The 288,358-nt window shown below is 34.2% G+C and overlaps 9 protein-coding genes and 1 long non-coding RNA gene across 10 annotated transcripts; 4 read left to right on the top strand and 6 right to left on the bottom strand.

Moving 5' to 3' along the window:
* Nucleotides 1-427: 427 nt before the first annotated feature.
* On the bottom strand, nt 428-1,159 carry LOC134702394 (histone H1-delta-like). Its single transcript, XM_063563298.1, has one exon. It carries the CDS (start codon nt 1,139-1,141, stop codon nt 428-430), a length of 714 nt encoding a protein of 237 aa, XP_063419368.1. The 5' UTR covers nt 1,142-1,159.
* Nucleotides 1,160-3,751: 2,592 nt separating this feature from the next.
* On the bottom strand, nt 3,752-4,672 carry LOC134702383 (histone H1-delta-like). Its single transcript, XM_063563289.1, has one exon. The coding sequence runs from the start codon at nt 4,660-4,662 to the stop codon at nt 4,087-4,089; it is 576 nt and encodes a 191-aa protein (XP_063419359.1). The 5' UTR covers nt 4,663-4,672; the 3' UTR covers nt 3,752-4,086.
* Nucleotides 4,673-7,272: 2,600 nt separating this feature from the next.
* LOC134702386 (histone H1-delta-like) lies at nt 7,273-8,193 on the bottom strand. Its single transcript, XM_063563292.1, has one exon. The coding sequence runs from the start codon at nt 8,181-8,183 to the stop codon at nt 7,608-7,610; it is 576 nt and encodes a 191-aa protein (XP_063419362.1). The 5' UTR covers nt 8,184-8,193; the 3' UTR covers nt 7,273-7,607.
* A 2,600-nt stretch (nt 8,194-10,793) lies between these two features.
* On the bottom strand, nt 10,794-11,714 carry LOC134702387 (histone H1-delta-like). Its single transcript, XM_063563293.1, has one exon. It carries the CDS (start codon nt 11,702-11,704, stop codon nt 11,129-11,131), a length of 576 nt encoding a protein of 191 aa, XP_063419363.1. The 5' UTR covers nt 11,705-11,714; the 3' UTR covers nt 10,794-11,128.
* A 12,773-nt stretch (nt 11,715-24,487) lies between these two features.
* On the top strand, nt 24,488-62,180 carry LOC134702381 (WD repeat-containing protein 48-like). Its single transcript, XM_063563287.1, has 18 exons — nt 24,488-24,565; nt 28,943-29,083; nt 30,095-30,170; nt 32,202-32,284; nt 47,427-47,556; nt 48,921-49,111; nt 49,903-50,007; nt 50,491-50,610; nt 52,569-52,637; nt 52,984-53,074; nt 54,277-54,374; nt 55,758-55,865; nt 56,161-56,260; nt 57,005-57,076; nt 58,200-58,405; nt 58,881-58,957; nt 59,377-59,569; nt 60,423-62,180. The coding sequence occupies exons 1-18, from the start codon at nt 24,506-24,508 to the stop codon at nt 60,519-60,521; spliced, it is 2,019 nt and encodes a 672-aa protein (XP_063419357.1). The 5' UTR covers nt 24,488-24,505; the 3' UTR covers nt 60,522-62,180.
* A 2,798-nt stretch (nt 62,181-64,978) lies between these two features.
* Nucleotides 64,979-139,353, bottom strand: LOC134702392 (intermembrane lipid transfer protein VPS13B-like). Its single transcript, XM_063563296.1, has 50 exons — nt 138,411-139,353; nt 137,575-137,765; nt 129,426-129,632; nt 128,541-128,775; nt 127,204-127,392; nt 126,639-126,817; nt 125,845-126,027; nt 125,383-125,507; nt 124,656-124,831; nt 123,486-123,611; nt 122,814-122,975; nt 121,929-122,108; nt 121,461-121,639; nt 120,736-120,958; nt 117,986-118,203; nt 116,810-117,146; nt 115,451-115,574; nt 114,051-114,835; nt 111,531-111,639; nt 111,173-111,290; nt 109,948-110,578; nt 104,123-104,257; nt 103,209-103,376; nt 102,056-102,196; nt 101,170-101,432; nt 100,575-100,704; nt 99,965-100,146; nt 99,502-99,692; nt 98,221-98,387; nt 96,134-96,270; nt 95,509-95,619; nt 94,809-94,910; nt 94,046-94,129; nt 93,242-93,319; nt 90,513-90,665; nt 88,966-89,214; nt 88,466-88,546; nt 87,237-87,409; nt 81,560-81,718; nt 80,698-80,941; nt 79,574-79,747; nt 77,966-78,103; nt 76,017-76,449; nt 74,196-75,485; nt 72,656-72,832; nt 71,504-71,674; nt 70,601-70,774; nt 69,701-69,806; nt 68,760-69,009; nt 64,979-65,989 (listed from the first exon to the last, which is right to left on the bottom strand). Exons 1-50 carry the CDS (start codon nt 139,327-139,329, stop codon nt 65,678-65,680), a joined length of 11,769 nt encoding a protein of 3,922 aa, XP_063419366.1. The 5' UTR covers nt 139,330-139,353; the 3' UTR covers nt 64,979-65,677.
* Nucleotides 139,354-145,965: 6,612 nt separating this feature from the next.
* LOC134702385 (protein usf-like) lies at nt 145,966-159,719 on the bottom strand. The gene is made up of 3 exons (XM_063563291.1): nt 159,605-159,719; nt 154,086-154,428; nt 145,966-146,554 (listed from the first exon to the last, which is right to left on the bottom strand). Exons 2-3 carry the CDS (start codon nt 154,401-154,403, stop codon nt 146,192-146,194), a joined length of 681 nt encoding a protein of 226 aa, XP_063419361.1. The 5' UTR covers nt 154,404-154,428; nt 159,605-159,719; the 3' UTR covers nt 145,966-146,191.
* A 2,214-nt stretch (nt 159,720-161,933) lies between these two features.
* LOC134702390 (uncharacterized) lies at nt 161,934-171,246 on the top strand. The gene is made up of 3 exons (XM_063563295.1): nt 161,934-162,317; nt 168,376-168,525; nt 171,040-171,246. Exons 1-3 carry the CDS (start codon nt 162,050-162,052, stop codon nt 171,189-171,191), a joined length of 570 nt encoding a protein of 189 aa, XP_063419365.1. The 5' UTR covers nt 161,934-162,049; the 3' UTR covers nt 171,192-171,246.
* A 36,972-nt stretch (nt 171,247-208,218) lies between these two features.
* Nucleotides 208,219-210,415, top strand: LOC134702388 (uncharacterized). Its single transcript, XM_063563294.1, has 3 exons — nt 208,219-208,274; nt 208,504-208,595; nt 210,056-210,415. The coding sequence occupies exons 2-3, from the start codon at nt 208,530-208,532 to the stop codon at nt 210,251-210,253; spliced, it is 264 nt and encodes an 87-aa protein (XP_063419364.1). The 5' UTR covers nt 208,219-208,274; nt 208,504-208,529; the 3' UTR covers nt 210,254-210,415.
* An 8,482-nt stretch (nt 210,416-218,897) lies between these two features.
* Nucleotides 218,898-224,286, top strand: LOC134702391 (uncharacterized). The gene is made up of 3 exons (XR_010104399.1): nt 218,898-219,243; nt 223,303-223,444; nt 224,064-224,286. It is a non-coding gene; the product is annotated as an uncharacterized LOC134702391 (long non-coding RNA).
* The last annotated feature ends 64,072 nt before the right edge of the window (nt 224,287-288,358 follow it).

Here is a 288,358-nt window from a genome sequence, read left to right on the forward strand (position 1 = left end):
GCCAACCTTTGACTTTGCATACGTGTAGAAAAAGTCCAACTAAAAATGTCAGTCAAGTTGAACACGAAGAAGAAGAGAGAAATGGAAAAACTCATATAATGACAAAAATGATTTTTCGGTTGAAGGTTAGCTGTGTGATTTTGACCCCCTTCCCCCTTAAAAAAGAGCACAATAAAACCCTAGCATGACTTCCTATATTCGTAGATTGTCATTCTAACGAAAACTGATTAGAAAAAGTTTTATTCAGTTCTAACAAGTGCGTGAAAATACACTGATATAACTTTAATGGTGCCTAACTACACAAAAAATATCCAAAAAAAACAGCTGCATACTTAGGTGTTAGAAATAGTATAGTCATAAGGAGTGAAATAAAACAAACAATGGAAATAATTTGACCAAAAAAATATTTCAGAGACCAGTGCAAAGTTCAGAGAAAGTAGGGCTCAGCTAGATTTAGTTTGATAACTAATGTACAACAATTGTAGATTCTTTTTGAATAAATTGGGTAGCCCTTAAAAGGGCTTTTGGTGGCTGAATAGCCTCTGCAGACTGAAGTCTGGAACAGTTTACTTCTTCTTTGGTGTCTTCTTGGCTTTGGTTTGGCTGCCTTCTTTTTGGCTGGTGACTTGGCTGCTGGCTTCTTTGGCTTGGCTGCTTTCTTTGCTGCTGGTTTTTTTGCTTTTGGTTTGGCCGCCTTTTTCTCTCCAGCTGGTTTCTTTGCTGCTGGCTTCTTTTTCTTGGGTGTGGTCTTTGCCTTCTTAGGCTTGGCGGCCTTAGGTTTGGCTGCTTTTTTTGCCTTTGCTGGCTTCTTTTTAACCACTTTAGCCTCTCCAATTCTGAAAGAGCCGGATGCTCCAGTTCCCTTGGACTGCTTCAAACTGTTGTTCTTAACTCCGGCTCTGAGTGCAAGTTTTAAATGAGCATTTACTGACTTGGCATCTTTTCCGACGTTGAAGTTGGCCATGATGTACTTCAGAATTGCTTGCCTTGAGGAACCTCCACGTTCTTTCAAAGCGGCGATGGCTTTTCCAATCATCTCGCTGTATTTAGGATGTGCGGAAGGCTTCTTTGGCTTGGCTGCTGCCTTTTTCTTTGGTGATTTAGCTGGTGCTACTGCTGGTGCTGCTGTTGCGTCTGCCATTTTGAATGATTCAAAATATTATCCTTTACGAAGTTTATACTACGAATAACGATTTGAAAATAACGCCATTCCAGGCCTCGTTTATTTATAACAGACGAACGCGGACCTCGACGAAGACACCCTTAAAAATAACTTGTAAAATCCATTACGCGATCTCGGTAAAATGATTATGTGCTTCTTCGAAGACTTTTATGATAATTTATAGTATAATTCTATCAAAAACATTCACATATAGCATACCAAATTGCTCAACAGTCATTAATCTTGCATGTTAGATAAACTGTGTATTTTTCGATGTACACAGTAAAAAGATATTAATAGTTAAAGTAGAACCGACTGAATTGTCTTCGCAGGTATGTTGACAGAAAATTTACGAGTTTTTCTCATTACACAAATATTCTATCGTCGTAAAATTGTACAGCGGAAGAAAAATCATTTCTCTCTAGGTTTCTTTCCGTTTTTATTCACTGGAAGCATGTTCCTCCTCGTAATAAGTTTGTTTCCAGCTAGAGGGAAACACACAAAAAGTTCACGCGCCATTGTTTAATTGCAGATTTTTACTAAAACTTCAAATAACATTTTTATTCAACCCGAGCGAAATTTCGCAAACATTCAAGATTCGAATGAACAAACCCAATATCTAGAATACGAATTTGAAACATCTTTTTATTTAATTTAGCGTTGGGAACTTTTCAGAGAGCGACTTTGTTTTCAGTGGATCTCAGGCACTGAACAACTGTTCTGTATGATGCGTATTCGCTTTTATTTCCATTTTCATGTACAATTTGCGCTCTTTCAAGTCAAAAACTCGAATATGTCTTATAGAATATACCATATTTTTCAACAAAATATATTTAATTAATTTTATTATCAATAACCGATGATCAGAGCTCAAAGTGGCCTGGCCGCCTGAAAGTTTCGATACAAACAAAAACAAAACACGAAGATTTTTGTAGTTTTATAATTCGAAAGTGGTACATATCATTTGTATCTTAATTGACAATTACAAAAGTTCATTTATTTCCCCTAAAAAAGGGGAATGTGTGTCACAGTGAAGACTCTAGCTATACATATGCATTATACCTATATAAGCTATGCAAGTGAACCCAGAACCGGTAACGGGTGAAGCAGCATCCCGTGACACGGACGATTAAAAAGAGACGGAAGGACAAAAACACATCAGTGTGAACCATTGGACTTTGGGCAAAACATTTTCCCACTGTATTGAACTAAACCGCCAGCCCCTCCCCCTTTTTCCAAAAAAAACAAAATCCGGAGAAAAAAGGGGGGATATATAATAGGGTTCTCTTTTGAAGACATATTAGCATAGCGTTTAATGGATGTTAGTACAAGATGTAATATGCTGTGTGTGTGGTTTTCTTCTTCATTAAGGCCAAATAAAAAAGAATATGTGTGCTTCCTACTCCCTATCTACCTTATATTTTAAGCTTAGTCATAGCATACCTTAAAGATTTTTTTTTTTTTTATCATTTTCCAATAAGCACAGATTTTTCAGTCTCCCATGTACGTATATACTAGTAGGCTATGTTTGTGTGTGTCGTTAAGGTGCTGTCATTTCAATATGAAAATAAAGAAGGAGATGTGGTATGATTGCCAATGAGACAACTATCCACCATAGTTCAAATGAAGTGGATGTAAGCAATTATAGACAACTGTATAGATGATCTTCAAAAATGAGAGAAAAAAACCTATACCGTGAACCTACAATTCACGCGATACCTGTTATCAGAGAAATAACTTTTTCTTACTTTTGTACCACTGTCCGTCCATCCATCCTTGTGTTTGTTCATCACAGTAGTCACATGTGACGTCACTGTATTGTTTCGGGTTTATTCACCTCGCGTGCTGTCGACAGATTAAAACGACATAGCAAAGATACAGTCAAGTCGTCACACACTAAATAACAGAGAGAAAAAAGAAGAGAAAAATCACAGGACAACCATTTGAAAGAAACATAGAAACAAGTAGGTGCATTTATTTTATACACGAGTAAAACAAAGGTGAAATTCTAAAGGTAGAGAATAGTGAAATTTGCATAATAAATCGCAGGTAATAAAATGACAAAATAATTGCAGAACTGTTAAATGTTGAACAAAAACCTCCGTACTTTAGAGTTTCCTTCTAAATTTTAATACACAATATTATTGTAGTAATTTTGACAAATAATAAATAAAAAAATAAATATATATAACAGACAAACGTCACTGCATTCATTTGCTACTAATCTGATTTTGACGATACGTTATACATCTTTTGTATTGTGTACATTTTAACAGTTTATTTATATAGTACTGAAAAAAAGTACTGAGTTTAATTTCAGAGTTACCTCCCCATTGGCTAGTTGATATGAAATAGTGAGCCAACCTTTGACTTTGCATACGTGTAGAAAAAGTCCAACTAAAAATGTCAGTCAAGTTGAACACGAAGAAGAAGAGAGAAATGGAAAAACTCATATAATGACAAAAATGATTTTTCGGTTGAAGGTTAGCTGTGTGATTTTGACCCCCTTCCCCCTTAAAAAAGAGCACAATAAAACCCTAGCATGACTTCCTATATTCGTAGATTGTCATTCTAACGAAAACTGATTAGAAAAAGTTTTATTCAGTTCTAACAAGTGCGTGAAAATACACTGATATAACTTTAATGGTGCCTAACTACACAAAAAATATCCAAAAAAAACAGCTGCATACTTAGGTGTTAGAAATAGTATAGTCATAAGGAGTGAAATAAAACAAACAATGGAAATAATTTGACCAAAAAAATATTTCAGAGACCAGTGCAAAGTTCAGAGAAAGTAGGGCTCAGCTAGATTTAGTTTGATAACTAATGTACAACAATTGTAGATTCTTTTTGAATAAATTGGGTAGCCCTTAAAAGGGCTTTTGGTGGCTGAATAGCCTCTGCAGACTGAAGTCTGGAACAGTTTACTTCTTCTTTGGTGTCTTCTTGGCTTTTGGTTTGGCTGCCTTCTTTTTGGCTGGTGACTTGGCTGCTGGCTTCTTTGGCTTGGCTGCTTTCTTTGCTGCTGGTTTTTTTGCTTTTGGTTTGGCCGCCTTTTTCTCTCCAGCTGGTTTCTTTGCTGCTGGCTTCTTTTTCTTGGGTGTGGTCTTTGCCTTCTTAGGCTTGGCGGCCTTAGGTTTGGCTGCTTTTTTTGCCTTTGCTGGCTTCTTTTTAACCACTTTAGCCTCTCCAATTCTGAAAGAGCCGGATGCTCCAGTTCCCTTGGACTGCTTCAAACTGTTGTTCTTAACTCCGGCTCTGAGTGCAAGTTTTAAATGAGCATTTACTGACTTGGCATCTTTTCCGACGTTGAAGTTGGCCATGATGTACTTCAGAATTGCTTGCCTTGAGGAACCTCCACGTTCTTTCAAAGCGGCGATGGCTTTTCCAATCATCTCGCTGTATTTAGGATGTGCGGAAGGCTTCTTTGGCTTGGCTGCTGCCTTTTTCTTTGGTGATTTAGCTGGTGCTACTGCTGGTGCTGCTGTTGCGTCTGCCATTTTGAATGATTCAAAATATTATCCTTTACGAAGTTTATACTACGAATAACGATTTGAAAATAACGCCATTCCAGGCCTCGTTTATTTATAACAGACGAACGCGGACCTCGACGAAGACACCCTTAAAAATAACTTGTAAAATCCATTACGCGATCTCGGTAAAATGATTATGTGCTTCTTCGAAGACTTTTATGATAATTTATAGTATAATTCTATCAAAAACATTCACATATAGCATACCAAATTGCTCAACAGTCATTAATCTTGCATGTTAGATAAACTGTGTATTTTTCGATGTACACAGTAAAAAGATATTAATAGTTAAAGTAGAACCGACTGAATTGTCTTCGCAGGTATGTTGACAGAAAATTTACGAGTTTTTCTCATTACACAAATATTCTATCGTCGTAAAATTGTACAGCGGAAGAAAAATCATTTCTCTCTAGGTTTCTTTCCGTTTTTATTCACTGGAAGCATGTTCCTCCTCGTAATAAGTTTGTTTCCAGCTAGAGGGAAACACACAAAAAGTTCACGCGCCATTGTTTAATTGCAGATTTTTACTAAAACTTCAAATAACATTTTTATTCAACCCGAGCGAAATTTCGCAAACATTCAAGATTCGAATGAACAAACCCAATATCTAGAATACGAATTTGAAACATCTTTTTATTTAATTTAGCGTTGGGAACTTTTCAGAGAGCGACTTTGTTTTCAGTGGATCTCAGGCACTGAACAACTGTTCTGTATGATGCGTATTCGCTTTTATTTCCATTTTCATGTACAATTTGCGCTCTTTCAAGTCAAAAACTCGAATATGTCTTATAGAATATACCATATTTTTCAACAAAATATATTTAATTAATTTTATTATCAATAACCGATGATCAGAGCTCAAAGTGGCCTGGCCGCCTGAAAGTTTCGATACAAACAAAAACAAAACACGAAGATTTTTGTAGTTTTATAATTCGAAAGTGGTACATATCATTTGTATCTTAATTGACAATTACAAAAGTTCATTTATTTCCCCTAAAAAAGGGGAATGTGTGTCACAGTGAAGACTCTAGCTATACATATGCATTATACCTATATAAGCTATGCAAGTGAACCCAGAACCGGTAACGGGTGAAGCAGCATCCCGTGACACGGACGATTAAAAAGAGACGGAAGGACAAAAACACATCAGTGTGAACCATTGGACTTTGGGCAAAACATTTTCCCACTGTATTGAACTAAACCGCCAGCCCCTCCCCCTTTTTCCAAAAAAAACAAAATCCGGAGAAAAAAGGGGGGATATATAATAGGGTTCTCTTTTGAAGACATATTAGCATAGCGTTTAATGGATGTTAGTACAAGATGTAATATGCTGTGTGTGTGGTTTTCTTCTTCATTAAGGCCAAATAAAAAAGAATATGTGTGCTTCCTACTCCCTATCTACCTTATATTTTAAGCTTAGTCATAGCATACCTTAAAGATTTTTTTTTTTTTTATCATTTTCCAATAAGCACAGATTTTTCAGTCTCCCATGTACGTATATACTAGTAGGCTATGTTTGTGTGTGTCGTTAAGGTGCTGTCATTTCAATATGAAAATAAAGAAGGAGATGTGGTATGATTGCCAATGAGACAACTATCCACCATAGTTCAAATGAAGTGGATGTAAGCAATTATAGACAACTGTATAGATGATCTTCAAAAATGAGAGAAAAAAACCTATACCGTGAACCTACAATTCACGCGATACCTGTTATCAGAGAAATAACTTTTTCTTACTTTTGTACCACTGTCCGTCCATCCATCCTTGTGTTTGTTCATCACAGTAGTCACATGTGACGTCACTGTATTGTTTCGGGTTTATTCACCTCGCGTGCTGTCGACAGATTAAAACGACATAGCAAAGATACAGTCAAGTCGTCACACACTAAATAACAGAGAGAAAAAAGAAGAGAAAAATCACAGGACAACCATTTGAAAGAAACATAGAAACAAGTAGGTGCATTTATTTTATACACGAGTAAAACAAAGGTGAAATTCTAAAGGTAGAGAATAGTGAAATTTGCATAATAAATCGCAGGTAATAAAATGACAAAATAATTGCAGAACTGTTAAATGTTGAACAAAAACCTCCGTACTTTAGAGTTTCCTTCTAAATTTTAATACACAATATTATTGTAGTAATTTTGACAAATAATAAATAAAAAAATAAATATATATAACAGACAAACGTCACTGCATTCATTTGCTACTAATCTGATTTTGACGATACGTTATACATCTTTTGTATTGTGTACATTTTAACAGTTTATTTATATAGTACTGAAAAAAAGTACTGAGTTTAATTTCAGAGTTACCTCCCCATTGGCTAGTTGATATGAAATAGTGAGCCAACCTTTGACTTTGCATACGTGTAGAAAAAGTCCAACTAAAAATGTCAGTCAAGTTGAACACGAAGAAGAAGAGAGAAATGGAAAAACTCATATAATGACAAAAATGATTTTTCGGTTGAAGGTTAGCTGTGTGATTTTGACCCCCTTCCCCCTTAAAAAAGAGCACAATAAAACCCTAGCATGACTTCCTATATTCGTAGATTGTCATTCTAACGAAAACTGATTAGAAAAAGTTTTATTCAGTTCTAACAAGTGCGTGAAAATACACTGATATAACTTTAATGGTGCCTAACTACACAAAAAATATCCAAAAAAAACAGCTGCATACTTAGGTGTTAGAAATAGTATAGTCATAAGGAGTGAAATAAAACAAACAATGGAAATAATTTGACCAAAAAAATATTTCAGAGACCAGTGCAAAGTTCAGAGAAAGTAGGGCTCAGCTAGATTTAGTTTGATAACTAATGTACAACAATTGTAGATTCTTTTTGAATAAATTGGGTAGCCCTTAAAAGGGCTTTTGGTGGCTGAATAGCCTCTGCAGACTGAAGTCTGGAACAGTTTACTTCTTCTTTGGTGTCTTCTTGGCTTTTGGTTTGGCTGCCTTCTTTTTGGCTGGTGACTTGGCTGCTGGCTTCTTTGGCTTGGCTGCTTTCTTTGCTGCTGGTTTTTTTGCTTTTGGTTTGGCCGCCTTTTTCTCTCCAGCTGGTTTCTTTGCTGCTGGCTTCTTTTTCTTGGGTGTGGTCTTTGCCTTCTTAGGCTTGGCGGCCTTAGGTTTGGCTGCTTTTTTTGCCTTTGCTGGCTTCTTTTTAACCACTTTAGCCTCTCCAATTCTGAAAGAGCCGGATGCTCCAGTTCCCTTGGACTGCTTCAAACTGTTGTTCTTAACTCCGGCTCTGAGTGCAAGTTTTAAATGAGCATTTACTGACTTGGCATCTTTTCCGACGTTGAAGTTGGCCATGATGTACTTCAGAATTGCTTGCCTTGAGGAACCTCCACGTTCTTTCAAAGCGGCGATGGCTTTTCCAATCATCTCGCTGTATTTAGGATGTGCGGAAGGCTTCTTTGGCTTGGCTGCTGCCTTTTTCTTTGGTGATTTAGCTGGTGCTACTGCTGGTGCTGCTGTTGCGTCTGCCATTTTGAATGATTCAAAATATTATCCTTTACGAAGTTTATACTACGAATAACGATTTGAAAATAACGCCATTCCAGGCCTCGTTTATTTATAACAGACGAACGCGGACCTCGACGAAGACACCCTTAAAAATAACTTGTAAAATCCATTACGCGATCTCGGTAAAATGATTATGTGCTTCTTCGAAGACTTTTATGATAATTTATAGTATAATTCTATCAAAAACATTCACATATAGCATACCAAATTGCTCAACAGTCATTAATCTTGCATGTTAGATAAACTGTGTATTTTTCGATGTACACAGTAAAAAGATATTAATAGTTAAAGTAGAACCGACTGAATTGTCTTCGCAGGTATGTTGACAGAAAATTTACGAGTTTTTCTCATTACACAAATATTCTATCGTCGTAAAATTGTACAGCGGAAGAAAAATCATTTCTCTCTAGGTTTCTTTCCGTTTTTATTCACTGGAAGCATGTTCCTCCTCGTAATAAGTTTGTTTCCAGCTAGAGGGAAACACACAAAAAGTTCACGCGCCATTGTTTAATTGCAGATTTTTACTAAAACTTCAAATAACATTTTTATTCAACCCGAGCGAAATTTCGCAAACATTCAAGATTCGAATGAACAAACCCAATATCTAGAATACGAATTTGAAACATCTTTTTATTTAATTTAGCGTTGGGAACTTTTCAGAGAGCGACTTTGTTTTCAGTGGATCTCAGGCACTGAACAACTGTTCTGTATGATGCGTATTCGCTTTTATTTCCATTTTCATGTACAATTTGCGCTCTTTCAAGTCAAAAACTCGAATATGTCTTATAGAATATACCATATTTTTCAACAAAATATATTTAATTAATTTTATTATCAATAACCGATGATCAGAGCTCAAAGTGGCCTGGCCGCCTGAAAGTTTCGATACAAACAAAAACAAAACACGAAGATTTTTGTAGTTTTATAATTCGAAAGTGGTACATATCATTTGTATCTTAATTGACAATTACAAAAGTTCATTTATTTCCCCTAAAAAAGGGGAATGTGTGTCACAGTGAAGACTCTAGCTATACATATGCATTATACCTATATAAGCTATGCAAGTGAACCCAGAACCGGTAACGGGTGAAGCAGCATCCCGTGACACGGACGATTAAAAAGAGACGGAAGGACAAAAACACATCAGTGTGAACCATTGGACTTTGGGCAAAACATTTTCCCACTGTATTGAACTAAACCGCCAGCCCCTCCCCCTTTTTCCAAAAAAAACAAAATCCGGAGAAAAAAGGGGGGATATATAATAGGGTTCTCTTTTGAAGACATATTAGCATAGCGTTTAATGGATGTTAGTACAAGATGTAATATGCTGTGTGTGTGGTTTTCTTCTTCATTAAGGCCAAATAAAAAAGAATATGTGTGCTTCCTACTCCCTATCTACCTTATATTTTAAGCTTAGTCATAGCATACCTTAAAGATTTTTTTTTTTTTTATCATTTTCCAATAAGCACAGATTTTTCAGTCTCCCATGTACGTATATACTAGTAGGCTATGTTTGTGTGTGTCGTTAAGGTGCTGTCATTTCAATATGAAAATAAAGAAGGAGATGTGGTATGATTGCCAATGAGACAACTATCCACCATAGTTCAAATGAAGTGGATGTAAGCAATTATAGACAACTGTATAGATGATCTTCAAAAATGAGAGAAAAAAACCTATACCGTGAACCTACAATTCACGCGATACCTGTTATCAGAGAAATAACTTTTTCTTACTTTTGTACCACTGTCCGTCCATCCATCCTTGTGTTTGTTCATCACAGTAGTCACATGTGACGTCACTGTATTGTTTCGGGTTTATTCACCTCGCGTGCTGTCGACAGATTAAAACGACATAGCAAAGATACAGTCAAGTCGTCACACACTAAATAACAGAGAGAAAAAAGAAGAGAAAAATCACAGGACAACCATTTGAAAGAAACATAGAAACAAGTAGGTGCATTTATTTTATACACGAGTAAAACAAAGGTGAAATTCTAAAGGTAGAGAATAGTGAAATTTGCATAATAAATCGCAGGTAATAAAATGACAAAATAATTGCAGAACTGTTAAATGTTGAACAAAAACCTCCGTACTTTAGAGTTTCCTTCTAAATTTTAATACACAATATTATTGTAGTAATTTTGACAAATAATAAATAAAAAAATAAATATATATAACAGACAAACGTCACTGCATTCATTTGCTACTAATCTGATTTTGACGATACGTTATACATCTTTTGTATTGTGTACATTTTAACAGTTTATTTATATAGTACTGAAAAAAAGTACTGAGTTTAATTTCAGAGTTACCTCCCCATTGGCTAGTTGATATGAAATAGTGAGCCAACCTTTGACTTTGCATACGTGTAGAAAAAGTCCAACTAAAAATGTCAGTCAAGTTGAACACGAAGAAGAAGAGAGAAATGGAAAAACTCATATAATGACAAAAATGATTTTTCGGTTGAAGGTTAGCTGTGTGATTTTGACCCCCTTCCCCCTTAAAAAAGAGCACAATAAAACCCTAGCATGACTTCCTATATTCGTAGATTGTCATTCTAACGAAAACTGATTAGAAAAAGTTTTATTCAGTTCTAACAAGTGCGTGAAAATACACTGATATAACTTTAATGGTGCCTAACTACACAAAAAATATCCAAAAAAAACAGCTGCATACTTAGGTGTTAGAAATAGTATAGTCATAAGGAGTGAAATAAAACAAACAATGGAAATAATTTGACCAAAAAAATATTTCAGAGACCAGTGCAAAGTTCAGAGAAAGTAGGGCTCAGCTAGATTTAGTTTGATAACTAATGTACAACAATTGTAGATTCTTTTTGAATAAATTGGGTAGCCCTTAAAAGGGCTTTTGGTGGCTGAATAGCCTCTGCAGACTGAAGTCTGGAACAGTTTACTTCTTCTTTGGTGTCTTCTTGGCTTTTGGTTTGGCTGCCTTCTTTTTGGCTGGTGACTTGGCTGCTGGCTTCTTTGGCTTGGCTGCTTTCTTTGCTGCTGGTTTTTTTGCTTTTGGTTTGGCCGCCTTTTTCTCTCCAGCTGGTTTCTTTGCTGCTGGCTTCTTTTTCTTGGGTGTGGTCTTTGCCTTCTTAGGCTTGGCGGCCTTAGGTTTGGCTGCTTTTTTTGCCTTTGCTGGCTTCTTTTTAACCACTTTAGCCTCTCCAATTCTGAAAGAGCCGGATGCTCCAGTTCCCTTGGACTGCTTCAAACTGTTGTTCTTAACTCCGGCTCTGAGTGCAAGTTTTAAATGAGCATTTACTGACTTGGCATCTTTTCCGACGTTGAAGTTGGCCATGATGTACTTCAGAATTGCTTGCCTTGAGGAACCTCCACGTTCTTTCAAAGCGGCGATGGCTTTTCCAATCATCTCGCTGTATTTAGGATGTGCGGAAGGCTTCTTTGGCTTGGCTGCTGCCTTTTTCTTTGGTGATTTAGCTGGTGCTACTGCTGGTGCTGCTGTTGCGTCTGCCATTTTGAATGATTCAAAATATTATCCTTTACGAAGTTTATACTACGAATAACGATTTGAAAATAACGCCATTCCAGGCCTCGTTTATTTATAACAGACGAACGCGGACCTCGACGAAGACACCCTTAAAAATAACTTGTAAAATCCATTACGCGATCTCGGTAAAATGATTATGTGCTTCTTCGAAGACTTTTATGATAATTTATAGTATAATTCTATCAAAAACATTCACATATAGCATACCAAATTGCTCAACAGTCATTTATTAGGAAGGATTATTTCTGGGACTATTTTACAGGATGCCGAACCCGGAAACGGAAACGCCTAATTTAACCCGGAACAAATCCCTAACGCCCTCTAGGGGCGGTTAATTATTCCTTGATGCCTTTCAGTATAAATCGCCCCACCGTTTAATCATCGAACGCTGGCAGCATACATGATAAAAGATATTGGCAGTTGGGACAATAATACTTCAAAATGGATAAAAAAAACTATTACAAAAGAGGCAAAGAGGCAAAACAATATAGAATAGACGAAAACTAACGTTAAAACTAACGTTAAAAATATTTTTTTAAGAATAAGAATTTAATAAATATTTGTTAAGAATACAGATTAAACAGAACTAGAGACAAACGTAAAAGAACAGGAACAAATAGACGCACCATTTTGGGGAAAATAAGAAGAATAGAAAGTAAGGAGAAAAAGATGAAAAGAAAAGAGAATAAGGTTTAAAATAGATAAAGAATATAGAATAGGGGTCAAAATAAAAAAAAATAAAAAAAAGAGAATTAGGGTTAAAAATGTTACTTATTTCTATGCCGTAACGTTTCTAATTATTAGCCATACTGGTAACTATAATTGTCATACGAAAACTTTCCTAAACGTCATTGGATAACGTTCTTAAAAACGTTACTAATTACCATGGCATAACAGGTACACATTACCATACGATTACGTTACTAATTCCCATGGCATTTCGCTATAACGTAGCAAAACGTAACTTGTGAGTATGCCATAACGTTACTAATTATCATGTGAAAACGTTACTCATTACCATGCACGTTACTAATTTACACACTAAAACGTTACTCATTACCATGCACGTTACTAATTTACATACTAAAACGTTACTCATTACCATGCACGTTACTAATTTACACACTAAAACGTTACTCATTACCATGCACGTTACTAATTTACATACTAAAACGTTACTCATTACCATGCACGTTACTAATTTACATACTAAAACGTTACTCATTACCATGCACGTTACTCATTTACACACTAAAACGTTACTCATTACCATGCACGTTACTCATTTACATACTAAAACGTTACTCATTACCATGCACGTTACTAATTTACATACTAAAACGTTACTCATTACCATGCACGTTACTAATTTACATACTAAAACGTTACTCATTACCATGCACGTTACTAATTTACATACTAAAACGTTACTCATTACCATGCACGTTACTATTTGTCATACCATAACGTCAGTAATAATCATGCCTCATCTTTAGTAATTGCCATGCTATAAAATTTATAAATTTTATTGGATAACGTTTATACAACATACGATAATGTTTCTAACAGGCATGCGATTAAATATCGAAAAGTGATAATACGATAACGTTTATACAACATACGATAACGTTTATACAACATACGATAATGTTTATACAACATACGATAACGTTTATACAACATACGATAACGTTTATACAACATACGATAACGTTTATACAACATACGATAACGTTTATACAACATACGATAACGTTTCTAACAGGCATGCGATTAAATATAGAAAAGTGATAATACGATAACGTTTATACAACATACGATAACGTTTATACAACATACGATAACGTTTCTAACAGGCATGCGATTAAATATCGAAAAGTGATAATACGATAACGTTTATACAACATACGATAACGTTTATACAACATACGATAATGTTTATACAACATACGATAACGTTTATACAACATACGATAACGTTTATACAACATACGATAACGTTTATACAACATACGATAACGTTTATACAACATACGATAATGTTTATACAACATACGATAACGTTTATACAACATACGATAACGTTTATACAACATACGATAACGTTTATACAACATACGATAACGTTTATACAACATACGATAACGTTTATACAACATACGATAACGTTTATACAACATACGATAACGTTTATACAACATACGATAAAGTTTCTAACAGGCATGAGATTAAATATAGAAAAGTGATAATACGATAATGTTTATACAACATACGATAACGTTTCTAACAGGCATGAGATTAAATATAGAAAAGTGATAATACGATAACGTTCCTAATTGGCATATTATGAAATATCTAAAGTCCTGCGATAATGATAACGAACAGTTAAATAAATATTTGTATATTAACAGACTAATATTTGTATATTAACAGACTGAGCACCAATTTAGAAAATGTTGATTTTAAACAATTGTAATGCTATTAAAAAGATTTAATTGATTTTAAACAATTGTAATGCTATTAAAAAGATTTAATTGATTTTAAACAATTGTAATGCTATTAAAAAGATTTAATTGATTTTAAACAATTGTAATGCTATTAAAAACATTTAACTGGACGGATACAATGAACACGTCATAGAATGTCCCAAAATATAACAATTTTTTTATATTAAAGATTCGTGATTTCGTTATGCTCATTTGAACGAGTTACGATCTGAATTCCACGTGCACAATTGATCACAAAATTTGAATTCCAAGTGCACGATTTATCACCTAATTTAAATTCCTTATTCACGATTTGTCACCTAATTTGAATTCCACATTCACGATTTAGCACCTAATTTACATCCCACTTGCACGTTTTATCACTTAAATTGAATTCCATGTGCACGATTTATCTCCCAATTTGAATTCAAGATTCACGATGTATCCCCAAATTTGAATTCCACGTGCACGATTTATCACGTAATTTGAATTCCATATTCACGATTTATCACCTTGTTTGAATTCCACACTAACGATTTATTACCTAATTTGAATTTCACGTGCACGATTTATTACCTGATTTAAATTCCCCGTACGCGATTTATCACCTAATTTGAATTCCCCGTGCGCGATTTATCACTGCCTAATTTGAATTCCACGTGCAGTATGTACCAACTAATTTGAATTCCTAGTGCACGATTTATCACCTAATTTGAATTAACCGTGCTTGATTTATCACCTAATTTGAATTCCACACGCATATTTTATGACTTAAGGTCAAGGAACAGTAAATGGTCTATGTCGCAGATTTTGCTAAAAATTTGCATACAACCTTGGCTCGTTGAACTACAACTGAAAATCGAAAAAATAATACATTTATCTCTTTTATTATCTGAAAAATTGCAGATTGATTTCTTTTAATATGGGTGAATATTTGTATAGAAAGCACATAAAATCGGCGAAAAACCTTCTAAAATTTGTCTTAAAATCGCCAAATCTCTAATTCTACTCCATAGATTTTTCTTAAAAAACTATATATTGTTGACACATAAATTTCTGTTTTAATGATATTAAATAATCATAGGGTCACGGAATTCGTTTTTTGTCTAATAATCAATTTGATACCCTGTTTGTAGTGAAAAACGTCAAAAATCAACGTTTTACGGCCTGCAACGCGATAACGTTACGATTATTTCGACGTTTTGTTGGATTTTTTCACAAAGAACGCAACTTTGAATGATGTATACCGTAAAAACGAAGTCGGTGACCCTATCTTTATTTTGCATCATTATAACGGGAATTTATCTATCAACAACATATAGTTTTTTAAGAAAAATCTATGGAGTAGAATTAGAGATTTGGCGATTTTAAGACAAATTTTAGAGGGGTTTTCGACGATTTTATGTGCTTTCTATACAAATGTTCACCCATTTTGTAAGAATTCAAACAGTAATATTTCAAATAATAATTGAGATAAATACATTATTTTTTCGATTTTCAGTTGAAGTTCATCGAGCCAGAGTTGTATGCCAAATTTTACTGAAATCTGTGACATAGCCCATTTACTGTCACTTGACCTTAAAGGGAAACTTCGCAAAAAAATCAAAAATTGATATTATGTTCGTTCTGATTAATTGAATTCGACGTGCACGATGAATCACCTGATTCGAATTCCACGTGCACGATTTATCACCTAATTTGAATTCTATGTGCACGATTTATCACCTAATTTGAATTACACGTGCAATATTTATCACCCACTTTGAATTCCACGTGCTCGACTTATCCCCTAATTTGTATTCCATGTGCACGATTTATCACCTAATTTGAACGATTTATCCCTAAGTTTGAATTCCACGTGCACGTTTTATCACTTAAATTAAATTCCATGTGCACGATTTATCACTTTTATTTGAAATCCACGTGCACGATTTATTACATAATTTATATTGCATGTGCACGATTTATCACCTTATTTAAATTCCACGTGGACGATTGATTGATCACTTAATTTGAATTCCACGTGCACGGTTTATCACCTAATTTGAAATCCACGTGCATAATTTATCACCAAATTGAATTCCATGTGCACGATTTATCAAATTATTTTTGGGCACATATGTAAATTAATTTCGAGTTTGCAATAAAACAGTTCGTGTGTTGGTGGCTGTGCCACAGGGTTGTGTATGCGTCTTGTGTGGTTTGGAGCCATAGGCTCTAATACCGCCGCTGGCTAGCCTGCTTTTGCAGGTGAAAAGAAAGCCGAGTGAGTAAGTCTTGTTGTCAGTACATAGCCTCTATACTATGCAAGACTTCTACAATGCCTCCTCGCGACAGCACACGGTAAACTAGGGTCTAGTATCCTAGGCATAATTGTAGAAGATCTCGGAGCAACAGGGCCCCAGAGATGCAGTGTGTAGGCCCACCGGCGTGTGGACACGCCCTTACACTCATCAACCTTGCCCCAGCTATGGGAAAATAGCTGGATAGATGAGAGTCGTAAGCCAAGAAAGGCAACCCATCTAGGAGAAGGAACAACTCCAAAATCAAACCGGTTAGATAAGGCTCGTAAGTCATGGCAGACAGCTTATATAGAGGAAGGATACCTTGAGAACAAAATCCCTGGCCCTCCAGGTTGGGGGTTGAGCGCAAGACCAACTATCTCGCCTTGTAAAAAAAATCACAGTTACAGAAACATTGACGAATAGAAAAATATTTACCGACTCGGTAGAGAGGGTCTCTTCAACAACAAGAGACATGACGCATTGCAGGGAAAGCGGAAACGAAGCTGCAAAGCCGATTAACCTTCTGACACCTAAGTCAACCTCCATACTTGGGACCTTGAATGTAAGAACCATGTACCAAAGTGGCAAAGCAGCAATCATAGCCAATGATATGAAAAGGTACAACATAGAAACACTAGGGTTGAGCGAGACTCGATGGATTTCAACTGGTAAGACAATGCTTGCTACTGGTGAAACTATTTTATATTCTGGACACCAAGAGGATGGTAGTCCACATACAGAAGGAGTTGCCATGATGATGTCAAAGGAAGCCAATAGGGCACTTATATCTTGGGAACCTATAAGTTCAAGAATAATAACAGCAACATTTCGAACAAAGCATAAGCGAATAAGAGCAAACTTTATACAGTGCTATGCACCAACAAATACTGCCGATGAAAATGACAAGGACAATTTCTATAACACCTTAAATGGAATTCTAAACCAACAAAAAGACAAAGATCTAACAGTACTGATGGGCGATTTCAATGCCAAAATAGGAAACAGCAATATGGGGTATGAGCAATCAATGGGAAATCATGGACTTGGTCAAATGAATGAAAATGGAGAAAGATTTGCAGAATTATGTGCCAATAATAAATATGTCATTGGAGGAAGTATATTTCCACACAAACGCATCCACAAGGCAACATGGGTATCACCAGACCATGTCACAGAAAACCAAATTGACCATTTCTGCATAAACAACTTTAGGAGATCGCTCCAAGATGTTTGTATAAAGAGGGGAGCAGATGCTGCATCAGACCACCACCTCCTGATTGGAAAAATAAGAATGAAACTTAGGAAAGTATACACCATGAAAAACTCATCAAGGGTGAAATACAATGTCAACTTCTTAAGAGAAAAAAACAGAGAAAGAACAGTTCAACATAACACTTTCAAACAAATTCCAGCTGCTAGAAGAACTTGATAACATCGAAGACCAGTGGAGTCAGATAAAAGAGGTAATAAACAGCACATGTGAAGAAACTCTTGGTAGAAAAACACACACTCAAAAAGAATGGATTACACCAGCCACTCTTAGGAAAGTTAATGAGAGAAAACAGAAAAAAGACAAATTGAATAGAAGCAAAACTAGAAAATCAAAAGCTGATGCTCAAACTGACTACAACAAAACCAACAAGGAAGTAAGACAGTGTGTAAGCAAAAATAAAAGAGCATACATTGAAAATCTTGCCTCACAAGCTGAGGAAGCTGCAAACATGAGAAACATGAAAGATCTGTATGATACCACCAAAAAACTTGCTGGCAAATTTAGACAAACCGGTCAACAAGCTAAAGACAAAAATGGGAAGGTCCTTACCACTATCGAAGAACAGATTGTTAGATGGGCCGAATACTTTAAAGAACTTCTGAATAGACAACCTCCAGCTAATACACCAGTTATCAACAAAGCAGATGAAGAGCTTCACATAAATCTTAACCTACCTACAAAAGTAGAAATTAAACAAGCTGTAAAAAAGTTGAAGTCAGGAAAGGCAGCAGGTCCGGACAACATTCCTCCAGAAGCCCTAAAGACCAACCCAGACCTAACAGCTAACCTCTTACATAAACTTTTCCGTGATATATGGCAGCAAGAAGAAATGCCTCAGGAATGGAATGAGGGCCACATGATAAAACTACCAAAGAAAGGCAACCTTAAAGAATGCAAAAATTACAGAGGAATTGCATTATTATCAGTGGCAGCAAAGGTACTGAATAGAATTCTCCTTGTACCACTTCTAAAGGCTATAGACGGAAAACTCCGTGAACAGCAAGCCGGATTTAGGAAAGACTGATCATGCATAGATCAGATAGCCACACTACGCATAATAATTGAACAGTCCTTAGAGTGGAACACCTCGTTACTGATAAACTTCGTTGACTTCGAAAAGGCATTCGACAGCTTGGACAGAGAAACCCTTTGGAACATCATGATACACTATGGAATACCACAACATTTCATAAACATCATCAGAAACTCCTATAACAACATGAAATACAGAGTTATACATGAAGGCAAGCTCAGTGAGAGTTTTGATGTTAAAACTGGAGTAAAACAAGGCTTCCTGCTATCCTCTTTAATTTTCCTCTTGGCAATAAACTACATCATGAAAGAAGCAACTGAAGGGAAAAGAAATGGAATCCAATGGACAATGGAACATGGAAAATGATAATGCGAGTGGGGCATCCGCGTACTTTGAACACGTTCTTGTTTATAAATCATTGACAATCATAAGCGGAAGTGACAATTCTAGTGAAACGCTTAATTAATATTACAGACGTTCAACGTTTATACTACTAATATCATACTAGTAAGTAAAACAGACACGAGACATTTTAGTATTTGCGCTCTTGTATTCTTTAGTCTGTAATATATAGTTATCTCATTGGCAATCATTCCACATCTGCTATGTTGTATATATATATAAAGATACATAGAACTTAAGAAAGTACTGTTACACAAAAGGTTGGTGTATCGTTCAATCTCAAATTGTTGATGAAGATGCTGTTTTCGCTAATAGATATTGTAGGTGGTTACCTTTAGATTTGGCATAAAATTGAGAATGGAAATGGGGAATGTGGCAAAGCGGCAACAACCCGAAGGCCACCAATGGGTTTTCAATGTAGCGAGAAACTCCCGCACCGGAGGCGTCCTTCAGCTGGCCCCTAAACAAATATGCATACTAGTTCAGTGATAATGGACGTCATACATCTCATACAAAGTGAAACATTGGAAAGCTGGAATTATCACTTGGTAAATTTTACGGACGCCATCACGAGTTGGTTGATTGGTATGGAATACCTGGTATGTAGCATGATATCGGATATGTTACTGATGCCGTAACTGTAATGCCGTTCCCTTTTCACGAATGTGTCCTACCGAATTAGACCTTTTATCTTTAATTTTGACATTTTTACCTACTGTGTCTTTTTGTTTTGTTCACGCATCATTGTCAATATTATAAAATTAGATGGAACTGCCGTACAAGTGAGAGGTTTAGCGCTATAAAACCAGGTTTAAGCCACCATTTTCTACATTTGAAAATGCCTGTACCAAGTTAGGAATATGACAGGCCTTGTCCATTCGTTTTTTATGTGTTTTGTCATTTGATTTTTCCATGTGATTATGGACTTTTCGATTGGATTCTCCTCTGATTTAAGTATTTTTGTGATTTTACTTTTTAAATAACAGTTTAAGATGCACAGTCGAAGTGCGTTGAATGACAAGTTGGTTTCATGGACGTATGGGTCACGTATATAGCTATTGTGAACAGACTGAACCAACAATTAATTAGAAATAATTTATCTTAGTAATAATGTGTATAGACGAACGACACTCCGCATAACTGAAAGTAACAACCCTTACAAAACAAAACATGCTTACACATGCATAAACTTCCATGTCGAATAAATTAGAAGATACATTATAACCTTTACTTTTCGACAATGTGCGCGCTTTTGATTGTGGAAATAAACTGATCTAGACACGTTGTTTTTTTTTTTGCAACTTTCGTGGTAAAGTGTTGAATTTTTAAAAAATGACGGTTTTAATGTTCGTTCAAGATTATCAAGATATTTACACGCCTATATATTTTATTCCAATTAAAGGTCCCATAAGTTCTGAAGACTTATTACAATGATGTTTTACAATTGAGAGACATGTGTTATTTTGACAATCATATATAGATATATAATCAACTTTATTAGCTCACCTGGCCCGAAGGGCCAAGTGAGATTTTCTCATCACTTGGCGTCTGTCGTCCGTCGTCGTCCGTCTTTGTCGTAAACTTTTTACATTTTTGAACTTCTTCTAGAGAACCACTAAATTAAATGAAACCAAACATGGCATGAAGCAGTGTTCCTTATCAAGTACTGACCAAGTGTTGTTACTTTGTAGCCGATCCATCATCCAAGATGGCCGCCAGCGCCCTACGGGAAATACATACAAATGTCTTTTTTTAAGAGAACCACTGAATGGAATGAAACCAAACATAGCACGAATGTTCCTAATGAGATGCTGACCAAGTGTTGTTACTTTGTAGCCGATCCACCATCCAAGACGGTCGCCAGCGGGGGACTTAGTTTAACATTGGAACCTATGGGAAATACATACTAATGTCTTCTTTTAGAGAACCACTGAATGGATTGAAACTAAACATAGCATGAATGTTCTTTATGAGGTACTGACCAAGTGTTGCTACGTTGAAGCCGATCCATCGTCTAAGATGGCCGCCAGGGGGGCTAAGTTTAACATCGGATCCTTTAGGAAATACATACAAATGTCTTCTTTTAGAGAACAACGGAATAGAAGGAAACCAAACATAGCATATAAAAAAGAAGATGTGGTATAATTGCCAATGAGACAACTTTCCACCAAAGACCAAAATGACACAAACATTAACAACTATAGGTCACCGTACGGCCTTCAACAATGAGCAAAGCTCATACCGCATAGTCAGCTATAAAAGGCCCCGATAAGACAATGTAAAACAGTTCAAACGAGAAAACTAACGGCCTTATTTATGTTAAAAAAAATGAACGAAAAACAAATATTTAACACATAAATAAACGACAACCACTGAATTACAGACTCCTGACTTGGGACAGGCACATACATAAATAATGTGGCGGGGTTAAACATGTTAGCGGGATCCCAACCCTCCCCCTAACCTGGGTCAGTGGTATAACAGTACAACATAAGAACGAACTATTGAAATCAGTTGAAAAAGGCTTAACTCATCAGATAGACAAAAAATACAAGTGGACGTGGCCGGATACTTATACATCCCGACACAAAAAGACACAATGAACAGATCTGAGAGTACTCGCAGTTATCTGACAGCTAGTTCAAAGCCACTAACAACTAATAAAAAAATCATGCCTCTAAGACTAAACATGAATGTTTCTTATGAGATGTTGACCAAGTTTTGTTACGTTGTAGCCGATTCACCATCCAAGATGGCTGCCAGCGGGGGACTCTGTTTAACACAGTACCCTATGGGAAATACATACAAATGTCTTCTTTTAGCATGTTTAGAAAAGCACTGAATGGAATGAAATCAAACATGGCATGAATGTTCCTTATGAGGTGCTGACCAAGTGTTGTTACTGTGTAGCAGATCCATTATCCAAGATGACGGGGACTTAGTTGAACATGGTACCCTATAGGAAATATACACAAATGTCTTTTTTAAGAGAACTTCTGAAAGAAATGTAACAAAAAATAACAATATTAAATAACATTTGGCCTAAAACATCATTATAAGTATATCTGTTACAAATTTTTACATTTTTTAATATTATTTCAAAATCTCAAATAGAATCAGGTGAGCGACACAAGCTCTTGGGAGCCTCTAGTTCTATATTCTTATTGGCCTCAGCCATACGCATGTGTAAAAGAGCAATATTGAAATATTGTTGTTCGGTGTGAGCCAAAGCTCCGTGTTGAATGCCGTACCTTGACCTATAATTGTTTACTTTTATAAATTGTTATTTGGATGGAGAGTTGTCTCATTGGCACTCATACCACATCTTCCTATATCTATATATAAACAGATAAACATATAAATTTTCAAACATGTAGTAGGAATAATTTTCTAATCGATCAAATTATCAGAAGACCATTGTCGATATATTGTGGAAAGACAGTTTTTTTCATTTAATCTTTGAAATATTAATATAGCATTAAATATAGTTTTACTATTAACAATAACCACAATAAACATATTTCTCGTATCAAACATAAACTAATAGAACTAGCCAAGGAATATGTTTTTGTCCCGATCGATAAATATAGATTCTTACATTGATACCAGTGGATTATCGGATTTATCCAATCGAGATAGTTAAATTTTCAATTGTAAAGTCCGAGCCGCCTCGGCGAGGACTTTAAAATTTATAATTTAACTATCGAGATTGGATAAATCCGATAATCCACGAGTAACTATGTAAGAATCTGTTTCTCTAATGATTAAAAAGACATTTTCTTTTTTTGTTAACCGAAAATCCCCTTCGAGTGCCTTTCACATTGCACGAAGTTGTCAATTTCATTAACACCTGTTATCATATTTTGATTCATTCAGTTAGCTAAAAAGGTCATGACCCTCAAAATCATCCAATGATCTTTTGAGATCACCAGCAACCACACGTTGATTAAAAATTTTTTATACAATGGGTTCGGAAAGGGATAAATTTCCATAGAGATAGAGAAAGCTGCTTATAATATTATTATTGTTACATTGAAGTTCTGAAAAAAGAAATCACCAATTCACCAACATTCCAACTGACTCCATTTTCAGAAAACGACATCTGTAACAAACATAAACTTTTAGCTAGTACTTACCGCTTTACAAGCAGAACAAAAAACAACAAAAGTCCCAACTATATATTGGCTTCCGATGCTACACAAAACACCTTACAAATATAAATTTATATCGTCTTCAAGCCAATGTTCCACTACTAAATTGTCTATTCTTCTTACCAGTACACTTGGTACAATCAATAACCTGATAATAAATTGTTCAAATAAGGCCTTCGAAAATAGTGGAATTAATTACTTTTGGAGTGTCAAGAACTCGTTGGAAGTACTTGATAAATTGCATGCTTATATTGGTGATTTTGAATCTGTTCAAAGTTTTAATTTTTCTACCCAATATACCACATTGCCTCACATTCTCATTAAGAAAAAAATCACACACCTAATTAAATGGCCATTTAAAAAGTCAGAATGTGAATATATATGTTTAACCGGGAAGTTACACTTTTAGGTATTTTTTTAGTAGCAATAAACAAAAAAACTATATCAATTGGACATGCTTTGATACTATATATCTGCCCTTGAATTTTTACTAGATAACATTTTTGTTCGCTTTGGAGATTCCGTATATCGTCAGGTTATCGGAATTCCAATGGGGACTAACTGTACACCACTTATAGCGGACCTGTTTTTGTTATGCTATGAGTTACAATTTATTACAAAAATTAGCAAAGAACCATCGAAACAACATCTGATAAAATCTGAAAATTAGAATGTGATATGCCGTACAGCTTTGCCCCATGGTTTGTACTCTCCCCTGGGGTACTCTCAGTTGAAATAACTTCTACAAAATAGCGTCAGCGTTAAAATATTGATCCAAAGACAGTATATTTTATAGATATTTGTTCTGTTTGTAAATGATTATGTGTTTATTTCTTATCTTTTAAATAGGAAGTTGGTAAACTCAACAATTGAATAATCAGTAATCGGTTAATGTAAAAAAAAATGTATAAAAATTGAACCCAGCGGAGCTAGATGAAAAACAAATGAGATATTTTGTGCCAAGAATTAAAATATGTTTTAATGAATAGAGAAAAGGTGGTGTGGGTCGGTAGAGTTAATATATCCAGCATTATTATCAGAAAACCTGGAGACAAAATTTTGTGAATCCGGATAAGGCTAGTCCTTCCGATACCGATTTACGGTTAGAATTATTCCCGAATTTAGTGACGTATTTCACATGTTATTAATGGCTACACACCACAGAAATTCGGCAGGACAAGGCAAAAAGAAAGTTCAGGTGACTGACAAGCTATCACAAATATTTTGGGCAAAATATATTTGTTTCTTAAGAACTTTATACGTATAGAAAGACATGGGTACTTTTGGACGATGTCCTTTTTATTAAAGAAATCAGAAGAGTGAGATAAAAAAAAATATACCAAACAGTGAACACATACTACATATTTTTTTTATGATTCATGTGTAGCTGAGTAACCGTAGCTCTTAGTCTGGTCCTTATGATATTGTTTGACTATTTGCCTACCGTATCTCTTAGGCCTCGTGATATTTTTTTACTATCTATAGACCAGTAAAAAATATAAGGACCTAACTGATAAGAGCTACCAAACCAGTAGTCCAAATAATTATGACGTCTGGCAAGGCTATTTTATTTTTTGTCTGGGACGCCTTCCTACAACCAAAGTCTTAGGAAGGCGTCCCAGAAAAAAAAATTAGCCTTGTGATATATATAAGTATGTATGGTCAGATAATGTTTCTGTTTGTGAGAGAGAGTTGTTCCCCTTTTGTCAGTACTTTGTATTTATGTTTGTGACCTCATCTTTGTCTGATTAAAATGTAGAAATGGAAGCTGATGTGTTTTTGTGTGTCCATATGTAATCGCCTCCATCCAGGCTACCAGAGCTATTCCCCTAGTCTGTAATACTTGCAAGACGTCATAATTATTTGGACTACCAAACAAGGCACTTTTATTTCTATGCATGTCCATGGGAAAATCCACTACCAATGTATATGTATGTAAATGAGAAGTGTTATTTACATGCAAGTTTTTCAGATTTTTTATTTCACTTGATTTCCAGTTTTGACGTTTTAAAATTTCTAGTTTTCATGTTAAGTTAGCAGAGCGTCTTTTTACCACAGAACACCATAAAATACCACCGAACACCACAGAATACCACAGTTCTAACACTAAAAATTAGTTAGATGTGTGTTCTTTGTTTTTTCCCTTGTGTTTTGTGTTGGTACTTTTTATTTCTCGTGCTTGTCCTGTGTTTGATTCAAAGGCCAACCATACTAATTCTGCCTAGATATTGTATGTGTATGGTACATATATATGCAATAAAGTCCATGAGATTACTATGAATTATATATTTTTCAAAACCAGGTGCAACTTATGGACACAAAAATTTGACTGCAGGGTTATCATTTCTGTTAAATTATGACTGCATAATTTATTATTTTTTTCATTAATGTTTATGATTTTATTTCTCATGCTTAATGTTTTCTGATTTTTTTAGGCCTATTTATGTGACGTATTATGGTAAACTGTTGTCCGTCTGTCGGTCCGTCATCAACATGTTGGAAATTAATTCAAAATATCTTTTAACCAATTTCAATGAATCTTTGGTGAATTGTGTATATTTGTTGACGTGAGCTCCTTTTCTTTTTTATAAATTTTAGATGTTACATGTCCAAGTTTGGGTTTTTTATTCATTACAAGTGTGGGATTTTCTGGTTTTCAGACAATACAAAGAATCTTTGGCACATTGTTTACATATATATCTATACTATTAAACGAGAAGACCTGATTTTTGGTGTCGCTTCTCTTCCTTCCACAATAAATCAATCATCATGCCTTTTTGTCCTTTAGGTAACATGCATGCTCGCATTTGTCATCCATTCTTATGATTATTCAGATTGAGTTATTTTGGGAGAAAAACGACAAAAAAAGAGTCCGGATATGATTCCGTCATCAGACTGACTTTTAGTCATAGATAAGACTTCCGGTTTGAAACATGCACAAACACAACCAATCGTATGATAGATAACAAAAATAAAAATAGATAAGCCAATCAGAGCGTTCTCCATAAAATGGTGTTAAGATCGCAAGAACCACAACTATTTTACCTCCTTAGAGAGGACAATTATTTTTCGCGTTTATCTACATGTAAACTACGATTACACTTCTTTAATATGTGGAGACTCTCTGTATTCTGTCTACTTTTTTTTATTTAAAATGTTTACTATTTTTAAAAGGGGTCATACCAGTTGCATATATATTAAAATAAGCCGTAAAACATGTGACACAAGTACAACCAATCGTAGAGCGTTCTCCATATCGTGGTGTTTAGATCGCAAGAATCACAACTATTATATCTCTTTAGAGTGGACAAATATTTTTCGCGTTTATCTACATGTAAACTACGATTATACTACTTTAATATATTATAGAGACTCTCTGTATTCTGTCAGGGAATGTATATGTTAGTATAGAAAGTCCCTGATTTTGTTTACTGTCAGTTTCTTTAATATATAGAGACTCTCTGTATTCTGTCCACTGTTTTCTTTCAATCGTTTACTATTTAAGGGGTCATACCACTTGCATATATATTAAAATAAGCAAAACATGCTCAACTTCATCTAAGACTACCTCGACCAAAAACTTTTACCTGAAGTGGGACAGACAGACGAGACGAACGGACGTACGACCCGACGAACGAACGCACGGATGCACGGACTAGAAAACATAATGCCCATAATTGGAGCATAACAATTAATTGTTAAAAGGGAAAATAGTGATTTGGCAAAAACGAAAGTAAGGTAGAGATTAGAGGGAGGCAGGACCATTTTCAGGGCGTCGGGATCGGGTGTTTTTAAGCTCGGAATTTGGGGATTGATCCTTACGGGATTCGGGAATATATTTTTCGATTTCGGGATATGAATTTCTTAAAATTCTGCATCTTGGGATTTCGGGATCACTGGGACCCCTCCGACAACCCCTCATATTAGCCTTAGTCGGTATTAGTCATTTATGTATATATGATTAAAATCCTACCATTGGCATGTTAATAAGGTTCCAAAAAAAGCAGTCAGTCTGATGGATTGTCAAAGAAGCATATTTTTTAGACTATAATAATGGTCTTTATATATAAGCATGCAGTTACATTTATTTTATGTTTGAAACGGTGCAAATTTTTAATATGATTTGACTTTTACCAAAAGAAGCAGTGTAGCAAAGGAGAAAAATAATTCTGGTCGTAGGCCAGAAACACGAATATAATTGAATTTAACAGAAATGAAACAAATATCGGACTTTGGAAAAAGAGAGAGGGCTTTTGATACCTTTTATGTTATTCGGTACGTACGTGTGAGCCAAGGATCCGTGTTGAAGGCCGTACTTTAACCTATAATGGTTTACTTTTTAAATTGTTATTTGAATGGAGAGCTGTCTCATTGGCACTCACACCACATCTTCCTATATCTATAATATGTTTTACAAAAAATCATCCTACAACAGTTCACAAGCTGTATATGCCCGCGATTTCGCGGGTGTCTTCTAGTTGACATAAATCTAAGAGTTTACGTTATTAAGTTATCAGGTTTTATTCATTACAAAAAGGGGAATTTTTTCGACAATATTTTTTTAATTTTGAAAATGCTTTCAGTAGTTTTCCTAAAATTTTAGTGAATTGTTTTTACATATGTACATCTATTGACTTAAGTTCCCTTTTAATCTTTGAACTTTTATAAATTTCTGATTTTAATTAGTCATCAAAAGTACCAGGATTATAATTTTATACGCCAGACGCATAGATGCCAACCATTACGATTTCTGCGTAGTTTCTCCGAATATGCTATAAAAACTACGCTATTATGGTCAAAGACGAATAGTTACGGATTACCAATCATCTCCGTTCAATTTTGTAAAACGCGGATTTTTATCATTACTTTTCCGTCCTGGTCCGGTATTTAGAAAACGCCAATGTAATGCTTCCGGTTTCTCGTGAGTTATCAACCTATTGTCGAGTAACTAACTGACTTCCGAAGAGGCAAACTTGCATTTTATGAGTAGCTTTACCCCTTTCTCTACTTCTCCTTGACAAAACGAAAATGTACGAGTCGAGAACATCTGAACAATTAATTAATAGAATACATACTACAGACAACATTTTAAACGACAAATTTTAGTGCACTTCACCTTGCAACCACTCGTCAGTAATTTTTATTGGTAATTGCACGTTTATGAATGATTACTGAAAACTTTTCAAAAATACGGAAAATTTCATAGTTTGTTACTGATTGTGTCAAAAGGGGGTTGGCATCTATGCAGATGCACGTTTCATCTACATAAGACTCATCATTGACGCTCAGATCAAAATAGTTAAAAAGCCAAACAAATACAAAGTTGAAGAGCATTGAGACCGGAAATTCCAAAAAGTTGTGCCAAAGCTTATTAGTACATTTTGTACATGTAATGGGATTAAAATAAATTAATAAAAAAGGGGGATTTCCAGTTTTCTCTCACAACTTGGAAATAATGAGGACCCTTTCTGGTGTATCACTGTTATAACCATCAAAGATCCTGGATCAATGGAACACATAATTGCAGAATATTAATGACCCACTGATTAACAGTTTCGTCTTTTTTATTTGACAGGTTTCTTTTGTTATCCGAGATGAAGTTGAACGACATCACAGATCTGGGATTAACTCCCTTCAGTTTGACCCACTTATTAACAGATTATACTCCGCTGGGAGAGACTCCATCATCAGAATATTTAACACAAAGACAAACAAGGTAAGAACACATTAACAAACAAGAACAAGGTGAGAACACATTAACAGACAAGGTAAGATCACATTTACAAACAAGAACAAGGTAGGATCACATTAACAAACAAGAACAAGGTAAGAACACTCTAACAAACAAGGTAAGAACACATTAATAAACAAGAACAAGGTAAGATCACATTAACAAACCAGAACAAGGTAAGATCACATTAACAAACAAGAACAAGGTAAGATCACATTAACAAACAAGAACAAGGTAAGAACACATTAACAAACAAGAACAAGATAGGATCACATTAACAAACAAGAACAAGGTAGGATCACATTAACAAATAAGAACAAGGTAAGATCACATTAATAAACAAGAACAAGGTAAGATCACATTAACAGACAAGAACCAGGTAAGATCACATTAACAGACAAGAACCAGGTAAGATCACATTAACAGACAAGAACAAGGTAAGATCACATTAACAAACAAGAACAAGGTAGGATCACAATAACAGACAAGAACAAGATAAGATCACATTTACAAACAAGAACAAGGTAAGATCACATTATCAAACAAGGAAAAAAGGAACACATGGAAGTTGTTTAAAATTTGCAAACATAAAGTAGGAAAACACAGATAATTGAAAATATATAGTGAAGTATACATCAGGAAATTGAACAGAAAAACTCAAAACTCACATGTTAGGAACACACAGTTGAGTTACAATTGAAAATATAATGAATACACTTAAGAAAGTAGAAAATCATTTAGAACACAATAAAGAAGAAGGAACACATTAACAGAACATTTAAATATTAGACAGCACTACAGCTCTGTTAAAAAGTGTGTTCTTTGTATGTTCTAAAAACTGCTATTAGATCATTGATATGTGTGATTCTTTTGTAAGATACATTGTACAGGATGTAGGAGAAAAATATATTATTTCCATTGTACATGTAGGATCCATACATGTTATTTCCATTGTACATGTTAGATCCATACATACATGTATGATTTCCATTGTAGGATCCATACATGTTATCTATGGAGCACCATACAGACTGGGTCAATGATATTGTCCTCTGCTGCGGTGGCAGAACATGTAAGTTACCTTATTTATCTGTCTATGGTAACCATACAGACTGGGTCAATGATATCGTCCTCTGCTGCGGTGGCAGAACATGTAAGTTACCTTATTTATCTGTGTATAGTAACCATACAGACTGGGTCAATGATATAGTCCTCTGCTGCGGTGGCAGAACATGTAAGTTACCTTATTTATCTGTGTATAGTAACCATACAGACTGGGTCAATGATATTGTCCTCTGCTGTGGTGGCAGAACATGTAAGTTACCTTATTTATCTGTGTATAGTAACCATACAGACTGGGTCAATGATATTGTCCTCTGCTGTGGTGGCAGAACATGTAAGTTACCTTATTTATCTGTGTATAGTAACCATACAGACTGGGTCAATGATATTGTCCTCTGCTGTGGTGGCAGAACATGTAAGTTACCTTATATATCTGTGTATAGAACACAGTTATGTATAATATGCAGTCCCTTTTCATCTTTACTAAATCTGGGAAATAGTCTTAATTGTCGTAAAGGAAAAACAGGAATTTGGGACAAATTTTATTCATATTTCAAGGATAGTGTATATGTTAAATCAGGGTTTGTGGGAATAAAAAGCATGAAATGTAAACTTAAGAAAGCTGGCTTGTCATGTTTTAGATTTTTTGTCAGATTTTTGGAATCCTCTGGATTTATCCATTTGAATGCCTTGAAATAATTTGCCTGGTCACCCCCATTTTTCTTTCTGTAAATCTTTCACATGCATAATGATAAGCCATCTGTAAAAATCTTATAAAATTTTAATTACTTTTTTACAGTTTTTAAGAACTTCAACTTGTCAATGATAAAGCTATGAAAAGTCAAGAGAGTATATTTTCCTGCCAAAATTTCAATGGCTAATATCTAGAAAACAAGCACGGTGACCTATTTGTTGATAGTTGTCTCATTGGCAATCTTACCACATTTTCTTTTTATGCCCCACCTACGGTAGTAGAGGGGCATTATGTTTTCTTGTCTGTGTATCCATTCGTCTGTTCGTCTGTGCGTCTGTGCGTCTGTTCGTTCAGGTTAAAGTTTTTGGTCAAGGTAGTTTTTGATGAAGCTAAAGTCCAATCAACTTGAAACTTAGTACACTTGTTGCTTATGATATTATCTTTCTAATTTCAAAGCCAAATTAGACTTTTGACTTCCATTTCACGGTCTACTGAACATAGAAAATGAAAGTGGAAGTTTCAGGTTAAAGTTTTTGGTCAAGATAGTTTTTGATGAAATTGAAGTCCAATCAACTTGAAACTTAGTACATATGTTCCCTATATAGTATAATCTTTCTAATTTTAATGCCAAATTAGATTATTACCTAATTTCACGGTCCATGGAACATGCAAAAGGATAGTGTGAGTGGGGCATCCGTGTACTTTGGACACATTCTTGTTTATATATATATTTTTTGCTCTTTGGAATCCTTTATTAATTCCCTATCACTATAAACTAGCGTTTTGAAAAGTTGATTACTCTGAAACTGAGAAGTGAACTTAATTTTTATTCTGCCAAGAAAAAAGGGTCGGCAGATCAGTAAACCAAAAAAAACAGGCCTAAAATAGGCGGGATACTTCTATGTGTGCACTCTTGTATTTCATTTATATTGTAGACAAACTGTGCTGAATTCAAACTTAATTGGAAGTTCTACTGATAATCTTTACCTGTCAACTAGTATTTCCAGCTTGGGTTTTAAGGAGGTAGACCTAGATTAAGGGAAATAACTCTTAAAATCATCAGTATGCTTGTGTCAACCATTTTCTTAAATATATTCTAAGCTTCTATGTTACATAGATTATTTTCAATCTGTATCAGGTAAATGCTTAAAATACGTTGATGAAACTTGACTTTTACAAACACAGTACTGATTTAGAGAGTTATCTCCCTGAACCAAGGTCTAACACCTTAAGTCTAGTTAAAACCAGAGTTTATATTCATGTCATTTGAAGGTTGTTTTCAACCAAATGTACATGTAATGTTAAACTAATCAATGTCTTTGTTATGTTTTTATTTATTTATTTCAGTAATTTCTGCATCAAGTGACACAACAGTTAAAGTATGGAACGCTCACAAAGGTTTCTGTATGTCAACATTACGTACTCATAAGGTATGTATATTGTCAAAAAGGAGGAGGGGGGGGGGGGGATAAACAATTTGGATTATATCACAGGTCAATGTTGTCAACTTTATGTACTCATAAAGGATATCTAACTTGAACACAATGCTTATAATCACAAAAATGTCTTAATTACCTGAATTCTGCATCTGTATGTGGAAGGTGACTCATGCACAAGTTGGGGTATCTGAGGCCTATAGTCAAATACTCCACTTACTATGTCTTACTTCCTGGGCGAAGAAAGGTCATATAGCCAGTTGAAATTAGGCTAGGATAAGGTTAAGTCCCATGTATGTTCTTAATTTGAGGATACGGTTAATGTTCTTGTTTATTTCTTATTACAGGATTATGTGAAGGCACTAGCTTATGCCAGAGATAAAGAACAGGTAACCTCGGCAGGATACAGTTAATGTTCTTGTTTATTTCTTATTACAGGATTATGTGAAGGCACTAGCTTATGCCAGAGATAAAGAACAGGTAGCCTCAGCAGGATACAGTTAATGTTCTTGTTTATTTCTTATTACAGGATTATGTGAAGGCACTAGCTTATGCCAGAGATAAAGAACAGGTAGCCTCAGCAGGATACAGTTAATGTTCTTGTTTATTTCTTATTACAGGATTATGTGAAGGCACTAGCTTATGCCAGAGATAAAGAACAGGTAACCTCGGCAGGATACAGTTAATGTTCTTGTTTATTTCTTATTACAGGATTATGTGAAGGCACTAGCTTATGCCAGAGATAAAGAACAGGTAGCCTCAGCAGGATACAGTTAATGTCCTTGTTTCTTTCTTATTACAGGATTATGTGAAGGCACTAGCTTATGCCAGAGATAAAGAACAGGTAGCCTCAGCAGGATACGGTTAATGTTCTTGTTTATTTCTTATTACAGGATTATGTGAAGGCGCTAGCTTATGCCAGAGATAAAGAACAGGTAGCCTCAGCAGGATACAGTTAATGTCCTTGTTTATTTCTTATTACAGGATTATGTGAAGGCACTAGCTTATGCCAGAGATAAAGAACAGGTAGCCTCAGCAGGATACAGTTAATGTCATTGTTTATTTCTTATTACAGGATTATGTGAAGGCACTAGCCTATGCCAGAGATAAAGAACAGGTAGCCTCGGCAGGATACAGTTAATGTTCTTGTTTATTTCTTATTACAGGATTATGTGAAGGCACTAGCTTATGCCAGAGATAAAGAACAGGTAGCCTCAGCAGGATACAGTTAATGTCCTTGTTTCTTTCTTATTACAGGATTATGTGAAGGCACTAGCCTATGCCAGAGATAAAGAACAGGTAGCCTCAGCAGGATACAGTTAATGTCATTGTTTATTTCTTATTACAGGACTATGTAAAGGCACTAGCTTATGCCAGAGATAAAGAACAGGTAGCCTCAGCAGGATACAGTTAATGTCCTTGTTTATTTCTTATTACAGGATTATGTGAAGGCACTAGCTTATGCCAGAGATAAAGAACAGGTAGCCTCGGCAGGATACAGTTAATGTTCTTGTTTATTTCTTATTACAGGATTATGTGAAGGCACTAGCTTATGCCAGAGATAAAGAACAGGTAGCCTCAGCAGGATACAGTTAATGTTCTTGTTTCTTTCTTATTACAGGATTATGTGAAGGCACTAGCTTATGCCAGAGATAAAGAACAGGTAGCCTCAGCAGGATACAGTTAATGTCCTTGTTTATTTCTTATTACAGGATTATGTAAAGGCACTAGCTTATGCCAGAGATAAAGAACAGGTAGCCTCAGCAGGATACAGTTAATGTCCTTGTTTATTTCTTATTACAGGATTATGTGAAGGCACTAGCTTATGCCAGAGATAAAGAACAGGTAGCCTCAGCAGGATACAGTTAATGTTCTTGTTTATTTCTTATTACAGGATTATGTGAAGGCACTAGCTTATGCCAGAGATAAAGAACAGGTAGCCTCAGCAGGATACAGTTAATGTCCTTGTTTATTTCTTATTACAGGATTATGTGAAGGCGCTAGCTTATGCCAGAGATAAAGAACAGGTAGCCTCAGCAGGATACAGTTAATGTTCTTGTTTATTTCTTATTACAGGATTATGTAAAGGCACTAGCTTATGCCAGAGATAAAGAACAGGTAGCCTCAGCAGGATACAGTTAATGTCCTTGTTTATTTCTTATTACAGGATTATGTGAAGGCACTAGCTTATGCCAGAGATAAAGAACAGGTAGCCTCAGCAGGATACAGTTAATGTTCTTGTTTATTTCTTATTACAGGATTATGTGAAGGCACTAGCCTATGCCAGAGATAAAGAACAGGTAGCCTCAGCAGGATACAGTTAATGTTCTTGTTTATTTCTTATAACAGGATTATGTGAAGGCACTAGCTTATGCCAGAGATAAAGAACAGGTAGCCTCAGCAGGATACAGTTAATGTCCTTGTTTATTTCTTATTACAGGATTATGTGAAGGCACTAGCTTATGCCAGGGATAAAGAACAGGTAGCCTCAGCAGGATACAGTTAATGTTCTTGTTTATTTCTTATTACAGGATTATGTGAAGGCACTAGCTTATGCCAGAGATAAAGAACAGGTAGCCTCAGCAGGATACAGTTAATGTCCTTGTTTATTTCTTATTACAGGATTATGTGAAGGCACTAGCTTATGCCAGGGATAAAGAACAGGTAGCCTCAGCAGGATACAGTTAATGTTCTTGTTTATTTCTTATTACAGGATTATGTGAAGGCACTAGCTTATGCCAGAGATAAAGAACAGGTAGCCTCAGCAGGATACAGTTAATGTCCTTGTTTATTTCTTATTACAGGATTATGTGAAGGCACTAGCTTATGCCAGAGATAAAGAACAGGTAGCCTCAGCAGGATACAGTTAATGTCCTTGTTTATTTCTTATTACAGGATTATGTAAAGGCACTAGCTTATGCCAGAGATAAAGAACAGGTAGCCTCAGCAGGATACAGTTAATGTCCTTGTTTATTTCTTATTACAGGATTATGTGAAGGCACTAGCTTATGCCAGAGATAAAGAACAGGTAGCCTCAGCAGGATACAGTTAATGTTCTTGTTTATTTCTTATTACAGGATTATGTGAAGGCACTAGCTTATGCCAGAGATAAAGAACAGGTATCCTCAGCAGGATACAGTTAATGTTCTTGTTTATTTCTTATTACAGGATTATGTGAAGGCACTAGCTTATGCCAGAGATAAAGAACAGGTAGCCTCAGCAGGGTACAGTTAATGTTCTTGTTTCTTTCTTATTACAGGATTATGTGAAGGCGCTAGCTTATGCCAGAGATAAAGAACAGGTAGCCTCAGCAGGATACAGTTAATGTCCTTGTTTATTTCTTATTACAGGATTATGTGAAGGCACTAGCTTATGCCAGAGATAAAGAACAGGTAGCCTCAGCAGGGTACAGTTAATGTTCTTGTTTCTTTCTTATTACAGGATTATGTGAAGGCGCTAGCTTATGCCAGAGATAAAGAACAGGTAGCCTCAGCAGGATACAGTTAATGTCCTTGTTTATTTCTTATAACAGGATTATGTAAAGGCACTAGCTTATGCCAGAGATAAAGAACAGGTAGCCTCAGCAGGATACAGTTAATGTCCTTGTTTATTTCTTATTACAGGATTATGTGAAGGCACTAGCTTATGCCAGAGATAAAGAACAGGTAGCCTCAGCAGGATACAGTTAATGTTCTTGTTTATTTCTTATTACAGGATTATGTGAAGGCACTAGCTTATGCCAGAGATAAAGAACAGGTAGCCTCAGCAGGATACAGTTAATGTCCTTGTTTATTTCTTATTACAGGATTATGTGAAGGCACTAGCTTATGCCAGAGATAAAGAACAGGTAGCCTCAGCAGGATACAGTTAATGTCCTTGTTTATTTCTTATTACAGGATTATGTGAAGGCACTAGCTTATGCCAGAGATAAAGAACAGGTAGCCTCAGCAGGATACAGTTAATGTTCTTGTTTCTTTCTTATTACAGGATTATGTGAAGGCACTAGCCTATGCCAGAGATAAAGAACAGGTAGCCTCAGCAGGATACAGTTAATGTTCTTGTTTCTTTCTTATTACAGGATTATGTGAAGGCACTAGCCTATGCCAGAGATAAAGAACAGGTAGCCTCAGCAGGATACAGTTAATGTCCTTGTTTATTTCTTATTACAGAATTATGTGAAGGCGCTAGCTTATGCCAGAGATAAAGAACAGGTAGCCTCAGCAGGATACGGTTAATGTCCTTGTTTCTTTCTTATTACAGGATTATGTGAAGGCACTAGCTTATGCCAGAGATAAAGAACAGGTAGCCTCAGCAGGATACGGTTAATGTCCTTGTTTACTTCTTATTACAGGATTATGTGAAGGCACTAGCTTATGCCAGAGATAAAGAACAGGTAGCCTCAGCAGGATACAGTTAATGTCCTTGTTTATTTCTTATTACAGGATTATGTGAAGGCACTAGCTTATGCCAGAGATAAAGAACAGGTAGCCTCGGCAGGATACAGTTAATGTCCTTGTTTATTTCTTATTACAGGATTATGTGAAGGCACTAGCTTATGCCAGAGATAAAGAACAGGTAGCCTCAGCAGGATACGGTTAATGTTCTTGTTTATTTCTTATTACAGGATTATGTGAAGGCACTAGCTTATGCCAGAGATAAAGAACAGGTAGCCTCAGCAGGATACAGTTAATGATCTTGTTTATTTCTTATTACAGGATTATGTGAAGGCACTAGCTTATGCCAGAGATAAAGAACAGGTAGCCTCAGCAGGATACAGTTAATGTCCTTGTTTATTTCTTATTACAGGATTATGTGAAGGCGCTAGCTTATGCCAGAGATAAAGAACAGGTAGCCTCAGCAGGATACAGTTAATGTCCTGGTTTATTTCTTATTACAGGATTATGTGAAGGCACTAGCTTATGCCAGAGATAAAGAACAGGTAGCCTCAGCAGGATACGGTTAATGTCCTTGTTTATTTCTTATTACAGGATTATGTGAAGGCACTAGCTTATGCCAGAGATAAAGAACAGGTAGCCTCAGCAGGATACAGTTAATGTTCTTGTTTATTTCTTATTACAGGATTATGTGAAGGCGCTAGCTTATGCCAGAGATAAAGAACAGGTAGCCTCAGCAGGATACAGTTAATGTTCTTGTTTATTTCTTATTACAGGATTATGTGAAGGCACTAGCCTATGCCAGAGATAAAGAACAGGTAGCCTCAGCAGGATACAGTTAATGTTCTTGTTTATTTCTTATTACAGGATTATGTGAAGGCACTAGCTTATGCCAGAGATAAAGAACAGGTAGCCTCAGCAGGATACGGTTAATGTTCTTGTTTATTTCTTATTACAGGATTATGTGAAGGCGCTAGCTTATGCCAGAGATAAAGAACAGGTAGCCTCAGCAGGATACAGTTAATGTTCTTGTTTATTTCTTATTACAGGATTATGTGAAGGCACTAGCTTATGCCAGAGATAAAGAACAGGTAGCCTCAGCAGGATACGGTTAATGTTCTTGTTTATTTCTTATTACAGGATTATGTGAAGGCACTAGCTTATGCCAGAGATAAAGAACAGGTAGCCTCAGCAGGATACAGTTAATGTTCTTGTTTATTTCTTATTACAGGATTATGTGAAGGCACTAGCTTATGCCAGAGATAAAGAACAGGTAGCCTCGGCAGGATACAGTTAATGTCCTTGTTTATTTCTTATTACAGGATTATGTGAAGGCACTAGCTTATGCCAGAGATAAAGAACAGGTAGCCTCAGCAGGATACAGTTAATGTCCTTGTTTATTTCTTATTACAGGATTATGTGAAGGCACTAGCTTATGCCAGAGATAAAGAACAGGTAGCCTCAGCAGGATACAGTTAATGATCTTGTTTATTTCTTATTACAGGATTATGTGAAGGCACTAGCTTATGCCAGAGATAAAGAACAGGTAGCCTCAGCAGGATACAGTTAATGTTCTTGTTTATTTCTTATTACAGGATTATGTGAAGGCACTAGCTTATGCCAGAGATAAAGAACAGGTAGCCTCAGCAGGATACAGTTAATGATCTTGTTTATTTCTTATTACAGGATTATGTGAAGGCACTAGCTTATGCCAGAGATAAAGAACAGGTAGCCTCAGCAGGATACAGTTAATGATCTTGTTTATTTCTTATTACAGGATTATGTGAAGGCACTAGCTTATGCCAGAGATAAAGAACAGGTAGCCTCAGCAGGATACAGTTAATGTCCTTGTTTATTTCTTATTACAGGATTATGTAAAGGCACTAGCTTATGCCAGAGATAAAGAACAGGTAGCCTCAGCAGGATACAGTTAATGATCTTGTTTATTTCTTATTACAGGATTATGTGAAGGCACTAGCTTATGCCAGAGATAAAGAACAGGTAGCCTCAGCAGGATACAGTTAATGTTCTTGTTTATTTCTTATTACAGGATTATGTGAAGGCACTAGCCTATGCCAAAGATAAAGAACAGGTAGCCTCAGCAGGATACAGTTAATGTCCTTGTTTCTTTCTTATTACAGGATTATGTGAAGGCACTAGCTTATGCCAGAGATAAAGAACAGGTAGCCTCAGCAGGATACAGTTAATGTCCTTGTTTCTTTCTTATTACAGGATTATGTGAAGGCACTAGCCTATGCCAGAGATAAAGAACAGGTAGCCTCAGCAGGATACGGTTAATGTCCTTGTTTATTTCTTATTACAGGATTATGTGAAGGCACTAGCCTATGCCAGAGATAAAGAACAGGTAGCCTCAGCAGGATACAGTTAATGATCTTGTTTATTTCTTATTACAGGATTATGTGAAGGCACTAGCTTATGCCAAAGATAAAGAACAGGTAGCCTCAGCAGGATACAGTTAATGTCCTTGTTTCTTTCTTATTACAGGATTATGTGAAGGCACTAGCTTATGCCAGAGATAAAGAACAGGTAGCCTCAGCAGGATACAGTTAATGTCCTTGTTTCTTTCTTATTACAGGATTATGTGAAGGCACTAGCTTATGCCAAAGATAAAGAACAGGTAGCCTCAGCAGGATACAGTTAATGTCCTTGTTTCTTTCTTATTACAGGATTATGTGAAGGCACTAGCTTATGCCAGAGATAAAGAACAGGTAGCCTCGGCAGGATACAGTTAATGTTCTTGTTTATTTCTTATTACAGGATTATGTGAAGGCACTAGCTTATGCCAGAGATAAAGAACAGGTAGCCTCAGCAGGATACGGTTAATGTCCTTGTTTACTTCTTATTACAGGATTATGTGAAGGCGCTAGCTTATGCCAGAGATAAAGAACAGGTAGCCTCAGCAGGATACAGTTAATGTCCTTGTTTATTTCTTATTACAGGATTATGTGAAGGCACTAGCTTATGCCAGAGATAAAGAACAGGTAGCCTCGGCAGGATACAGTTAATGTTCTTGTTTATTTCTTATTACAGGATTATGTGAAGGCACTAGCTTATGCCAGAGATAAAGAACAGGTAGCCTCAGCAGGATACAGTTAATGTTCTTGTTTATTTCTTATTACAGGATTATGTGAAGGCACTAGCTTATGCCAGAGATAAAGAACAGGTAGCCTCAGCAGGATACAGTTAATGTTCTTGTTTATTTCTTATTACAGGATTATGTGAAGGCACTAGCTTATGCCAGAGATAAAGAACAGGTAGCCTCGGCAGGATACAGTTAATGTTCTTGTTTATTTCTTATTACAGGATTATGTGAAGGCACTAGCTTATGCCAGAGATAAAGAACAGGTAGCCTCAGCAGGATACAGTTAATGTTCTTGTTTATTTCTTATTACAGGATTATGTGAAGGCACTAGCTTATGCCAGAGATAAAGAACAGGTAGCCTCAGCAGGATACAGTTAATGTCCTTGTTTATTTCTTATTACAGGATTATGTGAAGGCACTAGCTTATGCCAGAGATAAAGAACAGGTAGCCTCGGCAGGATACAGTTAATGTTCTTGTTTATTTCTTATTACAGGATTATGTGAAGGCACTAGCTTATGCCAGAGATAAAGAACAGGTAGCCTTGGCAGGATACAGTTAATGTTCTTGTTTATTTCTTATTACAGGATTATGTGAAGGCACTAGCTTATGCCAGAGATAAAGAACAGGTAGCCTCAGCAGGATACAGTTAATGTCCTTGTTTATTTCTTATTACAGGATTATGTGAAGGCACTAGCTTATGCCAGAGATAAAGAACAGGTAGCCTCAGCAGGATACGGTTAATGTCCTTGTTTATTTCTTATTACAGGATTATGTGAAGGCACTAGCTTATGCCAGAGATAAAGAACAGGTAGCCTCGGCAGGATACAGTTAATGTCCTTGTTTCTTTCTTTTTACAGGATTATGTGAAGGCGCTAGCTTATGCCAGAGATAAAGAACAGGTAGCCTCAGCAGGATACAGTTAATGTTCTTGTTTATTTCTTATTACAGGATTATGTGAAGGCACTAGCTTATGCCAGAGATAAAGAACAGGTAGCCTCAGCAGGATACAGTTAATGTTCTTGTTTATTTCTTATTACAGGATTATGTGAAGGCGCTAGCTTATGCCAGAGATAAAGAACAGGTAGCCTCGGCAGGATACAGTTAATGTTCTTGTTTCTTTCTTATTACAGGATTATGTGAAGGCGCTAGCTTATGCCAGAGATAAAGAACAGGTAGCCTCAGCAGGATACAGTTAATGTCCTTGTTTATTTCTTATTACAGGATTATGTGAAGGCACTAGCTTATGCCAGAGATAAAGAACAGGTAGCCTCAGCAGGATACGGTTAATGTCCTTGTTTATTTCTTATTACAGGATTATGTGAAGGCACTAGCTTATGCCAGAGATAAAGAACAGGTAGCCTCAGCAGGATACAGTTAATGTTCTTGTTTATTTCTTATTACAGGATTATGTGAAGGCACTAGCTTATGCCAGAGATAAAGAACAGGTAGCCTCAGCAGGATACAGTTAATGTTCTTGTTTATTTCTTATTACAGGATTATGTGAAGGCACTAGCTTATGCCAGAGATAAAGAACAGGTAGCCTCAGCAGGATACAGTTAATGTCCTTGTTTATTTCTTATTACAGGATTATGTGAAGGCACTAGCTTATGCCAGAGATAAAGAACAGGTAGCCTCAGCAGGATACGGTTAATGTCCTTGTTTATTTCTTATTACAGGATTATGTGAAGGCACTAGCTTATGCCAGAGATAAAGAACAGGTAGCCTCAGCAGGATACAGTTAATGTTCTTGTTTATTTCTTATTACAGGATTATGTGAAGGCACTAGCTTATGCCAGAGATAAAGAACAGGTAGCCTCAGCAGGATACAGTTAATGTTCTTGTTTATTTCTTATTACAGGATTATGTGAAGGCACTAGCTTATGCCAGAGATAAAGAACAGGTAGCCTCAGCAGGATACAGTTAATGTCCTTGTTTATTTCTTATTACAGGATTATGTGAAGGCACTAGCTTATGCCAGAGATAAAGAACAGGTAGCCTCAGCAGGATACAGTTAATGTTCTTGTTTATTTCTTATTACAGGATTATGTGAAGGCACTAGCTTATGCCAGAGATAAAGAACAGGTAGCCTCAGCAGGATACAGTTAATGTTCTTGTTTATTTCTTATTACAGGATTATGTGAAGGCACTAGCTTATGCCAGAGATAAAGAACAGGTAGCCTCAGCAGGATACAGTTAATGTTCTTGTTTATTTCTTATTACAGGATTATGTGAAGGCACTAGCTTATGCCAGAGATAAAGAACAGGTAGCCTCAGCAGGATACAGTTAATGTTCTTGTTTATTTCTTATTACAGGATTATGTGAAGGCACTAGCCTATGCCAGAGATAAAGAACAGGTAGCCTCAGCAGGATACAGTTAATGTTCTTGTTTCTTTCTTATTACAGGATTATGTGAAAGCGCTAGCTTATGCCAGAGATAAAGAACAGGTAGCCTCAGCAGGATACAGTTAATGTTCTTGTTTCTTTCTTATTACAGGATTATGTGAAAGCGCTAGCTTATGCCAGAGATAAAGAACAGGTAGCCTCAGCAGGATACAGTTAATGTTCTTGTTTATTTCTTATTACAGGATTATGTGAAGGCACTAGCCTATGCCAGAGATAAAGAACAGGTAGCCTCAGCAGGATACAGTTAATGTTCTTGTTTCTTTCTTATTACAGGATTATGTGAAAGCGCTAGCTTATGCCAGAGATAAAGAACAGGTAGCCTCAGCAGGATACAGTTAATGTCCTTGTTTATTTCTTATTACAGGATTATGTGAAGGCACTAGCCTATGCCAGAGATAAAGAACAGGTAGCCTCAGCAGGATACAGTTAATGTTCTTGTTTATTTCTTATTACAGGATTATGTGAAGGCACTAGCTTATGCCAGAGATAAAGAACAGGTAGCCTCAGCAGGATACAGTTAATGTTCTTGTTTCTTTCTTATTACAGGATTATGTGAAAGCGCTAGCTTATGCCAGAGATAAAGAACAGGTAGCCTCAGCAGGATACAGTTAATGTTCTTGTTTCTTTCTTATTACAGGATTATGTGAAGGCACTAGCTTATGCCAGAGATAAAGAACAGGTAGCCTCAGCAGGATACAGTTAATGTTCTTGTTTATTTCTTATTACAGGATTATGTGAAGGCACTAGCTTATGCCAGAGATAAAGAACAGGTAGCCTCAGCAGGATACAGTTAATGTTCTTGTTTATTTCTTATTACAGGATTATGTGAAGGCGCTAGCTTATGCCAGAGATAAAGAACAGGTAGCCTCAGCAGGATACAGTTAATGTCCTTGTTTATTTCTTATTACAGGATTATGTGAAGGCACTAGCCTATGCCAGAGATAAAGAACAGGTAGCCTCAGCAGGATACAGTTAATGTCCTTGTTTATTTCTTATAACAGGATTATGTGAAGGCACTAGCTTATGCCAGAGATAAAGAACAGGTAGCCTCAGCAGGATACAGTTAATGTTCTTGTTTCTTTCTTATTACAGGATTATGTGAAGGCACTAGCCTATGCCAGAGATAAAGAACAGGTAGCCTCAGCAGGATACAGTTAATGTTCTTGTTTATTTCTTATTACAGGATTATGTGAAGGCACTAGCTTATGCCAGAGATAAAGAACAGGTAGCCTCAGCAGGATACAGTTAATGTCCTTGTTTATTTCTTATTACAGGATTATGTGAAGGCACTAGCCTATGCCAGAGATAAAGAACAGGTAGCCTCAGCAGGATACAGTTAATGTTCTTGTTTATTTCTTATTACAGGATTATGTGAAGGCACTAGCCTATGCCAGAGATAAAGAACAGGTAGCCTCAGCAGGATACAGTTAATGTTCTTGTTTATTTCTTATTACAGGATTATGTGAAGGCACTAGCTTATGCCAGAGATAAAGAACAGGTAGCCTCAGCAGGATACAGTTAATGTCCTTGTTTATTTCTTATTACAGGATTATGTAAAGGCACTAGCTTATGCCAGAGATAAAGAACAGGTAGCCTCAGCAGGATACAGTTAATGTCCTTGTTTATTTCTTATTACAGGATTATGTGAAGGCACTAGCCTATGCCAGAGATAAAGAACAGGTAGCCTCAGCAGGATACAGTTAATGTTCTTGTTTCTTTCTTATTACAGGATTATGTGAAGGCACTAGCTTATGCCAGAGATAAAGAACAGGTAGCCTCAGCAGGATACAGTTAATGTTCTTGTTTATTTCTTATTACAGGATTATGTGAAGGCACTAGCTTATGCCAGAGATAAAGAACAGGTAGCCTCAGCAGGATACAGTTAATGTCCTTGTTTCTTTCTTATTACAGGATTATGTGAAGGCACTAGCTTATGCCAGAGATAAAGAACAGGTAGCCTCAGCAGGATACAGTTAATGTTCTTGTTTCTTTCTTATTACAGGATTATGTGAAGGCACTAGCCTATGCCAGAGATAAAGAACAGGTAGCCTCAGCAGGATACAGTTAATGTCCTTGTTTATTTCTTATTACAGGATTATGTGAAGGCGCTAGCTTATGCCAGAGATAAAGAACAGGTAGCCTCAGCAGGATACAGTTAATGTCCTTGTTTATTTCTTATTACAGGATTATATGAAGGCACTAGCCTATGCCAGAGATAAAGAACAGGTAGCCTCAGCAGGATACAGTTAATGTCCTTGTTTATTTCTTATTACAGGATTATGTAAAGGCACTAGCTTATGCCAGAGATAAAGAACAGGTAGCCTCAGCAGGATACAGTTAATGTTCTTGTTTATTTCTTATTACAGGATTATGTGAAGGCACTAGCTTATGCCAGAGATAAAGAACAGGTAGCCTCAGCAGGATACAGTTAATGTTCTTGTTTATTTCTTATTACAGGATTATGTGAAGGCACTAGCTTATGCCAGAGATAAAGAACAGGTAGCCTCAGCAGGATACAGTTAATGTCCTTGTTTATTTCTTATTACAGGATTATGTGAAGGCACTAGCTTATGCCAGAGATAAAGAACAGGTAGCCTCAGCAGGATACAGTTAATGTCCTTGTTTATTTCTTATTACAGGATTATGTGAAGGCACTAGCTTATGCCAGAGATAAAGAACAGGTAGCCTCAGCAGGATACAGTTAATGTCCTTGTTTATTTCTTATTACAGGATTATGTGAAGGCACTAGCTTATGCCAGAGATAAAGAACAGGTAGCCTCAGCAGGATACAGTTAATGTTCTTGTTTATTTCTTATTACAGGATTATGTGAAGGCACTAGCTTATGCCAGAGATAAAGAACAGGTAGCCTCAGCAGGATACAGTTAATGTTCTTGTTTATTTCTTATTACAGGATTATGTGAAGGCACTAGCTTATGCCAGAGATAAAGAACAGGTAGCCTCAGCAGGATACAGTTAATGTCCTTGTTTATTTCTTATTACAGGATTATGTGAAGGCACTAGCTTATGCCAGAGATAAAGAACAGGTAGCCTCAGCAGGATACAGTTAATGTCCTTGTTTATTTCTTATTACAGGATTATGTGAAGGCACTAGCCTATGCCAGAGATAAAGAACAGGTAGCCTCAGCAGGATACAGTTAATGTTCTTGTTTATTTCTTATTACAGGATTATGTGAAGGCACTAGCTTATGCCAGAGATAAAGAACAGGTAGCCTCAGCAGGATACAGTTAATGTCCTTGTTTATTTCTTATTACAGGATTATGTGAAGGCGCTAGCTTATGCCAGAGATAAAGAACAGGTAGCCTCAGCAGGATACAGTTAATGTCCTTGTTTATTTCTTATTACAGGATTATATGAAGGCACTAGCCTATGCCAGAGATAAAGAACAGGTAGCCTCAGCAGGATACAGTTAATGTCCTTGTTTATTTCTTATTACAGGATTATGTAAAGGCACTAGCTTATGCCAGAGATAAAGAACAGGTAGCCTCAGCAGGATACAGTTAATGTCCTTGTTTATTTCTTATTACAGGATTATGTGAAGGCACTAGCCTATGCCAGAGATAAAGAACAGGTAGCCTCAGCAGGATACAGTTAATGTCCTTGTTTATTTCTTATTACAGGATTATATGAAGGCACTAGCCTATGCCAGAGATAAAGAACAGGTAGCCTCAGCAGGATACAGTTAATGTCCTTGTTTATTTCTTATTACAGGATTATGTAAAGGCACTAGCTTATGCCAGAGATAAAGAACAGGTAGCCTCAGCAGGATACAGTTAATGTCCTTGTTTATTTCTTATTACAGGATTATGTGAAGGCACTAGCCTATGCCAGAGATAAAGAACAGGTAGCCTCAGCAGGATACAGTTAATGTTCTTGTTTATTTCTTATTACAGGATTATGTGAAGGCACTAGCTTATGCCAGAGATAAAGAACAGGTAGCCTCAGCAGTAGTATTGTTCCGATGATCGGAATAAGTCGGAAATCAGTTGGTTGGGACTGGCGATGTCGATAATCGATTTGGATTTTGTTCAATCGATTGTCGTTAAAGTTTCCGGACTTTGAGCTTGTCAACTTCCGGTCCGTTTATTGTTTGCATTTCATATGCGCAGTCAAACAATATTAACAAAAAATATCAGTCGATGACATTAACAATGTCATACATCCTATAATTAAAGAAATAACTAATTTCCTTCTTTATAAACGTGACAAAAAGCATTTGCAGATTGATGGAATGGTATTTAAGATTAATAACTTTGTATGAAATACTTTCTTTCAATTCCGGAACTTGTTACTTGAGAGCGTACAAATAATTCTGATTTTAGACAAAATAATTCCGTTGCTTCATTAAAACGTGTTGCAAGTTGCCTTTTATTAATGTGTTATCCATTTGTAGCATCAAAAACGTCATATTCCTTTCCAGATTGCTTGCCAAACATCGTTTACTTTTGTAAATTTTCCGAAATTTGTCCGCCATTTATAAAAATATAACAATCACGAATCGGATACGGTTCAACTATGTAAAAATTCCGCATTCTTGCAATTATAAGTTCAGACACACGAATGACACAATTGAAAGAAAATAATGATTACAAAAGTAATAAAAGCGTTCTACACGAATTAACAGACATTGGCTTAATACCCATGTTTACTGTAAAATGCAAATGCATTGTTTTATTTTTTTCTGGTAATTTTAAATTTCTAAAAGTAAAAAAAAACTTTATATATCTTTTCCTAATTTGAAGCATCCAAATGTTCATACAGCTATGTTATTGATTTTTTTTTGCGAGTTTCACCATTGAAATTTAGAAATGTTAGTGTCACTGTTGGTAATTATGAGATAAAATATGTTCAATATGAATCTTGATTCTTATTAATTCATTGTTTTAACTGCTGAATAGATAATTATCAAATGTACTAGAATTATAATTTAGTAGTAATCATGCCAGAATATGAAATGGAAACAAAAGATCAAATATGAATACTGGTATATAAACTCTGCAATGATATGGATATACACATTAGACAAGTACAATGAGACTAAATGCATGATTTTCTTTTAAAAAAAGAGGTCAAGGTGTTATGATCCGATTATAACCGATAGTCGGTTGGTTGCTGTCAACTGATTGTAATAGATAATCGATTGGTAATTTCAACCGATTATCCAACACTACTCAGCAGGATACAGTTAATGTTCTTGTTTATTTCTTATTACAGGATTATGTGAAGGCACTAGCTTATGCCAGAGATAAAGAACAGGTAGCCTCAGCAGGATTAGATAGGGCCATTTTCCTGTGGGACGTTAACACACTGACAGCTCTTACTGCTTCAAATAATACAGTTACAAGTAAGTCTAATTAAAAAGACATAAATCCAGCATTTACATATACCTCACACTTTATAAATACTAGAACACACCCGTTATATCGCGGGTACGTGACTGAATTAAAATATATAACTATGCGTATGCCTTATTTTAGTATTGGTATTGTCATCTGATAAAGTCATGCCGATTATAAGATGCACAGTTTTCTCTACTTTCAAAATTTTTCTGTTTGAACCCGTCGACCTGAAACCTATCAATTATTGATAATATTAATAATTTGGAAAACAAAAGGGCCTTGAATGGAGTATCTTTTACTCAACAGTATACAGCAAAATTATAAATACACCGTTAGGTGGTGCGCCTATCAGGTACGGAATGTACAGATAAGGTAATAGGTAACAGGTGAATATACTATTGGTATCGCTGTCGGATTCGATCCGGAACTTCTTAATTATTGGCAATATTAATTACGTGGAAAACAAAGGGGCCTAGAGTGGTGTAATTTTTAATCAACACTATTGTACTATATTAGTTATATGTAAAATCATATTCTTTGATTCATCGTACTTACGTGATGACGGCTGACAAATTGGACCTAGTAATTTTAGTATTATAGATATCCTTCCCATTGTCATTGACACCCTATATCTCATTAACATACAGCCAACATGTCCTTGTCATATACCCCACATGTCCTTGACAAATACCCCACATGTCCTTGACAAATACCCCACATGTCCTTGACAAATACCCCACATGTCCTTGTGACATACCCCACATGTCCTTGACAAATACCCCACATGTCCTTGACATATACCCCACATGTCCTTGACAAATACCCAACATGTAATTGACATATGCCCCACATGTCCTTGACAAATACCCCACATGTCCTTGACAAATACCACACATTTCCTGGACATGTGCCCCACATGTCATTGACAAAATACCCAACATGTCCTTGACATATGCTTCACATGTCATTGACAAATACCCCACATGACCTTGACATAAACCCCACATGTCCTTGACAAATACCCCACATGTCATTGACATATACCCCACATGTCCTTGACATATACCTCACATGTCCTTGAAATGTGCCCCACATGTCCTTGGCAAATACCCCACATGTTCTTGACAAATACCCCTCATTTCATTGACAAATGGCCATCATCTCTATGACATATATATACCCCAAATCTCTTTGACATTTACCTCATACATATAGGAAGATGTGGTATGAGTGCCAATGAGACAACTCTCCATCCAAATTACAATGTATAAAAGTAAACCATTATAGGTGAATGCCTTCAACACGGCACAACAAAAAACAAGCTATAAAGGCTCATGGTTGTTAATTGACATAATTTTGTATATTTCAGCATCAAGTTTAAATGGAAATAAGGATTCTATCTACAGCTTAGCAATGAATCCTCCGGGTTCTGTCATAGTGTCAGGGTCTACCGAAAAGGTGTTGAGGGTTTGGGACCCCAGGACGTGTCAGAAACTGATGAAATTAAAGGGTCATGCTGATAATGTAAAGGCTTTGGTCCTAAATAGAGATGGTACTCAGGTGAGTAAGGTTCCACATCACGAAGTAAAGGCTGGGATTGAATTTGGGGGTAATTGCCCCAAACATCAAGGGATGGGGGGCAAAAACAAGCATACTTCTAGTTTCCAGAGTCCAGGCAGTAACTTTTTTTTAAAGTGTATGGATCTCTCTAAAGTTGTACTAAAAGGTTCTATACTACAAAAGGAAGGCTGAGTTTGGAGGTAATTGCTCCAAAAGGGGGGGGGGGGGCAAACAGTTGGAGGGTGAATTTTATTGAAGAATGAACAAAAAATGATAGATTAATGACTTTTTTTGCGATTTCAGAAAAATATGCCTACAGATATGAATACCTGATATCAGAATGTGAATTATTATTGTAATACACATCCAATGGCATTATTCACAATAATAAAACGCTGATTATACTTTCACAATTATAAAACGCTGACAATACTTTCATACTAATAAAATGCTGACAATACTTTTTGAATAATAAAATGCTGACAATACTTTCTCACAATAATAAAACCCTGACAACACTTTCTGAATAATAAAACGCTGTCAATACTTTCTGAATTTCCAGGACTTAACAATCCTGTTATGTATGTCTCATCACTAAGTCTATTTATATTTGAGTTCTGACACCTGAGTGTTCCAACATCCTGCTTTCACCAACATATTTTCATGGTCCCAAAATATGCCTATCTTTGCAAAATAACCTGAGTATTCTGACACCCTGCTTTTTTCCTGGTTTCCCTGTAATAGTAATCATCTTAGTATGACTACAATATTTGTTTGTGAATCTGTTTCAGTGTTTGTCTGGTAGTTCTGATGGAACAATAAGATTATGGTCTCTAGGACAACAGAGATGTGTTTCTACGTTCAGAGTACATGACGAGGGGGTTTGGACCTTACAGGTATGTGAAAAGGGACTTAATTGTATTTTAAGGTCGGTCCCTTATAATGCTTATTTATAGCAAAGTTACAAGACTTTCTAAAACTTCATTCAATGTGTCAAATGTAAAAGTCATGTGTGCAAGTTGTCAAAGTTGTTTTTATTGCACACTGATGTGTTTTTCCTCACATTAAATGAAAATTTAATTTACATATGCTTTAAAATAACCTCTGTCAGTTCTTTTTTTCCAACTTTTATAATTCAAAATCAATTTGAGAGAGTAAATTTAAAAGATGTGATAGTTTTGCAGCAGAATCTGCTTACCCTTCCGGAGCACCTGAGATCACCCCTAGTTTTTGGTGGGGTTTGTGTTGTTTATTCTTTAGTTTTAGTAAATTTAAAAGAAGTAATAGTTTTGCAAGCATACTCATTATAGTGTATATGTTAAAATGAGCTCTTTTTTCTTAATTATTACATTATTAATATTTTCTGTGATTATTTCCAGGCAAACGATTCATTTTCTGTGGTGTATTCTGCTGGACGTGACCGTAGAGTGTGGGCAACAGACATCAGAAATCCAGAATATAGAACTCTTATTTGTGAAGAGAAGGCACCAGTCTTAAGGGTATGTATTAGTTACTAACAGGAAACCAGAGTATAGAACTCTTATTTGAAAAGAGAAGGCACCAGTCTTAAGGGTATGTAGTAGTAACTAACAGGAAACCAGAATATAGAACTCTTATTTGTGAGGAGAAGGCACAGTCTTAAGGCAGGGTTCTCGTTAAGACGCATGGAAATCGAGCTGGACGCGTCATTTTTGAAACCCGTGAGTCCCTGGGACGCGTCCTGATTGTATCCCCTGAGTTCCAGAAACATCGTTTTGCCTAGAAGATTAATGATCATTAATGATATGACATTGTTTTGACAAGAAACTAAACCGGAAGTCGATGTCAAAACATCGATGTGATGCGTAGATCAATATTTTTGACAGCTGATAGATTTATAATTTACATTATTTACATTGTCTGCATGGTTGAACAAGCCAATGAACGGCGATCATGAGACATTTCTCAAATTGAAAAGTAAAAATTCTTTGGAAACTATTTTTTTTAAATACAAATGCATGACTGTACCTTAAATGAAGTGAATATAAATCCAAACTAAATTATGAAAAGCAGAATAATCCAGAAAATAAATGAATTGCTTGACCACATGGTTTGTTTTGTTTACAAATATGTCACATGATCATTTTAGGCGGGAAAAATACTTGGGAAAACACCTTAGTAATAGACAACTCTGTCTGGATATTAATAGACATTCAAAATAAACAGATGATATGGTTGTGCCATGAAAGTAGTAAAATTTGGTGTATAAATTCAATCTACACTAATTTAATTGGGAAAAGGGGGTTGAGGGGAAGGGGTTAATTTGTAAATTTTTTATTTTTTTTTAATTTTAATAAATTTTGTTAACTAAAAAAGACAAGACAAATTCTTTAACTGGGTTTATTATTAAATAGTCCATTCATATATATAAAAAAAAAAAAACCCAACTAAAACCCTACCTATCACCCTGATCTTTTTAACGGAACTCTGGCTTTGGCAAACCAAATTGTTTTTCAATGTGGCCCCACATCAAGGATATGATATAGACCCAGAAAGAAGTCTGTTACATGTATATTTTGAACAATAACTATTAAGAGGTCATATTTTTTATTGATTTAATAAAATCTACCAACCCGACACACATGGTTTAAGTTGTATTTCGTCAAATTTCATTATTTTATGACACAAAAAAAAATACATTGCATCCTGGACTCATCAAAATCTTATGGGACTCACCATTTCTAAAAGTGATGAGTCCCAGGACTCACCATGAAAAATTCCTAGTGAGAACCCTGTTAAGGGTATGTATTAGTTACTAACAGGAAACCAGAGTATAGAACTCTTATTATTTGTAAGAAGGCACCAGTCTTAAGGGTATGTAGTAGTAACTAACAGGAAACCAGAGTATATAATAGGTCCTACTTTCCAGTATGAATAGGTTCGGGGAAAAAAATACATGGTAAGGTCAATAAAATTTCGATTATTTGTTTTATGAAAACCCCTGTATTTTTTCACAGCCAAATGTCTAAACTCACATTGCATGAGGAATCTGAGCTCCGAGGTGAATACTGATGATTAGTTAATGATATTTGGAATGTAGTTGTATAATTATGGCACGTCTTATTATCATGGAAAATATTTATTTATATAAAAATTGAAAACCGTCTGGAGTTGTGTATAATCCGCACCCCTTGTATCTAATAAATATTTTGGGTTAACAAGTGCAGACTTTACAGGACCAAATACCGTAATTAACATGTTGACTTGTTATCGGCTTTACTGATCTTTGATTGGTTTATTTTACAGCTTGAATTATCTAATAGTAACCAATTATACTTAACATGTTGACTTGTTACCTGTTTTACTGATCTGCGATTGGTTTATTTTACAGCTTGAGTTATCCAATAGTAATCTGTTTTACTTTGTACTACTTGACTGGTTACCCACTTTACTGATTTTTGATTGGTTTATTTTACAGCTTGAATTATCCAATGTAGAACAACCATCATTATGGGTAGCAACAACAGATTCCTGTATCAAAAACTGGGTAAAGTATCATTGTTTTGTTTGATATTAAATTGGAAATTTATGGAAAATTAATATTAAGATTGTACCTTAAAAAAAAGAAAGATAAAATGAAAAAATGAAAATATAACTAAATATTTCTTAAATGTCATTTTGAAATTTATACAAAAGAACTATGAATCAGGAAACATCAAAGATATAGATAATAAAATCAATTTAAAAAATAGCTATAGGTAATAAATATTAATTCCAAAATAGCTTCTTTTGCTTTGTACATATTTATTGCTGTTACAATTGTCCTACTTAAATGCACATGTATAGCCTTTTCAGAAAGGTTCCAATTATTTATTCTATTTATATATTTTTAGCCTTTACAGAAAGTTTCCAAGCGAATGTCAGGTGGTTACGACAACGATACAGTTTCACCTATTTATACACAACCAGATTTTACCATTAAAGGTAGACTATAAACCTGTTTGCTCTCTTGGTATTAAGCTGAATTTTGTCTCTAAATGACCTAAGATCTACTCCAAATAACCTTATGACGTCAAACAACAATCACTTTTTAGTTCACCTGGCCCAACCAAGTGAGTTTTTCTCATCACTTGGCGTCCGTCGTCGTTAACTTTTACAAAAATCTTCTCCTCTGAAACTACTGGGCCAAATTTAACCAAACATGGCCAAAATCATTATAAGGGTAACTAGTTTCAAAAATTGTGTCTGGTGACCCGGCCAACCAAGATTGCCGCCATGGCTAAAAATAGAATATGGGGGTAAAATGCAGTTTTTGGCTTATAACTCAAAAACCCAAGCATTTAGAGCAAATCTGACAAGGGGTTAAATTGTTTATCGGGTTAAGATCTATCTGCCCTGAAATTTTCAGATGAATTGGACAACTGGTTATAAGGTTGCCGACCCTGAATTGGTAATTTTAAGGAAATTTTATTATAGATAGAGATAAACTGTAAAAAGCAATAATTTACAGCACAGTAAGATCTAAACTTAATCAACATGACCAATATGGTCAGTTGCCCCCCTAAGGAGTTATTGCCCTTTATAGTCAATTTTTAACAATTTTTATAATTTTTTTTAATTTTTACTACTATTTTCCACTGAAACTACTGGGCCAATCATTATAGATAGAGATAATTGTAAGCAGCAAGAATGTTCAGTAAAGTAGGATCTACAAACACATCACCATCACCAAAACACAATTTTGTCATGAATCCATCTGTGTCCTTGGTTGAATATTCACATATACTAAGGTGAGCGACAAGGGCTCTTTTGAGCCTCTACTTTTAATTGTTACGTCAAAATGTTTTGAATTGTAATGTCAAAGTTTAAGGGAACCTATGTGATTTTGCGTAATGGCGGACAAATTTGCATACAAATTCTTTTTTCACCCTTTTTTCCAATTCTATATCACATTTATACCATAATCATGATAATAAGGACAAAAAAAGTCTTTTATTCTAAAATTACATGTCAAAATGTTGTGATACTTAAGTCGATTGATGAATTTAATATCTTTAATGCTAGATTTGTTTAAGTTTATCTTCTTTTACCTCAAGGATGACTGTAAACAAAGTGTATGATAGAATATAATGTATTTATAGGATGACTGTAAACAAAGTGTATGATAGAATATAATGTATTTATAGGAGGGTCCAGTATTAGACAGTATTATGTATTGAATGACAAACGACACATTCTGACCAAAGATACTGACGATCATGTGGCATTGTGGGATGTCTTAACGGTATGTTTTTGAAAACTAGAATATGTGGCATTATTAGTGTCTAGAATATGTGGCATTATTAGTGTCTGTAGAATATGTGGCATTATTAGTGGCTGTAGAATATGTAGCATTATTAGTGGCTGTAGAATATGTGGCATTATTAGTGGCTGTAGAATATGTGGCATTATTAGTGTCTGTAGAATATGTGGCATTATTAGTGGCTGTAGAATATGTGGCATTATTAGTGGCTGTAGAATATGTGGCATTATTAGTGTCTGTAGAATATGTGGCATTATTAGTGGCTGTAGAATATGTGGCATTATTAGTGGCTGTAGAATATGTGGCATTATTAGTGGCTGTAGAATATGTGGCATTATTAGTGGCTGTAGAATATGTGGCATTATTAGTGTCTGTAGAATATGTGGCATTATTAGTGGCTGCAGAATATGTGGCATTATTAGTGGCTGTAGAATATGTGGCATTATTAGTGTCTGTAGAATATGTGGCATTATTAGTGTCTGTAGAATATGTGGCATTATTAGTGGCTGTAGAATATGTGGCATTATTAGTGTCTGTAGAATATGTGGCATTATTAGTGTCTGTAGAATATGTGGCATTATTAGTGTCTGTAGAATATGTGGCATTATTAGTGTCTGTAGAATATGTGGCATTATTAGTGTCTGTAGAATATGTGGCATTATTAGTGTCTAGAATATGTGGCATTATTAGTGGCTGTAGAATATGTGGCATTATTAGTGGCTGTAGAATATGTGGCATTATTAGTGGCTGTAGAATATGTGGCATTATTAGTGGCTGTAGAATATGTGGCATTATTAGTGGCTGTAGAATATGTGGCATTATTAGTGTCTGTAGAATATGTGGCATTATTAGTGTCTGTAGAATATGTGGCATTATTAGTGGCTGTATAATATGTGGCATTATTAGTGGCTGTATAATATGTGGCATTATTAGTGTCTGGTGTATGTTTAAGACTTCATAAAGGCATAATAAGGTCATAAATATTGTATGCAACTACTGCATATTTGGCTAGGAAAACTAAAATCACAAAAATACGGAACTCTGAGGAAAATTCAAAACGGAAAGTCCCTAATCATATGGCTAAATCAAAATCTCAAACACATCAAACGAATGGATAAAACTGTCATATTCTTGACTTAGTACAGGCATTTTCTTATATAGAAATTGGTGAATTGAGCCTAGTTTTATAGCTAGCTAAACCTGTCATATGTATGACAGTTACATCAAATTCCACTATATTCATAAAACTTTATATAGGTCAGTTTAAGTTTCCTCTAGTTGATCTGATGGGAACCTGATCAGACAAGATTTAAAAAAAACAAAAGGAATAAAGCAATCATTATTTCTTTTATATATTTCTTTTAGGCCAGGAAAGTGGAAGATTTAGGAAAAGTAGATTTCGAAGATGAAATAAAGAAAAGATTTAAGATGGTTTATGTACCAAACTGGTTTACTGTAGATCTGAAAACAGGGGTAAGTCTGAAAACAGGGAGAAGTCTGAAAACAGGGGTAGGTCAGAAAATAGGGAGAAGTCTGAAAACAGGGGTAAGTCTGGAAACAGGGAGAAGTCTGAAAACAGGGGTAAGTCAGAAAATAGGGAGAAGTCTGAAAACAGGGGTAAGTCTGAAAATAGGGAGAAATCTGAAAACATGGGTAATTAAATGTTAGAAATCTTTGCCATTGAATGACATTGATAATAAATGTTCCAAATTTCTATTTGTCGTAACCATGCACTCTTATTAATTTATATTATTGCTATGTTTTACAGTTATTAACGATACACTTGGATGAATCTGACTGTTTTGCTGCCTGGATGTCGGCCAAAGAACTGGGTCTAGTTGCTGCTAATGAAAGTACAGATACTAAATGTAAGACCAGTTATTTTTTTGCCAATTTTTTTTTTTATTACCGACAGTGGACTTCCACCAGAGTCTGTACTGAGGACAAAACTTGATACTAAACAAATATAAAAACCTTCAATGAGCAGGTGTTTATTGTCACATGTGAATTATCATAGAGTTGATTGTCATAATTATATCTCTGTTTCACTTAAACTCAAACAAATCTTTCTCATGATTTGATCTGATGTTCCTGCCAAACAAATAAAACAGCTGACATTCCTCACAATAAAAGGAAGGGTGACACTGATACTGAAAATAAAATATGATTAGACCAAATTATGGTCTTCTCTTCTTCATAAATAAATCTGTAAAAACAATTAGTATGAAAACCAGTTTCTGAAAAAAAACCTCCATTTTCCCTTTCAAATTTCATCTGAATCTGATATAAAACATAAAAATCAGAAGATGTGGTATTATTGACAATGAGACAACTTTAAACCAGAGACCAACTGCATAGCAAGCCCTGACATGACACTGTAAAAATTAGGATGTTCTATACGGTAAGTAATAAGTTTAAGGTACAGCCAAACAAAATCTTTGTACCTTAGGATTTTGTAAAATCGGAGGACATTGAATTAAAAAACAACAAACATTCTTATTTTCTTGGAAAAAATACAGACATTTAAGTGGATATATATTTTGTTTAAACAGAAATTGTGTAACGCAAGCCTTCAATTTTGATTACTAAATAATATCTTGATTTATTTTCAGTAAATATTGGTCAGCAGCTTCTTCAAGCATTACTGGAACACTGGCCTAAAACACATATATTTGAAGGTCAAGGTAAGGTGACACTGGTCTTAACATGTAAGTAGATAAGGTCACACATCAAAGGTCATTTAAAGATATAACATAAAACACCGATATTTGTAGTTCAGGCCACACTTGCTTTAAACACGTGTATTTGCCAATGAATCATAATTTAAAGGTTAAGTCAATTGTCATTGTGAAGGTTAAGTCAATTGTAAATATTCAAGCCCAAAGATATCTATTATCAGTAGAAGAAATCAGATTAGATTTGAAAATGAGATAAAAATAAAAATCATGAAGGATTTGAAAAATATGAATTCAAAAAGAAAAAAAAATCTTTTTTCAAATGTTTACAGGCAGCCGAGAGACGTATTGTCGCAAAGTCGCGGTCACTATAAACAAGGATGAAAAGTCAGTGTTTACCTTGGGCTAAATATAGTTCACATGAATTCAGGTCACTGATTAGTTGTCTCTTTAAAGTCAGAATGCATCGTTTCTTTTCAAAGATAACAAGAGAGACGTTCCGGTGGCCATTGAAGGATAACAAAACGGATTATTATATGAATAAATCTCCTTTAAAAGTAAATGGATTTTAAGCATAAGGTAATGAAAATAAAAAAAAATAACATAAAAAAAAAAGAAATTTCTTCGAGATTTTTTTTTCTTTCTTTAATTTCATACATAAAAAAATGGTCATTTGAAAGATGAAATTAGGTGCCAGGAGATTGCGAGAATGCAGGATTTTGCTCTATTTGTACCAGAGCTTCTGGGGGCCTTGAGCAGACCCCCTGCCGTAAGGCACCAAGCTTACAGCTCATGTTACAGCCGCCTATAATTTTAATTCAGCCTTCTACTTCAATTTCAATGGAAAGCCCTGTGGCAGTGCTGAATACATTACTTTTCAAATTTGACATTAAAATTGGTATATTTTTTAAATAATTCATCGTTTCTTTTATGTAAGTGAGGTGAAATGTTTTGCTTTTACATAAATTATTTGTACTCCTGTCATATTCACTGAGGTTTAATGTCGAGTATTGATATACTAATACCCTACACAACAAAATTGCAGAGGGTATAATGTTTTTGACCTGTCCATCAGTCCTGTTCTTGGTCATATTCACTGAGGTTTAATGTCGAGTATTGATATCATTTACAGATAATATAAATGGTATGATGACAGACAGTGGCGCTGGTGACGCCTGTCAACCTTACTTCTGTGTTCCTGGTCATACACCTGTGATATTCTGTGAGGTTGGAGGCCGAGCTCTATTCAGACTACTAGCCAGAGATGCTGGTGGTGATACAGAACAAATGTTACTGAATGAGACAGTACCTTCCTGGGTGGTGGATGTTGTCGTTCATGTAGGTCAACATCTTAATTATTTATTTTTAGAAAAATGCAAGTGGTCTTTCTAAAAATGTGTATTGTATACAGTGTTAGAAGCATATTCAAAATGATTTTTTTTTGTACAGAATATTAAGCATTGAAATGTTTTATTTGAAATTTTCTCATTTTGTATTTGACAGAAAAAAGATACTTTTATTAAGGTTTCAAAAGTTTATTTCATCTTAATGTCACAAAGTCCCTTGAAAATATTCAAGCGATAAAAAGAAAGAGATGACTGCTTTGTAAAATTAAATCTTAGACAATTAGATGGTTTTTTTTTGCATTGAGCATGAAAACAGTTGATGTGTCAAAGTCTCAACACAATTAGAAAATTATGCACCTGTAGGAGGGCTTCATCTGGTCTCTAAACCATTATGTTTACTTGTTAAGCGAAAATCATAGACTTCAGACATTGTAGCTTATAAGAAAAGTGACTTTTGTATTTTTCAGAGAAATACACCAAAATCCAACAAGATACCATTCTTCTTACAACCTCATCCCTGTACTGGTATTAAAACAATCAAAAAGTAAGTGTTATATATCTTCACTACCTACCATTATTTCTGTCAACATACATCTTACAATCTCATATCCTTAAACAATTTAAATACTAAAAATTATAAAAGATGTTTTTTATCGTCTCTGCAGAACAACAGTGTGTTTTATTATACCACTCAAGATAATTTATTCATGCCCAAAAATAAAAATAATCAGATAAGACTCATTAGAGCTATAAAAATTATCACCTGCGGGAAACAGAATCATCTGAGTACCAAGATATAAACAAACCGTTCTCTAGGAAAAAGGTTTAAAACTCTTATTCACTGATGCAACTGTCCAAATTCCCTTCAGTAATTTGTTGTCTTCTCCTACCAATGACCTCTAAAGTATTTTATCTTCTAGACCTCTACATTATGTTTGTCATGATTTCTATATTCTTTTACAGAGACAGATTGTCAGCTAGTGATATGATACAGGTCAGAAAGGTCATAGAGCATGTGTATGAGAAAGTTCTTGGTCAGGGGTCAGAAACTGGGTCACAGTCAGGAGGGAACGGGGGAGGAGAGAAAACAGAGAAAGAAAAATCATCAGATTCTGCTATGACAGAAGAGAAAGTAGAATTATTGTGCAATGAACAGGTAAAGTGAAAGTAGAATTATTGATCAATGAACAGGTAAAGAGAAAGTAGAATTATTGTGCAATGAACAGGTAAAGAGAAAGTAGAATTATTGTGCAATGAACAGGTAAAGAGAAAGTAGAATTATTGTGCAATGAACAGGTAAAGAGAAAGTAGAATTATTGTGCAATGAACAGGTAAAGAGAAAGTAGAATTATTGTGCAATGAACAGGTAAAGAGAAAGTAGAATTATTGTGCAATGAACAGGTAAAGTAGAATTCTTGTGTAATGAACAGGTAAAGAGAAAGTAGAATTATTGATCAATAAACAGGTATGGCACTGAAATTAAATGACATGATAAAAAATATCATAATTTGTAATTGTAAGAGGCAAATGACATTGTATTTCATTGATCAACATCCAGTAAAGCAAGCAGCAATTCTTAAAATAAAATGTTAAATTTTTAAATGTATCAAAATCAACAAAGTAGCATGATTTAACTCTAAATTCCAGAATACTCTTAACATTTTGTTGTTTCAAACAGAAGTTCATACTTTTGTTAATAATTAATTTATTCAGATTTTATGAAGAAACAAATTCTATCTAATGTCTTCCAACAAGGAAAAACATTAGTCAAAGGGAAATAACTCTTGAATTTATTTACACCAATCATGAATCAATGTAAAAAACAAACAAAACTATTTAAAGACGGTCATTAGAAAGGAGTATACTCATACAGATTTTTAATAACAAATGGAATTAATATTTAACTTGAATATTTTGTTTGTTGAGTCTGTGCTTTTTGTGTTTCCTCATCCTAGCAGGGCTTGGTAAGCAAATTTGAGTTCCACTTTCTCATACCTTTTTATTTTCAGGTCTTGGATGCCAACATGGACTTAAGGACAGTGAAACATTTCATCTGGAAACAGAGTGGAGATCTAACTTTACATTATAGACCCATAACTAATAAATGAACACTAAACACTAAATATATAGTAAAATGAATTTAGTCAGAAATTCACAATATGGGAGATCTCATCAGTGTTACAAATATACATTAAAGACCTTTGTAATATTTAGTCAGAAATTCACTAAATGTTAGATCTTATCAGAGCCATATATATACCTGAAACCTTAGTGATATTCACTGAGGTTAAAGTTGGAGAACTGATATTGTTAAACCTTTAGAACTGATGTAGAAATCTCATACTAAAGATCTTTGGGGTATTCACCGAGGTTAAAGTTGGAGGACTGATATTGTGATGATGTAGAAATCTCATACAGAAGATCTTTGAAGAAATGTTTGTGCAATAGAACTGTTGTCAGACCAGGGAGTTATGTGGATGTAAGACATGGTAGATTGACAGCAGATACATTGTATATTTACTATAAGTCTGATATTGAAAGTTGTTAAATGTATGTAACTTTTTATTATATTTGAAGTATATAGTTAGAAGTGAGCAATGCACCAGAATGTTTAAGTTGACAGTATAGCTTTGGAGAAAGTTGATCGGAATAGATACTGAGGAACCCTTAATGTATCTTAGTGAAAATTATTACAAGAAATCTTATTATTTGTTACATCTATCTATTAACCCAATGGACTGTGCAAGTACTCATTAACACATGGAGTTGTAGGCTCTTATTTAATCCTCCCGTATAATTATCTCTTTTAAATCTGAGGATAGCAGTTAAAAAAGATTCATGCTGCTTGTCATTTTTGAAGATGTCTATAAATCTATATACACTTTATTCTGATAAACCGGTGTAGGTACAAAGGTACACAGAGAAGAACATAGACATTATACAGTAATATAAATCTGAAAATTTCACAATTTTAGTATTTTTGAAGCATAGTTTTTCTTTATTATTTTTGTCTTATCTAATAAAATAGATTTTTTTTTTGGGCAACAATTTTAACCTGTTAGAATGGATTTCTGTTTTATATATTAATGACTGTGAATGGTCAGGATCAGATTAAATTGTTTTATCAAACTATCCCCTATCAGAAAAACATCATAATTATGAAGTCTATGCTTCATGAACTTCTCCCTCGTTTGTCAAAACTGTTTTGTATTGAATGAAATGTTACATTTTATGTTAGTCTTTTCAGTCAAGATAGTGTAGTGTCATTAATTTAAAAAGAGTCATTATAATCAGATTCTGGTACTATAAAGTGGGAAATAGTTGTGATGGGTTTATTATTTTCCTACTTTTTCAATGAAGATAAAATCTTGGAAAAAAAGAATTGAAATATTTTATTTGGAAACATTTTCGTGTGGATTAACAATAATTTAATTATAAATGAACTAGAGAGATCATAGATATCTTGATCAATTCATTTAGTAAAAAGTTCTGTAAAACAGAAGATCTTAATTGTATGAAGGCTTTGTTATATTCACTGAGGTTCAGTTTGAGAACTGATCTTGCAATCAAGATTATGCCATGAAAATATCCTCTCCTTTTAAGTTGATTGTTTAGGAAGATCAGAAGATAAGACAATAAAATACCCAGAAAACTCAGCAAAATTTATCCATTTATAGTTTAATTAATGGTACACAGACTGAAGGCATTAATAATTTGTTGTTAATATTTGTTTTATTTTGTTATAAATAAATTATTTATTTTAATTACATTGAGTTTAGTTATAGATTATTTCTTTTGTTAGTAGACATGACTAATTCTAGTATAGTACAGAATATAATACTGATCAGCTTGTCATTTATATTTGTTCATATAAAGATGTGGTAGAGTGTTGTATAAAAAAGAAGATGTGGTATGATTGCCAATGAGACAACTATAGGTCACCGTACGGCCTTCAACAATGAGCAAAGCCCATACCGCATATAGTCAGCTATAAAAGGCCCTGATAAGACAATGTAAAACAATTCAAACGAGAAAACTAACAGCCTTATAAATGTAAAAAAAAATGAACGAATAACAAATATGTAACACATAAACAAACGACAACCACTGAATTACAGGCTCCTGGTAAGTTGTGTCACAAATTGGCACTCATTATGTTTCTGTCATTCTGATTAAAATCCTACTACACTTCTCTACATGGTATAGTGAGTATTCTCACACATGGTGCTAGAGTTCTAAAAACAGATTTATGATATTTAAATAAAAAGATGAGGTATGATTACAAATGAGACAACTCGCCACGAGAGACCAAATGACGTACATAGAAGTTAACAGGTATAGATAGGTTACCATACAACCTTTAACAATGAGCAAAACACCAATCACACATATTACAGTTAACTTTAAAAACAGTTTCTTCAGATTTTTTTATAAGATTTTATAGATTATTTCTTGACCTTCCTTTATCAGAAAACATAGATCCAGATTGAACTTTGGTGGTGTAACTTATACCATTCTAGAGTTATGCTCCTGTAAAAAGAATTTTGGTGGCATCACCTTTACTGTTCTAGAAATATGTCTATATATTGTTATATGCAAATCATCATCAAATGCAAATGGAATCATCTGTGACATATGGACTCATTCACGATTTATTGTTTACTTCTCGTAGTATTATAGTGTCTTGTTGTTACATTTTATAAGTGTCTTGTTGTTACATTTTATTAGTGTCATCTTGGTACATTTTATTAGTGTTATGTTTTCCAAATTGTGTCATATCTTGTTTGTGTCATATATTCTTTTTATTAGATTGCTGTTTATTATTACAGTACATTCATTCTTTTCCATACAAATAACAGCAGAACGAGTATTTAAATAATTTATTTCTCCTCTTCATAACAGCAGAATATCTTCCCTCATAATAATTATAATAAATAACATAAAAATCATACCTTTACATTAAATGTAGGTTTATCTCAATTTAATAGAATCAAACAAGGGAGATAATACACAAGAAGTAAAGGGAGACAACACACAAGTTATTTTGAATGAAGTTTTGTTTGTTGTCTTTGTATGACCAGCATACTGTAATGATCTACAAACTGACCCCCCCCCCCTTTTTATTACAAGAGGTTGTGTAAGTTATTAACTTTGCACATTACTTATACCAACGTAACATATGATACAGTTAATGGTATAGTTTCATTTACATAAATATTTGGTATATGAGATTGGTAAATGTAAGCACATGTGGAGGAGTCAACATACATTTTGTGTACGAAGTGGGACGTCTGGTTTTAGAGGATTTCTTTCGTTCAAGCACATGACAGCTGTTTCAGAGGTTATACGTCGGTTGGACTTCTTCTAGTTTTACTTTTAGCATGCCAACATTTCATTTTTATTTCAAATTGTTGTATTATCAGTCAATGTTTACAAACTCCCGATGTACTAAATTCCATAGAGGATGTGTATTCGAAAGTTGAATTTGCGCATGTGCGTACTTGGATAAAAATAGAAGGAAACTTTCAGAGGCTCGATATGGGTAAATTTACCCTGATTCTATATTTGGTAATAGTTTTCATTGAAATAAAGTTTATTTGAGGTTTATTTAATGAAAGCTGAATAATATTGGTAGTACAAAGAAGTAACATGTTGTTGGAATGAAAATACAAGATTCTTATTGTTACTTAAGAGACGGCGAATTTCGCGCCACTCTTAGCTGTAACTATGGGGACACCATAGGAACAGCTAAATTTTAGCAATTGCTATAGCTACATAGCATCGTAATATAAAAACAAGAGCGTTTGGCTTATTCGAGGTTCTGGGATTCGACAATCAAAGAGGATAGGACATACGGGAAAAATTACAGAATTCACAAAAAGAAAAGGTACAGAGAAAATTTATTTTATCTAATAACTTTAATATAAAAACATATATATTTTATAGCTTATTTAAGCTTTAAAATTACTTTACTGAGGTGATTCTCACAATTTATTACAAATTTCAAGAAGAAACAAGCTATTCAGGACGAAAATATAAATTTATACTTCAACATTAAAGTGACTGAAGTTAGTTCTAGTCGGACATAATTCCGAAAAGAGAACATTTGCGTACATATATTTATTCATATACGGGGTTAATCTCGATATATTGATTTGATATAAGGCTCGAATAATTGGTACAAGGCAGACTAACCCGTTTTAAAAGATTAGCTCATGAAGTCAAAGTAAAGAAAAAGACAACAAAAGAACAAATTAACTTTATTGTAACGTTTGAAATCCTGTCATAAAAATAGCATTAGAAGTCAAATAAATCATATATTGTATACATGTATTACATTATTTCTCGATTTGATTAACATATTTTCCTAGTCCCATGAACCACATCCTTATTTTATTAGTAGAGTTAAATGTGTCACGTACACGCTACCCAAACCCGTGACAATACTTTAACATAAGTTTAGTTACACTAAACTGTCCCATAGGCCTAGGACATTGGTTTAACATCACAACATAAGAATAAGAAGCACTCAATCCCCATCATTTTCTTTTAAACTTTTTTCTGATCACTAAATTAATTAAGATAAAACAGAGTGTAGCCATGGTACCAAGTTAACCATTACTCTCCTAACTTATTATTTACATTGTTCTCTTATCAACACAAACATACACATTGTTATTTATAAATTACAAAAGGAAACAAACAAAATCAATTGGTTCAAAAAAAGATAAACAATGTGACCCCCCTCCCCCCCCAAAAAAAAACACAACAAAAACCCAATGTTATTCTACAAAAGATTAAGCATTTTCACCCTCCAAATTTAATGAAAAACTGTTATGTTGGGCTCGAAACAATAGACACTGCCCGAGTCCAGGTTTACTCGGACATAATGTACTGTTGCAAACCAACAATGAATGTTTCTTCCAAAGAATCAACTCATCAAAATCACATTAACATAAAATATATAATTACTGCATAGAAAGCAAAAACATATAGCAAAATTATTAAATAAATAAACATAATTAATAAACAAATACAAACATACAAACATTATCTTAACAGTTATATTATGATATAAATTTTTGTCTCCCCCATTCTTGCCATGTGGTGCTTAAAAAATATCTGCACAAAACTTTGAAAATTAATCGAATATTTACTATGAACAAAACAGAGCCCATCAATGGATCAGCTTATAAAATCACAATGCATCTCTTATGTATAAAAAAAATTGTACAAATAAGTTTGTCTTTTAACATTTTTTACTTTACAAAATAAACCCTTTCCCGGATAATTTCAGTTTAGTAGCATTGAAAATTGCAATAAACACATCTTTAGAGTATGGGTCTATAAGAAAATGATATTCTGGAGCCAAGCTAGGTCTACATGTATTGGACAATGATGGTGATATAGGTCGACTGTCTTCTCCCGATTCTACAGATTCTGATGGGGACACTTGTGGGAAATCTGATATTTCATTGGCTGGATTGAGATTTAGTTTGAGAGAAATATCTGGTCTGACAAATTCCGATGTTCCGTCAATAAAGGCAGCTACTCGGTCTTTGTTTTCTTTTTCAGTCTGAAAAGATTAAAACTACAATTAAGATGGCATACATTACGCAAGTGCATATATGACATGTTTCTGTCTTATTCATCAACCAAAAGGCTAGAATCATATTACTGTATTTTTATGAAAATAAAATGTATACACCAAAATGGTCTTAATTGCGCTCATTCTTATCATATACTTCTGTCTTTCATATGACATTTACCTGTGTAAATTGACCCTGTATAAACTTGAAACATGTCTTAACTGGCCTAAAATCTAAACTCCCTTTTTAAAACTGTGTATTCTGAATAAAGTAAAAATCTTGGTAAACTGGCCCCTATAAAACGGGACTCGTTTCAAAACTGAATACTGAAAAAAGTAAAACCCTGTGTAAACTGGCCTCCACATAAAGTATTATCTGTCCTCAAATTAATTGCTGTTTAATAAATAAACCAGTCTCATCTGAACCCGGAACTAAAGTTGTTTATAGGTCTATTGAAATCAGCTGACTGGCCCCAAATAACTGAAATATTACTTAAAATCAACATCTATGAAATTAATCAAAAAGTGAATACAAGAAAACATGATATGTGATTTTGGATGATCAACACAGTATGCTACATGTAAGATAGATGTGTATTAAAACAAACAAGAGGCTCACCAGAGTCTGAATTGCTCACCTATAAGAACATTCATCTTTATATTAGCTGCATTTGTGAAGATCTTGAATTTATATTCATTTATTTATGTTGACAGTTTCGAATGTTTATAAGATATCAGTAAAAAATAGTCTTATAAGAGGGTGGTAAAGGGTTATTTTCGTGCAACGTGTTTTGCCATTTTTATTTCACATGCAGCCGTGAAAAAGGTTTGTTATTCACTGTGTTTCGTGAAATCGGTAAAAAGATCAACTTGCAAGAAATTTTTAATTTTTCGTTCATCATGAAATGGCAATTTTATTTCGCGTTCTCCCGTGCAGATACCGCCCATTTTTACGCCCCTTTTTAAAAGGGCAATTACTCCAATGGTAATTTGACATTTTTGTAGATCTTGTAGAGCTGATCATTTTTATTGTTTACAGATTCTACATTATCTATTATTGGTTAAGAGATTAATAATCAAATCACAAACATTAGTAAAAAAAAAAGAAAAGTGTCATTTAAGGGCAATGTTTCCTGGCATATTTAACTACAAGTTGAACAACAGACCCCTGTATTGCTGATCATTTTTAAAAAATGTTAACTTTATCTATTTATCTTATACAGTTTTCTTGATAAAAGTCATGAAAATGATTAAAACTTGTCATTTAAGGACAGTTCCTATATGAGCCATCTATAATCTAATGCTTTAGGTCATTGGCTTTCATGTACAATGTAGATCTTGTATTGCTTATCATTAGTTTGGCTAATTTCTATATTTTATAGTGTCAGAGATATTAGTTAAAACAAGAAAATTAGTCAAAAATCATCATGTAAGGACAATGACTATTTATAAGAAATCATTAAATGGTTTCAGTCATATTTGCATTTTTGAAAGATATACTTTGAGATAATAGGCAAAAAGTTAAAACATAAATTAGCGAAGAGATTGGGGAATAACTCCTATAATTTTGGTGATAATAGGAAGTACTTCGATATTGAAATTTGGATACTTTTATGATGCTGAAAATGATGCCAAGTGATTCAGATAAAAAGTGTGATGAAGTCCACGTGATAATGACACCAAGAGATTATGAAATCCCAACGCTTTCTGTAGAACAGATCTATATTTTCATCTAATGGAAAAATAGGTTATTTGAAGAAAAGTACAGAATTTTGGATTGTAATCATTTAATAAATAAGTAATCAGTCAACAGATGAATTATAAAATAAAAAAGAAATACTGTGGATTCATTAATATTCGTTCGATACCAATTTTCGTGGATTTCGTGGGTACAGGAGAACCACGAATTCAAATGTTCAACGAAAAAACAAATTTTCTAAAGCAATGAGTGTAGACTTTGCCAAAACCACGAAATTAAATATCCACGAATATGTCAATTTTCTTCAAACCACGAAAATTGGTTCCCACGAAAATAAATGACTCCACAGTATATGTATTCTTTGAGTAACATGACTTCTAAGCAACATTTAAGAATGTAGTGCACTTCACAGTTAATCCAAACTTGATAATATAGTACTCATCTTTCTGAATTTATATAAAAGCATAATGAGTAAATATGTATAATAAAATTGTTTTTCCTGGTTCTACAGAAAGCTTAATTTTGAAGCATTTTGCCACAGATTAGATAAACATCTATAACTAGTGTTCTTCCTACCTTTACACAGCCTACTGACACCTGTTTAAACATTTATATTGTTATTAAAAACATTTAGCAAAATCAATAACCTAAAGACACCTAATGATATAAAAGTTTATATTGTTATAAAACATTTAGCTCAATAAATAACCTACAAAGATGTCAAACAAACACACACAAAAACATGTAATATGAATCATAATGCACAAAATAAAAAATTGTGCAAAATATCAAATGGCCTGGATGCAATATTTGTGACAAATCAATGTAGAATATTAACAATGTAGTTTACAATCACACAAAGATTGTAAATTTTGTTTGAAAAGTTCCAAAATCAAAAAAAAATGTAAAAATTTTCCAGCAACTCAACCAAAAATAAATTCTATAAGAAACCATTGAATCAGGCAAGGAAAACTGGTAAATGTTATAGAAAATGTTCATAATGTCATGCTCAACCTTCAAGGTCAAAATATTGTTGACCTCTACAGTAACCATACCAACCTGAGGCACATCTTGATGGAAGGAATCTCTCCACACAAATGTTATCAGTTGAGGGTTATCTGACTCAACTTTAATCTCTAGTTCCACCAATGAGAATGCTTGTTGCTGACTGTCGTCATCTATACTGATCATAATCATCAGTTCATTAGTCAACAGGAGTTCAACCTTGACCTCTGTATCCATGACATCCAGATAATTAGCCAATAAAGAAGACTGTAGTTGACACTTAGGAAGGCACTGTAGTAGTTTCCTTAAACACAAACATTCTACATCAGTACCTTTAACATACTATAGTTCTGGCAAGATTTTATAAAATATTGAACCAAGCATATGTGAACAGTTGTCTCATTGGCAATCATACCACATCTTCTTTTTTATAATATAAAGTTTATATCTAATGACAGTTATACATCTTCAGACTTCATGATAATCTTTCTCTGCAGGCCTGGAGCTCATAATTTGAAAATTTTACCAGTAATTAAAATCTGTTGGGCTATAGAGATAATTTTTACAGGCCCAAAAGCAATTTGACCAGCTTCAAAGGTTAAGTCTGCAGACTGCATCAATATTTTTTATTTTTCCCTTATCTTATCAAGGTTATAAAGATGGATCTTCACTATAAGCTTTAACTAGGTATCTGGATTAAGCTGATGTAAACATGTGAAATCCTGCCACATTCTTTTATATATATATATGTAGTGTGTCTCAAGTCATACCCTCAGAAGCATAGCAGCAGGGTATTTATATGATTTAGACATTATACCTGACATATTTTAGTCGACTGTTGCACATGTCACTAACAACCAAGTTGTCAGAAGGATAGCAGTGTTTTATATGATTTAGACATTATACCTGACATATTTTAGTCGACTGTTGCACATGTCACTAATAACCAAGTTGTCAGAAGGATAGCAGTGTTTTATATGATTTAGACATTATACCTAACATATTTTAGTCGACTGTTGCACATATCACTAATAACCAAGTTGTCAGAAGGATAGCAGGGTTTTATGATGTTCCCAGATAATCCAGTACCATACAATAATCCTGAAAAAAAGGAAATGTTATATATAGAACAAGAATGTGTCCATAGTACATGGATGCCCAATCCGCACTATCACTTTCTATGATCAGTGTACCATGAAAATGGGGTAAAATCTCTAATTTGGGAGAAAAATTAAAAAGATCGTATCATAGGGAACATGTGTACTAAGTTTCAAGTTGATTAGAGTTTAACCTGAAGTGGGACAGAGGGTCAGGCGAATGGAACATGGACCAACGGACGCACAGACCAGAAAACCTAATGCCCATAAATAAGACATTAAAATACATGGCAAATTCTGCATCACATCCTGTATCACTATAAGAAACCAATATCGGTCCCAAGGGCCAAAGGTCCTGAGGGCTGGTCAAGTGGTGAAACAGAATGTGAAACAGATTTTGATCAGTTTATTTCATATTTAACAAAAACAAAATATTTTGACCCCAATTTAACTTAGCCAAAGGATCAAATATTTTAGGAAAATCAAGAAAGAAGTAAGGTCAGTGGTTGTTTTTAAATAGAGTGAAGACCAGATGGACGAACATATCCAACATCATCTGTGAAACTGTTATTCCATAACGGTCAATCAACTTGTGATGGCGTTAAAAAAATTATATACTCTTAATGCAGGCGCTGCTGGGATGTTGCTACATAGAAATGGAAAGCTCACAATTGGGAAGATGAAAGCATCTTTTGTGTCGTAAAGTTTTGTTTTTAATAGATCCTGAAGAATGTGAACTTCAACCATCCTTTTAATCTGAATAACACTTCTTCTGTGAAAGTTGACCTTTAACCTTACCTTGACCTGTCTGTGAAAAGAATTCTGCAGCTCCACCAATAGGCTTGGTAAACACTCCCACAAGTCCTTTTCCAACCCCGGACACTAATTCTGTGGCAGCTGACCTTTGACCTTCACTCTCACTTCGTGACATCAGATTTTGTAATGGCTGATCAGCTAGACCTGCAACAGCACCTGTCATAAAAAGAAGACCATTTGTCAGAATGTAAATGGTGTAAAAACATTATTCACTCAAGTTATTAGTCTTTATTAAAAAGGAGACAGAAGTATTTTGAGAAAAATGCTTCATTCTTATGAGCTCCAATTCAGCAGAACATGACAAATTTTTATCAGTCACTAAACCAGAAACAAAAAAAGTAAAACTGTGAGCTACTGCTCATTGATGATGCCCCTCACAAAATATTTAGGTAAACAGAAAGATTTTTACTGATGAATCTGAAAACCCATCACACTGTATAATTGACTTATATAAACCCTGAAACAAAATTTCAGAAATCCTTGTATTGTAGTTCATGACAAAAATGTGATGAAAATTTTAAACTTGGCTATCACGTGTTAAATGATAAAAGTGTTCGGTAAATAGGAATTTGTTAAGTGATGAATCTGAAAACGCATCATAAGGTATAACTGACTTATATAAATCCTGAAATAAAATTTTAGAAATCCTTGTAATGTAGTTCCAGAGAAAAATGTGACAAAAATATTCTTGGGATGGACAGAATGACAGACAGATGGATGGACAGACAAAGGTAAGAACTTTTTTAATGTGGGGGTATAATAGATAAGTTGATGCTTCAAAATTTACCTACCTAAGAGACTCATTCCAAAATCCTGTTACACCATTTTTTTCAGTCCTCTGAACCAGATACAAATAAATAAGTTGGTGTTTTTTAATATACCTACCTAGTAGACTCATTCCAAATCCTGTTAGACCATTTTTAAGTCCACTAGTCAACCCCTCTGGATGTTGTCTCCTTCTCTCTTCCTGTCTTTCTCTATGTGTGTCGTCCATTGATAGTCGTTCCATGTTACGGGAAACACTCGAGGCAAAATTTGTAACAGAGGTCAACATTCCTGAAAAATAATTTAATAGAGGTCAACATTCCTGAAAAATAATTTAATAGAGGTCAACATTCCTGAAAAATAATTTAATAGAGGTCAATATTCCTGAAAAATAATGGAAGCCATCTTTGTGGGAGCCATCTCTGTGGGCCCCACTGTGAATAATGTGGGATAAAAAAAAATTGTATCTTTACCTTAAGACATGAAGTTGTCAACTGAAACTAAAGTTTTTGACCTTGGACGTTGTACATACATAAATATTTAATTATACATGTCAAGTAAATACTTTGATATCAGAAAGGTTCTCAAGAAATAGAGCGGACAAGATCTTTACCATTGGACAATGGGTTGTCCACAGAAACCAAAGTTTTTTTAACCTTGACCTAGAAAGTTATACAAACAGTATGACCCACCCTCTGATGTTGTTTAATATACATGTCAAGTATTAAGTATGAAATTATTAGGTTTCTCTTAATATAGAGCAGACACAATTTGTTAATGACAGACAGACTGATCATTATAGGGAGGCTCTCCATTCGATGGGGCTGTAATTAATACTTATTACCTGAAGAAATATTCCTGACAAAGGACAACATCCCTGATGATACTTCAGATACAAATAATCTTGGTCCTTGTGTGAGGCCACCATAGGGGGAATAAAATAATACTAACCTGAAAAAATATTCCTGACAAAGGACGACATCCCTGATGATACCCCAGATACAAATGTTCCTGGTCCTTGTGTGAGGCCACCATAGGGGAAATAAAATAATACTAACCTGAAGAAATATTCCTGACAAAGGACGACATCCCTGATGATACCCCAGATACAAATAACCTTGGTCCTTGTGTGAGGCCACCATAGGGGGAATAAAATAATACTAACATGAAGAAATATTCCTGACAAAGGACGACATCCCTGATGATACCCCAGGTACAAATGCTCCTGGTCCTTGTGTGAGGCCACCATAGGGGAAATAAAATAATACTAACCTGAAGAAATATTCCTGACAAAGGACGACATCCCTGATGATACCCCAGATACAAATGCTCCTGGTCCTTGTGTGAGGCCACCATAGGGTAATCGTACTAAGTCTGCTACACCAGAGCCTATAGATCTGACTAAACCTGTTGGGTTCCCCAATATCTCCAAAGATCCAACGACAATACCTGTCAAAATAATAAGTCAAATTAGTCACCTTCAACTATCATACCATCTATAATATAAAAATTCTAAAGATCCAACAACGATTGGTACCCAGGAAAATAAATGTTATTCACTAAACTAGTATATACATGTATTTGTTTAGGGGCCAGCTGAAGGACGCCTCCGGGTGTGAGATTTTCTCGTTACATTGAAGACCTGTTGGTGACCTTCTGCTGTTGTTTTTTCTATGGTCAGGTTGTTGTCTCTTTGATACATTCCCCATTTCCATTCTCAATTTTATTGTTAAATCTTGGATTTTGTCCAGTTAGACTTCATATATCTTTGAATTTCAATCTCAATACATGCCATTTCAATGTACAGTCACAATGTAACAAATACACAAATGCTGTTTTTACCTGTTAAAAAGATTTGGAAAAGATATGTAGAGTTTATAAACATTGTTGTTGTCATGTACTAAATGTTTAGTGGGAAAGTAAGAAGATCTGGTTTTATAACTAATCTTAGAAAAATATAAACTGCTATATTCAGTAACAGTACCTTTTAGGAGGATCTGCTAACTATCAAGAATCACCTGAGATCACCCCATGATCACCTGATTCACCCCCTGATCACCTGTGATCACCCCTAGGTGTATGTTTTGAAGTTGCTAAGTCTTTCATTTCCTTGGTACTGGTTGTGTTTTGTGTACTGTTGTTATTGTTTTATGTGTTTTGTGTACTGTTGTTATTGTTTTAGGTGTTTTGTGTACTGTTGTTGTTCTTTTAGGTGTTTTGTGTACTGTTGTTGTTCTTTTAGGTGTTTTGTGTACTGTTGTTATTCTTTTAGGTGTTTTGTGTACTGTTGTTGTTCTTTTAGGTGTTTTGTGTACTGTTGTTGTTCTTTTAGGTGTTTTGTGTACTGTTGTTATTCTTTTAGGTGTTTTGTGTACTGTTGTTGTTCTTTTAGGTGTTTTGTGTACTGTTGTTGTTCTTTTAGGTGTTTTGTGTACTGTTGTTGTTCTTTTAGGTGTTTTGCGTTTTTTTGTCATGAAATGTTGAGTTTGTTGTCAACTTATGAGTTTGACTCTCTCTTTAGTATCTTTCACTTCTCTTTAATTACTGTAAATTCAGAAAGTATTGCGTGCATTTATTATTGCGATTTTGTCATTTTACACTTGAATCCGATTTTAATTTTTACGATTTTGAGAAAAGTCATGCTTAATTCAGTTAAAGTATTACAAAATGCGAGTTTTAATTATTGCGTTTACAACTCAGTCGCATTATTCGCAATAATAAAAACCTCGCATTAATTTCTGAATTTACAGTACATTACTTAAAGAGTAAATATACTAAAACTTGGATGGTCAAATCATGTTAGCATATTTACCTGCTCTAAACAAGGCTCCTGAAGCATAATGCATGGCTAGTACGCGAGTCAGCTGGTGGGCTGTAGAGTTCACATTCTTTTTCTCAAACTTCCCAAACGACAGCGGAGTCTTGTCAGACGCTATAAATACCTTCAATGAGGCATGGACACTTATCAATAAAGAACAGGGATGTATCACTAAATGCTCTATTCTGATTGGTGAACTTAGACCATGTGACATCACTTTTAAAGCTTGCGGTAGTCTGGTTATTTCTTTTAGACCTTTCTTGTTGTCTTGAAGAGAATTTGGTAGAAGTTTTTCGACTTCCTCTAACATTCGATACACAAATCTATCATCTACATTGCCTATGACTGGTTCCATAGCAATCTCAACACTTTTAACTAATGAGTGACTCAAACAATCAGTTTCCATGACAACTTGAATGTGAGCAAAACTTCTGGATTTTATCACAGCTAACTTTTCTGAAAGGTTCATGGAGTGGAATTCTACAAGGAAATCCTTGTCTTTAGATTTAAGTTCCTGACGTGCAAATATTACAGGGAAGTCATAAAGCCCTTTGGTAGTATACAACTGATTGTCTACTTGAAGGTTTTCTGCTGATATTGAATAGCAATCATGACTTGGACTATCATCATCAAATCCTTCAATCAATGGATAATGTGCTAAAAATAGATGGTCACATGACACACGGATTACCTCGGTGATTTCATTGTTTGAACTTGTTTCATCTTGTAGAATAAGACAAAAGTGATGAAAGTGTAAACTAATATACAGTTCTAAGTTTCTAGTGATAGAATTGGAATGTATGAACACATCTTGTTTAGGAACACTAACATCATATTCTCTGATGCTGAGATTGGTGTCGTCTGATGAGGGATGACTTTCCATTGTTGTCACCTTGCCAATTTTATTCCTTATTTCCTTTGCAGAAACTTCTGCTTTGTTTGCTGCATTTATAACAACATGAGTCACCATGGAAACCTTAATGACCTTGATTTTCAAGTTCATATTGTTAGGGATTGAGATAAATCTCTCCATTTCTTCATTAACATCTAGAGGGTCACTCCATGACACTCCTGAATCTTGGTCACTTGAGTGTTTACTCTCTGTATTTGATTCATCAGTTTCCAAAGCTTGCTGAACACCCACATGAATCTTTGGTAAACCTGAGTCACCAATGGATAATAGGAATTGACGGTTTGTAGAGGAAGGTGTATAGAACACATGTTGATTTGGAGGAATTGTGGGTAAAATATCAGTCAGTTCAGCTTCCTCTTGTGTTGTGTACCCTGTAAACAAAAATTTATGAATGAAAGTTTTTGATACAACTGTCTCATGATCATACTGTAGCGAAAAGTTTTGACAATTTTTACCTCTTACAAACTGTCATTAAAACGTTTTTAGTTTGTACTTGCTATTTTGTAACCTCTATAACATTTTGATAGTGTTTACCAAGGATTGTATTAAAATTTTGTAACTATCAAGTACACCTTTATTGCATACTATCTCTTTTTATTTTTACACTGAATATTTCAAATTCTTATCATTTATATAATTTATGCAGTTTAACACTCAATTCTTTCAAAACCTGTTATATAAATAGTCCAGACATTTTTACCCACAAAAATGTTAATAACTTTCGTTTTTAAATAAAAAATACATCCAGTTAAAGTTAACTTTTTCCAAAATATTGATGTATTTTAAATTATGTTTTTATGAAATAGTAAATTTTAACAGCAAACTTCTGATTTAACTTGTCTGCAAACATGCTCTTCTTATCCTTTTGAAAATTAAACAAATAGTTAGGAAAAACTACAAACCTGCTCTAGAAATGGAGATATTCTGATAACCATAGACTATTGGTACAGTGGTAAAGTTATACAGTAAACATGACGGGGAATTGTCTTCTTTCACTATAAAATAACTAACACCATTCCTTGTTTGACCCACAATGCATAGAGGAAGTGACATCACAGTCTCTGTCAGAACTGGAATAGAAACTGTAACTCTGCCTGGTTTTTCATTGGCTACAAGTCTAACTGGGAATGACCAATCATTATTGGCGTTAGATCTATCTGCAGATGCAGTATTCTGATTGGTTGTCTGTTGTCTAATCATAACATAGTTTATAAAGCTGATATCAATGTTTGATGTGTCCTCCATGGTGTAGCCTGCCCAGGAAGGTAGTGGTGTAGTTTCAGTAGACTTTGACTGTAAATACCTGATGTTGTCATCAGAACATTTTACAGAAAACTGAAATCAAATAAAAATCATATAACAAAATACAGACTTTGTGGAAAAAACTTCACATATAAATTTGAATATGATTGAGAACTAGACTGCTCTAGTCAATACTCTTCAAGTGGGCAATACTTAGGAGATAACTGTATTGTATTTTAAGCTCAAACGGCATCAATTGGGGATTTGATGGTCGCAAATTAAGTTTACTGGCGACGCGTTAGCGGAGACAGTAAACGGGTATTTGCGACCATCAAATCCCCAATTGATGCCGTCGGAGCTTAACATACAATATTGTTATCTCCATTCTAATGAAACCGACAGAAAATAACGTTAAAACATGTATTTAAAATCTGTCATATGCCGTCTGCGCTTGCGCGTACGTCCCATAGCATCAATCGTCAATTGATGCCATGAAAATAAGTGACGTTATCCAATCAAAATGAACGTTACAAATGTTGTTGCATTAGAATGGTCAATGTTGGTCAACATGAATTTTAAAGGTGGTTTCTAATGATTAAAATTATGACACAATGTTGACTGCTGTACCTCTATTTTTGACAATTTTATCTATTACTGTGGATTCATTTAGTTTCATGGGTAACAATTTTTCTGATATAATTAAAACTTGCATATTAATGAATATCTTATTTCACGGTTTTGGCAAAGTCTTCATACAGACATACATTCCTCAAGACCATTTGTAATTTGGAATTTGTTGAACATTTTTATTTGTGGTGCTACTGTTCCAACAAAATCCACAAAAATTGGTATCCAACAAATATTAATAATTCAGCAGTATGTTTGTTTGTTTTGTTCACACATTGTTATCAATATAACGGAAATTTCTGTAACTGTCATACAATTGAGAGGTTTAGCTAGTTATAAAACCAAGTTTTATCCACCATTTTCTGCATAAGAAAATGTCTGTACTAAGTCAGGAATATGATAGTTGTTGTATATTGTTTAATATGTTTGAGCTTTTGATTTTGCCATTTGATTTGGGGCTTTCCAATTTAAATTTTCCTCAGAGTTCAGCACTTTTTGTTATTTAACTTTTTTCTACTATTACAAATGTTCAAATCTTATTCAAACTAGGTGGAAAGCAGGGAAAGTGGGACAGCAAATCCACAGCTGGCTTAGCTAATACTTGTATATAAGTATTGATCAGTTATTACAATTATTGATCAGTTATTACAATTATTGATCAGTTATTACAATTATTGATCAGTTATAACAATTATTAATCAGTTATTACAACTATTGATCAGTTATTACCATTATTGATCAGTTATTACAATTATTGATCAGTTATTACAACTATTGATCAGTTATTACAATTATTGATCAGTTATTACAATCATTGATCAGTTATTACCAGAATTTGCTGGTTTACACCACTAGTTTGGTTGATACTAGAACATGAGTAATGATTATTTTTTTTCTACAAAAGAACGGATTGACTGTCGAACAAACAGACCCACAGACTAGAAAACATAATACCAATAGAGGGGGCATAAAAAGTAGCTACCTTTTGTGGACAGGGCTGTAGACTGTGATTTGACAGCAACAGATCAATGGAGGTATGGTTACTAATACAGTATGTCTCCCTGACATTAACAACTCTCATACCATTCACCATCTTAGACTGCAGAGTGAGGAAGTATACCTAAAATAAATAATATCTATAGAAAAATAGCTGTAGTTTCCAACCTGTAAAAGAATCTTAAGAGTTTACATTTGTTTTACAGGTAAATGGTCTCATTCATCTTAAAAAGAACAGACTTTATAAGAAGAGCTATTTTTCTTATGGACAGAACATTTCTTAAAACAACAAATGTTTGAAGATAAGTTACACAAGAGTGCACACACTGAAATGTCTCGCCTTCTTTACTAATCATTGATATTATGTTGATAGTCCTAATAATAAAGCTTTATTACAACTGTCACATACACTAAACATAAATCAAGAAAACTAAACATTGACCTTTGAACCATGAAAATGAAGTCAAGGTCAAATGAACCATGCCAAGAAGAATTGTACAGCTAACAATTCTTCCATACAACAAAATAAAATTGACTTATTGCTTATAGTTTAAGAAAAACAGACCAAAACACAAAAGCTTAACACTGAGCAATGATCCGTAAAAAATGAGGTCAAGGTCAAATAAAACCTGCGCGACTGACATGTAGATCATGAAATATTTCTTTACACCAAATATTGTTGACCTATTGCATATAGTATTAGAAAAAAAGGCCAAAACTCAAAAACTTAACTTTGACCTCTGAACCATGAAAATGAGGTCAAGGTCATATGACACATGCCAGGTAGACCTGTACACCTTTCAATCATTCCATACACAAAATATGGAAGACCTATTGCATACAGTATAAGAAAAGCAGACCAAAACACAAAAACTTAATTATAACCACTGAACCATGAAAATGAGGTCAAGGTCAGATGACACCTGCCAGTTGGACATGTACACCTTACAGTGCTTCCATACACCGAATATTATAGACCTATTGCTTATAGTATCTCCGATATGGACTTGACCACCAAAACTTAACCTTGTTCACTGATCCATGAAATGAGGTCGAGGTCAAGTGAAAACTGTTTGGAGGGCAAGAGGACCTTGCAAGGTACGCACATACCAAATATAGTTATCCTATTACTTATAATAAGAGAGAATTTAACATTACAAAAAATCTTAACTTTAGTTGGTCAAGGACATTGGACATGTGACTGACGGAAACTTTGTAACATGAGGCATCCATACACAAAGTATGAAGCATCCATGTCTCCCACCATCTAAAATATAAAGCTTTTAAGAAGTGAGGTAACACCGGCGCCGCCGTAGCCGCCGCTGTAGCCGCCGCCGGATCACTATCCCTATGTCGAGCTTTCTGCGACAAAAGTCGCAGGCTCGACAAAAAACCAGCACCAAAAAAGATGAGGAGTTATCAGGTATCACTGTCTCACATTCTCATTAACAAGATTTAATATAAAAATAAAGCCATGTGGTTTGGTTGCCAATGGGACAACTTACCAACAAATTCTCATGTAGTTTCATGTTAGCAACAAAGAGAAAACATACATAGATGGATATAAATGGCCCTGAGATTGTTATTAACTTACATGTGTATTTTGCTGTGATGTCACCAATATCTGTGTTTGAGCATACCCATCTATGTACAGTGTTTTACCTAGGTCCTGTCTATAACGCTGGTCTGCTACAGCCTCCTCAGATAAACCTATCTCACCTCCTTGATGGAGATTACCATTTATAACTATACCAATACTAAATGATGACTGTAATACACAGAAACAACTTATATATTATGGCAACCATTTTATTCAACATGATATTGAAGCAAAAAGACAAAAGGATAAAGGATGAACATCTTTTTTTCATTTCCTTTAAAAGGATTCTTGTTAAATCAAAATTTAAAATTAATCAAATATCCAATTGATATTATTTAGATCTGAACTTTAAAAAAAAATTTAACCAAGAAATGCATGTGTAAAACAGAAGTCAATGTCATCATATTCAAGTGCAGACTTTTTCACTATTTGTCATGGATGACACAAAAAAGGAAGACTTAACAAATGAACAGACAAAAAACTTTACACAATTAACATTTACAATTAGAACATTCAAATCTATAAACTAAATGTTTTCTTGTGGTTTACTTGTGTTGCTATGTAGTACATTGACCTCATTATAGACTTACTGTCCTAAGTCAGGAACCAGATGTTCAGATGTTGTTATTTATTGATGTGGTTCATAAGTGTTTCTCTTATCTCTTTTTTTCTATAGATTATCCAGTTGATTTTCCATTTTTGAACCATGTTACACTGGTAATTTTTGGGGCCCTTTGTAGCTTGCTGTTCGGTGAGAGCCAAGGTTCTGTGTTGAACAAATTATTACTTGGATGGAGAGTTGTCTCATTGGCACTCATACCACATCTTTTACATTTATTTACTATCATCCAATCGAAGATAAAATCTCACAATGTTTTATTTTTAAACTTTTTTTTTTATTAATAATTTTATCAAAACTGTATTTGGTTTACTTTTTTCAATTTTCATGGAATATTTTCTTTGAAACTTGATTTTGTGGTTTGAGAAGTTTGCATGCAATCCTATGAGAATAACTCAGAAGAAATGTGAAATAATTTTGCAAACTTCATATGAATAAAAAAATTTAAGCCTGTATTGTAAATAACTTTCGAACTCAATAGTTGCCATCAAACACTTACCTGAAGTTTAGGTGGACTAAATGTCTTTCCTTGAGGAAGTGGCCATGTTGCTTTACTAGAATCTATAAATACTAGATCTAATGTGCTGTGATTGGTCAATAAACACCATGGACACACATCAATGAGCACAGTACTACATCCTGGCCAAAATTCTGTCAGGGTCAAACTCAGGTCAATACTGGGTAATGATAGGTCAAGGTCACTTAATTCACTAGCTGGCTGTTTCTGTAACTGACTTTCATCACTGTGAAGTAGAATAAACATGAGTGTTATAAGTCAGCAATTGACCATTATAAAACTGAGAATGGAAATGGGGAATGTGTCGAAGAGACAACAACCTGACCATAGAATAGACAACAGCAGAATGTACAGAATAGACACACACTTAAACATTTAACTAACAGAACTGATGGTACTTAATTACTGGTAGTTTTTCTTTTTTAAGTTCAAACTAAATAGATATAATTTACTCAATTAAATACTTTTTTGAAATATCTAAACAATTTAAAATAAAATATCAGCCATGTTTACATTAACACAATCAAACAATGAGTTAAAATATTCACAAGACACAACAATATTTGCCTAAGGATATGTATCTGACCACTAGTCACTCATGGTCTGAAAAACTTGATACTATATGGCAGGTGGAATATTTGGTGTCTGACCATTTAACTGACCACTGGACTTTCATGGTCTGATATAACTTTTAATATTCTATGGTATATGGAATATTTGGTGTCTGACCATTTAACTGACCAAGGGACATTAATGTTCAAACCTAACCTAGTTACTTACTACTATATGTATACAAATCTGTATGGTGACCATTGTAATTCCTGGTCAATCACTGTCAACTTACCTAATAGAGTATCCTGTGTATGGCCATTTATCTGACCACTGGTCATTCATCACAGCCAACATCTTATCAAAATCACATTTTTTAGTTTCTTTCCTCTCAACCTGGTTAATAAGCTCAGGGGTCAAGGTCAATGCAGGGTCAACTTTGTCAGTATCTGACCTGAAAAAGAAAATATTCATCCTTAAAAGATTATAAATAGAGGTCAAGGTTATTACATGAGATCTTAAAACGTGGTCATGGTGAATACTGCACCAAGTTGCCTAAATATGATCTCTAAAATAAATCATTCTTAAAAGGTTATAAAGGATGTTCGCTCCTCTTGTTTTTGAGTTTTTGTCAGGAATCCATGTAATGTAAACAAATATTTTGCCTTTTAACCCATACTTTACTTTTTATAATTTTGATAAATATATTTTAAATCAAAGCGCGAAAGCGCTGTAAAGGCAGTTAATTACAGGTTGTGTGTATTTCTAGTCCAGTTATATCATTATCTTCCATGGATAGAACAGAGGTGGTTTGTAGAATTTAAGATTTAGAGTTCTTTTGTACCCAGTTCACCTATATCTAGTCTACTGTTTACAGTATATTTTCTGTGCCTCCCATGAAATGCATTTTTAGCCATGGCCTTGTCAGTTTGCTTTAAATTTATGAGTTTGACTTTCCCTTTGGTGTCTTCCATCCCTTTTCTTTAGACATATAAGAACTTTTCCTTTTCAATATAAATAGACTATTTTTAATTATTGATTGTATACACATATTCTATGACTCCCATAAAAAAAAGTTCACAAAGATTGACTAGTCTCTGTACTGTGTGTATAGCAAGGACATCAAGTAACATAATGGTAAATGTACATAGTAACATGTCAACTTTTTTGATGACCATACCTGTCAACTGTCAGTTTTTGCAGAGTATTTCCCCAATCGAGCTCAAGGCTCCCAAATGGAAATTTTGTAAGAGCAATTTTGTCGACTATTTTAAAGAAAACAATTAATTTAACAATGGCTATGAACTTGCTAATGCACGAAGAAGCCAAAATCCACATTAGAATATATTTGAAGGGAATCCATGACAAATCGCCCCACTTTTCACTGACTCGCCCCACTTTAAAAACAAGGGTGCACACACTGAAATGTCTATTCTTCTTTACTAATCATTGATATTATGTTGATAGTCCTAATAATAAAGCGTTATTACAACGGTCACATAATCTTAACATAAACCAAGAAAACTAAAGATTGACCTTTGAACCATGAAAATGAGGTCAAGGTCAGATAAACCATGCCAGGTAGACATGTACAGCTTACAATTCTTCCATACAACAAATAAAATTGACTTATTGCTTATAGTTTAAGAAAAACAGACCAAAACACAAAAGCTTAACACTGAGCAATGAACCGTAAAAAATGAGATCAAGGTCAAATAAAACCTGTGCGACTGACATATAGATCATGAAATATTTCCATACACCAAATATAGTTGACCTATTGCATATAGTATTAGAAAAAAAGGCCAAATCTCAAAAACTTAACTTTGACCACTGAACCATGAAAATGAGGTCAAGGTAATATGACACCGGCCAGGTAGACCTGTACACCTTACAACCATTCCATACACAAAATATAGAAGACCTATTGCAAACAGTATAAGAAAAACAGACCAAAACACAAAACTTAACTATAACCACTAAACCATGAAAATGAGGTCAAGGTCGGATGACACCTGCCAGTTGGACATGTACATCTTACAGTGCTTCCATACACCGAATATACTAGACCTATTGCTTATAGTATCTCAGATATGGACTTGACCACCAAAACTTAACCTTGTTCGCTGATCCATGAAATGAGGTCGAGGTCAAGTGAAAACTGTCTGACGGGCAAGAGGACCTTGCAAGGTACGCACATACCAAATATAGTTATCCTATTACTTATAATAAGAGAGAATTTAACATTACAAAAATTTTTAACTTTTTTTTCAAGTAGTAACTGAACCATGAAAATGAGGTCAAGGACATTGGACATGTGACCGACGGAATCTTCATAACATGAGGCAACCATATACAAAGTATGAAGCATCCATATCTTCTAAAATATAAACCTATTAAGAACTGAGCTAACATCGCCGCCGCCGTATCACTATCCCTACAATGTATGTTGAGCTTTCTGCGACAAAAGTCGCAGGCTCGACAAAAAAACTGCCCCAACCTGAATTACCAAATCGCCCCACTTGTGAACTGTGATAAATCCCATTAATATTTCTCCTGCCAACTGGTCCCACCTAATGGAAATGGGTGAAATCTAGATAAATATATTATTAACCAGGATGAATTTAGTAATGCCAACTCGCCCCACTTATGGAAAAAGATGTTATTCCATTAAATATAAGTTAAATTCCTTATATTGCATTTTGATACATTTAACTGGTTTCTTTTCAACTGTTATGCAAATAACTAAGCTTCAAACTTACAGTTATTCTTCAACAATCAGTTTTATTTTTAGAATTATAATTTCAGTATATATCAATAATACATGTAGTAATTAAATTAATTTTTGGTTTGTTTGTATTCTGTGTAGATTAGTTTTCGTTAAAGTGGTGCGAGTTTTTATTTTTCATTGTATATATTAATCTAAATATTACCGTTTTTTTATAAGTAGGGCGAGTTGACAGGAGTAATATTAAACATGATTTAACCAATTTCACATGTGGGGCGATTTGATAAATCAGTTTGTGGCAGTTTTTAAAAAAGTGGGGTGATTAGCCAGTGGGGCAACTTGTCCTGCTTCCATTTGAAGGCCCCCTTGAAGGTTTTGTATGACTATATTGACCATCTTTCACGTAAAACCCCCATGTGCAATATGAAAAGTTGGCAGATATGTTTCTAACTCCAGGCAAAATCTACCAGTATGAATGAAAAAGAAGTTTTCAATTAAAGCTCTGTGGCCATAACAGCTGTCTCATTAGCATTTAACCACTTCCCATATTTGCAATTAAAACAATAGAAGAAAATTATTCAACACAAAAACAAAACTTACTTGTAAATATGAAATTCTCTTTACGGTATGAGTTTTTCTCATAGTTTGAGATTGTACAGTAGTACATGTACCTGTAACTGCTTATACCTATTTCTTATTCACTTTTGCTTGATAAACTCACTAAATATCATATACATTGTACCACATCTCCTTATTTTTATAAGCATTCCAATAACATGAACAATTGTAATTCAATTCTATATACCAAAGCAAAATGAACTGCACCACTTTCATTCACTAGTATGCATTTTTTGGCAAAATACAAGTTCTTAAATGACACAATATATATTTATTGATAAAAAAAATAAATTTAGTATACAACTCTTTAACAGGTATAAAAAAAAAGCACAGCTTTGTCATAACTTGTGAAATCTGTGCTGAAAACATAGACATTGATGGTATTTGAGTAATTCCATATGTGAAGCTCAACATTAGCTCGTCAGTTGGTGGTGGACAGTTATAGTTCCTTTCTGCAGGCTAGGATGAATGACTTTTCAGGAAAACCAATTTCACAAATCAAAACTTTCCTCTAGATTTCTCCTACAATATTCATCCAGTTTAGTTCTTTTGTTTTAATTGGACACCGTCCTGATTTTTAATTTTGCAAACCATTCAGTCTCTTGCTTGCAAATGGAGCATGAAAATAGGATGGGTATGGCAGTAGACAAGTCTCTTTAAAGTGGGTTTGTGCCCTGAAAAAAAGTTTTATAACTTAAGTTTTTTTGAAACTTGTGCAACACACATACCTAAATAACTATAACATAGAAGAGAGCATCATTCGTGTCAATGTTTTGTTCCTGTTTACATTGTCATTGATATTTTTTCAGAAAGCCTGAGGCATAACTCGTGAATTCCTGTCATTACATCCTAAATTAACATAATTACAGCTAGAATAATTATCAGTATGATATACGTACACTATCATTTTACAGCCCAAGTCTTCAGTATATATAATTGTTGCATTCATTCACTCCTGTGTTCAGTCGTTCAAAAATATTTAAACATCAACAAATGAACTTTAATAAGGACAAGAAAACACTAGAAAATATACGTACATTCAATCCGTGTTAAAGAGTATTTGAAAGAGAAATATATCTGGTTAAACGATGTATAAAGGAGGAAAAATTGTAGACATTGCATTACGATGCTTTCTACCTAATAGCACGTGGAGATGTTTACATATTTAGACTTGACCCAGTATGACCCGTACCTTGTAGGTCACCGCCGTCGTTTAAACACTCGACTAGTCATGTAAGACAGTAAAAAGCTTAAGCCTGTACTATTTGCGTGAAGTAAATGTTTTGTTCTGTACATTTAAATTGTTTTACCTGATAGCAAGGACGTATATCTATCCGTTTCCTTCTCAATTCACTCTGTCAAATCCTTCGAGCTTCTTCAAAACATACGTATTACTGCGCCGGAAGTGAGAAAAATATGAGAAATCCTCGTAAAATAATGTTATTTTCAATTTTGTGGAATCCATTTTGTTATATTTATTATACAAAGATAAAAAAAAGTTACGATTAATCATGAATTTGCATATCATTATACGGAACGTTTATGGACTATTTTTTTAGCTGTAAATCGGCAATTTTGGCGGGAAATCATATACACATACACACGTAAATTGGCTGGTACCCGATCGTAATGTTACACATCACATATATCAAATAGCTAATACCCGGAACGTAGTACCGGGAACCAGGATAATACGTAGACAACATACATAACTAGAAACGCTTTTACGGTTTCTCGTTCATAAACCGAATTCCGCTTTGAATTATAGAAGATGCAATATTAATCATGTTCAGTCGACTTTTCATTGTTATATCAACGTCTGAACTAATTAAAGAATCTTTAGATGTCAGATAACACTCGAAATTGACCCGACCTCTTTCCACACGGAATACACATAATGATAGTTTGTAGTCAGGTTGACTGCTTATAATGCAAAATACACACTAATAACAATTTCTATAAAACGAACAATACACACTGATCGTTTCTTTAGTCCCCAATGTAAATGAAAGAAACAAAAACCATATTATACCATAAAAAGAAGAGGAGAAATTCGAACATTTCCGGGTCTATTTCTGGCCAAAAGACCCCCTGCAAAGATTGCGTATGAAAAGATGAACCTCATGACTTAAAAGTCAGGCCTTAAAGCACTGCCTTTAAAAACCATTAACTTATTCTTCTTCTATGAGGGGGGATAGGAGGGGTCCTGATCCCGAAATCCTGAGCTTAAAAACACGAAATCCCGAATTTAAATAAAGTAAATCCCGACGTCCCGAAATCCGAAAAAAAGAATTCCCGGATCCCGAAAGGGTCAATCCCGAAATCCCGAAATTAAAAAACACCCGATCCCGGAGTCCCGATAAAGGTCCTATCCCCCCTCTTCTATGATACTTGTAATTTTAAAAGAATTGTCAAACAGTCATTATTAATCCTTTTCTGTGCATTATTGACATAGAAAACATCATTTAATAGACTGCTTTAACATTTTTTTGTTGAATTTTCTACATATAACATTGAAGGGGTGGGTCTTGTTTCAGAAATACATTAGGACATTACAATATGATTCATTCAGATTCAACTTCTATATTAGTTTTCAAAGTTGTAGCATACTAATTCTATTCAATACCTCAATTTAAAACTCAGATCATATTTAGCATCACCCAGTAGTTCTAGCTCTAGTGATCTCCCCTTGCCAGCCATTTCCACTTCCTTTCTCTTCCCAAGGTTTGGTATCGCCATGGAAACAAACAGAGAACAGGGCAAGTGTGATCTCAGGACATACAGAGGACAAAACATCACCTATAGATCATATAATATAATAATAAAGTGTGATCTCAGGACAAACAGAGGACAAAACATCACCTATAGACCATATAATATAATAATAAAGTGGTAGGATTACCACTGAGACAACTCTCCACCAAAGACCCATCAAATGATGTCTAAATTAGCAACTATAGGTCACTGCATAGCCTTTAACATTGAGCAAAATCCATTCAAAAAGCCAGCTATATAAGGCATCAACACTATCATGCTGTTCTGTCAATTATAAATACCGTATTTATTCTAATAAACGCCCCGGGGGCGAAGACAATTTCCGAAAGGGGGGCGTCAATTAGAGAAACGAATTTCGTACCTTACTTCATTGACCTTTACCTGAATTTTGTTGAAACAGACTATAGTAACATACAGGTGTTTCTTATTGTCTCCATATTCTATAAATAGGTAATGTGACCTCATCAAATAATTTGTTAAAATTTTCGAATGAACAAGCATGCACATCAATGGAACACAATTTCAACAGCGTACTGTGTAACTGACATTCTCCTGACAGATCTATTTTTGGAACTTGTACACACTGTGTTGGATTATCGGAGTGGATTAAAACATGGGCATTATTGATTTTACGTTTCATGTTTCTGAGTGACAGGGTCGATGTCTTTGCAATATTGTAATGGTTAAGTTTCAATTTTATTTTTTAAACTACAAAATGGGGGCGTTTATTAGAAGTCAAAAGTTCTGAACACACGATTTTCGGTAGGGGGGCGTTAATTAGAAGGGGGGCTTTAAATAGAATAAATACGGTACTTGAAATAGGTTAACAGATGTATTGTTATTCATTTGCATACAGTCGATTTCTCAAGTGATGATGCAGCCGAAGGAAACAGTTACTATACTCCATCAAGGCAAATCAAAATGCAATTAAATATTTCCCATAGGAAAATGTAAAATAAGTTACAATTAAATGATAAAATAAGGCAGTGGTTATTTAATTATTGTTTGTTAACATCAAGTGGCAATAATTAATCAGTTTTCAGGAGGGAAAACCATCAAATATAATATGTATATAGTTACCAGTAGTCTGGATGCTCCTTTGGTAATCTGTTCATATACATGACACCACACATGAATGTAAGACTCCTGTACACATGGTATCTGAAAGACATTACAATAATAACATGACACCACACATGTATGTAAGACTCCTGTACATATGGTATCTGAAAGACCTTACAATAATAACAAAATGTGTCCTGAGGATGCCACACCTGATGGCAAAGCCAGTCGACCATTAAAACAATTACCGTGTGGTGATTTCAAATGTTGTTTTTAATATTTTATAATACTGCACAATGATTCATTTTCTCAGAGTTTCAAATAACCTTATACCAGGTCGAAACAACAGAATAAATTTTTCGACCTGGTATAAGGTTATTTTAAAGTTTGCAAAAGTTTATTACTGAATGAGGTGGACTTTTCATTTAGGACCTTGCTATATAATCAGTTATTTTAGATGTGATTTTTATTGAACAAGAACATAACAAAAAAATAAACCTTTTCTACTTGAAACTTACATAAATCATTTGACTAGAGGGAACTTTATCTTTGGAGATCAGTATGTCCTTTGACCAGGATAAAGTCTTCCCTTTCCTTCTGACCTTCATCATAATGTTATCATCAAGTTCAAGGACATACGTGTGGGAAGCTGTTGCCCCTGCCAACATATCTGCAACTTTTCCTGACTCTAATGATGGTGAGTGCATTTCTATATCTAGGTCACATGATAGTCTGTTGGCCAATAAAAACTGTCCTTTTATTATAATCTGTAAAATAAAGTACACTCTGGCATCATTTCAAAGTTATGAAAACCTCTTTATGATCCAAAAAGTGAAAATAGCTTGTTCATTTTGTTTATAACTTTCCAATATTGACTCAATGTAGTCATATACATTCTAAGAAATTAGCCTGTTAGTTATCTTCCAACCAAAGGCAGTTGCAAAAACAGAAAAACTCTTTATCAATTCTGTTATCTGTTTTAAGATTTTTTTTTTGCTGTTTTAAGATTTTTTTAAGTCCAACACCTCAATTTGGTCAAAAATCAACAGAGCTTTAACTTTGAAAATCATCATTGTAGACACACATACAAAAACACCAGCTCAATTTGTGAAGGCGTTTTTCGAGAAAAAATCCTGTATAACTGTTTATTTTCAACAACAAAAAATTATATAAAAAAGATGTGCCAATGAGACAACTCTCAACAAGAAACCAAATACAAAATATGAAAGAGAGTCTAAAACGACTTTTTGGTGAGGCCATAAAAACATTATTTCAATGTGAATCCCCCGTCATATACATGTATATAATTCTCTCCCATGTGCATGCAATAACTGTTCAGTGTTCTATTGTGATGTATTTTATTTTATTGTTATAACACAAATCATTGTAATCATTGTATGAAATTTAAAACCAGCAAGGGTCCATAATTGGATTAACAAGTGAAACTGCGAGCTACTGTTCACTGATGATACCCCCGCCGCAAGTGGATAATATTAATAGTGTAAAAATATGCAAGTGTTCGGTAAACAGGAAGTTGTCGAGTGATGAATCTGAAAAACGCATCATAAAGTATAGCTGAGTAATATAAATCCTGAAACCAAATTTCAGAAATGCTTGTATTGTAGTTCCTGAGAAAAATGTGAAAAAATTTTCAACTTGGCTATCATGTGTAAAATCATACAAGTGTTCGGTAAACAGGAAGTTGTCAAGTGATCAATCTGAAAACGCACCACAGGGTATAGCTGACTTAGATAAACCCTGAAACCAAATTTCAGAAATCCTTGTATTGTAGTTCCTGAGAAAAATGCGACGAAAAATATTCATGGGACGGACGGACTGACTGACAGACTGACGGAAGGACAGACAGAGGTAAAACAGTATACCCCCCTTTTTTAAAGCGGGGTATAATAAAGTATTCTTATTCTATATCACTAGGAAATCTGGTTACTAATCACTAAGACAGTTTGAGTTATCTCCCATTAAACAATGGTTTCTAGGTCTATAGTATACCTGTTTCTGTGAGTTATCTCCCATTAAACAATGGTTTCTAGGTCTATAGTATTACCTGTTTCTGTGAGTTAGAGATTTGTTTTATCTGAATTAGAACTGTATATCGTCTGTCTATAGTTTTAACAACTCTGACCACTGTACCAATGGTATCTAAGTCAAATGCTTCACACCATTTCCATATCTTACCATCCAAACACATGTGTAGCTCCTAAAATCAAAATAGTTATTACAAATACATCATGAAATATGTAGCTATTTATAACAAAGATAACAAAACAACACATGTGTAGCTCTTAGTCCAGAATTATAACAAACATATGTGCAGTTCTTGTTAGAAATAATTAAATACACATGTGTAGCTCTAAGTCACAAAGATAAATACACATGTGTAGCTCTTAGTCACACAGATAAATACACATGTGTAGCTCTTAGTCATAGGTAACTATTAATCACATATGTAGCTTTTAGTCACACAGATAACTACAATCACATTCAAAACTCCTTTACAGAAACTATATGTACATTATAAAAGAGGGACCAAAGATACCAGACGGACAGTCAAACTCATAGACTGAAAATATGAAAACGCCATGGCTAAAAATAACTAGAGGCTCACCTAGGTCTATGTCAATTTTAAACAAAGGACGCAGATGGATTCATGACAAAATTGTGTTTTTGTGATGGTGAAGTGTTTGTACATCTTATTTTACTGAACATTCTTGCTGCTTACAATTATTTCTATCTATAATGAACTTGGCCCAGTACGTAGTTTCAGTGGAAAATGTTAGTTAAAATTTACAAATTTCATGAAAATTGTTAAAAAATGACTATAAAGGGCAATAACTCCTAAAGAGGTCAACTGACCATTTTGGTCATGTTGACTTATTTGTAGATCTTACTTTACTGAACATTATTGCTGTTTACAGTTGATCTCTATCTATAATAATATTCAAGATAATAACAAAAAACAGCAAAATTTCCCTAAAATTACCAATTCAGGGGTAGCAACCTAACAACGGGTTGTCTGATTCATGTGAAAATTTCAGGGCAGATAGATCTTGATCTGATAAACATTTAAACCTTGTGAGATTTGCTCTAAATGCTCTGGTTTTTGAGTTATAAGCCAAAAACTGCATTTTACCCCCATGTTCTATTTTTAGCCATGGCAGCCATCTTGGTTGGTTGGCCGCGTCACGCCACACATTTTTTTAACTAGATACCCAAAAGATGATTGTGGTCAAGTTTGGATTAATTTGGCTTGGTAGTTGCAGAGGAGAAGATTTTTGTAAAAGATTACTAAGATTAACGAAAAATGGTTAAAAATTGACTATAAAAGGCAATTACTCCTAAAGGGGTCAACTGACCATTTTGGTTATGTTGACTTATTTGTAGATCTTACTTTGCTGAACATTATTGCTGTTTACAGTTTATCTCTATCTATAAAAATATTCAAGATAATAACCAAAAACAGCAAAATTTCCTTAAAATTACCAATTCAGGGGCAGCAACCCAACAACGGGTTGTCCGATTCATCTGAAAATTTCAGGGAAAATAGATGTTGACCTGATTAACAATTTAACCCCTTATCAGATTTGCTCTAAATGCTTTGGTTTTTGAGTTATAAGCCAAAAACTGCATTTTACCCCTATGTTCTATTTTTAGCCATGGCGGCCATCTAGGTTGGTTTGAGGGGTCACACCACACATTTTTTAAAATAGATACCCCAATGATGATTGTGTACAAGTTTGATTTAATTTGGCCCAGTAGTTTTGGAGGAGAAGATTTTTGTAAAAGTTAACGACGACGACGGCGGACGCCGGACGCCAAGTGATGAGAAAAGCTCACTTGGCCCTTCGGGCCAGGTGAGCTAAAAATAAAAACAGACAAATAGTAGTACAGAATACACAACATAGAACTAAATACTAAGCACCACAACCCCCACCAAAAACTATGGGTGATCTCAGGTGATTTTGAAGAGTAAGCAGATCCTACTCCACATAGGGCACCCCTCATGTTGCTCTTAGTCATACAGTTTCATTGTTTTCATGGCACAGTACCAAATATAATAAATCATAGTGAGCCATATGCTTATCTAACAGCAATAAACTTTGAATAAAAATTTGGAATAAAAGCTTAATTGTATTTATTCACCATGAGTAATACATAACCAAAATTTCATAGATAGGGTTAAAGCAACCATTAGAGAGATTACTTTCAGTGGCAGATCCAGAACTTTTCCTAAGGGGGGGCCCACTCCAGTCATACTTCAATGATTCCCTATATAATCAACCAAAAGGGGGGGGGGCCCTGGATCCGCCTATGACTTTTACAATTAATCGATGACAGATGGCTCTTTACAAGACTACTCTAGGTTTTCTATTTAATGACAGTAATAGTGTACATCAAATTTCTTAACTTCAATGACTTTTAATTGGGTAAATTATTAAAATGTAACTATATATATTATATTAAAAGTTGAGAAACGTCCAAATAGTTTAACAGGGTATAGTGTCTGCTTTGTATGAAACAATACATTTAACAAGTGTGGACACACAGAAATGTCTCTATAGTGAAATGACTACATGCATATCTATCTGTTAAATTCTGTTTTCAAGATCTATATTTGTCTTATGTTTTTAATGTGTTACCTGTAATTTTATATCATACCTATTTATTTTTTTGAGATCTCCAACTATAGCAGTTCATTTGTCTGGAATACTGGTAGTATTTTATAAACAGTCCACACATTTTGACACATATGTTACCTATAATTTTATATCATACCTGTTTAGTTTTTTGAGATCTCCAACTATAGCAGTTCATTTGTCTGGAATGTAGCAGAATATTTTCTTCTGTGCCAACCTTCAATTGAAATTCAAGGTCATTATTATAAGTCTGTTCTTAAACAATGTAGGTACTCACAAAGCTTTAGCCTATTTGTTTTAAATTAAAATTGTATGTTTGTAAATAACCACATCATCACTGAATCTGACAAATACAAACTGATCTATAATTGTTGTGCTTTGTATTATTTGCAAGCATGTATCATGTGTATAAGTCAAATAATCAAAGGTTTATGTTATTATGCCATTTAATTCAAATTAATGTTCATGGGTATTTAACTTATAAAATATAAACAGTATCTACCTAATACCTGATTTAAACCCACACCTGCCAACTGTCAATATTTGAGGGGGATTTTCCCCCATGGAGGCTCCCAAATGTAAATTTAAAAATAGCAATTGTGTCCACAATATAAACAAAACAATTAATTTTACAATGGCTTCATGCTTGTTAAAGTATAAAGAAGCCAAAAAACAACATTAAAATATATTTGAAGCCCCCTGAAAGGTTTTGAAGGACTATGAGTGCCATCTTGCATGCAAAACCCCCATGGGCATTTTGAAAAGTTGGTAGGTATGTAAACCAGAGAACATAATACAATATCTAATGATGAATCAGAGACACATAGTATCAGATAAAGGCAACAAGAGTAAATGTAGAGAAATGGAAACATCTCACAAAAACTTTGCCTAGCTGACAAGTCTCTTAAATTATATGTATATGACTCAATACAAGATAGATTACCTGACCAAACCTGACCGTGTGACTTGTATCATTACAAATAACAAACTGGCTGTAAACCATTCTATCTTCACTAGGCTTAGTTATCTGAAATTATAATAAATTGCTTGAAACAAATAATATATTATTATAATATATTAATAAGTTATTTCTACAATTTCCCTACACCCCAAAAAGTGTGTCCCCGATTTTTAGATTATTCTAATTTTCAGACTTTTCAGGGGTTTTGAATAGTGGAAACCTTTAACTAAGTAAACTCTGTAATTAATAATGCATTTCATTAAATCTTGAGAACAAATGAGATGCATATCTCTTGCTCAATAAATTAGGTACAAAAAAAGGACTGAAATACACCTTATTGCTGATTGTCCGCCATTACTGGACATCACACAGGTTCCAGTTAAATTTTGACGTCATAATACAAAACATCTGAAGCCATAATGAAAAAGTGATTGTTGTATGACGTCAATAGTTCAAGAGGAACAGATTCTTGGGTCAGCCGGGAATAGCGATAAGGTGTATAAATAAGGAATAGCGATAAGGTGTATAAATAAGGAATAGCGATAAGGTGTATAAATAAGGCATAGTGATAAGGTGTATAAATAAGGAATAGCGATAAGGTGTATAAATAAGGAATATCGATAAGGTGTATAAATAAGGAATAGCGATAAGGTGTATAAATAAGGTCTCAAACAAATATTCTCAGTTAACTTTTCAGCCTGAAGATTTGTATTTACAAAATATTTGTCCAACTTAAGTACCATACCTGGGAAAATGAGTTGACAGCACAGTGAATGGTATGAACAGTCCCCTGTCCTACACTTAGTGACAATGGTCCAACATTAAAGTTACTCTCTAAGGCTGGTGGCTGAAAATGGGAAAACATATTTATAGCTTATGTTACATTTTGATGAACAGACTAAAAATGGTATAACTATCTTGTTCACATTTGGAAAAGGTATGACTGCTTTAAATGTAACTACAATGTGATATAAAATACGACTTAAACTTCCAAAAAACAGGAGGGTTGACATGTATTATAAAAAACACTGTTACTTAACTTTTTTTGTTTCCTTGCTTGTGTAATGATTGTTTACACTACTGATATTCCTCATTTTAAATATCAGTGGTATATATATATACAGTAGCATACATATAATAAGTTGCTAAACTACTACAAATCTCCTCAATTTACCTTTTTTTTTTTAATTTGTTCTCATAGATTCTAAATTTTCATTTACCTTTTAGTTGTTTATAGTGCTAAATGATTTTGATTGCTTTCATTCATTTTATGTGTGGTTATGTGTTACTGATAATATATATGAATGCTTTGAGTGCCTTGCATGTATATCATATTCATTCTTTGTCTGTATGTGTTTGTTTTTTATATTAGGCGAAAAGCTCTAAAGAGCTTATGCTTGTATGTTTATACCATGCCAAATCAAAATAAAGTTTTTTTATCTTACCTTTAGATGTTGTAGAAAGTTGACGTCACAGTAAACATCAGTTAGAGGTATCACCGGGTGGACTGTTAAATGTTTCATTTCTACCAAACTCAAACCTACATTACTGCTGACCTATAAATAGAAATGATGTATAATGCGTTTGTTTTTTCTACACTGGCTAGAAGTATAGGAGGAGTGCTGAGATCTCAAAAAACATGTTTAATCCAGCAACATTTTTGTGCCTGTCCCAAGTCAGGAGCCTCTGGCCTTTGTTAGTCTTGTATGATTTTTAATTTTAGTTTCCTGTGTATAATTTGGAGTTTAGTATGTCCATTATCACTGAACTAGTATACATATTTGTTTAGGGGCTAGTTGAAGGACGCTTCCGGGTGTGGGAGTTTCTCACTGTATAGAAGACCCTTTGGTATCCTTCGGTTGTAATCTGCTCTATCGTCGGGTTGTTGTCTCTTTGACACATTCCCCATTTCCATTTTCAATTTTATAGGTATAAATCAAAATCTAGGATTCATGAAGAGCTTTATATGTTGTTTAGATTTCAGGCCCTCACAATAAGAAAAGATTGATTATGGGGAGGGACTGAATTGTTCAGGTTAATAACCAATAAAGTAAAAATAAGGGTCAGTACCTGTATACATATTCTAGCCAGATCTCCTACTAGTTGATGGCCTGTTATCATCAGGTTTTTCATTGTAACAACAGCAAACTCTTCGTCAACAATGGATGTATCATCAAATATAAATGGCTTCAACTTCCCCGGTACATCTGTAACACATTGAAAACAATTATGTACATCTGTAACACATGGAAAACAATTATGTACATCTGTAACACATTGAAAACAATTATGTAACACATTGAAAACAATTATGTACATCTGTAACACAATGAAAACAATTATGTACATCTGTGTGACAGGAACTAACGTGGAGATATAAGAGTATCACTCCCCTAACTTTATAAATACCTTGTCCCATGTGTTGAGGATGATTCTGTAGTCTGACTTCTATAACAGGACAAGACAAACAGACCTGTGTAACAGACACTAACGTGGAGATGTTATAATGGTATCACTCCCCTAACTTTATAAATACCTTGTCCCATGTGTTGAGGATGATTCTGTAGTCTGACTTCTATAACAGTACAGGACAAACAGACCTGTGTGACTGGAACTAACGTGAACATATAAGAGTATCACTCCCCTAACTTTATAAATACCTTGTCCCATGTGTTGAGGATGAATCTGTAGTCTGACTTCTATAACAGGACAAGACAAACAGACCTGTGTGACAGGAACTAACGTGGAGATGTTATAATGGTATCACTCCCCTAACTTTATAAATACCTTGTCCCATGTGTTGAGGATGATTCTGTAGTCTGACTTCTATAACAGGACAGGACAAACAGACCTGTGTAACAGACACTAACATGGAGATGTTATAATGGTATCACTCCCCTAACTTTATAAATACCTTGTCCCATGTGTTGAGGATGATTCTGTAGTCTGACTTCTATAACAGGACAGGACAAACAGACCTGTGTAACAGACACTAACGTGGAGATGTTATAATGGTATCACTCCCCTAACTTTATAAATACCTTGTCCCATGTGTTGAGGATGATTCTGTAGTCTGACTTCTATAACAGGACAGGACAAACAGACCTGTGTAACAGACACTAACGTGGAGATATAAGAGTATCACTCCCCTAACTTTATAAATACCTTGTCCCATGTGTTGAGGATGATTCTGTAGTCTGACTTCTATAACAGGACAAGACAAACAGACCTGTGTAACAGACACTAACGTGTAGATATAAGAGTATCACTCCCCTAACTTTATAAATACCTTGTCCCATGTGTTGAGGATGATTCTGTAGTCTGACTTCTATAACAGGACAGGACAAACAGACCTGTGTGACTGGAACTAACGTGGAGATATAAGAGTATCACTCCCCTAACTTTATAAATACCTTGTCCCATGTGTTGAGGATGATTCTGTAGTCTGACTTCTATAACAGGACAGGACAAACAGACCTGTGTGACAGGAACTAACGTGAAGATATAAGAGTATCACTCCCCTAACTTTATAAATACCTTGTCCCATGTGTTGAGGATGATTCTGTAGTCTGACTTCTATAACAGGACAGGACAAACAGACCTGTGTGACTGGAACTAACGTGGAGATATAAGAGTATCACTCCCCTAACTTTATAAATACCTTGTCCCATGTGTTGAGGATGATTCTGTAGTCTGACTTCTATAACAGGACAGGACAAACAGACCTGTGTGACAGGAACTAACGTGAAGATATAAGAGTATCACTCCCCTAACTTTATAAATACCTTGTCCCATGTGTTGAGGATGATTCTGTAGTCTGACTTCTATAACAGGACAGGACAAACAGACCTGTGTGACTGGAACTAACGTGGAGATATAAGAGTATCACTCCCCTAACTTTATAAATACCTTGTCCCATGTGTTGAGGATGATTCTGTAGTCTGACTTCTATAACAGGACAGGACAAACAGACCTGTGTGACAGGAACTAACGTGAAGATATAAGAGTATCACTCCCCTAACTTTATAAATACCTTGTCCCATGTGTTGAGGATGATTCTGTAGTCTGACTTCTATAACAGGACAGGACAAACAGACCTGTGTGACAGGAACTAATGTGAAGATATAAGAGTATCACTCCCCTAACTTTATAAATACCTTGTCCCATGTGTTGAGGATGATTCTGTAGTCTGACTTCTATAACAGGACAGGACAAACAGACCTGTGTGACTGGAACTAACGTGGAGATATAACAAGAGTCTACTCTCATGGCCGCAGCTAAAGATATCGGTAAGATGGCTAAAGTAGCTTCATCATTCTTATGTCTGGAATAAAAAATCAAACAAGGAAGTTAGGCAGAGATATAAAAAGAGTCTACTCTCATCAGGCCGCAGCTAAAGATATCAGTAAGATGGCTAGAGAAAGCTTTATCATTCTTATGTCGGGAATAAAAAACAAAAATAATTGAACAGGAAGATCATGTGACAGGAATTAACCTGGAGTTGTTACAAAAAGCTCCTCTAATGGCTGTGCACAGCAAAATTTATTGGTAAGATGGCTAGAGTAGCTACTTCATTATTCATTCTAATGTCTGGAAATAAACTAACTTGTATTTTTTGTCTATCTGATGAGTTAAGCCTTTTTCAACTGATTTTTATAGTTCGTTCTTATGTTGTACTGTTATACCACTGTCCCAGGTTAGGAGGAGGGTCTGGATCCCGCTAACATGTTTAACACCGCCACATTATTTATGTATGTGCCTGTCCCAAGTCAGGAGCCTGTAATTCAGTGGTTGTTGTTTGTTTATGTGTTACATATTTGTTTTTCGTTCATTTTTTTACATAAATAAGGCCGTTAGTTTTCTCGTTTGAATTGTTTTACATTGTCTTAGCGGGGCCTTTTATAGCTGACTATGCGGTATGGGCTTTGCTCATTGTTGAAGACCGTACGGTGACCTATAGTTGTTAATGTTTGTGTCATTTTGGTCTTTTGTGGATAGCTGTCTCATTGGCAATCATACCACATCTTCTTTTTTATAAGATTGTGAGAGGTATGACACAGTTATGTCCCTTGAACCACAATAAACTTACTGTTGAGAGTTCTCTATAAATCCTTGATATACCACAACCCTCAAGAGGTATGACACAGTTATGAACCCTTGAACCACAATAAACTTACTGTTGAGAGTTCTCTATAAATCCTTGATATACCACAACCCTCCAGAGGTATGACACAGTTATGTCCCTTGGACCACAATAAACTTACTGTTGAGAGTTCTCTATAAATCCTTGATATACCACAACCCTCCAGAGGTATGACACAGTTATGTCCCTTGGACCACAATAAACTTACTGTTGAGAGTTCTCTATAAATCCTTGATATACCACAACCCTCCAGAGGTATGACACAGTTATGTCCCTTGAACCACAATAAACTTACTGTTGAGAGTTCTCTATAAATCCTTGATATACCACAACCCTCCAGAGGTATGACACAGTTATGTCCCTTGCATTATCAGCCTTGATTTCTGGGAACAGTAATGATGTTTCCTCATTTTCAGATAACTCAAAATCAATGTAGTTAACAAAGTTGTGTGTAGCTGGATCATAATACTGCAGACAACATGGTATCTAAAAATAACATTCAAAAGATATTATAAGTTGAAAATAAAATTGTGAGTCTTTATCAATATACCTCCCTCTACATATTTTAGCCTTTACATCAGTCCCATTTAACATTGACTGTGCCAGACCTGTATAGACCAGTCAAAGTCGTTAAAAACTTTACCATCTTTATGAGGAATAGTGGGCTTTCAATAGAGTTGGTGTGACTAATGAGACAGGTACATAAACTTGTTTTTATGTAAACTTGAAAAGGGACATAACTCTAGACAAGTACTCACCAGCTGTTCTTCATCATACTCTTCTGTCATCTGTTTCACAGGAACATTGAATGGTATTGGTGTAAACTTGACAAGGGAGACAACTCGAGGTTGATGGTAACACCAGGTCATGTGACTATTCCCATCTTTATCTCTGTTACAAAAGATTATCTCCCCTGGATCACACTTACTGGAGATTTCATCTGAAAATGTCAAGCATAAATGTTTAATTAAGTTGCAATTGCAGTCATTTAATGAATTGAAATAGAGATTACCAATAAATCTTTTTACAAATTGAGAACACAATTTAAAGTATAACCTAATTTACTACATTTTCATAAACTTGTATGAGTATGCTGTGAGTATTTTCCTTAAACTTTTTGTTGTTTATAATTGTTTGTACATAAATCAGGGAATTTTTCTTCTTTTTTTAATTGTTTTGGTCATATTTAGACATTTTATATCTTGCTATGAGGCATGGATTATGCTCATTATTGATGCATATGGTGACCTTAAGTTACTGACTTTTGGGGTCTGGAGGAAAGTTGTCTCATAGGCAATCATACAATATCTACTTATTTCTATATTCATAACTTTAATCATTGTTTGATTCGTATATAAATGAACATACCTTGGTCAATGACATAATTGAACTGGCCCTGTCTTAGATCATCTTGAGTTTCATCTGTAGTAAATGATCTAGTACCAGTCTTCTTACTTTCTGTTTCCCCTGTATCAGGTTTATCTCCCTTTGATTTTTTCTAGAATTATATTTTGAACATTTTTATGCCAGACTGTGTTAACTGAATTTCTATATAAGATTGTATAAAGTGTATTTTGTCTTGAAAAAATATTTCCTATTCTAGATGCAATTTATTTTTGTGTACATTTGATCAAAAATCGCAAATTTAAATAAAAATGTAAACCTTTACTCATAAGCTATTCAAAAGCGAGTTTCTTTGGTATTCAATTAAGTTGAACTTTATGCGCTTTCTTCCCCTCCACCATAAAAGTATTCTATGAAGAGGGAGTTGGTAAACAGTTAATGTGAAAGTTAATTACACATGACAGCATGCTCATATGAAACACAAAAATTGAGGAAGCCCTGATTCACAGTTCCTGAGAAACATTCGACTTGAATTTCATGGGATAGAAGAACATATATAAACCAGAGTACTCTCTCTTTGGAATGGAGGTTTTCCTAAAAAAATTAAAAAAATACTTACAGGAACAAGTGCAGCAAGCTCTTTCAAAATTTTATCAAAGCACATGATATGTTCTTGTCCAATCAAAACAGACAGCAGTCCTGTTGTCAGGGTAACAACAGATCTAGGGGATGTGACATCTTGATCAATGTCACTGTAAAGCTGTATATCTGTTTCTATGGTAATACCAAACGGCTGGATCAATGTCCTTGATAGCTTCTCAAATGAAGTTTTCACTGTAGCATTCTTAAGGTGCATATTTATATAAACTTCCATAGTTTTTCCTGGAAGTTTTAATCAGAAAAATTGAACTCCAATACTATGGATTCATTATCATGGGATACCTATTTTCATGGTTTTTGTGGATATAAAGATAATGCATGTTTTGAAATTTAAAAGCATAAGCATAAGGTTTCTATAGAATCGTATGCAATTCTTCACCTTCTTGTCAGTGGTTGTCTTCAGTCCCTTGATTTGGATGGCAAATCATTAATTACTTTACTAGGACCAGCTTGTAATATTGTAAAGACATTTGTTTATTGTATAAGACCGTATTTTGACCTCTTGTAATTTTGTAAAGATATTTGTTTATTGTATAAGACCGTATTTTGACCTCTTGTAATTTTGTAAAGATATTTGTTTATTGTATAAGACCGTATTTTGACCTCTTGTAATTTTGTAAAGATATTTGTTTATTGTATAAGACCGTATTTTGACCTCTTGTAATTTTGTAAAGATATTTGTTTATTGTATAAGACCGTATTTTGACCTCTTGTAGTCCTTTGTGTCACTGGTTTTGTTGTCTCAGTGATGTAAACCTTATGTCTCTTTATTTCAACAGTAAAGAAATTAAGAGCCATGTGTATTAAACTTGAAAATGTTGTCTTCTATTATTATATAACCTTACCTATCTTATTGTGATTAAAGTTAGTTTCTAATGACAACCAATCTAAACTCCCTGTTATCCCATGATTCTTGTCTCCTGTCTCCATAGCAACAATAACCTGATCTGTATATAGATCAAACTTGCTCACTTTTGATAATATTGCTGAAAAATAGAATGTCTCCTTTTGTCAAAATTTACATCAGTGAAATAATAATCACAATACATATTGCATTTATTGGCACCATTGTTATAGAAAGCAAGGGCCAAAACTCTTGGAAAAAAATTTAAAGTTGAAATTGTCAAAATCAAAATTGACCTCAACTTTGTCATCAGACGCACACCATTAAAACTATAAAAGGAATTAGTTAAATTGTTCTAAAGTTGTCATATTTGATGACATAAAGACTAAGTACTATTTGTTAATTTATCAAGGACCATAACTGTGGAACAACGAAAGTAAAAATAATCAATATAAACTTAACCTTTTCTTAATCTATCAAATTATATTAATTATCATCATTTTAACCAAGTTAATCAACCCTTTAATACTGTGAAACAACCAGTTTGTCAAAGGAAAACCATTATTATTCTTCTTATCTTAATTGTTACTGGAAAGATTTTAACATTGACTTCAGGATGTTCTAAAGTGAAATTAAAAAAATTCTAGAATTTAAAATTGTTATTATAAGTCAGTAGAGCAGAAGTTAAGGAAGAAAATATGCTCACAATATTGATAGGTTATAGATCTCCTTATGAGATACTTTTTTTTTAAATGGAAAGAAAAGGCTGTAACTTGTCTTTTATATTATATTAGGCATGGCTCATAGATAATTTAAGGTGGTACCTTACTCTACAGGGAGATATCTCTGTAAAGTCAGCCAAATGTTTTAATTACATTGTGTTGTAAAAGGAACATAAAGCTTCTCAATGATCAAAATTGGTGTTTGTCAAATTGCTATATAACAAGTGTAATTTTTCTGACAAAATGGTTGGTTCAAAACTTTTTTTAATTTTTACATTTTTGTTAAAGTGTCAAAGTAAATACTTTGACAAAATTTTATGAAAATTAAACGAGCCAAATTAATTTTAGTGAAAGTGTTGGGTACCACCTTAAGTACATCCTTAAATTAAAACTCTCTATATTTATAAACAAGTAAATGATATTCTACTTTACCTTGGAATGGATCAGGAGCATGCTCTGTTGTTGTCTTCTCAGTTCTGGGTGGTCTCTCAGAGGATTTAGTCTGAGGGACAATCTCAGAGATGAAATGTTTAACATGGTCAATCTTATCCAGGCTGAAGTTCACCTTTAGTGGCCTGTCTAATCTTAGATGTATAATTGCTAAAGATAAAATATTATATTTAATACTTTTCATAATATACAATATAGGATAACTAATCGCTGTATTTGAATATAAAAAATAAGACAACGCGTGAGTGAACGACCCATGAATCCATAGTGGCGTTCGGTCACAAGTTTATTTTTTATATTCAAATACGGCGATTAGTTATACTTTTTATTACATTGGCTAATGGCCTTTTTCATGAAATTAATGTAGAAAATGTAAGGAACTATATGTTTTTCCTACGCATTCACAGTTTGTTTTGATCCGACGTTATCGACGTCTTTACAATGCCTATTGTTGTATGACGTCAGAGAGTGAAATAACCAAGTTTATTTCACATGTGAAATTATCGGTTTTTATTTAACTGGGAAATCAATGTAATTCATTGCAACCAATGTAATAAATTCTAATATCATAATGTTTGATTTTCTCTCCTTGATGTTTGTTTCATATGTGTTAACTTTATACTATACTTTTGTCAAAAGAAAGTTACCCTCATAAATCTTATTTATGCACAATGACATTTCAATTGACTTTGATATTTTCTGATATGAAAAAAATCATTGCAATAATTTGACACAAGCTTTGGGTGAATAATTGTGTACACGAGGAAAGAGATTTAAGATATTTTCTACTTTTAGTGTATATACATGTAGGTTTAGAGTATGTTAAACTTTGTGGTATTTTGTTATAAGAAATTAACTGGACCAAGGGTGTTTTTTTTTTCTTTTTATAGAATTACCTGGACCAATGAGAAAGTCCTCTATTTTTAGTGTATATAGACTTGGGGGTATTCCTGTTTTTGGATGAGGTTTTCCAGGTCTGGTTTCAAACCAATACACATTAAAATCAGTTGTCTCTGGTATGGTCTTCATGTCTATATATAAAGAAAACATGTATGTTAGTCAAATTTTTACGTCACCTTTTTTTAAGATCACAATGGAACCTTGTTTTACAAGTTGACTTTTTATATGGTTGTTTATTGACTATATCATACAAAATGTTTTGACTACAAATATAATTTACTGATAAACTAACTTTTGACAACATTTCAATTATTTAAGATATTTTTATCCTGAAAATGTTGTCAGAATTTGATGTTAATCAATAATTTAAGTGATGGTTTTGACCATTTCTTACCTAGATGAGCTGACCTTAAAGACGACCCCTTGACAAGAACATCATAACAGGACATCTCAAACTTCTGTTGACTTTTCTTACCTAAATGAGCTGACTGTAAAGACGACCCCTTGACAACAACATCATAACAGGACATCTCAAACTTCTGTTGACTTTTCTTACCTAGATGAGCTGACTGTAAAGACGACCCCTTGACAAGAACATCATAACAGGACATTTCAAACTTCTGTTGACTTTTCTTACCTAGATGAGCTGACTGTAAAGACGACCCCTTGACAACAACATCATAACAGGACATCTCAAACTTCTGTTGACTTTTCTTACCTAAATGATCTGACTGTAAAGACGACCCCTTGACAAGAACATCATAACAGGACATCTCAAACTTCTGTTGACTTTTCTTACCTAAATGAGCTGACTGTAAAGACGACCCCTTGACAACAACATCATAACAGGACATCTCAAACTTCTGTTGACTTTTCTTACCTAGATGAGCTGACTGTAAAGACGACCCCTTGACAACAACATCATAACAGGACATCTCAAACTTCTGTTGACTTTTCTTACCTAGATGAGCTGACTGTAAAGACGACCCCTTGACAAGAACATCATAACAGGACATTTCAAACTTCTGTTGACATTACTTACCTAGATGAGCTGACTGTAAAGACGACCCCTTGACAAGAACATCACAACAAGACATTTCAAACTTCTGTTGACTTTTCTTACCTAGATGAGCTGACTGTAAAGACGACCCCTTGACAAGAACATCATAACAGGACATTTCAAACTTCTGTTGACATTACTTACCTAGATGAGCTGAATGTAAAGACGACCCCTTGACAAGAACATCATAACAGGACATTTCAAACTTCTGTTGACATTACTTACCTAGATGAGCTGACTGTAAAGACGACCCCTTGACAACAACATCATAACAGGACATTTCAAACTTCTGTTGACATTACTTACCTAGATGAGCTGACTGTAAAGACGACCCCTTGACAACAACATCATAACAGGACATTTCAAACTTCTGTTGACATTACTTACCTAGATGAGCTGAATGTAAAGACGACCCCTTGACAAGAACATCATAACAGGACATTTCAAACTTCTGTTGACATTACTTACCTAGATGAGCTGACTGTAAAGACGACCCCTTGACAAGAACATCATAACAGGACATTTCAAACTTCTGTTGACTTTTCTTACCTAGATGAGCTGACTGTAAAGACGACCCCTTGACAACAACATCATAACAGGACATCTCAAACTTCTGTTGACTTTTCTTACCTAAATGATCTGACTGTAAAGACGACCCCTTGACAAGAACATCATAACAGGACATCTCAAACTTCTGTTGACTTTTCTTACCTAAATGAGCTGACTGTAAAGACGACCCCTTGACAACAACATCATAACAGGACATCTCAAACTTCTGTTGACTTTTCTTACCTAGATGAGTTGACTGTAAAGACGACCCCTTGACAAGAACATCATAACAGGACATCTCAAACTTCTGTTGACTTTTCTTACCTAAATGAGCTGACTGTAAAGACGACCCCTTGACAACAACATCATAAAAGGACATCTCAAACTTCTGTTGACTTTTCTTACCTAGATGAGCTGACTGTAAAGACGACCCCTTGACAAGAACATCATAACAGGACATTTCAAACTTCTGTTGACATTACTTACCTAGATGAGCTGACTGTAAAGACGACCCCTTGACAAGAACATCATAACAAGACATTTCAAACTTCTGTTGACATTACTTACCTAGATGAGCTGACTGTAAAGACGACCCCTTGACAAGAACATCACAACAAGACATTTCAAACTTCTGTTGACTTTTCTTACCTAGATGAGCTGACTGTAAAGACGACCCCTTGACAACAACATCATAACAGGACATTTCAAACTTCTGTTGACTTTTCTTACCTAGATGAGCTGACTGTAAAGACGACCCCTTGACAAGAACATCATAACAGGACATTTCAAACTTCTGTTGACTTTTCTTACCTAGATGAGCTGAATGTAAAGACGACCCCTTGACAAGAACATCATAACAGGACATTTCAAACTTCTGTTGACTTTTCTTACCTAGATGAGCTGAATGTAAAGACGACCCCTTGACAAGAACATCATAACAGGACATTTCAAACTTCTGTTGACATTACTTACCTAGATGAGCTGACTGTAAAGACGACCCCTTGACAACAACATCATAACAGGACATTTCAAACTTCTGTTGACATTACTTACCTAGATGAGCTGACTGTAAAGACGACCCCTTGACAACAACATCATAACAGGACATTTCAAACTTCTGTTGACATTACTTACCTAGATGAGCTGAATGTAAAGACGACCCCTTGACAAGAACATCATAACAGGACATTTCAAACTTCTGTTGACATTACTTACCTAGATGAGCTGACTGTAAAGACGACCCCTTGACAAGAACATCATAACAGGACATCTCAAACTTCTGTTGACTTTTCTTACCTAGATGAGTTGACTGTAAAGACGACCCCTTGACAACAACATCATAAAAGGACATCTCAAACTTCTGTTGACTTTTCTTACCTAGATGAGCTGACTGTAAAGACGACCCCTTGACAAGAACATCATAACAGGACATTTCAAACTTCTGTTGACATTACTTACCTAGATGAGCTGACTGTAAAGACGACCCCTTGACAAGAACATCATAACAGGACATTTCAAACTTCTGTTGACTTTTCTTACCTAGATGAGCTGACTGTAAAGACGACCCCTTGACAACAACATCATAACAGGACATTTCAAACTTCTGTTGACTTTTCTTACCTAAATGAGCTGACTGTAAAGACGACCCCTTGACAACAACATCATAACAGGACATCTCAAACTTCTGTTGACTTTTCTTACCTAGATGAGTTGACTGTAAAGACGACCCCTTGACAAGAACATCATAACAGGACATCTCAAACTTCTGTTGACTTTTCTTACCTAAATGAGCTGACTGTAAAGACGACCCCTTGACAACAACATCATAAAAGGACATCTCAAACTTCTGTTGACTTTTCTTACCTAGATGAGCTGACTGTAAAGACGACCCCTTGACAAGAACATCATAACAGGACATTTCAAACTTCTGTTGACATTACTTACCTAGATGAGCTGACTGTAAAGACGACCCCTTGACAAGAACATCATAACAAGACATTTCAAACTTCTGTTGACATTACTTACCTAGATGAGCTGACTGTAAAGACGACCCCTTGACAAGAACATCACAACAAGACATTTCAAACTTCTGTTGACTTTTCTTACCTAGATGAGCTGACTGTAAAGACGACCCCTTGACAAGAACATCATAACAGGACATTTCAAACTTCTGTTGACATTACTTACCTAGATGAGCTGAATGTAAAGACGACCCCTTGACAAGAACATCATAACAGGACATTTCAAACTTCTGTTGACATTACTTACCTAGATGAGCTGACTGTAAAGACGACCCCTTGACAACAACATCATAACAGGACATTTCAAACTTCTGTTGACATTACTTACCTAGATGAGCTGACTGTAAAGACGACCCCTTGACAACAACATCATAACAGGACATTTCAAACTTCTGTTGACATTACTTACCTAGATGAGCTGAATGTAAAGACGACCCCTTGACAAGAACATCATAACAGGACATTTCAAACTTCTGTTGACATTACTTACCTAGATGAGCTGACTGTAAAGACGACCCCTTGACAAGAACATCATAACAGGACATTTCAAACTTCTGTTGACTTTTCTTACCTAGATGAGCTGACTGTAAAGACGACCCCTTGACAACAACATCATAACAGGACATCTCAAACTTCTGTTGACTTTTCTTACCTAAATGATCTGACTGTAAAGACGACCCCTTGACAAGAACATCATAACAGGACATCTCAAACTTCTGTTGACTTTTCTTACCTAAATGAGCTGACTGTAAAGACGACCCCTTGACAACAACATCATAACAGGACATCTCAAACTTCTGTTGACTTTTCTTACCTAGATGAGTTGACTGTAAAGACGACCCCTTGACAAGAACATCATAACAGGACATCTCAAACTTCTGTTGACTTTTCTTACCTAAATGAGCTGACTGTAAAGACGACCCCTTGACAACAACATCATAAAAGGACATCTCAAACTTCTGTTGACTTTTCTTACCTAGATGAGCTGACTGTAAAGACGACCCCTTGACAAGAACATCATAACAGGACATTTCAAACTTCTGTTGACATTACTTACCTAGATGAGCTGACTGTAAAGACGACCCCTTGACAAGAACATCATAACAAGACATTTCAAACTTCTGTTGACATTACTTACCTAGATGAGCTGACTGTAAAGACGACCCCTTGACAAGAACATCACAACAAGACATTTCAAACTTCTGTTGACTTTTCTTACCTAGATGAGCTGACTGTAAAGACGACCCCTTGACAAGAACATCATAACAGGACATTTCAAACTTCTGTTGACATTACTTACCTAGATGAGCTGAATGTAAAGACGACCCCTTGACAAGAACATCATAACAGGACATTTCAAACTTCTGTTGACATTACTTACCTAGATGAGCTGACTGTAAAGACGACCCCTTGACAACAACATCATAACAGGACATTTCAAACTTCTGTTGACATTACTTACCTAGATGAGCTGACTGTAAAGACGACCCCTTGACAACAACATCATAACAGGACATTTCAAACTTCTGTTGACTTTACTTACCTAGATGAGCTGAATGTAAAGACGACCCCTTGACAAGAACATCATAACAGGACATTTCAAACTTCTGTTGACATTACTTACCTAGATGAGCTGAATGTAAAGACGACCCCTTGACAAGAACATCATAACAGGACATTTCAAACTTCTGTTGACTTTTCTTACCTAGATGAGCTGACTGTAAAGACGACCCCTTGACAACAACATCATAACAGGACATTTCAAACTTCTGTTGACTTTTCTTACCTAAATGAGCTGACTGTAAAGACGACCCCTTGACAACAACATCATAACAGGACATTTCAAACTTCTGTTGACATTACTTACCTAGATGAGCTGAATGTAAAGACGACCCCTTGACAAGAACATCATAACAGGACATTTCAAACTTCTGTTGACATTACTTACCTAGATGAGCTGACTGTAAAGACGACCCCTTGACAAGAACATCATAACAGGACATTTCAAACTTCTGTTGACTTTTCTTACCTAGATGAGCTGACTGTAAAGACGACCCCTTGACAACAACATCATAACAGGACATTTCAAACTTCTGTTGACTTTTCTTACCTAAATGAGCTGACTGTAAAGACGACCCCTTGACAAGAACATCATAACAGGACATTTCAAACTTCTGTTGACTTTTCTTACCTAGATGAGCTGACTGTAAAGACGACCCCTTGACAACAACATCATAACAGGACATCTCAAACTTCTGTTGACTTTGATGACATGATAATACTGTATGTGGTTGTGATATATAAACATATAGGAATGGATCAACAGACAGTTGTGTCGTATCCTCAGGGTTAGGCACATCTAGTTTTATAAACGTATGCTTCCCTGACGCTGACCTCGTTAGATCTGGAGTCTCAGCTAACTTGACTTTATGTCTCTGGTCTTTGTTGTGTTTATGTGTGTATGTTATCACTGATATTCTACTGGCTGTCAAAAGAATATCTAAAGGTGTGATAACCTTTGACCTCATGTCTAAATCCTGAGGTGACATGACGACATCAGGATTTCTGTCCTTGGCCTTTCTCCCTATTATAGTGGATACATCACTTTCTATTCCACTGTCCGCCACAAGGATTTCTGATCCACTTCCTGATAAATCAACTCTGTCAACAGTCTCTTCTATAAGATCATCTTCTCTTGTTTCTGTCAGTTTAGCCATTGTTTGTATAGTTATCTCTGACAATAACTTGACCTGGTTTGTACTGACATAAATGTCAAGTTCATTGGTGAAGTTCATTTCTAAAGCATGTCCACAAACTAAAATCTGAAATACGAATGGTGTCAAGTAAGAGTAAAAAAATGACTCCTCCCTCTTTTTCCAAAAAAAAATAAAACATATAAAATAGATAAATATTTGTTTCTCCTTCTTTCAGTAATAGGAGTTGAATTTAACACTTTTAAATGTGATTTAATTTATTCTCCTTCAATATCATTTTCCATTTTTGTATAGCTTTGAAAGAGTTTTGGCATAAACAAGTATTCTAAAAAGTATAAATCAGAAATGTCCTCTCTGTCTATTCATTTGTCTTTATGAATAATGTCACAATATTAATGTGTACCTTATGTAAATATTGGAGAAGGGATATAAAATGTAAAAAAAAAAGACTTGCTTAATCAAATTGTCCTCATTTATGACAATCAAATATGTTTAACATGTACCTCTGAATTTAAATTTAAATTTGTACTTGTTTTTGTATTTTGACCTATAGTAAACCAATTTTTATTCAGTGAATACATTGGGAACACTGTTGACATAAAATAACGGCCACAACTCTATATACACATTGAGTCTGACTAAAATGGCTAGTATTACAATGTACTACTGTTATAGCTTCAGTACTAATGGCAGTTTTTATACCTTGGAAACATTGCAGTCAGTGACACCTGGTGTCTGGTATACAATGGCAGGAGCAGCTACTATCTTAACATCAACACCAGTTACCAAGGGTAGTAACTCTATATCCTCCTTAGGTTTCCTGCGAATAACAAAAATATTTGTATTAAAATTCAGGTTGTGGTATATGGGAGATAACTCGTGCTTTCTTTCATTGGAAATCTTCATATTGTTCAATAAATTGTAAAATTGTTAGAAAATTTATGATCTAAATTATTGTAGTCTTCAAGTAAACAATCAAAGATATCATTGAAAAGATATGTCTAATATAAAACATGCCTACCCATTGTACTTATAAGAAATAAGTGAGATTATTATTGACCTGAAATGTTTGTCTGCAGTGTTCCATTCTAAAGCAGGTATCTGTACAACAGGCTGGTTAACTAATCTCCCATCATGCTTCACTCTGTCCACAAAATCTTCCCAACTTCCTGTTCAATAAACAGTTTTCATGTATAACTTTTCTTTAAATTAGTTTGAATTTATATCATCCCTTGAATATTTTAATTCAGGAAAAGATTTTTTACGTTTCATTCTTTTTTCAGTTCACAACAAATCTGTTTGCTGGATACTTACTACAAAGATTTAAGTTACTTTTTATCTGTTTTTGCTGGTAATCAATAATTTGTTTTGCTAAATCTTCACTTTCATTTTCTTATTTTTGGCTCAAAAACATTCTTGATGATGACTTATTCAAAAAGAAATTAAGAACATAATGGAACATTTGTTAATTGTTGTGATTGTATAAGATAAGCTGTTAATCTTTATTAATTCTCATTTATTATTTTAATCTGAATCAGTTTATGATTTAAATCATCGTCAAGACTATTGCATTAATAAGGCTTCATGATAACTACCTGTACTCATGGAGATGCCTTTAACATCTATCTGATATTGTCTATTCTCTATGGCTGACCCAGGTTGATGTGTCAGGTAAGCGGAAGGGCTCTATGATATATTACCTACCTGTACTCATGGAGATGCCTTTAACATCTATCTGATATTGTCTATTCTCTATGGCTGACCCAGGTTGATGTGTCAGGTTAGCGTGAAGGGCTCTATGATATATTACCTACCTGTACTCATGGAGATGCCTTTAACATCTATCTGATATTGTCTATTCTCTATGGCTGACCCTGGTTGATGTGTCAGGTTGGCGTGTAGAGCTCTATGATATATTACCTACCTGTACTCATGAAGATGCCTTTAACATCTATCTGATATTGTCTATTCTCTATGGCTGACCCTGGTTGAAGTGTCAGGTTAGCGTGAAGGGCTCTATGATATATTACCTACCTGTACTCATGGAGATGCCTTTAACATCTATCTGATATTGTCTATTCTCTATGGCTGACCCAGGTTGATGTGTCAGGTTAGCGTGAAGGGCTCTATGATATGTTACCTACCTGTACACATTGAGATGCCTTTAACATCTATCTGATATTGTCTATTCTCTATGGCTGACCCTGGTTGATGTGTCAGGTTAGAGTGTAGGGCTCTATGATATATTACCTACCTGTACTCATGGAGATGCCTTTAACATCTATCTGATATTGTCTATTCTCTATGGCTGACCCTGGTTGATGTGTCAGGTTAGCGTGAAGGGCTCTATGATATATTACCTACCTGTACTCATGGAGATGCCTTTAAAATCTATCTGATATTGTCTATTCTCTATGGCTGACCCAGGTTGATGTGTCAGGTTAGCGTGAAGGGCTCTATGATATATTACCTACCTGTACTCATGGAGATGCCTTTAACATCTATCTGATATTGTCTATTCTCTATGGCTGACCCTGGTTGATGTGTCAGGTTGGCGTGTAGAGCTCTATGATATATTACCTACCTGTACTCATGGAGATGCCTTTAACATCTATCTGATATTGTCTATTCTCTATGGCTGACCCAGGTTGATGTGTCAGGTTAGCGTGAAGGGCTCTATGATATATTACCTACCTATACTCATGGAGATGCCTTTAACATCTATCTGATATTGTCTATTCTCTATGGCTGACCCTGGTTGATGTGTCAGGTTGGCGTGTAGAGCTCTATGATATATTACCTACCTGTACTCATGGAGATGCCTTTAACATCTATCTGATATTGTCTATTCTCTATGCCTGACCCAGGTTGAAGTGTCAGGTTAGTGTTTAGGGCTCTATGATATATTACCTACCTGTACTCATGGAGATGCCTTTAACATCTATCTGATATTGTCTATTCTCTATGGCTGACCCTGGTTGATGTGTCAGGTTGGCGTGTAGAGCTCTATGATATATTACCTACCTGTACTCATGGAGATGCCTTTAACATCTATCTGATATTGTCTATTCTCTATGGCTGACCCAGGTTGATGTGTCAGGTTAGTGTTTAGGGCTCTATGATATATTACCTACCTGTACTCATGGAGATGCCTTTAACATCTATCTGATATTGTCTATTCTCTATGGCTGACCCTGGTTGATGTGTCAGGTTAGCGTGAAGGGCTCTATGATATATTACCTACCTGTACTCATGGAGATGCCTTTAACATCTATCTGATATTGTCTATTCTCTATGACTGACCCAGGTTGATGTGTCAGGTAAGCATGAAGGGCTCAATGATATATTACCTACCTGTGATCATGGAGATGCCTTTAACATCTATCTGATATTGTCTATACTCTATGGCTGACCCAGGTTGATGTGTCAGGTTAGCGTGAAGGGCTCTATGATATACATGTATTACCTACCTGTACTCATGGAAATGCCTTTAACATCTATCTGATATTGTCTATTCTCTATGGCTGACCCTGGTTGATGTGTCAGGTTAGCTTGAAGGGCTCTATGATATATTACCTACCTGTACTCATGGAGATACCTTTAACATCTATCTGATATTGTCTATTCTCTATGGCTGACCCAGGTTGATGTGTCAGGTTAGCGTGGAGGGCTCTATGATATAGCTCCTTATCTGTTGGATGCCTGGGCAGTGGATTATCAGCCTGAGGTACAACAGACAGGGACTGGAAACATGCCATCAAAATATCCTGGTCTAGTAAGTCAGGCCCTGATAGACTGCTGTCAGCCTCTTGTTTATTAGAACTTTGTACTTTTGGTATGAGTAGTCTTACACTTGACATGTTGATGTAGATTAACGGTAAGTTACCAGCTGTCAGGATGGGTAATGACTGCTTTGGTGTATTAGACTTTAACACATATTCTGATTTCTTTCCTTTAGATTTAGATGATTTCCCTTGTGAAAGATTAAAACAATCCAGAATTGTGTTCACAGCAGGTGCTTGGAATATCAAATCAAATGGTTCAATAGTTAAACACACTTCACATATATACTTATGGAAATACAGGTCATGTGACTCACAGCCATCCCCGATACTTCCCATGTCCGCTAAGTCATCGTTCAACTTCCTCATTTTCTTGGCCACATTTTTACACAGTGCTCTTGTGAAAGTGAAATTGAGAAAGCTATGAGTTACATCCCTTGTTGTGGCTTCTCTAGAAGGGAAGTTAGAAAGAGTATGTTGGTCAGCTGACCACATTTTGTTAGAGATTATGTGAATGTCATGTGGTATTTCCTTCTGGCAGGTCATCAGTATTCCTAGGTAAGAACCTTCAAGCCATTGGTTACTGTTAAAGAGACAAAAAACATTAATAAATGAACTTCATTATGAGTGGGGTTTTAATACTTGTTAAAGTAAGATTTGGAGCTATGACATGTTCTTAATCAAATACTGTAAATTTATTGATTTTTCGTGGGTAACAATTTTCGTGGATTTAGGAATACTTCCAATTTCGTGGATATTAGATTTCATGGTTTTTCTTTATATGGATCTTTGGTAATTCTTTGAACACTTAAATTTGTGGTTCTCCTGTACCCACGAAATTCACAAAATTTGGTATCCAACGAATAATAATGAATGCACAGTATATTGAAATATGGCTGAACTAGAGAAAGTAGTCATTCTAAACTATATCATAATCCCCTCTGATCCTGTTGTATGATAATTTCATTTTAGACATTTAGAACTCTATTCAAAAGAGGAATATTATAATTTTAAAAATAAGATATAGAAATTTAACATTACTTGAATTTAAATTTGGTGTTACATTTCCAGCTTAAAGCTGTTATACATACAAAGAATTCAAATTTTTGCATTGACATTATAATTAGAATTTAACAATTTTCAATATTGTTTAAGAGAACTGTGTATGACAGTTTAGAATTTGACGGTTGAACTTTACCTTGTATTACTTTTATGATAGATATGAGCATTGCATGACCCACATTTAACCTTGGCCTTGGTATATACTTGTTCTACATCTAATGACAAGGTCAAGTCATCTAAGGTTAAGGTCACTCTACTACCTACAATATAATAAATATTCTTAAATAGCATCTATAACAATGCTCTCGCTCTCTGCTTTCTTTAAACATGCACCCAGTAAAATATTATACACAATCTAATTTCATATATATAGCTCAAACTGAGGTTACTTTTGTATTATAAAAGAATACTTTCTTATTGTTTTCAGTTGATAACACCAAGTCCCTTAGTTTAAAATAAATTTCAAGGAATGTGGCTGTTTTGGTCCCTTTTGTTTAGTTTTTCAATATAAGTAAAATATCCTCCCAAAGTTTTAGCCTTTTATGTCCGTGATGATTTTTTTTCTAAAAACATTTGCATTTTTTTTTTTATATTCTCTCATTTCCAATAGGGTACTACATTAAAGTTTTACTTTGTCATTTAAATAAATACAATTATTCAATTAAATTGTAGATTATAAACCCTTGTTTGCCAAAAAATATCTGCTGTAGTGTTTTGTATTTATCCTTATTATCATAAAGCCAATGCATTACATCGATACAGAGATAACAAATACAACAATAAATATTTACAATATCTAAAAAAATCAAGTTAGAGAGGTTACATTAGTTACAAGCCAAGAGTACAAAGGTATTTGTATTTGTTATAAAAAAAAAAGCAAAGCTTCTTCTGAACTGGTTTTCTTGGACATGACATAAGTTGAGAGAATTTTGACTTTTGTAAAATATGCAGAACAGGACAGGTTATTTTGCCTCTTCTTGGTTCCTTGTCCAGTCCGTCTTTCTTTCAACTCATCTTTTTCAATTGGCATATCATTTTTTTCTTTTAACAATTTGTAATCCATTGCAGGACCAATAGACCACTTTCGAGTTCATCCATCACCGGCAAAAACTCGTCAATTATGCACGCCTTTATGACGTCATTTACCAGATAGAGGGGCTCGCCTGTATCCCTGCACTATTTACGTTCATCAAGCGTCTAAGTGATCGTTTTTGTGCAGGATAAACTAGAAATAATGGTTGCTCTGTAGGTACTTACTGACAATTCCCTAATGACAGCAGTGTTGATTGTCTATTTTCAGAATTTAATTTGCCGAATAATTCGTAAAATATAGAATTATAATTTTCCAACCACTCGCTCAACATTGTAAGGAAGTGACGACGCCCCTAAACGCACATATGACGGTGATAAAGGCGCGTATAATTGGCGAGTTTTTTCCGGTGACGGATGAACTCGAAAGTGGTCTATTGGTTGTCTGACAAATTCATGTACTTACTTTCTTTAGTGATAGCCTCACTATAAAATCTGAACTCCAGCTTTGGAAGTGTCCATTGTAACCACAGTGACAGTTTGACCTTGTCTGGTGACTTTTCAAGGTCAAGGTTAGGTGTAGGTTCTCGTGATGTGACATCTGACGTCTCTGTTTCTGTCATCCCTGTGTAGTCTCGTGACTGACCTACAGGTGTTGGTTCAGGGAGGGCTATTTCTGATAAGTCTGGTTTGTCTGTTGTATGTGTAATGGTGTGGTCTGATTTGTGTAGTGATTTGATTAGGGACATTACCATACCAAATAGTCCTGTCAGTTGGTTTAACAAACTGCTACATAAAACTATCTGTAAAATATCATACAACAAATTGCTATATTAAAATTACAAAGAAATTAGAATGTTCTGGAATGATTCATTGTGTTTGTTTATTTTTTAAGTACTGTTAAAGTAATGTGTTTAATAGTGGTTCGCATTTTTAGTGATTTTAAGACTATTTAACACCATATTATATTACTTTCTACTTGATTTTGTCTTTTTATGTTTTTAATTGGATCATGACTGATGAGTCTTTTGTAGATGAAACATACATCAGGAGTACAAAATCATAAGCCTAGTATCTTTAATGAGTTATACTTATATTGATGTCATTTCTCATAATTTACAAAAAAGGCAATTTGAGGAGAGCCATTACCTTGCATCACAAATTGCAGACATTGTAAAATTTTGCAATCCTTTCAAAATATTGTTTTATTTTATCATGTCTAATGAATAGGATTATAAAGTCATTAAGGGACACTAACCTCATTTTCCTATTGTGATGGCTAGTCATATTTAGTTGTAATGACTGTCTTGTTTAGCTGTGATGGCTAGTAATATTTAGTTGTAATGACTGTCTTGTTTAGCTGTGATGGCTAGTAATATTTAGTTGTAATGACTGTCTTGCTTTGCTTACCTGGTTAATTATTATGTCCCTTTCCAAGTTTCCCATATTAAGATGCGTTCCCCCAAAAGAATTTGTGTTAAACAGAGAAGTTCCATGTATTTAAGTCTGATCAAAACAAAATTTGTTAAAGAAGGAAATTTTTGCACAGTACAATGAAAATAGAGAAGAAAGGTGATAACAATAAACTGATATGTAAAGTTTAAGGTCAAAAGTGTGTCACCTTGAAACTAATGTTATATACCTGAGATTTTGATATTGCCATGACAACAGCATGCATATCAGTATGTAAACACAGTCCTAGAGATGATATATTGTCTGATGTGGGAGGGTTATACTTTGTGGTGACACCAATCGTACAGCTGACAGTGGTAGGTTTGATGATTGGTACTACAGTCTGTTTAGAGAGTATGGTGTGGACACAAAAATGATTCAAAACCATTCTCCATGGCAACTTCTCTCCTGTAGAATAATATAATGTACAAAAATACAATAAATATTTTTATCTTCTTTTCTTGTTTTTTGTGATCATAAAGTTGGATTCAATTTATTTTCAACAGAACTGTTTTACTTGAACTGTCGAACAAGCTTGATATGGCTTTTACATATTGGACCATTTTCCTCAGGTACCTGACAATTGGACAAACGTTATTGTCCAGCCCTGCTATTGGCACTCAATTGTTCTCTACTCTTTGGTTGGGTTCTTGTCTCTTTGCCCCATTCTATTCTTAATTCTATTGAACAATTTTTATACGCCCTCCAAAATTTGACGGGACATATTATGGTATACAAATGTCCTGCATCCGTCCTTCTGTCTGTCTGTCTGTCTGTCCGTCTGTCTGTCTGTCTATCTGGCGTAAACATGTCGCACCTTTACTTGAGAACGACTTATCCAAATTTCATAAAACTTAATATGGTTGTTTCTTATGATAATCAAATGATCTGTATACTTTTCGGTGAAAATTAGATTACAACTTTTTGAGTTATGGCACTTTGTCACTTAAACAGGTGTGTTTTTTTCACATGTCGCACTGTATCTCAAAAACGATTTTTGATTATTGCTTAAAACTTTACAAACATCTTAGTTATATCAATCTTAAGATCTGTATACTTTTTGGTGATGATTCAATATTTTATTTTTGAGTTATTGAGTATTTTGTAGAAAAGGGGGAGTTTTTTTTACATGTCACGATGTATCTCAAAAACAATATATGGTTATTGCTTAAAACTTTCTCAGAAACTATTTATGAATATTGCATAAAACTTCCACACAAGGCGTCGGGCGTATCATGCGATCATGGCACAGCTGTTTATTACTTATTTGAGTATTGATACATTTTTATTAACAAAACAACGAAAATCAATTAATAATGAATATACAGTTATATTACGGATTACAAATGTGTCGAGGTTTGTGATTGGATAACAACACAGAGATGTCAGTATATATTCAGGAATCTGCCCGGGTATATACGACGTTTTTATCCTCAATTGGAACCTCAAAAACGTCATCATAACACCAGTTACTATGTGACGTAGTCAAAAGCTATCAGACTGTCAGAGGCTCACAGAGGGAAAATAATAACGTGTTTCAGTAAATAATACATTTTTGATACAAAATCATGCAATTTACACTTTTAATACTTAAATTTAATGTTGAAAGTGTTATTATAAATTATAACATACACGATAAAATTATGTTCACAGCAAATTAGAAAATCCTTCGCGTATGCCGAACATAACAGGTTAGGTTTTTCAACTTATATATGTGTTGTCAAAAAATACCTGCACTGGAAAATAACATTAAGTCAGGGGTAATCCGTATTATCCCCGGCTTAGTATATATCTAGGATTTTGATTGGTTAACGCACGTCGTTACAAAACCCATAGCCCCTGGGTGTTGCTAACCCATATCCCCGGACGTTGCTAACCATTATCCCGCGGGAACTTCACGCAAGTTTTCCTTCGTTCCATGGTTGTTCCTTGTGAAATATTGAATTCTGTAGATTATTCATGACGTTTGTAATCAAATATTTAATTCATTAACGATTTTGTCCTATTATGCCGATCATTTACACTCATATCATTAAATGCATCACTTGACTGACACATTTTTAAGGAATGGGACTACTGACCTAGCTATGCAAATGACCCACGTTGACGTCAAACCATCTATGACGTAACTCCAACAACATTGAGCGCCAAATTTGACTCAATCCGGTTTCTCTGTCTCCGTATTATAAACGTCTTATATTTGACTACCTGTAGGGTTCTACCAAAGGTAGTACCCTACACCCCGTAAAAAATATGTAAAATTTCCAAATTTCAGTAAAACTTTTTTAGATAATGAAAAAAACGTTGTGTTCACGTTAGACTTGGTACCCGAATTTCCATAAAACTCGCCCGATTCGGACTAAGACCGGGGATAAATTCGTTATCTACGTTCATATCCATAGATATGGGTATTTTAACACCCTTCAGTACCCTGTACACCCTTCGGCTACGCCTCATGGTATACTGGGGTACTTCAGGGTGTTAAAATACCCATATCTACGGATATGAACGTAGATAACTTATAATATATGTGTAATTCAGGTCTCAGAAAGGGTATATACTGTGACATTCCTGGCTTAGGGCTTATATCCCCTTCGCCTTCGGCTCAGGGGATACAAACTCTAAGCCGGGAATGTCACAGTATATACCCTGTCTGAGACCTGAATAACATATAATATACAATAAATTTTATTTGCTTTTGTTTTAGATTTTCTTATGTGTGAATAATAACAAAAATTTAACAACAGTTAAATCAATGTAATGGGTCTTAAATAATGAAATTATGCTTCTTATATATAATGTTGTCTTTTGCAACAAGTCCATGAATATTTATATTCTTGTTTCTGTGTATGATTCCCTCTGCCTTGGCATATAACATACACTCTTGATTTGAGGAAAAATAGCTTACAATATCGTTTTTATTGTGCAAGATAACCTTACCCACTAACGATCCTTCCATAGAGTTAACAGGTATCTCCTGTATACAAGACGTAGATTTCATACCAGAACTAGTGATGTGAATCTGTGGTAGACAGACCACTAAAGTGGGAGGTAAGGTATTAGATGTAATGGCTGACATCAGATTCTGTGAAATGTCTACACTGGGTTCTGTCAGATGTAAAGGTGATTGGTGGATAAATATAGCACAACTTTTAACCTCTATCTGAAATATTGAATAACAAGGGAAAGTCAGGTTAAGTGGCCATGTGATTGGTGGATAAATATAGCACAACTTTTAACCTCTATCTGAAATATTGAATAACAATGGTGAGGTAGGTTTAGTTGTGATTGGTGGATAAATATAGCACAACTTTTAACCTCTATCTGAAATATTGAATAACAATGGTGAGGTAGGTTAAGTGTTAATTGGTGGTTAAATATAGCACTTGTTTTATAAAATTGTTTAAGATAGTAAAATGTATGTACATATCAAATCAGAAATCATCACAAAAATATCAGAATTTATTTATTTGTAAAGACAACCATTGACTAGGTTGTTCACAGGCACATGGACATAGATTTAAGTATAAACGTACTCAATCTTTTTAATATTAATCAGATATTAAACCAATGTCCTTTAAATAATAACAAAGATCTTTGAATAATAGACTATAAATTTTTGCCAACTTTTGTCTCTTTTTTTTTTTTTATCTATAAAACCTTACATGTACTTGTAGCATTCTCAGTAAAGGAAACTTGGCTGCCAGTTTTTCACCCCACTGATCTTTGACCTTTGTATCTGATTTCTTATTGGTGGGTTTCTGAGATGTAGATCTGTTTCTGGAATGTGTTTTAGTTTTGGTAAAGGATGTTGTATCTAAAGCTACAGATCCTGTACTGGAAGCTGAAGAATAAAACATATACATGACTGGATATAAGTATACTCATTAAAGAAAAAAACAGTACTGGAAGCTAAAGATTAAACAAATACATGACTATATATAAGTATACTCATTAAAGAAGATCATGTACATAAGATCCAACATTTGGAAATGGCTTTTATGTTGTAATGAACTGCTTTAGACCCTGCCCTGTGACACATGTTGTAACGATCTGTTATAAACCTGCCCTGTGGCATATCTTTTAGACCTTCCTTGTAAAATATGTTTTACTGACATATCTTTAACACCTACCTTGAGACATGTGTTGTAATGGAAAAGCTGCCTGGGCGATAGCTTGATCAACCTGTACAGGTTCTTTCTTGTGCTCTGTTGATGTTTCTTTCTTCTTTGGTCTATACTCAAACCAGTCTGACAAAGATGGATCTATAGCACATATAACACCTTCTGTATTTAGTAACAGTAAGCTTGGCACTGGAAAATATAACAATTCATTAATAACTCAATCTGGATATGGTTTTTACTGCCCTAATATATAGTAGATGTCATTTATAAATGGTTCAATAATACACATACCCTTAGTTCTGTAAACTTTATTTTACATTTTCTCTTTAATTAAGGATTTTTCCAAATTTGTAACTATTTAGAATAAGAGAAATCATCAAGGGAATAAGCATGAAGATTAATTAATCCTTATCATAACATCATAAACCACTTATTTATCAGATTTTCAGGTGGATTTTTTTGGTCATTAAGATGAAAATATATTAAGAAAATTATTATTTTGTTAATAAATTTATTGTCAGTCAAAGGGAGATAATTCCTAGTCATTTTCATATTAATTTTGAAAATTCAACATCCATTATGCTGGGATCAATATATAAATGTATTAGTTACAGCTTTTCTTTAGAAAAATTTGAATTGAAATAGAACTTAAAATGTTTGCAAATACTACTCTGTAACAGTTTTACAACAATAAAAACATCAAAAATTGTTTTATTACAGACAATGCAAATTCAAAGAATTTAATTCTTCTTCAGTAATTCTATAGGGTTGTAAAAGTGATGAACACCCACACATTTTTAAAATGAAGCGATTCCATGCTTCATACAAAATGCACTTTGGTCTAACATGTTAATAAAATGTATATCATATCTTTGTAAAATATTCAATACAAACCATCAGATACTGTCTTTTCATGGGGAAGCTGTACAGTGAATGTTAGGAAGTCATTCTTATCTTCAGTCAGAGGAGAGGGGTTCCTAAAGTACTCTGTAGATGTAAGCTTGTTTGTATTGGCAGGACAGCAAACAACAGGGATTATAGAACCAGCCTGTATATCTGTAATAAAAAATTGCCTATTTATTACCATTTTTTTAATCAGAATAATACACACTTGTAACATTCCTGGATATTTAAAAGTTTGTAATCCTTTATGACTACTGTATCATAGAAAACATGTTTGGCTTTTTACATATAATGAAATAACGAAGTTAGCTTATAGGGAAGAATGAGATTCTAAATATACCTTGTAATTATAGATTATAGGTGATAATCATACTGCTTATAATTTGATGCTAAAATTTTGATGAAAATTGTTTAGGCTTCCATAAACATACCAGTGCATTAAATAATAAGTAAACATAAAATTGAGAATGGAAATGGGGATTGTGTCAAAGAGACAACAACCTGACCATAGAGAAGACAACAGCAGAAGGTCACCAACAAGTCCTTAATGCAGCAAGAAATTCCCTCACCCCCAGGGGGGCTTCAGTTGGCCCCATAACAAATAAATATACTAGTTCAGTGATAATGAACTCCATACTAAACTCCAAATTGTAATGTATTTACCATACAAAATAACTTGAACCGATGAGAGGGTCCCTGTATAAGCTGTTACTAGTGATGTGACACACTGCTTCATCTCAAAACCATTTACATTCACCTCAAGTAATGGTAACACTGCTTGGTCGTCATCTACAACAGAGGTTAAAAGTCATAGAAGAAAAAGAATGTACACATTATATAGATAAAAGTCAGATATTACCATTCAATACAGATCTGATTATGATGTGGAATGAGTGCCAAAGACACAGCTATTAACAAGTGTCCAAATAACATAGATGTTGATAAAAAATATTGATCCCCATACAGTCTTCACCAATGACCAAAAACCCTTACAATATTGTTAGCTATACAAGCCCTGGCTATGATAAAATGTAAAGCAATTCAACTATTCAATTGAAAAAACTAACAGCTTGATTTATGTATAAAATGATAAACATAGCAAAATACTTATTTAAAATTTATTAATTACATTTAGTTTGCTTCGTCAAAAATAACATTAAACAAGATTGTGTCATTAGAAAACTCATACTATCATTTCTACATTCAGTGAACTGTGAAATTGGGGTCAAAACTATAATTTGGAATTACAATTAGAATTAGATGTGTCAAAGCGACTCAAATGGCCCGTCCCAAAAAGTTGAAAAATCTGCAATTTCAATATAAACACATGCGGACACAAACATGACGGTAGTCTCACATATAAAAAATCAGCTCAAAATCTGGAGGGGAATAGAGAAAAAATCTGTATAACTGTGATTTTCAATAATTTATCAAAGTCCAAAGCCCGTAATTTCAGTGAAAATAAACGGAGCGGAATGAAAAATAAGCTTGACCTATAACTCATCATGGTTAACTCACATACCAAAAATCTGAACAATATCTGAAGGCGTTTAGAAAAAAGTCTGTATAACTGTAATTTTCAACAATTTCTCAAAGTCCAAAGCCCATAATGTCGACAAAATATGGTTTGTTGCGGAATGACGGAATTTTGGATAGACAAAAAGACGGAATTTCAGAATTTCGGACAAGGGCAAACAAATTTGGCACAGACAACTTCGTTGCGGGGCCATAAAAATCAAATCATAGGGAAAATGTGTACAAAGTTTTTTGTAGTTTGTGAGATGCCTGGTAATTTTGTTTAGCTATAGTAAAACATCAACAGTTATTATTTACCTATAGTGAACACATCCTCCATTAGACTGTTTGTGTTTATATCTGTTGGCCTTGGTGAATTCTGTGTCCATGATTGGTAGATCTCTAGTATCAATAGGAGGTTGGCTTTGTTTAAGTTAATTGAGATTTCTGGGAGCTCATACATCTTCTCTACTTTAGGAAGGTGGCTATTTGTCCTACATAAATAAAATTTTCATAAGAATAAATGATACGGCAGTGTGGGTTAATAAGACAAACTAATTATACTTATAAAGTAAGACATCTTAAAATTAACATATAGTTTTATAATATAGACAGCTGTTTTTACATTATGCCCTTAATTTTCTGGTGAATAGAAAAATTATGAATAAATGATAAATAAAAGAGATGTGGTTATACATCAACGAGACAAAAGCCCAATGACAAAAAAATCAATCAAGACATCTAGAGGCCAACAAACAGTCTTCAACAATAGACCTGTGTCTATAGAATATGTCAAGGTCATAAATCATTGCAAGTCTAAAGTTTTTAATATATTTAACAGAAATAATCAAAGATTGCCAATCAATGTCCAATATTCCAAATAACGAAAAGAACATACACATGACATGCAACAAATTGTAAGGTATCTTTGCCAAAGTACAATTTCCCTGAAGCATGAAGCTACAACTGTTTGGTGTTCTACATAATACAGCTGATTATCACATACTGTTTATACCGACAACAGAGAACCAGTTTTATTTCTTACCAGTACATTGTTAGCTGAAGCTTTCTAGTATACAGAGCTCCACTACAAGGGGGAATAACTGTCACAACATGTGATTTATCTCCCTTAGTATCCTTGGTTACAAGACCAGCAGAGAAATCAAATAACTGAAATAAAAAAAGAGAAATGAATAAAAGCAATTAAATCTATTAACTTTATACCCTAGATTATGTAATAAAATAAGGTAGAACTTTCTTATGTTAAAATTACACATCTATTAACTTTATATCCTAGATTATGTAATAAAATAAGGTAGAACTTTCTTATGTTAAAATTACACTTCATCTTTATTTCAATATAAACACAAGAAATTACAATTTCATTGATATTTAGTTTATACAAGTATGTTTATACACAATACCACCAGTAAGGGTACACTTACTCATGGTTTCTCTAAATATGACGTAATACACAAAACTGTTGACAGCACCCCTAGATACATACCTTTATCTGTGTGTGTGCGTGACAGTGATGTAATAGATTACTAGATGGTGCTGCCATCTTGCTGATTAGTTGTACCAGTTTCCGTGGATACATTGAGCTTGTCACTTGATATTCTAATCTGGCTGTTGTCAGGTGGACACATGGCAGGATGTCTACTGTTTCATGTTCTGTTGTCTTAGATCCCTACAATAGAATTACACAAACATATTTCTCACAAAAATAACCACACAAATTAATGCTAAGTGGGCAATATTTGAGAGATTTATTTCCATTATTATTTTTTTGTAGTTTTCTGACTTCTAATTGTAATGCAAATCATCATCAACTAATATACTGTGGATTCATTATTATTCGTTGAATACCAATTTTCGTGGATTTCGTGGGCACATTCAAACCACGAAATTAAATATTCAACGAATGATAATTTCTCTATAAGTTTGTATGCAGACTTCAGCAAAACCACGAAATTAAATATCCACGAATATGCAAGTTTTTCTTAATCCACGAAAATAAATGAATCCACAGTACTGCAAATCTCATCAATTCTTGAAATACAAACCCGCACAAACTATTGTAATGCAAAAATTAATCAATTATATTGTATACACAAAATTAATCAATTATATTGTAATACACAATATAATCAATTATATTGTAATACACAATATAATCAATTATATTGTAATACACAAAATTAATCAATTATATTGTAATGCAAATCAATTATTTTGTAAAGAAAATCAATTATATATTGTAATGCAAATTAATTACAAACATACATGGAATTAAAATACCTTTTGATTGTGAACAGTTTTATAAGATTTCTTGGGTATATCACAGGATGGATGTTCAGCATAGTATACATTAAGGACTGGTTGTAGAAGACTTATATGGAATGTTTTTGTTGGAATGAATTCCTCTAAGATCTTAATCTGCTCCTCTGTAGGATGTGGTCGACTTTCATTAACATTCTCTGTGGAAAAGGTAAAGAAATTTGCAATGTAGGCAATTGAAATATCCAAGGCTAAAGTGGAAAGTTTTTTTTATCCAAACATAAAATTCTAATACTGTTTTGTTGGGATCAGTTTTCATCATATTAAAGCAAAGTAGTTATTTCATATAATTGCTTACATTTATTCCATTTGAACTTTGATGGATAGTTGTCTTATTTTATTTTATTAAATGGTCCAACTATTAACACATTTGTGACCATATATTTACACATGCTAGATTATCTTTGTATACAGCCTAATATTTATAATTAAAGGCACTGCCAGTAGCTAAGTTAATCTGTTCCTAGTACATTTAAATGAATGGAGCAATAAAAAAACTACAGTGACCTGAATTCTATAGACTTACCCGGTTTGCCTTTGTAGTAAGGCTCATAATTATAATTATATGCACAAGCCAGTATCTTCCTGAACCTGTGTACTGATGAAGAGGAAGCATTTATCTGACACGGACCAATAATAAAACGTATCAGTGACGTCTCTTTCATGAACAAAGTTTCTGTGATGTCTGAAACAGACGAAACACTGGTTCCTTTTCCTGAAAATAAACAGAAGAAAGTCTTGGCTTTATAAACATGATAAATAAACACAAACATAATTATTTATACTTGTCAAAGAAGAATGTGTCCTACCTTGAGTTTTGTCTTCTGTATTGGCCATTACATATAGATAGTCAAAGAAGAAAGTGTCCTACCTTGAGTTTTGTCTTCTGTGTCGGCCATTACATACAGATAGTCAAAGAAGAAAGTGTCCTACCTTGAGTTTTGTCTTCTGTATCGGCCATTACATACAGATAGTCAAAGAAGAAAGTGTCCTACCTTGAGTTTTGTCTTCTGTATCGGCCATTACATATAGATAGTCAAAGAAGAATGTGTCCTACCTTGAGTTTTGTCTTCTGTGTCGGCCATTACATACAGATAGTCAAAGAAGAATGTATCCTACCTTGAGTTTTGTCTTCTGTATCGGCCATTACATATAGATAGTCAAAGAAGAAAGTGTCCTACCTTGAGTTTTGTCTTCTGTATCGGCCATTACATACAGATAGTCAAAGAAGAATGTGTCCTACCTTGAGTTTTGTCTTCTGTGTCAGCCATTACATATAGATAGTCAAAGAAGAATGTGTCCTACCTTGAGTTTTGTCTTCTGTGTTGGCCATTACATATAGATAGTCAAAGAAGAATGTGTCCTACCTTGAGTTTTGTCTTCTGTGTTGGCCATTACATATAGATAGTCAAAGAAGAATGTGTCCTACCTTGAGTTTTGTCTTCTGTGTCGGCCATTACATACAGATAGTCAAAGAAGAAAGTGTCCTACCTTGATTTTTGTCTTCTGTATCGGCCATTACATACAGATAGTCAAAGAAGAAAGTGTCCTACCTTGAGTTTTGTCTTCTGTGTCAGCCATTACATATAGATAGTCAAAGAAGAAAGTGTCCTACCTTGAGTTTTGTCTTCTGTATCGGCCATTACATACAGATAGTCAAAGAAGAATGTGTCCTACCTTGAGTTTTGTCTTCTGTGTCAGCCATTACATATAGATAGTCAAAGAAGAATGTGTCCTACCTTGAGTTTTGTCTTCTGTGTCGGCCATTACATACAGATAGTCAAAGAAGAAAGTGTCCTACCTTGAGTTTTGTCTTCTGTGTTGGCCATTACATATAGATAGTCAAAGAAGAATGTGTCCTACCTTGAGTTTTGTCTTCTGTGTCGGCCATTACATATAGATAGTCAAAGAAGAAAGCCCCAAACTTGACCTGACTATACTGTTCTGTATATATCTCAGCATGAGTCTCACTATCCAGGGCTAACTGTAATGGCTCATTCTGATTGGCTGGTGAGGATTTATCAAACAGAGAATTTGAATAGTAATTAGCCTCTGTCTTATCCTGTAAACTGTTTCCACCTTGTACCATCACAGAGCTCTGGGAAAATAGAAGAACTTTATTAAGTAGGCTGGTTTAAAAACGTAAAAATATAGTAAAGAAATAGAGAATTGTGTCATTTAATTTGACTACAAATCTTATGTTTTCTAGATTACTCTGTAAAAATAGAAACACTTTATCATGTTTATTAAGTTTATCTTTTGTTACTTATTCTGAAATTGGATTCAGACTTCTTCTTTTGTTAGTATGAAATCAATTATCACTAAACTAGTACATATTTTTGCATGAGGACCAGCTTAAGCACGCCTCCCGGTGTGGGATTTCATCACTGTGTTGAAGACCCATTGGTGGATTTTGGCTGTTTTCTAATTCTTTATAGAGTTGTTGTCTCTTTAACACATTCCCCATTTCCATTTTCAATTTTATCATATAAATCTTTAAATATATAGTCAAGAAATAGTTTTGTGTCATTTGAGTAGACTACAAATCTTAGGTCCACTAAATTATTCAGTCAGATTTGTTTTAATATTGACAAAAAGATGAGTGTATCATATTTTATTCCACAGAAAAACTGGCCCTGACAGACCATCTTAAGGGAAAAAAATTAACATATTTCAATCCACAGATACACTGCACCTGATACAACATCGTAAGGGGGTGTGGCAGTAGAGGGGAGAAAATTAACATACCTTCGTATCTGCATCATCTTTTATACCACAGATACACTGCCCCTGACACAACATGTTGAGATGTGTTATTCCAACTTGTGCATCAAAGAATGCCAGACCTTTTACTAGTATGTCTACAGCTATACCTTCTCCCTCCAGTAATACAAAAGGGCGAAACGCAATCTTCTGGGGACCATAATGCACTTTTTCTCTCAGTTTCTCAGTCAACTATAAAATACAACATATTATTATGCTTAAAGTATTTGGTAATAAACTTGTACCTGATTATGTTGTCCCCTGTAACATTAAAATAAGGTCATGTGAATCAATTAACTGCACTGTATATGTTCCGGACCATATGAGTATATCCGGAATATATATATTGCTATGCAATAGGATAACGTGGAAGGAATAAATTTATAATACTGTATATATATATTGCTATAAAATAAATTAAGGTGACAAGAAATCAATTTACAGTAACACCATAATCTTTTGCTACTAAAGATTATATCTATGTAGTTTCTACTGTTGATAATGAATAACATTTTCTCATTGCACTGTTCAACTAGCAGGTAAACACCTTACTTGAGTATAAATTTGTCCTTTCATTTTCATTGAATCTGATTTTATTTTATTTTTCAGTTTAGTTTTCTTTTATACTTAAATTTCCACATACATGCATGTATACAAACAAGATTGCAAAGCTGTTCTACAATTAAGTAAACTTAATTACAAGTGTTCTTACAGTGTTCTTCCTAGGGTCTTTTAGCATCAGGGCAATGTGATTTTGTGGTTTTCTTATAGATTATGTTATGGATGTGATGCTATCATTTTTAGAAACAAGATGGTATTTCCCCTGTTAACATTTACCAGGATGCTCAATGAAAGATCTGTGGAGAACACTGTCTTATACATCAGTCAAGGGTCTAACTTAAATAAGTAATCAGAGAAAAATAACATGCATGTGTTATTACAGACACTTTCATGAGTTGTCTACTCTTTTTCCTTAATCTGTAATAACATATGTTTGTTATCAGTTAAATATATCATAAATATTTTATCTTTAATGGGCACTTGGGAATTCTTAAAACTTTGCACAGTAGCTTAATATATTACCTTGATAACTAATTTTCTAATTCCTATAATACAATTTTGATCAACCATGGTAAATCAATGAGACAAGGCCTTTAAGGGCAATCTAAGCTGTAATAACAAGGCTTAAGTTATTACAAGCATGTTATTTACTATATGAGAGTAAATGAGACACTTGGAATCTTGCGCAGTGCCTCATTACAAGCTCTTATCATCATTTCTTACAATGAATTGACAGATATTCTATGTCCATACATCCCTTACCTTAAACATAACAGATATTTTATGTCCATACATCCCTTACCTTAGACATAACAGATATTTTATGTTTACATCCCCTTACCTGAAACATGACAGATATTTTATGTCCCATCAACCCCTTACCTTAAACATCACAGATATTTTATGTCCATACATCCCCTTACCTGAAACATGACAGATATTTTATGTCCCATCATCCCCTTACCTTAAACATGACAGATATTTTATGTCCATACATCCCCTTACCTTAAACATAACAGATATTTTATCTCCATACATCCCCTTACCTTAAACATGCCAGATATTTTATGTCCCATCATCCCCTTACCTGAAACATGACAGATATTTTATGTCCCATCATCCCCTTACCTTAAACATAACAGATATTTTATGTCCATACATCCCCTTACCTTAAACATAACAGATATTTTATGTCCATACATCCCCTTACCTTAAACATGACAGATATTTTATGTCCATACATCCCCTTACCTTAAACATAACAGATATGTTATGTCCATACATCCCCTTACCTTAAACATGACAGATATGTTATGTCCAAACATCCCCTTACCTTAAACATGACAGATATTTTATGTCCATACATCCCAATAGATAGAGTGGGAGGCTGAGGTTTTTTACCTTAGACATAACAGATATTTTATGTCCCATCATCCCCTTACCTTAAACATAACAGATATTTTATGTCCATACATCCCTTTACCTTAAACATGACAGATATTTTATGTCCATACATCCCTTACCTTAAACATGACAGATATTTTATGTCCATACATCCCTTTACCTTAAACATGACAGATATTTTATGTCCATACATCCCCTTACCTGAAACATGACAGATATTTTATGTCCCATCATCTCCTTACCTTAAACATGACAGATATTTTATGTCCAAACATCCCCTTACCTTAAACATGACAGATATTTTATGTCCAATCATCCCCTTACCTTAAACATGACAGATATTTTATGTCCATACACCCCCTTACCTGAAACATGACAGATATGTTATGTCCAAACATCCCCTTACCTTAAACATGACAGATATTTTATGTTCATACATCCCCTTACCTTAAACATGAAAGATATTTTATGTCCCATCATCCCTTTACCTTAAACATGACAGATGTTTTATGTCCATACATCCCTTTACCTTAAACATGACAGATATTTTATGTTCATACATCCCCTTACCTTAAACATGACAGATATTTTATGTCCCATCATCCCTTTACCTTAAACATGACAGATGTTTTATGTCCATACATCCCTTTACCTTAAACATGACAGATATTTTATGTTCATACATTCCCCTACCTTAAACATAACAGATATTTTATGTCCATACATCCCCTTACCTTAAACATAACAGATATTTTATGTCCCATCAACCCCTTACCTTAAACATGACAGATAGTTCATGTCCATACATTCCCCTACCTTAAACATAACAGATATTTTATGTCCATACATCCCTTTACCTTAAACATAAGATATTTTATGTCCATACATCCCTTTACCTTAAACATGACAGATATTTTATGTCCATACATCCCTTTACCTTAAACATGACAGATATTTTATGTCCCATCATCCCTTTACCTTAAACATGACAGATATTTTATGTCCATACATCCCCTTACCTTAAACATGACAGATATTTTATGTCCATACATCCCCTTACCTTAAACATGACAGATATTTTATGTCCATACATCCCCTTACCTTAAACATAACAGATATTTTATGTCCCATCATCCCCTTACCTTAAACATGACAGATATTTTATGTCCCATCAACCCCTTACCTTAAACATGACAGATATTTTATGTCCCATCAACCCCTTACCTTAAACATGACAGATATTTTATGTCCCATCATCCCCTTACCTTAAACATGACAGATATTTTATGTCCATACATCCCCTTACCTTAAACATAACAGATATTTTATGTCCCATCATCCCCTTACCTTAAACATGACAGATATTTTATGTCCCATCAACCCCTTACCTTAAACATGACAGATAGTTCATGTCCATACATTCCCCTACCTTAAACATGACAGATATTTTATGTCCAATCATCCGCTTACCTTAAACATGACAGATATTTTATGTCCCATCATCCCTTTACCTTAAACATGACAGATATTTTATGTCCATACATCCCCTTACCTTAAACATGACAGATATTTTATGTCCATACATCCCCTTACCTTAAACATGACAGATATTTTATGTCCCATCAACCCCTTACCTTAAACATGACAGATAGTTCATGTCCATACATTCCCCTACCTTAAACATGACAGATATTTTATGTCCAATCATCCGCTTACCTTAAACATGACAGATATTTTATGTCCCATCATCCCTTTACCTTAAACATGACAGATAGTTCATGTCCATACATTCCCCTACCTTAAACATGACAGATATTTTATGTCCAATCATCCGCTTACCTTAAACATGACAGATATTTTATGTCCCATCATCCCTTTACCTTAAACATGACAGATATTTTATGTCCATACATTCCTTACCTTAAACATAACAGATATTTTATGTCCATACATCCCCTTACCTTAAACATGACAGATATTTTATGTCCCATCAACCCCTTACCTTAAACATAACAGATATTTTATGTCCATACATCCCCTTACCTTAAACATGACAGATATTTTATGTCCATACATCCCCTTACCTTGAACATGACAGATATTTTATGTCCCATCAACCCCTTACCTTAAACATAACAGATATTTTATGTCCATACATCCCCTTACCTTAAACATGACATATATTTTATGTCCATACATCCCCTTACCTTAAACATGACATATATTTTATGTCCATACATCCCCTTACCTTAAACATAACAGATATTTTATGTCCATACATCCCCTTACCTTAAACATAACAGATATTTTATGTCCCATCAACCCCTTACCTTAAACATGACAGATAGTTCATGTCCATACATTCCCCTACCTTAAACATGACAGATATTTTATGTCCCATCATCCCTTTACCTTAAACATGACAGATATTTTATGTCCATACATCCCCTTACCTTAAACATGACAGATATTTTATGTCCCATCAACCCCTTACCTTAAACATGACAGATAGTTCATGTCCATACATTCCCCTACCTTAAACATGACAGATATTTTATGTCCAATCATCCGCTTACCTTAAACATGACAGATATTTTATGTCCCATCATCCCTTTACCTTAAACATGACATATATTTTATGTCCATACATCCCCTTACCTGAAACATGACAGATATTTTATGTCCCATCATCCCCTTACCTTAAACATAACAGAAATATTATGTCCCATCATCCGCTTACCTTAAACATGACAGATATTTTATGTCCCATCATCCGCTTACCTTAAACATAACAGATATTTTATGTCCCATCATCCCCTTACCTTAAACATAACCGATATTTTATGTCCCATCATCCGCTTACCTTAAACATAACAGATATTTTATGTCCCATCATCCCCTTACCTTAAACATGACAGATATTTTATGTCCCATCATCCCCTTACCTTAAACATAACAGATATTTTATGTCCCATCATCCGCTTACCTTAAACATAACAGATATTTTATGTCCCATCATCCCCTTACCTTAAACATGACAGATATTTTATGTCCATACATCCCTTTATCTAAAACATGACAGATATTTTATGTCCCACCAACCCCTTACCTTAAACATGACAGATATTTTATGTCCAATCATCCCCTTATCTAAAACATGACAGATATTGTATGTCCAATCATCCCCTTACCTGAAACATGACAGATGTTTTATGTCCCATCAACCCCTTACCTTAAACATGACAGATGTTTTATGTCCCATCAACCCCTTACCTTAAACATAACAGAAATATTATGTCCCATCATCCGCTTACCTTAAACATGACAGATATTTTATGTCCCATCATCCGCTTACCTTAAACATAACAGATATTTTATGTCCCATCATCCCCTTACCTTAAACATGACAGATATTTTATGTCCATACATCCCTTTATCTAAAACATGACAGATATTTTATGTCCCACCAACCCCTTACCTTAAACATGACAGATATTTTATGTCCAATCATCCCCTTATCTAAAACATGACAGATATTGTATGTCCAATCATCCCCTTACCTGAAACATGACAGATGTTTTATGTCCCATCAACCCCTTACCTTAAACATGACAGATGTTTTATGTCCCATCAACCCCTTACCTTAAACATAACAGAAATATTATGTCCCATCATCCGCTTACCTTAAACATGACAGATATTTTATGTCCCATCATCCGCTTACCTTAAACATAACAGATATTTTATGTCCCATCATCCCCTTACCTTAAACATAACAGATATTTTATGTCCCATCATCCGCTTACCTTAAACATAACAGATATTTTATGTCCCATCATCCCCTTACCTTAAACATGACAGATATTTTATGTCCATACATCCCTTTATCTAAAACATGACAGATATTTTATGTCCCATCATCCACTTACCTTAAACATGACAGATGTTTTATGTCCCATCAACCCCTTACCTTAAACATAACAGAAATATTATGTCCCATCATCCGCTTACCTTAAACATGACAGATATTTTATGTCCCATCTCCCCTTACCTTAAACATGACAGATATTTTATGTCCATACATCCCCTTACCTTAAACATGACAGATATTTTATGTCCATACATCCCTTTACCTTAAACATGACAGATATTTTATGTCCCACCAACCCCTTATCTAAAACATGACAGATATTTTATGTCCAATCATCCCCTTATCTAAAACATGACAGATATTGTATGTCCAATCATCCCCTTACCTGAAACATGACAGATGTTTTATGTCCCATCAACCCCTTACCTTAAACATGACAGATATTTTATGTCCAATCATCCCCTTATCTAAAACATGACAGATGTTTTATGTCCAATCATCCCCTTACCTTAAACATAACAGAAATATTATGTCCCATCATCCGCTTACCTTAAACATGACAGATATTTTATGTCCCATCATCCGCTTACCTTAAACATAACAGATATTTTATGTCCCATCATCCCCTTACCTTAAACATAACAGATATTTTATGTCCCATCATCCGCTTACCTTAAACATAACAGATATTTTATGTCCCATCATCCCCTCACCTTAAACATGATAGATATTTTATGTCCATACATCCCTTTATCTAAAACATGACAGATATTTTATGTCCAATCATCCCCTTACCTTAAACATAACAGATATTTTATGTCCCATCAACCCCTTACCTGAAACATAACAGATATTTTATGTCCCATCATCCCCTTACCTTAAACATGATAGATATTTTATGTCCATACATCCCTTTATCTAAAACATAACAGATATTTTATGTCCCATCATCCCCTTACCTTAAACATGACAGATATTTTATGTCCATACATCCCTTTATCTAAAACATGACAGATATTTTATGTCCATACATCCCTTTATCTAAAACATAACAGATATTTTATGTCCCATCATCCCCTTACCTTAAACATAACAGATATTTTATGTCCCATCATCCGCTTACCTTAAACATAACAGATATTTTATGTCCATACATCCCTTTATCTAAAACATAACAGATATTTTATGTCCTATCAACCCCTTACCTTAAACATGACAGATATTTTATGTCCATACATCCCCTTACCTTAAACATGACAGATATTTTATGTCCATACATCCCTTTATCTAAAACATGACAGATATTTTATGTCCCATCAACCCCTTAACTGAAACATAACAGATATTTTATGTCCATACATTCCCCTACCTTAAACATGACAGATAGTTTATGTCCAATCATCCCTTTATCTAAAACATGACAGATATTTTATGTCCATACATCCCTTTATCTAAAACATGACAGATATTTTATGTCCCATCAACCCCTTAACTGAAACATAACAGATATTTTATGTCCATACATTCCCCTACCTTAAACATGACAGATAGTTTATGTCCATACATTCCCCTACCTTAAACATGACAGATAGTTTATGTCCATACATTCCCCTACCTTAAACATGACAGATATTTTATGTCCAATCATCCGCTTACCTTAAACATGACAGATATTTTATGTCCAATCATCCCCTTATCTAAAACATGAAAGATATTTTATGTCCCATCATCCCCTAATCTTAAACATGACAGATGTTTTATATCCATACATCCCCTTACCTTAAACATAACAGATATTTTATGTCCCATCATCCCCTTACCTTAAACATAACAGATATTTTATGTCCCATCATCCCCTTACCTTAAACATAACAGATATTTTATGTCCCATCATCCCCTAACCTTAAACATGACAGATATTTTATGTCCCATCATCCCCTTACCTTAAACATGACAGATATTTTATGTCCATACATCCCCTTACCTTAAACATAACAGATATTTTATGTCCATACATCCCCTTACCTTAAACATAACATATATTTTATGTCCCATCATCCCCTAACCTTAAACATGACAGATATTTTATGTCCGTACATCCCTTTACCTTAAACATAACAGATATTTTATGTCCATACATCCCCTTACCTTAAACATGACAGATATTTTATGTCCATACATCCCCTTACCTTAAACATGACAGATATTTTATGTCCATACATCCTAATGGATAGAGTGGGAGGCTGAGGTTTTTTACCTTAGACATAACAGATATTTTATGTCCCATCATCCCCTTACCTTAAACATAACAGATATTTTATGTCCGTACATCCCAATAGATAGAGTGGGAGGCTGAGGTTTTTTCCTTGCTGTAGTATCATCTGACTCCCCCTCCTCCTCATTCTCTGGTAAGATCTGAGGTACATAAGACCACATCCACTGACTCCATCCCTGTTGATCTAACTCAGACGAAGTATCAGATTCCTCTTCTGAAATAAGTAATGATTACTGTAATTTAACTAATTTTCACAGATACTTCATTTCCTGTTTAATTATTTTTAGCCGACTTTGTGCTATCTCTTTTCATGTACATGAACTTATAAAAGGAGATATATACATTGTATATATTCCAGATTTATAACATATTTGTGATTAGTTTCAGTGTCGGATCCAGAACTTTTCCTAAGGCATGTAAGGGGGGCCCGCTGACTGACCTAAAAGGGGGAGGGGGGCCTGCTCCTGTCATGCTTCAATGATTCCCTATATAATAAATCAACCAAATTTTTCTCACTGGGGCCCCCACCCCTGGATCCACCTATGAGTTTATATTCTCTTCATTTTTGTTCTTATAAGGTAGAAACTTTTCTAATATCAATCAAGTTCTATGTTTATTTAAAAATACATAAAGTAATCAGTGTGTATTCAAGATATTTAATTTGATGGGTTGGCATACTGAGTAAATGTAGGCAAACATTTAAATCTTTGTTTTTACTTCCTTATCTATTGTGTTTATGTTGTTTGTACATGTATGTGTTGTAAATATCAAATCTAATCGTCTTTGTTTGAATTATGACTAAAAATTATTGCAGACGAAAATTAGAAAGGGTTTGTGATTTTTTTAAGCCTGATCTTACCAATAGTTATACTGCTGTCTTCTTCATAAACAGTACTAGTACTATCATGTCCCTCGTCTTTCTTGGCTGGATCTAATGTACCATAATACAATGCCATACATAGTTCTATTAGTCTCTCAAACATTGGAAGTTGTGTATCCGTCAATGATACGTCTAAATGTTCACAGAACAGGTCAAACTTTGTTACGCTCGCCCGCTTGGCATTAACAGAATCGTACTTGGCGTATAACCTCCCTGTGACGGAGCACCTGTAGATCAGTGGATCCTGATAATGTTCTATCTTACCACTCTGATCACATTTATCAAGGCACACTGTCAGATCACACAGGTTGATGGCCTTCCTTAACACTAACTGAGGGGGAGATAACTCTATAAAGTCTCTATCCCACTTCTCATCTGCACTATATACCTCCGCTGATTTTATGTTTAAAGATAAAACAATGTCGTCCTCAACAAACTTAACAATTAGATTATTGATGATGATACTAACATTGTTGGCAATTTTATTCATCAAACTTTGTAAATAACCTGGTGGCAGATCTTCTTCACCCTGTTTCCTTGGTTTCAATGATGGCCTTGATTTTGACCTCCGTAAGTCAGACTTTGGTCCTTTGCTACTACCTTCATAAGGACTTTCTCTTAATTTTAGAATACATTCAATTGTGTTTATTGTTATCACAACAGGTTCAGATCCCAGTTTTGTCCACGGCACATGGATACGTAACTCATGAATATGGCCACTTTTGAAGACAATAGGGAGATGAATAGCCTTTTCTATGACATCCAAACGAAGATCAAGATTATTGAGAACGACATCACCACCCCATAATGACAATTGAAAATCTTCAGGTCGAAGTTTGACATACTTGTCAACATAACCCATTAACAGGGGGCTGATGTAAGACTCTAACTTAAACATTGTTGTAACTAGAATCAAAACAAATTTCTATTTTCTATGACCTTTGCCCTATCATAGGTTATGACTTCTATTGATCACCATTCCCTATTTCTGTAGCCATTGATATAACTGTGTTGACAGCTTATCTTGAAGCATTTTCAATGATTTAGTTCATATATTATGTGTTGAGCAACAATCTTCCCTTTCTTACAAAATATCTGCAAAAGAAAAAACACATTTTTTTATTTACTTAATTATTTGGTAATTTTCATAGACAGATACATTGTAGATACACATTTGTTATAGTTTTTCCAAAGCATTTTAGGCAACAGGGCAGTATACAGAATGCTTTTATAACTCAAAGAAACCTTGATATTTTATCAAAAATAATCCATAATGACATGAATGCTGTGGAAAGGCACACATAATAATAATATTTTTGTCCACAAATTTTGTTGTATGCAGGGAGTATATTTTATCATTCATATGTTTTATTACATACATTGTAGCAATCTATATTTTTAAAACAATATGACTTATTACAGACATTGCAAATACATTTATGCAAATGTCATGACTGTTTAATAGTTCTGATTTGGGGATTTTTTTTTTAAATCTCTGTTTTGGACTCATCTTTTGCAATATCTTTCTATATTTACAATTGTTTTTTTTCATGAAGGTGTCTGATCAACATAAAATAATATGGAACAACTTGGAGCCTGTTAACTTCAACTATCAATAAAAGATAAATTATATCTATTGAATTTAAAAGACTTTACAGTGTAATGACTTTGGGTGTTAAAATTAAAATACACACCTATCTATAGGAGATGATCATTCAATATTCTGGGGAAATGGGGTGGTTATAGTGGGGTGTCCTGCAGATTGACAATTTATATTCATCAATAATTTGCTAAGAAGACCTCTCCCCTCTATGTATGCACTGGTAAATGCCTCGAAGAACTCCTCGAAAGCTGCGAGGGTACAGTGGCATCCATGTACACTCCCTATCGGGATTAATGGAGATGTGTCACTAACGTATATGTATACGACATTTATTTCTACAAGTACAATCAATCCCCACCCAACACAAATGAAGTGCTAAGACACCGGGTAATCAGTTGTTATGGTGGAGCAGGCCGAAGTACTCTGGTGGAAACAGACAAACCAGAGAGATATCAGAAGATTGATCTCCAGGTCAAAGTAGGGGACAATTTTGACCAACCAAGGCCCCCAAAGTACTCAATCTAGTTTAAACTCCAGTCAGTCTTGGTACCAGAAATGTATGTGAGAGGGGGAAAATTACCCTTCTGATGTACTAATACTTTTACCACCTCGGGTGAGAATGGAACTCGGACTTCAGCACTGTAACCTTCAGTCTAAACCACTAGACCACGAACCCACATTGGTTGTTGTTTGTTGATGTGATTCATAAGTGTTTCTTGTTTTTTTTATATAAATAAGACTGTTGGTTTTCCTGTTTGAATGGTTTTAAACTAGTCATTTTTAGAGACTTTTATTTGTGTTCAGTGTGAGACAAGGCTCTGTGTTAAAGACTTCACTTTGACTTAAAATGATTGTGACTTGGATGGCGAATTATCTCATCAGCACTCATACAACATCTTATTTAGACTTTGTCTTTAGCCAATCTACTTTCTCAAGGCGTTATCAGGGTCCTGTCACCTTTGCTGTATATCTACAACTTTCTCATACATATACATAACATTTGTACAGATGGATAAATTGTATTTGAGGATGTTTTTGCTTTGAAATTCGAAGAAGCAAAAACATCCTCCAAAATTATATATTTTTTTTAGGCAGTTATTTTAACTTTTAAATCAGTTATCATAGGTATTTTAGTCAATATAAGAAATATATATAAATGGACGTATTGTTCATGTCAGTAAAATTGAGCTTCTGAATTTCTAACCCTTTTTGTTAATAAGTTAAACTGTCTATTTACAGACGACCTGCCAACTCGACGATATACAACTTTTCCGAATGGTACACTCATTGAAAAGATCCGAAATTTCCGCAACAGGATGTAGCGCGTAAAGGTGAAGCGAGTAGTTCTGGCTTGCTATAAAATGTGGACCAGTCGAACGTTAGGGTGAGTTTAAATATATATTTTATATTTGCAAAACTAAAGTAGCAAAGGGAATTTGACACAAGTTATAACAACATACGTAATGTCCTCCCTATGTAAGATATGAGAGTGGAATACTCTTTTTTTTGGCAAGATTATTATATAAAAATAAACGTATTCTTTAATTTCCAATAAAAATTGATTTTATTTATAATACCAAGGATTTGTATAGGTAGATCTAACTATACAAATCCTTGATAATACTATAATTACCTTTTCTAGAATCATGATATGATTACTTTATTCTTTACATCGTTCATTTCTGTACAACGGTGTATTTTCAATGTGGACACTTCGAAAACGTAATACTGCTTTATAGAGTTTCGATGTGTACAATGCAGTAGGGTTTTCTAAAGTTTCAATACATATTTTTTTCATCATTCCGTGGCCATGTGTGTACTGCAGTGGGAATTTTGTATTTAAATTCATTTTTTATTATTATCATTCCTTGTGTATACTGCAGGTTATTTTTCGAATTTCAATACATCATTATTCATTCATTGTGTGCACTCAATTGATCTTCTTAAAGTTTCCTTTATACGACCGCAGAGGTTGAACCCTGAACGGTTGGGGCAAGTATTGACGCAACAGTCAAGCTGGATTCAGCTCTAAATTTAGATTGTGATTAAATAGTTGACACACCATAGGTTTCTGACACAGAATGAATGTTTTAATGAACTGATTTTTTTGTGCCTTTAAGCAATTCACTATGCTGTCGTATATTAATCCTCTAAACAAATGTTTGAAGAATTTTTCTTTTTTATTTATGAAGTCTGAAATGAGAAAAATTGACCCCCCCATTTTTTTCACATCCCCCTTTCCCTTATTCCAAAACTGATCTCAATTCAAATTTCTACTGGAGTTTGCAACAATAACTACTCATTTAAATACATCATAAAATATTAAAATGTAAAAAAGTGCTTGTTATCACTGAATGTTAAAGATTGTTTTAATTGATCAGCTGGTAGTAAAAGTGAATATACATTATAATTTGGATAAAACAATGTTTTAAAGTCATAAGAAACCTCAAATAAAAAAAAATAATGCATATGTTTTTTATAACTCAATGGATAGTTTTCACTATAAAACTTATGAACGTATACTTTTTTCTGAAGAAAATTCTTTAATTTATTCATATTCAGAAGAAGTTTACATTATTTGAATTGCTTCCTTCCAGCAAGCAATTCCCCCGACATATTTTCCGTATGCAAGGTGACCTCAGTGTGACCCATCTCGTAAAAATCCGGTGACCACAATACGCATAGATGTCCTTAAAATAAACTATTATCTGAATTTACATGTTGAACATGTGCTCAATTTCCATGCTTTTTTGTTTATTTTTCGTCAATTGTTGACAAACAGGTGACAATCGTTAAACTTCGGCTACAAAACACGAACTTAAATCACCTGCCATATTTTCACAACAACACTGACCGATTGAAAAAAAAATTGACGATTATACGAAATTTACACGAAAAAAATGATAAATTCTAGCACAGAAGACTAAGTTTATGATGTTTGTATGCATTGGTTTAAGAATTGGAAAAACAATATTTTTCACCGGTCACTCGTTTCTTATGACTTTAAGTTGATTCACCTACAATGTACTATTCTGGACAAAGAAAGATAACGCCAATTGAAAATTTCTTGCTATTGCGCAATAAGATATTTCTTGCTATTGCAAAATACTGCGCAATTGAAAATACTTGCTATTGCACAATACTGTGCAATTGAAGATTTCTTGCTATTTCGCAATACTGTGCAAATGAAAATTTCTTGCTATTGCACAATACTGTGCAATCGAAGATTTCTTGATACTGCTGAATACTGTGCAATTGAAAATTTCTTGCTATTGCACAATACTTAATATAATAATTTTGGATCCTGATTTCGACCAACTTGCAAAGGGGCCCATAATCAAAAACCTAAGTACATGTTAAGATTCAGCATATCAAAGAAGCCCAAGAATTCAATTTTTGTTGAAATCAAACTTAGTTCAATTTTGGATCATTTGGACTTTAATGTAGACCAATCTGAAAACGGGACCAAAAATTAAGAATCTACATACACAGTTAGATTTGGCATATCAAAGAACCCCAATTATTGAAATTTTGATGAAATCAAACTAAGTTTAATTTCAGACCCCGATTTGGACTAACTTGAAAACAGGGCCAATAATAAAAAATCTAAGTACATTTTTAGATTCATTTTTTGCTAAAATCAAACTAAGTTTAATTTTGGACTTTTGGACCTTACTGTAGACAAATTTGAAACGGGACCACAAATTTAGAATCTTCATACACAGTTTGGTTCGGCATATCAAAGAACCCTAACTATTCAATTTTTGTCAAAATCAAACAAAGTTTAATTTTGGAGCCTTTGGGCCCCTAATTCCTAAACTGTTGAGACCTAAACTCCCAAAATCAATCCCAACCTTCCTTTTATGGTCATAAACCTTGTGTTTAAGTTTCATTGATTTCTGTTTACTTATACTAAAGTTATTGTGCGAAAACCAAGAATAATGATTATTTGGGCCCTTTTTTTGGCCCCTAATTCCTAAAGCTTTGGAACCAAAACTCCCAAAATCAATCCCAACCTTCCTTTTGTGGTCATAAACCTTGTGTCAAAACTTCAAAGATTTCTATTACTTAAACTAAAGTAATAGTGCGAAAACCAAGAAAATCCTTATTTGGGCCCTTTTTGGCCTCCAATTCCTAAACGTTGGAACCAAAATTACCAAAATCGATCCCAACGTTCCTTTTGTGGCCATTAACCTTGTTTCAAAATTTCATAGATTTCCATTTTGTAGAACTAAAGTAATAGTGTGAAAACCAAGAAAATGCTTATTTGGGCCCTTTTTGGCCCCTAATTCCTCAAATTTTGGGAGCAAAACTCACAAAATCAACTTGTGTTTTAATTTCATAGATTTCTATAAACTAGTACTTATACTAAAGTTATAGTGCGAAAACCTAATGTCTTCGGACAACGACGACGCAGACGACACCTACGTGATACCAATATACGACCAAAATTTTTTCAATTTTTGCGGTCGTTTTTATACCACAACCCCAAACACCTTTTACTACTAAACTTTGGGTTTGAGGGTTTCCATGTATAGTACACTGCTTTGGTGTGTTTAAACTTTCCATGTGAACAATACAATAAGATTTTTAGGGTTTCCATGTGTAGACTGCAGAGCCGTTTTAAGTTTCTAAAAGTGTGATTTTTTAAATTTTCTATGTGTACACTGAAGTGTATTTTTTTTCAGATTTTCCATGACTACATGGCAACCGGTTTTGGGGTTACCATGTGTAAACTACAGTATGATTTATTGAGTTTCCATGGGGAGTGCAGTGGGATTTTTAGGATTTCCAGGTGTACACTGCAGTGGGATTTTTAGGGTTTCCAGGTGAACACTGCAGTGACTTTTTAGGGTTTCCAGGTGTATACTGCAGTGGGATTTTTTGGGGTTAACGTTTCCGGGTATACACTGCAGTGGGATTTTTAGGGTTTCGAGGTGTACACTATAGTGAGATTTTAAGGGTTTCGAGGTGTACACTGCAGTTGGATGTTAAGGGTTTCCAGGTGTACACTGCAGTTGGATGTTAAGGGTTTCCAGGTGTACACTGCAGTGGTATTTTGAGGGTTTCCAAGTGTGCACTGCAGTGGGGTATTAGGGTTTCCAGGTGTACAATGCAGTGAAATTTTGAGGGTTTTCAGGTGTACAATGCAGTGAGATTTTTAGGGTTTCCAGGTATACACTGCAGTGGGAATTTTAGGGTTTCCAGGTGTACAATGCAGTGAGATTTTTAGGGTTTCCAGGTGTACACTGCAGTTGGACTTTTAGGATTTTGTTTAATGAATTGGTTTAATGAAATAGAACTTTATTTTTAACATTACTGGTCAACTACTCTGTTATATTTCAATATGGTGTATATTTTTTGTTTATTTGTGCTGTAGGGTTGATGTCCAGGGACAAACATCCCACATGTCTTTTTACTCATATGTAAGTTTAGTCTTTATTTTGTTTATTTGTGCTGTAAGGATGATGCTCATAGAAATATAACTCACATCTCCTTGTATGCATGTTTGATCTTTATCTGATCTATTTAAGCTATAGGGTTGCTGTCCATGAGCATTTAACCACATCTCTTTGTATATATTTTTATTCTTTATATAATTTATCTATGCTGTTGACCAGTGTTGGGTTGCTGTCCATGGACATAAACCCCCATCTCCTTGTTTTCACGTTTGATCTTTATTTTGTTTATCTTTGCTGTAGGGTTGCTGTCCACGAACATATAACCCACATCTCCTTGTATGCATTTTTGATCTTTATCTGATCTATTTAATCTGTAGGGTTGCTGTTCATGAGCATTTACCCCAACTTTCCATGAATTCATGTTATTTTTTTTATCTATGTTATAGGGTTGCTGTCTCATTAATATATTCCCCACTTAGTATTCATAAGTACTTTATAGTCTTTGTGTAATAAAGTAATAAAATTCTTTCTAAGATGATTTTCTCATTTAATATTTTTTCAAACAGTTTTAAACATGTAAAAAGTCCACTTCATACAAAAAATAAGTACTGATATGAATCAAAATGCTGCCGGCACACCAAAAATAACCAACCAACCAATCATTAAATGACTAGGTGTAGTTTTGACTAGCACTATATATTGTGTAGTTTTAGACTAGCATTATATAATGTGTAGTTTTACAATTGAGGTCCAAGTCAACTTAAATTCTTGCCCATGAATTCACACATGCGTTTCAGTGCTAAGTCACAGCATTCTTTGTTGTAGTTAGGGCCAGTGGTGTTGGTAAAGGCATGGTTAGCCTCATAGCGGTAAAATTCAAAAACAACTCCAGTCTCTTTTAATGTTTGTTCCAACAATTCCTGATCTTTGGGAGCAGAGAATCCTTCCATGGTATCTAAGTTACCAAAATGACACTGAACTGGACACTTTATATTCTTTAAATCACACAGTGCTTTGCCTGGAATCCCATAAAATGGTGCTGCAGCATCAACCTCTGGAACTAATGCAGCTGAGGCAAGAGTGAGGGCTCCTCCCATACAAAACCCAGTCACACCAACCTGAAAATATAAAGTAGATATAAAATTCACCTATTTACATCCATAATTTTTCAGACTATTATAAAACCCACCATTTTATACCCAGCTTTCTTCAAATATAAACCCACCTTTGTACCCCCAGCTTTCTTCAAATATAAACTCACCTTTGTACATCCAGCATTCTTCAGATATAAACCCACCTTTGTACATCCAGCATTCTTTAGATATAAAACCCACCTTTGTACATCCAGCATTCTTCAGATATAAACCTACCTTTGTACATCCAGCATTCTTCAGATATAAACCCACCTTTGTACCCCCAGCTTTCTTCAAATATAAACCCACCTTTGTACATCCAGCTTTCTTCAAATATAAACCCACCTTTGTACACCCAGCATTCTCCAGATATAAACTCACCTTTGTACACCCAGCATTATTCATATATAAAACTCACCTTTGTTCACCCTGCATTCTTCAAATATAAACCCACTTTTGTACATCCAGCATTCTTCAGATATAAACCCACCTTTGTACATCCAGCATTCTTCAAATATAAAACCCACCTTTGTACACCCAGCGTTCTTCAGATATAAACCCACCTTTGTACATCCAGCATTCTTCAGATATAGAACCCACCTTTGTACATCCAGCATTCTGCAGATATAAACCCACCTTTGTACATCCAGCATTCTTCAGATATAAACCCACCTTTGTACCCCCAGCTTTCTTCAAATATAAACCCACCTTTGTACATCCAGCATTCTTCAGATATAAACTCACCTTTGTACACCCAGCATTCTTCAGATATAAACCCACCTTTGTACATCCAGCTTTCTTCAAATATAAACCCACCTTTGTACATCCAGCATTCTTCAGATATAAACTCACCTTTGTACACCCAGCATTCTTCAGATATAGAACCTACCTTTGTACACCCAGCATTATTCATATATAAAACTCACCTTTGTTCACCCTGCTTTCTTCAAATATAAACCCACCTTTGTTTATCCAGCATTCTTCAGATATAAAACCCACCTTTGTACATCCAGCATTCTTCAGATATAAAACCCACCTTTGTACATCCAGCTTTCTTCAGATATAAAACCCACCTTTGTTTATCCAGCATTCTTCAGATATAAACCCATCTTTGTACACCCAGCATTCTTCAGATATAAACCCACCTTTGTACCCCCAGCTTTCTTCAAATATAAACCCACCTTTGTACATCCAGCATTCTTCAGATATAAACTCACCTTTGTACACCCAGCATTCTTCAGATATAAACCCACCTTTGTACATCCAGCTTTCTTCAAATATAAACCCACCTTTGTACATCCAGCTTTCTTCAGATATAAAACCCACTTTTGTACATCCAGCTTTCTTCAGATATAAACCCACCTTTGTACATCCAGCATTCTTCAAATATAAAACCCACCTTTGTACATCCAGCATTCTTCAGATATAGAACCCACCTTTGTACACCCAGCGTTCTTCAGATATAAACCCACCTTTGTACATCCAGCATTCTTCAGATATAAACCCACCTTTGTACATCCAGCATTCTTCAGATATAAACCCACCTTTGTACACCCAGCATTCTTCAGATATAAACCCATCTTTGTACACCCAGCATTCTTCAGATATAAACCCACCTTTGTTCACCCAGCATTCTTTAAATATAAACCCACCTTTGTACATCCAGCATTCTTTAAATAAAAACCCTACTTTGTACATCCAGCATTCTTCAGATATAAACCCACCTTTGTACACCCATCATTCTTCAGATATAAACCAACCTTTGTACATCCAGCATTCTTCAGATATAAAACCCACCTTTGTACATCCAGCATTCTTCAGATATAGAACCCACCTTTGTACATCCAGCATTCTTCAGATATAGAACCTACATTTGTACATCCAGCATTCTTCAGATATAAAACCCACCTTTGTACATCCAGCTTTCTTCAGATATAAAACCCACCTTTCTACATCCAGCATTCTTCAGATATAAACCCACCTTTGTACATCCAGCATTCTTCAGATATAAACCCACCTTTGTACATCAAGCTTTCTTCAGATATAAAACCCACCTTTGTACATCCAGCATTCTTCAGATATAGAACCCACCTTTGTACATCCAGCATTCTTCAGATATAGAACCTACCTTTGTACATCCAGCATTCTTCAGATATAAAACCCACCTTTGTACATCCAGCTTTCTTCAGATATAAAACCCACCTTTTTACATCCAGCATTCTTCAGATATAAAACCCACCTTTGTACATCCAGCATTCTTCAAATATAAAACCCACCTTTGTACATCCAGCTTTCTTCAGATATAAAACCCACCTTTGTACATCCAGCATTCTTTAGATATAGAACCCACCTTTGTACATCCAGCATTCTTCAGATATAGAACCTACCTTTGTACATCCAGCTTTCTTCAGATATAAAACCCACCTTTGTTCATCCAGCATTCTTCAGATATAAACCCACCTTTGTACATCCAGCATTCTTCAGATATAAACCCACCTTTGTACATCCAGCTTTCTTCAGATATAAAACCCACCTGTGTACATCCAGCATTCTTCAGATATAGAACCTACCTTTGTACATCCAGCTTTCTTCAGATATAAAACCCACCTTTGTTCATCCAGCATTCTTCAGATATAAACCCACCTTTGTACATCCAGCATTCTTCAGATATAAACCCACCTTTGTACATCCAGCATTCTTCAGATATAAACCCACCTTTGTACATCCAGCTTTCTTCAGATACAAAACCCACCTTTGTTTATCCAGCATTCTTCAGATATAGAACCCACCTTTGTACATCCAGCATTCTTCAGATATAGAACCTACCTTTGTACATCCAGCATTCTTCAGATATAAAACCCACCTTTGTACATCCAGCTTTCTTCAGATATAAAACCCACCTTTTTACATCCAGCATTCTTCAGATATAAAACCCACCTTTGTACATCCAGCATTCTTCAGATATAAAACCCACCTTTGTACATCCAGCTTTCTTCAGATATGAAACCCACCTTTGTACATCCAGCATTCTTCAGATATAGAACCCACCTTGTACATCCAGCATTCTTCAGATATAGAACCCACCTTGTACATCCAGCATTCTTCAGATATAGAACCTACCTTTGTACATCCAGCTTTCTTCAGATATAAAACCCACCTTTGTTCATCCAGCATTCTTCAGATATAAAACCCACCTCTGTACATCCAGCATTGTTTAGATATAAAACCCACCTTTGTACATCCAGCATTCTTCAGATATAGAACCCACCTTTGTACATCCAGCATTCTTCAGATATAAACCCACCTTTGTACACCCAGCATTCTTCAGATATAAAACCCACCTTTGTACATCCAGCATTCTTCAGATATAAAACCCACCTTTGTTTATCCAGCATTCTTCAGATATAAACCCACCTTGGTACACCCAGCATTCTTCAGATATAAAACCCACCTTTGTACATCCAGCATTCTTCAGATATAAAACCCACCTTTGTTTATCCAGCATTCTTCAGATATAAACCCACCTTTGTACACCCAGCATTCTTCAGATATAAAACCCACCTTTGAACATCCAGCATTCTTCAGATATAAAACCCACCTTTGTACATCCAGCATTCTTCAGATATAAAACCCACCTTTGTATATCCAGCATTCTTCAGATATAAAACCCACCTTTGTTTATCCAGCATTCTTTAGATATAAACCCACCACAGTATACTATCTTTCTTCAGATATAGAACCCACCTTTGTACATCCAGCATTCTTCAGATATAAAACCCACCTTTGTTTATCATGCATTCGTTAGATATAAACCCACCACAGTATACTATCTTTCTTCAGATATAGAACCCACCTTTGTACATCCAGCATTCTTCAGATATAGAACCCACCTTTGTACATCCAGCTTTCTTCAGATATAAACCCACCTTTGTACACCCAGCATTCTTCAAATATAAACCCACCTTTGTACACCCAGCATTCTTCAGATATAAAACCCACTTTTGTACATCCAGCTTTCTTCAGATATAAACCCACCTTTGTACATCCAGCATTCTTCAAATATAAACCCACCTTTGTACACCCAGCATTCTTCAGATATAAAACCCACCTTTGTACATCCAGCATTATTCAGATATAAAACCCACCTTTGTACATCCAGCATTCTTCAGATATAAAACCCACCTTTGTACATCCAGCATTATTCAGATATAGAACCCACCTTTGTACATCCAGCATTCTCCAGATATAAAACCCACCATTGTACATCCAGCTTTCTTCAGATATAAACCCACCTTTGTACACCCAGCATTCTTCAGATATAAACCCACCTTTGTTCATCCAGCATTCTTCAGATATAGAACCCACCTTTGTTTATCCAGCATTCTTCAGATATAGAACCCACCTTTGTACATCCAGCTTTCTTCAGATATAAACCCACCTTTGTACATCCAGCATTCTTCAGATATAAACCCACCTTTGTACACCCAGCATTCTTCAGATATAAAACCCACTTTCGTACATCCAGCTTTCTTCAGATATAAAACCCACCTTTGTACACCCAGCATTCTTCAGATATAAAACCCACCTTTGTACACCCAGCATTCTTCAGATATAAACCCACCTTTGTACATCCAGCTTTCTTCAAATATAAAACCCACTTTTGTACATCCAGCTTTCTTCAGATATAAAACCCACCTTTGTACACCCAGCATTCTTCAGATATGAAACCCATCTTTGTACACCCAGCATTCTTCAGATATAAACCCACCTTTGTACATCCAGCTTTCTTCAAATATAAAACCCACTTTTGTTCATCCAGCTTTCTTCAGATATAAAACCCACCTTTGTACACCCAGCATTCTTCAGATATAATACCCACCTTTGTACACCCAGCATTCTTCAGATATAAAACCCACATTTGTACACCCAGCATTCTTCAGATATAAAACCCACCTTTGCACACCCAGCATTATTCAGATATAAACCCACCTTTGTACACCCAGCATTCTTCAAATATAAACCCACCTTTGTACACCCAGCATTCTTCAGATATAAAACCCACCTTTGTACATCCAGCATTCTTTAGATATAGAACCCACCTTTGTACATCCAGCATTCTTCAGATATAAACCCACCTTTGTACATCCAGCTTTCTTCAGATATAAAACCCATCTTTGTACATCCAGCATTATTCAGATATAGAACCCACCTTTGTACATCCAGCATTCTTCAGATATAGAACCTACCTTTGTACATCCAGCATTCTTCAGATATAAAACCCACTTTTGTACATCCAGCTTTCTTCAGATATGAAACCCACCTTTGTACATCCAGCTTTCTTCAGATATAAAACCCACCTTTTTACATCCAGCATTCTTCAGATATAAAACCCACCTTTGTACATCCAGCATTCTTCAGATATAAAACCCACCTTTGTACATCCAGCTTTCTTCAGATATGAAACCCACCTTTGTACATCCAGCATTCTTCAGATATAGAACCCACCTTTGTACATCCAGCATTCTTCATATATAGAACCTACCTTTGTACATCCAGCTTTCTTCAGATATAAAACCCACCTTTGTTCATCCAGCATTCTTCAGATATAAAACCCACCTCTGTACATCCAGCATTGTTTAGATATAAAACCCACCTTTGTACATCCAGCATTCTTCAGATATAGAACCCACCTTTGTACATCCAGCATTCTTCAGATATAAACCCACCTTTGTACACCCAGCATTCTTCAGATATAAAACCCACCTTTGTACATCCAGCATTCTTCAGATATAAAACCCACCTTTGTTTATCCAGCATTCTTCAGATATAAACCCACCTTGGTACATCCAGCATTCTTCAGATATAAACCCACCTTTGTTTATCCAGCATTCTTCAGATATAAAACCCACCTTTGTACATCCAGCATTCTTCAGATATAAAACCCACCTTTGTTTATCCAGCATTCTTCAGATATAAACCCACCTTTGTACACCCAGCATTCTTCAGATATAAAACCCACCTTTGTACATCCAGCATTCTTCAGATATAAACCCACCTTTGTTTATCCAGCATTCTTCAGATATAAAACCCACCTTTGTATATCCAGCATTCTTCAGATATAAAACCCACCTTTGTTTATCCAGCATTCTTTAGATATAAACCCACCACAGTATACTATCTTTCTTCAGATATAGAACCCACCTTTGTACATCCAGCATTCTTCAGATATAAAACCCACCTTTGTTTATCATGCATTCTTTAGATATAAACCCACCACAGTATACTATCTTTCTTCAGATATAGAACCCACCTTTGTACATCCAGCATTCTTCAGATATAGAACCCACCTTTGTACATCCAGCTTTCTTCAGATATAAACCCACCTTTGTACACCCAGCATTCTTCAAATATAAACCCACCTTTGTACACCCAGCATTCTTCAGATATAAAACCCACTTTTGTACATCCAGCTTTCTTCAGATATAAACCCACCTTTGTACATCCAGCATTCTTCAAATATAAACCCACCTTTGTACACCCAGCATTCTTCAGATATAAAACCCACCATTGTACATCCAGCTTTCTTCAGATATAAACCCACCTTTGTACACCCAGCATTCTTCAAATATAAACCCACCTTTGTACACCCAGCATTCTTCAAATATAAACCCACCTTTGTACACCCAGCATTCTTCAGATATAAAACCCACTTTTGTACATCCAGCTTTCTTCAGATATAAACCCACCTTTGTACACCCAGCATTCTTCAGATATAAAACCCACCTTTGTACACCCAGCATTCTTCAGATATAAAACCCACCTTTGTACACCCAGCATTCTTCAGATATAAACCCACCTTTGTACATCCAGCTTTCTTCAAATATAAAACCCACTTTTGTACATCCAGCTTTCTTCAGATATAAAACCCACCTTTGTACACCCAGCATTCTTCAGATATGAAACCCATCTTTGTACACCCAGCATTCTTCAGATATAAACCCACCTTTGTACATCCAGCTTTCTTCAAATATAAAACCCACTTTTGTTCATCCAGCTTTCTTCAGATATAAAACCCACCTTTGTACACCCAGCATTCTTCAGATATAATACCCACCTTTGTACACCCAGCATTCTTCAGATATAAAACCCACATTTGTACACCCAGCATTCTTCAGATATAAAACCCACCTTTGCACACCCAGCATTATTCAGATATAAACCCACCTTTGTACACCCAGCATTCTTCAAATATAAACCCACCTTTGTACACCCAGCATTCTTCAGATATAAACCCACCTTTGTACATCCAGCATTCTTTAGATATAAAACCCACCTTTGTACATCCAGCATTCTTCAGATATAGAACCCACCTTTGTACACCCAGCATTCTTCAGATATAAAACCCACTTTTGTACATCCAGCTTTCTTCAGATATAAACCCACCTTTGTACATCCAGCATTCTTCAGATATAAACCCACCTTTGTACATCCAGCATTCTTCAGATATAGAACCAACCTTTGTACACCCAGCATTCTTCAGATATAAAATAGCTCCTTTAATGTCAGCCACAGCTCCTGGCCAGTCTAAATCATTCATGTAATGTCCAGCAGTCTCATTATCTTTTGCCACCTTTCCTCTATAAAGGTCAGGGTTCAAGGTCACAAACCCTGACTTTGCTATGAGTGCTGCCTCCTGAATAATTTGCTCATTCATACCCCACCATTCCTGGATTACTACAAGCCCTTTCTTTGTCACGGCTGGATCACCCGTCACAACTCCTGGACAGTCCCCAAGTTTGTTCTCAGACTTAAACGTAACCTTGTTCTGTGCCATCCTAGATTGTTTACCTGAATGGGAACTGAAATATATACAGTAATAGATTACAGGACAGTCATCCACTTATTCTAAGTTTCAATTGAAATTTTAGACATTTACTCAAAATCTTTGTTTCTTTAATATTTCTATATATATTGGATTGACACACTTTACTTTTTTATTCTGTGATAGTCGAGTTTTGAACCTTTATTGCTATGATTTCAAACTTCTGTGACTTTATACAATTACTGACTGCATATATAACATGTATTTATCAAATAAATGCATGTTATACTAAGAACTTAGAACTTACAGATTATTTAAAGAAAATATTTATATGGAAAAATACTTATTAATTTTAAATGAGGATGAAAGGCGACTGCTCACTAAGTTTAGAGTCAGTGCACATAAATTAGAAATTGAAAGAGGCAGATATGTGGGGCTTCGAGTGGAGGATAGAATATGTAACCCAGCTAACAATGTTACGTCATCATTACGTCGTGACAACGTTACGTTTTCGTCGCATTGACGTCAGGTTATTACGTTGCATTTACGTAAAAGTGTATGGTTTTCTTGACATTGTCACAACGTCGTACATCAACGTTGTGGTGACGTAAAATTACGTTGCTACAACGTTATTCCTGACATTACAACAACGTTTATATTACGTTATGTCGATGTTGTCACAACGTCATACTTCAACGTTGTGGTGACGTAAAATCACGTTTTAACAACGTTATTCCTGACATTACAACAACGTTAATATCTCATTATGTCGAAGTAATCTATATGCTATATAATTGGTCCAAAATTATCATATGTATATACAAACATAGTATCAGCTGTGTTTGGGTCCATGACGTGACCTCTAGATGATACCTGTTTGTGCTACTCTCTGAAGGAATTCATATATTCTGCATCATTTTTTTGTAGCTTTAATCGAGTAACTGTTTCAATAATTGTGACATAACAGAAATGAATCCTGGGTCCATCCATAGCTGATCGAGTCGCTGCCTATTCATATGCAGTTCTTGATAGTTATTGCTTGTAAAAATAATATGCATATATCATATATGTTTCTCTATAAGGGGGGTGTTCCCCCTGTCTCTTCTAACTCATCTTTAATTAATGCCTATATGATATGTAATTCGACCATTATTGAAGGCCGTACAGTGATCTCTATACCTCTATAGTTAATTTCTGTGACTGGTATCTTCTGGAGAGTCTCATTGTCAATCATACCACATCTTCTTTTTTATACTAGTATCTAATTTATTTCATCGTAGTATACATTTCTCATTTAGCATGTTCACGTTCTAGATATAATACCCACCAAGGCCATGAAAATTTTATAAAAAAAAGTTTATGACAAGTAAATTATGCCTGTATATAAAAAAAATGAAGATTTGATCATCGTTAACTTTGTTTATTTTAAATGTTCTCCTGTGTCCTTCGTAGTGGTATAAAGGCCGGATCTGCTGGAATAGGCCTCTTAGCAATTGGTTCCTGCAATGACAATACAAAAACTTATTAGTACACATAATTTATATATTCAGTTCTATTTAATGTTACACTTTATTGTCGCAAAGGAGTATCTTGATCTTCACAATGCTAGTTACAAATACATATCTTTAATAACAATTTAGTACTGAATTAAAAAAAATATCAACATAGACGAATACAAACAATAATAATTTTGGTAAATATAAATCCAAGATAGGTTGTACTATACTGGGGAAATAAGAGTATTCTTACCTTATCATGCTTATAGCGTGTTCCGCCTGGTTTTGAGGGTGCATGTTTTAGGGTTTCCCCAATCAATTCTTCATGTAAGACTCTACAAAAATTGACATTAATAAAATTTGCATCGTGATATTTAATTTAATCTAAAAATAAACCTTAGACTGCTGGGGAGCAACAATTTAATTTCAAGCTTGAAGGAGGGTCATGGTGTTTGCTTGAATCAGAATTTTTTCGTGCAAACAATTTTCTTTCATTTTTCAACGATATCACTCAAATTATTTTGTTCAAACCTAACACTATAAGGTATGGGAGGAATCAGGATTCAGAATATTTTTTGTCCTGTACTCGAACAGAATATTTTGTTTCATCAATTTGGAAATCAGAGGAAAACAATTTTAAAAATAAAGAAAAATATCCATGACCCCCCTTTTATTAAAGTTAAATGGTGATTCCCTGATTTCAAAGACAAATTCTGGATTTTCATTAAATATTTATGATTTTGAAGAGCAGGCTACATTCATTGGACAAAAGTCAGTTACCAGTATGAGTTAAAAAAAAAGTCCTATCATTTCAACTAAAACCGACAACTAAAACCGATATTTTTCAAAAAAATATTACGAAGTAACTGTATGAGCGATTTTCATAATATAGATACCAAAAGATGCGGAAATGTCTGAAGTTTTATTGTTTATTTGGTTATAATATTATTCATGCCCATTTTAATTTTCTGCCTGTGCCGAGATGGACACAAAGAAAAAAAATTCTTGAAAAGTTTGCTATTATTCTAACCAATTCAAAATCGTTAAAATTTGCATTTGTGTTTAACTCATCAAATAATGAAAACGAAACTCATGAAAATTATGACTAAATAAACAATAAAACTTCATGCATTTTTACATCTTTTAGTGTCTATTTTAAAAAAAATCACTCAAACGGGACTTGGTAATATTTTTTTGAAAAATACCGATTTTAGTTGAAATGATAGGACATTTTTTGAGTGAAAAATCACTTTTGTCCCATCACCAGTCCATGACTGTAGTATATCGTTGATTTTGCAAGATGACATAATGATTTAGTTTAAACAATATTTATTAATAAACAATTTCAAGACAAATATTACAATGTTACATAAAGTACAAATATGGGATTCGGAAACAAGTTTGGAAAAACTTTTATGATTTATAAATCCGTCTCCCTAATGATTTTATTAATTATCAAATTTAAAAATGCATAGCTCCTTATTTGTTATTGTTAATTTCTACATTATGACAATGACTGATTTATCTTTTTAAACTTCACAAAAAAAAACGTAAAAATAACAAATTCACAGTATTTTTATACTAAGCTAGCTTTTAATCGAGATATTTTAATCATATCATAACTACTGTTTCACCGGCAAAATAGCCACTGCCAAAATATATATATAAAAAAATATCATTGAAAATTATGATCAGTAAATCTACGTTTTACATATTTGACATATATATATGTTCCAGACCATATGAGTATTTGGACCGCACGAGTACGGTCCGACCCGTTTAAGTATACGATGTGGATTCGTACAGTCCGACCATACGTGTGCGGGCGGACCGTATGAGTAAACGCATATGGTCCAGTACGAGCTGACCATACATGTATTTGGATCATATGGTTTACATTTAGACCACCATTATCACAATCTTTATTTTTAGTATTACAAATTGTTATTATTACAGTTAGATGGACGTAAGTTTCATGCTCTAAACACAAAATCCTGTATTTTGACATTTACCCGCCGCTTGCAACAACTTTTGACAATACCTTTTCCATTGTGGCGTTCCTTTATAATAGAAACTATAAAAAGTAAAAAGAAAAAAACAACAGTTATAAAGAATACAGATAAATGTACTTACATTGAAACTAAGTGGTGGCTTGGTGAATGGCGTTGACTTTGAATATGACGTCATCACTGAAATAGCGTCACAACTAAAAGCCCTAACAACGAACCAAAATCGGAAACGTTACGGTATTTCCGTATCTTTTTTTAACATGTTTGAATCAAAAGACTTCGTTCCCTTTCACACTGACAGGTAATGCCTGCCTCATATCAAATATCGTTCATTAGTTCTATCAATAGAAACAAGACAAATTAAAACTAAATTCAGTGCATAATAAAAAAAGAAATCTTGCTATTGTAAATTTTCGGAACGTCGGTAAATAACGTTGCAACAACGTTTTAATTACGTGATTTATTTGATCGATGTACAGTACATATTGCAATTATTTATTTTTTATTTTTTTATTATCACAATGTACACAACAATGTATTATTGATTACAAATACATATATTAATAGCTTAAAAATCAGCTTAATACTGTAACAACCAAAAATATGACGACGTTGCTATAACGTCACACATACGTGACGGATGCGTCGCAATATGACATTGCAACAACGTAATATAAACGTTATTAAAAACAATAATAACGTTGTCCTGACGTCGGTTCTACGTCGTATCTGACGTGACGTAAAATAACTTTCTCACAACGTTGCAACAACGTCGTACTTACGTAACGTCAGTCACGACCTTTAAGTGACCAATACATAACGTCGCAAGGACGTCATGTGTTTCCTGGGAAATTATGTACATTTAACACTGAAGTTGAAGATGAAATTCATTTTCTTCTTCAGTGTCCTGTTTTGGAAAATAAAAGATCTGAATATATAGATTACTTAAATAAGGTTAACAAAAACTTTAAAAGCCTCCCAAATAAATCAAAATTAATATGGTTAATGTCATCTGAGGATAATGTTATAATTAAAAAAGTAAGTTTATTATTGTGTACTTTATTCAAAGAGAGAAAATCAATTCTAGATACAGTTTAGTCACCGGTAGTTTGTCCATCTATATTATATTGTAAAACTATTTATATGTCTCTGCTATATATATATATATATATATTCATCTATTTTGCAGATATTATTTGGGTGAAAAAGACTTAACTTTGTTTAATTGTTAAATAATCAATGTAATCAATATGTAATCACTTGTATGAAATTGAACTTAATTGTACTGCTCAAATTATTGGGCGTCATAATTGACAATAAAAAACTTTGTATTGTATTGTATTGTATTTATAAGCATAAATTTAAGATTATACACTTTATAAGACAATTATTGATTTATTTTTTTTTTGGGGGGGGGGGGGGGGGGATGGCAATTATTTATAAAAGATTACAGGGGAATTAATTATTTGTACAAGTTTACAATTAAATATTTTTTTAAGATCACGGTACAAACTTTACAAAGTCATGAAATATTGGACCGAAACGTTCAAGGCCGAACTGGTGCATATGAACATTGTATTACAAATTTGTGTCTTTAATTCTGCAAACATGCATTTGCATTAAAATCAAGATGAAGAGAAGAAACAGTTGGAAAATATTAGAAGAAAGTTTGAGCATGTCACTACATGTGACTTATGAAGACACTTACTAAAGTTATTGAATACAAACGATGCCGGCACAGTACAATGTCCTAAACGGAAGTGTTTCTCGTCAGTATTTCCCTCCTGCGTTGGAGCACACACAGATAGGATTAGGTGACAAGCTGTAAATAGATGACTTGTTTTAAAAAAAGTTAATCCTTTTAAAATAGTTAAAGGATAGACTTCAGCGGCTCCAAGATATAAGTTTTGTGTATTAATACAGAAGAAGTTAGTAGATAAGAATAATCATAAAAATTTTATTACTTTAAAATTCAATCAATAGGATTGTTTCTAAAGAAAACACATATTTTATATAACAAAACGAGACAGAAAACAATACAAACGTGTAGCATTGAAAAATAATGTTAATATTTATAACAATGCTTATAATTTTTTACAACATGCATGCCTCCTCTATAAAGTTATCAATTCTGATATCTCAAACGGTGGTTTTAGCCAATGCTCCGTGTAACTGTTGAAGCCCTTACTTTTTCCCATAATGGATTACTTTTACAAATTGTGACTTAAATGAAGATATCGCCGAAGAAGGATATATATAACTTTATCTGATAAATATATATATATTTGACATGATATTTATCAGATATAGTCGGTTTAAAAGCTCACGTTTTCTCTGTTGACTCCTGTATACGTAACCAATGCCAAAAATGATTATCAGAAAGGTCAACCAATATTATAATACTGTTCAGCATGTTTTGCCGAGTTGTTTTGCACATCTTAGTTTGACTTTGTCTCACTCAAGGCTTCACATGTTTTCTGCAGTCGATTCTTTTGCATTTCAGTTTACGGGAAACATTAATGGCATGAATCTGTCTGTCATTACCATCGGCGATTTGATAAACAGTTGACGTTGTGGCCGTAAACATCTCTCGCTGCGTAATCAAATTCTATATTGACATGGCATTGTCAGTACATATTGATCTGGTCATCGATGGTCATCAACGGATGTCGTCTGCCTGTATCGTTACAGCAAATTCACGTTTTCCTCGCTGCAATGGTCTTATGGACTGATTTTTGTTGCTCAGTCTCGGCAATATGGAGAATTGTTTCACGAAGAAAAAACACCTTGAAAAAACTTTTATATATTTCGACTTTTACTTTGAGAAATTCGTCAATAACTTCAGGTAAAACAGAAATCCTATAATTTTAATACCAGTTAAACAGCTAGACATCGTTCTGTGAAAGTATCGTCACTCATGGCTATACTAGTAAAACAGCCGTAGACATCGTTCTGTGAACGTATCGTCACTCATGGCTATACCAGTAAAACAGCCGTAGACATCGTTCTGTGAAAGTATCGCCACTCATGGCTATACCAGTAAAACAGCCGTAGACATCGTTCTGTGAAAGTATCGTCACTCATGGCTATACTAGTAAAACAGCCGTAGACATCGTTCTGTGAACGTATCGTCACTCATGGCTATACCAGTAAAACAGTTAGACATCGTTCTGTGAAAGTATCGTCAATCATGGCTATACCAGTAAAACAGCCGTAGACATCGTTCTGTGAAAATATCGTCACTCATGGCTAAACCAATAAAACAGCCGTAGACATCGTTCTGTGAACGTATCGTCACTCATGGCTATACCAGTAAAACAGCCGAAGACATCGTTCTGTGAAAATATCGTCATTCATGGAAGTAATATTTCGTGGACGTGTGTTAACTTAGCTGTGCAGAATACTTGAGGCAGAATACCGGTAACTAAAACGAACCTCAACTTTATTTTTCAAAAATATAACTATTGCATATATATGCATATTATATATAATTGCATGTAGATAAGTTGTTCACATATTTGTGCACTACCGTTATTAATTACATTAAAATCAAAATAAAAGATATATTACAATATAAGATTTGGTTATACGTGAGTATATATAGCTATCAAACACTCGATAGAATAATCACTACAGGTGCGACATGTGCAGCTGAATTTGTTTAGCCTTCCGGAGCACCCGAAATCACCCCTAAATGGAAGGTTGTGCTTACCACCCACAAAGTAAGCGTACGTTTACCCTCTTAAATGAACCATACATGTTATAGCCTCAATGGTAGATGATAAGGATTTACTCACTCAAACAGAGCTCCGCTGAGACTCTGGTCGTGCAAGGTCGGACCCATTGTAGTTTTCGCTTTGACCGTAGTCATAATTTAAACTATCAGAATAATTATCAAAAGTTGCTGAAATAGAACAAGTAAAATCGCTAGAAAACTTTTCGTCCAAAGATCTGATAGATTAGAATAAGAGAATGTGTACATAGGTAGTAGACTATGCATGAAGACACATTAATTGATTCTACAGCAGGTTAAAATAACTTGCGATTTTCTTATTACGCTCTGTCTGTTTATTATGAGTAATTTGATATTTCCTTAACACACGTTCTGTAGGACGTGCATTTAGGTTAATCATGCAACTTAAACTTCTACAAAATGGCTGATAACGATTCCGAAGACGACGAGAGAGGGATTCTATGTGCACATTATGACACTAGTAGAATGCCAGCGTGTGGAAAATCTGGTGCAAAGTTTTGTAGTTTGGTATATATTATTTTGAATATTTTATCGTGTTCGCTAATTGTACATTTAGTTGGATTTTCAACTGCTTACTGGTCTCATGGAGAGGATTTCTATCATACAGGATTGTGGCTACTGTGTGGAATAAATAAACATAGGTGTCAATATCTACCATATCATGCAGGTAAATATTACATTCGGCTAATTAGAGGACGAATGACGTACGATAGGGGGAGATGTGCCTGTTTGTTGGAAAACACTACTGATAAAAAAAAATCAGGAAAAAAACGATTCTAGTCACGAAACTGAGACACTAAAAGAAATGCCAAAATACCCCTTTACATGTATTACACAAGTACTTATCATTTGGAAAATACTAAGACAAATTAATTAGATTGTAACAGCCATGACAGCGTCAGAAAGTTATCTGATTTGTGAAATAAAGAAACAGATATGACAAAGATCTCCTACATGAGAAATAAGACATATACCTATACTCAATGATACTTGTCATTTTATAAATTCGACAAATCATTAGCAATGGTCAGTATAGGACTAAGATTCAATATGCATACATCAGCATGATTTAAAAAAAGAATGTTTAAATAACCATTTTAACCACTTAACATGTACAAAGAAGTACAGCCAAATGCATTGACTTGAATGAATTAAATACCAACTATTTTGCCGGTAGAAATAGTCAGGAATGTCGCCGATTCTCAGCACAGATAAAAATCTAAACATATGTTAAAATAGTACACCGCTCTTGTCTTAAATTTGTCTTCTGTCGGATACACAATTATATTTGCAACAGATGTTAGTCTTACTGCTTCAGATCAAAAATTATCTTTTAATGAATTATAATGGCATGTTCAGCGCAGATTTAATTAGAGTAGAAACATTACCGGAAGTCATTGATCATTATTATTTGTATTGATTGTTATTTTCTCTTTTTTAGTCGAAATTTATGTATCTTTTTTGCTTGGTTTTTTTCAGATGTTTTTCATTACTTTTACATTAAACAATTGGCAATCATACCACATCGTCTTTTGATATTTACTACTTTAACGAAAGCTTTGAGCGTTCCTGGTGAAATACTATCCAGAAAAGTGATTTGGACGCATTCAATTTTTCACTTTTTGTAACAAATAAAAGCTGTTAACTTGGATTGTTAACTTGTGATATTTATTGAAATGTCTGTTACATGTAGTTCATGTAAGTGATACATGTATACTATCACCTTACAATAATATTACAAAGTAGACACTCCAAACGATATACCAAAGTGTTGATGATCACCAAACTCTATACATGTATACTATCACCTTACAATAATATTACAAAGTTGACACTCCAAACGATATACCAAAGTGTTGATGAACTAATAAAAAAAAACAGATCTTTTTAAAGAAGTCCACAGTGAGAATTTGTTTCGTGTTGTCTTAGCTTATATATATTGGTCTTGATCTCCATCTTCAGTGTCTTGTGTTTTTTATACGGCAAGGCTTATCTGACGATTGCAGAATTTTATGATGACGTGATAGAGATTTTTTTTTTATTTGATTATTTTATTTTTGATAGGAGCTCTACAGAAAAATACCTAATAAACTATTTGATACAAATAAAATACAAAACTCGGAGAGAAAATAAAATAAATAACTCGGAGAGGAAAGGGATGAAGAATAAAGTGGTATTTTGGCTTTATATAAGTTCATATTTTTGAGAAAAAAAAATAGATGTACAAATTTGCTTTGGGATGTGGATATTTTCTCCAGTTTAGCTGCATTCTATTTTGACTGTCTATAATTGTCATATAACACCTCACATGACATAACCGTCCAATGGTTATAAATCACGATCTTTATTTAACACATAACTCCCCGGGGTCGCACCTGTTGTCTCTTCTGAAAAAAATAATTAATAACAGGTACACTTGTTAATGTGACATAAAACTTGTCATCTGGAGAAAAAAAAAGACAAGAAAATTATTTTTGATACTGCCAATTATTATTACGAAGTTCGGCTACAGACGTCAGTGAAATGTACGACTTTAAAAAGATTGTGACTTTAATTCGCACATTTTTCTTTGTGTTTGGGAACGGATTTACATTCCATGTACTGGGGTTTGGTACACCCTATTGGTCAGTGGATAAATATTCTTCTAAAGGACTATGGAACAATTGTTACACATTTATATGTCTCAGTAACTGTTCAAATTTAGGTATGTAATGAATTACGGGCTAATGATACTGGTTATAGTATCAATATAACATTCCTTGGTAATATATAGTTTTAATTTCTACTGAATTATCTGAAGTGAAAATGAATCGGTCAGCTGTTTGAAGTTTATCTCTTATAATTTATTTGTCTAATAAAGAGAACTGTTTAAGAATGGTTTTTTTAAAGAAATTTACGTGTTGAAATATTTTTTTCCAAATTAGCATGACGTCCTTATTTCTATACTTTATTCTATTTAATTTTCTGCAATGAACATTCTACCTTTTAAAGAATAAGTTTTGAAAAATATCCTAAACTTTTGCACAGAAATTAATAAATAAATATTAAATTTTCAATTTAGAGCTAAATCATGCTTCGCGAGTTCGACCTTAATCCCTAAATGTTTACCTCAGCAATACTCATATTATTATCTCATTATTGAAAAAAAATGTGCAGCAATGTATTTATATCTTTACAGGAATGAATTGTCTTTCTTTTACCAAAGATGGTCGGATGCTATTCTGAAATACATAGAAAATCAAATGTTGATACTTTTAAATTATCCTATGGCTATTTTGGAAATGAACCGTCTTTTGTAAATGAAGGACAATTCATTTTGTAATTGATTGTAAAAAAAGTATATCCATAGGATATTTTTTTTGACACAGTACACATGCAGTATAGCTCCATCATAACGCCCATACATACAAAATGTTTTAGAAAACGTTATTCATACTAAAACCTCAAATTACCCTGAAGAAAAGCAAAAATCTCTTTTCAAACCAGTGATGTGTCACATCGTGACCTCTGACCTCTCACGACGGATTTCGATGTGATGATTTGAAAAAAAATGCTTTTTAAGTAGTCTATCCCAATGTCTTTCTTTTCCTCCTTATTTGTTAATGTTACTTCTTTCCAATCTAAGACGATAAAATATCGAGGAAAATTCTTTTTGAAACTAGTATAGACGTATAAAGAATATTCTGAAGCACGCCTCCATGTGCGGGAGTTTCTTGCTGCATTGAAGACCAATTGGTGGCCTTAGGTTATTCTTTGCTCCTTGGTCGTGTTGTTGTCTTTTTGACACATTCCCAATTTCACTTCTGAATTTAATAGTATGTACTTTATTCAAATAAGAAGCAAGACAGAAATTGACAATATTTAGAATATATTTATCGAGAGTATTTTTGATGGTATTTATATTTCAGCATGGTTTGAAGCTACACAGGCGCTTGAAACATTGGGTCTATTTTATTGTATTTATATTTCAGCATGGTTTGAAGCTTCACAGGCGCTGGAAACATTGGGTATATTTATTGTATTTATATTGCAGCATGGTTTGAAGCTACACAAGCGCTTGAAACATTGGGTCTATTTTATTGTATTTATATTTCAGCATGGTTTGACGCTACACAGGCGCTGGAAACGTTGGGTCTATTTTATTGTATTCATATTTCAGCATGGTTTGAAGCCACACAGTCGCTGGAAACATTGGGTCTATTTTATTGTATTTATATTGCAGCATGGTTTGAAGCTACACAGGCGCTGGAAACATTGGGTCTATTTTATTGTATTTATATTGCAGCATGGTTTGAAGCTACACAGGCGCTGGAAACATTGGGTCTATTTTATTGTATTTATATTTCAGCATGGTTTGAAGCTACACAGGCGCTGGAAACATTGGGTATTTATTGTATTTATATTGCAGCATGGTTTGAAGCTACACAAGCGCTTGAAACATTGGGTCTATTTTATTGTATTTATATTTCAGCATGGTTTGACGCTACACAGGCGCTGGAAACGTTGCGTCTATTTTATTGTATTCATATTTCAGCATGGTTTGAAGCCACACAGTCGCTGGAAACGTTGGGTCTATTTTATTGTATTTATATTTCAGCATGGTTTGAAGCTACACAGGCGCTGGAAACATTGGGTCTATTTTATTGTATTTATATTTCAGCATGGTTTGAAGCTACACAGGCGCTGGAAAGGTTGGGTCTATTTTATTGTATTTATATTTCAGCATGGTTTGAAGCTACACAAGCGCTTGAAACATTGGGTCTATTTTATTGTATTTATATTTCAGCATGGTTTGACGCTACACAGGCGCTGGAAACGTTGCGTCTATTTTATTGTATTCATATTTCAGCATGGTTTGAAGCCACACAGTCGCTGGAAACGTTGGGTCTATTTTATTGTATTTATATTTCAGCATGGTTTGAAGCTACACAGGCACTGGAAACATTGGGTCTATTTTATTGTATTTATATTTCAGCATGGTTTGAAGCTACACAGGCGCTGGAAAGGTTGCGTCTATTTTATTGTATTTATATTTTAGCATGGTTTGAAGCTACACAGGCACTGGAAACATTGGGTCTATTTTATTGTATTTATATTTTAGCATGGTTTGAAGCTTCACAGGCCCTGGACACATTGGGTCTATTTTATTGTATTTATATTTCAGCATGGTTTGAAGCTACACAGGCACTGGAAACATTGGGTCTATTTTATTGTATTTATATTTCAGCATGGTTTGAAGCTACACAGGCGCTGGAAACGTTGGGTCTATTTTATTGTATTTATATTTCAGCATGGTTTGAAGCTACACAAGCGCTGGAAACGTTGTGTCTATTTTATTGTATTTATATTTCAGCATGGTTTGAAGCCAGTGGCGGATCCAGGAATTTTCATAAGTGGGGGCCCACTGACTAACCTGAGAGGGGGCCCGTTCTAGTCATGCTTCAGTGATTCTCTATATAAGCAATCATTCTTTTCCAAAAAGGAGGGGGCCCTGGCCCCCTTGGCCCCCTCTCAAAATCCGCCTCTGGTTCAAGCTACACAGGCGCTGGACACATTGGGTCTATTTTATTGTATATAAATTTCAGCATGGTTTGAAGCTTCACGAGCGCGGGACACATTGTGTATGTTATTGTATTTATATTTCAGCATGGCTTGAGGCTACACAAGCGCGGGACACATTGTGTCTATGTTATTGTATTTATATTTCAGCATGGCTTGAAGCTACACAGGCGCTGGAAACGTTAGGTGTATTTTATTGTATTTATATTGAAGCATGGTTTATGCTTCGTAAGCACTGGAAACATTGGGTCTATTTTATTGTATTTATATTTTAGCATGGTTTGAAGCTACACAGGCGCTCGAAACATAGGGCCTATTTTATTGTATTTATATTTCAGCATGGTTTGAAGCTACACAGGCGCTGGAAACATTGGGTCTATTTTATTGTATTTAAATTTCAGCATGGTTTGAAGCTACACAGGCGCTGGAAACGTTGGGTCTATTTTATTGTATTTATATTTTAGCATGGTTTGAAGCTTCACAGGCCCTGGACACATTGGGTCTATTTTATTGTATTTATATTTCAGCATGGTTTGAAGCTACACAGGCGCTGGAAACGTTGGGTCTATTTTATTGTATTTATATTTCAGCATGGTTTGAAGCTTCACAGTCCCTGGAAACATTAGGTGTATTTTATTGTATTTATATTTTAGCATGGTTTGAAGCTACACAGGCGCTGGAAAGGTTGGGTCTATTTTATTGTATTTATATTTCAGCATGGTTTGAAGCTTCACAGTCCCTGGAAACATTAGGTGTATTTTATTGTATTTATATTTTAGCATGGTTTGAAGCTACACAGGCGCTGGAAACGTTGGGTCTATTTTATTGTATTTATATTTCAGCATGGTTTGAACATATTGAAGCTTCACAGGCCCTGGAAACATTGGGTCTATTTTATTGTATTTATATTTTAGCATGGTTTGAAGCTACACAGGCGCTGGAAACATTGTGTCTATTATATTGTATTTATATTTCAGCATGGTTCGAAGCTACACAGGCGCTGGAAACATTTGGTGTATTTTATTGTATTTATATTTTAGCATGGTTTGAGGCTACACTGGCGCTGGAAACAGTGGGTGTATTTTATTGTATTTATATTTTAGCATGGTTTGAAGCTGCACAGGCGCTGGAAACATTGGGTCTATTTTAATGTATTTATATTTCAGCATGGTTTGAAGCTACACAGGCGCTGGAAACGTTGGGTCTATTTGCTGCTTTCCTGGCCTTAGTATTTTTGGTGCTGTTTATATTCCATCCACAGTCAACTTCTAACAAGGCCATATTTATTATTGGAATGGTATCTACGTTTGTCGCAGGTAATTTAAAGTTGAGAATGGAAATGGGGAATATGTCAAAGAGACAACAACCCGACAATAGAAAAAACAACAACAACCGAAGGTCACCAACAGGTCTTCAATGTAGCGAGAAATTCCCGCACCCGGAGGCGTCCTTCAGCTGGCCCCTAAACAAATATATATTAGTTCAGTGATAATGAACGCCATACTAATTTCCAAATTGTACACAAGAATCTAAAATAAAATAGTACAAGACTAACAAAGGCAAGAGGCTCCTGACTTGGGACAGGCGCAAAAATGCGGCGGGGTTAAACATGTTTGTGAGATCTCAACCCTCCCCTATACCTCTAGCCAATGTAGAAAAGTAAACGCATAACAATACGCACATTAAAATTCAGTTCAAGAGAAGTCCGAGTCTGATGTCAGAATATACCATGCTACTTCACATACATGTAAAACGTACCTATCTACTTATTGTAAGAGGCATAAGTACGTTGACTATAAGAGTGTACTAATTATTGATACTTGTATAAAAAGGAAACGAACATCATTAAATGAGTTATCCCTAACCCTCCTGACCCTCTGAAGGAGAAACATGTCACGTGATACAAAGGAAACGAGCATCATTAACTGAGTTATCCCCAACCCTCCTGACCCTCTGGAGGAGAAACATGTCACGTGATACAAAGGAAACGAGCATCATTAACTGAGTTATCCCCAACCCTCCTGACCCTCTGAAGGAGAAACATGTCACGTGATACAAAGGAAACGAGCATCATTAACTGAGTTATCCCTAACCCTCCTGACCCTCTGGAGGAGAAACAATACAATACAATATTTACAATATTTTTATTTTCCAAATTAAAGGGCCCATTAAGAGCATAACATTAATTACAACATGACATAAACATTACAGAGTGATTAAAGAAACATAAAATAATAATTCAAATGCATGAAGAAAGGATCAGTGGTCAAGGGGAGATAATTTGATATATTTTAGAGTATTTTACTAATTTTCTGATTTTCTTAGTTGCAAGCCTTTATCAAGGTATGCACATAAAATAGATAAAAATCTGCTATCTTCATTAATCATGATCCATGAAAAAAGATCATTTCTATTTAAACTATCTAAACTGGGGTATTTTTTTATATAATCAGTGATATCTCTTCTGAGGTTATTGTAAATAGGGCACTCCAGAAGAAAGTGCATTTCATTTTCAATACAATTTGAATTACAATATAAACATATCCTCTCATGTCGAGGTAATATTTCATATTTACCACATACATTGGTAATTCGTTCATGTCTGCCAGTTTCTATTCTTAAACAGTGATTGCTAAGTCTGTATTTTGTTAACAAATGTTTTTGTGGGTGCTTTAAATCTAAATAATTTTCATAGTCAAATGACCTTTTGAATGAAAAATAAGTGTCCAATTTGCCTTGATTCTGTAAATAAAAATCTCGCATTTTCTCCCAATCATTTTGAAAATTTAATTTGAGCTGTTTTTTCAATAAGTTTTTAAATTTATTTTTTCCTAAATTTTTACATATATTTAGGTCAATACCCAATTTTTCACTGTAGAAAATGATATTAGAGAGCCATGAATTATTGGAGCTAGTTTGACCTTTACTTTCTATCTTTTTTAACTCAGCATAAGCATTTTTCAATAAATCAGATGGAGAATTCTCTAGTCTATGCCAATACATGTCACGTGAGTTAGCCCTAACCCTCCTGACCCTCTGAAGGAGAAACATGTCACGTGAGTTGACTTGTCCATTATCTAGCAAAATCATATAAAAATAAGAAGATAAGGTATGATTGTCAATACTGTATAGCCAGTCAAGGTCGTTAAAAACTTCCATTTGTTGATTGTCAATGACAACTCTCGACTAGAAACAAAAATGACGTAGAAGTTGACTGCAATAGATCACCAAAAGGCCTTCAAAAAAGCAAAACTCATTACCACATGTTCTAAAACGCACTGATATGACCAATGCAAACTAATATACATTTTTGTTTAATATCAAGTTTATACACCGATTACAGTTTAAATATACTAAATCTAGGCATTAACTACGGACTATTATATAAAACCAAGGAGACTTTGTCCAGTGGGGGTTACTGTCTTTTCTTTTGTCTTTAATGGATAATTTTCTCATTGACAATCATACTACATCTCCTTATCTTGAATATTTCAATGGTAATCTCAGACTTACAACAGTTTATTTTCGATTTATGTGTTTGAATTTCCCTCTGGTATCTTTCGTCCACTCTCTTTTACTGTATAACTAAAATACATACAACCAATATACTAACGTTGTCATCCATATCATCTATTCTTGAATAGCTATCCTATATAAAAAAAGTCACAAGGAATCATTTTGCGTACACTTAAATACTTTACAAACCTGTTTAGTCAGTGGTATTCCATCTTGTTTGTTTTATGCCGTAAAAGTAAAGTTATAATAGTTGTATGTTGATGTGTAATCACTTCGAGTGAAGGAAAGAATGAATTGTTTGTTTTATTTTTCAGCTGGATTTACAGTATTAGGGATTGTGATTTATGGCGCTAAAAATCGGGACTTATCCTGGTCGTATGGATTAACAGTTATAGCAGGTGCCATGTATACCGGAAGTGGTATTCTGATGGTGTTACATTTAAATTTAAATTTACAACAGACGTAGCAGGAGCCATGTATACCCTCATGTATACCGGCAGTGGACTTCTCATAGTGTTACATTTAAATTTAAATTAACAAAAGACGAAGCAGGAGTCATGCATACCGGAAGTGATAAACTCATGGTGTTACATTTTGAATATAAACTTACAACATACGTAGTAGATGTCATGTATACCATTTCTTCGTGTATACCAGAAGTGGAATACGCACAGTCTTGCATTTGAATATGAACTTACTACGGATGCAGCAGTTCTTAGATACTCCGGAACTTACAACCCTGTTACAGAAGGATTTTCTCTGACGGATTATTCATTGTCCCTTTATGCAAGCCTCGCTCATTTTGTTTATGCATGGTACTTACATGACCTAGCGAAGATTTATTTTCTATTTTGTACATAAGTATTTCATGTAATGAATGTATTCAGTGCTTTATCATGATCTTGTCCTGTTTGATACTATATTCAATTTGAATATCCTTTCTCCCTGACTATCAAAATGATTAAATGGACGTCCTTTTACAACAGAAAAGTTAAAAGTTTTTCCATATTTTTATGGTTTCTTGTCCGATGATGTTGTTCTTACATGTGCTTTTTGTGGCGATACATGAGAATTTAGGTACGCCTATGAGTCAATTATATGGACGATAAGGGGAAATTAAAAAGAAATTTGAGAAATTAATAGATATATTTGACGCTGAGAGAAAACTGAATACAATCTTGCCATTAAGAGATGAACATGATTATTCTGCACACAAAATAAAGGAAATGAATACGATATGACACTAAATCAGTACTCGCATATGATCACATAAAAAACCTAAGGAATAAAGTGTTTTTCATTAAGAATAAACAGTGACACCATATAAATTGAGCACACGCTCCCACCTCACTGCGAACCCATTACATACCCTACAACTGTTTATGCGGATTCTATTCGTTCAATGTGTGCATTTATCTTGTATAAAATCAAATACTAAACATCTATATTGCTATCAGCGTCTAGTTGTTTTTTTTTGTAAATGTTTAGACCGAGTTTAGATTCGTTCTCATTGAGTTATTTTTGAGAAAGTTATAGCCTTTGAAGATACTCTTTGTGGTTTTTTTTTCTTTCTTTAATGTCTGAATGAATTAATTACATATTTGGTATATAATTTTAAAATAAGTACTTCTAAATCAAGCTTGAGTTTTGTTATGGTTAAGCGATTTTTACGGACTATGGGTTCCGTTGACATTGCAAGTACTCAAACATATCACTTTTCCCTTTCTTTGTTCTACCACGACAGAATCATTTGATAAGATAAATAATGTTTTTGTTTTCATAAGAATTAAAAAAAAAAGATAAAGTATGATGACCTTTACTTGCATGTGTACATGCATCTAATTTAAACGTTACAGTGGGAAGGGGACATCGTATTGAATATTTAGTACCCAGAATTTTATATCAGTGTATAGCTTTTTGAAGCGAGCCCGGGGGTAAGGTGGTGCCATTTATTCTGCAAACCGCGCTTCTCTTGTGTTTCTTACCACTTCCCCCATTTTTCTTTCATTTTCCCCATATTTAATAATTTTAAACCCTTGAACTGTATCCCACATCCCAAAAGCGTGTGACTTCTTCAAGTAACAAAGTGCCATACATTTTTGAGTACTGTATACGGAGTTTTGTAAAACAAACAACATTGCAGGATATTTTTGGATATTTATAACCAAATTTAGATGCAACCTTTGCTGTACACGTAGAACTATTTGAGAATTGTACATGTATATATATATTGTTTTGTGCCAACTCATTGTTTTTGTGATACACTGCTTTTTGTTTAGTAACTATTTGTTATTTCTTTATAATTTCATATTAAAATTGAATTCAAATACTTTATGTTTATTTTTATTCTTCTCTTTGTTTTTACGTCATTTTCAGATTATTTTGTAAAAAACATAAATTACGCCATTCTGATTGTATTTGGTAAGAATTCAGCAGAAATTTACCGCCGGTTTATAAGGTTGAAATAACCCAGTTCTTTTACGAGTTATGAAAAGTGTACTTATTTCTAAGTAAATCAATTTCGATAAACAGATTAGTGGTTACTTTGAAATACATCAGTATAAATTGTCTGGAAATCGCTTATTCCTTGTATACAAATTGTTAATAAACTAGATTGTCTACCATGAGGTCTACAGTAAATCTAAAACTTATGACTCGAAAGATTACAATAGACTGTCATTACAATGCTAGTAAATACCTAGTAATATACAATTGTCGTTATAGATTAGTGTAAATATGTGACATATTGATAAATCAGTGTTATTGGAACTAATGTTCTAAGTGAACCCCATAATAAACCAACAAAACTAAAACTCTTAAATGTAAAATATGCTTAAAGAATGGTTCAGTTGAAAAGATGCACCGAATGCATAAGCTGTAGTTGTCAATTATTGGTAGACTTATTATCATCCCTTTCTTGAAGATTTTCCCGCTGTGTTGAGGAACATTGGTGGCCTTTTTCTGTTTTCTGCTTTGGTCGGGGTTTTGTCTCTTTGACACAATCCCCATCCATTCTGAATTTTACCCAGGATTCCATATCAGTGCATAGCTATTTGAAACGAGAGGGGTTATAATGTGATGCTCATGTCGCATGCAAACCCCACTTCTTTTGTATGTTTTGTATATATGAGTACATTGTTTTGGTGAAATTTTCTCGGAGCTCAGTATTTTTGAAATTTACTTTTTTTATTAGACGCAGCTCATATGTTGTTTCAATTCAAGTAATAAAATAATTATCAGTTAATTTTGGAAACAGATGAAGATGAATCAAAATAACTCAAGAAATCATAAAAGCTAACCTTTGAAGATTAACAAACACTACCAATTAAATTCATAGGATAGCTTCCGGTACTCTAGTCCGAATAATTATGACATCTTGAAAGGCTATTATATTTTTGCTTTGACGCCTTGCATGGACGGCTTCAAAGCAAACATTTAGAATAGCCTTCTGAGACGTCATAATTATTTGGACAACCACTACTCCCGAAGATAGAAGAAAATGACCAAGAATTCACCGAAGACAACGAAACATGACAACCAACACTAACGAGGAGAAAGAAACATGACCAACTTAATTCATAGGAAAACATCCGAAACTCCCGAAAACGAAGCAATATGAAAATCAAAACTCTCATGAAAAAAGCAACATGATCTAATTAATTCATAGGCAAACACCTAAAACATTCAAGGGGAAAGCAATATGATCAACTAAATTCAAAGGCAAACATTCAAAAAACCCCAAGGAGAAAACAACACGAACAACTTAATTCATTGGATAAATTCCGCAGCTGATGGAGATAAAACGGCATCACCAATTTCTTTCATAGAAAAAGTTTTAGGTTCTTAATAATCTACAAAAACTGTATGGCGTCATTACTATTTTGATCTGAGCGTCACTTATGATTTCTATATAGCCGAAACGCGGGTCTTGCGTATTAAATCATATTAAGCCTGATTCCTGTGATAACGTGTTCAAGATTAAAAACAGCATATCCTGTGTGCCTACAACGTTTGGTGAGTGTCAACAAATCTAAGTTTCAATTCAGGTATGTAATTATTCTGGATGTTCCACAGGTAAAGTCAACCCGTTACGGTCTGGATGTTCCACAGTTAAAGTCAACCCGTTACGGTCTGGATGTTCCACAGTTAAAGTCAACCCGTTACGGTCTGGATGTTCCACAGGTAAAGTCAACCCGTTACGGTCTGGATGTTCCACAGGTAAAGTCAACCCGTGAAGGTCTGGATGTTCCACAGCTAAAGTCAACCCGTTACGGTCTGGATGTTCCACAGTTAAAGTCAACCCGTTACGGTCTGGATGTTCCACAGTTAAAGTCAACCCGTTACGGTCTCGATGTTCCACAGTTAAAGTCAACCCGTTACGGTCTCGATGTTCCACAGGTAAAGTCAACCCGTTACGGTCCGGATGTTCCACAGGTAAAGTCAACCCGTTACGGTCTGGATATTCCACAGTTAAAGTCAACCCGTTACGGTCTGGATGTTCTACAGTTAAAGTCAACCCGTTACGGTCTGGATGTTCCACAGGTAAAGTCAACCCGTTACGGTCTCGATGTTCCACAGGTAAAGTCAACCCGTTACGGTCCAGATGTTCTACAGGTAAAGTCAACCCGTTACGGTCTGGATATTCCACAGTTAAAGTCAACCCGTTACGGTCTGGATGTTCTACAGTTAAAGTCAACCCGTTACGGTCTCGATGTTCCACAGGTAAAGTCAACCCGTTACGGTCCAGATGTTCTAGGTAAAGTCAACCCGTTACGGTCTGGATATTCCACAGTTAAAGTCAACCCGTTACGGTCTGGATGTTCTACAGTTAAAGTCAACCCGTTACGGTCTAGATGTTCCACAGGTAAAGTCAACCCGTTACGGTCTAGATGTTCCACAGGTAAAGTCAACCCTTTACGGTAAAAAATATATCAATTTTGCTGTCCTAACTTTATGGAACAGTCTTCCAAACCATTTCAGGACTGCAAATAGTTTTTCACATTTTATAAGTCTTGTTTATTCCTGGAACGGTTCATAACATCTGTTTATTATTTATTTTGCTTTTGGTTGCTTTGAACTAGTATTGATGCACTTTTTGTGTATACAAAAATATTTAATGTATGTAAACAATGTTTTACTTCATTCTAATTTTGTTGCTTAATTTGTATTGCATGCTTTGCATGTGAGATTTAACTTCGTAGTACAGGTTGTCTTATTTTTATAACTTTAAAATGAGGTTGTTTATATGTTATGTATATGTTTTTAAATTCAATCAAAAGCTTATTAGAGCTTATGATGTATATTAAAACGTAAAATCACAAAAATACTGAACTCAGAGGAAAATCAATTTGGAAAGTCCATAATCACATGGCAAAATCAAAAAACAAAACGCATCAAAAACGAATGGACAAGAACTGTCGTAAGCTTATGTCGAATCAAAATACACTTTTCTCATCTTAACCTTAAAGGAACGTGACCAATTTATTCATAGGATAACTTGAGAAGTCAAGTGTTTGTTATATATACGTCTATTCAATACGAGGAGTCGGGTGTTTGTTTTGTTTTTATATGATTATTTTGTACGAGGAGTCGGGTGTTTGTTTTGTTTGTATATGATTATTTTGTACGAGGAGTCGGGTGTTTGTTTTGTTTTTATATGATTATTTTGTACGAGGAGTCGGGTGTTTGTTTTGTTTTTATATGATTATTTTGTACGAGGAGTCGGGTGTTTGTTTTGTTTTTATATGATTATTTTGTACGAGGAGTCGGGTGTTTGTTTTGTTTTTATATGATTATTTTGTACGAGGAGTCGGGTGTTTGTTTTGTTTGTATATGATTATTTTGTACGAGGAGTCGGGTGTTTGTTTTGTTTTTATATGATTATTTTGTACGAGGAGTCGGGTGTTTGTTTTGTTTTTATATGATTATTTTGTACGAGGAGTCGGGTGTTTGTTTTGTTTTTATATGATTATTTTGTACGAGGAGTCGGGTGTTTGTTTTGTTTTTATATGATTATTTTGTACGAGGAGTCGGGTGTTTGTTTTGTTTGTATATGATTATTTTGTACGAGGAGTCGGGTGTTTGTTTTGTTTTTATATGATTATTTTGTACGAGGAGTCGGGTGTTTGTTTTGTTTTTATATGATTATTTTGTACGAGGAGTCGGGTGTTTGTTTTGTTTTTATATGATTATTTTGTACGAGGAGTCGGGTGTTTGTTTTGTTTTTATATGATTATTTTGTACGAGGAGTCGGGTGTTTGTTTTGTTTTTATATGATTATTTTGTACGAGGAGTCGGGTGTTTGTTTTGTTTTTATATGATTATTTTGTACGAGGAGTCGGGTGTTTGTTTTGTTTTTATATGATTATTTTGTACGAGGAGTCGGGTGTTTGTTTTGTTTTTATATGATTATTTTGTACGAGGAGTCGGGTGTTTGTTTTGTTTGTATATGATTATTTTGTACGAGGAGTCGGGTGTTTGTTTTGTTTGTATATGATTATTTTGTACGAGGAGTCGGGTGTTTGTTTTGTTTGTATATGATTATTTTGTACGAGGAGTCGGGTGTTTGTTTTGTTTTTATATGATTATTTTGTACGAGGAGTCGGGTGTTTGTTTTGTTTTTATATGATTATTTTGTACGAGGAGTCGGGTGTTTGTTTTGTTTGTATATGATTATTTTGTACGAGGAGTCGGGTGTTTGTTTTGTTTTTATATGATTATTTTGTACGAGGAGTCGGGTGTTTGTTTTGTTTTTATATGATTATTTTGTACGAGGAGTCGGGTGTTTGTTTTGTTTTTATATGATTATTTTGTACGAGGAGTCGGGTGTTTGTTTTGTTTTTATATGATTATTTTGTACGAGGAGTCGGGTGTTTGTTTTGTTTTTATATGATTATTTTGTACGAGGAGTCGGGTGTTTGTTTTGTTTGTATATGATTATTTTGTACGAGGAGTCGGGTGTTTGTTTTGTTTGTATATGATTATTTTGTACGAGGAGTCGGGTGTTTGTTTTGTTTTTATATGATTATTTTGTACGAGGAGTCGGGTGTTTGTTTTGTTTTTATATGATTATTTTGTACGAGGAGTCGGGTGTTTGTTTTGTTTTTATATGATTATTTTGTACGAGGAGTCGGGTGTTTGTTTTGTTTTTATATGATTATTTTGTACGAGGAGTCGGGTGTTTGTTTTGTTTGTATATGATTATTTTGTACGAGGAGTCGGGTGTTTGTTTTGTTTGTATATGATTATTTTGTACGAGGAGTCGGGTGTTTGTTTTGTTTGTATATGATTATTTTGTACGAGGAGTCGGGTGTTTGTTTTGTTTTTATATGATTATTTTGTACGAGGAGTCGGGTGTTTGTTTTGTTTGTATATGATTATTTTGTACGAGGAGTCGGGTGTTTGTTTTGTTTTTATATGATTATTTTGTACGAGGAGTCGGGTGTTTGTTTTGTTTTTATATGATTATTTTGTACGAGGAGTCGGGTGTTTGTTTTGTTTTTATATGATTATTTTGTACGAGGAGTCGGGTGTTTGTTTTGTTTTTATATGATTATTTTGTACGAGGAGTCGGGTGTTTGTTTTGTTTGTATATGATTATTTTGTACGAGGAGTCGGGTGTTTGTTTTGTTTTTATATGATTATTTTGTACGAGGAGTCGGGTGTTTGTTTTGTTTGTATATGATTATTTTGTACGAGGAGTCGGGTGTTTGTTTTGTTTGTATATGATTATTTTGTACGAGGAGTCGGGTGTTTGTTTTGTTTTTATATGATTATTTTGTACGAGGAGTCGGGTGTTTGTTTTGTTTTTATATGATTATTTTGTACGAGGAGTCGGGTGTTTGTTTTGTTTTTATATGATTATTTTGTACGAGGAGTCGGGTGTTTGTTTTGTTTTTATATGATTATTTTGTACGAGGAGTCGGGTGTTTGTTTTGTTTTTATATGATTATTTTGTACGAGGAGTCGGGTGTTTGTTTTGTTTTTATATGATTATTTTGTACGAGGAGTCGGGTGTTTGTTTTGTTTGTATATGATTATTTTGTACGAGGAGTCGGGTGTTTGTTTTGTTTGTATATGATTATTTTGTACGAGGAGTCGGGTGTTTGTTTTGTTTTTATATGATTATTTTGTACGAGGAGTCGGGTGTTTGTTTTGTTTTTATATGATTATTTTGTACGAGGAGTCGGGTGTTTGTTTTGTTTTTATATGATTATTTTGTACGAGGAGTCGGGTGTTTGTTTTGTTTTTATATGATTATTTTGTACGAGGAGTCGGGTGTTTGTTTTGTTTTTATATGATTATTTTGTACGAGGAGTCGGGTGTTTGTTTTGTTTGTATATGATTATTTTGTACGAGGAGTCGGGTGTTTGTTTTGTTTGTATATGATTATTTTGTACGAGGAGTCGGGTGTTTGTTTTGTTTTTATATGATTATTTTGTACGAGGAGTCGGGTGTTTGTTTTGTTTTTATATGATTATTTTGTACGAGGAGTCGGGTGTTTGTTTTGTTTGTATATGATTATTTTGTACGAGGAGTCGGGTGTTTGTTTTGTTTGTATATGATTATTTTGTACGAGGAGTCGGGTGTTTGTTTTGTTTTTATATGATTATTTTGTACGAGGAGTCGGGTGTTTGTTTTGTTTTTATATGATTATTTTGTACGAGGAGTCGGGTGTTTGTTTTGTTTTTATATGATTATTTTGTACGAGGAGTCGGGTGTTTGTTTTGTTTTTATATGATTATTTTGTACGAGGAGTCGGGTGTTTGTTTTGTTTGTATATGATTATTTTGTACGAGGAGTCGGGTGTTTGTTTTGTTTTTATATGATTATTTTGTACGAGGAGTCGGGTGTTTGTTTTGTTTGTATATGATTATTTTGTACGAGGAGTCGGGTGTTTGTTTTGTTTTTATATGATTATTTTGTACGAGGAGTCGGGTGTTTGTTTTGTTTTTATATGATTATTTTGTACGAGGAGTCGGGTGTTTGTTTTGTTTTTATATGATTATTTTGTACGAGGAGTCGGGTGTTTGTTTTGTTTTTATATGATTATTTTGTACGAGGAGTCGGGTGTTTGTTTTGTTTTTATATGATTATTTTGTACGAGGAGTCGGGTGTTTGTTTTGTTTGTATATGATTATTTTGTACGAGGAGTCGGGTGTTTGTTTTGTTTGTATATGATTATTTTGTACGAGGAGTCGGGTGTTTGTTTTGTTTGTATATGATTATTTTGTACGAGGAGTCGGGTGTTTGTTTTGTTTTTATATGATTATTTTGTACGAGGAGTCGGGTGTTTGTTTTGTTTTTATATGATTATTTTGTACGAGGAGTCGGGTGTTTGTTTTGTTTTTATATGATTATTTTGTACGAGGAGTCGGGTGTTTGTTTTGTTTTTATATGATTATTTTGTACGAGGAGTCGGGTGTTTGTTTTGTTTGTATATGATTATTTTGTACGAGGAGTCGGGTGTTTGTTTTGTTTGTATATGATTATTTTGTACGAGGAGTCGGGTGTTTGTTTTGTTTGTATATGATTATTTTGTACGAGGAGTCGGGTGTTTGTTTTGTTTTTATATGATTATTTTGTACGAGGAGTCGGGTGTTTGTTTTGTTTTTATATGATTATTTTGTACGAGGAGTCGGGTGTTTGTTTTGTTTTTATATGATTATTTTGTACGAGGAGTCGGGTGTTTGTTTTGTTTTTATATGATTATTTTGTACGAGGAGTCGGGTGTTTGTTTTGTTTGTATATGATTATTTTGTACGAGGAGTCGGGTGTTTGTTTTGTTTGTATATGATTATTTTGTACGAGGAGTCGGGTGTTTGTTTTGTTTGTATATGATTATTTTGTACGAGGAGTCGGGTGTTTGTTTTGTTTGTATATGATTATTTTGTACGAGGAGTCGGGTGTTTGTTTTGTTTTTATATGATTATTTTGTACGAGGAGTCGGGTGTTTGTTTTGTTTGTATATGATTATTTTGTACGAGGAGTCGGGTGTTTGTTTTGTTTTTATATGATTATTTTGTACGAGGAGTCGGGTGTTTGTTTTGTTTTTATATGATTATTTTGTACGAGGAGTCGGGTGTTTGTTTTGTTTTTATATGATTATTTTGTACGAGGAGTCGGGTGTTTGTTTTGTTTTTATATGATTATTTTGTACGAGGAGTCGGGTGTTTGTTTTGTTTTTATATGATTATTTTGTACGAGGAGTCGGGTGTTTGTTTTGTTTGTATATGATTATTTTGTACGAGGAGTCGGGTGTTTGTTTTGTTTGTATATGATTATTTTGTACGAGGAGTCGGGTGTTTGTTTTGTTTGTATATGATTATTTTGTACGAGGAGTCGGGTGTTTGTTTTGTTTGTATATGATTATTTTGTACGAGGAGTCGGGTGTTTGTTTTGTTTGTATATGATTATTTTGTACGAGGAGTCGGGTGTTTGTTTTGTTTTTATATGATTATTTTGTACGAGGAGTCGGGTGTTTGTTTTGTTTTTATATGATTATTTTGTACGAGGAGTCGGGTGTTTGTTTTGTTTTTATATGATTATTTTGTACGAGGAGTCGGGTGTTTGTTTTGTTTTTATATGATTATTTTGTACGAGGAGTCGGGTGTTTGTTTTGTTTTTATATGATTATTTTGTACGAGGAGTCGGGTGTTTGTTTTGTTTGTATATGATTATTTTGTACGAGGAGTCGGGTGTTTGTTTTGTTTTTATATGATTATTTTATCCGAGGAGTCGGGTGTTTGTTTTGTTTGTATATGATTATTTTGTACGAGGAGTCGGGTGTTTGTTTTGTTTTTATATGATTATTTTGTACGAGGAGTCGGGTGTTTGTTTTGTTTTTATATGATTATTTTGTACGAGGAGTCGGGTGTTTGTTTTGTTTTTATATGATTATTTTGTACGAGGAGTCGGGTGTTTGTTTTGTTTTTATATGATTATTTTGTACGAGGAGTCGGGTGTTTGTTTTGTTTTTATATGATTATTTTGTACGAGGAGTCGGGTGTTTGTTTTGTTTTTATATGATTATTTTGTACGAGGAGTCGGGTGTTTGTTTTGTTTTTATATGATTATTTTGTACGAGGAGTCGGGTGTTTGTTTTGTTTTTATATGATTATTTTATCCGAGGAGTCGGGTGTTTGTTTTGTTTTTATATGATTATTTTGTACGAGGAGTCGGGTGTTTGTTTTGTTTTTATATGATTATTTTGTACGAGGAGTCAGGTGTTCGATTTGTTTTAATACAGCTATTTTATCTGAGAAGGCTGGTGCTTGTTTTGTTTTTATATGATTATTTTGTACTAGGAGTCAGGTGTTCGGCTTTGTTTTAATACAGCTATTTTATCTGAGAAGGCTGGTGCTTGTTTTGTTTTTATACGAATAATTTGTACGAGGAGTCGGGTGTTTGTCTTTGTTTTAATACCGCTATTTTATCCGAGGAGTCGGGTGTTTGTTTTGTTTGTATATGATTATTTTGTACGAGGAGTCGGGTGTTTGTTTTGTTTGTATATGATTATTTTGTACGAGGAGTCGGGTGTTTGTTTTGTTTGTATATGATTATTTTGTACGAGGAGTCGGGTGTTTGTTTTGTTTTTATATGATTATTTTGTACGAGGAGTCGGGTGTTTGTTTTGTTTGTATATGATTATTTTGTACGAGGAGTCGGGTGTTTGTTTTGTTTTTATATGATTATTTTGTACGAGGAGTCGGGTGTTTGTTTTGTTTTTATATGATTATTTTGTACGAGGAGTCGGGTGTTTGTTTTGTTTTTATATGATTATTTTGTACGAGGAGTCGGGTGTTTGTTTTGTTTTTATATGATTATTTTGTACGAGGAGTCGGGTGTTTGTTTTGTTTTTATATGATTATTTTGTACGAGGAGTCGGGTGTTTGTTTTGTTTTATATGATTATTTTGTACGAGGAGTCGGGTGTTTGTTTTGTTTTTATATGATTATTTTGTACGAGGAGTCGGGTGTTTGTTTTGTTTGTATATGATTATTTTGTACGAGGAGTCGGGTGTTTGTTTTGTTTTTATATGATTATTTTATCCGAGGAGTCGGGTGTTTGTTTTGTTTGTATATGATTATTTTGTACGAGGAGTCGGGTGTTTGTTTTGTTTTTATATGATTATTTTGTACGAGGAGTCGGGTGTTTGTTTTGTTTTTATATGATTATTTTGTACGAGGAGTCGGGTGTTTGTTTTGTTTTTATATGATTATTTTGTACGAGGAGTCGGGTGTTTGTTTTGTTTTTATATGATTATTTTGTACGAGGAGTCGGGTGTTTGTTTTGTTTTTATATGATTATTTTGTACGAGGAGTCGGGTGTTTGTTTTGTTTTTATATGATTATTTTGTACGAGGAGTCGGGTGTTTGTTTTGTTTTTATATGATTATTTTGTACGAGGAGTCGGGTGTTTGTTTTGTTTTTATATGATTATTTTATCCGAGGAGTCGGGTGTTTGTTTTGTTTTTATATGATTATTTTGTACGAGGAGTCGGGTGTTTGTTTTGTTTTTATATGATTATTTTGTACGAGGAGTCAGGTGTTCGATTTGTTTTAATACAGCTATTTTATCTGAGAAGGCTGGTGCTTGTTTTGTTTTTATATGATTATTTTGTACTAGGAGTCAGGTGTTCGGCTTTGTTTTAATACAGCTATTTTATCTGAGAAGGCTGGTGCTTGTTTTGTTTTTATACGAATAATTTGTACGAGGAGTCGGGTGTTTGTCTTTGTTTTAATACCGCTATTTTATCCGAGGAGTCGGGTGTTTGTTATGTTTGTATATGATTATTTTGTACTAGGAGTCAGGTGTTCGGCTTTGTTTTAATACCGCTATTTTATCCGAGGAGTCGGGTGTTTGTTATGTTTGTATATGATTATTTTGTAAGAGGAGTCAGGTGTTCGGCTTTGTTTTAATACCGATATTTTATCCGAGGAGTCGGGTGTTTGTTATGTTTGTATACGATTATTTTGTACGAGGAGTCAGGTGTTCGGCTTTGTTTTGATACGACTATTCTATCCGAGAAGTCAGAGTTTTGTTTTGTTTTTATACGATTATTTTGTACTAGGTGTCAGGTGTTCGGCTTTGTTTTGATACCGCTATTTTATCTGAGAAGTCGGGTGCTTGTTTTTGTTTTTATACGATTATTTTGTACGAGGAGTCAGGTGTTCGGCTTTGTTTTGATACCGCTATTTTATCTGAGAAGTCGGGTGCTTGTTTTTGTTTTTATACGATTATTTTGTACGAGGAGTCAGGCGTTCGGCTTTGTTTTTATACGACTATTTTATCCGAAGAGTTGGGTATTTGTTGTTCGTGCGGTCTATTATCCGTTTAATTTTTCTATTTCCTGCTATTCTGTTAATTGACTATACGATTGCAAAATGTCGACGTTAGTTATATAACAAAATCGAAAAAAATATCAGATTAGTAATTACTTTTTCTCGTGGACGAAAATCACTTTACGCGATGTGATCATTATTTTGCTAATCGTAGTTATCTAGGGAGAAACTCTTTATAACAAATGGTTCTTCCTAATCAGGTTAATGGTTAGATTTAGTTTAGGTGTGATAAGTTATTATTTTTTTTATTCCCTTGATAATTTGTTGTTTTTCTTTAAAATATGGTCTTTTATCACATTACGATAAAAAGTAATATTACAATGTGTTACATGGTATAATATAGGAAGTGTAAATTGAATCTATTCTGTTGATCATTCCAAATTTGTCTCCGTTTTTTAAGTCAAGGCTACAAACTAATTACACTGAAAGCCGAAATGTCATATTTTCCGGATACCATTCCAGCGATATTTTTTTTCAGTTCCAAGGTTTGAATGTTCATGTTAACGTTAAAATAATAAACTAGTATTGAGTTTAAATGTATAAAGGGATCATTTAAGAAAGAAAAGAAATTAATCAGGTAAGTAAAGAAACCGATGATACTCTCGGGGAACCGACAGTCCTCCACCTGAGGTATCCACCCAGTACTGATAGTCCACCAGCCGAGGTATCCACCCAGTACGGATAGTCCACCAGCCGAGGTATCCACCCAGTACGGATAGTCCACCAGCCGAGGTATCCACCCAGTACTGATAGTCCACCAGCCGAGGTATGCACCCAGTACGGATAGTCCACCAGCCGAGGTATCCACCCAGTACTGATAGTCCACCATCCGAGGTATCTACCCAGTACTGATAGTCCACCAGCCGAGGTATCCACCCAGTACTGATAGTCCATCAGCCGAGGTATCAACCCAGTAATGATTGTCCATCAGCCGAGGTATTAATCCAGTAATGATGGTCCACCAGCGGAGGTATCCACCCAGTAATGAAAGTCCAACAGCCTAGGTATCCACCCAGTACTGATATTCTAACAACCGAGGTATCCACACAGTACTGATATTCCAACAGCCGAGGTATCAACCCAGTACTGATATTCCAACAGCCGACGTACCCACCCAGTACTGATATTCCAACAGCCGAGGTATCTATCCAGTACTGATACTGCACCATCCGAGGTATCCACCCAGTACTGATATTCCAACAGCCGAGGTATCTACCTAGTACTGATAGTCCAACAGCCGAGGTACCCACCCAGTACTTATATTCCAACAGCCGAGGTATCCATCCAGTACTGATACTCCACCATCCGAGGTCTTCATCCAGTACTGATACTCCACCATCCGAGGTATCCACCCAATACTGATAGTCCACCAGCCGAGGTATCCACCCAGTACTGATAGTCCACCAGCCGAGGTATCCACCCAGTACTGATAGTCCACCAGCCGAGGTACCAACCCAGTAATAATAGTCCACCAGCCGAGGTATCCACCCAGTACCGATAGTCCACCAGCCGAGGTATCCATACAGATCATAAAAAATAAAAACAATACGTTATTGATTTTATACATCCGTAGCGCTTTTTTGAATAAATCACCTACATCATGAAGATGGTAAAATAACAAAAAATATCGAACTACCGGGAAACACATTACAAGAATGGAGAACAACTGTCACACTTCTTAACAGTATTGGTACAGCTGTTTTCTTATGTAGAAAATGTTGGATTAAACTTTGTTAATAGCTAGCCCAACCACTCACCTGTATGAAAGTCGCAAACAGTTTCATTACATTGACAACGATGTGTGAAAATAACCCCAAACATATGTACCGTATAATTGATTCACGAGTGTAAAACTTCGCGATTGTTATCGAAAAAGGCATTCGAAATATTTTGGCGGTTATCATTTTGGCGAATTCAAACCTTTTATCAATACCTTTGCATGCATACTTTAAAATTCGGCGGAATTCATTTTGGCGATTTTATTCAATCCGCGAAAATGTACACCTCGCGAAAATAACCTGCAATACGGTGTAAGTTAAAAAATTAGGAATAGGGACACAGCAGTCAACATTGTGTTTTAATTTTAACATTACAATATAATGACCACTCCGTTTCCTATTTAACATTGATCTGCTGATTTTAGTACATTGATTAATTCCTTAACGTTCAGGTAATTCATGACTAGATTTTGAATACTCGTAGACTTATTGCTGCAACATATAATTAACATAGTCTTCCCTCTGCCGGATCCACTCTAAAAAGTCCTTCAGTAAACTGCTTGTTGTTCTTCCCTTTATGAAACTCCTCAGTAGACTTCGAGACGTGAGCAGAATTTATCACCAACGCCAAATTATATGAGACAAGGTTATCAACAACGTCACAATGAGGGAGGCGACGTAATCATTTAAATGTCAAACTCAATTTCATCCTCTGAAACATTGTTTAAGGTAGGCGAAACAGAATAATAAATAGCACGATAGACCTATTATCGGGTTTAAAAAAAGAGACAACATTTTATATGTACCGGTTGACACAATATGAAAGGATTTAGCGTGTTCGCTGTCCTTATTCGCTAAACAAGTTCTTATTACGGCTCGCGGCTGATATTTATCGATATCAATGCGTTGATTATAGTTATCAAAGGTACCAGTTTTATGATTTAAGACGCCAGACGCGCGTTTCGTCTACGTACGCCCGATAACGGCTTAATGATTTTGACTCGGCCTTACTAACGTTTACATGAAAACACATTCGACTTCATAATATTTAAGCCGGTTTGCAATTGAAATCACGAAAAACACACTTATGCAATCCGAAAATTAATTATCAAGACATATTGATATTACATAATCAATAATGTCTTTCCTAGGGCATTGACGTATAAACTGGCACGTTAATAATCCGGAATTTTATGTAAAGTTTGTGAGTCAGTGTTCCAGTTAACACACCAAATACCTCTTGAACTTATTGTGACTTGAATAATAAAAGAACCTCAGATAATTGGTATCGTCAAAACTCTTTTCTTAATGGTTGACACAGAAAAGGCATTTAAACATTAGGTAATGTATCTTAAACTGAAGTGGTGATAAAATGGCAGACACATAGTTGTCGCTCAACTAATACCAGCGATAATTCTTATATATTTACATCATTGATGATGTTTAACCGCATGACTTGGGAAAACAAAATGTCGTAATGACAAGACCATAATCTATTGAAACAAAAGATAGAATGATCCTCATATAGTATGAGAACAGACTAAGATATTCAAAGTAGAAAAACGACCTTTTATTCATGACAAATGACCATGAATGTTTGAAACAATAAGAAACATGGTCATAATAAAGACCGAGAACAGACCCAGATGTTCAGAATAGAAAACAAACCTTTGTTTGCTTTTTAGAGAAGACAAGACAATTAATTACACACCTATGGTGCTACAAGAGGATAAAATTATACATTAATAATTACATATATACATATACATTTACATGCAAGACACACAATAAAAAAGATAAGTGATATCATACAATACAACTGAAATATATTTGGTTGATTTTATGCTGTGATGTAACACTATTGTTTCAGGTGAGGGTAAAGGTTGGTACCTATTAAAACTTTTGCACCCGCCGCATTTGTTTACACCTGTCCTAAGTCAGGAACCTGATGGTCAGTGATGTCGTTTGTAAATGTCATTCAATAAAGTATCATCAGCCCAGTAGTCAGCACTTCGGTATTGACATAAATATCAATTATATGGTATTTTTTCTTTTATACAAATTTCCTGTTACAAAATTTTGAATTTTTTCGAAAATTTAAGGATTTTTTTTTATCCCAGGAATTGATAACCTTAGCCGTATTTGGCACAACTTTTTGGAATTTTGGTACTCACTGCTCTTCAACTTTGTACTTGTTTGGCTTTATAACTATTTTGATCTAAGCGTCACTGATGAGTCTTGTGGTTTGGGTTAGGGTTAGGGTCAGATTAGTCTTATGTAGACGAAACGCGCGTGTGGCATATTAGATTATAATCCTGGTACCTGGTAACTATGATATATCTACGTTCTAAATGACACAGGACAATTATTGATAGAAACAACATGTTCAAAATAAAGATGGGGAACAGACTCAGATGTTCAGAGAAGAAAACAGAATTTTCCTGGTGACAAAAGTTCGTGATTTAGAGAAAAAAGGAGAACAATCCAAATAACATGGGGAACAGACTCAGATGATAAGAATAGAAAACAAAACCTTTCCTCATGACAAAAGGTCGTGATTTGGAGACAAAAAGGAAAATTATCCAAATGAATAGAGGGGACGGATTCAGATGTTTAGAGTAGAACACAAACCTTTCTGCATGACAAAAGTGAGTGATTGGAAGAGAAAATGAAATGATCCTTATAAAGAAGGGGAACTGACTCAGACATTCAGAGTAGAAAACAAACCTTTTTTGTCATGACACAAATTCTTGATTGATAAACAAATAAGGAAAACGATCTAAATTAAACATAGAATTACCACGGGTGTTGAGAGTACTAAATTATTCACACATGTCGTCATTCTCATGTTAACTAGTGGAATTAGATATATTTCAGAAAATAAAACATCCCAAGAAAAACATAAAGACGTGTTGTATGTGTTAAACTTTGTTCACCCCAGGTTAGATATGACAAGGATTTCCCATAATTATCAAAAGATTCATGATTACGACGAGAAACATTGATATAATGATTTCAATTATCCCACAAGATATAATTGAAAATTAAAATAGTGATGGGTTTTTAGAGCTATAGTTGGAAAACGAATAGAATGTTGGAATATAGTTCATAATTCAATCGTAAAGATAATTTGAAGCAATTTTTTTTATTTGTTTTCTTATAATTTGCTATCGATGCTACATCTTGGTAAATATTTCGTATCTTCATGCTTAGTCTAGAGTGATATTACGTTTTGAACAGAACAGACAAGCGATATTCCTTTAAGAACCAAAACTAATCAGTACGAGACAGCGTCTCAAGAAGAAGGGAATGAATTGAGCATTATAATTTTACTTTCCGTTGTTGTCACTTTATCGTAGTAGCTTATTGGTGGAAGTTTATAATTTGGTTGGTACTCCATAATTTTTTTCGCATAGCAGCATTTTAATTCAATTTTACACCAAACTCCTTTGTGATGATGCACTAGTTGTTTTCTATTTAACAAAGGAAATGATAGTACCATTAAATGGAAGTTTTGTTTTTATTTTAACATACTGTTAACCAACTTATTTTCGCGAGCGATTTATTTTCGCGACTTTCGCGAATGGAAAAATAACACGAAAATAAATCATCGCGAATATATAAATCTTGGATCTATCCTTACCAAATTACATCAAGTAAATTAGAAATCGCGAATTTAAATAGCCGTGAAGTTGACTAGAAAGAGGAAAACGCGAAATAAAGTATCCGCGAAAATAAGTATTTACGTTTTTACTTTTCCCCCGTAAATCCATAATTGATATAATCCTTGCTAAAATGGAACCCATTGACATGATCTAGTTTTAAGCGTTCACAGAGGAGGTAATATGTTATTGTTTCATGCAAATCTTTGTATAATTGTCTTTCGTTTTTGCAAATGTGCTTTGTCTGTATGCCTTTTGTGTTTCTTTAATACATTTGACGTGGTTCTATACTTAAACATCCCGTCATTAGTTTATTGTGCTATTGTAAATAGGTGAATTCTTGTCTTTTGTTTATTCCAATGTGCTTTGTTTGTATGCCTTTTTGTGCTTCTTTGTCACATTGTTTTTTTTTTATAGTGATTAAGGTTATAACAAAATGTGATGACTGATGTACCCTTATTTGTGACATTTTGACATTTAATGTCTATTTGTTTGTTCACACATCGTTGTCAATATAATGGAATTTTATGCGACTGTCGTGAGTGAGAAGTTTAGTTAGCTATAAGACCAGGTTTAATCCACCTTTTTTCTACATAACAAAACGCTTGTACTAAGTTAGAAATATGATAGTTGTATCGAGGGTATCACCAGCCCAGTAGTCAGCACTGTATCGAGGGTATCACCAGCCCAGTAGTCAGCACCCGAGGGTATCACCAGCCCAGTAGTCAGCACTGTATCGAGGGTATCACCAGCCCAGTAGTCAGCACTGTATCGAGGGTATCACCAGCCCAGTAGTCAGCACTCGAGGGTATCACCAGCCCAGTAGTCAGCACTGTATCGAGGGTATCACCAGCCCAGTGGTCAGCACTCGAGGGTATCACCAGCCCAGTAGTCAGCACTGTATCGAGGGTATCACCAGCCCAGTAGTCAGCACTGTATCGAGGGTATCACCAGCCCAGTAGTCAGCACTGTATCGAGGGTATCACCAGCCCAGTAGTCAGCACTGTATCGAGGGTATCACCAGCCTAGTAGTCAGCACTGTATCGAGGGTATCACCAGCCCAGTAGTCAGCACTGCATCGAGGGTATCACCAGCCCAGTAGTCAGCACTGTATCGAGGGTATCACCAGCCCAGTAGTCAGCACTGTATCGAGGGTATCACCAGCCCAGTAGTCAGCACTGTATCGAGGGTATCACCAGCCCAGTAGTCAGCACTGTATCGAGGGTATCACCAGCCCAGTAGTCAGCACTGTATCGAGGGTATCACCAGCCCAGTAGTCAGCACTGTGTCGAGGGTATCACCAGCCCAGTAGTCAGCACTGTATCGAGGGTATCACCAGCCCAGTAGTCAGCACTGTATCGAGGGTATCACCAGCCCAGTAGTCAGCACTGTATCGAGGGTATCACCAGCCCAGTAGTCAGCACTGTATCGAGGGTATCACCAGCCCAGTAGTCAGCACTGTATCGAGGGTATCACCAGCCCAGTAGTCAGCACTGTATCGAGGGTATCACCAGCCCAGTAGTCAGCACTGTATCGAGGGTATCACCAGCCCAGTAGTCAGCACTGTATCGAGGGTATCACCAGCCCAGTAGTCAGCACTGTATCGAGGGTATCACCAGCCCAGTAGTCAGCACTGTATCGAGGGTATCACCAGCCCAGTAGTCAGCACTTCGGTGTTGACATGAATATCAATTATATGGTCATTTTTATAAATTTTCTGTTTACAAAACTTTGAATTTTTCGAAAAACTAAGAATTTTCTTATCTCAGGCATAGATTACCTTAGCCGAATTTGGCACAACTTTTTGGAATTTTGGATCCTCAATGCTCTTCAACTTTGCATTTGTTTGGTTTACAACTATTTCGATATGAGCGTCACTGATGAGTCTTATGTAGACGAAACGCGCGTCTGGCGTACTTAAATATAATCCTGGTACCTTTGATAACTATTATCCATTCGTTTGATGTGTTTGGGCTTTTGATTTTGCACTTTTATATTAGGGATTTTCCGTTTCGAAGTATCCTAGATGTTCGGTATTTTTTAGGATTTTAATTTTCGTTAGATTTCACACTGACTTAAGTTTCTTCCACTAATAAAAATTGACTGCCACGATATAGCATAAAGCATAATAGTATTCTACCGGTGAAGTTCTCAAGCCTCTTTCTTATTTTGTATATTTTTGCATCTTCAACAGGAAAGAAAAAAAACTGCTCTTCCAATCCAGTTTTAAAGTTTTATATGTTCTAAACTATAAAATGTATTAAAATTTTTCTTATCCAACATATGCTATGCCTTATTTTTGTTTTTAAGATACACAGGTTTGTCTGTACTCATAGTAAATTTTCAAGTTATAACATAGCCATTTAATCTAAAAGGTCCACATGCACTTTAAGTACACGTATTAATAAAGAAAGTCTAAAAATAAACAATTTATTTTTAAATCTTACTGTCTATTTATGGAAATATAGTAATCACTTGAGACTTTATAATGGTAATTGTCAAATCTTAGATTGATTTTTTAAAGTTAATTTGAACAGTGAGCGTAATACGAAAAACACACTCATATTCACATGAATTATTTTCATTTTTGATATTAGTACTTTTAAAATTTTTCTCGTAAAAAACGGTAAATTGATATATGTGATTCCAAAAAAAATAAAAATTAACATCATTTAACTGTACCTACAACTTGGGACTTTGTTTATGTATGATGTATAATATATGGCTAACCGTAGACATCTTATATGTATAATGTTCGATGCGTTTATATTTTACGGAATACAGATTTTCACCTATCTAAAAAATAACCCCGTTGTTGCATATTTCGAAAATTTGGTGGGAGGGGGGGATTTCAAGTTGTCATCTCTGTCCTGCCTTTTATTTCTTCACTCTATCTGGTCCTGTCTTTTTTATTAGTTTATCCTGACTTTATTTATCATAATTTTCCAGTCTGACTTTTTTTGTCAAGTTGCTCACCCTGGTTTTTTTACTGAGGTTTGTATATCTAACCTCCTACAAAATAATTAAATCCTCCAAGCAAGCTGTTTGTTTGCTGCTTTTTTTTTTTATTATTATAGAGCTATTTTATAGGCACCGACTGTTTTTTGTTTGAAGATGAAAAAAAGGAGGGGGGGGGGCATTTTCCGTCATGAAATGTTTTTTCGAATTTGATAAACAAAATGTCATTTTTTAATAAAATACATTAACAAGAAATTTAGTTAGAAACACAATGTTTTATTAACCCCACCCTTAATTTTTAAATAGAAACACACATTTTTTCGTATGTTTGTAATCTGGTTACACATTGCAATGTTCACAATATCACCGCTTTTATTATATTTATGTTGTTTCACATAATCGTTACATAATAGTTTATTGCAAGACGGCTGTACATAAACCAAGTTGTTATTTTGCAATTCGTCGTACAGCTTCATGCAATTTGCCGAACAACAAAATGGTTTTGTCGTATTCTTTAGAAAACGTCTTTTTGATAGCAAATTTAAGTAATTATAAAGTCACGATATCATAATCTAAAAACTGTCTTGAAGAAGAATGAGACACAGTTGAATATATGACCAGAGGGGGAACGGAGGTCGATTGACATCGAAATTGTCATGGATTAAGTGACAAGTTTTGGTTTAAAACTAATAATCTTTTCTTTGTTTGCTACATGTTGTCATTTCAAATTTAAAAATCTTTATACGTTAAAAAAAATCGTTTCAAAGGAGTAACCTCATCAAAACGGTAGAAATGGTTCAAATTATAGGAACTTTTCCATAGTTTATTATGTTTTCGTTTTTCTCCGTTTCGCTTCTCCATATCCGGGGCAATGATACACAGGATCAAGATGCACAGTCTCTTTATTTTTCTCGAGGGTGAAGATGAGGGCTCGTTCATTTCTGTTCTCTTTATTTTTCAGGCCATTTTTTCTTTTTTCTTTACACTTTATGCCCAATTTTTTCTATTCTTATCATTGTAGGACAGCATTATTTTCAAACTTTTTTTTTTATTTTGGTCCATTTTTCTTTTTTGTTTCGCCATTATTCTATATTCTGTAAACCCGCATCCTCATTCGGCTACATCTGAGTTTGCATGGCAATTTAAAAAAAATATGTTACACAAAGATAAACAATTTCTGTAAATGTTCACATATTTCTGATCACATAATGCCGGGAACATGACGGTCATAAGAACTATAAATAGAACAATGGGAAATAGATTTTTAAATAACTCACAAAAGTTATATATAAATATATGAATTGCAACGTATTCATTCTTAATTGACGATTACATGTTTAGTTAAAGGTAAATAACTGTATATCATTTTATTCAGGTCTATCCATGAATTTTTTCAAAGATTGCCAGATAAAGAAGAAAACTTTATAATACGTAAATATTTATATGCTCTTAAAGCTAAAAATGTCAACCTTGATTACTGTCGGGACAGACATGAATAAACATAAGTATAGATGTTTTAAAAATAGGCAACATGGTTCGTCGTGTTTAATTTTTATTGATTTAAAATGGGACTAATACATAAATCTAAACCATGATTATGTTACACGAAGTTAAGTGAGTTATTCTAAAATGTATGACCATCTTAAAACGAAATCTTTTATACAAAGGTATTATTCGTTTTGTAGGGTTTTGTTTGCAATAGATACATAAGAAATAACATTTGAAAGGTGCTGAAGATATGGGACAAGCACAATATGGAAGTGGAGAGGTAAGGAGTTGACCTTTGTTATTTGAAAGGTATCCTTCACAGATGCGGATCCAGAATTTTGAAAGAAAGAGAGAGGGGCACAAACAAGGCAGCACTTATGTGTTGACTTGAGTTATCATTAATATGTTTATAATAATAAGTTAACTGTTAACTAAACTTTGAATTTTTGAAAACCTAAGGCCTTTCTACCTTAGGAATAGATAACCTTAGCTGTATTTGGAATTTGTGGTCCTCAATGCTTTTCAACTTCGTAATTTATTTAGCTTTTTAAACATTTATTGATTCGAGCGTCACTGATGAGTCTTTTGTAGACGACACGCGAGTCTGGCATACATATAAAATTCAATCCTGGTATCTATGATGAGTTTACTTGAGAATAAATTCCAAATACCCAATATATATGTAGCTCCATAAATTCACATCTGACCTAAAGACGTTTGATACTAACTATTGCTATCGTCTTCGCCCCGAGTAATAGTAGGCATCTCAGGGACAAAAAACTTGCTAGTACCCTCACAACCAGTCATTAGGTATATAATATATAACGTTGTTTTGTTTTGCTCATGACGATTGCATTTACAATACGTTTTGCACCAAACAAAGTAATGCTATCTTATCTCCCAAAAGACAAATTACAAATAATAAATTTTAAAGATAGATTCCTTAAACAGAAAAAAATGATCAGCAAGTTAGATCTACAAATACAGTTATGTAGTAACTTTTATAGAGTTATTGGATTTTAATGATGATATTTACCAGAAAGTGGCAAATTGTTGGTAATAAAGGTATGCAACATAGGGTCTTTTAGAGCCTCTAGTTCTTAAATCAGAAAACATGTTGAATTATGAATAACATTTACGGTACCAATTGTGCTCACCAGATTTCGACAAATAACGTCTCTTCAGTGATACTCGAGGCCAAAGTTATTGAAAGTCCAAAACCTTACACAAACGTCGAAGAGAGCCCTTTAACCGTATACAGTCATTAACCCTAATAGTTGGTTATGTGAATAAAGGGAGATCTTGATGTCTGTTAAAGCTTAGGCAGATTTAATCGTAAATATTTAAAATTTAACATTAACACTAGAAACGTTGAACGTTGCCAATGACTTCGACAGTCAACCATTCAATCAAGAGTGGCGTTAAATTTTACATTCACGAACAAACTTTTTATATAGCTATCATTATTTTACTTAACGGCTGTTTCATCATTAAACGCATTGCCTTTTTTTTATTAAAATAGATTGATCGTGGTGATGGAAAGATTGTAAGCTGGTCATTCAAAGTTCAGATAACAGGGTTTGAGTGGAAATACAAAGGTATTTGTGTGGATAGAACCACTGGAGAAACAGGAACTGCTATAACACAAAGCAGAAGAGGTGCAATTGAGTATTCCATGAGGCTGGCATCACAGAATGCGTTATAACATTTATATATTTATTTGTACTCAGTACTATGTTATGTATTATATTTCAAAAGGTAGACTTCCGGCGATTTCTATTTTGGTTTTCATATACTTTATAACATGGTGTGACACTTTTTAAACATTTAGATCAAGAAAACTTTTTTTGGAAAATACACCCATACGGGTCAAGCAAACACATATAAAACAGAAAGTGAAGAACTACAAATATAAACTTAAAAACATATTTAGTGAACTCAAGTTGTATCGTTCAGTTTTATTATATATATTTCACCTACTCTTATACTTACTCCTAAAGTTTTACAATTTAACCTTAATCCTAACTGATCATGATCAATTATATATAACAAAAAATAAAATAAAACAATAAACCAACTTGCTTCTTGTTTTCGTGCAAACGATACCTACTTATAAGGACAATGTAAAATGGTTTCAAACCACCAGACATGAAGCACCGACTCCAATGTGTACGAATATGCTGTATGTAATAATTACTATACTATTCTGTGTTTATTGGGAAACCCTTTATATATATTTACAATTTTACAATCCGTGACCTTTTATGTCTAGCTATGCAGTATTTTGTTTAATCTTACCCACTGACAATATATGTTTGCTTACTACTTTGTCTGTTGGTCTCTGGAGATATCTCAATTTAATAATCAAGCTGCATCTCCTCATACAATTTATCAGTCTTTATTTAATCTGCAATTGTAAAAACAGACTAAATTGTTTACAGTTGTCATTTCGGGGTATTTATAGGCTGACTATGTTGTATGGGATTTGCTAATTGACCGCCATAAAATAAAACAAAATACTGAAAGTGACATTAAGCAATTTAAAGTAAAGAATCAATTAATCAATTAATCAATCTTAATGTAAACCAATATGTGAATTTTTTTTATTATCATGGAATCTAAGTCAGATACCTCTTATTACTAGAAATTATATCGAGGGTGTGGGATGGGGGATACAACGAAAGGCTCAGAAACAGTTGCCAATGCGATAGCTCTCCACAAGAGACCACATGACACTGAAATGAACAACTGTATGTCACCGTACGGCTTTCAACAATGGGCAAACCCCATACCGTATAGTCAGCTATAACAGGCCCCGAAATGACAAATGTAAAACAATTCAAACGAGGAAACTAAAAAAAAATGAACGAACAACAAATATGTAAATCATCAACAAACGACAACCACTAAATTATGACAATATAGCCACCGAAAAAGCAAAGCTTCTGTTTCGTTCTAAATGACATCGCATTCTAATACATTAAACATTATAAGAGCCATTTTCCTCATGCTTGTAGTTTCAATGGGTTGTCTTACTTGCTTTGTTTGTCTAAATGTTTGTTTAATTACTGTAATTATGGAGCAACTATAAATACAAACAAAACAAGCAAGTCAACCAAACCTTTAAACTACAAGCATTAGGAAATAGCTCCAGTTTTAAACTAGCGTTGTACACAAAACATGAAGCATGCAGATGAAATTGACACAGATCAGCTGAATTATCGTTTGCAAAGTATCCTACAAATTAATCTTAGACTAAGAATATGCATGTACACCAAGCAAATGCATTAGTTACTACATGAACTATAGATAAATAGAGAGAACAAAAGTAGACTTAAAGATTGAGATATCATATTTTTCTGTGATTATTACCTATGTTTTGATCATGATGACCGTACGTGCCTGTATTAATAACAGATCCTGAAGGTATAAGAGTGTTTTAACCTTTTAATAAAGTTTGAAACATGTTTGAAAATTATGTTACTTTCGCGTTTACCTCCGCGTTAACGCGAAAACCGCGCGTCTTCTAATTTTGAAACGATTATACGGGCGTTTACTTCCGCGTTTACTTCGCGTTAACGCGAAAAAGACGTGTCTTCTATTTTTGTTAAAAAAATGAATAAACGCCCGTTTACTGTTTGTAGTAAACGCGCGTTAACGCAGATTGTCCTCGTATCCCGGATGCACTGACCAAATATATCACATGATAAGGTACATCAAAATATCCGTCTGTCCATTTTCGATTAACATATTGACGATTGCATTCAATGAAATGACACCTCTTTAATTAATTTATGTTGTTGACAGTTTACTATAACAACATAGTTTTACATGTTTTACATGTACACATAGTTTTGCAATATTCAAACTTGGCATACTTTTTTTTTTTTTTTTTTTTTAAATATGTCGGTTTAATTGTGAGTCGATATTTGTACATGTAAAATTTGAACGTCAGAAAAAATAGAAAATCCGCTGTTGAAAGTTTGTGGAACTGACTTTTTTGCAATTAATAAATGTTTATATTTCTAATAAAAAGTGGCTTTGAATGTTAAGGTTTAAAACACATATACGAAAGATATTAAGTCATTTTAACTACATAAATAAATGTACAAATGCACACGACGATTAATTTATCATATACACAATTAGTTAACGCAAAAAGTAAAGTAAAGTGCACGTAAAAATACAATTGAAAAATCTGAAGTAAACGCCCGTTTACTTTTACGTGCACGTTAAATTAAACTTATGAAATCTGAAGTAAAAGGCCGTTTACTACTAACTAAACGGACACAGAGTAAACGCGCGTTTACTCGAGCAGACATAAGAAATTTCCATTTTGACCGCGTTAACGTAAATAAGGTAAACGATCGTTTCCTAGAAAACTAGTAAACGCGAAATTTAAAGTTAACTAACGAAATATGTGCACGCCGCGTTAACTTGCGTTTATTTTATGTAATGCTTGGTCTGCACCCAACTGTAACTTGGGACTTTTTACACTTGTAATTATTCTTTCAATATATGATTATTCCATTTTTCTTCAACACTAAAGATAACTCCCAGGTACGCATGTGACTAATAGAAAATTTATTTGCATTCATGGAAAAGTCGAGATCTAGTATCTCACTATTTAAAAATATCATAATTTCTTTTTATGAGGATTAAATGACATAAGCCATTCAGTTGGCTTATCATTCAGGTTTTAGGTTGCGGTCGATCACATATTTAATCTGTTGTCCATCGTAACTAGGATAACTGAATGCAGCGTCATCTGCAAATAACCGACACCACAGTGATGTAAGCTAATCAGCAATTTATAATTGATACAATAAGAAAGAGTAGATGGACCAGAACAGATCCCTTGTGTATATCTGATGACATTTACAAAGGGAAGGGGACGAATTGTGCAGCACTTACTACTGTTTATTTTCTATCATGCAGATCATATTTGAATCACTGTTACAGAGGAATGTATACAATTGACGGAATCCCCAATGCTCTTCAAATTTGTACTTTTTTGGCTTTATAACTCTTTTGATATGAGCTTCACTGAATAGTCTTATGTAGACGAAACGTGCGTATGGCGTACTAAATTATATTCTTTGTACCTTTGATAACTATTATACTATCAGCAACATAACACCAACCTATTGTTTAAAGATATTGCAAGCGTATATACAGTATATAAAGTCAAGATGTTTAAATGAGACAATGGAATAAATAAGTTCGCGTGGACAAAAATGTTAGTGAAGCCAATACATAATGAAAACAGTTATGAAAATAACGATTTTTTTCCCTAAATGCGTACATGGAATAAACACTCCGAACTCAATATTTTGTTAATCACTATTTGTGAAACAAATCACCTAATTTGTTACAAGTAGTAGTCCCGGTAAATCCACGTTTAACCCAAAAATATAGCGTTTTAACATAGTTTTTTTTTAAATGTTACCTTTCTTAACAAATCACAAAAAATGTCGGTAACTTTTTTTTAAAGTTTAATTTGGCGTCTATTTTCACTGAACGGCCCGCTAAGGCACATCTCCAGGTGCGGGAATTTTTCGCTGCGTTAAAGATCCATTGGTGACCTTTGACTGTTATCTACTATTTGTTGGAGTGATTGTCTCTTTGACATATTCCCCATTCCAATTCTCAATTTTATTCTAGGTTTTTATTGGCAAGTGGTATACTTTTGTTAAATAAATAAAAATAAACTGGTTTGACAATACAATAGACATACGTCAGGTACTTGAATCGATATTTCATGCAAAATACGGAGTGCTTCACAATCTTACCATTTTTACTTATTTAAAACGGTTTTTGTATGAAAATTGAAGTGGCAGCACATATGTGAATATATAATTGATAAATTAATATAAAAAGTAACTGAGCACAATTTCCGACATTTTCGTTTTTAGGAGACATCTAAAACTTATATGCCGACATTAGCCCTTTGCGGAACTTCTCCCTTTCTGTGTGTGAAATAATAAACTTTGCATTTCGAAAAGCTATTAAATCACAAAACAAGCAACTTTCAATTTGACTTAGAAAATCCTAAATATCTGTTAAAAATAGATATAATATTTGTGAAAATTTTCACATTTTTAAAAAGTCAACTTATGTATGATAAATTTCTAAAAAATCAATAAAAGCCATAACCATTTACTTTAAATTTAACTAACTAGTATTGGATATGTTTAAAAATACATCCTATTAAAGGTTGTTACTGTAATATCTATAAATAGCACAACCGGAAATTTGAATTAAAAATACTCTCAAATGGTATATATAAATTCCAAATGATTATTTTTTTTCATTGACATTCACAACTTTGATTAAAGGTAAATAACTTTATTAGCTTTTATTCGAGTCTATCATCATCACGATTTTAAATAATAATTTTTTTATAAGCACAAAATATGTATAGTAATAAATAAAAGCTTAATATTCTAACTTTTCACATCTGTTGATAGGAGTTGTTAAATAAATGGCTGAAAGTATCAAACTAATAATCATCATTTGTTTTAAACCAATAATAGAACAATGTGTCGTTGTGTTGTTTTTGTTATTTTTACATGATTCTTATAGTTTAATTGGATGATAATTGATACTGACATTGAAATTAATAAATGGAATCTTATATTTATACAATAAAGCTATTATCAGAAATGAAGGGTCAGAACGACTCATTTTATGTAAATGTGTTATTTGTCTTTTAGGGTTTTGTTCAATATAGCAGATACTAATGGATAAATTTGGAAACTTCTTGTCCATATTTAAAGCCGCTGCAGATTTGGCAGATGCACTAGGAGGATCTGGCAAGGGACAGGTAAGCAATTTGTATTTTGTTTTAACTATTTGCGAGACTTACCAAAAAAACAAATGCGGATCCAGAATTAAAATAAACGGAAGGGTCATTATTTAGGAAACGTTAGTAATGGGTATTGTAAATGTTATATAAATTAAACATTAGCTTCATAATTGTTGTATTTATCTTTAAACGCATTGCTTTCTTGAAATTTATAGATCGATCGTGGTGATGGGAAGATTGTACAGTGGTCATTTGAAAGTAAGATACATGCATTTCAGTTGAAATTTAGAGGAGAATGTGTGGATGAAACCACTGGAGAAACAGGGAGTGCTACACAAGAAAGCAAAGGAGGTGCAATTGAGCATTCCATGAAAGACTTGTTCCAGAAGCTGGCATCAAGGAACGCATTATAACATTTATATATTTATTTTTTACTCAGTACTATGTTATGTATTATATATCAAAAAGAAGACATCCGGCCATTTTTAATTTCTTTTTTGATTTTATATATTTAATGAAAAGTTGTGAATCTTATTAAACATTAAGATATTTTAGTGAACTTGTATTTGCAAAATACACCCATACGGGTCAAGCCAACACATATACAAACATATATAATACAGAACAACAAATATCAACATAAACCATATTTACTGAACTCAAGTTGTATCGTTCAGTTTTATTATATGTATTACACCTACTCTTATACTTATGCCTATGGTTTTACAATTTAATCTAACTTATCAATTGTATATAACAAAAAATAAACAATAAATCAACATGCTTCTTATTTTTGTGCAAACAATACCTACTCATAAGTTCAATGTAAACTATTTACAAACCACAAGATACCAAGCACTGACTCCAATGTGTACGAGTATGTTGTATTTGGCACAACTATTAGGAACTTTTGGTCCTCAATGCTCTTCAACTTCGTACTTCATTTGGCCTTTTTAACATTTTTTTTATTCGAGCGTCACTGATGAGTCTTTGTAGATGAAACACGCGTCTGGCGTATAAACGAAATTTCAATACTGGTATCTATGATGAGTTTATTTACTAGTTACTGTTCTTTGTTTATTGCGAAACCCTGTTGTATATTTTTAATATTTCCATGCATGACCTTTTATAGCCGAGTATGCGGAATGGGATTGCTGATTGTTGAAGGCCGTACTATGACTTATAATCATTAATATCGATGTCATTTAGTCTGTTGTGGAGAGTTATTTCATTGGCAATTACACCACATGTTCTTGTTTTTACAAAACAATGTTTTATCTTTTCAATAAGCCATTCGTTTTACACCGCCGCCCCCTAAAACCCTGTAAGTAAATTCTAGTGATAGGGGTATGCCAGCTGTCTTAGATTCCATGATAACGAAAAGTTAAACTCTTTACATTAGATTGATTGTTGTTAACGTCTCTTTCAGTACTTTGTACTATTTCATGACTGTCCGTTTTTATTCGTGGGAGAAACCAGAGTTCCCCATGAGAACCATTAGAATTAACACTGACAATCCTTATCAATTTTAAAAGTTTTGAGTCAAGATCATCTGATACTTGCGGGATTCTACTCACTACTAGGCTAGTGATATAATTGTTTGACTACTTATTGCTTTCAAAGTTGATAAAAAAATATGTTAAAGTGGAAAACAAATGTGATATACTCCCCTGATTATTTAAGTTGGTGTGGATGTCAACATACAGTACATTACCATAACATATTCCGTAGATTAACGTTTATAGTTTTCTTTACGATCGTTGTAGCTTATTGATTGGCGTTTATAGTTTTCACTGTTGAAAGGAGATATACAGTTTAAAATAGGGATATGTTTGTTAACACAAATGATATGTACACTGCTGAAATATCAATTCTCGTGTAGAAGATACACAGTATGAAAATAAGATATAAAAGCCATTCAGATAACATTCAAATAAGAACAAATGAAAAGAAATATGTGAACAACTATAGGTAATTGTATAGCTCTCAATAATGAGAAAACTTCCTATCAATTTGTCATTCATCAAATTGTCCTAGAGTTACACAAAATGTTTACCAATACAAATAAATTCACTTAAATAACGGCAAGTTAAACGCGTTTCAACAGAAGAAAAAGCCAGCTGTACCAAGTCAGGAATATGACACTTGATATCCATTCGTTTGATGTGTTTGAGCTTTTATATTGCACTTTTGATTAGGAAAAGAAAAGAGGGACGAAAGATACCAAAGGGACAGTCAAACTCATAAATCTAAAACAAACTGACAACGCCATGGCTAAAAATGAAAAAGACAAACAGAAAAACAATAGTACACATGACACAACATAGAAAACTAAAGAATAAACAACACGAACCCCACCAAAAAACTAGGGGTGATCTCAGGTGCTCCGGAAGGGTAAGCAGATGTGAATTTTCGTTTTGAATGTTTCTCGGAGTTCGGTACTTTTCTGATTTTACGTTTTTTCGTAAGCGCTAAACTCTCCCCATGTCACGGGGAAATGGTGCAACAGCTATGAAACAGTGTTCAAGGTCTCTGCAAGTAAATAATTTAGTATCTAAAACATAGTTATCCAATAGCCAATTAAGATTGTGATTAAAGTTTCTCTTCATGAAGTGTATTTGGAAAAAACTTTTTAACTACCATTAAGTATAGTGTCGGTGTTGCAAATTTCGTTTAACCTCTCGTAATGTGGATATATTGTGGCTCAAAGATGACGAAATGATCAGGTTTTCTACACCTTGATATCGTAAAATATCAGTCGCGAACACCAAGGTTAACCTTTTTGTCGAGTGAGCGCAGCAAACGAGCAAAATATTTCACATTCTGTCGGGCGGCTGATATTTTACGACATATATACAGAGAAAGTATAAGACTTCAGACGAAAGTAAGATAATCTGTTTATCGTTCTATTACTGGTTGTTTCCCCCTTCATAATAGTTATCAAAGGTACCAGGCTTATGATTTAATAAGCCAGAAGCGCGCTTCGTCTACATTAGACTTATCAGTGCACTCAAGGTCAAAATAGTTATCAAGCCAAAAACAGATACAAGGCTGAAAAGTATTGAAGAACTGAAGTTCCAACAAGTTGTGCCAAATACGGCTAAAGTAATCTATGCCTGGGAAAATTCTTAGTATTTCGAAAAACTAGTGTAAACGTGAATATTTATAAAAAGTCAGTTTTACTCTTAACGATAGCAAGCTTGGCAATGTCTCTTCTTACTATGTGACGACGCTGATAATTTCTCCTCAGACATTATGACGTCGAATAAGAATAAAATTAAAATAAGAAGAATAAAAATACGAATAAGAATCAAAATAAAGGGCCCGTTCCGAGTGTTATACAGTAACTTTACATTAAATAACTAAGCTCCATACTAGATGGTGATCGAAAATAAATAAAAGAGGGACGAAAGACACCAAAGGGACAGCCAAACTCGTAAATCTAAAACAAACTGACAACGCCATGGCTAAAAATGAAAAAGACAAACAGAAAAACAGAAAAACAATAGTACACATGACACAACATAGAAAACTAAAGAATAAACAACACGAACCCCACCAAAAACTAGGGGTGATCTCAGGTGCTCCGGAAGGGTAAGCAGATCCTGCTCCACATGCGGCACCCGTCGTGTTGCTTATGTGATTACAAATCCGGTAAATAGTCTAATTCGGTAGGTCAAATTCATGAAAGGGAAGGGGATTGTAGTTACGACGTAAGGAACATATCCGATATCATTTGTGAAACGGTTATTCCATAACGGTCAACCAACTCGTGATGGCGTCCGTAAAATTTACGAAGGGATGATTTCAACTTCACCATTTGGAACTCTTGGTTTAATAGCTTCTTTGTGAGCAGTAACCCTCTATCAAGAAAATCATGATAGGAAATGCAAGCACGGGAATATCGTATCAATTGGGAGATATATACCCCGTATGCAGGTGCTGCTGGAATGTTGCTACTTAGAAATGGAAAGTTCACAATTGGAAAGCTGAAATCATCTCTTTTGTCGTAAAGTTTTGTCTTCAACCGACCCTCATTGTCAATTTCTAGATGTAAGTCAAGATATGAAGCCGACTTAACTGTATCTGTAGTATCCTTTATCTCCAATTCGATGGGATAGATGCGATCCACATAGTCACCAAATTTTGAATTGTTTAGTGAAAGAACGTCATCTATATAGCGGAAAGTAGAGTTAAAGGATATTGCTAACTTCTTATCTTTCTTCCTAAGAAGTTCCTGCATGAAGTCAGCCTCATAATAATAAAGAAAGAAGTCAGCAAGTAGAGGGGCACAGTTTGTTCCCATTGGGATGCCGACAGTCTGTTGAAAAACACGTCCTCCAAACGTAACAAATATGTTGTCAATCAAGAAATCAAGCATCTTGATAATATCGGTTTCAGAGAATTTTTTGTTTGAATCAGAATGGTTCTTTACAAAGTATGATTTATCCCTCCCTAAGACAAGATACTTGTATCTACGTTGGCCATTCTTTTTTATGAAGCAAAGTAATACCAACTCTTTTAATTTGTCTTTTAGTTTGGAATGTGGAATACTTGTGTAAAGAGTAGAAAAGTCAAATGTTTTAATACTGTTACAAGATGAAAGAGAGTTAGATTGTATGTACTCTAAAAGATCTTTGGAATTTTTAAGTATCCACATCTGATTCACGCCACCTCTAGAATAGGCAGTTTCACAATAACTTTGAAGCCCGTCTTTGATTGCTGATAAAATGGATGTTAATAATTTAGAAAGGGGTTTCGTGGAGCACTTGGAAGACCCAGCAATATACCGTTGTTTGTAAGGACACTTGTGTAGTTTAGGTATCCAATACAGTGATGGAAGATCCAGTTCTTCATCTTTGGTTGAAATACCAAAGGAACAAAGAACAGACCTATGATTATCCAGGATTTCCTCTTTGGTAAGTGTCGTGAGGGTATATGTTGGGTTTCCAAGTGAATTGTCTATACCTAATTCGTTTATCAAGCAATTAATGTAATGACTTTTACAGATAAAAACGATGTTATTTGGGGCTTTGTCTGCGGGGACAACAACATATTCATCATGGAGGTCAGATAGGTGTTTAGCAACATTTGGATCTTTGAAGATTGACGTAGCATGGGCATTGATGGACCCATTCAGTTTCTTAATTCTGATTTGTATTAACGACCTCACTGCCTTAATCCATTCGGATAGAGTGTCTACGTCTTCCTTCTCGCGCTTAGCCCATTGCCTGGCATAATCCTCGACTGAATCCATCAAAATTTTAAAGTTGTGTTTCCAATTGATGGATTTAGGCTCACGATATTTCGGACCTTTCGATAACACGTTTCGTAGAGAAGTGTTATTAACAATGTTAAGGTCACCGGTAATAACGTGGCCAGCAGGATTATATGTGAATTGGGAACTAGCACAAGTGCAATCAGGAGGTTTAGACTTGAAGTCGTCAATATCGAGATCCTGCAAAACGCGTTTGTAATTGAAAATTTTAGTTGCAATAGGTTTGGTATAGGTATAAGAAATTATTGGTACAGACTGGTCTTTGAAATAAGGAGGTATTTTCGATTGAACTAATTTATGATGAAGGATATTGCCTAGGTTGACGCCATCGAGACCTTTGTTGGCAAAGGAAAGTAAAATATAACGTTTTGTCTCTCTTATATATAATAATATGAAGATTATGCCTGCTTTCTGCTCAAAACCGTGATAAGAAAATTACGGAACGACTGATCAGGGTGATATAGGCGTATGGAAGGACGATAATGGTTGTACTTTGTATACATGTAAAAAGAGGGTGACAAGACTGCTCATGTGCTCAGCTGCATGCTTGTCATTCATATTATAGAACATCTGTAATCTATAAAGAATGAAAATGGGCAATGTGTCAAAGAGACAACAATCTGACAAAAGAGCAGAACACAGCTGAAGGTTTTTAATTGGTCTTCATCATAGCCAGAAAAACCTGGAGTTGGGCTTACTTTGGCCTCTAAACAAAAGTGTGTTCTAGTTCAGGGAAAATTAAAGTCATTGTTAACTCTAAAACATATTTTTTAAAGGAACAACTAATAATATTTTAACACCTCCAAGATCATCAAGGCCAATAGTTTCCTGACTAGGGACTTTTTTACACGTGTAAACACTTTCAATATTATTGTTCCATTTATCTTCCCTCCTAAAGGTAACTCCCAGGTACATATACGTATATGATGTACTTATTTTCCCCGTTCTCCATTTATACTGTAAACCTTACAACAAAATTACTTTCTTTTACCTGTGTACATAATTCCTTTTGAAGGGAAGGTTATTTGTTCAAATTTATACGTGACTATCTATAACTATTTAACATCTCACAGCGGTATACTGTTGTTGCCTTTACTTATTCACCCCTTATTTTTTTATTTTATATTTACATTGAGTCATAGATCAAATGTATTCGTTCAGGGTATGTTGACTTGTGTTAATATGACTTTTGATTGAGTTTAATCATTTCAATTTAATATTGTATAATAATTTACGGGAAATTGGAACAACACAGGCGTTGTCAGTTTATTTTCGATTTATGAGTTTCACTGTCTTTCGTCCCTTTGTTTGGAATGTTTGATCCTCAATGCTCTTCAACTTTGTACTTATTTGGTTTTATAACTATTTTGAAATGAGCGTCCCTGATGAGTCTTGTGTAGACGAAACGCGCGTCTGGCGTATCAAAATTATAATCCTGGTACCTTTGATAACTACTAATACCATAAACAACGTTAAACAAACCTAACTTTTATATTTTATAGGCATGATTGCAAACGTATACACAGGATGTAAAGTCAAGATGTTTAAATGAGACTATGGAATAAACAAGTTTGCTTTGAAACAAAATGTTTGTGAAGCCAAAAACATAAAAAAATAATTATAAAACGAATGAATATTTAATAGCTGCGTATCAGTAACGACCTTTCACTGTGTTTCTCTCTCTCCCTAAATGCTTACATGACATAAAAAGCACACGAGGTCGATAGATTGCAAATCTCTTGACAAATCCGTAACCATTTTTGAAATAAAATGGGTTTTTTTCAAATTAAAAAGGGCCGGTATAACCTTTCTAAGGCCCCAAAATATAGCGTTTTTTTTAAATTATTAAAAATGTAAACTTTAAGCTAATTAATTGGTAGTTGTTACATACATATAGGCTGCTTTGATACCTTACACGAACGCGGATACTTTTATTTCAGTAGTCACTTAATTGTTTTTAAATTTTATTATGAATCTTCCGTCAGATGTATTTTGAATTTCTAGGTCAATCAATTCGTAAAAATAGAGATAAGATTTCCGAAAATGTTCAAAATTATCCCATGTCATCTTCTGAATCATATGTTTTCAAGTTTCGAAAAAAAATTAACTTTAATCTAACAAATTAGTAATGAAAATTTCTAAAAATACATTTTAATCCTTTTAAAGGTCGTAATGACTACGAATAGCACAACGGGAATTTTTCAATTCGATTTATAAATACCCACTAATGGGATATATAAATAAATTCCAATTGATTATTTATTTTAGTTGACGTTTCACAACTTTGAATAAAGGTAAATATCTTTAAATACTTCTATTCGAGTCTATCATGATTCTTCTAAAAATTTATTTTTATATTTTAATTGGCTTATAATTAATATTATTGAAATCAATATATAAAGTTTATTATTTGTACAACGAAGATATCATTCGAAGTGAAGTGTACTGTTTAAGTAACGTTTTAAAATGTCAGTTAATCTCAGAACGACTTATTCCATGCAAATGTGTTATGTGTCTTTTTAGGTTTTTGTTGAGTCGAATAAATAGTAATGGATAAATTCTTAAAAGGTGCTGAGGATATGGCCAATGCCCTTGGAACATCTGGTAAAGGAGAGGTAAGAAATTTGAGCAATAATTCATGGAAGCCATGGGACGTGACATATTATCAATTTTAACTATTTACAAGATTTCCATGATACAGATGTTGATCCGGAATTAAAAAAAATAGGAGGAACACCAAGAACGCAACGTCGATTCCCCTGAAAACCTGTCTGCTTTAAAGACGTTCTTCCTATATTTACATGTAGAACCCCGTTCTAACCATTGCGTTCATACTACAACTAAAAGTTGAAATCGGTTTGACCTAATTACCCGTAACATTGTAAACATAGCGTAAACATAGAAATAATCAATCAAATTAATGTATTGAACCACCTATATGCACACTTGAAAAAAAAAATGGATAAAAGGCCGTTCGTTTTTTGGTTTGAATTGTTTTACATTGTCATTTCGGGTCCTTTTGATAGCTGACTATGCGGTATGAGCTTTGCTCATTATTAAAGGCTGTACGGTGACCTATAGTTGTTAATTTCTCTGTCATTTTGGTCTCTTGTGGAGAGTTGTCTCATTAACAATCATACCACATCTTCTTTTTTTATTGATTAGGTTATTGTTTCATTTGAATCACAAAATAAGATTTTGAAACTGGTGTTACTGCAGTTTTCGTCAATTTTTAGATAAAAAGACTATCATATCCTTCATAATATTGCATATGCTACGGAAAACTTCCAAATGTCTTTTTGATGTGATCTCTAATTCGATTTGTACCTTTTCATCAACTTTAATTCGCGAGCCAATCTATCGGCCCTTTATTCGTTTTCTTTAATACCTAATAAGTGTTTTGTTTTGACGCCAGACATGCGCATTCATTAATTTCGATTCAATTATATTATTTTTAACCGATCTCTGCTTTCATATTTAAAGTTTAATTGGTTCACATTAGATTGATTCATACTAAACGTCCTCTTTTGATATTTAGTTTAGACTCTTTCGAAGCATTTACAGTGGTCATTTAAACAACATACAGTTAACCGATCTAGTTTAAATCTAACTAAATGAACTAGTCTCGAACTAGTCTAGAATGGGATCTAAACACCTTACCCCAAAACTCCGTCTATTCACCGATATAGTGTTGTATAATATTGAGATGTACTCCTAAACGTTGTTAATAGATTCAAGACTTGTGATGCTATTTTGCGCCCAAACAGTTATATATGAATCATTGAAAACGAGGTTTCATGCAATGATACTGACAAGACAGCTGTCTGTGGCTTTTTGTCACTGAAAACTAAATTAACAATTTTATCTGACCTTCAAATTCGATACTACATACTAAAAGTATATTTACTAACTTACACTTTACAATAAGGCAAAGTTTACCAACATAACTCCGGACCCAATCAAGTCTGCGTAAAATATTATATTGCAGAATATTGCAGAATATTGTTTTATATGCCTATCCTTTATCTAACTGTTGTATTTATCCCTGAACGCATTGCTTTCCTGTATTTGATAGATTGATCGTGGTGACGGAAAGATGGTAAGCTGGTCATTTAAAGGTCAGGTAATTGGTATTGAGTGGAAATACATAGGTATTTGTGTGGATAGAACAACTGGTGAAACAACTACTGCTATAACACAAAGCAAAGGAGGAGCCATTGAGCATTCCATGAAAGACCTGTTCCAGAGACTGGCATCACAGAACGCGTTATAAACTATATTGATATTTTTGACTCAGCACTAAATTATTTCTTATGTCTATGTAAAAAAGTACAAATCCGGCTGTTTTTTCAATATTTATGTTAATACACATAATACACTATCGTGCATTATAATATCAATATTTATTAAGATTATTGAGTTAACTCAAGATGTATCGTTTAGTTTTATTTTATTTATTAGTATTTTTTTTATATGTTTCCTTTGCTTCTTTTGACATTGCATCAACGCAGCGCACATGACCCCAAATTTCTGTCGTGTCGAGTGTGTTGTTTATGTAACGGCATCTCAACAGCTTTTGTCCCGCATTAACTCTTGTCACGTGTGTTGAATATTTCATGGCATCACACCAGCACATATATCTTTAACTCATATATCGCCGAATATCCCATCGGGTATATTGTATATGTAAACCACCACACATGACATCCCAATTCCAATCGGATGCGTTGGATATATAATGGCATCAGACCACTTTTCGTCTCAACTGCCATTTGGATATGATGTATATGTATACAATTATCATAATTCTATGTTAACTGTACTAAAGTCGTTGTGATAGTGGTTTTGCAAGTTGTTATGTATCAGGTACAACATAGAAAACTAAAGAATAAACAACACGAACCCCACCAAAAACTAGGGGTTATCTCAGGTGCTCCGGAAGGGTGAGGAGATCCTGCTCCACATGCGGCACCCGTCGTGTTGCTTCTGTGATTACAAATCCGGTAAATAGTCTAATTCGGTAGGTCAAATTCATGAAAGTGAAGGGGGTTGTAGTTACGACGTAAGGAACATATCCGATATCTTTTGTGAAACGGTTATTCCATAACGGTCAACCAACTCGTGATGGCGTCGGTAAAATCTACGAAGGGATGATTTCAACTTCACCATTTGGAACTCTTGGTTTAATAGTTTCCTTGTGAGCAGTAACCCTCATTCAAATAAATCATGATAGGAAATGCAAGCACGGGAATATCGTATCAATTGGGAGATATATACCCCGTATGCAGGTGCTGCTGGAATGTTGCTACTTAGAAATGGAAAGTTCACAATTGGAAAGCTGAAATCATCTCTTTTGTCGTAAAGTTTTGTCTTCAACCGACCCTCATTGTCAATTTCTAGATGTAAGTCAAGATATGAAGCCGGCTTAACTGTATCTGTAGTATCCTTTATCTCCAATTCGATGGGATAGATGCGATCCACATAGTCACCAAATTTTGAATTGTTTAGTGAAAGAACGTCATCTATATAGCGTAAAGTAGAGTTGATTTTGTGTATTTTGCTATCTTTTGCTGTCTGGAAATAATGCACATTAAAATCCAGCAAGTTCGATTTTCTATAAAAATTACTATTACAGGATTTTATATATCTAGGTACTGTAATGCCTTAAAAACTATCTAGATGCACTATTTTGTTACCCCGATTTTGTTTTTTGTCCATAGATTTATGAGTTTTGAACAGCGGTATACTACTGTTGCCTTTATTGTTTGTACTCATTGTAAATTTTGTGTTGAAAAATAATGTTTAATTCTTTTTTATGATTTTGAGGCATTGCATGCTCTAGTTATACTAATGAAAATGCATTTAATGTCTAAAAAAAAATAAAAACTGATTTTGCTGTTAAGTGCCAGTCTGCCTAAGAATCAGGCAGTGGTGAAAACATGACCAAGAAACCCCACCCAATTTGACATTGATTTCAGTTCATAATATATAGTTATGCACACAAATAATATTAATTTCTGTTTTCTTTTCTGGTAATAGAAGATACAATTTGGTTGAAATGCACTAGAAATTAACGAATAAAGGGAGATAACTCTGTGATTTGCTATCATTCTAACCAATTTTCTAACCAAGTTATTTGATATTACCAGACACACACAAACAAAAGACTAATAATTTTTAACTAAGAATGATGGTAAGTATTGAATAGCATGATTAGCTTGGTGGGTTTTTTCTGATCATGTTTTGATTTTTACCTAAATTGCCTGATTCTTACAAAGACTGGCACTTAATTAAAAAAAAGCCCCAAAAAGTCGGTAAGAAGATTACAATGCAGAATGTTAGCTTCAAAACACGTCCGTCAAAAGTAACAAACATGTTGCAAATCATTAAACTAAGTATCTTCATAATGTCAGTTTCAGAGAATGTTTGTTTGAATCAGAGCAAATTTGATATATCCCTTTTACAGTAACATACTTATATCTACGGTGGTCATTTTTTTGTGGCCCAACACAGGATTAATGCTCTCAATTTGCCATTTAATTTGAAATGGGGAATATTTGTATATCGTGTAGAAAAGATATATGTTAATACTCAAATATTTTATTTGTTGTAAAACTGATGCAAAGCATTTAAAAAATGCATGGTGATACACTAATGCAAAGCATCAACTAGTATTTAATTATTATTACTTAAGAAGTGAATTACATATGCAAGAATTTTTTCCAACCAATAAATGGTATTTGTGAAATACTTTTTCATGTGACAAAACCCTTCTGGATAATTACGTTTTTCGTTATGTATTAGATGTTGTGTTAGCGGTGTCACATTTCCTTTGTTTGTTCGTGTATTGTACTAAATATGAAGGTTTATCATTTCATAAACGACAGTGGATTTAAGTATTTCCATATGTTGTTCAAAGTGCAGTCTGACCTGATTTATTTTTGAATATCATATCAAAGCCTTGACAAATACGATATTAAAAAAACTAATTTATAGAATGTTTTATTCAGATTAAAATTGCCTTAAAATATAACACCACTTTTCTGAAGAGAAGATTATCATTGATAGTTCGACAAATCTATCATAAAACAAATATTGACTTCATTGTCAATGACATTGACGAGTTAATGTTATATAGAAACTAGAATAATAAATGTTTGGAAGCCCTTTAATGACATGTTATTATTTCAGACTATGATAATTAACTTTTAAAGTACAAACAATGTACTTTTATGGGTGATTTTTTTCTGTGACGTTGACACTCAACGATGTCCTTTACGTTGTTACAAAAATCTGTACTATTGAACGATCAAGCCGATTTAATTGAGTCGCAACTCCTCTAAAACCATCAAAGGCTGATAAAATGTCGGTATGACGTGAGGATGTAGTGTTTTGTACTTTCTAAAGATCTTTTTTCCGCAGAAGAAGAAAATTTTTGAGAAAAATATCAAAACTAGAAGAACGTTATCATTACAGTTTATACGCCTTCACAAATGCTCATGTTTTCGGTAATATGTTTGGAATTTCCGTAGCTTATACAATTATTTAACTAGAAGGGTATAAACACTGCTGAAAATCACAGGATATTTAATATATTTTCATTTTCAAACCGAGATGACTTGGGTTGTTTGCGTCATGTTTCTCATTTTTTTTTCTTTATTGAAATGCATTTAATGCAAGAACTGTGTCCAAATCTTTACTCTGTCTATTGTTTAACTGAGTCAACACTTTCTGTTTCAATACTTTTCTAATTATTGGTGCTGCTTACCATTCCAAAGCACCTGATATCATCCCTAGTTTTCGGTGGGGTTCGTGTCGTTTATTTTTTAGTTTTCTATGTTGTGTCATGTGTACTATTGTTTGTCTGTTTGTCTTTTTCATTTTTAGCCTTTGCGCTGTCAGTTTATTTTCGATTAATGATTTTGACTGTCCCTTTGGTATCTTTCGTCCCTCTTTTACTCATATTGTGATTGTTTTCTCTAAAACGTCTACAATAAAGTAACTGTTTTTGAACAATTGATCTGGAGCCTCTATTGTTCAGTAACCTATGTTGTTTTCGTTTCTCTTAAATCTCTACCATGTGATAACACATTTTACTGCACAATGTTGTATCATAGAACGTGCACTACCAATGTACACTATTGGATGGGAGATTGGATCACATGTACAGGTGAAATATATGCATTGAACCATTGCACATTGATATATTTGTAAAATTTTATGCACGTATATCCTGCACACTCGATTAAAGATCGGGTTCATGTTAGTTAGCTTTAGTTTTTGATGTGTATAATGTAGCGAACGTTGCATACAGTTATCAAAGGTACCAGGCTTATAATTTGATTTGTCAGACGCGTGTTTCGTCTACATAAGACTTAGCAGTGACACTGTTCTCAAAAATATTTAAAAATCCAAACAAGTACACAGTTAAAGAGCATTGGGGATCCTCCCTCCGCCCGAATCCCGATTCCCTCCGCCTGAATCCCCGTTCCCTCACTCCGGATCTGTCCGGACCACTCCGGAATATTCCGGACCCAGGTGAATCCCGATTCCCTCACTCCGGAATATTCCGGACCACTCCGGAATATTCCGGACCTGGACGTGAATCCCGATTCCCTTACTCCGGAATATTCCGGACTGGTACGGAATATTCCGGAGTCACCTTGGCTCCGGACTCCGACCACTCCGGAATATTCCGGACTCACTTACCATGCCCAATTTTGAAATTGCAATCCAGTCCGGAATATTCCGGAGCACATTTTTATGGCCTTTTTGTGTTTCAGGAGAACGTTTAAATCAAAATCAAGTAAACATTCGTAAAAATAACAGATTGAAGTCCTTCTCAGTGCTTGAAATTAAAATTCAGTTTAATAATGAGTTCGTGCAGTGACAAATAGGTGTAGTTTTTTCATAAGAGTTATACGTTAAATATGGTTCCAATAGCTTGTTTCTGTGATGATATATATAAAAAGTAACACGAATAAGAAAGAGATAAATGAAAGAGAGGTGAATATTTGGTATTCAAATCAAATATATCTTTCTTGTATTTGTATACTTCAAATGCCCTTTAATGGGTCAGTACATTTATCACGAAACACTTTCTTCACTTATTTCACATTTAATATAAATTCTTTGTGGAGTATAGAGGTCGTCATGATTATGGAAATTAAACTTGGAACATCAGGTTGGTCAAAGATTAAAATTAAACATTTCGTGGTTCCTTTTGTTTCTGGTACAAAAATGATGTCTGAATTTTTTTTTACTTTTTTTAAATCGCAAAATAATTCTGGGATCGGTTTTACAATGTCTCTCTTTCAAATAAGGGTGTCGTAAATGTCCACTATGAAACAAAACATGAATCTGACTCATTGTTGAGGGCCTTGCGACAACATACAGAGGATAACATTTAGAAATTGGCAATCTTACAACATCTTACATAATATATAACAAAGTTTAAACCATTGCCATGAAAATATAATTACAGTAGATGTATGTTTCATTATAACACGTTATTTTGATTGGCTACATTGCAATCTCGCGTTATTCCTTAATCAACTTCATAACACAATAAAATTTCTCATGCATAATGACACGCCGAGGTTCCACAATAAAGTGCACAAGTAAGTTAAATGAAAACTTGATAAAAACCGTGTTTTCATGATCCTAGCTAAAAGAAATGTAATTATAAGTATTGAATGCTTCATTTTGTAACTTCGTAAGGTTGTAATAGCGTTGACCGTGTGCACATTTTTTTAAATAGAGCGCTTCCGCGCTTCGTACAAAATGTACTTTGTTCAACGCTTTTACATCCCGATGGAGTTACAAAAAGAAGCATTCAATTCTTAAATAATGGTTTTTAAAACCCGGTTAGAAAAAAACTAATTTGACAGAAAGCAACCGAACAAGGGTTCACATAAGCGCTGCATGTGTCTTTAGAGTCTCTGCATTATGATTTCACATTGATGTTGATTACAGAAACCTCAATGATTGTTATTATATAAACAAATGTAAACTAAAATTTTATGTGTTGCTCTCCTAGCTACAAAATGTATCCAAAATCAAAGATGTGGAACATAGGCCGTGTTCACATTGACCTAAATTTGGTGTTGTGTTCGTGTAACTCACACATAAACTAAACATAATTACGTTCCCATTGATAAAACTCAATGTTTACATGTAGTGTAAATCATGTTTTGTATACATGCAGTCGATAGTCGATGTAGGCCTTGTGTATGTTAAGTGTACACAAAAATAAGCATTCAGAACTCTGATTTCCCCATGTATATTTAAAAAAAGAAGCAATTTTTATATAAAATTGATACTTATAACACTTATGAATAAAGTTATTTACAAAAATATTTTTCTATACTTGATATATTTATTTGTTATACAAACACTTTACGTAGCCTTATTAACCCCATATCAAGACAGACAAGACTCATTCACCATTATTGCCGAACACATAATCCATTTGAAAAGGTCTTCCCGAATCGACTGGACGTACACACTGACAGAAATATTTGCCACTGGCTTTTACTCAAACAATGATTCACTCAAAAATGCATTACTGAAAAAGGGTGAGGTTTAGTATCTCAGATCCGTTAGATAGTAAGAAATAACAAAAACAAAAAACATCACCCCTTCCTTTTTTGCTAAATACTCATTGGAGAAAAAATATAATTTGAAACAAACAGAAAAGATAGAAATGTAGTGATCCTTAACATCGCAATTCTGTTTCTTTGTCTTTAAGCACGCTGATGCAGCCTATATTTTTAATGCGTAGTCGAGGCATCTTTAAACTTCTGCAAATCATCCAAAATGACTTTTTAAAGGAGCAACCACTTTACCTAAAAAAAGGGGGGGGGGGGTCTTAGTCTGAATTTTTTCTCGCGCGAAAGTTAATATTCAATTTTGTTCGATGGTACCAATTCAATATTTAACACCATAATGTATGGGGAAACTTTGGAATCAGACTATATTTTCATTTTTATCATCTGTATGACCCGTTTTTTTTAATCAAATTGTGGGAAAATCCATCCTCCCCCTTTTTTTTTTGGTCAAATGGTCGTTCCCTTACTGCTAGAAAAGTTGTTCAAAAATTTGAGTTCGGTTCTACGTAATGACATTTAAATGACATATAGTTTACAAGTGTGAACAAATCTTATGTACAGGTAACTAAACAAGGTGTATAGATTTGGACAAATCTTATGTGAAACTAGTGTAGATTACATTAAACCAAGTGTAAACATGCTTACTGTACACGGCGTTTGGTGTGAACACGGCCATATTCTATCATAAAAATCATTTGGTAATTAATGCAATTAGTGTCTCAGTTAACATTATTAATAACACCATATAGGAAAATCGCAGAACTCCTTTTGTCATATAAAACACTGTCACACCTCCAAACATACTATCCACACTAATCTGTGTCCACACTTGTTGTGTATGTAATATATATTTTGAACTTTACTGAACTGATATATTACACATGTCACTATAATAAAAATTACTTAATTACTGTTAACTGTTTTACCAATTCATATGAAGACATGGAAATGTATCAAAATAACCAATTATCTAATTGGTTACAATTTTACATGAACATTTGTGATTTTTCAACCTACATGTCTATGGAAGGAAAAGTCATAAACGTATGCTCAACCCGCCACGATGGCGATTAGATATCACCTAACTTCATTCCATTTGATATTAATATATATTTCTTTTTGTTTGAAATTGGATTTTCGCCGTTTGCTATTTATAAGAATTCTATATAGATTGGAACTAGTAGTATAACAGTGGTCAATGTATCGTACATAAATATTTTGAGGCCTACGCATGAGGCATGAGAAATCTGAACAAATATTTATTATATAAGTTAACAGAGTTACACAAGGGAAATGATATGTTATGAGGGCTACTTGTCCTATTTCTGTGTTTGTTTCGTTGGTACCGTAAATGATTGTAGGGTAAAGATTCCTATGAGCAAAATTTAAAGACGTTTGATGATCAGCTAAATAAAAGGACAATAAGAAGTTCCACTTTCCAAATTGTTTTGGTTCCTGTATTTTTGTTCCACACACAGACACATATAAAAAAGACGATGTGGTATGATTGCCAATGAGACAACTGTCCACAAGAGACAAACATGACACAGAAATTAACAACTATAGGTCACCGTACGGCGCCCAACAATGAGCAAAGCCCATGCCGCATATGTTTTAAACCGAAGCAAATTATCTATTTTATTTATATTTTGATTAAAAACATTTTGGAATTACAAAACAAAACTATGTCCATGGCAGTTGATTAATTGGTTATTTTTTGCTTTCTATATTATGGCATATAATTCCGACATATTAAAAAAAAGTCGGACATGTGTATGTACCTGTATGGTTTTCAACTACTTCAAGTTTACTTTTTCTCGCCCTCACAAAAACAAAAGCAAACAAATCTTGATAAAATAAAGTACAAGTTTTACAACAAAAAATTACGAAAAAAGTGTTACTATATTGAATCAAGTACTAAAATACTGAACATAGGATTAACATCCTTTGTTCGACCTGTCAGTCAAATGCGTTTTGTCAAAATATACTTGTTCACTGTTCGGTCTTTTAAAACGTTATTTGTGCTGTATTTAGACACCTCTACCAAGAAATTTGTTTTGCATGCACATGTGTAAAACAAAATCCAAAGCAATATCATAGGTTCGAACGTTGTTTAAACTTGTATATACATGTATATCATATCTGTACAGCCTTCAAACCTATGAAGCATAAATAAATAATAGAAAAAATATCGTTAGTGCTATTTGATAAATAATGTAACATGAACGCGACAAACATGTTGCAAACAGAACCTTTTGCTGATTGCACTTCAATTTATTTATTATGACAGAATACGGTATTTTTCAGTTTTAATTCGCTTATAATTTTAAAATACTTCTAGTAAATGTAGGTTCAGTGAGAAATAATATAATAACACATGATATCTAGAATTCAAAACCATGCAGAAATACAATAGGCTGGTCCTCTATCTCTAATATACCGTACCGGGTATCTCAAATATCCTTTAAAGGACAGGGAACAAGTCTTTCAATGTAGGTATTTTGATTGGTTTAATCAAAATGCTTTGGTTAAAAAAGTACTGTCATATGTAGTTTTGCAATTGAACTTCGACAGAGCGACAGTATTTCTTTCATCCAGCAAACAGAAGATTGGTAATGGAATATCGTCAACGAGAAAACAAAGATAGAATACGGTACTTATATTTTGGTTCTTCAAGTTGTTTTTGTTTTAACAGTTATAATTGATCAAAATAAAAAAATATATTTTAATTAAAGATCAATTTCGTAAGAAATTTAAAACAAATAATAGTTTGACTTCGGGACAGATTTAAGAATAGCATTGTATGAAGTATATAGAGTTCCCATTTTTAGGAAGGAGTCTCACTCTTGACTGAAACCCTTTTTCATCTTTTATTTGATGTTATAGAATAGAACGATTAAGTTTTCATCTTTGTTAAATTGAAATTACATCTAAGAGTCGATTTGATTAATGAGACGATTCCTATGACTTTCCGAATATACGATTGTTTGAAAAAGGCTAAAGGCACATACATGTTCTTAGTAAAAAAATCATGTCCTATAGTCCTAAAAGCGCTTTGAAAAAAGTCATAGGGGACTATGTTCCTATACATATATGTATTTTAGCTATCATTTACTTGAATTGAGTATACCCTTTTGAGCCGTTTGTGACAGTTCTTATCTATAATAGATTACAATCCCAAAAACAGATCAGAGAGCCCTATCTATTTTTTTGGTAAACGGACAGAAAGTCACAGGACAAAAAATCACCTAACAGTCACAGGACAAAAGTCACAAATAATCTGTTGACAATTGTTTGAATATGTAAGAGAATTATCTTGAAATGATTACTTTTTAATACATATATTCATAATAAAGTTTAGAAAATGTGTCATTATACTTGAAAAATTATTTAATTTATTTAAATTTATTAATGCAAAAGAAAGATTTCTGGGCACCACGAAGCCATTTAAGTGCCAACTGAAGCCACTTTGACATTTTGTTTTTTTTAAATATCATTTCATCATGTTTGATATGCTTTTGATAAATTTTGTTAATAAGTTGGTTTATTTACAATAGTTCAAGAAAAATACTAAAATATTTTTGTAGAAATAGGCGTTTTTTATTCAAAGAAAATATCAGAAAAAATGAATTGTGACTTTTTGTCCTGTGACTTTCTGCTTTACTTTCTAGTTTTTTGGGTCCTCATTTAAGTTATAAGGGAACTTTTTCTAATTTTCGATTAAGTCTAATATATAATTCATTCTAACGATTTGATTAATTATGTTATGTAACAATCATTTCATTAACTCTTTAACAAAATAAGTTTTGACATGGTTGTTATTTATTACTGTATATTGCAATTGACAAATATCCTCATTAATACTATTATCACATAGGTATTATTATGTAAGATTGTATAATGTCAGGTAAAGTCTGGTAACAAACAAAATTACACGGACACTGTGTAATCGAATTTAACATTTACCTGTAATCTTTCGAAAGAAATTATGTTTAGGTACGATCTTTTTTCCTTTTTATGAGAGATTTGGAGTATGAAAGCGGACACGTTTTTCTTCTTCTTCAAATACGTTCTTTGCCACTAAATTTATTTTTAAACGCCCTTCATAGTAAGGGCCGCATAGAATGCCATTTCTTTAAAGCTTACTAAATGGTATTGGTTTTGTACATCGTTAAAGGCCATACTGTGACATATATATATATATCTCGTCTTTTGGTCGTTCGAATATTAAAGGAAGTATATTTTTTTGCGTTTTGCAAGTTTTAGATATGTAATATATTTTTATGCATGCTTCTTTTTCTGTTCAACATCCAATCCAATTAAGGAAGTCTTTCTTTTTTACAAAATAGAGTAACCACTTAGTAACTGTTATGCCGTCCGATTCGAGGTGTCTGGAAAGTAGTACACTATAGTATAGAGCAATTCTACATATACAAGAAAGCCGGTAAATGTTTAAGTGGTCATGTTCCAGACCATATGAGTATTTGGACCGTACGCGTACGGTCCGGACCGTATACGTATACTCGTACGGTCCGACCATACGCGTACGGTCGGACCGTATGAGTATACGCGTATGGTCCAGTACGAGCAAACAATAGTGTCATTTGATCATATGGGTTTAATCTAAACAAATACATATCACATTCTTTCTTTTTCGTTTTACAAATTAATATTACTTCAATAAGATAAATAAAATGAATTAACGAGTAATTGAAATCCAATATTTGTTTAATTGTATCTGAATCCTATTTTGGTACTCTCGCCCAAGGTGACACTTGCTACCACAGGTATAACGTACTATTATTTTTTATTTACACGTTTGCAGTTCATGCATGTTCCGTTGCATTTGCATTTTTGTAAAGTTGCTAAAATATTTTTAAAAATATCCTCCCACATTATGTTTATTTCCTATATCTTCGATTTCAGTGATCATGATTTAATTAATGTATTACAGATCGCATGCTAAATACACGAGATTAACGGAATTAATTAGCGTAATTTTTTAAGATAGTTAAAATATATTTTTGACTTCAATTACAATTAAGTTAAGTTATGTTGATCTGTTATACATGGTATATGCATTTGTATCTTATGAACTTGACCAACTTCTTATAATTAGCCAGACCTTACGCGTACGGTCCGACCGTATGCGTACGGTCCGACCGTATGAGTATTTTGAAAAAGTACGCATACGGTCCAGACCGTACGTGTACGGTCCAAATCCTCATACGGTCTGGAACAGTTATCTTATAACATGAAAATGAGAAAGAATACCGATTAACACGTATAAAAAATATACCGAAAAAATAACAAGGGCGTATCAAGAACCTGGAAGTCAGAAGGGGGGGGGGGGGGGGGGTAATAGTAATATCAGAGACATATAATACAAATTGTATTATATGTCTCTGGTAATATTTTATTCATTATAAGAATTTAATTGATTACGCTATATTACAATAATTTCGTTAACTTTTTTAAATGGTCTTGTTTCTTTGAAATTGGTCTACTTAATATTTTAAATCACAGATGTCAGATCATCATTTCTATAGTTCTCTATCGGGTTTTTTTCTAACATTTCACTTTATTCTTTTGTCAATTAATCTTTATTATAATTGTCCTAAGCATGTATGACACGACATTAAGTAACCAACAATCACCTCTTTAATTTTTACAATATGCAATTGCGGTTTATTAATGATTATATATAAAAAAAAAATGACAAACAAATTCTTTTTTTTTTGTGGAAAGAGGGTTGGGGCAGTATTTTTGTATAAGAGTTGTTGGTTTCCTTTGAAAATAGGATTGAAAAGAAAACACGACATTCAGTTAGAAAATCTTATTTTGAAAATAGAAATTAATTTTTTTAAAAAGATCATACTTTTCATATCAACAAGTACATGTATATACATTTGTTGTTTTTAACATCAAATCTTTTAAAAAGAGGTGTCAATATTTACACACCAAACAATAAGTTGTCATAAATCACGCATGTTGAAGCTGGGATTAATTAACGGATAAAGCTAAGATGTCAAATCAAGCTGAGATTTATTTCCGGTTTAGATTTATAATCTTTTATTCGTCAGCAATACAGCTTATAGAATTATAAATATTACAAATATTCAATTACATCAGTGAAATATATTAACATTTAAACAATTAGTCAAAAATTCATATAAGTAAGTATACCCATAACAGTACAGCAGAGTATTTTAAACATAACACATTAAGCATTCCTAATGCCAGAAAAATTCCCTAAATTGTTAAGTTCCTTAACATTATGAAAAGATAGTAGTTGTATGAGTTCAAAATTTGAAGGTTTTCTCAAATAATATGGTTTGATAAATTTCTTTTGAAGTTCATTATTCTTTTCACATACTAAAATAAAATGATATTCATCTTCAATTACTTGTTTATCAAACATATTACAAAATCTCAGATGTCTCTCAATATTTTAAAATCGATCAGTATTATATTCAAACAGCGAGCAGATATGCGATGTTTACAAATAAATGGTTTATAAATATAATTAACAGCATGATCTTAATAACATGTAACAGGCACGTGTCAGACGGTTCATCGATTTTCGGCATATCAAAGAAAAACGGACACGTGTCTAAATAATGTTGAATATCTTGTTTATTTATGATTATTTTCCGATACAATTTGAAATTTATGCATTTAATATCATATGTAAAAATAATACATATTACAGCACTCCTTCTAGTCCTTCAAGAATGGCATTGTATAGTCCTTAGTGCACTCAGGAATCCTTCACCAAAGATTTAACAGCTGAATGTCCTGAATAGGAGCACGTTTCCTATGACATTAATATGCAGAGAAGCATTTTGTGAAAGGTAATTATTTACAAAAATATATTTTGATTTATCATGAAATAGAAAAATATACATACAAAAACGTTATATGGTTATGTCATACTACTGATGTTACGCGACATTTCTCCTCGAACCATCGTCCCAGTCAGCAAAAACACAAAATAGCAAACACGCACTTGACCAAAAATAATTTGATAACAGCGATCTATGATAGATACTTGTTACAGTTTAAGAATACCGAAATATATTTTTTTTTTATCTTGATGCCAATACAATCTTCAATTCATTGTCGGGTTAACAAGAACGAATTCACAGACCTTTGTTTCATATTGATTAAAAAAAGTATCTAAACTAAATATTGACTGATTTCCATATATCTGTTTCAACTGAACCTAATACTGGTACAATAGAAAATGAGTTCCAAAACCGAAAGTCATTGAAATTTTCTGACGATCTTCCGTATCTTCCAAGAAAAATGGTAGGTAAAATACTTATGTCACATATTAAAGTGCATGTCGTAATGCTAAACCTTCACATCACATTTTATTTGTTTGTTCAAAATAGGTGTTTGAGAAAAGGGAATTGCATGCATTGATTCATTCTTATTTATTGAGTGTACATTTTTATATTTCTAATTCAGCAGTGACAAAACCCTTTAAAGGTATCTAAAGGCGACTTGGCCAAAAATCCTGGCAGAATCCAGCCTACGGATCTGAAATGGAGTACTGGGTACGGCTCAACAGACCCTCATGCACATGATCCAAAGTTGTAGTGAGGACGGAACCTTTTTGGGAAAGCATGGCCTATATTTCATTTAATTTCATCCGCTTGTCTTTTGATTAAATCATGTTAATGATACGTAATATTCTTGGTTTTTTTTCTTTCAAATTTCCAATTGTTACGTCATAAAAAGGCTTTCTATATAAAGTGATGGGGTAAGATTGCTAATGAGAAAACTCTTTACAAAACGCTAAAATTAAGAACAAAAGTTCAGCAATGATCAAAGCGTGTACCACTTATCAGCTATACTAAAAGGTCCATCAATGACAAATGTTAAACAATTTAATCGAGAAAAACTAATCAGAGTTATACACAAAACAATAAACCAAAAAGCGAATATGTGACTTAGCAAGTTAGCAACAAACGACACTGAACAACAGGTTCCTAACTTAGTTCATATCAATACATACAGAATGCGACGGTGTTAAACATGTTAGCGGGCGCCAAACTCTCCGCTTACCATGTTCATTATGTTGTTTCCACTTAAACTAGATGAAATTATATTTAATTACTTCCTTTTAACCAACAGTATGCTGCGATAATTGCATGTTCAATATCCCCCTACAAACTTATCAATCATTACTGAAAATCATTAATAAAAAAGTAATAAATTTGATCCAGACCATGAGTATTTGGACAGTACGCGTATGGTCCGGACCGTATGCGTATACTCGTGACCATATGAGTATTTGGACAATACGCGTACGGTCCGGACCGTATGCGCCACGTATGCGTATACTTGTACGGTCTAGTTCAAGCTGGAACATATCTTTTATTGGATTTTAAAAATCAATTTTATTACAATTACATGAATAAGATGAATAAGTGAACATTGGATTTTAATTGAAATTAAGTATTTATTTAATTGTCTATATGAATCCTTATTTTTTTATTACTTAATTTATTTCCATAATAAAATTTTTGTTATCTTGATCTGTAATATATATTTTAGTCTAATCAGTGAGCTTGGTTAAAATTAGCCAGACCGTAGGAGTATTTTGAAAAAGTACACATACGGTCCAGACCCCACGAGTATTTTGAAAAAAGTACACATACGGTTCATACCGTACGCGTACGGTCCAAATACTCATATGGTCCAGAACATACTAACATAAATTATAATATAGTAATTTATGTGTCATTTGGACTATTGTAAAGCGTTATCACTCCTACCACGTCTTTTTTTTTTTCACAATTTGATTAATTTGGAACTCTCTTTGTAGTTGAAAACAGCAATTTGTATTCTGAGAAATAAAACAATTTATTGTAGTTATTAATTTCTCAATGACAGGGTTTCATTATAAGGAATTGCTACTCGTTTGAAATTTGTCAACGTTCAGAATATTCATGACATAAAGTTGTCGTACTTTTCAAACATTTTACTGTCTACAAAGTTTCAAATAATTGTTCGATCCTTAAATTTAACTGTCTTGTGTGGCGAAATATCGTTGCTTTGATGGCATCTAAATTTTTCGGTGGTTTCCTTTTTCTGGTGTTAAAACATGTCTGGACAATGGATGGACATCTCAATACGTTCTCTAACAGACTGTTAAAAGAAATCTGGACATATCCGTAGTGATTAAAATAACAATTCAATTGGTCACATTTGACCGGAGTCGAACTATTAATTCAGTTTTGATACTTTAACGTGCAGTGGCCAATATTTCATTCACTTTCAGGACGATCGAAGACGAAAAATATAACCGAATCCACCAAGATGATTGGTTTAAATCTAAATAAATGACAGACCGCAGAAAAACTGTGCGTTGATATGACCTGTACATATATAATCTTAATTTTATAGTTTAGTATAAATTATAAAATATACAACTTAAAAATAGTTAAAACGGGTTAATTTGAGCTGTATAGTCTTTGCTTGATTTAATTGTAAATTATTTTTTCTTCTGTTGTAAAACATGTTTTCGGGAAAAAGTAGCAAATGATGGGTGCAGATTTGTACTGAAAAAAGATATGGTATTATTTTTTAAAAATCTGAAATATTCTTACCACAGTAATTGATAAGCGCAGGTGTTCAGATCACAATTAACGTTCATCCTGTTAAAATGTGTTATTCTTTGCTTGATTTAATTGTAAATCCTTTTTTTTTCTGTTATGAAACATTGTTTTCGGGAAATAGTAGCAAATAATGGGTGCAGATTTGAACGGAAAATAGATATGGTATTATTTAAAAAAAATCTAAAATATTCTTACCACAGTAATAATAAGCGCATGTGTTTAGATCACAATTAACGTTCATCCTGTTTATTGTGTAGACCCAGTTGAAACGTTGAGCAATGAATTATAGATGACATTATGAGTTTTATGGTTGTTTATGAACGGAAAGATCAGACTGATGGTCACCATGTCAGCTTGGCTCAAACCTTACGCATGTTCTTTTAGTGGACATTTTATTCCCCCCCCAAAATAGTTGTTTAAACACCTTAAATCTAATAAGATAATAGTATTGCCACCTGCAACACATTTCAACCCAAATGTTTCACAGAACGCCTTAAATAAAACAAATACATAAAAGAAAAGGATGACGACAATCAGTTTAAAATGTTTCAATATAAATAATTCTACAAACAATATATTAATGACGCTCGGTTTTGTTTATTATATTACTTTTGTCATAAAAGATGTCTTAAACATTTTTTATATAAAAATATAACATATGATCTTAAATGATGAATTAATTAGTAACAACCATACCTTAAAAAATAAAATGTACAAGTAGTTGAGTTGTACACCCTTTACTGTACTTTATGTGTGAAATATTAAGGTAGGATTGATTAAAAATTGTTTTTGGCGCGTTTTCAAAAAATCAAGAACTTTACAATTTTAGTTAGGCCAAACATCACTTCAATGTTCGCTCATTTCATTTTCATCATATATCTATAATTATATCAATACAATACTAACATTACACACAAAAACATGAAAATCTACTACGGGAGGTAATAAATATCCGTATGTCGGGTAGGATCGATTTAAATTGTTTTTGGCTGACGTTCGAGTGATTTATAGTAAGAAACGATTCTTGCATGTAGGAGTGACCCTAACCAAACAACAAGACAACAAATACACCGAAAACGAGGCAAACATGGGGGAAAAAAGTAAATTAACCTTGACGTCATAAATCGACGTCATTGGTGTTACCTTGGAAAATTTATATTCAGGTACATGGACGATAGTCCAAGCCTTATATTCACCTCTCGTAATTTTTGCAGCAATAAATAAAATATTTCATAAAAATTATTTCCTTTGTTTTTACCAAATGACATTGCGAAACATTTATAGCCATATAATGAAATAATTAAACTCTGGTTTGATTGGATTCAGATTGTGCCTTTAATGACAACTTATGGTACTTATAATTTTAGTAAATCTCAATAGTGACAGAAGTTTTGAAGTATCCTGGTGAATTGAATTAACATTACTCTAGGTTCCGATGGATGAAAGTCCGGACATATCCGGATTATGGATTGAAATCCCAATAAGTTGATTCGGACCGACGAAAGAAGTGGTATAATAACTATTTCGTCGTTTTCTCTATCTCTGACCATGAACGAAAGTCCGGAAATATACGGATTACCTATGTATATCTCAATAAGTTTCTTCAGACCAGCGAAAGTAGTCCGGAGTAGTACAATAACAATTTTTCTAGATTTCCTTTCACTTCCAATAAATATTCAGATATGACCGGATCATGGGTGGAAATTTCAATTGATTTCTTCAGATCGATGAAAGAAGTCTGGAAATAATCAGAGTGGTTAACTACTAACACAATTTCGTTTGTTCCCCTTTGAGTGAGGACGAAAGTCCAGACGTATACGTATTATAGGTGTAAATCTCAATAATTCCCTCCGACCGGATAAAGAAGTCCGGAAATATCCGGAGTGGTATAAAAGCAATTTTGCTTTTTTTTATTTGACCAAGATTAATGCCAAGACAAATACGAGTTTAAGAAAGAAATCTCAATAAGTGTACTTAGACTGCCTAAATATTCGGTCCTGAATATCGGAAGTGATATGATAATCATTTCGCAATATTCCCTATAACCTCCGTTGAATATCCGGACATAACTGCATTATGGGTGGTAATCTCAAGTTCCCTCAGACTGGTAAAAAAAGAGTGTAATTATACGGAGTGGTTATAGTAATAACTTTGTTGGTTTACCTTTTACCGGGTTTGAAAGTCCGGATATTTCCGGATTTTTGGTGAAAATCTCATTAAATTCCCTCAGACCGGTGGTACAAGTCCGGAAATATCCGGAGCGAAAAATTACAAAATTTGTTAATTTCCATTGGACCGGAGATAAAGGTCTGGACCAATCCAGATTATGCTTTATTGCCACTAAGTTCTTTTGCATACACTGGATAATTTTCATAAGTCTACATTTTCAATAAGGTCATAAAAAACAAATATGCCCCCCCCCCCCCCCCCCCCAAAAAAAGAAGAGACCAAATACACCGAAAACAAGAAGAAAATAAAAATAAAATATATTAAGGTACATGGACGCTAGTCTAAGCCTTATAATCACCTCTCGTAATTTTTGCCGCAATAAATAAAATATTTTATCAAAAATAATTTCCTTTGTTTTTACCAAATGACATGGCGAAACATTTATAGCCATATAATAAAATAATTAAACTCTGGTTTGATTGGATTTAGATTGTGTGTATTAGCCTTTAATGGCAACTTATGGTAGTAGTAAATCTCAATAGTGACAGAAGTTTTGAAGTATCCTGGTGAATTGAATTAACATTACTCTTAGTTCCGATGGATGAAAGTCCGGACATATCCGGATTATGGATTGAAATCCAAATAAGTTGATTCGGACCGACGAAAGAAGTGGTATAATGACTATTTCGTCGTTTTCTCTATCTTTGACCATGAACGAAAGTCCGGAAATATACGGATTACCTATGTATATCTCAATAAGTTCCTTCAGACTAGCGAAAGTAGTCCGGAGTAGTACAATAACAATTTTGCTAGATTTCCTTTCACTTCCAATAAATATTCAGATATGACCGGATCATGGGTGGACATTTCAATTGATTTCTTCAGATCGATGAAAGAAGTCTGGAAATAATCAGAGTGGTAAACTACTAACACAATTTCGTTTGTTCCCCTTTGATTGAGGACGAAAGTCCAGACGTATACGTATTATTGGTGGAAATCTCAATAATTCCCTCCGACCGGATAAAGAAGTCCGGAAATATCCGGAGTGGTATAAAAGCAATTTTGCAGGTTTTTATTTGACCAAGATAAATGCCAAGACAAATACGAGTTTAAGAAAGAAATCTCAATAAGCGTACTTAGACTGCCTAAATATTCGGTCCTGAATATCGGAAGTGATATGATAATCATTTCGCAATATTCCCTATGACCTCCGTTGAATATCCGGACATAACTGCATTATGGGTGGTAATCTCAAGTTCCCTCAGACTGGTAAAAAAAGAGTGTAATTATACGGAGTGGTTATAGTAATAACTTTGTTGGTTTACCTTTTACCGGGTTTGCAAGTCCGGATATTTCCGGATTTTTGGTGAAAATCTCATTAAATTCCCTCAGACCGGTGGTACAAGTCCGGAAATATCCGGAGCGAAAAATTACAATTTTTTTTAATTTACATTGGACCGGAGATAAAAGTCTGGACCAATCCAGATTATGCTTTATTGCCACTAAGTTCTTTTGCATACACTGGATAATTTTCATAAGTCTACATTTTCAATAAGGTCATAAAAAACAAATATGCTCCCCCCCCCCCCCCAAAAAAAAAAAGAAGAGACCAAATACACCGAAAACAAGAAGAAAATAAAAATAAAATATATTAAGCTACATGGACGCTAGTCTAAGCCTTATAATCACCTCTCGTAATTTTTGCCGCAATAAATAAAATATTTTAACAAAAATAATTTCCTTTGTTTTTACCAAATGACATGGCGAATAATTTATAGCCATATAATAAAATAATTAAAATCTGGTTTTATTGGATTTAAATTTGGTGTATTAGCCTTTAATGACAACTTATAGTAGTAGTAAATCTCATAAGTGACAAAAGTTTTGAAATATCCTGATGAATTGAATTAACATTACTCTAGGTTCACATGGATGAAAGTCCGTACATATCCGAATTATGGATTCTAAACACGAAAAACCATCATAAAAGCCTAGAAAATCAACACAAAGGCAAATATCAATTATAGTGAAAATCTTCCCCCAGCACCGCCCAGACATGCCATTGAGGTATATTATAGCTCAAACTAATGCTTAGGGTGTCTACTACATGCCTAAATCTTTATTTATACTGAAATATGTAAACGTAAGCCAAAAATGTATTTAATCGACCCCTACTCCCAATTTGGATAGCCAGACGCCAATATTGACCATACCTACCCCGGATCTTTTCACCCTAGAGACCAAACTGAGCATGTCATTGGTCTATACAAGGTGTCATTTTTACCGTAAAGTCCTTGTCTAACTTTAACTTGTGTTTTCCAACTGAAATAGGTGCTTCATGAAGCGGAAAACACGAAAAACCATCATAAAAGCCTAAAAAATCAACATAAAGGCAAATATCAATTATAGTGAAAATTATCCCCCAGCACCGCCCAGACATGCCGTTGAGGTATATTATAGCTCAAACTAATGCCTAGGGTGTCTACTACATGCCTGAATCTTTATTTATACTGAAATATGTGAACGTAAGCCAAGAAAATATTTAATCGACCCCTACCCCCAATTTGGATCGCCAGACGCCAATATTGACCATACCTACCCCGGATCTTTTCACCCTAGAGACAAAACTGAGCATGTCATTGGTCTATACAAGGTGTCATTTTTACCGTAAAGTCCTTGTCTAACTTTAACATGTGTTTTCCAACATAAATAGGTGCCTCATTATGCGTAAAACACGAAAAACCATAAAAAAAGCCAAGAAAACCAATATAAAGGGAAATCTCAATTATAGTGAAAATCTTCCCTCAGCACCGCCCAGACATGCCATTGAGGTATATTATATTTCGAACTAATGCTAAGGGTGTCTACTATATGCCTGAATTTTTATTTATACTAAAATATGTGAACGTAAGCCAAGAAAATATTTAATCGACCCCTACCCCCAATTTGGATCGCCAGACGCCAATATTGACCATACCAACCCCGGATCTTTTCACCCTAGAGACAAAACTGAGCATGTCATTGGTCTAAACAAGGTGTCATTTTTACCGTAAAGGCCTTGTCTAACTTGAACGTGTGTTTTCCAACATAAATAGGTGCCTTATTAAGCGGAAAACACGAAAAAACATAATAAAAACCAAAAAAACCAACATGAAGGCAAATATCAATTATAGTGAAAATCTTCCCCCAGCACCGCCCAGACATGCCATTGAGGTATATTATAGCTCAAACTAATGTGTAGGGTGTCTACTACATGCCTGAATCTTTATTAATACTGAAATATGTGAACGTAAGCCAAGAAAATATTTAATCGACCCCTACCCCCTATTTGGATCGCCAGACGCCAATATTGACCATACCTACCCCGGATCTTTTCACCCTAGAGACAAAACTAAGCATTTCATTGGTCCATACAAGGTGTCATTTTTACCGTAAAGGCCTTGGCTAACTTTAAAATGTATTTTACAAATTAAATAGGTGCATCATTAAGCGGAAAACACGAAAAACCATCATAAAAACCAAGAAAACCAACATAAAGGCAAATATCAATTATAGTAAAAATCATCCCCCAGCACCGCCCAGACATTCCATTAAGGTATTTTATAGCTCAAACTAATGCGTAGGGTGTCTACTACATGCCTGAATCTTTATTTATACTGAAATATGTGAACGTAAGCCAAGAAAATATTTTATCGACCCCTACCCCCTATTTGGATCGCCAGACGCCAATATTGACCATACCTACCCCGGATCTTTTCACACTAGAGACAAAACTGAGCATTTCATTGGTCCATACAAGGTGTCATTTTTACCGTAAAGGCCTTGGCTAACTTTAAAATGTATTTTACAAATTAAATAGGTGCATCATTAAGCGGAAAACACGAAAAACCATCATAAAAACCAAGAAAACCAACATAAAGGCAAATGTCAATTATAGTGAAAATCTTCCCCCAGCACCGCCCAGACATGCAATTGAGGTATATCATAGCTCAAACTAATGCTTAGGAAGTCTTATACATGCCTGAATCTTTATTTATACTGAAATATGTGAACGTAAGCCAAGAAAATATTTAATCGACCCCTACCCCCTATTTGGATCGCCAGACGCCAATATTGACCATACCTACTCCGGATCCTTTCACCGTAGAGACAAAAATGAGCATGCCATTGGTCCATACAAGGTGTCATTTTTACCGTAAAGGCCTTGGCTAACTTTAACATGTGTTTTCCAACATAAATAGGTGCCTCATTAAGCGAAAAACATGAAAAACCATCATAAAAACCAAGAAAACAAACAAAAAGGCAAATGTCAATTTTAGTGAAAATCTTCCCCCAGCACCGCCCAGACATGCCATTGAGGTATTTTATAGCTCAGACTAATGCTTAGGGTGTCTTCTACATGCCTGAATCTTTATTTATACTGAAATATGTGAACGTAAGCCAAGAAAATATTTAATCGACACCTACCCCCAATTTGGATCGCCAGACGCCAATATTGACCATACCTACCTCGGATCTTTTCACCCTGGAGACATAACTGGGCATGTCATTGGTCCATACAAGCTGTCATTTTTACCGTTAATGCCTTGGTTAACTTTAACGAGTGTTTTCCAACATAAATAGGTGCCTTATTTACCGGAAAACACGAAAAACCATCATAAAAACCAAGAAAACCAACATAAAGGCAAATATCAATTATAGTAAAAATCATCCCCCAGCACCGCCCAGACATGCCATTGAGGTATTTTATAGCTCAAACTAATGCTTAGGGTGTCTACTACATGCGTGAATCTTTATTTATACTGAAATATGTGAACGTAAGACAAGAAAATATTTAATCGACCCCTAACCCCTTTTTGGATCGCCAGACGCCAATATTGACCATCCCTACCCCGGATCTTTTCACCCTAGAGACGAAAGTGAGCTTGCCAATGGTCCATACAAGAAGTCATTTTTACCGTCAAGGCCTTGGCTAACTTTAACATGTGTTTACCAACATAAATAGGTGCCTCATTAAGCGGAAAACTCGAAAAACCATCATAAAAACCAAGAAAACCAACATAAAGGCAAATGACAATTATAGTGAAAATCTTCCCCCAGCACCGCCCAGACATGCCATTGAGGTATTGTATAGCTCAAACTAATGCTTAGGGTGTCTACTACATGCGTGAATCTTTATTTATACTGAAATATGTGAACGTAAGACAAGAAAATATTTAATCGACCCCTACCCCCTTTTTGGATCGCCAGACGCCAATATTGACCATCCCTACCCCGGATCTTTTCACCCTAGAGACGAATGTGAGCTTGCCAATGGTCCATACAAGAAGTCATTTTTACCGTCAAGGCCTTGGCTAACTTTAACATGTGTTTTCCAACATAAATAGGTGCCTCATTAAACGAAAAACACGAAAAACCATCATAAAAACCAAGAAAACCAACATAAAGGCAAATGTCAATTATAGTGAAAATCTTCCCCCAGCATCGCCCAGACATGCCATTGAGGTATTTTATAGCTCAAACTAATGCTTAGGGTGTCAACTACATGCATGAATCTTTGTTTATATTGAAATATGTGAACGTAAGCCAAGAAAATATTTAATCGACCCCTACCTCCTATTTGGATTGCCAGACGCCAATATTGACCATACCTACCCCGGATCTTTTCACCGTAGAGACAAAACTGAGCATGCCATTGGTCCATACAAGGTGTCATTTTTATCGTAAAGGCCTTGGCTAACTTTAACATGTGTTTACCAACATAAATAGGTGCCTCATTAAGCGGAAAACTCGAAAAACCATCATAAAAACCAAGAAAACCAACATAAAGGCAAAAGACAATTATAGTGAAAATCCTCCCCCAGCACCGCCCAGACATGCCATTGAGGTATTTTATAGCTCAAACTAATGCTTAGGGTGTCTACTACATGCCTGAATCTTTATTTATACTGAAATATGTGAACGTAAGCCAAGAAAATATTTAATCGACCCCTACCCCCTATTTGGATTGCCAGACGCCAATATTGACCATACCTACCCCAGATCTTTTCACCGTAGAGACAAAACTGAGCATGCCATTGGTCCATACAAGGTGTAATTTTTACCGTAGAGGCCTTGGCTAACTTTAACATGTGTTTTCCAACATAAATAGGTGCCTCATTAAGCGAAAAACACGAAAAACCATCATAAAAACCAAGAAAACCAACATGAAGGCAAATGTCAATTATAGTGAAAATCTTCCCCCAGCACCGCCCAGACATGCCATTGAGATATTTTATAGCTCAAACTAATGCTTAGGGTGTCTAATACATGCCTGAATCTTTATTTATACTGAAATATGTGAACGTAAGTCAAGAAAATATTTAATCGACCACTACCCCATATTTGGTTCGCCAGACGCCAATATTGACCATACCTACCCCGGATCTTTTCACCGTAGAGACAAAACTAAGCATGCCATTGGTCCATACAAGGTGTCATTTTTACCGTAAAGGCCTTGGCTAACTTTAACATGTGTTTTCCAACATAAATAGGTGCCTCATTAATCGAAAAACACGAAAAACATTCATAAAAACCAAGAAAACCAACATAAAGGCAAATGTCAATTATAGTGAAAATCTTCCCTTAGCACCGCCCAGACATGCCATTGAGGTATTTTATAGCTCAAACTAATGCTTAGGATGTCTACTACATGCCTGAATCTTTATTTATATTGAAATATGTGAACGTAAGCCAAGAAAATATTTAATCGACCCCTACCTCCTATTTGGATTGCCAGACGCCAATATTGACCATACCTACCCCGGATCTTTTCACCCTAGAGACAAAACTGAGCATGCCATTGGTCCATACAAGGTGTCATTTTTATCGTAAAGGCCTTGGCTAACTTTAACATGTGTTTACCAACATAAATAGGTGCTTCATTAAGCGGAAAACTCGAAAAACCATCATAAAAAACAAGAAAACCAACATAAAGGCAAATGTCAATTATAGTGAAAATCTTCCCCCAGCACCGCCCAGACATGCCATTGAGGTATTTTATAGCTCAAACTAATGCTTAGGGTGTCTACTACATGCCTGAATCTTTATTTATAGTGAAATATGTGAACGTAAGCCAAGAAAATATTTAATCGACCCCTACCCCCTATTTGGATCGCCAGACGCCAATATTGACCATACCTACCCCGGATCTTTTCAACGTAGAGACAAAACTGAGCATGGCATTGGTCCATCCAAGATGTCATTTTTACCGTAAAGGCCTTGGCTAACTTTAACATGTGTTTTCCAACATAAATAGGTGCCTCATTAAGCGAAAAACACGAAAAACCATCATAAAAACCAAGAAAACCAACATAAAGGCAAGTGTCAATTATAGTGAAAATCTTCCCCCAGCACCGCCCAGACATGCCATTGAGGTATTTTATAGCTCAAACTAATGCTTAGGGTGTCTACTACATGCCTGAATCTTTGTTTATATTGAAATATGTGAACGTAAGCTAAGAAAATATTTAATCGACCCCTACCTCCTATTTGGATTGCCAGACGCCAATATTGACCATACCTACCCCGGATCTTTTAACCCTAGAGACAAAACTGAGCATGCCATTGGTCCATACAAGGTGTCATTTTTATCGTAAAGGCCTTGGCTAACTTTAACATGTGTTTTCCAACATAAATAGGTGCCTCATTAAGCGGAAAACTCGAAAAACCATCATAAAAACCAAGAAAACCAACATAAAGGCAAGTGTCAATTATAGTGAAAATCTTCCCCCAGCACCGCCCAGACATGCCATTGAGGTATTTTATAGCTCAAACTAATGCTTAGGGTGTCTACTACATGCCTGAATCTTTATTTATAGTGAAATATGTGAACGTAAGCCAAGAAAATATTTAATCGATCCCTACCCCCTATTTGGATCGTCAGACGCCAATATTGACCATACCTACCCCGGATCTTTTCACCGTAGAGACAAAACTAAGCATGCCATTGGTCCATACAAGGTGTCATTTTTACCGTAAAGGCCTTGGCTAACTTTAACATGTGTTTTCCAACATAAATAGGTGCCTCATTAAGCGGAAAACACGAAAAACCATCATAAAAACCAAGAAAACCAACATAAAGGCAAATGTCAATTATAGTGAAAATCTTCCCCCAGCACCGCCCAGACATGCCATTGAGGTATTTTATAGCTCAAACTAATGCTTAGGATGTCTACTACATGCCTGAATCTTTGTTTATATTGAAATATGTGAACGTAAGCTAAGAAAATATTTAATCGACCCCTACCTCCTATTTGGATTGCCAGACGCCAATATTGACCATACCTACCCCGGATCTTTTCACCCTAGAGACAAAACTGAGCATGCCATTGGTCCATACAAGGTGTCATTTTTATCGTAAAGGCCTTGGCTAACTTTAACATGTGTTTACCAACATAAATAGGTGCCTCATTTAGCGGAAAACTCGAAAAACCATCATAAAAACCAAGAAAACCAACATAAAGGCAAATGTCAATTATAGTGAAAATCTTCCCCCAGCACCGCCCAGACATGCCATTGAGGTATTTTATAGCTCAAACTAATGCTTAGGGTGTCTACTACATGCCTGAATCTTTATTTATAGTGAAATATGTGAACGTAAGCCAAGAAAATATTTAATCGACCCCTACCCCCTATTTGGATCGCCAGACGCCAATATTGACCATACCTACCCCGGATCTTTTCACCGTAGAGACAAAACTGAGCATGGCATTGGTCCATCCAAGATGTCATTTTTACCGTAAAGGCCTTGGCTAACTTTAACATGTGTTTTCCAACATAAATAGGTGCCACATTAAGCGAAAAACACGAAAAACCATCATAAAAACCAAGAAAACCAACATAAAGGCAAATGTCAATTATAGTAAAAATCTTCCCCCAGCACCGCCCAGACATGCCATTGAGGTATTTTATAGCTCAAACTAATGCTTAGGGTGTCTACTACATGCCTGAATCTTTGTTTATATTGAAATATGTGAACGTAAGCCAAGAAAATATTTAATCGACCCCTACCTCCTATTTGGATTGCCAGACGCCAATATTGACCATACCTACCCCGGATCTTTTCACCGTAGAGACAAAACTGAGCATGCCATTGGTCCATACAAGGTGTCATTTTTATCGTAAAGGCCTTGGCTAACTTTAACATGTGTTTACCAACATAAATAGGTGCCCCATTAAGCGGAAAACTCGAAAAACCATCATAAAAACCAAGAAAACCAACATAAAGGCAAAAGACAATTATAGTGAAAATCCTCCCCCAGCACCGCCCAGACATGCCATTGAGGTATTTTATAGCTCAAACTAATGCTTAGGGTGTCTACTACATGCCTGAATCTTTATTTATACTGAAATATGTGAACGTAAGCCAAGAAAATATTTAATCGACCCCTATCCCCTATTTGGATCGTCAGACGCCAATATTGACCATACCTACCCCGGATCTTTTCACCGTAGAGACAAAACTGAGCATGGCATTGGTCCATCCAAGATGTCATTTTTACCGTAAAGGCCTTGGCAAACTTTAACATGTGTTTTCCAACATAAATAGGTGCCTCATTAAGCGAAAAACACGAAAAACCATCATAAAAACCAAGAAAACCAACATAAAGGCAAGTGTCAATTATAGTGAAAATCTTCCCCCAGCACCGCCCAGACATGCCATTGAGGTATTTTATAGCTCAAACTAATGCTTAGGGTGTCTACTACATGCCTGAATCTTTGTTTATATTGAAATATGTGAACGTAAGCTAAGAAAATATTTAATCGACCCCTACCTCCTATTTGGATTGCCAGACGCCAATATTGACCATACCTACCCCGGATCTTTTAACCCTAGAGACAAAACTGAGCATGCCATTGGTCCATACAAGGTGTCATTTTTATCGTAAAGGCCTTGGCTAACTTTAACATGTGTTTTCCAACATAAATAGGTGCCTCATTAAGCGGAAAAGACGAAAAACCATCATAAAAACCAAGAAAACCAACATAAAGGCAAATGTCAATTATAGTGAAAATCTTCCCCCAGCACCGCCCAGACATGCCATTGAGGTATTTTATAGCTCAAACTAATGCTTAGGGTGTCTACTACATGCCTGAATCTTTGTTTATATTGAAATATGTGAACGTAAGCCAAGAAAATATTTAATCGACCCCTACCTCCTATTTGGATTGCCAGACGCCAATATTGACCATACCTACCCCGGATCTTTTCACCGTAGAGACAAAACTGAGCATGCCATTGGTCCATACAAGGTGTCATTTTTATCGTAAAGGCCTTGGCTAACTTTAACATGTGTTTACCAACATAAATAGGTGCCCCATTAAGCGGAAAACTCGAAAAACCATCATAAAAACCAAGAAAACCAACATAAAGGCAAAAGACAATTATAGTGAAAATCCTCCCCCAGCACCGCCCAGACATGCCATTGAGGTATTTTATAGCTCAAACTAATGCTTAGGGTGTCTACTACATGCCTGAATCTTTATTTATACTGAAATATGTGAACGTAAGCCAAGAAAATATTTAATCGACCCCTATCCCCTATTTGGATCGTCAGACGCCAATATTGACCATACCTACCCCGGATCTTTTCACCGTAGAGACAAAACTGAGCATGGCATTGGTCCATCCAAGATGTCATTTTTACCGTAAAGGCCTTGGCTAACTTTAACATGTGTTTTCCAACATAAATAGGTGCCTCATTAAGCGAAAAACACGAAAAACCATCATAAAAACCAAGAAAACCAACATAAAGGCAAGTGTCAATTATAGTGAAAATCTTCCCCCAGCACCGCCCAGACATGCCATTGAGGTATTTTATAGCTCAAACTAATGCTTAGGGTGTCTACTACATGCCTGAATCTTTGTTTATATTGAAATATGTGAACGTAAGCTAAGAAAATATTTAATCGACCCCTACCTCCTATTTGGATTGCCAGACGCCAATATTGACCATACCTACCCCGGATCTTTTAACCCTAGAGACAAAACTGAGCATGCCATTGGTCCATACAAGGTGTCATTTTTATCGTAAAGGCCTTGGCTAACTTTAACATGTGTTTTCCAACATAAATAGGTGCCTCATTAAGCGGAAAAGACGAAAAACCATCATAAAAACCAAGAAAACCAACATAAAGGCAAATGTCAATTATAGTGAAAATCTTCCCCCAGCACCGCCCAGACATGCCATTGAGGTATTTTATAGCTCAAACTAATGCTTAGGGTGTCTACTACATGCCTGAATCTTTATTTATAGTGAAATATGTGAACGTAAGCCAAGAAAATATTTAATCGACCCCTACCCCCTATTTGGATCGTCAGACGCCAATATTGACCATACCTACCCCGGATCTTTTCACCGTAGAGACAAAAATGAGCATGGCATTGGTCCATCCAAGATGTCATTTTTACCGTAAAGGCCTTGGCTAACTTTAACATGTGTTTTCCAACATAAATAGGTGCCACATTAAGCGAAAAACACGAAAAACCATCATAAAAACCAAGAAAACCAACATAAAGGCAAATGTCAATTATAGTAAAAATCTTCCCCCAGCACCGCCCAGACATGCCATTGAGGTATTTTATAGCTCAAACTAATGCTTAGGGTGTCTACTACATGCCTGAATCTTTGTTTATATTGAAATATGTGAACGTAAGCCAAGAAAATATTTAATCGACCCCTACCTCCTATTTGGATTGCCAGACGCCAATATTGACCATACCTACCCCGGATCTTTTCACCGTAGAGACAAAACTGAGCATGCCATTGGTCCATACAAGGTGTCATTTTTATCGTAAAGGCCTTGGCTAACTTTAACATGTGTTTACCAACATAAATAGGTGCCCCATTAAGCGGAAAACTCGAAAAACCATCATAAAAACCAAGAAAACCAACATAAAGGCAAAAGACAATTATAGTGAAAATCCTCCCCCAGCACCGCCCAGACATGCCATTGAGGTATTTTATAGCTCAAACTAATGCTTAGGGTGTCTACTACATGCCTGAATCTTTATTTATACTGAAATATGTGAACGTAAGCCAAGAAAATATTTAATCGACCCCTACCCCCTATTTGGATTGCCAGACGCCAATATTGACCATACCTACCCCAGATCTTTTCACCGTAGAGACAAAACTGAGCATGCCATTGGTCCATACAAGGTGTCATTTTTACCGTAGAGGCCTTGGCTAACTTTAACATGTGTTTTCCAACATAAATAGGTGCCTCATTAAGCGAAAAACACGAAAAACCATCATAAAAACCAAGAAAACCAACATGAAGGCAAATGTCAATTATAGTGAAAATCTTCCCCCAGCACCGCCCAGACATGCCATTGAGATATTTTATAGCTCAAACTAATGCTTAGGGTGTCTAATACATGCCTGAATCTTTATTTATACTGAAATATGTGAACGTAAGTCAAGAAAATATTTAATCGACCACTACCCCATATTTGGTTCGCCAGACGCCAATATTGACCATACCTACCCCGGATCTTTTCACCGTAGAGACAAAACTAAGCATGCCATTGGTCCATCCAAGATGTCATTTTTACCGTAAAGGCCTTGGCTAACTTTAACATGTGTTTTCCAACATAAATAGGTGCCTCATTAAGCGAAAAACACGAAAAACCATCATAAAAACCAAGAAAACCAACATAAAGGCAAGTGTCAATTATAGTGAAAATCTTCCCCCAGCGCCGCCCAGACATGCCATTGAGGTATTTTATAGCTCAAACTAATGCTTAGGGTGTCTACTACATGCCTGAATCTTTGTTTATATTGAAATATGTGAACGTAAGCTAAGAAAATATTTAATCGACCCCTACCTCCTATTTGGATTGCCAGACGCCAATATTGACCATACCTACCCCGGATCTTTTAACCCTAGAGACAAAACTGAGCATGCCATTGGTCCATACAAGGTGTCATTTTTATCGTAAAGGCCTTGGCTAACTTTAACATGTGTTTTCCAACATAAATAGGTGCCTCATTAAGCGGAAAACTCGAAAAACCATCATAAAAACCAAGAAAACCAACATAAAGGCAAGTGTCAATTATAGTGAAAATCTTCCCCCAGCACCGCCCAGACATGCCATTGAGGTATTTTATAGCTCAAACTAATGCTTAGGGTGTCTACTACATGCATGAATCTTTATTTATAGTGAAATATGTGAACGTAAGCCAAGACAATATTGTATCGATCCCTACCCCCTATTTGGATCGTCAGACGCCAATATTGACCATACCTACCCCGGATCTTTTCACCGTAGAGACAAAACTAAGCATGCCATTGGTCCATACAAGGTGTCATTTTTACCGTAAAGGCCTTGGCTAACTTTAACATGTGTTTTCCAACATAAATAGGTGCCTCATTAAGCGGAAAACACGAAAAACCATCATAAAAACCAAGAAAACCAACATAAAGGCAAATGTCAATTATAGTGAAAATCTTCCCCCAGCACCGCCCAGACATGCCATTGAGGTATTTTATAGCTCAAACTAATGCTTAGGATGTCTACTTCATGCCTGAATCTTTGTTTATATTGAAATATGTGAACGTAAGCTAAGAAAATATTTAATCGACCCCTACCTCCTATTTGGATTGCCAGACGCCAATATTGACCATACCTACCCCGGATCTTTTCACCCTAGAGACAAAACTGAGCATGCCATTGGTCCATACAAAGTGTCATTTTTATCGTAAAGGCCTTGGCTAACTTTAACATGTGTTTACCAACATAAATAGGTGCCTCATTAAGCGGAAAACTCGAAAAACCATCATAAAAACCAAGAAAACCAACATAAAGGCAAATGTCAATTATTGTGAAAATCTTCCCCCAGCACCGCCCAGACATGCCACTGAGGTATTTTATAGCTCAAACTAATGCTTAGGGTGTCTACTATATGCCTGAATCTTTATTTATAGTGAAATATGTGAACGTAAGCCAAGAAAATATTTAATCGACCCCTATCCCCTATTTGGATCGTCAGACGCCAATATTGACCATACCTACCCCGGATCTTTTCACCGTAGAGACAAAACTGAGCATGGCATTGGTCCATCCAAGATGTCATTTTTACCGTAAAGGCCTTGGCTAACTTTAACATGTGTTTTCCAACATAAATAGGTGCCTCATTAAGCGAAAAACACGAAAAACCATCATAAAAACCAAGAAAACCAACATAAAGGCAAGTGTCAATTATAGTGAAAATCTTCCCCCAGCACCGCCCAGACATGCCATTGAGGTATTTTATAGCTCAAACTAATGCTTAGGGTGTCTACTACATGCCTGAATCTTTGTTTATATTGAAATATGTGAACGTAAGCTAAGAAAATATTTAATCGACCCCTACCTCCTATTTGGATTGCCAGACGCCAATATTGACCATACCTACCCCGGATCTTTTAACCCTAGAGACAAAACTGAGCATGCCATTGGTCCATACAAGGTGTCATTTTTATCGTAAAGGCCTTGGCTAACTTTAACATGTGTTTTCCAACATAAATAGGTGCCTCATTAAGCGGAAAAGACGAAAAACCATCATAAAAACCAAGAAAACCAACATAAAGGCAAATGTCAATTATAGTGAAAATCTTCCCCCAGCACCGCCCAGACATGCCATTGAGGTATTTTATAGCTCAAACTAATGCTTAGGGTGTCTACTACATGCCTGAATCTTTATTTATAGTGAAATATGTGAACGTAAGCCAAGAAAATATTTAATCGACCCCTACCCCCTATTTGGATCGTCAGACGCCAATATTGACCATACCTACCCCGGATCTTTTCACCGTAGAGACAAAACTGAGCATGGCATTGGTCCATCCAAGATGTCATTTTTACCGTAAAGGCCTTGGCTAACTTTAACATGTGTTTTCCAACATAAATAGGTGCCACAATAAGCGAAAAACACGAAAAACCATCATAAAAACCAAGAAAACCAACATAAAGGCAAATGTCAATTATAGTAAAAATCTTCCCCCAGCACCGCCCAGACATGCCATTGAGGTATTTTATAGCTCAAACTAATGCTTAGGGTGTCTACTACATGCCTGAATCTTTGTTTATATTGAAATATGTGAACGTAAGCCAAGAAAATATTTAATCGACCCCTACCTCCTAGTTGGATTGCCAGACGCCAATATTGACCATACCTACCCCGGATCTTTCCACCCTAGAGACAAAACTGAGCATGCCATTGGTCCATACAAGGTGTCATTTTTATCGTAAAGGCCCTGGCTAACTTTAACATGTGTTTACCAACATAAATAGGTGCCTCATTAAGCGGAAAACTCGAAAAACCATCATAAAAACCAAGAAAACCAACATAAAGGCAAGTGTCAATTATAGTGAAAATCTTCCCCCAGCACCGCCCAGACATGCCATTGAGGTATTTTATAGCTCAAACTAATGCTTAGGGTGTCTACTACATGCCTGAATCTTTGTTTATATTGAAATATGTGAACGTAAGCTAAGAAAATATTTAATCGACCCCTACCTCCTATTTGGATTGCCAGACGCCAATATTGACCATACCTACCCCGGATCTTTTAACCCTAGAGACAAAACTGAGCATGTCATTGGTCCATACAAGGTGTCATTTTTATCGTAAAGGCCTTGGCTAACTTTAACATGTGTTTACCAACATAAATAGGTGCCTCATTAAGCGGAAAACTCGAAAAACCATCATAAAAACCAAGAAAACCAACATAAAGGCAAATGTCAATTATAGTGAAAATCTTCCCCCAGCACCGCCCAGACATGCCATTGAGGTATTTTATAGCTCAAACTAATGCTTAGGGTGTCTACTACATGCCTGAATCTTTGTTTATATTGAAATATGTGAACGTAAGCTAAGAAAATATTTAATCGACCCCTACCTCCTATTTGGATTGCCAGACGCCAATATTGACCATACCTACCCCGGATCTTTTAACCCTAGAGACAAAACTGAGCATGTCATTGGTCCATACAAGGTGTCATTTTTATCGTAAAGGCCTTGGCTAACTTTAACATGTGTTTACCAACATAAATAGGTGCCTCATTAAGCGGAAAACTCGAAAAACCATCATAAAAACCAAGAAAACCAACATAAAGGCAAATGTCAATTATAGTGAAAATCTTCCCCCAGCACCGCCCAGACATGCCATTGAGGTATTTTATAGCTCAAACTAATGCGTAGGGTGTCTACTATATGCCTGAATCTTTGTTTGTATTGAAATATGTGAACGTAAGCTAAGAAAATATTTAATCGACCCCTACCTCCTATTTGGATTGCCAGACGCCAATATTGACCATACCTACCCTGGATCTTTTCACCCTAGAGACAAAACTGAGAATGCCATTGGTCCATACAAGGTGTCATTTTTATCGTAAAGGCCTTGGCTAACTTTAACATGTGTTTACCAACATAAATAGGTGCCTCATTAAGCGGAAAACTCGAAAAACCATCATAAAAACCAAGAAAACCAACATAAAGGCAAATATCAATTATAGTGAAAATCTTCCCCCAGCACCGCCCAGACATGCCATTGAGGTATTTTATAGCTCAAACTAATGCTTAGGGTGTCTACTACATGCCTGAATCTTTGTTTATATTGAAATATGTAAACGTAAGCCAAGAAAATATTTAATCGACCCCTACCTCCTATTTGGATTACCAGACGCCAATATTGACCATACCTACCCCGGATCTTTTCACCCTAGAGACAAAACTGAGCATGCCATTGGTCCATACAAGGTGTTATTTTTATCGTAAAGGCCTTGGCTAACTTTTACATGTGTTTACCAACATAAATAAGTGCCTCATTAAGCGGAAAACTCGAAAAACCATCATAAAAACCAAGAAAACCAACATAAAGGCAAATGTCAATTATAGTGAAAATCTTCCCCCAGCACCGCCCAGACATGCCATTGAGGTATTTTATAGCTCAAACTAATGCTTAGGGTGTCTACTACATGCCTGAATCTTTATTTACAGTGAAATATGTGAACGTAAGCCAAGAAAATATTTAATCGACCCCTACCCCCTATTTGGATCGCCAGACGCCAATATTGACCATACCTACCCCGGATCTTTTCACCGTAGAGACAAAACTGAGCATGGCATTGGTCCATACAAGGTGTCATTTTTACCGTAAAGGCCTTGGCTAACTTTAACATGTGTTTTCCAACATAAATATGTGCCTCATTAAGCGAAAAACACGAAAAACCATCATAAAAACCAAGAAAACCAACATAAAGGCAAATGTCAATTATAGTGAAAATCTTCCCCCAGCACCGCCCAGACATGCCATTGAGGTATTTTATAGCTCAAACTAATGCTTAGGGTGTCTACTACATGCCTGAATCTTTGTTTATATTGAAATATGTAAACGTAAGCCAAGAAAATATTTAATCGACCCCTACCTCCTATTTGGATTGCCAGACGCCAATATTGACCATACCTACCCCGGATCTTTTCACCCTAGAGACAAAACTGAGCATGCCATTGGTCCATACAAGGTGTTATTTTTATCGTAAAGGCCTTGGCTAACTTTTACATGTGTTTACCAACATAAATAAGTGCCTCATTAAGCGGAAAACTCGAAAAACCATCATAAAAACCAAGAAAACCAACATAAAGGCAAATGTCAATTATAGTGAAAATCTTCCCCCAGCACCGCCCAGACATGCCATTGAGGTATTGTATAGCTCAAACTAATGCTTAGGGTGTCTACTACATGCCTGAATCTTTATTTATAGTGAAATATGTGAACGTAAGCCAAGAAAATATTTAATCGACCCCTACCCCCTATTTGGATCGCCAGACGCCAATATTGACCATACCTACCCCGGATCTTTTCACCGTAGAGACAAAACTGAGCATGACATTGGTCCATACAAGGTGTCATTTTTACCGTAAAGGCCTTGGCTAACTTTAACATGTGTTTTCCAACATAAATATGTGCCTCATTAAGCGAAAAACACGAAAAACCATCATAAAAACCAAGAAAACCAACATAAAGGCAAATGTCAATTATAGTGAAAATCTTCCCCCAGCACCGCCCAGACATGCCATTGAGGTATTTTATAGCTCAAACTAATGCTTAGGGTGTCTACTACATGCCTGAATCTTTGTTTATATTGAAATATGTGAACGTAAGCCAAGAAAATATTTAATCGACCCCTACCTCCTATTTGGATTGCCAGACGCCAATATTGACCATACCTACCCCGGATCTTTTCACCCTAGAGACAAAACTGAGCATGCCATTGGTCCATACAAGGTGTCATTTTTATCGTTAAGGCCTTGGCTAACTTTAACATGTGTTTACCAACATAAATAGGTTCCTCATTAAGCGGAAAATTCGAAAAACCATCATAAAAATCAAGAAAACCAACATAAAGGCAAATGTCAATTATAGTGGAAATCTTCCCCCAGCACCGCCCAGACATGCCATTGAGGTATTTTATAGCTCAAACTAATGCTTAGGGTGTCTACTATATGCCTGAATCTTTATTTATAGTGAAATATGTGAACGTAAGCCAAGAAAATATTTAATCGACCCCTACCCCCTATTTGGATTGCCAGACGCCAATATTGACCATACCTACCCCGGATCTTTTCACCCTAGAGACAAAACTGAGCATGCCATTGGTCCATACAAGGTGTCATTTTTATCGTAAAGGCCTTGGCTAACTTTAACATGTGTTTACCAACATAAATAGGTGCCTCATTAAGCGAAAAACTCGAAAAACCATCATAAAAACCAAGAAAACCAACATAAAGGCAAATGTCAATTATAGTGAAAATCTTCCCCCAGCACCGCCCAGACATGCCATTGAGGTATTTTATAGCTCAAACTAATGCTTAGGGTGTCTACTATATGCCTGAATCTTTGTTTATATTGAAATATGTGAACGTAAGCTAAGAAAATATTTAATCGACCCCTACCTCCTATTTGGATTGCCAGACGCCAATATTGACCATACCTACCCCGGATCTTTTCACCCTAGAGACAAAACTGAGCATGCCATTGGTCCATACAAGGTGTCATTTTTATCGTAAAGGCCTTGGCTAACTTTAACATGTGTTTACCAACATAAATAGGTGCCTCATTAAGCGGAAAACTCGAAAAACCATCATAAAAATCAAGAAAACCAACATAAAGGCAAATATCAATTATAGTGAAAATCTTCCCCCAGCACCGCCCAGACATGCCATTGAGGTATTTTATAGCTCAAACTAATGCTTAGGGTGTCTACTACATGCCTGAATCTTTGTTTATATTGAAATATGTAAACGTAAGCCAAGAAAATATTTAATCGACCCCTACCTCCTATTTGGATTGCCAGACGCCAATATTGACCATACCTACCCCGGATCTTTTCACCCTAGAGACAAAACTGAGCATGCCATTGGTCCATACAAGGTGTTATTTTTATCGTAAAGGCCTTGGCTAACTTTAACATGTGTTTACCAACATAAATAGGTGCCTCATTAAGCGGAAAACTCGAAAAACCATCATAAAAACCAAGAAAACCAACATAAAGGCAAATGTCAATTATAGTGAAAATCTTCCCCCTGCACCGCCCAGACATGCCATTGAGGTATTTTATAGCTCAAACTAATGCTTAGGGTGTCTACTACATGCCTGAATCTTTATTTATATTGAAATATGTGAACGTAAGCCAAGAAAATATTTATTGGACCCCTACTCCCTATTTGGATCGCCAGACGCCAATATTGACCATACCTACCCCGGATCTTTTCACCGTAGAGACAAAACTGAGCATGGCATTGGTCCATACAAGGTGTCATTTTTACCGTAAAGGCCTTGGCTAACTTTAACATGTGTTTTCCAACATAAATATGTGCCTCATTAAGCGAAAAACACGAAAAACCATCATAAAAACCAAGAAAACCAACATAAAGGCAAATGTCAATTATAGTGAAAATCTTCCCCCAGCACCGCCCAGACATGCCATTGAGGTATTTTATAGCTCAAACTAATGCTTAGGGTGTCTACTACATGCCTGAATCTTTGTTTATATTGAAATATGTGAACGTAAGCCAAGAAAATATTTAATCGACCCCTACCTCCTATTTGGATTGCCAGACGCCAATATTGACCATACCTACCCAGGATCTTTTCACCCTAGAGACAAAACTGAGCATGCCATTGGTCCATACAAGGTGTCATTTTTATCGTAAAGGCCGTGGCTAACTTTAACATGTGTTTACCAACATAAATAGGTTCCTCATTAAGCGGAAAACTCGAAAAACCATCATAAAAATCAAGAAAACCAACATAAAGGCAAATGTCAATTATAGTGGAAATCTTCCCTCAGCACCGCCCAGACATGCCATTGAGGTATTTTATAGCTCAAACTAATGCTTAGGGTGTCTACTACATGCCTGAATCTTTATTTATAGTGAAATATGTGAACGTAAGCCAAGAAAATATTTAATCGACCCCTACCCCCTATTTGGATCGCCAGACGCCAATATTGACCATACCTACCCCGGATCTTTTCACCGTAGAGACAAAACTGAGCATGCCATTGGTCCATACAAGGTGTCATTTTTATCGTAAAGGCCTTGGCTAACTTTAACATGTTTTTACCAACATAAATAGGTGCCCCATTAAGCGGAAAACTCGAAAAACCATCATAAAAACCAAGAAAACCAACATAAAGGCAAAAGACAATTATAGTGAAAATCCTCCCCCAGCACCGCCCAGACATGCCATTGAGGTATTTTATAGCTCAAACTAATGCTTAGGGTGTCTACTACATGCCTGAATCTTTATTTATACTGAAATATGTGAACGTAAGCCAAGAAAATATTTAATCGACCCCTACCCCCTATTTGGATTGCCAGACGCCAATATTGACCATACCTACCCCAGATCTTTTCACCGTAGAGACAAAACTGAGCATGCCATTGGTCCATACAAGGTGTAATTTTTACCGTAGAGGCCTTGGCTAACTTTAACATGTGTTTTCCAACATAAATAGGTGCCTCATTAAGCGAAAAACACGAAAAACCATCATAAAAACCAAGAAAACCAACATAAAGGCAAATGTCAATTATAGTGAAAATCTTCCCTTAGCACCGCCCAGACATGCCATTGAGGTATTTTATAGCTCAAACTAATGCTTAGGATGTCTACTACATGCCTGAATCTTTGTTTATATTGAAATATGTGAACGTAAGCTAAGAAAATATTTAATCGACCCCTACCTCCTATTTGGATTGCCAGACGCCAATATTGACCATACCTACCCCGGATTTTTTCACCCTAGAGACAAAACTGAGCATGCCATTGGTCCATACAAGGTGTCATTTTTATCGTTAAGGCCTTGGCTAACTTTAACATGTGTTTACCAACATAAATAGGTGCCTCATTAAGCGGAAAACTCGAAAAACCATCATAAAAAACAAGAAAACCAACATAAAGGCAAATGTCAATTATAGTGAAAATCTTCCCCCAGCACCGCCCAGACATGCCATTGAGGTATTTTATAGCTCAAACTAATGCTTAGGGTGTCTACTACATGCCTGAATCTTTATTTATAGTGAAATATGTGAACGTAAGCCAAGAAAATATTTAATCGACCCCCACCCCCTATTTGGATCGCCAGACGCCAATATTGACCATACCTACCCCGGATCTTTTCAACGTAGAGACAAAACTGAGCATGGCATTGGTCCATCCAAGATGTCATTTTTACCGTAAAGGCCTTGGCTAACTTTAACATGTGTTTTCCAACATAAATAGGTGCCTCATTAAGCGAAAAACACGAAAAACCATCATAAAAACCAAGAAAACCAACATAAAGGCAAGTGTCAATTATAGTGAAAATCTTCCCCCAGCACCGCCCAGACATGCCATTGAGGTATTTTATAGCTCAAACTAATGCTTAGGGTGTCTACTACATGCCTGAATCTTTGTTTATATTGAAATATGTGAACGTAAGCTAAGACAATATTTAATCGACCCCTACCTCCTATTTGGATTGCCAGACGCCAATATTGACCATACCTACCCCGGATCTTTTAACCCTAGAGACAAAACTGAGCATGCCATTGGTCCATACAAGGTGTCATTTTTATCGTAAAGGCCTTGGCTAACTTTAACATGTGTTTTCCAACATAAATAGGTGCCTCATTAAGCGGAAAACTCGAAAAACCATCATAAAAACCAAGAAAACCAACATAATAGCAAATGTCAATTATAGTGAAAATCTTCCCCCAGCACCGCCCAGACATGCCATTGAGGTATTTTATAGCTCAAACTAATGCTTAGGGTGTCTACTATATGCCTGAATCTTTATTTATAGTGAAATATGTGAACGTAAGCCAAGAAAATATTTAATCGACCCCTATCCCCTATTTGGATCGTCAGACGCCAATATTGACCATACCTACCCCGGATCTTTTCACCGTAGAGACAAAACTGAGCATGGCATTGGTCCATCCAAGATGTCATTTTTACCGTAAAGGCCTTGGCTAACTTTAACATGTGTTTTCCAACATAAATAGGTGCCTCATTAAGCGAAAAACACGAAAAACCATCATAAAAACCAAGAAAACCAACATAAAGGCAAGTGTCAATTATAGTGAAAATCTTCCCCCAGCACCGCCCAGACATGCCATTGAGGTATTTTATAGCTCAAACTAATGCTTAGGGTGTCTACTACATGCCTGAATCTTTGTTTATATTGAAATATGTGAACGTAAGCTAAGAAAATATTTAATCGACCCCTACCTCCTATTTGGATTGCCAGACGCCAATATTGACCATACCTACCCCGGATCTTTTAACCCTAGAGACAAAACTGAGCATGCCATTGGTCCATACAAGGTGTCATTTTTATCGTAAAGGCCTTGGCTAACTTTAACATGTGTTTTCCAACATAAATAGGTGCCTCATTAAGCGGAAAAGACGAAAAACCATCATAAAAACCAAGAAAACCAACATAAAGGCAAATGTCAATTATAGTGAAAATCTTCCCCCAGCACCGCCCAGACATGCCATTGAGGTATTTTATAGCTCAAACTAATGCTTAGGGTGTCTACTACATGCCTGAATCTTTATTTATAGTGAAATATGTGAACGTAAGCCAAGAAAATATTTAATCGACCCCTACCCCCTATTTGGATCGTCAGACGCCAATATTGACCATACCTACCCCGGATCTTTTCACCGTAGAGACAAAACTGAGCATGGCATTGGTCCATCCAAGATGTCATTTTTACCGTAAAGGCCTTGGCTAACTTTAACATGTGTTTTCCAACATAAATAGGTGCCACATTAAGCGAAAAACACGAAAAACCATCATAAAAATCAAGAAAACCAACATAAAGGCAAATGTCAATTATAGTGGAAATGTTCCCCCAGCACCGCCCAGACATGCCATTGAGGTATTTTATAGCTCAAACTAATGCTTAGGGTGTCTACTACATGCCTGAATCTTTATTTATAGTGAAATATGTGAACGTAAGCCAAGAAAATATTTAATCGACCCCTACCCCCTATTTGGATCGCCAGACGCCAATATTGACCATACCTACCCCGGATCTTTTCACCGTAGAGACAAAACTGAGCATGGCATTGGTCCATACAAGGTGTCATTTTTACCGTAAAGGCCTTGGCTAACTTTAACATGTGTTTTCCAACATAAATAGGTGCCTCATTAAGCGAAAAACACGAAAAACCATCATAAAAACCAAGAAAACCAACATAAAGGCAAATGTCAATTATAGTGAAAATCTTCCCCCAGCACCACCCAGACATGCCATTGAGGTATTTTATAGCTCAAACTAATGCTTAGGGTGTCTACTACATGCCTGAATCTTTGTTTATATTGAAATATGTGAACGTAAGCCAAGAAAATATTTAATCGACCCCTACCTCCTATTTGGATTGCCAGACGCCAATATTGACCATACCTACCCCGGATCTTTTCACCCTAGAGACAAAACTGAGCATGCCATTGGTCCATACAAGGTGTAATTTTTATCGTAAAGGCTTTGGCTAACTTTAACATGTGTTTACCAACATAAATAGGTGCCTCATTAAGCGGAAAACTCGAAAAACCATCATAAAAACAAGAAAACCAACATAAAGGCAAATGTCAATTATAGTGAAAATCTTCCCCCAGCACCGCCCAGACATGCCATTGAGGTATTTTATAGCTCAAACTAATGCTTAGGGTGTCTACTACATGCCTGAATCTTTGTTTATATTGAAATATGTGAACGTAAGCTAAGAAAATATTTAATCGACCCCTACCTCCTATTTGGATTGCCAGACGCCAATATTGACCATACCTACCCCGGATCTTTTCACCCTAGAGACAAAACTGAGCATGCCATTGGTCCATACAAGGTGTCATTTTTATCGTAAAGGCCTTGGCTAACTTTAACATGTGTTTACCAACATAAATAGGTGCCTCATTAAGCGGAAAACTCGAAAAACCATCATAAAAATCAAGAAAACCAACATAAAGGCAAATGTCAATTATAGTGGAAATCTTCCCCCAGCACCGCCCAGACATGCCATTGAGGTATTTTATAGCTCAAACTAATGCTTAGGGTGTCTACTACATGCCTGAATCTTTATTTATAGTGAAATATGTGAACGTAAGCCAAGAAAATATTTAATCGACCCCTACCCCCTATTTGGATCGCCAGACGCCAATATTGACCATACCTACCCCGGATCTTTTCACCGTAGAGACAAAACTGAGCATGGCATTGGTCCATACAAGGTGTCATTTTTACCGTAAAGGCCTTGGCTAACTTTAACATGTGTTTTCCAACATAAATAGGTGCCTCATTAAGCGAAAAACACGAAAAACCATCATAAAAACCAAGAAAACCAACATAAAGGCAAATGTCAATTATAGTGAAAATCTTCCCTCAGCACCGCCCAGACATGCCATTGAGGTATTTTATAGCTCAAACTAATGCTTAGGGTGTCTACTACATGCCTGAATCTTTATTCATACTGAATTATGTGAACGTAAGCCAAGAAAATATTTAATCGACCCCTACCCCCAATTTGGATCGTCAGACGCCAATATTGACCATACCTACCCCGGATCTTTTCACCCTAGAGACAAAACTAAGCATGCCATTGGTCCATACAAGGTGTCATTTTTTACCGTTAAGGCCTTGGCTAGCTTTAACATTTTTTTCTAACATAAATAGGCGTCTCATTAGGGGGAAAACACGAAAAACCATCATAAAAACCAAGAAAACCAACATAAAGACAAATATCAATTATAGTGAAAATCTTCCCCCAGCACCGCCCAGACATGCCATTGAGGTATTTTATAGCTTAAACTAATGCTTAGGGTGTCTACTACATGCCTGAATCTTTATTTATACTGAAATATGTGAACGTAAGACAAGAAAATATTTAATCGACCCCTACATCCAAATTGGATCGCCAGACGCCAATATTGACCATTCCTACCCCGGATCTTTTCACCGTAGAGACAAAACTGAGCATGGCATTTGTCCATACAAGGTGTCATTTTTACCGTAAAGGCCTTGGCTAACTTTAACATGTGTTTTCAAACATATATAGGTGCCCCATTAAGCGGAAAACACGAAAAACCATCATAAAAGCCAAGAAAACCAACATAAAGGCAAATATCAATTATAGTGAAAATCTTCCCCCAGCACCGCCCAGACATGCCATTAAGGTATTTTATAGCTCAAAATAATGCTTAGGGTGTCTACTACATGCCTGAATCTTTATTTATACTGAAATATGTGAACGTAAGACAAGAAAATATTTAATCGACCCCTACCCCCAAATTGGATCGCCAGACGCCAATATTGAACATACCTACCCCGGATCTTTTCACCCTAGAGACAAAACTGAGCATGCCATTTGTCCATACAAGGTGTCATTTTTACCGTAAAGGCCTTGGCTAACTTTAACATGTGTTTTCAAACATATATAGGTGCCCCATTAAGCGGAAAACACGAAAAACCATCATAAAAGCCAAGAAAACCAACATAAAGGCAAATATCAATTATAGTGAAAATCTTCCCCCAGCACCGCCCAGACATGCCATTAAGATATTTTATAGCTCAAAATAATGCTTAGGGTGTCTACTACATGCCTGAATCTTTATTTATACTGAAATATGTGAACGTAAGCCAAGAAAATATTTAATCGACCCCTACCCCGAATTTGGATCGCCAGACGCCAATATTGACCATACCTACCGCGGATCTTTTCACCCAAGAGACAAAACTGAGCATGCCATTGGTCTATACAAGGTGTCATTTTCACCGTAAAGGCCTTGGCTAACTTTAACATGTGTTTTCCAACATATATAGGTGCCCCATTAAGCGGAAAACACGAAAAACCATCATAAAAACCAAGAAAACCAACATAAAGGCAAATATCAATTATAGTGAAAATCTTCCCCCAGCACCGCCCAGACATGCCATTAAGGTATTTTATAGCTCAAACTAATGCTTAGGGTGTCTACTACATGCCTGAATCTTTATTCATACTGAAATATGTGAACGTAAGCCAAGAAAATATTTTATCGACCCCTACCCCAAATTTGGATCGCCAGACGCCAATATTGACCATACCTACCCCGGATCTTTTCACCATAGAGACAAAACTGAGCATGTCATTGGTCCATACAAGCTGTCATTTTTACCGTTAAGGTCTTGGCTAACTTTAACATGTGTTTTCCAACTTAAATAGGTGCCTCATTAAGCGGAAAACACGAAAAACCATCATAAAAGCCTAGAAAATCAACATTAAGGCAAATATCTATTAGAGTGAAATTCTTCCTCAGCTATAAAATCGAGTGGGTTGTAACAACTGATCAATGTTTTTTGGTTTTATGGTAGCATATTGATAACCCTCAGAGTAAAACATCATTTTTCCGATATATTCAACATGATTATAAAAATAAGAAGATTTTAGGTGCCCTTTTTTTGATAATTTCTCAATCAGTCCGGAATTTTCCGGAGTTTATTTTTTTGTAAATGTTTGATAATACATTTTGTCAATTTGTATTCAATTATTGAGGAAAAACTAATTGTTTCCTAACAAACAATACATAATATATCATAAACGCTTGAATAAATACAGTTATAACAGCTAAATAGACAAAAAAATGTATTTGTGTATGGCCATATGTAAGCAAAATCAAAATCCCAAAATATCAAAATATGAAACTAATTTGTTTTACCTTATAAATCGAGTGGGTTATAACAACTGATTGATGGGTTTTTGATTTTATGGTAGTATATTGATTGCCCCTAATGACAAGTATCGTTATTCCGATATATATCACGTTGTTAAAAAAATTAGAAGCTTTTTATGTGTCCTTTTTTTCTAATTTCTCATTCAGTCCGGAATTTTCCGGAGTGTATTTTTTTGTAAATTTTTGATATTACATTTCTGCAATTTGTATTCATTTTTTCAGGGAAAACTAATTGTTTCCTAACAAACAATATATAATATATCACAAACGCTTGAAGAAATACAGTTATAACAGCTAAATAGACAAAAAAAATGTATTTGTGTATGGCCATATGTAAGCAAAATCAAAATCCCAAAATGTCAAAATATGACACTAACTTATGAACCTTAAAAATCGAGTGGGTTGGTGAAATAAATCAATGGGTTCTATTTCGGTCATTCATATATATCCATATGTAAGTGATTGGCCTTGAATGGTCTGTTTATTTTGCACAGTAAAAAAAATAAAGCATATTTTTAAATGAGGTGTATATCCGGCGAGCGGGAATCCAATTCTGAATAGGGTTCATAAAATATAATCCTTTTTTCCTCAAATACCAAAGAATGAGCAGTTATCGGCGAATGATCAATGGAAAGCAACATATTAAGAGTTTACAAAAAATGTAAGAATGGTTAGTCTAAGTGATAAATTATTGAAATAATGACGATTTTATTTTTTGGGTCCGGACCCGGTCGGAGGGAATCCGGATTCGCTCGGTCGGAGGGAGGATATGGGGGGACCCGTAATTTCAAAAAGTTGTGCAAATAATTGCCGAAACCTTCATCATTTTAACTTGAGTGAATAGGTAATTGTCTCAATGGCAATCATACCACATCTCCTTATTTTTATTTTGTAAATTGTTTTGTCTTTTGGTAGTGTATGTTTTCTTTTTTTTATGTTCTTGTGGTTATTATTTCAACATTGGTTTAATTTCCTCCTCCTTTTTATGCATTGAATAGTCATATGAAAAGAATAATTATACTACAATTATAGTATGAATAAACCTGTCAAATCATATAAAATGATCGAACAATCGTTAAGCAAAACTAAAAACCAATTGTTCAGAGAACAATTGAAGGTCTTTCCACTAGATATTGAAATATGAAAAATCAGTTTCAAATGTTAATTCCTATGGCTTTATGATGTATTAATATGAATTTAAAGCAAATATCAAAAGCTAGAACGTCCTATTAACCTTTGACCTTGACCTCAATATCAAGGTCACAAACCAAAGACCTTGAATCAAAATACCCTAGGTCTAATGTGTTTGGTTAATGAGTAATACCACTTGACGCGTAATTTGAAATGTAAGATGGACAAAAACTCCCATTTATTGTATGCGCACCCTATCAACCAAAATATACAAGTAAGGACATGTCGCAACTAACAATTAATGAACAAGTATTTGTCAATATGTCATACGGTATTTGAAAAGAAGTGAAAATAAGCCAAAATTTAGAATATGACCTTGACCCTTGACTTTGACCTCATTTTCATTTTTTGGGACCAAGGACTTCAAATCTGAAGACCCTAGGTCTCTATCACTGATGGTTTACCAGTTGGAAATGCATTTCACTTGTATCAAATGAAAAGGGGGAATAACTCTCATATGGATTCCCCACAGAGCTTCGGTTCAATGGAATATCCTTAAGATTTAACGTGCAATTTGGTAAAATAAGTTTGTCGTAATCTCTTACGGTTGTGAAGGAGTAGTGGCCACAAGAAAACAGTGTTTGGGTAATAACTCTTACAACATAATGTATTTTATTACACAGTTGTAAATTTTTAAAGCGTATGAACTATATAATATCATATTCCAAATATCTGAGCGACAACTTATTAAACAACAATACTACGCAAGAAAAAAAAATTGGCGGAAGAAAAAAATAAATAAATTAAAAACCAATTGTTCAGAGAACAATTGAAGGTCTTTCCACTAGTTAACATCTATTTTGATATTGAAATATGACCTCATTTTCATTTTTTTGGACCAAGGACCTTAAACAAAAGACCCTTGGTCTTTATCACTTATAGTTTACTAGTTAGAAATGCATATCACTTATATTAAATACAAAAGGGGTGATAATTCTCCGGATAGCTTCGGTTAAACAAAAATTCTTATCCTGAAGATGTAACGAGCAATTTGGTAAAACAAATTTGTCATTATCTTTTACGGTTGCGAAGGAGTAGCGGCCACAAGAAAAACAGTGTTTGGGGAGATAACTCTTACAACGTAAAGTTTTTGGTAACGTCTTTGTCAATTTTTAAAGCGTATGAAATTTACGATATCATATTCCAAATATCTAAGCGACATCTTTTGAAACATCAATAATACACAAGAAAAAAAGTTAGGCGGAAGAAAAAAAAAGAATAATAATCAGAACAAAACCTATAGGTCTTTCAACCGAAAAGGTTGAAAGACCTAATAATAATAATCAGAAAAAATCAAAAGGTCTTTCAACCTTTATTATTAATAGTATTTATAAAAGTGAGCTTTCAAATCAAGTGTGATTAACGACTCGTTGCTTATACAGAAATATATGATATATTTAATTATTAAAAGACATAAAGCGAGTGACCGGTTACTAGTCAGGTTTTTATCTATATATCTACAACTACAAATATTTAATTGATATTTTAACAATGTTTAAAGCGTAAATCAGCAAATTGTAGTTATTAACGAATAGACATGATAGAAATAACAAAATGGTACCTGATTAATACTCACGGGAGAGAATAATTGATACTGTTTAAATAATGATACTGTTTTCTGTGTATTTGAATTATGATTTTTTTAGGATAAAAAACGTGAACTGAAAGCTGGTCTGTCACATTCAATCCCCCTGAAACAGAGTTCCTTTTATTTTCTAAAAACATCCTCTTTTTTTATTTGTTGGTATTTGTTGGGATCAAATAGAAGAAGTTAAACGTCACTGTCACCTAGGTCTCAAATATGAGAGTAAGTCTAGTTGGAAATAATACAAAGATACAATTTATAAAAATCATGTTCCAGAATACATTTATTAACATGTAAAAAGTTAAAAAAAAAAATATTGAACTACTATGGAAAATTAAAAAAGGAAACTTCTTAATCAAATTGCAAAATCAAAAGCTCAAACACATCAAACGGATAGATACTATAAAGTTTGGATCGAAATGTACTTATTACAATTTATATCGCATTTATTCGCCATATTCTAGAATATATGCAAACATTTTATGGGATAGTTGTACTTTACAAGAAGCAATTTTATCGGTAAATGTTCGTACAATTCTGGTCTTCGAAAAACACTTCTCTTAAACAATTATACACTGAATTAAGTCTGGAAAAATTAGCAGACAGAAGGAAGAAGCATAAAAAAATTCATCATAGATACCAAGATTGAAATTTTATATTTACGCCAGACTCGCGTTTTGTCTTCAAAAGACTCAGTAAGAATCAGTGACGCTAAAAAACAATGTTAAAAGGCCAAATATAGTACGAAGTTGAAGAGCATTGAGAACGAACTATGTCTTGGAATGTTTTGCCAAATGCACATACTACATGGATTTCCCCAAGTAATATGATAGATTTACTAGAAACTTGTCTTCTCACATAAATTATTACAATCTTCGAAGAGATTCGGAGAATTATATCATCTCAAGGTGCAGAACAGTAACCTATTATAGAGGTTTTATACCATCTGTTTTTAAATTTTGGAATGAATTAGATTCTAAAAATTATTCTTCCTTATTAACATTCCCAATATTTTATTATATATATCATAATGATTCTTAAAATGTATTAATATAGTTATTAATCACTGTCGGTTATCTTCAGGTGCGATTAATTAGTCAAAATCAGTACATGATATCAAACATCTTGTTATGAAAAAAAGAGTTCTCAATATCTTAATATTGATCAGCTGATCAGCTATAAATCATTTTTTTTAACTTTATAACCTAGAATATTAAATACAGGGAACAGTAGTATACCACTGTTCAAAAGTCATAAATCCATTGAGAGAAAACAAATATTTTTTTAAGTATTTTTCTGAGTGATTTGCATTGTTTTAATGTAATATATTGTACTTTTTTATTTATGGAGAGGTCTTAAATAGGCTATGCATGTTGGCCAATCAAATTCAATTATATGAATAAAATAGTGTTGAAAGTAAAAACTAGATAATTCACACATGATATAATATAGACCATTTGTAAATATCTTCATTCAAATAATATTGAATAAAGTAGTTTTTATCAGGTAAAAAATTACTCAACCGAACAAATTGTAACAGCTTTTTACGAAAACAGAAATTTGACAAAGTGTTGGGATTTTTTTGTTGTTCAGCCATTAATAGCTTTCTATTCGGTATGTTTTTCGCTGTTGAAGGCCGTTTGTGGACACATAATTTGGTATATCTGCGTTATTTAAGATCTCGGGGATAGTTGCTTCATTGGGAAAAAATACAACATCTGCTGATTTGTTGATCCATACAAACAATGATATATATATACGTATGACACATTTATCCAGTAAATTGTGGAGAAATTGCATTATAATTGTTCAGTTTTTCAAAGTTCCGATCTGGGTTTTTTTCTAAAGTACTAAACATGTAAAATATATAACGCAGAGAAAACATGTGCATATCTAACATCTGGACTGGTGTATGCATGGTTGTTTTGTTACTAGATATCCGAAGTGGTACTATGCGCTATACATGTAACACTATAAAGAGATGAAAAACGTGGATAACTTACGTTTGTAGATACATTACTAGACATGTGGGCTGGTACCATGCACTTTGCATGTAACACTATAATAAGATGGAAAACTTCGATAACTTACGTTTGTAGATCATTTTAAAGTAGCACATTAATAACTGATGAAGACACAGTGGGTCCTTTAAAAATTATGGTTGTTCTCCCTTGTCCATAACGAAGTTAAAGAGCATTTAAAACAATATTATTATACATCATCATTGACACACTTTATAATAATTGATACAAATAGTCATCATATATAGAGGGCATTATCTTAGCATTATCTATGTGAACGTCAATGGATATCTAAATAGATGACCTTTAGGTAAACATCTTTTATCTGCTAGATCAAGTAGTGTTTTATAGCTTTGTGTAAGATACTTCATGGGATAAAGATATAAATTTAACCATGGGGACACAGTCTCTAAGACGTTTGTATGTCAAAATAAAAAATCAATTATATATATATTGATGAAGAATAATTGTCATTTTGAAAACAACGCATAATTGTACTGATGAGTCTTTATATAGACGACAAAAGTAAAATCACAAAAATACTGAACTTAGAGGAAAATCAATTCGGAAAGTCCATAATCACATGGAAAATCAAATAACAAACACATCAAAAACGAATGGACAAGAACTGTCATATTCCTGACTTGGTACAGGCATTTTCAAATGTAGAAAATGGTGGATTAAACCTGGTTCTATAGCGCTAACCCTCTCACTTTAATGCGATCTCATCAAATTCCGTTATATTGACGAAACTCGCGTCTGGCGTATAAAATTATAATCCTGGTACCTTTGATAACTATTCTTATCTAATTCAATTTTATTTTATTTGTTTTATCTGCAAACAATTTATTGATTAACAAGAGCTTTGTCATTTAGTTGAACACCAGGACGCTCAGAGAAAAATATTTTTTATAGTGTTTATCTTCACTATTTACAGATATGTTTGCTCAAATTCCTTCGATCTTTCTGTGTTATAATTTTCGAAAAATTGTTTCTTGCTTGTCTTTTATTTCTGCTTTGTGCTTTGTCTATATGCCTTTTCATGTTTCTTTGTTACATATATGACATGTCTCTGTACTTGAACATCCTGTCATTGTGTGATGGTACTATGGTAAATTTGTGTATTCTTGTCTTTAATTTTTTGCTTATATACTTGGTCATAAGCTATTTGTGCTTCTTTGATAATTGTTTTTTGTAAGTGATAAAGATTATCACACAATGTTGCCTGCTGTATTTTGTTTTAACATTTTTACCTATGATGTCTGTTTGTTTTGTTCCCACATCGATGTCAATATAATGGAATTTGATTCGACTGTCATACTGTGTAGTGACGTCATCATCAAAACATCATGTACTTAGATAATCTGTATCTACGAAATAAAAAAAAATAACAAATGATATGTGTCAATCTCTTATCATGGTCAAAACTATAAATAAATCTACAACAACATGTTTTTATTCTGACGTCACTGATGAGTCTTTTTTAACGTGAAACGTGCGTTTGACGCAAATACAAAGTTTCATTCCAGGTATTTTAATTAGTTTAATTTTTTTTTCTACTGTTAACAATTGTATACCAAAAAAAATTACGAAAAGAATTGATTCTTCATTTTCCTAATCAGAAATATTTCAAGAACGTGTCGCAAGGATAAAACTTGAAATGTTTCAATATTGATTCATTCATTAATGAAATATTTAGCACGATTATATCTTCATTTTGTTAAAAAAAAGAATGTATTTTTTTTTCTTCCACAGAAATTGACAACATATATTTTATTGTTAGTGTTTATCAAATGACTCATGAAGATTGTTTCTCTTCACAAGAACAAATGTGTATTGTATTGATGTGTATCGATAATTCAAACATTATCTATCTGGCGACACTTCAAACATTATTTATCTGGCGACACTTCAAACATTATCTATCTGGCGACACTTCAAACATAATCTATCTGCCGACACTTCAAACATTATCTATCTGGCGACACCTCAAACATTATCTATCTGGCGACACTATGGACATTATCTATCTGACGACACTACAAACATTATCTATCTGGCGACACTTCAAACATTATCTATCTGGCGACACTTCAAACATTATCTATCTGGCGACACTATGGACATTATCTATCTGACGACACTTCAAACATTATCTATCTGGCGACACTTCAAACATTATCTATCTGGTGACACTTCAAACATTATCTATCTGGCGACACTTCAAACATTATCTATCTGGCGACACTTCAAACATTATCTATCTGGCGACACTTCAAACATAATCTATCTGCCGACACTTCAAACATTATCTATCTGGCGACACTTCAAACATTATCTATCTGGCGACACTATGGACATTATCTATCTGACGACACTACAAACATTATCTATCTGGCGACACTTCAAACATTATCTATCTGGCGACACTTCAAACATTATCTATCTGGCGACACTATGGACATTATCTATCTGACGACACTTCAAACATTATCTATCTGGCGACACTTCAAACATTATCTATCTGGTGACACTTCAAACATTATCTATCTGGCGACACTTCAAACATTATCTATCTGGCGACACTTCAAACATTATCTATCTGGCGACACTTCAAACATTATCTATCTGGCGACACTTCAAACATTATCTATCTGACGACACGACGGACAAAAGTTAAAATTGAACTAGACAAAAAGGTTCTCAAATACGAAATCATAATTTGTTTCTATTGTTAATATCTATTTCATAAAAACGTTTATTATAACTTTTTATTCAATTGTTTAGATGAAATATTTCGTCAAACGATCCACAAGCGATTGTCGAATGGTATATGTTGTGGACGGTTTTAAGTAATGCCACATATCGCGTTTTCTTGAAGATTAAGTGTTTATGAAAAAATAGCAGGAATAGTTGAATTTTCATTTGAACCATAATCTATTTACTTGTCATGCACCATGTTAAATAAAACGTATTTTACAAAGAAGGGCAGTTACTACATGTTTCTAGTATTGTGATTTATGCACTAATTCAATGGTATTCCATTCACTGCTTTCAAATCTGTCTATTATAATTAGTATTCATTCACTAACTTGCATATAAAAAAGAAGATGTGGTATGATTGCTATTGAGAAAACTCTCCAAAAGAGACTGATTGACCTAGACATTAACCACTAAAGGTTATAATATAACATTCAACAATACGCAAAACTCATACAACATTGCCAGCTATTACAGCCCCCAAAATAATAAATGTAAAACATATGATCAAAAGAAAAAAATAAAGGCATAATTTATGTACAAATGTATGAACTAAAAAAACAAATATGATACCCAGCAACCAACAACAACCACTGAATAAAAGTCGTCTGAATTGGGCCAGACACTTATATAATGAGACGAGGTTACATTAGATTGTTGGCGCCATACCTCATATAGCAGTGGTATAACATGTTCCTCACTTTATTCTTATATTTCTATAAAGACAACACAGTTCGATTTTATAATTATCAACAAGAAGTGGATACATTGCCATATTGGTAAGGTACGCTTTGTCGAATATATTAGTTAAAACATAATGGAATTACCAGAACAACATATCAATTAAAGTGTCGATATACATTAACTTCCATTTGAGATCGGTTTTCCCTCTTATTTTATATATCCCATGATCCCACTACTGCTATGGATGATACCCCGAATACCAAACAATAGCACTGAAATATAATAGCAGCGTAAAACTTTTATAAAGTATTGATGTAGTACTTAAAACCACAGTGCCGCCTAGTTTTATTGCACAAGGATAGGAAAATAGAATCCAAGTTAATTTATATTCGATGTGAACAGAAATATTATGCTTAAGTACCCATAAAATTAATGAATGAAGAATGAAAACGAAATCGAGATAATTTACATTTTACAATCACAAAAGGTGTTTTACGTAGTGATTTTATGAAAAGGATCAATACAAGGAAAAACTTTGAATTGTTTATACTAACATCAATACTTCTCAGAAAAGGTTATCTTCTTGTGCATTTAGTGGTTACAACCAAAAGCAGCAAATAAACGTTTTATTTTTGACTATTTTGATACAGAGGAGATATTTGGATCTCACGTGTTACGCTAAAAAACGAACGAAGAAAGGTAAATATGCTTTATAGTACTTGATATAAACTTCCTGTAGTTAAATTCAAAGTATTTTAGACTTGAAGTTTATCATACTTGCAGACAAAGTAAAACCTATAATTCTTTGTTTGACTTTAAGATTTTTCTTAAAAGTATGTTTTTTATATAGATTAGACCGTTGGTTTTCCCGTTTGAATTGTTTTACACTAGTAATTTTGGGGGTCCTTTATAGCTTGTTGTTCGGTGTGAGCCAAGGCTCCGTGTCGAAGGCCTTACATTGACCTTTAATGGTTAACTTTTATAAATTGTTATTTGAATGAAGGGTTGTCTCATTGTCACTCTTATCCCATCTTCCTATATCTATTAGTTTTCTTAACGAGTTTTATATGTTTTGCTGTAAGATTTGTTGATCTAGAGTCTTAGGTATAACAGTGTTCCGTTAACACGTCATATTAATAATGACTCATATATATATATATATCATATCGTTATTTGAATAACCAACAAAAACTGTCCTCTCACAAGACATCTTCGTTCTACGAAACATCCTTTTGAAAATGTCACTTTTCAAATTATAGAAGTCAACACCGAGTGGGACACCACGGCGAGAAGGAGAAGAGAAAACTTTTGGATCCACCAACTCCACACTTTAGAACCTGATGGTCTTAACGAAAAAGACGAGAAAAGATACAGGAAAGATAAAGAATAATTTAAAAACAAAGCATCGTCCTTTTTATCCCGTAATATCGGCCAATGGACGTTGCTAATTTCAACTTCCCATTATGTATTTTTAAGGCAGCTAAATCCAAGAGCAACATATACATGGAGCTGCAAAAATTTTTATTTTTTTTTATTTTTAAGGCAGCTCAATCCAAATTCAACATAGACATTGAGCTGCAAAATTTTCTTAAAAAAATTTCTTATTTTCAAGGCAGCTAAGTTCAACATATACATTGAGCTGCAAAAGTTTCTTATCATCTACATCCGATTTCACCTGGATAGATGCACGCTTGATAAAGCTAGTTGGTCTAGCGAAATATTGCGTTTATTTTCATCATTTTGTAAATATTTTAAACATTCTTATATTTACATATTAAATAGTGTGTTAAAATTACATTGTTAGGCAATCTATATATATCATATCGAATATATTTGTCTTTCATTTTTGTGTGGAAGATTACGTTTGACATTTATGATTTTAACGAATTGTACTGTGTCGATTAATATAAATATAAATTAATAAATGACAAATGAGCCTATGCAAGAAAACTTGTTACTAGCAAAGTAACTTGTGATAAGGTGAGACGGGTTTTCTTTGAATATCTGTTCGGAAAAGTAAGAAAATGGGTGTTCATGTGGTTTTATCTACTTTGCTGTACCATTTGCGATTACCTTTCCAATGTGATATATATTATAACAAAAAAAATAAAAAATCCAACATAATTCACAATTTTATTGTAGGTGACATTTATAGTATACATTTATGATTAATTAACGTATGATTCATCTGAGACTGATAGGACTTTTAATATAAAACAGGTCCTAATGGAAAACACCTACAGTAGGTGACATGTTGTAGTGTCACTTGATTCCTTTTTGGACCTTGTGGATCATAGCTCTTCACCTTTGATATAAGCTTTGGATTTCAAATATTTTGGCCACGAGCATCACTGAAGAGACATGTATTATCGAAATGCACATCTTGTGCAGGAGAATTTGTACCGTTAATGGATTGCAAGAAGAATTGAAATGTAAACTGCTTTAAAATGTTAAAATTATTTCAATTCAAAACATATCGCTCTTAATATTACAAAAATGCCAAACGAAAGTAAGGTGTCCTTTAAACTATCCAAATTAAACGTAAGACTTTATAAAAACGAAACGAATGAAAAACTACTGTCCTTATCCTAATTTAGTATTTAGTACAGGCATTTTCCGAAGTGAATATCTAAATGATCTACTGATCCAAATTTCTATACATTGAAGAAAACAAAAATGATTGACAACGCAAACAGTAATACATTTTTCGTTTGATTTGGTTCACTTTAATTGTAATTTTATGACCTTTTATAGCTTTCTAAGCGGAATCACATTATTTGTTCATTATTGTAGACCGTGCGATAACCTACTTCCGCTTCATTTAAACTTTTGCGGATAGTAGGGATAGTAGTTTTATTGTCAACCTTATTGACATTGGTGTTATTTATTTGTGTGATGTGTGTTCTGTCATGGTTTGTGCTGTGTTTCTGTCGCGTGATGAGTTTTCTGTCATGGTTTGTGCTGTGTTTCTGTCATGTGCTGTTGTCATTTTAGTGATTTTTTATAAAACAAGGGCCAAAAATATCAAAGGGACAGCTTTACTAATAGATCGAAAATAAACTGACAATGGCATGGCCATACAACATTGTCATATAAATGGAAGGTTTGTTTGACCAAAAAATCAGATTTATTCCACCATTTTTTCTCAAATTGTCCTGTAACAAGTCGGGTATATGTTAGTTGTTATCAAAGAGTTCCTTTGTATGTTTGTTGTCGCTTGTGTATGTTTCATTCAGTGTTTCTGTTGTTCCTTTGTTTTCCTCTTATAGTTGGTTTGTTTCTTTCGGGTTGGTTGGTAACCCGGATTTGTTTTTTTACAATTGAAATTTAATGTCTGCGTCATTTGGTCTCTTATACTCTTGGCAGTTATACCTTTATTTACTTTGACGTTATCACCCATAATACAAATATATGTGTAGATTATTAACTGATCGTAATCATTCGGTCTGAAATCTTTTGTTTTACTCTGATATGTGAGCCATAATTGTTTAGCTTATGTTCCTTTATTCCTCTATTTGTAAGTCATCCGTACATCCCGTAAGTAGTTTCCGTTCTCGTTGTTCACCAAATATTGATCGCATTAGGTTGGTGTTACTTTTACTGTTCTCGAGTTTTTTTGGAATTTGACGATTCTAATATTTACTGTTAAAGTTCGAAGAGTGTATTAAATGAAAAGACAAAAATATAGCATAAGAGGCTGGGCAAGAAGGAGTTGGAGCTTTGCAGAAACAGTAAGTTTCCTTAATCTAAAAATTTCTCGAACTTTTGTAACAGAAAATTATCATAACACAACATCCGTTTTTCCAGCCAGTAACATAGTAATGGCTACCTTTTATGACGGTATTGTCGAGAACTTAAAGCCTGTAGACAGAAATCTCGACCAAGTGGTCGGGGCCAAAAAAAAAAGAAAAGACGAGAAAATCCAAAACATAATATGAACATGGAACTTTTATAATAACATAAAATGACAAGAACGTAAAGCAAAATTAAAAAAAGGCCTGACAAGGAATACAAAATATTTGAACTAGCGCGCTGTATTTTCCAATGTTGACCGTAGATGTAACGGTTAAAAGCTGAAACAACAGGGTCCTCAAAATAGTGGTTAAATTCATCCATTGTTGTTGGTCTTTGTGCACCACAATCTGAAGTTCACTTTGTTAATTTTTTCGGTGTTCTATTTTTTTCTCTGTTCACCATTTTCTTTTGTTCGCGATGGTGACTATGTTTCTTTTAATTGAACACTTTGTTTACCTTCTATGAAAATAAAATCCTTCAAATACTTCTAGATAATTCGAAGAGTGTTTTTTTCAATTTAATATTCATAATTTTGGTCTTTCTAAAATCTATTATGTGCATCTGTGTTAAAAAAATAAATCTATCTTTGTTAAAAACAGTATCAATTACTCCAAACTTTTTCGACATTAAAATTGTTTAGTATTTGTTATTCAATTACCGATATTCATTTGTAAAATTAGATTCTGCAATCAAGTTTTATTTTTTTGAATTTTGAAGCGTGTTAAGAACCGTACCGTCTAACAATTCAATTTCCGTTATTGTTCTTACGAGTAAATTTCTGACCGAAATTTCAATAAGAACGTTAACCTGAATACAAACAGCTGCCTTTATTTAGAAGACATTTTTATATGTAGATTATTTTGTTTATATAACGACTCTGCACATAAATGGAAACCATTTAGTTTATAGAACTTGATAATGCTGATGCTACAATCTAGCAAAAGAGTAGTACGGTATCAATGTAGCCCATATCTGTATTAATCTATTGATGCTTCAGTTTTTGAACGTTGTTATATGCTATGTACTTAATTTAACGACTTCAGTTATCAAATAATCTATTCAAATCCTTTATCAAACGCCGAATGCAATCTAGATGTGACCTTAATTCTTCTGATTTCAATATCATAAAAAGAATTCATTCTTACGTGCAGCTGCCATTTTGTTACCCATTATCAGGCAATTCAAAATGGAAAACATGAATCAATCATTTTTGACGTTTTGTTTCCCTTTCAGCTGTCAATGTTTAGTTTAATACCGATTGACAAGTAAGTCTACCTCAGCCATATAATACCTTAACTGTAGTTGGCTAAACTTTAAGGGATTTTGGTCCTTAATTCTCTTCAACTTTGTACTTTATTTGGCCTTTTCAACTTTTTTGGGTCCGTGTGTCACTGATGCGTCTGTTTATATACAACATTTAGTTCTGGTATCTAAGATGAGTTAATTTGCCTAAATGATGGTAGGCATTAGTCTTTAATCCTGACAAAGGTGTGCAGTCATTAGGCTTTATGCATACAATTTAAATTCGAGTAAATAGAAGACATATATTCGTTTAAAAATATTTGTTACATAATTGTTACGGAGCCTGTTTATCCTAAGATTGGTCCTATAAGATATTCTTAGGACAGACGTTATGATAAAGTTAGTACTTACGACATGTCTCTGCATGCACATCGAAGCTTTAAGATGATTATATTAGCTTGGATGTCCTAACCGCTATCCTAAGTATTGGAGTAAAAGAAAATAACAAATAACAAAATTGAAATATTGTATGAAATTTAACAAACAACTTAAATTTCAAAACCGATTGAATTTTTGAAAATAATCCTAAATTATAAATGAAAGATAATAAATAATTTTGATATTATAATTGAACATAATGATTTAAACTCTTTAAAACAAAACATAAGTAAACAAAATATACTTAAGTTTTATATTTGAATGGAACAAATTAATTTTAAATATTACAAATGAAATATATAATCGGTAAAGTCATTATATGCTTTGAGGGAGCTGAATTTGAAGTGCCACGGTTTTATAATTAAAAGTTTAAAACCAATCTTGTGCATCTTTCATAAGAATACTGAGTATTTCAACTATTTTTTTGTTTAAAACTGCTACAAACACAATAAAACATAAATTTGAATATGAGCAAAAAAATTGATTAAAAATGATGCAAAACTACAGGGCCTAGTTTCATTCTAAAATAAAAAAGAAAAGAAAATATGGTAAGATTGCCAATGAGAAAACTTTCCACAAGAGTCACTAATGAAATATGTAATTTATATAAAACCGCATGAAATAACAATTTTTAGACATCAAAACTTGATAGAAATTTGTTTTAAAATCATGTTGTTATCACAAGTTGTAGAACTGAAAAGAAAATTTTCAATAAAACAAAATGGGAATTAGAAAGTGTCAGTGCGTCCGTTTGTTCATCCGTCCGTTCAATCATCCTTCTGTACCGCTGATGTTAATGGTTTGGTTAAAATTTTGGTCAAGGTAGTTTTTGATTAACTTGAAACTCAATAAACATGTTTCAAATGAAACGATCTTTCTGAATTTAATGTAAAATCTCCATTCTACAGTTCACTGAACATAGAACCTGATAGTGCGAGAGGCTCATCCGTGTACTGGGGACACATTCTTGTTATTCTCGACACTAGAAACGTTAGTAGTTAAAAAATGTGAAGCATTGTCTGTTATTTTCCAAAGCAATCGAAATAATTTAAACGCGGACCACGGACATGATTATACACTCAGTAGTTGAAATAGTGCAAGAACACTTTTAAAAAATGAAAATTAACTATATTTTTATTTTTACACTTTAATTATGATTTCCTTAGTTTGTTTTCAAATAATTTGACTTATATTTTTGTATCGATAATACACGAAATATTTTTATAAATGTATTTTTTTAGCATTTTAATTACAAGAAACTCGTTTCATATTTTGTAATGTTTTTAATTTAGCGAATGTTTGAAGCAAGCTGCACATTCCTGTTTTTCCAGAAACCGTCTTTGTCTCAATCTAGTTTTTAAATAGGGTTATTATCCTTTGAATGGTAATTGTATCATTATAAATTTTGACTTTAGGTACATGTAACTCTTTCCAACGGATATCTCGTGTATAAGTGATTATTCACTGAAAGGAAAGCTATGATGTTCCCTATCTGGATCACAACGTATGATAGAGATTTACGTACGAACTTATTGAAACCTCCATGGAGTGAATAAATAGATATCATGATAGTTCATTCAGCTTGAATACTTCAATTAGTAAACAGGATAGCAGGCTGCAAATTTGATTGTTTAACTTCGAGTGAAGGTTTTATTTTCTTATATGCAATGAAATGTTATGTGAAATTTTGTCTGTAGTACTCGACAGGATTAATTTATAAATTTGTGAAACAAAGATAATTTCAACACAATTTTTGAAACGTACAAATTTAACAAAGATTAAAAGGGTTGTACACTGTTTCAACGTTCGGTGGGGACTTCAAGTCTACCGGAATGATTTGAATTGTTCGCTAATGAGAAGAATTTTTTAATGTCGTGTTTTAATGAAGTCTTTTATCCCTATGTTTAATGCATTCAAAGACTAACCCAGATTGAAATTCGTCTCATAACAGAATTCATAATAACAATAGTCAACAGCATCAAAATGCTTAGAAAATCAACCTAACGATGTAAGAGTAGATTTGATTCGTAACTTCCTCCCCGGCGCCGGGCTAGAACCTGTACTTTTTTTTCTAACTTCTACGACAACACCGCCTAGCATTGCGCAGAGAACTTATCCCCTCCTCTAACTCTAGCTTATTAAAATAAGCCTTAGTTTCGGGAGGTGTTACCTGCTTGTAGGAATTAAACAAGGATCTCTGATACAATACACGAAGTATTTATTTTAAGTGTACAGAAATGATCATCTTCTCATCTCTCTATATATATACAGCAAATTTACAGATCTAACCTTGTTGGGTTGATGTTTAGACGAGTTGTATATATGTTACAGTAAATAGGTGAAATTAGGAATTACATGTAATTACTAGCCATTTCAGTAAATACCTGTAATTACTAGCCAATTTAGTAATTACATGTATTTACTAGTTGTTTCAGTGATTACTGGTATTCACTGATTTTTTGGGTCATTTTTACAGCTATTTACTAACTTGATATTTTGTTTTAAAATTTAAGATATAATTCAAGATACCAAACACGAAAGTAAAAGGGAAGGTATTTTAGTGCTTACTTAATTAAGGATTAAGGAATATAAGGTACATCAAAAGTGTATACTCTTTAGTTCTTGTGAATTGAAACTGGAAAATGGTTGTTTTAAAAGTTTTGAAACTCCCTAAAACACAAGTTCAGCATGCAAGACAATGATATCAATCCAAAATTGAGAAATACGTTTGTGATAATTTTTTATGCAACTTCATCAGCTCTTTTTGATGATAGACATTTAATAATGCCAAATTTGATTAAATAAGCTTGATAATTTCTTAAATATCATAATTTCTTTAAATTAAAATCTCTATCAGGAATACTGTGCATATCAACTTGCCCAATGACATAAGTTAAATTCCTTTTACAAAATAGGTTTATTAACGACTTCATTTGTCAGACTGTTGCGATGAAGCTGAGATTCCACAAACAAATTTCTACAATTTGTTTGATGGTGTAAAGAGTCACATTTCATATTTCTGTGTTTCTCCTTTTTATGAGCTTTTCAAGACATCCAAACTTTAGCTTATATGCCTGCAACAAAATTTTATCATCTTTTTTAACTGTATAAGAATCATCTGTTTGTGGATTAAATAAGTCAACTAAAAGGTCCATTTCTTCTGTTTTACTTTCAATGTTTCGTTTTGTTTCTTTTCGTTGAGCATGCGACTTTTGTTGCAAAAGAGAGACATAGCAAACCATTATGTCGTCAGAAGCTTGCCCAACTATTCATTATGTTGTTAAAGTTTTTAAAATTTTGATAACTTTATTAAATTATTCTGGATTTATGCCAAACTTCAACAGAAGCTAGCTTGTTAATGATCGTAAGATTATTTTCAAGTAGTTAATTTTGTAAAAATTAAATCATGTTTTTCCGTATTTGACTCATAAATGGACTTAGTTTTTATGCCAGTTAACATGACATTTACACTGTGGTTTAAGTTTTAAAATTTTATTTACTTACTCAAAATATCCTGGGTTTCTACCACACTTGGACAAAAGCTTGTTTATCATCATAAGATAATACCCTGGTTACCTATTTCCAGCTAGGGGTTGAATTGAAGGTCACATGCATGCTCATACATATATTTTTGTATTATATTGCTATAAATGTTAAATGGAGAAGACTTCATAAGTCTGTTTGACTTGTGTCTTATTCAATTTGTACTTTAACAAATAAAATATGTTTAAACTAAAATACCTCAATGAGGTTTAATTATTCACTTGCAAGTGCACAACTCATCAAATTCAAACATGTTTCTCAGCTTATTTTAGTAAAATAGAACTAGATTGACTGCTAAAAGTTAATTATAATTTCACTATATTATTTTCATGAATGATTTAACAAAAAAAAATATTTGTATTTATTTTATTTATATCTTGTACAAAAATGTAGCTGATGCACCTATAACAAAAAGGTAGGCTGATCACGTTTTAATAGTACTTACAGATCTTCTACAGTTAGTTTTACCATAACTTTTGATCAGCTGACCATATTACAACATTGTTTAAAACAGTTAGTAAATAGGTGTAAAAATTCATTTTTAAATTAGTAATTACTGGTAATAACTGGGCCATTTCAGGAATTACTTGTATTTACTAAGTGCATTGGGGATTACATGTAATTCCTAAATTTTAGTAATTACATGTATTTCCTAATTTCACCTATTTACTGTAACATATATATATATATACATCTCAGTTTAAAATAATACCAATATTCTTTTTGTTATTGATTTATTCCATAAATACATATTTTAAACATTATTTTAAACCATTGGTGACAGACGTAATATATAAGCTTTTCATGATGGTCAGGGTTTATTTTTATGAAAATTTCTAAATGTATCAACATAAATGATTACAGAATATGTACATTGACTGCTGAACCGATGATAACTTCATACCAAGTTATGACTGTTCTTTGTCTTATAGTAAAGAGTGCTGTTTGTGATTTTGTGACAAATGTATGCGACTGGTCCATCTTTGGTCAACGCACATGATGCATGTTTTTTGTTTGTTTGAACATAGCTGTTTCGGAGGAATCCGGAGTTTTCATTCAGTGTGGTCTGTTCTACCGTCATGTTTTGGTTATAATTGTGATGCTAATTTCTGCATTATGCAAAAAGTAAAATAACTTAATTATCGATCTTCAAAACAATTAAATGGCGAAATAAGAATCATATTGAGATAGTTTGAACATTGATACTCTAATTGAAAACTTATTAAATATACAATGTATAACATTTCCTCATTCGAGTTTGCGAGTGATCAAACGCTGTTAAACATAATTCCGGTATATGTGTAATGATCAATCTTCCAATACAACTATAATACCATATTTTCACATTCCTAAAAGATTATAAAAAAAATTATTGTTTTATTTGCACATAATTTATTGAATCACAAGAGCTTTGTCATTTAGTTGAACACCAGGACGCTCAGAGATTTTTTTTTTATAGTGGTTATCTTCACTATTTACAGATATATACAATTATCTCATGCTTATGGTTGTTTATTGATTTTGTAAGTGGTTAAGATTATAACAAAATGTTGACTGCTGTATTTTGTTTTAACATTTTTACCTATGATGTCTGTTGGTTTTGTTCCCACATCGATGTCAAGATAATGGAATTTGATTCGACTGTCATACTTTGTAATGACGTCATCATCAAAATTTCATGTACTTAGATAACATGTATCTACGAAATAAAAAAATAACAAATCATATATGTGGCAATCTCTTATCATGGTCAAAACTATAAAGAAATCTACAACAACATGTTTTTATTCTGACGTCACTGATGAGTCTTTCAACACGAAATGCGCGTTTGACGCAAATACAAAGTTTCATTCCAGGTATTTATGATGAGTTTAATTAATTCTTCTAATGTTAACAATTATATACAAAAAAGAATTACCAAAATAATTGATTCTTCATTTTCCTAATCAGATATATTCCCATAACGTTTTCGCAAGGATAAAATTTGTAATGTTTCAATATTGAGCACGATTAAATTTTCATTTTGATAAAAAAAAGGATGTAAAAGTCTTTATTCCACAGAAATTGACAACACATTTTATGGTTAGTGTTTATTAAATGACTCATGAAGTTCGATTGTTGACTCTTCACAAGAACAAAGGTGTATTGTATTGATGTGTATCTCTAACTCAAACATTATCTATCTGGCGACACTACGGACAAAAGTTAAAAATTAACTAGACAATAAGGTTCTCAAATACGAAATCATTATTTGTTTCTATTGTTAATATCTATTTCATAAAAACGTTTACTATAACTTTTATTCAATTGTTTAGATCGAATATTTCGTCAAGCGATCCACACACGATTGTCGAATGGCATATGTTTTGGACGGTTTTAAGTAATGCCACATACCGCGTTTTCTTGACAGCTTAAAAGTGTTTATGAAAAAATAGCAGGAACAGTTAAATTTTCATTTGAACAATAAGCTATTTACTTGTCATGCACCATGTTAAAAAAACGTATGTTACAAAGAAGGGCAGTTACTACATGTTTCTAGTATTGTGATTTATGCACTAATTCAATGGTATTCCACTCACTGCTTTCAAAATCTGTCTATTATAATTAGTATTAATTCACTAACTTGCAAATAAAAAAGAAGATGTGGTATGATTGCTATTGAGAAAACTCTCCAAAAGAGACCGATTGACCTAGACATTTACCACTAAAGGTTATAATATAACCTTCAACAATACGCAAAACTCATACAACATTGCCAGCTATTACAGCCCCCAAAATAATAAATGTAAAACATATGATCAAAAGAAAAAAATAAAGGCATAATTTATGTACAAATGTATGAACTAAAAAAACAAATATGATACCCAGCAACCAACGACAATCACTGAATAATAGTCGTCTGACTTGGTTCAGACACATACAGAATGAGACGAGGTTACATTAGATTGCAGGCGCCATACCTCATATAGCAGTGGTGTAAAATGTTCCTCCCTTTATTCTTATGTTTCTATAAATACAACACAGTTCGATTTTATAATTATCAACAAGAAGTGGATACACTGCCGTATTGGTAAGGTACGCTTTGTCGAATATATTAGTTAAAACATAATGGAATTACCAGAACAACATTTCAGTTAACGTGTCGATATACATTAACTTCCATACGAGATCGGGTTTCCCTCTTATTTTATATATCCCATGATCCCAATACAGCTATGGATGATACCCCGATTACCAAACAATAGCATTGAAATATAATAGCAGCGTAAAACTTTTATAAAGTATTGATGTAGTACTTAAAACAACAGTGCCGCCTAGTATTATTGCACAAAGATAGGAAAATAGAATCCAAGTTAATTTATATTCGATGTGAACAGAAATATTATGCTAAAATACCCATAAAATTAATGAATGAAGAATGAAAACGAAATCGAGATAATTTACATTTTACAATCACTAAAGGTGTTTTACGTAGTGATTTTATGAAAAGGATCAATACAAGGAAAAACTTTGAAATGTTTATACTAACATCAATACTTCTCAGAAAAGGTAATCTTCTTGTGCATTTAGTGGTTACAACCAAAAGCAGCAAATAAACGTTTTATTTTGACTATTTTGATACAGAGGAGATATTTGGATCTCATGTGTTACGCTAAAAACGAACGAAGAAAGGTAAATATGCTTTATAGTACTTGATATAAACTTCCTGTAGTTAAATTCAAAGTATTGTAGACTTGAAGTTTATTAAACTTGCAGACAAAGTTGAACCTATAATTCTTTGTTTGACTTTAAGATTTTTCTTAAAAGTATGTTTTTTATATAGATTAGACCGTTGGTTTTCCCGTTTGGATTGTTTTACACTAGTAATTTTGGGGGTCCTTTATAGCTTGTTGTTTGGTGTGAGCCAAGGCTCCGTGTCGAAGGCCGTACATTGACCTTTAATGGTTAACTTTTATAAATTGTTATTTGAATGAAGGGTTGTCTCATTGGCACTCTTACCCCATCTTCCTATATCTATTAGTTTTCTTAACGAGTTTTATATCTTTTGCTGTGAAATTTGTTGATCTAGAAACTAAGGTATAACAGTGTTCCGTCAACACGTCATATTAATAATGACTCATATATATATATCATATCGAATATATTTGTCTTTCATTTTTGTGTGGAAGATTACGTTTGACATTTATGATTTAAACGAATTGTACTTTGTCGATTAATATAAATATAAATTAATAAATGACAATGAGCCTATGCAAGAAAACTTGTTACTAGCAAAGTAACTTGTGATAAGGTGAGACGGGTTTTCTTTGAATATCTGTTCGGAAAAGTAAGAAAATGGTTGTTCAAGTGGTCTTATCTACTTTGCTGTACCATTTGCGATTACCTTTCCAATGTGATATATATTATAACAAAAAATTTAAAAAATCCAACATAATTCACAATTTTATTGTAGGTGACATACCAATATTTATAGTATACATTTATGATTAATTAACGTATGATTCATCTGATAGGACTTTTAATATCAAACAGGTCCTAATGGAAAACACCTACAGTAGGTGACATGTTGTACTGTCGAAATGCGCATCTTGTGCAGGAAAATTTGTACCGTTAATGGATTGCAAGAAGAATTGAAATGTAAACTGCTTTAAAATGTTAAAATTATTTCGATTCAAAACATATCGCTCTTAATATTACAAAAAATACAAACGAAAGTTAGGTGTCCTTTAAACTATCCAAATTAAACGTAAGACTTTATAAAAACGAAACGAATGAAAAACTACTGTCCTTATCCTAATTTAGTATTTAGTACAGGCAATTTTGGAAGTGAATATTTAAATGATCTACTGATCCAAATTTCTATATATTGAAGAAAACAAAAATGATTGACAACGCAAACAGTAATACATTTTTCGTTTGATTTGGTTCACACTAATTGTAATTTTATGACCTTTTATAGCTTTCTAAGCGGAATCACATTATTTGGTCATTATTATAGACCGTGCGATAACCTACTTCCGCTTCATTTAAACTTTTGCGGATAGTAGGGATAGTAGTTTTATTGTCAACCTTATTGACATTTGTGTTATTTATTTGTTCGATGTGTGTTCTGTTATTTTTTTGTGCTGTGTTTCTGTCGCGTGATGTTGTCATATTAGCGATTTTTTGTAAAACAGGGGCCAAAGATATCAGAGGGACAGTTAAACTCATAGATCGAAAATAAACTGACAATGGCATGGCCATACAACATTGTCATATAAATGGAAGGTTTGTTTAACCAAAAAATCAGATTTATCCCACCATGTTTTTCTTAAAATGTCCTGTTACAAGTCGATGATATATAGTTATCAAAGGTACCAGGATGTCAGTTGTTATCAAAGAGTGCCTTTGTATGTATGTTGTCGCTTGTTTTTGTTGCATTCAGTGTTTCTGTTGTTCCTATATTTTGTCTCTTATAGTTGATGTGTTTCTCTCGGGTTTGGTTTGTAACCCGGATTTGGTTTTTTCACAATTGAAATATGACTTTTAAACAGCGATATTCAACTGTTGCCTTCATTTTTCATATCTCTTAGTTTTGAAATTAACGTCTGCGTCATTTGGTCTCTTCCCAGGAGTTTTGTCATTGGCAGTTATACCTCTATTTACTTTGACGTAATCACCCATTATACAAATATATGTGTAGATCATAAACTGATCGTAATCATTCGGTCTGAAATCTTTTTTCACTCCGATGAATGAGCCATAATTGTTTAGCTTATGTGTTCCTTTATCCTTCTATTTGTAAGTCCATCCGTACATCCAGTAAGTAGTTTCCGTTCTCTTAGTTCACCAAGTATCGAATTAGGTCGGTGTTACTTTTACCGTTCTCGAGTTGTGATATTTTATGGAATTTGACGATTCTAATATTTACTGTTAAAGTTCGAAGAGTGTATTAAATGAAAAGACAAAAATATAGCATAAGAGGCTGGGCAAGAAGGAGTTGGAGCTTTGCAGAAACAGTAAGTTTCCTTAATTTAAAAATTTCTCGAACTTTTGTAACAGAAAAGTATCATAGCACAACATCCGTTTTTCCAGCCAGTAACATAGTAATGGCTACCTTTTATGACGATATTGTCGAGAACTTAAAGCCTGTAGACAGAAGTATCGACCAAGTGGTTGAGGCCAAAAAAAAAAGAAGAAAAGACGAAAAAATCCAAAACATAATATGAACATGGAACTTTTATAATAACATAAAATGACAAGAACGTAAAGCAAAATTAAAAAAAGGCCTGACAAGGAATAACAAATATTTGAATTAGCGCTGTATTTTCCAATGCAACGGTTAAAAGCTGAAACAAAGGGTCCTCCAAATAGTGGTTAAATTCATCCATTGTTGTTGGTCTTTGTGCATCACAATCTGAAGTTCACTTTGTTAATTTTTTCGGTGTTCTATTTTTTTCTCAGTTCACCATTTTCGTTTGTTCGCGATGGTGACTATGTTTCTTTTAATTGAACATTTTGTTTACCTTATATGAAAATATAATCCTTCAAATACTTCTAGATAATTCGAAGAGTGTTTTTTTCAATTTATATTCATAATTTTGGTCTTTCTAAAATCTATTATGTGCATCTGTGTTAAAAAAATAAATATATCTTTGTTAAAAACAGTATCAATTACTCCAAACTTTTTCGACATTAAAATTGTTTAGTATTTGTAATTCAGTCTAACAATTCAATTTCCGTTATTGTTCTTACGAGTAAATTTCTGACCGAAATTTCAATAAGAACGTTAATCTGAAAACAAGCAGCTGCCTTTATTTAGAAGACATTTTTATATGTAGATTATTTTGTTTATATAATGACTCTGCACATAAATGGAAACCATTTAGTTTATAGAACCGGATAATACTGATGCTACAATCTACCAAAAGAGTAGTACGGTATCAATGTAGCCCATATCTGTATTAATCTATTGATGCTTCAGTTCTTGAATGTTGTTATATGCTATGTACTTGATTTAACGACTTCAGTTATCAAAGAATCCAATTTATTCAAATCCTTTATCAAACATCGAATGCAATCTAGATGTGACCTTAATTCTTCTGATTTCAATATCATAAAAAGAATTCATTCTTACGTGCAGCTGCCAGTTTGTTACCCGTTAACAACCAGTTTAAAATGGAAAACATGAAGCAATCACTTTTGACGTTTTGTTTCCCTTTCAGCTGTCAAGGTTTGGTTTAATACCGATTGACAAGTATACAAACGAAGGAAGACAATCAATTTAGTATCTAGGAGAAAAGTCAATCTTCATTTATAAAAAATATTCATTTAATACTATTTGCTCTAGGAGTTATTGAGAACTTATTAGAGTATATAAGTTGTTTTATGAATACCAGTAAAAGGATAATAAAAAAGATAAGCAAAATTGAATAAATCAAGGAAATATAAATATAATTTTATAACTTTTAATCCTCATAGAAATTCTTGAAATTGAAAAAGAATCACTATCTAGTATTTTAATCGAAAACCTTTTGATATTTGAAAGTATTGCGATTTACTTATATTATGTTTTTTATGGCAAAATTGAAAAAAGACGTTTAGTATAACTCATTATTTTCCTGACCCCGGACGCGTGTTGTGTCTACAATCGACTTATCAGAGACGATCAAATATCGAAGTTCAAAGGTTTTGTCATAAAAAGAACGAGGTTGGAGAAAATGAATGACCGGAACTTCAAAAAAGGTTTTCTATATCCCTTAATAGAATACACATAAACGCAATGTAATGTGCACATGTATATATTCATTGATTTTGAGTAAAACTCAGATACGTCATTCAGCTTTTATGTAAAGCGATTTCACGCGTTGAATAAAATTTAACAAACGAAACTACATGTTATTTGAATATAATTACATTAGATGTATGTTTAATTATAATACTTTATTTTGAATGGCTAACGGCACATCACTTGTTATTCCGTAAACAATTGCATCACTCAATAAAACTTTGCATTCATGATAGCACGTGGTCCCACAATAAAGTACATAGATGAATAATATACAAAATTTATAAAATTCGTGTTTTCATGATCATAGCTAAAAAATGTAATTATAAGTATTGCATGCTTCTTTTTGTAACTTTATAGAGTTGTAAAAACGCGCTTCATACAAAATGTACTTCGGTCAACGCTTTTACACCCCAATAAATTTACAAAAAGAAGCATTCAATTCTTAAATAAACAACACAGTGACCTGAAACAATGCTTTTTATAGATATATCATTTTCTTTAACATTTATATTGTTTTCTAAAGAGATTATGTAATCCTATATAAAATATGGCAGAAACACCTGTATAAAAAGAAAAAGATAAAGTATCGTATGACCCTTAATACTGACCAAAAATAAAATGAAGACTGTATATCATTTATATTGGATAAAACTTGTCTTTCAATTGATGTTTCATTGACATTTTGCTCACAATGACATGATAGGATGTGCATTAAACGGGAAAAACTAATGGCCTAACTAATGTACAATGTGTTAATTTGTCATCGATTTATTATTGGACGGTGTAAACAACTCGGACAGAAGTAAAAGTTTAACAGCATTTTGATATACTGGAAACAACAAATGTATTTCAAATACACATTTTCCTTAATGATACACTTTATAAATGATTTAGAAATATCATGTTCTGACTTGATTGATTTCCATAAAAGATTTTTATTGATCGTTTTTTAAACCATAGTATATGTCGGGAGAAGTTCTGAAAGCATTTCAATCAACTGTTCAGACAAATAAGGAATGCTAGACTGCTTTTGACAGAAAATAAGTATATACGTTAACATCTAAATGTAAAAATGTAGTAGTTCTCATTAATTTATCGAGCCTTATTTGTTAAATATAATATTTTCCTGCTGTAGGAATTTTGTGTAAAAGAGCACACAAACAAGTCCTATCTAAGAACGCCAAATATAGTATCCTTTTCTATAAAACGTACAAACGTGCTTATTTATCTAAACGTATATATTGTTCTACCTCAAGCGTGACTGGAAATGATAGAAATACTGTCAATTAGGTTTTTCTGACAGACAGTAAATTCATGCCAAAGTGGGGTATTTGTGTGTATGTGCGGAATGTAAAGTACGTAGCCTAGAATGTAAATATTAAATTAAAAACCCTTGTGTATGAAGAGTGCCGTTATTTAAGACCGTCATATACCTATTGTATCTACTGTTCTCGTTCGGAATATGCATGAAATCTGCAGTGGACGTGATGAAGGAAACAAAACAGTTTATCCGTTATTTTTTGTAAGTCGATTTGAAAGGATAATGAACATCTTAAATGACATGCCTTCTCATTTTTGAATATACATTTGCGGATTTCATATTTTGGCTATATCTCTTGTAAATTAATTGCAATATCCGCATACATCTTTAATATGCATACTATTAGACATCACTGTACCATATTAGTAGACAAGACAACAGTTAGTAAAAGATAAATATTTTTTTGACAAGGTACACAAAGTGTTATTATGCCCCACCTACGATCGTAGAGAAGCATTATGTTTTCATGTCAGTGCGTTCGTTTGTTTGTCCGTCCGTCCGTTCGTCCGTTCGACCCTTCTGTCCTGCTAATGTTAATGGTTTGATTTTAAAATCTGAATCATTGTCTCTTATTTTCCAAAGCAGGATACAATAAATCATTTCGATAATTACTACAAAACAAGAATATAATTACCTTCATTACACATATTAGTTGAAATAGTGCAAGAACATTTAAAAATGCAAATAACCTATATTTCTATTTTTACACTTTAATTATGATTTCCTTAGTTTGTTTTCAAATAATTTGATATCCATTTAATAATTGATAACAAAATATGGAAATTGGTAACAAGGCATTAATCAACGTTTGGATTGTTACCCGAGGGAATCTGAACTGTGGCTTTTACCTTTCATTATCAATACAATTGTATTCGGTTTATTACAGAAGACAAGAACATGAAAAAAAAAAACATCGATTGAAATAAAAGGTTTTATTTTCATTTAATTTTTTTTGGAATTATATGATCGTTTCATTTCAATAAATTGACTTTTTTCCATAACAAATGCATATCTTCTTTAACCAGCTTAACTGTTTTGGTTGACATTTCTCTATCTCCTTTCACTACTTTTAATAAGAGATAATAATTGATTGTATATGCAGATTAACACATACTTTTACATCTTTTAGATAATTCCACTTATAGAGATTTCATGGTTAGAATACGAATGTGTTTTTGCAGAATTGTATTTTTTTTGTATATACTTTAACATGCCTCTAGATAACAATACTCTAGATCAGACTTACAATATCATTGACATTGGTATTACCAGCACAGTACCCAATACTATAGAAGAGGGACAAAAGATACCAAAGGGACATGCAATATCATAAACATCTTGTATTATTTTAATTTTAGTTTCTTGTGTACAATTTGGAAATTTGTATGGCGTTCATTATCACTGAACTAGTATATATTTGTTTAGGGGCCACCTGAAGGATGCCTCCGGGTGCGGGAATTTCTCGCTACATTGAAGACCTGTTGGTGACCTTCTGCTGTTGTTTTTTTCTATGGTCGGGTTGTTGTCTCTTTGACACATTCCCCATTTCCATTCTCAATTTTATTAGTACCATCAGCATAGAATTTAATACTTTAATTCAGACTTGCAATATCATTGACATTGATATCAGCAGCACAGTAGAGGACATGAAATATTATTGACATAGGCATTACCAGCACAGTACCCAATACTATATAACGGACATGAAATATCATTGACATTGGTTTAACATGAGGAATTCGCAATACTATAGAACGTAGGACAGGTGTCATAAGAGTAGCTTACAAATTTCTGTACCTTTTTCTATATTCTGCATTATACCAATTCTATGGACTCATCTTAAACGCCTTTGTGCAGACTTGGGTAGTTATAAAAGTCCTTCTCACATTCTGTCTTCCGCTCTATGTTAAAAGTGTTATTATGGTCATAGCGTTCTTTTTCTTTTGCCAGACAGTCATTTCTAAACCCACATAGACTTCGGTTTCCTCTTTTAACTAAGTATGTTCATAGAAGTATTGTTTTGATATAAAAATTCCATGTTGTATCTTTATACTGAAAAAAAATAAACACAATATAAGGACGACGTGGAATATAAGAAAAACAAATAGCAAGATATGACAAAGCAAAACTAGTGAACTTGTACATATACTACGAGTTGCCCGGCCGGTTGAAGTTGAGATACTTTTTAGTGATAAAAATGGAATTCTGTATGATTATGCTAATGCCAAAAAATACTTTATCCAACTGGTATCAAGATTATGATGTTTTAATTTCTACATTAGAATCAGAGATACATCGCTCACAATTCTGAAAAACAAAGTCAAAAGGCCAAATCATTTATTAATGAATACATATACTAACGATAGTGTCATTAGTCATGCACAATCAGCAATATTTTTTCAAATGTATGTTCATTGAAATTCCCATCAATCTATCAGTATCAACCTATGAAGCGAAACCACAGCTGGTTGGCGATTGCAACAGTGCTTGATTTATACACATAAGAAAATTCCCTTACCAAGTCAGGAATATGATAGTTGTCATCCATTCGTAAAATGTTTTTCAGCTTTTATATTTTGCCATTCGGTTACAGATTTTGCTTTCGGAATTTTCCTCGGAACTCAAAATGTTTGTGATTTTCTGCATATGGTGGCTCTTATCATTCGAGGTCAACACTTCCATTTTATCATTCAAACAGGAAATAAGAAAATAAAATTAATAGCCGTTAGACTGACATTCATAGGGAGCGCTATATATCTTTACTGAGACATCAACTGCTTAATGTGTTTATCAAATATATATATTTCTAGTGATTAAAATAGAATTATGTATGATTTTGCTAATGACAATGATAATTTATCCAACTGTAACCCAGAGTATGATGTTTAAATTTCTAAATTAGAATCTGAAACACTCAAACTAATTGAATTGTTCACAATTAATAAAATGAAAACAAATCCTGACCAATTTCCGGCTAAAGCAGTTGGTAAAAGACGTTCCATACATAACATGTTTACGGAATAATAGTGTGTGAGTCTACTGTCAAACTTTTTGTCATTGACATAGATTATCAGTTACGTTTTGTTACTCGTATTAGTGAAAAGGCAGAAATCCATCTCATCAACTTATATTTGGAAACGTTTGGGAACGTATTTGAACAAGCTAAGCAAGCTTTATCATACTTTTATTGAGACTCATTTCAAGGTCTGTACTTAAACATATTATTCAGAACTAAGAAAAAAGTTCAAAAAAGTTTGAAAAAGTGAACGAAAGAGCACTTACGTTGGTGTGTGAGAATCTTTGAAGAACAAACCAACTGTTGTTTGAAAACATTCAGATGTCCTCACTGAATATAACACGACTAAGATCAATGGAAATTGACGCTTGTAACGTAGTAAAGAGATTTGTAACTGTCCGTTACGTAATTATAAAAAAAGAAACGTTCGTATATATTTTCATATTTATAATGAATGCAGCAATCGTACGATCATAGAGTTATTATAATTTGTTCAGATATTTTTACAAATATCTTTATTGTTGTTAAATTATTATTCACAGCGACAAACTATAGAAGTGAATTTTATATCTTTTTATTCACGTGCTAATTCACGGGTAGTAAGGTCATCATATCGAGGAGCGTTTAGTACAGTGATTTTGTCATAGTTTGGATAAGTTTGACATGACGGTGTTAAGTATTTTTGATGACAATCAATGCAAAAAAAAAAAATGTAAACATTCAGATATTTTGTAAAAGAAACTTTTGATCAATAATTCAATCTGGTAAGTACCTTTGTATAAAGTAAATATGTTAGTACATCACAAGTTGTATCATATAGTGAATGATTTAACACAGAACAAAGCTTGCGTATGTCAAAATTTAAGAGTTGCTAATTGGTTTAACGTGCATAAAAAAAAGTTATTATCTTTCTGTCTGTTACATCACATATTTCTTCTTAGTATACTACTGTAGTCAATTATTCTGAAAAATACCTACTTTTGCACTCAATTCAAAATTACTGAAATATCTGTGTCATGGTTTGGTTCATTCGTGTCATGGTTTAGTTCATGTTGGACATGGTTCAGTTATGTGTAATTCTTGTTGTGTATAATGAAGAGTTACTATCAAAATTAACAACAATTATTTCATTTGAAACACAAAAGGGCATAAGAACGCACATACAATGTAGTAATATGTTATAAGTAGATACAATATGAATGTCAATGAGACAACTATCAACCTAAGATCAAATGACGTAGATGTTAGCAAGAGGCCTTCAACATTCAACAATGAGCTAAACCATACTTCTTAGCAAGTTATAAAAAGCTGCGACAATATTCAATGTATAGGAATACCAATAAGAAAACCACCAGCCTAATTTCTGTTCAAAATAAATAGCAAAATATGATATACAGTTACGAACGATATTCACGGCATTACAGAAACTTAACTTGAGACAGTATATACAAAATATTGCGGAGTTAAACATGTTTGCGGGCTCCCCAACCTCTTCTTTGCCTTAACCACGGCAGACATGTAAGACTCACCAGATCGGGTTTAAACAATAAAATCAAGTTGATTTGGTGGGACCTAGTTTCAAACCACTAACAAATTCTAAAAAATCATGATTCTAAGATAGCTTCCTTTTAAATTTCAGGATGGAATTCTGCTGCCAATATTGTGAGCTGTACAATTTAGACATATTTTCAATTCTAGGACACACCATACTAAATCATTACATAAAAAAGTTAAATATTGAAAGAATTAAGTGGTACTATAAAGGATGCATTTAGACAATATAACTGCCATTGTATATAAAGTGCGAATCCACTTTGTTCATTTTCACTTTATATGCGAGTATGTCTATTGTAAAATAAAGGATGACGGAAACAACTGCGTTAGTTTACTTGTTGAAAGTACGAAATAATTGATTTAAATGTATGTTTTAACACAATTAAATAAGAATATAACTTTTTAATGTATAATCAGAGGATTAAAGGCCAAAAAAGTGTAATTAAAGCAGCTGAATCCATAATATCGTTGACTGGATGCTATTCATTTTTACTATAGTTGCGATGAATTATCACTGAAAGTGCAATCATTTCTGATGTGGATTTTTGCAGTGCGATGAATTTTCATTATTATTTTAAATGATAATTCGACATGCACAACTGAAAATAGTCTTAAAAAATGACTTTAATACTGATGATATTTAAAAAGCAAGCTGGTTGTAGATGATCACTTGAATATACACGGGTATAACCAACTTGTGGTTGATTTCGGACAATGTGTACTGTTCATCGATATTTTTTCTGTACTTAATTTTATGTTTTTTTTCCGTCATATTATAGTACCGTTCGAAAGTAAAACATCGAGAACATAGTATGAGAAATTCAAACATATATCAAGGTGACTAGAGTGCTGCTCGAACTGTCTTTACTGTATAAGATGTATATAAAATGGCATTACAAAAAATAATTATGCAGCCATCCAAACGTCAAATGTAAAGCAATTTTTCGTGCGAGACGAAAACATTACCACTCATTAATCGTAAAATGAAGATCTTTATGTGACTTCTCTTTGATTTTCATAGATGCATCCATTAGAGCTATATTCACAATGCTTGTAGTTAAAAGGTTTGGATGGCTTGTTTGCTTTTTTTGTATAAATGTGTGCTCTATCTCAATTACAATGCCTAGGCAAACATGAATACAAACCAAACAAGCAAGTCTTAAGTATGTGCTGTATATTTAGACCGAAATCATTAACTGCTTTTCCGGTAGCAATAATTTGATTTTCGGGGGGGGGGGGGGTGGAATTGAGTTACTTGAAATGGCACATTAATTTATATAACAACCGGTTTCTTTTTGGAAAAAGAACTATATTAAAGTGTTATTGAAGAAAATTAGTATAGTCTAATCTTCAAAAGTTTACTGGGGGAGGATCCAAACCCTCCTAGCAGGTTCGGATGAAAAAAAAAAGAATTGTTTTCGATTGGCCTTGGTACAAATTACAAGTTACTTTGCCTGGAAAAATTACAGGTTATTTTGCGTGGAAAAAAATTACAAGTTACTTTGGCTCAATGTAAAAAGAATCCAAAGCCCCCCCTTCCCATCAGAAAATCAAATGGTTGCTACTTTAGCTGTCCAAGATATATGTATACAATGATGGCGTGTCATAGGAAAGGATATATTTAATATTTAATCTTACATATAGATCTGGGTCTGAACAAATTATCAGAGAATATAGAAAAAAGGAGATGTGGTATGATTGTCAATAAGACAACTCTCCACTAGAGACCAAAATGACACATAAATTAACAACTATAGGTAACC

Source organism: Mytilus trossulus, unplaced genomic scaffold, assembly GCF_036588685.1.
Source record: "Mytilus trossulus isolate FHL-02 unplaced genomic scaffold, PNRI_Mtr1.1.1.hap1 h1tg000445l__unscaffolded, whole genome shotgun sequence".
NCBI classification, from domain to species: domain Eukaryota; kingdom Metazoa; phylum Mollusca; class Bivalvia; order Mytilida; family Mytilidae; genus Mytilus; species Mytilus trossulus.

What these genes read in the sequence shown, in the direction of transcription:
- LOC134702394 (XM_063563298.1), bottom strand. Translation starts at nt 1,141, where the DNA reads ATGGCAGACGCAACAGCAGCACCAGCAGTAGCACCAGCTAAATCACCA.
- LOC134702383 (XM_063563289.1), bottom strand. Translation starts at nt 4,662, where the DNA reads ATGGCAGACGCAACAGCAGCACCAGCAGTAGCACCAGCTAAATCACCA.
- LOC134702386 (XM_063563292.1), bottom strand. Translation starts at nt 8,183, where the DNA reads ATGGCAGACGCAACAGCAGCACCAGCAGTAGCACCAGCTAAATCACCA.
- LOC134702387 (XM_063563293.1), bottom strand. Translation starts at nt 11,704, where the DNA reads ATGGCAGACGCAACAGCAGCACCAGCAGTAGCACCAGCTAAATCACCA.
- LOC134702381 (XM_063563287.1), top strand. Translation starts at nt 24,506, where the DNA reads ATGTTATTAATGGCTACACACCACAGAAATTCGGCAGGACAAGGCAAA. An exon ending in CATTGTGGGATGTCTTAACG is followed by an intron (nt 54,375 to 55,757) that starts GTATGTTTTTGA and finishes TATTTCTTTTAG; the next exon opens with GCCAGGAAAGTGGAAGATTT. An exon ending in ACATATATTTGAAGGTCAAG is followed by an intron (nt 57,077 to 58,199) that starts GTAAGGTGACAC and finishes TATCATTTACAG; the next exon opens with ATAATATAAATGGTATGATG.
- LOC134702392 (XM_063563296.1), bottom strand. Translation starts at nt 139,329, where the DNA reads ATGTTTAAGTTAGAGTCTTACATCAGCCCCCTGTTAATGGGTTATGTT. An exon ending in TATGGAAGGATCGTTAGTGG is followed by an intron (nt 118,204 to 120,735) that starts GTAAGGTTATCT and finishes ATTATTCTACAG; the next exon opens with GAGAGAAGTTGCCATGGAGA. An exon ending in TGAGGCTATCACTAAAGAAA is followed by an intron (nt 115,575 to 116,809) that starts GTAAGTACATGA and finishes ATTATATTGTAG; the next exon opens with GTAGTAGAGTGACCTTAACC.
- LOC134702385 (XM_063563291.1), bottom strand. Translation starts at nt 154,403, where the DNA reads ATGGCACAGAACAAGGTTACGTTTAAGTCTGAGAACAAACTTGGGGAC. An exon ending in AGAATGCTGGGTGTACAAAG is followed by an intron (nt 146,555 to 154,085) that starts GTTGGTTCTATA and finishes TTATATTTTCAG; the next exon opens with GTTGGTGTGACTGGGTTTTG.
- LOC134702390 (XM_063563295.1), top strand. Translation starts at nt 162,050, where the DNA reads ATGGCTGATAACGATTCCGAAGACGACGAGAGAGGGATTCTATGTGCA. An exon ending in ATATCTACCATATCATGCAG is followed by an intron (nt 162,318 to 168,375) that starts GTAAATATTACA and finishes TTTATATTTCAG; the next exon opens with CATGGTTTGAAGCTACACAG. An exon ending in GGTATCTACGTTTGTCGCAG is followed by an intron (nt 168,526 to 171,039) that starts GTAATTTAAAGT and finishes TTTATTTTTCAG; the next exon opens with CTGGATTTACAGTATTAGGG.
- LOC134702388 (XM_063563294.1), top strand. Translation starts at nt 208,530, where the DNA reads ATGGATAAATTCTTAAAAGGTGCTGAGGATATGGCCAATGCCCTTGGA. An exon ending in GAACATCTGGTAAAGGAGAG is followed by an intron (nt 208,596 to 210,055) that starts GTAAGAAATTTG and finishes TGTATTTGATAG; the next exon opens with ATTGATCGTGGTGACGGAAA.